Raw genomic sequence first — 276,375 nt, 5'->3', positions numbered from 1 at the left:
TTGGCAAAAACACAATCTGCCCAGGAGCGCCAGGCCTGATGAGCACAGCAACTCATCTCTGGCAGCTCTCGAAATCAGTGGCCAAGTCTGGAAATCCTTGCCTCTCCTCAGCTGCCCAAGTCCCCTTCCCTCTCTCCAGGGATTTCCCCAAGTAATTGGAGACTATGTCTGCGGGCAGCCAACCTCTCCCCCGCGCTTTTCATGCCTCTCTTGGTTCTGGAAGACCAGCAGAGAGGGAGCTTGTCGCAGAAGGGGGAAACCCCTGTGACTTCATATCTGCCTCTTGGCTTCCCTCCTCTCCTGCTTCAGCTCCTGCCTCCGATTCTGGACTGCTCTCTGCCACAGAATCTCCCCGCTCACAAAGCCCTGTTCCCTCTTCAGCTTCCCCCAACTCCTCTGCCCGGTCTTCTCCCTCGGACCACTCATTGTCACCCCATTCCCCAGGCTCTGAGCCTTCTTCCCTTGGGGGTTCCCCAGCTAGCGCCCCCCACCATTCCTCTGCCTCACCATGACAGCTGCCTGTCCCCTCCTCTTTTGCCTTTCCCCAGCAATCCACGACTGTGCCTATGTGCAGACAATCTCTTCTCCACCCTTTAAATGCCTCTCCTAGTTCTGGGAGCCAGGAGTGATGTATGGAAGTAAGAGCTGGACCATAAAGAAGGCTGATTGCTGAAGAATGGATGCTTTTGAATTCTGGTGCTGGAGGAGACTCTGGAGAGTCCCATGGACTGCAAGAAGATCCAACCTCTCCATTCTGAAGGAAATCAGCCCTGAGTCCTCACTGGAAGGACAGATCCTGAAGCTGAGGCTCCAAGACTTTGGCCACCCCATGAGAAGAGAAGACTCCCTGGAAAAGACCCTGATGTTGGGAAAGATGGAGGGCGCAAGGAGAAGGGGACGACCGAGGACAAGATGGTGGGACAGTGTTCTCGAAGCGACCAGCATGAGTTGGACCAAACTGCGGGAGGCAGTGGAAGACAGGAGGGCCTGGCGTGCTCTGGTCCAGGGGGTCACGAAGAGGCAGACACGACTAAACGACTAAACCACAAAGTTCTGGGAGACGAGGGGAGAAGGGAGCTTGTCTCCAGGAGCGGGGAGACCTCTGTGACTTCATCTCTGCCTCTTGGCCCTCATCCACTCCTGCCTCCGCCTCTGATTCTCGACTTCTCTCTACCACAGAATCTCCCCGCTCACGAAGCCCTGTTGCCTCTTCCGCTTCCAACACCTCCTCCTCCCAGGCTTCTCCCTCCCACCCCCACTTCCTGGGCTCTGGGCCTCCCTCCCATGGGGGTTCCCCTGGGGATTCCCTAGCTGGTTCCTCCCACCATCCCTCTGCCTCCAACCAGCCCATGACAATTAAGCCTTTCTCTCCCCCCCCCCCATTTTAACAGGGCCACTTACTTTTGGCTAGGCTGGCCGTGGCGCTGTCATACCCCCCAAAGGTCTCCGCGCGCCTCAGCAGGCTTGACCCGCCGGTGGTGTCCTCGGAGCGGGCGGGGGCCGCGGACCCCCCTAGCTGGGTGAAGATCAGGCTCTGTAGGCCTTCCACTGCCAACGCAAGAATAGGTTTCGGTGGGGAGGCAGAGGAGAGGAGGCCAGCGCCCGGCCGAGCCTTTGCCCGCCGGGCGCTCCCCAGGCACCTGGGAGTTGCAGTCTCGCGAGCGCGGCACCCACCTTCCGCCACCGCCTTCTTGAGGATCGCCTCCCCCTGAAGGCTCTCCGGGGAGTCTGCCCTGCCGATGAGCCGGGGCCGGGAGCCGGGCGCCGGGTCCTCGAAGCCGTTCATCTCCGCCATCTCTAGGTAGATCTGCTGCTTGTCGCTTAGGCTCTGCAAGATCTGCTCGTCCTTTTGGCTCAGGCGGTCTAGAGGCGGGAGGCAGAGTTCAGGGCAGCACAGCACCCAGGGGTGGGGGCAGCCAGCCCAAGGACAACAGGAAAACAGAGAGTGTGGGGCCGCCTCCCCTTCCCGGGGAGACAGATTGGCAAATTCTCCCTTGCAGCCCCTGAAGAGCTCGGACGTAGGAATCAGGCCAGGCCCCTGCTAAAGGGTCAGCTAGCCCAAGCCTCCCTACCTTGGAATTCCTTCAGCTTCACTGCCCTCGCCTCGGCCTGCCTCCGCTCCTCTTCAGGGTCACCGAGAAGCTCCTCCTCCTCGTCAGGGCAGCTGAGCGGACAAGACAGAAGCGCCCCCAAAAAACTCTTTAGGACGGCTTTGTTTCCTAAGACCTGCATTGGCTCCCAGGACGTTTCCAAGCACAATTCAAAGGGTTGGGGCTGGCCTTGAAAGCCCTAAACGGCCTCAAAGGCCCAATAAACCTGAAGGAGCATCTCCACCCTGGACCATAGCTGTCAACCTTTTCCTTTTTTTAAGGGAAATTCCCTTATTCCTCACAAGAAAAGGGGAAAGTGGACAGCTATGCCCCGGACACCGGGGTCCCTCTCCCAAAGGTCTTCTGGCGGTACCCTCATTGCAAGAAGTGAGGCTACAGGGAACCAAGCAGAGGGCCTTCTCAGTGGTGGCACCCTCCCACCAGATGTCAAGGAAATAAACAACCACCTGGCTTTTAGAAGACATCTGAGGGCAGCCCTGAATTCTGTTTTTAGTCCTCTGTTGGGAGTCGTGCAGAGTGGCTGGGGAAACCCAGTCAGATGTGCGGGGTACAAATAATAAGTCAGGGCCAGGGAGCTCCCCCCCCCCCCGCTCACCTCTCCACCGCCCGGCGGATCTGTGCCATCCAGAAATTCCTCTCCTCCTTGGAGGCGGTGTGAATCTCGTACATCTCCGGCCCCTTGAGGGAAGCGCTGATCAGAAACATGGCCTTCTCTTCGTTGGCCACTTCCCGGACGATCAGCTTCTGCAGAGAGATCACCGGCGGCTTTGCGTCCTGCAGACGCAACAATTTTATTATTTATATCCTGCCCATCCGGCGAGAGGTGCAGTCACCATCATGACATCACAGGGCAGCAAAGGCCTCTGGGAAAAACCCTGTAAGAATCTTTCGCAGGCAACCTCTGCAAGCCTCAAAACACCCTTTTACACACCTGCTGAAAATCCCTCTTTCCAAATTTTCAATGCCTAATGTTTTACAATTTTGTGTTTGTTGTAAGTCGCCCAGAGTGGTTGGGGAAACCCAGCCAGATGGGCGGTGTAGCAATAATAAAATTATTATTATTATTACTACTACTATACTACTATTATTATTATTTCTGAAGTGTCCTTAGAAGAGGGAGCCCAGGAGACTCCTGTGCCTTGTATGGCACTTAGAAGATTATTTCATGTCACTCTTCTAAGGAATACGTCAGACAGAAGAACACAAGAGAAGATTAAGAAATTAAAAATCAACGTACAATGGCACTGACAAAATAGGATTTGTATTTTGTACATACTGGGCTTGACGGTCAACCAAATGAGCTACGCTTTAATATATTATGTCACCTTGTTGATTTTGACACTATGAGAAGCTGCATCTAAATCTTGAGAAGCAGATTCCGGTAAATAGCTTTGCAATCGTTATCATACAGCCTATTACGTTCACGTGCTTTAGCAATTGGGATTTACGTAATATAATAATACATTTTATTTATACCCTGCCCTCCCCAGCCAAGGCTCAGGGCAGCTACCGCCAAATATAAAAACAATTGATTGAAATGCAGCTTAAAAAACAAGATTAAAATAAAACATTAAAATGCAGCCTCATTTCAGTGGAAACTCAATCAAAAACCTTTTTGGGGATAAAAACGTCAAGTCTTCACCAAGGCTAACTATCCAGACTGGTCCAGAAAAAAGCTAGGGAAATCCCAAAATAGGAGTACCAACACACAAGGAGAAAGGAAAAAAGAAAGAGGGGGAGGGAATTAAAATTGATTCCAAGCCAAAGGCCAGGTGGAACAACTCTATCTTACAGGCCCTGCGGAAAGAAATCAGATCCCGCAGGGCCCTGGTCTCATGAGGCAGAGAGTTCCGCCAGGCCAGAGCCAGAGTTGAAAAGGCCCTGGCTCTGGTTGAAGCCAATCTAACCTCCTTAGGGCCCGGGACCTCTAGGGTGTTGCTATTTATGGACCTTGAGGTTCTCCGTGGGACAGACCGGGAGAGGCGGTCCCGTAGGTACGAGGGTCCTAGGCCCTATAGGGCTTTAAAGGTCAAAAGCAGCACCTTAAATCTGACCCTGTACTCCACCGGGAGCCAGTGCAGCTGGAAAAGCACTGGGTGAATCTGCTCCCCTGGCAGAGACCCCGTGAGGAGCCTCGCTGCAGCATTCTGCACCCGCTGGAGTTTCTGGGACAGCTTCGAGGGTAGAGCGCATTACAGTAGTCAAGCCTGGAGGTGACCGTCACATGGATCACTGTGGCATTCTGGTGGGTTTGATTTTGTATGGCACCTGGCTATTGTCGGGGTGAGCCAGCGGCCGGCGACCCTGGGGCTCCGCGTTTGCTGTGCCATGTGTGCCACCCGCCCAGCCTTGCCAGGAAGCAGCAGATGATAATAATAATTAAAAAAATTATACCCCGCCCTCCCCAGGCTCAGGGCGGCTAACACCAATAAAATCACAGATACTGCGCATAGTGGCACTGCTCATCTGCCGGGCTGCCAACTGCCTCCTCCCTCCCTCCCTCCTTCCGAACACTGTAAGATAATCGGGTTATCGCGAGGTTTAGCTGGCGATATATATGGGGAAGCGGTGGGCTGGGCCACGTACCACAGAGGCAAATGTGTACTTCTGGTCTTTCTCCTGCAGCAGCAGCAGCACGTCGGTCAGCAGCACGGCCAGGATCTCTGCCAAAAAAGTCGACAGAAACGGGAGTGAGACCAAGACGCTTTGGCAGAGATGGGGGGGGGGGAATCTGTGGGCGGTTTGAAAAATCATCGCACCCATACAAGTTCATTAAGCGGGGTCAACTTAAAAGCAAACCGTCAAAATGTGCTTTACGGGGAAACTAATTAATAATGGGGACGCGGGTGGCGCTCTGGCAGGAAGGTAAACGGCGTTTCCGTGCGCTGCTCTGGTTTGCCAGAAGCGGCTTAGTCATGCTGGCCACATGACCCACATGTAGGCCGGCTCCCTCGGCCAGTAAAGCGAGATGAGCGCCGCAACCCCAGAGTCGGCCACGACTGGACCTCATGGTCGGGGGTCCTTTTACCTTTACCTTAATTAATAATGAAGAATATGCGGCGTTAGATATAATGCATGAAACCGCAAAAGGGGCCGGGTGGGAGTCAAAATGTTTTGTGTGTTTTTTCGAACACTGGATTTGTGTCATGTGTTTTTAAAAATTATTTTAAAAAATTAAGAAATGAGGGTTCCCTCAGGGTCCCTTCCGACTCTAAGCAGGCCTGAGCAGCCTTGCTGGAAAAGATCTTGCGAATAAAAGAGAGTGGTTTGTCGCTGGCTGACTCCCGGCACCCGGGGAGGCTGCACTGAAAAAGGTAAAGGGACCCCTGACCATTAGGTCCAGTCATGTCCGACTCTGGGGTTGCGGCGCTCATCTCGCTTTATTGGCCAAGGGAGCCGGCGTATAGCTTCCGGGTCATGTGGCCAGCAGGACTAAGCCGCTTCTGGCAAACCAGAGCAGCGCACGGAAACGCCGTTTACCTTCCTGCCAGAGCAGTACCTATTTATCTACTTGCACTTTGACGTGCTTTCGAACTGCTAGGTTGGCAGGAGCAGGGACCGAGCAACGGGAGCTCACCCCGTCGCGGGGATTCGAACCGCCGACCTTCTGATCGGCAAGTCCTTGGCTCAGTGGTTTAACCCACAGCACCACCCGCGTCCTGCTTGCCTGCAAATCCCGTCCTCTGTCCCAGCAAACTCTGGGGGGAAGCAGCAAGGACCCACCTTTGAGGCGCCCGGAGGCGGCTTTCCAGCACAGAACGCCATCCACCAGGAGCCGCCTTTGGAGCATGTCCTCCTTGCGGAAGACCAGGCCGTTCTTGAACTTCCCCGAAGACTTCACCTCCATCTTGGTCGCCATCTCGCGCAGGCGCTGCCCCTTCTCGTTCTCGTTGACCTTGGCGTCCACGGCCGTGATGACCTCCTTGATCAGCACCAGCGCCCGCGTCAGATCCTCATACTCCTGGGTGCCGGCTGCGGGGAAGAAACCGGGGGAGGAAGGAATTAGCTCCTCGTTCTAAGGTAGGCGGGGGCTCTGTCCATTCAGGGACTGCGAGAAGCTAAGGAGAGCTTGGCTGCAGGATTAGGCCATCGGGGGCCTTTCTGGGCTGGCATCCTGTCCTCAAAGTGGGCAAACGGAGCCCCTCCCAAAGGGAAGCCCCCAAGCTTCTAGGGATTTTCTATTTAAGTTACGTTATAGTCCAAAGGCTATTCATCAGGAAATAAGGATTTGTTTTAAGTTTTTCATGTGTGCTAAAACTCAGTCTAAGTTTTATTTTTTTATTGTTTAACCCCATCAGTAAACAAACAAGGATAGATATGCTACAATGTCATTGTTTTAGTTAAATAAATTGTTTAAATTGTTATTAAGGAAATGACTGTTTTTCTCCTTCCAATAAAACACAGCAGAAAAAGCTGTCCAAGTATAAACAGTTAACTTATTAAACCTCACGATAATTTCATAATTATCTGTCTTATGTATTGCTACCAGCAGAACCAAATCAGTAATTCTTGACATAGCTGTAAAAACTACTCTGGAAATTTATTATTCCAAAACCGAAACCTTCATCTGGTTGTAAATATTAAGATTATACACACGATAATGAGCCTTTCTGTAAAAAAACACGTGATTTTAATCAGCCTTACTGACTAGTGATTTAAATCAATTTAATTTAAATCAAATGCACCCTGGTGGCAACCTTGCGACTTTTGTAGTTTCCAGGACCCAGGGGGAGGAGTCAAAGCCATTGCTCCACCCACTTTCCCCTTTAGCCACACCCACCACTTAAATGCAGTGGGGCCCCCAACAAGGCAGCCCCCCTGAGGCTGGAAAGGGTTCTCCCCACACCCAAATGGGCCTCAAAGTTCAGTCGAGAGGGGGAAAGGGATCGAGCCATCGAGCTGGGAGAGACCTCTAGAGGTCCTCTATCCCATCCCACCCCCCGCAAGCCGCACCTTCCGTGTTCTGAATGATGCGCTCCACCAGGACGGGGTATTTCATGATGCGCTGCGTCACCAGCAGGTTGCACTCCTGGACCCCGAGCCGCCGCACGATGGAAGAGTTGCTGATTCTCTAGAGGGCAAGGGAGACGAGAGATCTGGGTGGGGAGGGCTACGCCTTGCAGGAACGGCTTTGCGGCCCCCAACCTGGCCAATTCGGACCCCCAAATCTTGCTCTCCCGAGATAGACTGCCACCGAATGCAAAGGCTTGGTTATATACACACACCTGGGTTCTCAAACTTAATCTGCTCCGGGAGTCCATTCGACTCCCGGAACGGTTCGAAAACCAAGTCGCAGCTTCTTCCTGCAGCCAATCAGAAGCCGCGTTGGACGTTCGGCTTCCGAAAAACGTTCACAAACTGGAACACTCACTTCCAGGTTTGCGGCATTCGGGAGCCGATTTGTTCAGGAGCCAAGCCGTTCGGGAACCTAGGCACCCCTGTAATTTCCTTTTATTCTTTTATTTATATGCTCCTTTTTTTCTTCCAAGGTTCTCCTCCTCTCCCTCCCCTTTCCCATCCTCACAACCCTGCAAGGTGCTTCAGGGCCAAGTGGGGATTCGAACCTAGGTCTCCCAAGGCCGTAATCTGTTCTTCACTGTTATGCCCCACTGGCTGAAGGTCCCCCCCCCCCCCTGCTCTCCTTTCCTGGCCCCCTTACCTTGATCAGGTTCTGGAACTTCTTGCTCTGTTGCAGGAGCTCTTTGTAGTGGGCGACCGCCTCTCCGTGGCTGCTGCAGAAGACACCGTACTTCTCCTTGACCAGCTCGCCCGTCTCCCCCGAGAACTGGAAACCGGGGAGGCAGGGGGAAAAGGGGGGGGGGGCGATTGCATCTCAGGACCGCAATACCTCTTGTCATATGAACCCACCCAGACCCTGAGATCTTATTCCGAGGTCCTCCTTCGTGTGCCTCCTACTTGAGAGGCACGGAGGGTGGCGAAACGAGAGCGGGGCCTTCTCTGCTGTGGCTCCCTGTCTGTGGAATGCTCTCCCCAGGGAAGTTCACTATACATCTTTAGGCGCCAGGCAAAAACGTTCCTTTTTAACCAGGCCTTTGAAAGTGGACGTTGAAAGGGGATGCGGGTGGCGCTGTGGGTTAAACAACAGAGCCTAGGACTTGCCTCCCATCCAAGTACTAACCAGGCCTGACCCTGCTTAGCTTCCAAGATCAGACGAGATCGGGCGTGTTCAGGGTAGTATGGCCCTAGACCAGAGATCGGAAGGTCGGCGGTTCGAATCCCCGCAATGACGGGGTGAGCTCCCGTTGCTCGGTCCCAGCTCCTGCCAACCTAGCAGTTTGAAAGCACGTCAAAGGGCAAGTAGATAAATAGGTACCGCTCCGGCGGGAAGGTAAAGGGTGTTTCCGTGTGCTGCTCTGGTTCGCCAGAAGTGGCTTAGTCCTGCTGGCCACATGACCCGGAAGCTGGATGCCGGCTCCCTCGGCCTATAGAGCGAGATGAGCGCCGCAACCCCAGAGTCGGCCACGACTGGACCTAACGGTCAGGGGTCCCTTTACCTTTACCTTTGGTTGACATCCTATGCCCTTTTAAAATGTGTTTTTTAACTTGGGGGTGGGCTATTGGGTTGTTGTTCCGCGGGTGGGGGGTGAAGGGAGAGGGCCCCCCCCCGGGACCCACCTGCTGCACCAGGAGGGCCCCGATCCTCCGGACAATGTAGTTCCTCTCGCTGCCTTCCTCCAGCGCCTCCTGCCGCAGCTCCTTCAGCCTCGAGAGGAAGGCTCCGTGCAGCTCCAGCAGCTCGTCCGCGCAGGGGAAGAGGCGGAGGATGGTGGCCTGGCCAAACTGCAGCTCCTCCCGCATGGCTCGCGAGTAGACCTTCAGCATGATCTTCAGCGTCCGGACGTGGTGCATCTCGGTCTGCATCAGCTCTGCAGGGGGGAGCACATCTGCCCCCGCTGAGTCCCGACTTTGCATCCCTCCCGACTCCCCAAAAACTGTACATTTATTTACACCCCCACCACGTGTGAACGTAATTCCCGGTTTCCTGGCACACCCTCCAACATTACACCGAATATTCCTTGTTTATTTGATTTAATCTGACTGGTGTTAAGTACCATCTCCAAACTAACTTATAGTAATTTCCTTTTATTCTTATAGACGGCAGTTTCAAAGCACTATTCTCCCCTATTTCCCCCAAGCTTTGACTACCGTATTTTTTGCTCTATAAGACTCACTTTTCCCCTCCTGAAAAGTAAGGGGAAATGTGTGTGCGTCTTATGGAGCGAATGCAGACTGCACAGCTATCCCAGAAGCCAGAACAGCGAGAGGGATGGCTGCTTTCACTGCGCAGAGATCCCTCTTGCTGTTCTGGCTTCTGAGATTCAGAATATTTTTTTTCTTGTTTTCCTCCTCAAAAACTAGGTACGTCTTGTGGTCTGGTGCGTCTTATAGAGCAAAAAATACGGTATCTATCTGCCCTGTTGTCTCCTTTTCCCATGCTTCTTTTAACTGATCTTTTTTATCCTCAAAAATTTTATTCATTTTATAACACAAATAAACAATACACACAGAAATACAAACAAATTCTTGTCTTTTCCTTATTTTTTTCTAAACATTGTTAGGTGAGCTTCCCCAAGATCAAATCTTCTGGATCCTCTTATTTCTACTAATAGTCTATCAATTTCACCGGTCTCCCCCTTTTATAACTGTATTAGGCGGCTCCATTTGTGTGAATGGGGACCTGCCCTCCCAGCTAGCTTGGAGGTCCGGAGTGGGGGTCCTGCCTGCCAGCTGCCTCCTCGTGTCTGTTGTTCCCCTTGCAGAACTCCGCCCAGGCAGGCAGAGGGAAGAGACAAAGCTGGGACTCCTCCCTGCCTCTGGCGCCCCCTGCTGTCGGGCTCCCTGCTTCCCCCCCATCCGAGCGCAAGGGGCCCCGGCCAGAGCCGCCGCAGAGAAGGCCCCGCGGAGGCGATTCTGGGCTCCTCACCGTAGATGACGTCTTGCCTCTTGGCGACCTCCCTCTCCTGCTGCTTGGCGTAGGCTGGCTCCACCGCGAGGCTCCACGACGGGGCCTCAAACTCCCGGGCGTCCGTCTCCAGCTCGTTCCGCAAGGAGGCGTACTGAGCATCTGCGGGGAGGAAGAGGATGCTGCAGACAAAGTGCTCGACGGGCGGTTTCTCCCTACCGTCCAACACAGAGCTCTGGCCACGAAAAGGCCTTTTCACGGCCGGAAAGCAAAAGCCTGCTAATTCTGCCGCTCGCTTGTCTCTAACTGTGGCTCCTGCATTGTAGGGGGATGGACTAGATGATATTTAGGGGCCTCTTTCTGACTACACAATTCTGATTCTCCACGCACAAACACACACACGCTCTCTCTCTCTCGCACACAACATCCCCTGTCCCAGCGCACTGAGTGCCACCACAACCCCCCCCCTACGGCACAGGATTCGGCCCCCACTTACCTTCCACAAAGACCGATTCCGCCGTGGAGGAGGCCACGGAGACCACGTCCTCGGAGGCCGCTTTCGGCTTCAGGAAACCCGAATCCCCCTCGTCCATCTCTGCCCCCGTGAGCCTGAACAGGGGAAAAGGCAGAGCTGGCGTCAGAGGAGCTGCCACCCCCCTTGTCGGACCGCCTAGCCAGGTGTCACACGGTATGGGGGGGGGCCCCTCACACCTTTGGGAACGGGACGACGGAGGTCATGAAAGATGAAGAAGAAGGATTGTAGAGTCGGAGGGTCATCGAGTCCAACCCCCTAAATTTTTGAGCCTAGGGGGCTTGGACCCACAACCCTGAGATGAAGAGTCACATGCTCCACTAACTGTAAGAACTGGGGGAGAGCGGGGGGGGGGCAAAAGCAGCATCGAGGATCTAAAAACACTGAGTCTATGGAGAACATTCAGCGCTGCAAAAAGCAAACAAACGACAACTCTGAGAGCAGGTAAAACCACACGCCTCCCTCTGTCACTGGAGGCCTCAAGCAGGTCCAGAGCTCAATGACTTCAGGCACGTTTGCTGGATCTGGCCAATGTCTGCTCCAGCATCCTGTTCTCACAGCGGCCAGCCAGAAGCCTCATTGGGAAACCGGCAATCAGGATTCGAACCCAAGAGCCCTCTCCTGTGGTTTCCAGCAAGCAGAACTCAACAGCATGGCTGCCTCAGACGGTGGAGGCAGAGGCAGAGCTGTCCTGGGCTAGGACAGGACAGCCCCCTCCTCTTGCAAAGCCATCCAAGTTGGTGCCCCCCTCCCCGCCTCTTGTGGAAGGGAGTTCCACAGATTAACTCCACGCCGATCGAGGGAGAGCTGCCTTTTATCTGTTGCAGGGGACAAGGGAAAAAAGCTTTCCCTCTGCCCAGCTCCTTTTCTCTAAATTAAAAATTAAGAAAAGCTCTCTGGGGCTGCAAGGGGGTGGGACGGGACCCTGCAAGCCCGTCTCGGCCCAGCAGAAAGATTTACAAAAACAGGACGGAGAAACCTGCGTGCTGAGATTTGCTTGCATGTCGAGAACAGATTTTGCTGTGTGCCAATGAGTTTTGAAGAGCTGGCGTTTCGGTTATGTAATAAACCTCCTTTCGCTGCCTCCTCGCTCCCTCCAGTGGCAATACCTCTGCGCACCCTCCTTGCTGTCCCCGGCGGCAAACTCGGGCTGATCCCTGCCCTCACCCACCCCTCTCCCTCGCAAATTCTTGCAAATTCCAGCCCCCCGTAAATCTCACTCCCCACACTCAAGGGCTGGCCCGCATCCTGCCGGCATCGGGAGACGTTTGCCAGCCCAAAGGGAGAGCCGTTCCTTCTCTAGGAAAGCGGAGCAGAGGGAGACCAAGACCTCCCCGAGAAACAGACCCACACCAGCTCAATGGGAAGCAGCCCTGAATCGGACGAGGGGCGCTGGATTCCCCCTCTCTGGAACAGAGAAAAGGATGCACAACTTGAGATTCTGACATGGACTAGGACCTCTGAGCGCTTCCTATACGATTTGGAGTTCTTCTATTGCACGTGCATTTTCAAGGCAACTCTCATCTTGAGCCAGGGAAAAATCTTGAACTAGACTCAACAACCAGATACAGCTGATATCCTTCAACCGGGCTCTGTAGTTGTAACCCCCGTGCAACTGGACTCAGCCTACGTGCCTGTTGGACAGTTTTGCTTCCCATCTGATCTCCACCTGTTGTTCTAAATGTTCTCTGTGTTACCCTGAGGGTGCTCTAGCCCAACCCATGAAATGCAGGAATCAGAACTAAAGAATCATACAGTTGTTCAGTTGGAAGGGATCCCCAAGGGTCATCCAGCCCAACCCCGGCAGTGCAAGGATCTTTTTGCCCTACGTGGGACTCGAACCCACGGACCTGAGATTAAGAGCCGCATGCTGAGCGAAGAAATAAAACCAAGGAAGGAAGGATTTCATATGGACAGCAGCCTCGTGCTATAAATACCAGACTGCAATCTCCTGATGCTGTCCCCCCCCCCCCCCCCCATGAGCCAGAAATATTGCCATTTAAAATCATGCTTGCATCTGCTACAAGTCTGGGGTTTGGGGGGAGAGTCTCCCTGCTTTCGGGGGTCCTTTAGACCCACGTTTTTCTGCAAAAGGGAGGCTAACTGGGTTGGGATAGCAGGCTTGTTGGGTTTTGAATGCCTTATGTAGATTTCAATTTCGTTGTTCTGCGTGATGATCGTATCGCAGGAGGAGAGGAGGACAGGAGGGCTGTGCCAAAGGAGGGGGCGCTCTTTCTCGCTGCCTCCCCCCCCACCCCCGGAGCCCCCAGGGCAGACTCACCCGGGCTTAGCGGCAGCCCTGATGGAAGCTGCGTCGGCCAGCGGCGTGGGCGAGCTCCCCCTCTGCGTGATCGTCATCCCGAGGGCGCCGCCATCCGGGCCCAGGAGGGATCCGTGCGGGTGCTCCCGGAAGGCGGAGGCTACGGAGGCAAAGGCAGAGTTGGGGCTCAGGAAGCGGGCGGCGAAGGGCGGCCCGGCCGCCCGCAGGAGCCCCCGGCCGTCCGAGTGGGGCCGGAGGACGGAGAGGATCCGGGAGGTCAGCAGCTCGTTCTCCAGGAAGACGCTCTCGTTCCAGCGGTTGGAGAAGGAGCCGCAGAAGAGCAGCTCGGAAGGCGCGGCGCCGCCGCCGCTGCCACCCTTGGACGTGGCATTGCCCATGCCTGCGAAGCGGCACTGTGGCCCGGGGGGCACGACACGCTTTTATGCCGCCAGGCCAGCCCTTCTAGAAGTGTCCAGAGAGGCAAGCGCGGCCGCTCAGCAGCAGGGGGCGTATTGGCGGAATCAGCAGGCAAGTCTGGAGGGGAGGAAATTGGGCCCCCACTGCGTGCTCTGGAAATTGCTAAGTCCCTCGTTTAGCGGCCGGAGCCCGCAATTATTTGCACCTCGGCTCCCAAAGGGAGAACATGCTCCCATGTGTCAAAGCAAAGAATTATCTTACAACTGCGAGGGAGGGAGGGAAGGGGGGAAGAAATGGTGAGCGGCTCACAGCCGCCGCACCAAACTGAGACTCTGAGGAGCTGGAAGACGAGCCGAGTCGGCAAACGGACAAGGCGCATTCGCCCTCCGTGGCGTTTGATGCACAAAACGGCCCAATGTAAAATAAATATAATTAGGGGGAGGCCGTGTTTCGTCGGCTGGAGACATTGGCAATTAAGGGGGGGGGGGAGGAATCAAATTAAGAATTGCACGCTGCAGTGGCCAAGGAAAGGAGGAGGGAAGACACACAAACACACACACACACACAGCCAGGAGGGGAAGCGTCAGAAACTCACAATATATAAGCTGGCTGCCGAACAGCCCCTTAAACCAGGGTGGCAGTTGCCAAAACGGAAAGCCCAGGTGCCATTTTTGGGCAAGACGGCTCTAAAGTCCTATTTTCCAAAGGATGGACTGACTGGGATGGATTCTCCCCTGGCTAGTTCAGAGGACTACCTTGAACCGGGTTAAGAGCTCTGATAACTAAAAGGACACCGATATATTGGTCTATTCCAGGCTTCCTCCAACTCGGCCCTCCAGATGTTTTGAGGCTACAATTCCCATCATCCCTGACCACTGGTCCTGCTAGCTAGGGATCATGGGAGTTGTAGGCCAAAAACATCTGGAGGGCCGAGGCTGAGGAAGCCTGGTCTATTCTGATATCCTTCCCAACGGCAAGCGGCAAACAATCCACTATAACGTCGTTTGCTGCTCCTGCTTGGGCTACCCAGAGAAAGCATTTGGGTCCCCAAATTTCATTCCCGGCGTGCAGATGAAACACCAGGGATAGAATTGAACAGGATGGGGTCTGGGCGTGTGGAAACAGGAATGACCCAAGGATTGCCAGACGGAGATGTCAGCGAGTCGCAAGAGGTTCAAAGCCAGGTGCAAAATGTGCTGGGGGAATTTCGAACGGGGAGGCGGACCTGGCTCCAAAACCTTGGGGAGCTGCTGCCGAGTCCAAGCTCAACAGACCAAGGACCTAACTTGGAATTGCAAGGACTTTGTGGGGTGGGTTTGCGTCATTCATAAGGCAAGCACCGCAGCTGAGCAAAGAAGCGATGCCCTTGCCTGCAGACTCCCAGCTGAAGCCCCGAGAACAGCTGCTGCCAGACAGTGCTGGCGGCACTGAGGATATCGGGCTTCTGGGAATAATATTAAGAAGACAGCAAGGCTGGCCGGCCTCTCCCCATGGGGGTCTGTTTACTCCTGACAAGCCTGTTTTGCTGGAACGGAGCTCTAGGGAAACTGCAAGGGGCAGGAGGAGGAGAAAAACCTTTCCCAGGATGCAACCTCGCTTCAGTCGCCCAGCGCGGAAGAACAGGCCGTTCTCATCCGCACTGCAGCCTGCAGGTGCTATGGGGAAAGCGGCAGGCAGAATGCGGTGCGGATCAGGCCAGGGAAGAAGCTCTGCTAATCTTTTCTCCCAAACCAGACGCTGGGAAGATCAACGCAGGTTTTATCCGCACGTGGGGAGCTTACGTTTTTGGGCGAAAAAACCGGAAGGAGGAAAGCAGCTTTAAGTAGCCAAAGGGAAGGGCTTGCTCATGTAGTGCAAGATCGGAACTGCGGAACGCACTGCTGCAGGAGGCCACGGCGGACACTGACCTTAGACGGCTTGCAAAGAGACAAATCCATGGAGGAGAGGGCTGTCGAAGGCCTCCTGCCACAGCGGCTCGGCTTCTGAATCCTGCTTTCTGCGAACCACAGGAGGACAGAGGGTTCTCGCACTTGAATCCGGCTTTCGGGTTTCCCATTGAGTCATCCGGTTGGCCACTGTGAGGAGGCTGGGCTGGTTCGATGCTGCGGCAGCCGGACTCGGCTTGAGTTTTTATAGAGCCTCCAGCTCCGGGCGCAGTCTACCTCGATTTCTGGGTTCTCAGGGGTATTTCTCCGCCATGAGACGAGGAAGCTGGCCTGGAGGGGCCTGAGAAGGTAGGCTCTTCCCACGTCCGTCACGGAAACGATTCTCGCCGCGCAGGCCCACGGCTGGCGAAACGAAGTCGTGCCCCCAGGTGCTTCCATCCCCCATTCCAAGCTGAAAGCCATGCAAACTCCACAGCCCTGGAGCCGTCCAATGGATGCCCCCCTCCATCTCATTTTCTGCCCTCCGCTGGCTTGGGGGCGCCACGAGGCGAGTGGGAGAACTGCCGGCCCCCAAAATGGTTTCTCGTCCGGACGGCTCTCCCCCCTCCAAGTCCCCCTCCTGCCCCCCACAAGCCAGGCTCCCCGAAAGGCAAGCCGTTTTCTGAGTTCAATTAGCACAGCCTGCAGGCCGCCGAGGAAAGACATTGATTCCCCGGCCGCTTCTCCCGACAGACCAGACTGCGCACCGCAGAGATGCTTCACCCGCTAGGCAGAGAGGAAAAAGGCCCGTTCTCCCCCCCCCCACCCTGCCTCCAATCTCTTACCCAGCTCCTTCTTCTTCTTTTTTAGCCCCACTCAGTGCCGGGAACCAAGAAAACCGGCACAATTTAACACGCATGCACAAACAGCCAACCTGGTAATATATAGATAGATATCTATTTTCCCCCGTTTCACAGCTGCCAAGCAAGCGATCGATGGGGGGAAAACAGCTTATCGATTTTTCTCAGGGCTCTGTGATATTTTTCATTCCCTTATTTTTGTTGAGGTTTCACAATGAGGTGAGATGAAGGGGGGGGGAAAGAAGCATGAAAAGGCGCACATGGGGCGATTTTAGGCCACTCAGGAGCGTTCTAGAGCTTTCCCGAGCGGGAAAAAGGGGGAGCCACTTTCTGGGCTGCCGAGTGCCCCCCGCTTTTGTAGCATTCGATCGGGCCAATGGTCCATCTAGTAGCGTTCCTGACCAGTTGCCTATTATGGGAAACCCGCAAGCAGGATGTGAGCACAAGAGCTTTCTCTCTACTGGTTCCAGTGGTTTCCAGAAACTGAGATTCAGAAGCATTCTGAACCATCATAGCCCGATTCTCCTCCACCAAGTTGTCCAGTCTCTTTTTTAAAAGCCGGTGGCCGTCACTGTGGCAGGTAGTTCCACAGTCTAACCATGCGCTGCAGGCAATATTTCCTCCTGCCGGTTCCGGGTCTTCTGACATTCGGGTGCCCGCGAGCTCCTGTGCCCACTTGCTATGCGCCAGGTGTGATTTTACTTCAACCAGGTGGCCTCTTCCTTGCCTCTCCTCTGAACTGAAAAGGCCCAAACGCCGCCGCCTTTCCTCCTAGGGGGAAAAGCCACAGCCCCGTCTGCAAGCAAAGTCAGAGCCGCGGAAACAGATTATTTGGGAGTACGAACCTGGGCTGTAGCTCCGGAGCGAACTGGGTGGAGAGCTCGGAGGGCGGAGGAACGAATCTCTTTGCTGCAAGATAGAAAAGGGGAGGGAAGGAAGAAGAGAAACAACACAATGATAACAGGAAGCGGGGCTTGAAGGGCTTCGCTGTGGCAAGATATCGTGAATTGTGACGTTTGCGCGCTATGCAAATATCACAATACAGTCGTACCTTGGATTCCGAACGCCTTGCGGGTCGAATGTTTCGACTCCCGAACACCGCAAACCTTGAAGGGAGTGTTCTGGTTTGCGAACGTTATTTGAAAGACGAATGTCCGACGCGGCTTCTGATTGGCTGCAGGGGCTTCCTGCAGCCAATCGGAAGCCGCGCCTCAGTTTCTGAAAGTTTTAGAAGTCGAACGGACTTCCGGAACGGGTTCCGTTCAACTTCCAAGGTACCACTGTTTGGGGGAAAAGCATTAAGCTGGCCAAGGCTTCTCTTGACTCCTGCCGCTCCTGTTAACTCAGCAAACTCAGCAATAATAATAATAATAATAATTTATTTATACCCCACCCATCTGGCTGGGTTTCCCCAGCCACTCTGGGCAGCTCCCAACAGAATATTAATAATGATGATTACGATAAAAAAGCGATAAAACATCAGACGTTGAAAACTTCCCTAAACAAGAACAGGCAAGGCAAAAATCAGGGTGTGGGGAAAACCGCGAAGCCAGCCGATGCCTTTGCATAGCCCTGTCCTTATTTCAGATGTCATGCTCTATTATCTCTATATCGCAATGTTTCGCTGGCGATGAAGGGAAGCCAAGAGCTCTTTCTGTGTCTCCCCGCCTTCCCCCGGCCCGAGATTGAGAAGGAGGAAGGTGGCTTACCTTGGGCTTGGCCCCACTGCATTCAGGCAAGAGGGTCTTGCAGTTTTTGTGGACGTTTACTGCGCAATCTGAGGAGGGGAAGAAGAAAAAGAAGCGTGGGTCTTCCTTCTCGCCAGGCCGATCCCACAAGTCACAAGCCGATGCCAAGTGCCCCAGAGTTGACTTTGAGCACATGCAGCGCTCAGACGGACCTGCAGAAAGCCCTGTGGTTCACCTGTGGAACTCCCTGTCGCAGGAGGGAAGAGCAACTGCCAAAATGTCCCAGGAGAAAGGGACTTTTCTTTTAAGTTCTCAAAACTCTTCACACAGCTCAAGGTCCTCTGAACTAGCCAGATCTTTAAATGAGAATCAATCACAGCAAGTCCATCCTTTGAAAAATAAAGACTTTTTAATAAATAAACGGCAACTAGACATTCCATTGTGGGAACTGCAACCTTGGTTTATGGAGCCATTTGACTCCTGGCTTATAAATCTGAGTTTCTGATTGCTGGGATAGCTCAGTGGAGCATGCGACTCTTCATCTCGGGGTTGTGGGTTCGAGCACATGGGGAGCAAAATATTTCTGCATTGCCGTGGGTTGGGCTAGATAACCCTCAGGATCCCTTCCCACTCCAGAAAGCTATGATTCTATGATCCCATGCTAATAATAATAATATTTATTGCTCATAAAAAGGGAGAGGGGGTGCTGCTGTGGTCTAAACCACTGAGCCTCTTGGGCTTGCCGATCAGAAGGTCGGCGGTTTGAATCCCCACGACGGAGTGAGCTCCCGTTGCTCTGTCCCAGATGCTGCCAACCTAGCAGTTCGAAAGCATACCAGTGCAAGTAGATAAATAGGTACCACTGTGGCGGGAAGGTGAATGGCGTTTCCGTGAGCTCTGGCTTCCGTCACGGTGTCCCGTTGCCCCAGAAACGGCTTAGTCCTGCCGGCCACATGACCCGGAAAAGCTGTCTGTGGACAAACGCCGGCTCCCTTGGCCTGAAAGCGAGATGAGCGCCGCAACCCCATAGTTGCCTTGGACTGGACTTAACTGCCCACAGGGCCTTGACCTTTTTAAAAATTATTTATACCCCGCTGGGTTTCCCCGGTCACCCTGGGCAGCCCCAAGAGTATTAAAAACACGATCAAACATCAAACGCTGAAAACATTAAAAGCTAGGCCACGGGTCCATCATCCAGGCCTGTGGTCAGTCTGGCTCTCAGGCCAAGATGCCAAATCCTTAGGTCTGAAGGTGGCAGAGGATGACCCTGGGAACCTCCAGAGACAGTTTGGCTGCTCCAACAAGGTTCCTCGGATAAGGAGGCTCTTTGCTTAAAACACACCCACCCACCCACCCCAGAAGGGGGGGGGGATATGGCAGCACACAGAGCTGCGTCCACAGCAAATGCCCCCCCTCTGAAAGTGAGGGGGGGCTTTGCAAGCTCTTGCTGAACCGGCAACCGCCAGTTTTGTTGCTGCCTTCGTCCTGCCGCTGCCGGAAGCACAGAAGACGCCCGGAATTGGAGGCTGCCGTCTCCAAGACAAGCTGAACCGGCTTAAGCAATTCACGCAAGACAGAGGCCGGTGGGAAGGGGGTGGGGAGCCCACAGCAGGGTGTTCCCAGTCTGACCCTTCTGCAAACTGGGTGGGGCAACCGCCCCACATGCGAATGAGGGCAGCGAACGTTCGGAGCTGCTTAGAAAGCAGTGGGGGGGGGGAGTAGTCACCATCTGCTTCAAAGGCCCCCAAATAACAACCCCAAATGCCAGAGGTGCGTAGTCAGGGGGTAACTGGCTTTGCAAACCCACGGGCACCGGGGAATTAAGCCTCCTTGGGAGATAAAAACAGAAATTCCATGTGTGCCTGGGCACTCGGGGAACAAGGAAACAGGAGCCTTCTGTTCATCCCCAAGCCAGTTCGCCTGGAGAAGATCTCCGCTCGCCACAGGGGAGCGGCTGCTTATGAGCCTGGCGGCAGCGCTTATAGCCCAAAAGGCCACGTAGTCCGACCCCCTGCAATGCCGGAAACCTTTGCCCAACGGGGCGCTCAAACTCGCAACCCTGAGAATTAAAGAGTCGCATGCTCTACCGACCGAGCGGGCCAGATGTTTTTCACTTTTCAATTTTCATCCATTATAACTGCTCTGTTTTATACGCATTGCTAAAAGGGGATGGGGTCTAGAAAGAGCGAGGGGGAGGCAGGTGAGTGCCACTGAGCTCACCTCTAAATGGCCCCCGCTCCACAAAAAGGCATCTCTTTCTACCTGCAAAGGTTCCTTCGCCTCCTTCCAAAGCCAACAGTCCCAAGGTGAAAGACGTTTCAGCCCCAAAACCAGCTGTATCGGAACGGGTTGTTTTTTTAAATCAGCAAGGAAAGGGTGAAGGAAACCAGGAACTCCCGTGCCTAGGATGACCTCACCCCGAAAGATATTCCGAGCATCTAGGAAGTGGGAAAGGGCAAAAATAAACAGAAACCGAACAGGCCGGGCTCCAGAGATCCCCTCCTGCCTGCCTTGTTTAAAAACACAGACTCCTGCGGGGGCTTTCGGGGGCGAAATACGGGGAGGATTAATGGAGTGCGGTTAGTGGCTTGGGGTGGGGAGGGGACCGCTCCCAGCGCACGTGTGCGGACAGGTGGGGCAAAGAAAGCGAGACCCGGCTGAGGCCTGCAGGTGCAGAAGGGACCCCCTGCAAGGCAGAAGTCTCAGCTGAGGAATCCTTGGCCCCCAATATCTGTCTGAAAACCTCCAACTGAGGAGAGTTCAACTACTGGGGGAGTCCAGCCCCCCGTCGAAACCCCTCTTAACACTCAGAAACAGCTTCCTGCTACAGTGGGACCTCGGTTTGCCAACGTAATCCGTTCCGGAAGACCGTTCGGCTTCCAAAACATTCGAAAACTGAAAGCGGAAGCCTCAACACAACAGGGAAACTCAAAACGGAAGCCGCGTTTGGCTTCCGGAAACCGTTTGGAAACCGAATCATTTACTTCCGGGTTTCACTGTATTTGGTTGCAAGCTCCTTGTCACGGAACCCACTGGTTTGAATTCTCCCCTCTGGAGCGGTAAAAATAAAATATATATAAATGTGACAGCCCTTCTGATATTTGAAGATGGCTGCTGCATCTGTCCTCTTCTCCCAGGCTAAGCACGCTCGGCTCCTTCAACTCATAAGGCTTCTTCAACTCCTTCAACTCCTCCTGCTCATAAGGCTTGGTTTCTGTTGCTGTTTAGTCGTTTAGTTGTGTCCGACTCTTTGTGACCCTCTGGACCAGAGCACGCCAGGCCCTCCTGTCTTCCACTGCCTCCCTCATGCTGGTAGCTTCGAGAACACTGTCCCACCATCTCGTCCCCTTCTCCTTGCGCCCTCCATCTTTCCCAACATCAGGGTCTTTTCCAGGGAGTCTTCTCTTCTCATGAGGTGGCCAAAGTCTTGGAGCCTCAGCTTCAGGATCTGTCCTTCCAGTGAGCACTCAGGGCTGATTTCCTTCAGAATGGAGAGGTTGGATCTTCTTGCAGTCCATAATTCAAAAGCATCAGTTCTTCGGCGATCAGCCTTCTTTATGGTCCAGCTCTCACTTCCATACATCACTACTGGGAAAATCATGGCTTTAACTATACGGATTGGTTTCTATTAGGGCAATATCTGGTTTTCAACATCACGATGCATCATCAGCTAAGCATATACCAATCTATTTCCCCCGGACTTTAAACTGGTTTTGGGCGATATATCGATATCTGGCCCTGCCTAATTCCCCTTGACCTGGACGCTAGACTTCCGTGGATGCAGCCAGGAACTGCATCGGCCTTGCTTGCTGCTGCATCACAGGGCTAAGCATGGAGTTCAGGACCATCTGGAGGGAACAACATGAGCTGCTGGTTAAGGGCCCTCTGGCCATGCCTTGCTTGCAAAAGAAAACTCCAAGAGCCGGGAAAATGCGCAGCCAGATATACACAGCAGGAAGGTCTTTCCTCGAGCGTGGCGCTGGTAACGCCAAGGTTTTGGGTTTGATCCGCACAGTCTCCCTTCCACCTTGACAATTCCATCCTCCTCTTCCACTTTATCATTATTATAACCATTATGTTTACTTTGATAAAAAATAATGCACGCAATACATTAGGAGTTTTGCTGGGGATGTCAATGAGACAGTAAGGATGATAAATGGCATAATCACAAATAAACAAAATTTCGCATTTTGCCACATGCATGCACAGTGTTCGTACGGCCCCTGGGGCCAGGGACCTAATCTTTATGCTGCTTAATAAAGCACCCTGCATTCTAATGAAAATGAGAAGGTATTAAGAATTTAGATTTTAACAGAGAAGGGTGACCAAGATGACCAGGGGTCTGGAAGCCAAGCCTTATGGGGAACAGTTGAAGGAGCTGGGTATGTTTCGCCTGGAACAGAGGAGGCTGAGAGGAGAGGCTTCTCTCCAACATCCGCGCAAACTCTGTATAGCTCTCGGACCCCCAGCACGGCCCTCCCAGACCTGCCAAGCCCTTCCTGGGATTCTTCCAACCCCTTGGCATATAAACAGTGAGGCAGGCTGTGTTTAGGAAAAGGGATTAACAGACCCCCAAATTTCCCTGCCAGAGGGAGGTGGTGAAGGGAGGGCAACCGCGGACAGGAATTTATCTATTTGCTGATGATCTGAGAGTTAATTTTATTGTGTACTGTTATATTTTAACAGATTACTGAAAATTGCTTTATTTGATACAAGCCGTTCTGTTTTGAAGTTCTGCTTCCTTATGACTTTTTGTAGTGGAAGAGATTATTTATTAGAAGGTGCGTGTTCGCCGTATATTTTGTTGCCCTAAACCGCCTTGTGTGTAGTAATACAGTCGTACCCTGGTTGTCGTACCTTGGTACTCATCCGTTTTGGCTCTCGAACACTGCAAGCCCATAAAATAAGAGGATTCCAGTCCTCCTGGCAATTATTATTATTATCCCCCTTTAAGGTCCACTGGCAGGTTAGAGCCATTTTAAAACGCAGCTTTAAAAAGTGTTCTTGTAGGGTGGCTCCTAATGTGTCAAAAGTCCAAGTTAAAAGAGGTGTGTCTTAAACACACAAAGGAAACTATATAATTAAGGCGTTGGGTGAACCTGCAGGGAACGGTGTTGTCATGACAAATGAAACTAGTTTCGGGCCTAACTGTAAAACTGATAAATTGAGGCTTTCCTTTAACCTATTACAATTGTTATATTGTAGTACTGTCATGCTGATAATGTACCACATTGTCTCCAAAATTAAAACTGTAGAAATAATCTAAATCTGATGCCTAGAGCGCTCAGTTGGTTTTTGTAACTATACAACTTTTAGAAGACATTTCTAATGTTTGATTTTTCATTATGCTTTTATATTTGTTGGAAGCCACCCAGAGTGGCTGGGGCGAACCAGCCAGATAGGCGAGGTGCAAATAATAAAATTATTATTATTATTATGGCAGGTGGTTTGGGCTGGTATTTGCAGAAGCCTCTGGGTGACACGGCCCTCAGCCACAAACTCGAATGCACCAGCGAGGACTTTAGACTTCAGAGCAGAACTGCAAATTGTCCGCTGCGTTTGTCCTTTGCCAGGTCGGCGTTCGCTCCCTTCTTCCCCTTCACCCAAAACGCTTTTGGTCAAAACATCCGTTGAAAGGTAACCAGAAGCGGCTGGAGGGAATCGATCAGAGGCAAGATGCCAAACCACACCTACGGAAGCTGCTGTCGGGAGAGGCGGCTGCCTCAGGCAACCCAGCCAGCGGCCAAAGACAGTGGGAGGGTCCTTCACGCAGCACGTTGTTAAACGGTGGAACTCCCTCCCACTGGTTTCTGCAAACGACAGAAGGGGAGTTGATCTTGCATTCGAATCCTGCTCTGGGGCATCTGGTCAGTCACTGTGAGAACAGGATGCTGGACTAGATGGGCCCTCTTGGGACGGATCCGGCACCAAACAGATGCCCCAAAGGGAAGAAGCAAACAGGATCTGAGCGACATGGTAGCGGCTCTCCCCACCTGTGACTCCCAGGCAACTGGCCTTATTCAGACATGTTCGCCGCACACATCTTGCGGGATCTCCTCCACCCCGGGTGCTCTGAGGGTCCCCCATGTTGGAGGGGTTGCCAGGGATCCCCTTTCTCTGTCCCACGGGGAAGAGGGGGCTGGACGCCACTAGGACCCAGTGCCCTCTTGCCATGCTCTGCGGGCGCAAGTCCTGAGGACAGCAAGGGGGGGCAGGCCTCTCCAGGCACCACAGGAGCCCCTTCCTCCCTTTCCGGAGGGGTGGGGCTTGCACTCTGGATTTGAACCGGGGACCGACGTCCTTCCACCTGGCCAGAGACCTTCCTCCAGCATCCCCATCCCAACATACATGCTCTGGGGTCCGGAGGCCCCATGGTGATGGAGTGGGCAGTTTCTTCTTGCTACAGTGGCTCCCCAATCCTTGTTTTAGACGCATGAGGTCTAGGAACTTGACTTTCCCCATCTGAGAGGGCCATAGGCTCCCCATCCTCATTTTAGATACAAGAGGACTAGAAACTTGATTTTCTGCAAGAGGACTAGGAACTTGACTTTCTGCATCTGGGAAAGCCATAGGCTTTCCAATCCTCATTTTTGATGCATGAGGACTAGGAACTTGGCTTTCCTCATCTGGGAGGGCCACAGGCTCCCCCTCCTCATTTCAGATGTAAGAGGACTAGGAACTTGTTTCCGCAAGAGGACTAGGATCTTGACTTCCCACCTCTGTGAGAGCAACAGTCTCCCCCATCCTCGTTTTAGGCACCAAAGGACTAGGAACCTTCCCCATCTGGGAGGGCCATAGGCTTCCCCTCCTCGTTTTAGATACAAGAGGACTAGGATCTTGACTTTCCCCATCTGGGAGAGCCATAGGCTCCCCCTTGTTTTAGATGCAGGAGGACTAGGAACCTGTTTCCTCAAGAGGACTAGGAACTTGACTTTCCCCATAGGCTTTCCAATCATTTCAGACGCATGAGGACTAGCAACTTGATTTTCTGCAACAGGACTAGGAACTTGACTTCCCACCTCTGCAAGAGCCACAGGCTTCCCCTCCTCGTTTTAAACGCATGAGGACTAGCAACTTGACTTTCCCCGTCTGGGGAGCCATAGGCTTTCCAATCCTCATTTCAGACGCATGAGGACTAGCAACTTGATTTTCTGCAAGAGGACTAGCAACTTGACGTTCAAGACACCCGGCTCCATGCAGCTCTGCACACACAGAATAACACCCCCCCCCCTCGTTTTGGGGGCGCGCATCGCTTGGCATAACAGCTTGACTACCACTGACCTCTGACGTCATCAGAAGGGGCCAGACGTCATCGGGAGGGGCCCGGCCGTTCAGGCCCGCGTCGCCTACCCGGCTCTCTCTCAGCGGGCGCTCCTTCTGCCGCCCCGAGGAAGCCCGACCGGCGCAGCCTCTTCTTCTTCTTCTTCCTCCTCCTCCTCCTCCTCGCTAAGCCACTTCCCCCTCGGCCCTCCATCTCGCGAGACTTCCCCGCCCATTCCCGCAGGCTCTCGCGAGGCGCGTCTCCCCTCAGGCCACGGAGAGCAGGGCTAGGTCGGCCACGCCCCCCACCCGAGATCTCGCGAGATCCCACGGCTAGCCTTTCGAAAGCTCCCGCGGCTCGGTAGAGAGAAGCGGAGGAGACGCTCAAGGTATCGCGAGACTTCGCCCCTGCTGCTCCTCCCGCGACGGTTGGTCGCTATGGCAACCGCGTCGGCCTTTCGAGGTCTTATATTTTTGGCGGGCAAAATGTGTGGAAAATAATGCCGGCAAATCACATAATAATATCGTGATAAAACAACACACGCTCCTTTTGCTCGCTACTTTATAGGGTTTTTACATTCCCCCCTTCATTTTATTTTATTCTATTTTAATTAATTTGCATTTTTTTTTGTCAGTGCAAAATAAAGGGGGGGAGAATACGTTTCATTTATTTATTTGTGTTTCAATTTCAATTTATTTCACTTTCATTTATTTGTATTTTATTTGTAGTTTCCGCCGACTATTTATTTATTTATTTATTGAATATATATATGTATATATATATATATATCCTTCAATTTTTATTATTTCCGCACATCGCCCCTTTGTAAAGCTGCTTTAGAGACACCGGAGGATTAAGCGGTACATAAAACAGCTTGAATTAAGTGTAAATCCGTGGCTGTGATAATTTAATTCAGTATTTAATATTAAAGTTAAAGGCAGTTTGACAGGCTGCCTTTGAGACACTAAAGAAAGCTGAGGTGATTTTAAAGAAGGATTGCGAATTTCCCTCAGTGTTGTCGTTTTATCTCCTCACAAAACGCTTTAAGGGATTTTTTTTAAATTACCATTTTTAACAATCAGGCCGTGTCTAAATTTTATGAAATTTATATATTAAAAAAACACCCCACACAGAGCTTGGTTTTAACGGAGGAGGAGGAGAATGCAGACGTGTTTTATATCCATTTAATATACGCGAAATAATTTTTAACCACACAAAATTCAAATTTTATTACATTGATTAAGTTTAAAGGCAGTTTGACAGGCTGCCTTTGAGGAAAAAAGAAAAGCTGAGGTAATTTTAAAGGAGGATTGCGAATTTCCCTCAGCGTCGTCGTTTAATCTCCTCACAAAATGCTCTAAGGGATTTTTTATTATCATTTTTAACAATCAGGCCGTGTCTAAATTTTATTTTATACATATATATAACACCACAAACAGAGCTTGGTTTTAACGAAGGAGGAGAATGCAGGCGTGTTTTAGATCAATTTAATATAGGCGAAATTATTTTTAACCACACAAAATTCAAATTTTATTACATTGATTAAGTTTAAAGGCGGTTTGACAGGCTGCCTTTGAGGAAAAAAGAAAAGCTGAGGTGATTTTAATGTTTTAGTGTTTTAACATTAAAGTCACCTCAGCTTTAAAGTCAAACCACCTTTAAACTTAATGTAATAAAATTTGAATTGAATGTTCGCCTTCGGCTGGCGTCTTTCTCCAGCAAAGTCCTGAGGAAATAAATTAGCATTTTAGCAGATCCATCTAAATTCTACTCAGAAATTAATAGTCATGATCTTTCATTGCTCTGAGTATAAAACCTATTTCCCCTCGGATTTAAATTAAATTCTATGAGGTTTGGTGTTTTATGCTTGAACTGTTCGGTTCACAAAGTCTGATCAAACGTTAAAAAACCACTCGATTTAAAAAATAAATAAATGTTTGGCTTGGCTAACAAATATTTGATTTTTCCATTATTTTTTTAATCAGTATTAATAATTGTATTATAAATTGGTATTGTTATAATGATATTATTGGATGGTAATTGAAAACTACTAAGGTTTTTAAATTTTATAATTATTAATTTTATTTTTTAATATTTTTAAATTAGATATTACAATTCAACACATTTAACATATAAAAGAGAAAAATAAAACACAACTCCCCCACTCTGTGACTTCCCTCAATTTCTTCTGGTTCTTTAACTATTTGCTACTTCTGCTGAATTTTTGTCTTATTTTTAATCTTTAAACTTAATGCTCTTATCTTCTTACCATTTTTATACCCAATTTTCTTCAAATTACATCTTGCATTTAATTCATTTCCATATTGTTATTTCTTAACATTTTCTTAGTTGTAAGTTTTTACAATAATAATAATAATAATTTAAATTTTATTTAAATCACTGTTAATTCGCATTCAAAATATTACAGCCATTGGTTTCATTGAGCTGTTTCAAATTGTTTCCAATGCTGCAGCCTTCGGGCAAACAAACAAATAATATTATTTATGTGTCGCAATGTTGGGGGGTTGGACTAGATGACCCACAGGGGTCCCTTTCTCCCAATCCTATTCCAATTCTGCGATAGAATTCTGCGCTCAATCATTCCATTTATTTCCTCTTATTTGTCTCCCTAGCTGCCGTTCCCACGCCTAGAAGTCGCCCGGATGAAGCACAGATACCAACAGAAAGGCTTTAAGATGTGGATTCATGGTGGATGGTAAGTAGGGTGAATAAAAATCAACGATTTTTTAAAATAATAATTTTAAAATCAGTTTTTTTCTGGGTTAAATCAGGGGGGGGTTTCTTTTAAATCGGATTTCAAAAATAAAATGCTTTTGGAGGAAAAATCTTTCTATTTAAGTTACATTATAGACCAAAGGCTATTCATCAGGAAATGAGGATTTGTTTAAAGTTTTTCATGTGCGCTAAAACTCAGCCTAAGCTTTTTTTTTTAAAAAAAAAAATCCATTTAACCACATCAGTTAACAAACATGGATACATATGCTATAATATTATTGTTTTAGTTAAATAAACTGTTTGAATTGATACTAAGGAAATAAAGTACAGCAGAAAAGTTGTCCAAATATAAACAGTTAACTTATTAAACCTCACCACAGTTTCATAATTATCTTTCAATGTATTTCTAATAGTATAACCAAATCTGTAATTTTTGATATAACTGTAAAAACTACTCTGAAAATTTATTATTCCAAAAATGAAACCTGAAAATGAAACCTGAAAATGAAACCTGCATCTGCTATTAAGATTATACCAGCAAGGCGGAGTCTTTCTGTAAAAAAAGTGATTTAAATCAACTTTTACTGACTAGTGATTTAAATCAACTCTTACTAATGCTTTAAATCGTGAATCAAATCAAATCCACCCAGATGGTAAGGCAATATTTCAACGGCTGCCGGCTCCGTTAACCCTGAAATTTCGGGCAGAATTCTGCGCGTGTTTTGTGCTGAAAACCTTGCATTTCATGAGCCTCCCCTCCAAATGGAGAAATTGGCGCAGCAAATCGGGGTCACAAGTTAATTAATGCCGGTCCTATGATGGACTCCAAACAGGCGCCAATTTTTTGTGCCGGTTTTGTACTGCCAACCCCACATTATGTGCCGCCTCCCCACCAAAAACTGAGCGATCGACACTCAAACTGGGGCCACAAGCAAATGGCCCCCAAACCCAACCTGGCTCCAAACCGGTGCCAGGGTTGTGTGTGCTGGGTTTGGCGCTGTTTTGTGCTGCTTTCCGTGCCACCCCGCAAAATCGATACCCAAACCGAACCTGTTTCCGGTTGGCTGCAAAACTCGCAGCTTTGTCCGAAAGCAATTCTGCCCGTGGCTGGGAATCGCATGCGAAGAGGGAGAGGAGTTTGTAGGGAGCAGGTGCCAAGCCAGGGTGCAACGGTGCCCGGGACCCACCCGCCCCGCCAAGCAGGCATGCGTGGGCCAGGGGAGCCCCCGGTGACCTCGGGGGGCCGCTACTCACTCAAGCACTGCAGCCCCGCTTTGTTCAGCAGGCTCTTGCCGCAGAGGGAGCAGCAGGCGGCGGCCGAGAAGGCGCCCGGCGTCAGCTCATGCCCATGCAGTGCCCGCGGCCGCTCCTTCACCTCCACCGCCTCCTTCTCGCGGCCTTTGATCTTACCCTGAAAAGAAGAGCGGAGGATTCAGACCGTGGGAACCACCCGGGACAAACGCAGGCAAGCTCAGGTCCAGGGGCCGGAGGTGGCCCTCCCCACCTCTCAGCCCGCCCCCCACCTGCCTGCCTTCTTGCTTACAACCGGTCAAGGAGGTGACCCTCCTCCTCCAGCTCATTGCTGCCCCTTGCAGAACTCAAGAAGGGGGGGCAAAGCTAGAACTAGTTGGCTCCACCTCTCGTTGCCTCTGGCTCCGCCTGCTTCACAAGCTCCAATGGGAACCAACCGCCACTGCCCTTTGGGAAAGTCTTAGCTCCACCTCTTGTTGTTTCTAGCTCCACCTCCCTTCGAGGCTCCCTGCTTTCCCAATGGGCACCTGCCACCACTGCCTTTCAGGGAAGCCTTAGCTCCGCCTCTCCCTGCCTCTGGCTCCGCCTCCTTTCTGGGACCAGTCGCCACTGCCCTTTGGGGAAGCCTTAGCTCCGCCTCTCCCTGCCTCTGGCTCCTTTCCAGGCTCCCTGCTTCCCACCCCGCAAATCTCCCGTGGGACCCACCTCCACTGGTCGGGGGTGGAGCAGGAGAGAGCTCTCCCTCCTGAGCCAACCAGCAAAGACCACCCAAACGTCCCCCCAGCTCTGCCCCTCACCTTCTCCTTCTGCCACGATCCAGTGACCCGGTTGCGGAGGTTGCTCAAGCGGCGCCTCACCTTGGTCCCTTTCTCGGCCTTGTCGCTCTTCCCGCTGTCTTCAGTCCTGGGTTAAGAAAGAAAGAGCGGAGGGTGGTTCAGGGGGCTCGTGTGAGCTTTATTAAATTAATTCCTTACACCTTTGGAGCACGCTACCCCACCCCACCCCGCAAGAGTGGCTCACTCACTCGTTAGACAGGAACTCGAACCAGGTCAGGTTCTGCGGGGCTTCGCCGTTGCCTTCGGGGGCGCACAGCCCGTGCTTCGCCCTGGAACGGGAGCCAGGCGTGGAGATATGTCAGGAGGAGGGTGTGTGGCTCCTCTGAGCTGAGCGTCAAAATAGTGGCTACGAAACAGAGATGCTTCAGGGAGCAGGCTCAGCCCAGGGGCTCAGAATCTGGGGCCTTCTGTATTCTGCATTTTCCAGCCACCCCCCTGTCCCACTCTGAGATGATGATTCATTCCCACAACCCCCAAGACTCACCCGTGGTACTGAGTCAGCTCCTTCAGCACCTGTTGCACCATCAGCCTGTTGTTGAGAGAAGGGATAACGTCAGAGACAAAGGCGGGGCGGTCTGAGGCGAGAATTGATGCCCGTGTCATGTCCATCTGCCCCCCCCCCGCCTTTGTCAGGGGTGCAGCTATGTCCACAGCCCTGGATCTTTTCCTGGGACCCATGGGCAGCTCAGCTGGTAGACCACGAGACCCTTCATCTCAGGGTCGTGGGTTCAAGTGCAAAAGAAGATCCCTGCATTGCAGGGCATTGTACTAAACGACCCCCATGGTCCCTTTTCAACCCTGCAATTCTATGGTGTAAATAAAATACATCAGGCCAATTTTCCCGGCGGGAGATTCCTCACAGCTCCGTTTCAAACGGACCTGGGTCCTTGCGGGAGGGGGCTCTCCAGTTCTGCCCTACGCAGTGCTTCAGAGCAGACGGTGGTGGAAGTGTTTGGGGGGGCACCCTCAGAGTCTGTGGGGTGTGTGAACTGGGGGCAAAGGGCAGAGGCCACTTACACTTGCTCCGGGGCTACCTGCTCCTTTTCAATCAGCTCCAGCACCGGGGGCGCTATCCCTGAAATGCAACACCAGAAGCAGCAACATTTATTCACTGTACTTTCCCATGTATATTTGGGGGGGGGCACAAATTTAAGAAAATGGGGGGAGATGGCACAGAGTTGTTGAGCTTTATGGGGGGGGTTGCGGGTCACTCACCCGCACGTGTTAAAAAATCCGCCTCTCGTCTGTCCCCTTGCCAGCAGAAGCTGCCAATAGCACGCCCAATAGCTGCTGACAGCCGCGGCAGCAGCCAATTAGTTATCCACCCTATGCACTATCCATGTATAAGATGACCCCCACTTTTTAGCTTAGTTTTTAAAGAAAAAAACCTAGTCTTGTACATGGAAAAGTACGGTACTTATTATTTGAAAAGATGGATAAATTGATCACATTGTAAAATGATCAGCCTTTGTGTTTTGAAAAAACAAAACCACAACAGCCCCACATCCTGATTTGTCTGCATGAAAGTTTGCGGCGGGGCGGGGGAGGCATATGGATTACATGAGGTCTCGCACTTCTTGAGCATCCGTTCCGACTTACTTGCACAGGGAAGTTAAAACGACACGGCATCAGAGCAACGTGCCATCACCCCCACATTTTCCTGTGCAACTTCTTGGGAAAAGAGAAAGGGAGGCTGATATATTTTTGGGGTGGGATAGGTGCGGGAATGGGGTTATTGCGCCAGATGGCCAAAGCAGCTTTGATCAAGCAAGCCAAATTTGCCGCTGTGTGATTTGCATCCCCATCCACAAACACGGTTTGGTGTTTCATACTGCAAACTTCCCTATGGTCCTTGGATAGAGGTGCGTTATATACATAAAATGAATGAAATGAAATAGCAGCAGTCTCCAGAAGGGCCCAAGAATTCCAGCTCAAGGCCTATAGACTCCCTTGGATGGTTTCGCTGTAGGGAGAAGCCTGAGAGAACCTCTCTTCCAAAAACAACTTCTAAGGAAAAACGGAGAGATCCCTTTCTTTGGGTCTGGACCCATCAGCCTGCATAAATGAGTCCCACCAAATTTGGGGCAGGACAAGAAGCCCCCTCCCCCTCCTGTCACTGTGCCTGCATGCAATAAAGACCATGTCCCACAAGGACCACTGACCCATGGTGACCGGAAGCGAGACCTCCAGGCTGCGGGACATGCGCAAGGAGGAGGCGCCATCGCAGGGGGCCGGGACAGACTTGGACCTCAACCGCTTCCCTCCACCACTGCTGAAACCCTGGGAAAAGCAAAGGAAGAGGAGGAGGAAGGAAGGAAGGAGATTCTGTTAGCATGAAGGGCCCCATAGGGCTTTGAATCCTATTCCCAAACCATCCCCAAACCACAAATCTGGTTGAATCCCTTTCCATGGAAAACTTCATGCTGCAAAATAGTATTATTATTAATTATTATTCTTATTTAATACCTGGAACCTCGTCTCGTACGCCAGATAAGTCTCTGCGTTATCGCTACCACCTAAGGCGACTCACGTCTTTGCCAGGCTTCTGGATGAGGCCCAGGTCCAGGCGCAAGGGCTCGATCTCCACTTTGATCACTGTGCTGCTGCTGCTGCTGCTGCCGCCACCGCCGCTCCAAGCTGCTAGTCCTGCTAGAGGCGCGTGTGGTGGATCGGGAGGCGGCTTCTCCTTTTCGTCCTCCTCCTGCTCCGCGTCGCTTCCCATTTCGGAGGCGTCCAGGCTGAACCTGGTTGTTTTGGGGAAGGAAGGAGAGGTTTGGTGGCTGTGCGTCACAACGAGGGAAACTGCAGTTAGGAGTCACCGATATCCTCCTTGGGTTCGTCTCATCATCTGTTTCTGAAGCCATCCTAGTCAGAGGTTCCCTGGGGGAAGTGACGAGTCCTGACTCTCCCCACCCCTTACAGCTCCTTGCTCAAGTTTCCCCATCAAAATTTCAGACTCGACAGCCAGGGAGGCAAAGCCCTCTTTGAGGGATGAGGGATGGGGGAGGAATCCGACCCGGTTCACATTTAAAGCCGGGATGATCAAATCCACTCTTTCCAGAACACCGTGAGCACCGAAATGCAGGACTCCCTCCACAGTCCACACTCCTCTGAAACCTGTGAGGCCGTTTTCCAAGCAGAGAACCTTTTGTGGAAAACGGGCATATTGGAGAAGGAAGCTGGCATGGAAATGAATATGTTGTTAATGGAAAATAATACACAACAATGCATTAGAGGAGGAGGGATAGCTTGCAAATAACGTATACAGTCACCAAAGAAAGTGCGTATTGGCAGAATTTGCCCTAAAATGAGGATTTATAAAGAAATGCAGGGAGCTTGACAGAAACTGGCAGAAGGAAATGTACGGATACTTCTACCCCTTTGTGCTCGCTGGTGAGGGCTGGTCAGATGTGGGGCAGGGAGGTGTTCCAGCCCCCTTGCAAAAATAAAATAAAAATCATCTATGCTCAAGTTTGGCTCAGGTTGCCACCAGTGTTGCCCCGTCTGCCAGGCCTCAGACACAAGCAGCGCAGCTCCTGCCCCTTTTCGACAAGAGAACCCTGCCAAGATCGCCAACAGAGATTGTTTCCCCCACCCCCACCCTGCCCTGGCACCTTATATGGAGGGGAGAGTTAAAAATAGCCCCTCTCTCGCCTGGCCGATCAATAGTGCCCCTTCGGAGCCGCAGGGGAGGGACATCTCCCCGCGAGAGATCTGCTCAGCCGCAGCCTTAAAAAGGGTGGCCGCCTGGCATCAGTTCCGTAGCCCCGCGGAACAAAATGTATTTTTAATTCTCCTTTGCAGGCCCTGCCAACGTTTCCACTCTGCAGAAGTGGCAGGGCAGGTTTTAAAGCCCAAAAGCTGTCTCTGTCGCTGGTGCTTGGCACCCTAAATGAGATGGCTTTTGAGCGGCGTCACTTTGGGAATGAGAAACAGGAGCCAAGCAGGCTTTGCGAGGCCTGGGGTCACCGGAGCAAACTGGGGGCACTTGACAGAATATGCAGGCCGTTGCCCAAGGCAGCTGACTCAAGGGCACATGCCGTGGCAAGGCAAGAGCTGAGTAGTGGCATAGGCAGGGGTGGTCAGGTGGTGTCGGAGAGGCTGCAGGATCAGGCCAGGGGCCCCTCTAGCCCAGCAGCCTGTCCTCACAATGGCTGACCAGATGCCCCCATTCCCAGCTAAAGCACAAGAGCAACTCTCCCCTCCAGCTGATATTCAGAGCCTTCCTGACTAGCGGCCATCACTAGCCCTCTCCTCCTCCAGGAATTTGTCCCATCCTTTTTAAAAATCCATCCAAGTTGCTGGCCTTCCTTGCCTCCTGCGGCAGGGAATTCTGTGGTTTGGCTCCGCGCTGCATGAAGAAGAACCTTCCAAAATTCACCTTCACAAGTGTTCTGAGAGAGGGAACAAAGGCTGTATCGGAGGTTGAACAGGTTGCCCCCCCCCCCCCAGCACGCAGGCCCAGGAGTGCGGCACAAAAACCTCTCCTCTCCACTCCGAGGACAGATACAAGGAAGTCAGGCAGATGGACCAACAGTAGAGGAGAAGGAGAGCAGGCCTGACTCCAATGGCTGCGGAGGAAGTCACTGGCCGAGTGTAAAAGGCGCCAAAAGCAAACTTTTTGAGTTTCCTGTCTCTCTCAGCTTCGGAGGCGCCATTACAGCTCCTTGCTTAAGGAGCCCAGGTACGCCTCTGAGAGGGAGGAGACGTACCTGCCTCCACTTTCTGCATGCCTCACATAATTTTATAAACTCCTGCCATGTCGCCTTTTCTCAGGTGGCTTTAAGAGGAAGGGACGCGTTCGTGGCAGTCGCTCTGCCTTCCGCAGTTAATGCTTCTGGATAACAAACTCTGGAAACCACAGGAGGGGAGGTTTCACAGAGGCTCTCCTGGCCTCCTTGCGGGCTTCGTGTCAAGGCATCGGGTTGACTGCTGTGATGATGCGCAGGGTGGGTCAATGCCCTTCTTATGCTCACAGATGGGGAGATAAGAGGGGCTCGGCCGCCATCAGGGATCCCCATTTCCCAGCTGCAAGCTCAGCACCCCACCAGGATGCAGCAGCTGTCCAGCCTCCCCTCCTCCTTCACGTCAACTGCCTTAGGTTAAAAGAGTCGAGCCCAGAAAGGGCCAAACCGCCTCCCAGGGTCGTGGGTCTGATCCCCACATCGGGCAAAAGATCCCTGCACTGCCCAGGATGAGAAGGCGCTCGCAGTTCCTTTCCAACTCTGCAATTCTGTGGTTCCCCACGTTTTTCCTTCTCCACCAGAAGGAAGCCTGGATGAGGGCTTGCTTGTACCAGCCTGGCTGCGAGGCCAGGGAGACGGGGCTGTAGACCCACTGGCACAGAGCAGACCCATTGACTTCCATGGAGAGATGACTAACTTAGGCCCATTAACTTCAGCGGGCCTGTTTCCAAGTAGAGGCGAAACCATGGGAGGAGGAGGCTTCTTCCCGCCCCCCTTCCACTGTTTATTTTTTGTCTGAGTGGAGCTATTTTCCCACAACCGCACAGCGTCCGCGAGGCTCTTCAGGATGATGAGAAGCAGCATCTTGACAGCAGGTCAGAGAGAGTTGGGGAGAGAGAGAGAAAGAACAGAGACCGTCTCCTTTGTCAAGGCTGCCCCAGAAAATCTCATGGAAGAAAGAAACACCCGACAGAGCCAAAGGCTCGGCCCAGGCAAGCCTGTTCATCTGAACACACGCAGAGTGTGTCCCTGAGCAGAAGGCTCCAGTAGGGGTGGCTTTCCCCCAACTCTTCCGACCCGCTGAATGGCTCCTTCAGGCCTCACTATAGAGGATAATTTCACACTTGGGGAGCCACTACCAAAAAGGCCCTGTTGCAAGTCAAGGCCAGCTGGGCTGCCCCTGGCGGTGCCACCCCCAGCAAGGCCTCACCAGCCGGTATGGAGAAGGGGTTCTTTGGCATGACCCTAGCCAGACTCACCTGCGCTGGCCGTCCGTCGGAGACAAGGGGGCCTCCCAGCTGTGCCTCCGAGAGGTGGACATGGACCGGGCCAAAATGGGAAATGCTTCCGTGCCCTCCAGGGCAGCTCCCGACTCTTCCCCGGAGAAGGCCCCCCGGCCCCCGGCTCCGCACGAGCAGGCACAGTCGGCATCCAGGTAGTGAGGTGTTGCGTCCAAGCTGGCCTGCCCCTCGGGGCCACAGGGGCAAGGAGCCTGGGGAAGCACCCCACCGTGGCCCCTGGGCCTCTCAGCCAATGTGCAACAGCCGGCGGCTCCCCGGGATGTCCGTTCGAGGGAGAAGGCCGCTGCGGAAGCCGCACCACCAGCCACAGCAGCCTCCATGGGCGGCCAGGAGAGTCCCAAGTCCCTGTAATACTCTGAGCCCTGCAGAGCCGAGTCTATCGAGAGGAGGTCCTCCGCACTGCTGTGGATTGTGCCCGGGGAGGCGTCCTGTTCTGGAGAGGAGGCATCCTCCTGCCGAGAGAGAGGGAGGGAGGGGTCAGAGTGGCCTACCTCGCAGGGGTGCTGTGAGGGTGCTGCCACCCTCAAGCTCCCTGGAGGGATAGAAAGGCAACAGAGACTGGGGCCCAGTAAATATTATATTTATTACATTTATTTGCCACCTTCTTCACTTGGGAGTTCCCCAGCTAGTGCCTCTCACTATTCCTCTGCCTGCAACCAGTCCATGATGCTGACTGCGGGCTGCTTTCTGCCCCCTCGCTCTGCCCTCCGTCCGGACAAATGAGAGACATCCCTGGAGCCCAGAGGCACATCTCAGACAGGCAGAAACTCTCAAGGAGGGCTGGCAAGAGGCATGGCCTGGAGGGGAGGCCGACGGGTCCGGCAGAGGGGGTTTCAAGGACCACATCCTGCTCCCAGGCCCAAGGCTCCTCGCCCAGGCAACGCAGCCCACTGCTGGGACGGATCCCATGGTGCTTCCTTACCCTCTCTTCCGCCATGCTGCCGAAGAAGACCTCATCCTCCGCAGTCAAGGACGGGGACAAGGTGTCTGGGCTGCTGCAACCTGAGGCCGGGGTGGTCCGGCTGCCGGGGAAATCCTGCGCTGCCGGCTTGCACTCAGACCCTGAAGAGGAAAGAGGGAGTTAACTGCGGCCCCCATGAAAAAGCATCTCCCACGTCCGACCGAGCAAGGAGTTTGTGTCCTCCATCCAGGCCAGAAAGAGACATTCTCGATGTTCAAGGGCACTTTCCAACCGGACAGAAACACTCCAGGAAGATGGGGAAAGGGTGTGTGGGCCAGAAAGAGGAACCCGGGGGCCGCATTCAGCCCCTGCAACTGAGATTTGCCACCCCTGGATTAAGAAAAGCACGGCAGTTCATACATCCCACGAAGTGTGCTTGCAAACTCCACGTCACACAGATTAAGACTCCAGAACCTTTGTTCCAGACCGTCTCTCCCTCTACATATTTTTTTCTTTCTGAGCTTCAACTGTACTCCATTGCTGTGCCAAGCAGGCATAACTGGAGGCAGGGCCGAGGGCCACCTTTTCAGAGGGGCCGCTTCCCAGTGCCAGCCTCTTCCCCACACGCCCTCCTCTCTGTCCGGCTTCCTCCCCACCTAGCAAGCCTCCAAGGGGCTCTATTGCTTTCCCACTTGCAGGGAACCTTCCGGCCTCCTCTTCCCCTCTGCCCACCCGAGAGGAGGGGCAAACAGCTCTTGTCTGAAATGAGACCTTTGGAGAAACACAGTGCAGCACTAACTGTAGGCAGAACCTGAGCCCTTCTCCCCTACTATCCGTTGCCAGTAGCCATTGACAGCCCTTCCCACCCCACCCCGTGACTCGCAGTAGAGAGGAAACAGAAGTGGGGGCAAGAAGAACCACCCCGGAACTCTTGCAGCGTGGGAAGTTGTTGGATTTCAGCAGGAAGGTACGGGGCATGAGATCCACCATGAATTTGCCCTCTCCTCTTTAGAGTTTCCTGTGGTAGGGAGTTCCACAGCTCAGCTCTGTTCACAGAAGAGCAGCTGTGCTTGCAACTGCTGCTGTTTCAAGTGAGAGGTGGGGAGAAGAGAAACACCCGGATGTTTTGCAGCCCCAGATGTGCTGTCCTAGGCTCACCCAGGCCCTCTCTAGCATTGATCCATAAACCTGAACCTCCCCCCACCCCACCACCCGAGAGATGGGAGATGCTCCAGCCTCAACACTCGATAAATCAGGCCCTGTGGGCTCCGGGACATGCCGTGCGCAGGAGGGGCAGCTGCTTCAAGGGGAGAGGAAGCGCCCGAGGCTTCAGGGAGACCATTTTAGGCAATGTGCGGGCTGCCATGGATGAGAACACCAGGCGCTCTCGTTGGCTCGTTCTCACACGCAGCACCAACAACAGACACAAGCCCCTCTGCGCGTCTGGTCTGCTTGGCAATCCCCAGTTAGTACCATGGAGAGAGGCAGTGAAGGAGCACCAGAGGCAGGAGGGGATGGGGAGACCCCCCTCCTCCATCAAGGAAGGCCAGACAGTTCACCTCTGGCCTCACCCGTCCCTCCAGACCAGGTGGAGGAAGGAGCTGTCAAACTCCAGCTTTTTTCTTTTCCACATTTCTGCAGCAAAATCCTTGTGAAGATGCATTAGCATTTTAGTGCTAAATTCTCCCAATAAGCACCTTTTTTGGGGGCAAACCGTTTTGTAGAATCACAGGACTGTAGAGTTGAAAGGGAGCCGCCAAGGGTCATCGGGTCCAACCCCTGGCAAGGCAGGATTCACAGCTAAAGCATCCTTTGACAGGTGGCCACCCCAACCTCTGTTTAAAAACTCCAAGAAGCAGACCCCACCACCTTCCGAGGGAGCCTGTTCCACTTTTGAATGGCTCTAGGAGACACCATCACCGAGAAGACCCTCTGCCTGGTTCCCTGTAGCTTCACTTTTTGCAATGAGAGAACCGCCAGAAGGCCCTTGGAGCTGGACCCCGGTGTCCAGGGTGGAGACGCTCCTTCAGGCTGAGGCCATTTAGGACTTTCAAGGTCAGCACCAACACTTTGAATTGTGCTCGGAAAAGCACTGGGAGCCAGTGAAGATCCTTCAGGACCGGTGTTGTGTGGTCCCAGTGGCCGCTCCCAGTCACCAGTCTGGCAGCCATGTTCTGGATTAGCTGTTGTTTCCGAGTCACCTTCAAGGATAGCCCCATGTAGAGCACATGGCAGTAGTCCAAGCGGGAGATAACCAGAATACGTACCACTCTGGCCAGACAGGGAGCAGGCAGGTAGGGTCTCAAATGGAGCTGGCAGGCAGCCGCCCTGGACACAGAATTGACCTGTGCCTCCATGGACAGCTGTGAGTCCATAATGACCCCCAGGCTGCACACCTCATCCTTTAGGGGCACAGTTACCCCATTCAGGACCAGCGAATCCCCCACCCACCCCCTGTTCCCCATAAGCAGTACTTCTGTATTGTTAGGATTCAACCTCAATCCATTAAGTTGCCATCCATCCTTCAATTGCCTCTACCGGACCTTCACCACCTTCAATGGTTCCAATTTACAAGAGATGTAGAGCTGTGTATTATCCGCATACTGATGAACACCCAACCCAAACCCCCTGATGATCTCTCCTAGTGGCTCCATAGAGATGTTAAAAAACATGAGGGAGAGGATGGAGCCCTGAAGCACCTCATAAGTGAGAACCCAGGGGTCTGAACACTTATCTTCCGACACCACTTTCTGGACACGGTCCAGGAGGAAGGAGCGGACCCACTGCACCACAGTGCCCACCCTGGTCCTTGCTCCAGACTGCCGTTGTTTCTCAAGAGGGAGTCAGGAAGAAACCAGAACCTCGGAGCTGCACATTTCCAGCAGATTGTGGCAGCAGATCTGCTCTGTTTAAAAACGGGTGAGCACAAAGAGAAGCAAAGCCTTTGCAGCTGAGAAAGCGACAGGGAAGTAAATGCATCAAAAAGCGTCTGGCGGATCGACAGGAAGAGCTCTAGGCAGCCTGCAAGGCAGTCAGGATGAAATGCTCTGGTGACACCTCCCGCAAGCCAGCCACAGCCTGCAGGGCATTAGGATGGAGGGCAGGTAATAAAAGGCAACGTTGGTAAAAATAAGGACAACAACAAATGCTGGATCAAGACCAGACACGGGAGGAGGCCCTTAATGGATCTTTTGCTTCACAGGCCAGCAGCAAGCTCAGGTTGTGCAATCAGGGGTGACGTGGGGACGCCTTGCGCAGCGAAAACCCACTTCCTCCAAAGGTCCTTCGGAGGGTGGGGATTGTGACGAGGAGGGCGGTGGGGAAGTTGCTCCGGGGCATCGCTTGCCTTGCAGCAGCCACCGCCCCATCATCTCGCCTCTCCGTTGCGTCCTCTAAGTTCCCCATAAACAAATGGGAGGCAGGGGAACGCTCCTTAAATGAGTGGACATCACCCTGCAAACAAAACCTGTTCAGCAGCCTATTCAACAGAAGTGCGCGCACCCCCCCCCCCAATAAGGCAACCCTTCCCACCCAACTTTCAGTACCATGTTGTCCAGGGCCGGGTTTAGGTTGGATGAGGCCCTAAGCTCCTGAAGGTATATGTCCAGCTGTCCTTTGTCAACAACAAATTGTCACTGTTCTTTGTGTTGAATATATGCTATATGGTCATTTATGGACCTAATAGGTATCTCAAGCCATTTGCACATGTTGCCGTGCAACCAGTCCATGCAGAATGTTGGCACCCTATATATAGAAAGGGGCAAAGCAGGGATATTTGAGGGAGCAAGCTAGCAGGCGGGGCCCATGACTCACATCCTTGGAGCCTACACAACACAAAACACTGTTGCTGTAGGTAGGTTGTTTTTTTTAATCTTAACATTTTGGAAATGTACATCCAGTCTTTCTTCTTCCTTTAAATTTTTTTTGGGGGGGCCCTAAGAGAGTGGGGCCCTATGCTAGAGCTTGTTGAGCTTATATGTAAATCCGGCACTGGTGTTGTCTCCTGCAAATGTTTTGGGGCTCCTGCACTTGGCTCTGTCCTTCCTCCGTGTTTTGAGGTGTCTGAACGCCACTTGCTGGGAACTTCAGAAGGGGGAGAGATGCTTCTGGGCTTCATCCCTTTGGGGCCTCTGGGCGGCCACTGCGAGGATGGATGGGGGGGCATTTGGCCTGATCCCGTGGGCTCTTCTGACTCTCATTCCCTGTCGCTGCTGACTTCCTGAAACTTACCACGCCACAAGAGTTCCAGTTAACCTGAATTTAATTTTGTGCCCCGCTTCCTTTGCTGTGTAGCACAAGAGTTGACCCCTCCCCGGATAGCAATAGGGTGGCAACCTTGGGGAAGCAAACTCACAAAGCGGAACAGCTGTGTGGACGGCCCACAGATCTTGCATCAGTGAGACACTGCAGAATGCAGAGGATCTGGAGGGGAGAGAAGAAGGAGGGAGGCACAAGGGGTGTCTGCCCACCTCCCCTCTCAATGGGGAGTTCTGCCTCTTTCCCAGATTCCTGCCACCTTGTCCCTGGGCTGCAAAGCTCTCCCAGCACAGAGCCCTTCGGAGCCCTTCGCCTCCCGAGATGTGGCCTGCACACCCAGGAAAACAACACCCTCCCAGGCCCGCTCATTGGTTTACTTCGGTTTATGAGTCACTTCCCATAAAAGACATCCCAAAGCAATTAGCAATAAAAATCCTTAACAACAGATGCATCTATATCAACAGTATAAAACCGGGCATAAAAACAACCTGAACCAGACAGAAACCAGGACGAGAGCCTCAGCTTTTGAAGCCTTCTTGGAAAAAGGACAGTCTCAAAAGTGCAGAAGGGGATCCTCAGCACACGCACCCCGAGGCAGAATGTGGCCCTCCAAGGCTCTCTGTGCGGCCCCAGGAAAGGGAATGCAGCCCACAGACTGGAAATGGGCCCATTCTCCTCCCGTCCACAACCCGATTCAGCAATGGCTGGGGATGGGTGTGCGTGCTCAGGTCAGCGTTCGAATTCAGCCAGGAGCCCCAGTGAACAACGTTCAGCCCCTCTCCCCAGCCTGGCCTTCCTTCATAGGTCTGTTGTGAGAATAAAACTAATGGGGGGGGGGGGAGGCCCCTTTGGAGGAAGGTGTGGGGTGCGAATCTATCAGGGCACCCTTAGCCTCTCTAGAGAAGCTGGGTGCGTGAATCGAGAAGGCGAAAGGGACAGGCCAGATGGTTTCTCCCTGAAGGAGCTGCGGTCCTCAGACCACCAGCCCCACCCAGCTGTGTACTGTCCACACCGGCTGGCAGCAGCTCTCCAGTCTAGCCCTACCCAGAGAGGATTGAACCCAGGAGAAGCATGCGGCTGAGACATGGTCCTTCCCTTTACAATGAAGCAAGTTCTCATGACTCCGAGCAAAAGTCTGCATTAAATGCAGGAAGTCAGCAAACTCGAACCTGTGGCTTCAAGTGACAAGGAAGGAGATTCCAACTAAACATCAGGAAGGACTTTCTGACAGTCAGAGCTGTTGGACGGGGGAACGGTCTCCCTCGAGAGGTTGTGGGTTGGACGGTCATCTGTCGTGGATGCATTAACTGAGATTCCTGCATTGCAGAGGGTCTCTACAATTCTGTGATTCTGATTCCTCCACGGAGCCTCCATGGGCAGAGCCAGCCTACCTTAGAACAGTGGAGAACCAGAGTGGGAAGAGGCTGTTGCTCTCAGGCCCTGGCTTATGGGGGCTTCCCTTTGGGGGCATGTGAGGACAGGCTGCTGGACTAGGCGGGGGGGGGCCGTGGCCTGATCCAGCCGCAGGGCTTTTTGGAAAGGTATTAGAGAAATTCGCAGAGGATAAGACTGGCTATGGCGGTCGGAATCGCAAGCAGTGAGAGTTGCTGCTGCTGCGCTCAGTCCTCCTTGGGGACATTCTTCCCCTGGGGACTCACGTCTGGCCATCACGAGGACAGCAGGCCGGACCCCATGGGCCCCCTTTGGCATGACAAACATCCTGCTTCAGGACGCTTCCGATGTTCTTAATAAGCTCCTGGGGACATGAAGCAGATCCTGCAAATTGCCCATCTCCAGCGGTGAACCATAAAAGGCTATGGCTGCAGCACGGAAGCAGAACGGCCTCTGCCCCAGGGCCCAGGCGCCGGGTAGCAGCTCTCCAGGATTTTGGGCAGGGGACACCCGTGAAAAAGGTGCTGGTTTAAATAGGGCCCTGGGGAGCTGCCTCCTGTGGAGTCAGAGCCTTGGTCTGCCCTGACTGGCAGCAGAGGGTCAGGCAGGGGGTGGAGATGCCATCATCAGAGCCTGAGCCTGGGACCTTCTTCCTCTTGACAGCCAGCGATGGGCCTTTCCTTGGAGGTTTCAGCCCCGCGGCAGCGACAAAAGGATCGGTTCGCTCAGGAACAGAGGAAGCTGCCCTGAACCGGTGCCAGAGCGCAGGGCCGCCAACACTGACTGGCAGCACCGGGGCTCTCCAGGGAGAGAGTCTTGAGCTACAACACCTCCCTTTGCAAAAGACAGAGTCAAGATTTGGGGGCGTCAGAGTAAAACGGGGTCCAGGAAAAGGAGTTGAGGCACAGGAGGGGTTCCTGGCTACCTGGAGAGTTTGGCCCCTGCCTCAGACAGAAGCAGCTGGTCCTTTGAACAGGGCAGGTGGAGGTTCAACAGGCACAGCCCAATCCTGCCAGCTACACCCAACCCACATTTTATGCACCGGTTATTTATTATGGCAATTTCCAGCCTGAAATACCAAACCCGCTACCCCCGGGGTTACGGCATACTGTAGAACTCCGGGAACAATGTAAAAACCACGCAGCATGCATGTCGAACCAACCTTGCCCCTAATTCTGCAGGCAGAAATAGCAGAGCAGGTCAACAATTGATTAATGGGGTTGCATCGATTCATTCAGCGGAACCCACTTCAAAGAGAAGTCTCCTGAGGCCGGAGGACCCTCGCTGTGCCGCCCCTTCCTCCTCCCTGGAAGCAGGAAGCCCTGGGTGCTGGCGGGGGTCAAAGCAAATCCTAGCACACACCCGCCCCCCGCCCCACTCTGCCGCCCTTTGCAAAGGCAGCCTCCACCCCACCCCACCCCGCTTGGCGTTGCCCTTTGGCCAGGTTACCTCGCTTGAAGGACCACCTTTTCATCCATCGCCTGGAGAAAGACGGCCAGGAGTGGTTGAGGAGCGAGTCGGCCATGGGGGGGCTTTGCAGGGGAGGCAGGCGGAGAAGAAGCTGTGAAAAGAAAGGCAGGAAGAAAGGAAGAAAGGAAAGAAAGAAAGAAAGAAAGAAAGAAAGAAAGAAAGAAAGAGGGAGGCAGCTTCTTCCCGGGGAAGCCAGGGAAGGACTGGGAGAGAGGAGACAGGCAAGGACTTTGTCAAAGGCATCAGCTGATGATGGAGGAGGAGGAGCACAGGAGTAGAGGCAAGCCGGCCGCCTTGGCACCTGCTCGGGCGCGCCCACCGGAGCGCACAGGCAGCTCTGGAGAGGCAAATCTGGATGCCCGCTGCCTTGGCATTTTGCTTAACGCCCTCCAGTGAAATCCTGCGTCTTTCGCCCTCCGTGCACGGCCCTCGCATTGTGAGGATGGGATTTCCAGCCTTAACTCGGAACCCCCGTTTTCCTCCTGGCACGAAAGTGGCTCAGAGCGACTTGGCGAAGCCTCGGGGATCAGCGCACAGCCAAGAAATACCTGAACACACACACACACGCAACGTACACACCTCGAGCCTGAATAAAAGGCAGGCTTTGTAGTGGCTGCCCCGCTTAAAGGGGGCACTTCGAAAGCCAGAGGGTGTCGCTGTCACTTTGGAAGCAGGGCCGGAGGGGTCAGGAGACGACTCTAGGGCACAGAAGGGGCAGGTCTCTCTTCACCCATTTCATCCATTTGTTAAATTCGTGCCCTGTCGTCTTCCTTCCCAGGAGCTCGAGGCGGCCTGAGCAATTCCCCTCTTTCCCATTTTATCCTCCCAACAACCCTGGGAGGTAGGTCAGGCAGAGACTGAGCGACCACACACACACACACACACACACACACACACACACACCCCGCGCCAGGCTACCACCCAGTGGGGATGTTGTTCTGTCTTGTGGAATAGAACCTCCCTCCCTCTTCCAAAACTTGGGTTTGGGGGTTGTATGGACTTTCTTTGAGACCGAGGCACTTGGTGAACCTGGAGAAGGGCGCTGGGAGGTCTGCTGGGGCGAAAGGGGGCCCTGCCCCTGCCCCACCCAACCTCCTTCTGCCCCCAGCCGGTTCCCTGCATCGCCTTCTTCCTCCTGCTGACCTTCCTCCCTTTAAGACTGTGGCAAAACTTGCAGGAGGACCAGAAGCGTCTTTGCTCTCTCCTCCTCGCTCTCTCAACCCCGCTTCCCTCTGCATTTTAACATCCAGGCTGAAGAAGCGTTCTGCTGAGCTCAGAAGCTTGCTCTCTCTGCGGGGGCGGACTTACCCAGATTCTCTTTCTCCTGCTTCCTGATGCCTCTTCTCTCGCTGGGCACTCAGAGCAGCCAAAAATAAAATGAAATAAAGGCAGTTGGCTCGCTAGGGTAACCAGTTCGAAACCAACCACTTCCTTTTCTCTTAAGAAACCTCCTCCCATCTCCGGAAGATGAGACTGACTCACCCCTTCTTCATGCCACTCGCTTTCTGCTAATGGTCCTCCCTCCTTTTGTGGGGGCCACAAAATATACAGACAGCACCTTGTACGGAGTCCTTGGCACCCACCTTGCTCAGTATTGCCTGCACGGACTGGCAGCAGCTCTGCAGGCTTTCTGAGCGACTTTTGTTACCAGGTTTGTTAACCAGGAGAGATGCTGCCGGCCTGTGCTGACAATCCTGAGCTCGATGGGGGGGGGATCTGCCATGGTTTAAGGCGGATTCCGATATGGAATGCTGTTTGGTTTCAGTTAACGAAGTCTACATACCGCTCAATTGCAATGGAACTGCTAGGTGGTTTTTCAGGGAATATTAAAACCATCAATAAAAACCAGCCAGCAGCATTTAAAGATACTCCGTTAACGTTAACAGGCACTTATGGGGTACTAATAGTAACACCTTGAGTAGCTCAGTCCAGGGGAGCATGAGGCTATTGATCTCAGGGTTGTGGGTTTGAGTCTTACCGTTCTATGATTCTGTGAACTTGGCCCGGCAGCAAATGTGCAGATCTCTGAGCCACAGGCGTTACAGGCTGGCAAGGCCTCACTCTTGCCAGCAGCAGCACTGCATCTAGCTACCGTTTGCGGGAAACATAGCGCAGGGCCACTTCAGGACTCGTCAAGGTGCCTGGCAGCCGCCACAAACGTATCTGGGCACACAGAGCAACTGCTAATGTACCTCCACTTCCCCCTTGTGCTAAAACTCACAGAAACAGCCTTTCTTCAATGGGGCACCCTCCAGAGCTTTGGAGCTCCAATATTACACAGGCTGTGGGGGCCAATGGGAGTTGTAGTCCCAAGGTGCCCGGTTGGGGGAAGAGTCGCTGAGGAGGCCAAAAAGCAGGGGGGTTGTATGTACCACGTTTCCGAAGGGTGTCCAGAGACACACTCCCGAAAGAAAACACCGGCAGGGCTGGGAGTTCCTCTGGCTCATCTCAGGCACCCAGTATTTGCGAAGGAAGTTGGGCAACCTGACTCTGCTCTCAGCGAGATAAGCAGCCGTTTCTCAGCCTCAAAGCCACAGGCCGATTCAGCCCGAGGGACGCATGCAGGGCAGGTTCCCGAGAACCAGTGTGGACAGTCCTTAGCGAGATGGACCGACAAGCTGATAAGGCAGCTTCTATCACATCAGCCCTTGAAGAACCACAGAGCTGGAAGGGACCCCAAGAGCCATCTAGTCCAAGCCGCTGCAGTGCAGGAATCCAGAATGCTGCTTTGGGGAGAGCACCTGTTTGGTGTGCAGAAAGAACCCCGCTTCCAAATGCAGCTGGGGCTGGCAGATACCCCAAGGTCTTCGCCTCTGCCGCGGCGGACCTGCGTCGACAGTACTGGTCTAGGCGGAGCGAGGGTCGGACTCTGGACAAAGAAGGCAGGTCCTGCACCCCAAACTCTTGTGAGCATGGGCAACAGGAGCTGGGAGTCCTGAATCGATCGCCAGCTGCCCACTGCCAGGCTTTTAAAGAAGAGGCTTTTAAACTAAGGTGGGACCCAGCTGTTTATGGGAACATGAACTGCATCTGTGCGACTGGTTTGCTATTCAGAGTTTGCGGGAGCAGCTTTTAGAAATCATGGGCTTCACAGAATCCTAGAGATGCAGAGTTGGAAGGGAACCCTGGGGTCATCTAGCCCAACCCCCAGGAACTAAAGCACCCATGACAGGTGGCCGTCCAACCTCTGCTTGAAACCCCCCCAGGGAAGGAAGGAAGGAAGCCCGCCACCTTCCAACCTGTCAAACTGCCAGGAAGCTCTTCCTAATGTGGTCAGGATCTCCTGTCCTGCCATCTAAATCCACTGAGTTGGCAGTGGGCTGCCTCCAGCAAAGCCTTACTCAAGACTCACCAAAATTAAGGGCTTAAATGACTCTTGAGTAGAACAGCGGCACTGGACACAAGCCTGCATTTCTTTATTACAGTATTATTATTATTATTATTATTATTATTATTATCATCAGTAATCCATTTTTATTTTGGTCTAACGCAACACTCCCTGGTAGCTTCAGACTGGGAAGAGATTTTGTGAGCCTGCAAAGGGGCCCAGAAACAGCGAAGAAGAAGGAGGCAGCAGGAGGCTGGGATTTGCAAGGCTAGAAAACAAAGCAGCGTTTAGCAGCGCAGACCAGGACCCTCGGGAGTCGGGGGCATTCTTGGATAATTTATTCAGAATTTTGTTTTTGTGTTTTTTTAATATAAACAGTTAATTGTTCAATATTTTACACACAGCAAAGAAAAATCCGTTTGATATTCAAAGATACTCTCTGTACACATCACTGCCTGGGCTCCGATATGAAAAGCACTGACAAAAGAAATAAAAATCAAGTGGGCCTACTATTTTTCTATGAATTCTTCTCAAAACCATGGCACATATTGATATTGATCCTTTTATTTTAAAAACAAGAGGTATTTTCTTTCCTTTCTCTCTCTCTCTCCAATGCCGCCCCTTCTCAGTGTTCGGGGACCATCCTCTGCACGTGTGGGTCAAGTGGGGCAGCGGGGGGGCTGGCTTCTCAGGCACTCCATGGCGGGCTTGGGGAACCCGGCAAGGCCTTTGCTTGGACCTCGGGGGGACCCAGGAGGCGGCCCCACCCTGCCCGTCCGCCTCGCTAGGGGGAAGCCAGCCCAGCTTTCTCCGTGCAGAGATCCGTTAACCTTTCCAACGTTCCGGCAATGGGGCAATTCAAAACGTCCCTAGAAAACGCTTGCATTGTGATTCTTTTTTTATATATATATATAAAATAAAAAAAACAAAACACGTTTTAAGACAGCTGGACCAGTCCTGAACAGCAGCAGCAGCAGCAGCAGCAACAAAAATCAACAAAAAGCAGTGTGTGTTGGTGGCGAGGTGGTTTTACCAACAGGCAAGGCGGTGGGAAAACCCCCCTTCTGCTTCCGGGACAGGGCTGAGAAGCACTCGATGGATTTCCACAGAAATCAACCGGGGCGAAGGAGCACACACAAGAGAGATGGCTGTGTCCAGCAAAAGTCCTAGAGAACACGCAGAGCTCACAGAATCGTAAGGGACCCCCGAGGGTCATCCAGCCCAACCCCCTGCAACACGAGCAAGAGAACTCCTGACTCTGACTCTGAAGCGAGCTGGAGTCCCCTCTGTGGGTCTCGCTTGACAAAACGGATAGGGATGCTTCTTCCACCCTGCAGGATCCTCCACGGGGTTCGGACAGAACGAAAGGCTGGCGAGTCAGAGTTCTCAAGGCAGGCCGGAACTCAAAAACTGGAGTTTGTGACCTTAATGGGAAACAACCTAAACGAAACCCCACGTGTGACTTAAGTCTTGCCAGTTGCTTGCAACTATTCCGAAGGGAGGCAAGGCACAACGGAAACTCCCCTCCATCCTGGCAGGAGGAACCACGCTGGAGGGCAGCTACTTGATAGTGGCTGTGGGCAGAAGGGGCAATTGGGAAGGCGAGGGAGGGAGAGAAGGCGGAGGACACACAAGCCGAACAGCCGGCCTGGTTCACTTGCAGCTCACAGCACCTCATCCGCAATCCCAGCACAAAGAGGTCCGAAGGCCGCGCCCGGCCCTTCCGTTAGACAGCGCAAGGCCCTTGCCTCGGGGGGCAGCAGCGGGATGGCAGCATCGGTTAAGCTACAGCTGCCGTGCAGAAAGGGGACCCTGACCGCCTAGCACCCCACTGGGCCAGCCTCCACCCTCACCCCTCAGCCAACATCTAGGGAGCTGCTTCCCTACCCCACCTCGTCTACGCAGCTCTGCGCCCAACGCAGAGCAGACCCACTGATGCCATCGAGGAACTGGACTCCGTTGGAGATGACCCAGTTTGCCCGGGTCACGAAGAGAGCTTTTTTAAAGCCCAGCTGCCAAGGAGAGGTTGCTGGGGATTGCAGTAGGACAAGTCCCCTTCTCCCCCCGTGAAGCAAGTGCTCAACCACTGAGCTGAGGTTCTCAAGAGGGGAATCTTTTCGAAAAGGGTTTTTTTCCTGTGTGCCTTTCTGCTCTCCCTTCCAGCCCCAGCCCCCCCCCCCCGGCTCCCCTTAAACGGACAGGCGCTCTGGGCCCTTCTCCCCTAAGTGCAAGAGGCTCCGCAATATGGATAGCACCAAAAACTGGCACATCTCTACCCAGGCCGGCAGATGTGAGGCCTCCTCTCTCTCTCTCTGTGCAAACTAGGGCCAGAGGCGTCAGGAGCAACTTGAAAGCTCTGGGGCGTTCGAGGCTCTCTAATCTTTCAAATGGGCGCAAAACAAAATTGCAGACTGGCAGGAGAGACTAAGGACCCCCCTTCTAGGCATCTTTACACGATGGCCTTAGGGGTGGGTTGATGCCACTCTGCAAAGGTTTCAGGGCAGACAGAGAAAGCTGCTTCGTTCCCAAACATCGCACTTCCCGCTCTGTCCCACCAAGAGATGCCCCTGCAGGCGGCAATAAGGTGCCAACATTGAGGAAGCGTCGCAGGAACGCAGCATGGAAGGCCCAGGAGGAGCCCACCACGAATGTGCTATTAATTGTGACCATGGCGCCCATGAAAAACCCCACCGCTCTGGGAGGGGGGCCCTTGAGGCAGCTCCTAACAACGGCCCTGCTTTCCTGAGAGAGGCACACCTCCCCAAACAATCTTCCTCGCTCCCCAGCACACGCCCCCCCCATCAAATTCAAACCTCCATCCTCCTTGTGCTCAGCATAAAAAAAGAAGATAAATCAAGGTGCATTTTCGACGAAGGCAAGCAGAGTGGATTTTTTTGGGGGGGGGCACAGAACCACCTATGTGTAATTAGTCTGTCCAGTACCCACAAGGCCTACAGATCCGCTTATTCCGATTCACATTATAAGGAAATACGGGGGGGGGGGGTGTTTCTTCCTTTTTTCTCTTTTTTTTTTATAGAAAAAGCTTATTTCAAATGACACTGAGGTAAGAGAGAGGTTTTGGCGATGCAAATTTCAGCAGGCGAACAATCGCCTGGGACTGAAGAGGAAATCTGAACTGGGGGGGGTGGGAGGAGGAGGAGCAGAGGGCGGACCCCACAAATTCTGTGGGGCCCACTGACTGGAGCAGAAAAGCTCTAAAGTGCAACACTGGGGAGGTTAGCCGGGGGGGGGGGGAGAAACCCTAAAAAAAAGAAAACCCCAAGGGTTGAAGAGGGTTCTTGCCCCCACCTCACAGGTGGGAGACACACAGGCAGATTGCACAACTGACCGGGTTTAGCAGGGCAGAAACAATTCCCCAGCTGCCATCTCCTCCTCCTCCTCCATCTCTGCCTCCCTGGCAAATAATCACAGCGTTTGGGCTTATTCCCCCCCCCCAAAAAAAGGGGGGGCTGAGGCAAAGGCACAGGGGGCACAAGGCCAGAGCAAGACTGTTTGCCTGCCTAGGCTAGTGTTGTCTGCATGGACCGGCAGCATGCTCTCCAGGCTGGGAGCCCTTTCGCCAGTCCTGCCTGGAGACGCTGTCAGCGGGGCGCGCGCCTGGGACCTTCTGCGTGCCAAGCAGGAGCTCTGACAGTGGGGCTGCGGCCCTTCCGGCAAGATGCCAGGCCTGGCGGCCCCTCAAGTGGGGGGTGTTTCCACCCCCCCGTCTATCCGGACGTCCTGCCTGCAGACCAGCAGCTTGGCCAAGGGGCTGCGGGACCCTAGGAGGCCGCGATGGATCCTGCGCGAACTTCCCACCAAAATTTCCTAGCGCCGTCTGCCAACTTTGCCAAAACAGAAACGCAAATGCTTAGCGAGTCTCCCTGTCAGGTCCACCCCCAAGCAAGGCTCCCCCCCACCCTAGAAGGTTTTTGGGTGGGGGAGAATCGACAAAGGCAACAATAATTTATAAGGAGGTTGGCTACCTCAGACTTAAATATGTCACAACAAACATATATATATATTTATGTACACACACACACACACGGGACGCTAACCGGACAGGGCCCAAAGGGAGGTGGCTCACTCTGTGCTATTTTTAAGCCGCCAAAAAGCACTCGGGGGGGGGGGTCCTAAAGGGGGTGTTGGCTACTGCTTTGGCTACCTCGCTTTGCTGGGGGGGGGGACGACAGGGTGGGGGACCCCTCGCCCCAAAAGTTCTTCAGTATAAAAATAATCTCTTGAGAATCCATTCACTCCGGGGCGGGGGCTGGCTCTCACGCCCCTCCATGGCTCCGCGCGCACACACGCACCGATTAACCCATTGAGAAAAGCAGCAGCAGTTGGTCAAATCGGGACAGAAAGACAGATCTGGGTGGGGCACGCCTTAAGAGATCCTTCAGATCCTAATTTTTTTAAATAAAAAAAAAAAAAAAAGGAAAGAAAAATGGCAAAGGAATCCCCTCCGAAAGAGGGGGACAGGCAAGAAGAGAGGGAACACGTTTCCGGGTTCTGCTTGGGAAGGTGGTTCTGGGCTGTCGGCGCGCTAAAGAGCCCCCCCCCACCGTGGGACTAGAGGTAGGCAGAGGGGTCTCCCCTCTCCCTCCTACTCGCAAGAAGCCCCTCCCCGTCTCAAAGCCACAGCGTTGTGCATGGGGATCCGGGCCGGGTGGAAATGCAGCAAAACGGCCGCTTGCGTCTTTCACAGACGAAGGCTGCTGGCGGCGAGTCAACGTTTGCGCGCCCCTACCCCCCCCTCAAAAAAAAACAAAAAAACCCCACCCCAACCCAGAAATACGACATGGTTTGGGGGAGAAAAGTCACTGTCCTAGTAGTAGTAATAAGAATAATCTTCCATGACGATTAAAAAGTCCGTCTTTTCGGTAGAAAGCGAGTCCGCGGTGTGTCTGCAAAAATACTGCCAGTCCTGAGATTTGTGTGGGAGAGGAACTGCCGGGGGGCAGGGGGGGCGGGAACCAAAGGAGATAACAGCAGGGTGCGCCCCCACCCCTGCCATTAGGAGGGGCTGGAGCGGGGCATGGAGAGGATGCGCCCGTTCTTCTTGCTGCCGTTCATATGCGTGTAGGGGACGTGCTCCTCGTAGCCGCCCTTGAGCGCCACCGAGAGGCCGTTGTCCCTGCCCAGGACGCTGTCGTCCCGCTGGGAGTAGGAGGAGGCCGGGTCCAGGGGGATGCTCTCCATGTTCTCAAAGTCCATCTCAAAGTCCTCCGTCTCGGGGGGCTTGTTCTCCTCGCTGTAGAAGAAGGAGACGTCCCGGAAGGAGGGGTGCAGCTCGTCCTTCAGCATCTCAATCACCTCCGTGAAGGTCGGGCGCATCTTGGGGTTGTACTGCCAGCACAGCTGCATGAGGTCGTGGCTGCAGAGGGGGGACAAAGGCGCCGGGGGGTCAAGCGGGCAGCTCCACGGAAACCGTTCCAATGCCTCCCCCAAGCCCTCTGTTTCTGGGGCTGCCACTAGCAACCCTGAGGCAAAGAAGGCTGAGACCCCCCCCCCCACTAAAAAAAAGGACCTGTGTCCTTTTTTGCGCCAAGGGGGCAGGAGAGGTAAGGTGAGGTCAAGGACCCCTGGATGGTTAAGTCCAGTCCAAGGCGACTCTGGGGTTGCGGCGCTCATCTTGCTTTCAGGCTGAGGGAGCCGGGGTTTGTCCACAGACAGCTTTCTGGATCATGTGGCCAGCAGGAGAAACCGCTTCTGGAGCAGCGGGACACCGTGACGGAAACCACAGCGCACGGAAACGCCATTTACCTTCTCACCACAGCGGTACCTATTTATCTACTTGCACTGGCGTGCTTTGGAACTGCTAGGTTGGCAGGAGCTGGGACAGAGCAATTGGAGCTCACTCCGTTGTGAGGATTTGAACCACCGACCTTCCCATCAGCAAGCCCAAGAGGCTCACTGGTTTAGAGCACAGTGCTGCCTGGCGGCATGGCATGAATTCACTTCCTGAGACGATGGGCAGGAGGCAAGGAGCCTGCCAGCAGGGGGCGCCAGAGCCCGCTTGTCCCCCGACTCAGTCGTAAGGGACAAGCCTGAGAAACTGGCTGGCAGGGCAGAGGGAGCCTGTTCCCCCTAATGAGGCGAACCCTGGACTGTCCCCACCTGGAGGGCAAAGGAGTTGCCTGGTGCCCCACCCACAGGGGCACCCAGAGGGCGGCCCCTGCCTCCCCTCCCCGACTCACAGCCTCTCGGTGCAGTTCTCCGGCTGCTCCAGGCACCCGCCGTCCATGACGAACTTGAGGACCTGCTCGTTGGAGAGGCCTTGGTAAGGCTGCTCAGCCAGGCTGCTGATCTCCCAGAGGACAACGCCAAAGGACCTGGGGGGAGACAGGAGGGTGAGGGCCAGGAAGCACAGGGGACTCCCCAGGCAGAGGCCGTTCCCCACGCAGCCATTCCAGGGTGTCCCCCCTCCCGCAAGGCTGGAGTCCCCGGCTCCCTGCTGGAGGGGAAGGATTCTCCGCACAAAGGGCGCAGAAAGACCCCCAGCCTTTAAGCTTGCAGAGCTGCTGCCAGTCAGTGCAGACCACACTGTTGTGACTCGGGAGAAGGCGGCTCCCCACACTTCGCATGCAGAAGGTCCCGGGTTCAGCCCCCTCTAGGGGCACCAGTCCATCTCAAGAGACAGTGGAGCACACCTCCGGGGGTGGAGCCAAATGACTGTGTTAGCAGCACCGAAGTGACTTCCTTGGGGGCACAATCTGGGCCGTGTGTCTGGAGGTCCTGGGCTGCCCAGATGGCAAGACCCCCCTCTTGGCCTCGCGGACGGGGGCCAAAGAGAAGCAGAGCGAGTTGCTGCCCAACTGCCTTAGGGACTCCGCTCTGGATTTGGGTGAGGTTTACTCCCGAGCCTTTTCTCCCCAAATACCCCACAAGGCAGCGGAGGTTTCGGATCAGAGTTTCCCTTCCCAGGATGGGCCGGGACAAAGACCCCCTGCCTGAAACTCTGCAGAGCTGCTGCTGCCAGCCAGAGTTGGCAATATTGAGCCAGATGGCTTGACTCGGGACAAGAGCGGCTTCCTACGGCCTCTCAGGCCTGCGAGGAGAGCCAGCATCCTCCTGCCTGCGGCCAGGAAGGGGGGCTCTGAGCAGCGCCGGGGGGTTGGGGGGCTCCCCACTCACCAGACGTCAGAGCAGGCGGTGAAGACGCCGTCCTTCAGCGACTCGGGGGCCATCCAGCGCACGGGGAGGAGCCCCTTCCCTCCTTTGCGGTAGTAATCCGTCTCGTAGATGTCCCTGGTCATGCCAAAGTCTGGGGGTTGCGGGGAGAGAGAGGAAGGCGGGGAGAGCTCAGAGCTTCCCTCAAGGACGTGTCTGCAGGGGCATGGCTGGGGGGGACCCGTCCTGGGGGGCCACATTTGGACCCCAACCCAGAGGCCCCCACCACCCCTGAATACACGGGGCCTTCTCAACGCTCGCCTGCTGTCCGGAGACCTCCGTTATTCGGTGATCTGGGAAAAGGCCTTCGGAAACGATGCAATACTGAATGGTTTAGTTTGTGTAAAACATGCAGGGATTTATGCTACGCTAAATGAACCATGGAAAAAGAAGAAGGGAAGTCGCTGATATTTTAAGGTTGTCTAAATGAATATTTTAAATTCTAAAATTGTGCGTTTATTTGTGGGGGTGTTGCTATTGGGTTGTTGTTTTTATTTTCATTAGGTATTTTGTGGTTTTATATCTTGATTTTATTCTGTGAACTGCCCTGAGACCACTGGGTATAGGGGGGTATGTAAACAAAACAAAACATAAACAGAAAAGTGTGTGTGTACACACACACACACACACACACACACACATATATTAAAGGCCTTTGCAGTGGGGGCACCCCGATTATGGAATAACTCCCCGATCCCCCAACCCCAACGTATTTCTTGTAGGATATGGAGAGTTCGGTGAGTTTTACTGCTAGAAATGTCACTCAACAAGGACACGCGTCTTTCTGCTCTTCCTTGGCCGTCTCAGCTGCGGGGCTCGTGCCGTGCTCCGAGAGGGGCTCGGAATAAATCCCTTTTGGGGTCCCCCCTGCCCCCCAGGAGGAAAGCCGCCCCACCTCCGATCTTGACGGTGAAGTCCTCGGCCACCATGCAGTTCCTTGCGGCCAAGTCCCGGTGGACGAACTTCTTGGCGTTCAGGTAGGCCATGCCGTCGGCGATCTCGGCAGCCATCTGGATCATCTCCTGGAGGGTGGGCGGGGGGCGGCCGGGGTTGTTCTGGGGGAGCCGAGAGGAGGCGGCGTGAGCAAAAGGGGGGCACGGCTTCTCTGCCTTGCCAACCCCCCCCAAAAAACCCACACCCGGCTGTTACCTCTGCATCCGGGCGCAAGGACCTCAGGTAGCTCTTCAGGTCTCCGTGAGCCATCAGCTCCATGACCACCAGGGTGGGCTGCCCTTTCGACACCACCCCTAAGAGGCGGACCTGGGGAGAAGGAGGGCGAGAGGGAAGGGCCCGTGAGCCAATGGAGAACCCGGGCCGCCTGTCCCCTCAGTGGCCAAAGGACCTGAAGAGCCGAGGAATCGGTCTTCCCCTTTGGCAACTGCCTCCCCCCGTGGTTCTCCAATGGGTTGGTTGAGCTGCGACCCCCCTGAGGAGCGGTCTTCTCAGCGCTCCCCTCCCCCCGTATTGCAGGGGGTTGGGCTGGATGACCTTCGGGGCCCCTCACCACGTGGTGGCAGCTGAAGCCTTTCATGACGGACGCCTCGTTGAGGAACTCGATGCGCTCCCGCAGGCTGGCCGACTCGTTCACCGTCTTGACGGCCACCCGCATCTCCGCCTCGCCCTTCACAATGTCCTTGGCGATGCCCTCGTAGACCATCCCAAAGGAGCCCTGGCCCAGCTCCTGCAGGAGGGAGATCTTCTCGCGGGGGACCTCCCACTCGTCGGGGATGTACACTGCAAGTCGGGGAAAGAGGGAAGCGGGTTGGGCTAGATGACCCTCGGGTCCCTTCCAGGCTTGGGTTCTCTAGGAGGGCAGAGGCCGGCCCAGGGGAGAATGGCATGGAGTTCAGCTCGGCAACCCAGAGGATTCTCTCCAGCTCGGTTCTGGTCCGAGTCCGGAATGGCTGCATCCGCCTCCTTTAGCGCCCGTGGCCAGAAGGGCAGCGGAGGCACCTCAAAGCTTCCGAAGGGAAGGAGGAGTATCTGTTTTTCCCAGTGGATCGTGCCCTCCCAAAGAAGAAGGAGAGGAAGGGCCCCGCCGCCTCGGCCTGCCACTCACCATCGTTGGCGCTGAGATACTCTGGGTTGGAGGAGGCGTAAAGCGGCCCCGTCGGTCCTTCCTTTTGCCTGGGGGGAAGCAAGCACAGGAGAGGCGCCTGTCACCCATCGGGGATCCCAAAAACCGGAGCGGCAATGGCTGTGCGTGTGGGAGGGGCGTGCCTGGGCACGGAGGGGCCTGCGTAATCCGAAAGGACTCGAGCAATCGCCTAAAGGCACAAAGAGGTTTCTAGTCCTCAGGACGGCGCGTGTGTGTGTTTTGTGGCACTTAAAGGGACATGCTCAAGCAAAACCAGGGGATAGGAAAGGAAGGAAGGGAAAGAAAGAAAGAAAGAAAGAAAGAAAGAAAGAAAGAAAGAAAGAAAGAAAGAAAGAAGAAAACCCAGGGCCAACAGTCTCGTATTTCTTATGGGATTCTTAGCTTCATAATAAAGCCTTGAAAAGAAAAAGAAAAACCAGGTGAGGGCATGTGACCCCACACACCCAGCCTATGGAATGCTTCTTATTATAAGAAGACGAAGAAGAATAAGTTAATTGATACCTCGCTTTTTCCTCTACCAGGGACTCAAGGTGTCTAACAGATAAAACAAGAACAGCTAAAACCCATTTTTTGGGGGGTGGGAAATGTTGCTGCCCGGTCCGTGAGGGAGAAGAAGGTGCCACCCCACCAGTCGCAGTGGGGAAAGCTTTCCGCGGATCGGGAGGGGAAGGCGGTGCCCTTGATTGTGGCCGCAAGCACCTGACAGCTCCCCCCTCTTCCCTGCCCCAAGAAGTCCGGAGTCTATGGGGAGGGAATCTGCAAACGAGGGGCAGCCCCACCTTTTCTTGATGAAGATGTAGGCACCTCCGATGACCCCCAGGAAGAAGACGGCGAAGATGATGGGGACGATGATGCTCACCAGATTATTGTTGGGGGGAACTGCAGTGGGGGGGAGAGGGGGGGACCAGGTCAGGTTGGGTTAAAAAGAACTCACCTCTCCCAAAGCATCTTGTGCCCTGCCCCTCTCTCTCACTCCCCACAAAAGGGCACACAACCTCTCTCACATATACAAGAGGCTCCTCTGACAGCAACAAGCGTCCTGCTTTCATGGCGTCCTGAGGAACCCTCTGCCACTAGAGATCCTGCAGCAAGCGCCTGCTGTTCAAACTCCCAAACGCCCGCTGAAAACTCTCCCTCTGTGGGCAATTTACAGTTCATCATTCCACCACAGCCGGTTGGTCCCCGATTGCGGCTTTTCTATGTGGCTCTGTCACTGCAAACCGCTTTGATATATGTATTTATGAATGCTTTATCGATGTAAATAGCTAAAACCGGTATGTACGCACAGACACACACACACACACAGTATGAAACACCCACATCAGGGTTTCCCAAACTCAGGCCTCCAGCTGCTTTTGGGCTACAACTCACATCATCCCAGGACTGGCCAGGGATGATGGGAATCGTAGTCCCAAAGCCCTAATCTACAGTCGCATGACTGCCCGCCCGCCCGCAAACCGTGGCCCCTGGGTTGTGGGAGCCCAGCTCCTCCGTGCCCCCCTGCCCCCCCCCCAGGATCTTACAATAGTCATAGACGTAGAAGTAGATGGGCTCCGTCCAGGAGCCGTTCCCTGCCAGGGACGTGGCTCGCACCCGGACGCTGTAGTTGCCCGTCTGCAGCCCCGTCAGCTTGCAGCCCTGCTGAGCGGCGAACTTCAGGCGAGAGAGGCAGTAGCGCTGCTCCTGTGGGGAGACGGCATGCTCAGTGGGGGTCTCCCGGCGCCCCCCACCCCACATCCTTCAGAGCAGCGGCTTGCACAGCCCTGGGTGGATCACAGCGCTGAGGGGTGAAATGGCGCTTCCCTGATCATGCTGCAGCGCAAGCGGCTACCGGCAGTCGGGGAAGGTTAAGAACGGCATATCGCATGCGCATCCTCTGGGGCGGAAAGCTAGAAAAGGGAGAGAGGGGAAGAAAGGGGTTCTCACCTCCGAATCTCCGAGGCGGCCGTAGTTCACCTCGTAAAGGATGATCAGCCCGTTGGGCTCCTTCGGCTCCTGCCAGCGCAGGTGGACCACGTTCTTGTCCAGCTCGTGGGTCACAGGCCCCACAATGTCGTCGGCTTTCGCTGGGAACACAGCCAAGAGAAAAGGCTTGCTCAGTGCGAATTGGGACAACCGACGCAAGAGCCAGCGGTTAGGAGACCCGGGTTCAAAGCCCTGCTCCGTCACAAAGCTCAAACAGCCAAGCTGACTTCACAGGGTTGTTGGAAGGACAGAAATGGGGGAAAGAGAGAATCTCGTGCGCCAGCTTCTCAGAGGGAGAAATAATGGTAATAATAATAATAATAATATTTGCACCCTGCCCATCCGGCTGGGTTTCCAGCATGTATATAAAAACACAATAAAACAAGAAATATTCAAAAGCTTCTCCATATGGAGAACCAGCGCAGTGTAGTGGTCGGAGTGTCAGACCTGGGAGAGACCAGGGTTTGAATCCCCACTCAGGACGCTGAGTGACCTCGGACGCCAGTCACTGCCTCTCAGCCTACCTCGCAGGATTGTTGAAAGGATAAAAGGGGGGGGGGGTGATCTGCGTGTGCCACCACCGTGAGCCCCTCAAGATGGAAAGTGAGGAAGACGAGGGCACGCCGCACGCCCCGTAAAACCGGCCTGGCCAGGCGCCTCCCTGCTCACCTTCCGGCATGGTCCTGGCGCTGACGTAGGCCTCGCTGCTGCACTCCTGGGGCACCTCGTGGTTGCAGGCCTGGATCTTGATGCGGTAGCCCGTGAAGTGCTGCAGGTTGGAGATGACGATGGACTCCTTGAAGACCACCTTGGAGAAGGGCTTGGGCTCCGGGGGGCTGGCGGGGGCCGCCGTGGAGCCGTTCCCAAAGGCCGGCAGCGTCGGGGACGGGGTGGTGCTGTTGGCCGGGGCGCCCAAGTCCCTCCTGCGCCGCATCACCGACGGCCTGCGGAGAAGGGGGGAGAGAGGCGTCGGTCGGAGCCCCGGTTCCAAAAGCGGGCGGGCGGCCGGGCAGCTCAGAAACAAATTGGAGTTGTCCATTCAGGATTCCCTTTGGGGCAGGAGTGGGCGCTGGGGGAGAGGGGCTTTTCCTTGGCCCTTCTAGGGGTCCCCCCACTTTTAAAAAAGAGTTCTCAGCTCCCTGAGCTCAAACTTTGCCCATTAATCTTGATTGGTTTTCCTTTTTTTCCTTACAGTTTCCCCCCCAAAGTTGACTTCCCGCTCTCTGTCCTGGATGCGTCCCCATTCCCACCCCTCCACCATCCCTGTTCAATATTACATTCTTTTTTGCTTTTTATTTATACTTTTTAAATGTATACGTTTTCATTCGTTTTACAATCAATTTAACATTTCAGAACCTGACTTCCTTCTCCCTCTCTCTGTGGTTCCTTAAATTTATTTTTAAAATATTCTTCCGCATATGCAAATTCCTTTCACTTGCTTAATTATCTGCTGCAAATACGCCGCTCGATACTGCATCTTTGTTTCCGATTCACAATCGGCTCCTCGCGTTTGGTCGAGGGATGTGTGACCCCTTTGGTGCGTGGCCTCGTCTTGCAAACGCGCGGGCAGAAAGGGATCCGCCGGCAGCCTCGGCTCAGGCTCTGGGTTTCAAAAGGTTCCCAGGAAGGGGCTCCGGGAGCAAAGAGAGGCTGCAGGTCCTGGCTCCCTTTCCGGCGGGATTACTCATTAATCCTGGGGTTGTGAGCAGCACAAGCGCCCGGCTGGACTGTGCCCCCTTCCGCAGCAGGGCAGGGTTCACAGGCTCCGTCACGCACCCCACACCTTCCCCTGCCCAAAGATCCAAGGGCACAAACAAACACCTTCCTTTGGGTTCAATACTGCCTGCACAGACTGGCAGCAGTGTCTCTGCAGGGATTCAGGCTCAGGGCTCTCAGGGAGACGCCACCGGGGGTTGAACCCGCGCCCGTCTGCGTGCTACACAGGGGCTCTAACCACTGAGCCGCAGCAGGTTAAGCACGGTTATTATCCTCTTGGGTCTGACCTGACACAGGCCTACAGAGCCATTTAACCCAGCACTGCCTGCACTGGTTGGCAGCAGCAGGCTCTTCTTCCACTTGCGCTTCCTGCTCCCACACCTGAGCCATAAAGGGGGGGGGGTGAGGATCCGCGCTCGGCCTCTTACTTGGGGACAAAGACGATGTCGTGGAGGTAGTTCTCAAAGACCTTCCGGAAGGCGGACTCCTCCGTCTCCTTCATGATCTGCGACTCGGTCTTGGGGCAGGGGCAGCACTCCAGGCTGGGCTCCTCGCTGTTGCTGTCGTTCGGCTTGTGGGGGGAGTCCTCCGACTCCAGCGGGGGGGACCACGTCCGAGAGGGGAGCTTCAAGCCTGCGGGGAGGGGAGGTTGTGAGGCCAAGGAAAGGCAACGGGGGAGCCATGGAGACCAGGCAGACTCTGGACAGTCCCCCCCACTCCCTCTGTCGCAGCGACGGAGAACCTTTTTCTTTAGATAGATATATTCCTTTTCTAACTCGTGATAAGCAGCAGCGACAACATTCCAGAAGAAACAGAAAAGAGAAGAGGGGGCAGGAGTTTTATCTGGGGGAACTTCCCCCACCCAAGGCCCACCCTGCCACCCTGGGGGTCAGGAGCACCCGGCCTTGATTCAAGGAAACCCAAGCAGCAGGTCTTGCCCCAAGGAGGCAGTTGCGGGGTCGGAAAGTGTCTGCCTTCCCACTGCTCTCGAAGGCTCCTCCTTCCCCAGCAGTCTAAGGCGCCATCGTCTTGTCTCTCGCTGCGCCACCCTTTTTAAATTTTTCTTCTGGCCCTGGGAGACCAGCGAAGAGGGGAGCCGGTTGCAGCAGGAGGGGGAGACCCCTGTGACTTCATCTCTGCCTCTCGGCTTACCTCCTCTCCAGCCTCAGCTTCTGCGCCTAGACTGCTCTCTGCCACCGACTCTCCCCGCTCACGGAGCCCTGTTCCCTCTCCGGTTTCCAACACCGCCTCTTCCCCATCTTCTCCCTCATTGTCACCCCACCTCCGCTCCCTGAGCTCTGTGGCACTAGGTGGGACCCAGGCGGGCGGGCAGGGCGGTGCCAGCAGCTCACCCTTCAGGCAGTAGTCCAGCTCGTAGAGCTCACTGTCTTCGGGCTGCTTTTCCCAGGAGACCTTGTAGTGCGTGATGTTCCCGTTGGGGTCGGAGGGCGGCTTCCACTTCAGGAAGATCTGCGACGAGCAGTTGGACACCGAGATGGGGTCCAGGGGGACGGTGGGCACTGCGGGGGGCAGAGAAGAGAGACAAAAGGTCACCCCAGGGCAATCCCCCCTCTCACCCCAGCCCCCCGCTTCCAACCGTGGACAGTCTCTCACCCGAGGCGTTGGTCTGGACGTAGATGATCTCGCTCTTGGCCCCGTAGGACTTGCGCTCGTCCGAGTGGGTGATCAGGGTCTTCACGAAGATGGCGTACTGCGTCCAGGGCTTGAGGCCACGCAGAAGGTGCCCCGGCTTGGTGTCGCTGTTGCGGGGAGGCGGCTCGACGTCCATCACCGTCCAGCTGTTGGCGCCACAGACGTCCTGCCCGTCAAACTCCGTCACGTTCCGGAAGGGGCTGGGGGGGAAGAAAAGGCCAAAAGGAGGAAACGGCTTTTATTTCAGAAAGACACACCTGCAGAGGGAATTACGCTTTGGTGGAGAGACGTGAAAATGGAAGAAGTCGTGTGAAAGCCTGTTGCAGAAATGAATTAAGGTCACGGAAATTTTTAGAAACTGAGCCGGTTGGGCCGCGACTGCTCTTCCCGCGTTCTCAGTTTTATTTCAAGCGCTGCCTCTACCGATCCTTCAATCCCAGCTACAGAAATGGCAGAATCTACTTGACCACTTTATTTAGGGGGCAGCCCTCCAAACTCTGCATCGCCCGAGACAAAGGAGGAACAGGAGGACACCTTAGCCTAAGTTATTTTGCAGAGAAGCCTTTCAACTTAAATAATGCACGTTCTTAGCGATTCGCCGGGGATCTTGTGGGTTCAAATGAAATCGCTCTGCACCGCTCCTTCAAATAATGCCCAGCCTTTTTAAAATCCTTCTTGGGCGAGGATTGGGAAAATACACAGTCTCTTTCTTCAGTTGACTTTTAGGGTATAGAAGAGAGCATGTTCACATTTAGTTTGGACTAAGGTAAAGGGACCCCTGACCATTAGGTCCAGTGGTGGCCGACTCTGGGGTTGCGGCGCTCATCTCGCTTTACTGGCCGAGGGAGCCGGCGTACAGCTTCCGGGTCATGTGCCCAGCAGAACCAAGCCGCTTCTGGCGAACCAGAGCAGCGCACGGAAACGCCGTTTACCTTCCCGCCAGAGTGGTACCTATTGATCTACTTGCACTTTGACGTGCTTTCGAACTGCTAGGTTGGCAGGAGCAGGGACCGAGCAACGGGAGCTCACCCCGTCATTGCGGGGATTCAAACCGCCGACCTTCTGATTGGCAAGTCCTAGGCTCTGTGGTTTAACCCACAGCGCCACCCGCGTCCCCTTTTATTCCTAGACTGGACCATCCTCTTCCTCTTCCCCGGCTGCAACAAAACATGTCTCTCCTGCATCAGTCTCTGCAGCCACAGCAGGCGCTGTAACTCTCTCTGATCAAGCTGGATGTGTGTGTTATAGAATCCTGGAATTGAAGGGTTGGAAGGGACCCCCCCCTCCAGGGCCATCTAGTCCAACCCCCGGCAATGCAGGAATCCCAGCCAGAGAACCCCTCCCTCCCCAAGACCCAAAGTGCAGAAAGGAGCTCCCCGCCCCACTTTACTCACGCTTCCCTGTACAAGAGCATGAAGCCCAGGAGGTCGCGGAAGTCCAGCGGCCAGTAAGGCTCCCACTTGACCATGATCTTGTCGCAGGTGGTTTTGATGTAGGAGAACTTGAGCACTTCGCTCTCGCCTGCAGGAAGGACGGAAAAGGCAGGTTGGAGACGGGAGGGCCTGGCCAAGGACCCACCGGGGGGCGGAGGGGGGCTCAGGTCATTCATTTTGATTGTGTCACTTTATGTTGTGAACCACCAACCACGTGGGAGGCCCTTAAGCAGAACCCCAGTCCAAGAGCACGCCCCCCTATTTCTCCTCCTCTCTCTTCCTCTCTCCCTTTCCCTCCCTCTCTTCCTTTCTCCCTTTCTCTCCCTCTCCCTCTCTTTCTCTCCCTTTCTTTCTTCCTTCCCTTCTCCTCTCCTTCTCTCCCTCTTTCTCCCAATCTTCCTCTCTCCCTTTCTCGCCTTCCTTCCTCTCTCCTTCTCTCCTTTTCATTCTCTTTCTCCCCCCTCTTTCCCTCTCTCTCTCTCTCCTGGAGGCTGTCGGTGCCAAGGGAGGCCCCTGGGAGGAGAAGCTGCCCCGCGTTCTGCCAACCTGGCAGGCGCTGCAAGAGGGAGGGAGCCGAGACTCAGCAAACATATAGATCGTACACAGAGAGGAGGCGCCGGCCAGGAGGGAAAGAGGAAGACAACCCCGGAAGCGCTCCTCTGGGAGAGCAGAGGGAGGGTGTCGGGTGTGTACAGGGTTCGACCCCACCTCCAAGTGGAGTAGGGCAGGCTTAATGGGGGTTTTATTATTAATATAACAAAGCTCAGGCCCAGGAGCTTGAAGAGCAGCCCTTCTGGTCTCAGGAAGCCAGCGGCGCATGGGGGGGCCCCACACCCCTGACCCACAGCACCCTTGGGTCCTGCTTGGGGGTCTTTCCTCTGGCCTGATCCCGCCAATGCCGCCACCAGGCTCTTCTGAAATGCCCTTCTACAGAGCTCTTCTACCTCACTGCTGTCCACACTGACTGGCAGCAGCAGCTCTCCAGGGCCCAACTTGGAGATGCCCCTGCGGGGAGAACCTGGGACCCGCTACTTGGCCACTGAGACACGGCCCTTTCCTGCGAGTTACTCCAAAGGAGGCAAGACTCCAGTCCTCAAGGTTCTAGATGAAGAAGTGATTCAAGCAGGGCAATCGGAAGCTGCCTGCTACTTCTCCCTCTGAAGCATCTAGCTCCGTATCTCCTGCTCAGACTGGCAGCAGTCCTCCGGGGTTTCAGGCAGGAGCTGCTGGGAAAACTGCCGCGATTCGAACCTGGGACCGTTGTGCGTGCAAAAGCGCAGCGCGCACCCCTCGGCCGCCCCGCTTACAAGAGGCCTGGTCGCCGTTGGTCTTGAGGGCGATGTCGTTCTTCTCCTGGCGCCCCTTGGCCCCCGAGATCTCCTCCATCTTGTCGATCTCGGACAGGCAGAGCTTGGGGTTGTAGTGGAAGAAGAGCTTCCCGCGGGCGATGGTGAGGTTGTGCTTGCTCCAGTCCCACAGCTGGCGCAGGTTCTGGTTGTCCAAGGCGTAGAAGGAATAGTTCCTGGCGGGGAGGGGGAAAGAGCAAGGTGAATACGGCCAGGGGGAGAGGAGAGAGAGATGCCCCTTGGCCAAGGTGGGGAGCGGGCTCAGCAAGAACTCACTAGCTGCCAGGGAAGGGAACTCTTCCTTCAAAGAAAAAAAGATCCCCAATGAGGCACTGAAGGCCCCTGCCTTCCCCCAGCCGCCTAAATCTTGTCCTTCCCAAGCAATCTGAGACTTCTCCGCCTCAACTGCCTTTGCTCTGCCCTCTTCATCCCTCTCCCAGTTGCAGCAGGAGAGGAAGACGCCCTGGCTTCTTCTCCAGCTGGACTCCTCTCTGCCTCTTTTTCCTTTAGAAATTTATTTATTTGGTTTTTCAGATTAAAACTTTACAGTCATATCTCCAACATACAACATAAAAACAAGATAGCTGCCCAGAGTGGCTGGGGAAACTCAGCCAGATGGGCAGGGTATAAATAAAATAATAATAATAATAATAATAATAATAATAATAATAATAATTCCAAGGAATCTCTTGCACTCCCCCCTCTATGGGTCCTATTGTTAATCATTTCCTCTTGCATCTTTTATGATAATCCAAATCTTTTACCTCTCCGCTGCGTCCAAAACTCACCCTTAAACTACAAGTGTTATTCCAATCCTACTAATGATTTTAACTGTTTACAATGGTCTTTCAGATACAACTGTTTACTTTAAGGGTGGCTGGGGAAACCCGGTCAGATGGGCGGGGTAGAATTAGAATTAGAATTATTCCCCATTCCTTATTTAAATTTTGGTCTTCCCGATTTCTGATTCTTCCGGTCATTTGGGGCACAAAGCTCTGAAGCTGAGCTACAGCTTCTTGCCAAGCAAACAGTGGGTCTACTCTGAGTAGCGCTCACTTGGCGACGCCAGCGTTTGTTCCCGATCTGTTTTTGGACATGTCCAACCCCCCTTTTCCTCCAGGGAGCTCAGGCTGGCGTGCATGTCCCGTCCCCCCATTTGATACCCACAACGCACCTGCGAGGCAGGCCAGGGCAGAGCCGCACAACCCAGCGAGGATCGGAGCCCTGCTCCTAGCCGTCCCTTCCCAGGGGCCCCACTCACCCGGCTTCCAGGGCCTCCCCTCGGATCAGGTGGAGCTTCCGGAAGAAGGAGAGGGAGACCAGGGCGTAGGAGCGTCGGATCTTCAAGTAGCCCGTGATCTCCTCAATCAAGCCGAGGTTGGCCTCCAGCTCAGCTGCAATGTTGCCTGCAGGGAGGATGCAGAGGCGTGGGCTGAGCCAGCCTAGAAACTGGCCCTCCTGCTTCACAGGCTCACGGAACTGCGGGGTGGGAAGGGACCCCCAAAGGTCATCCAGCCCAACCCCCTTGGCAATGCAGGAATCTCGGATGAAGAATCCCTGGAGGACGCCCCCCCCCCAGCTCTGCTTCAAAACCTCCAAGGAAGGAGAGTCCACTACCGACCAAAAGAGTCCACAGAAAATTCTCCAAGGGGCAGGAAGATTCAAGAAGCATTTGGGCGTATTCTAGTATCAAAATAATTCTTTTCCCATTGGCAGAATATGGATAGACATCTTTTCGAAATGAGAGCACCCAAGCAATGCGGAGGCCAATCCTAGTTCTGGGTTTTCCCCAAAGGGATTTCTTATCGGTAAAAAGCTTGGCGTGGTGCGAACAAATTTTCTGCCCTAACTTTTAGTCGGAATCGCCTTTCTTGGAAGACATCGGTTCAGGTCCTCCAGAGCAACAGAAAACCAAGCTTGCTCCCACTTCCACGGGGCAGCCTTCGAGATATTTGGAGAGGACTCTCGTATCTCCTCTCGGTCTCCTGTTTCCCAGGCTAAACACCCCAAACTCTATCATTCCATATGTATGATCTAGTTGGGATTCCTGCATTGGGCCCCTTCTGACGCACTACTCTACGATTCCAATTCTCTCCTCTGCGCACCTTCCAGCTTGTCCATGACCTCCTTAGGCCTACAAAATGGACCAAGCCCTCGTCTCCGTTGCTCTGCCGGCTTTCCCCTCTGGCCCTCTCCGCTCCCCAAATCGGCACAAGGCCCCCGGAAGAAGGCAATGTGGCCCTCCGCTGAAAAGGCTCCCCCTGAGCTGAAGCCGTGAGGTTCTGGACTTGAGAAGGAAGCCCTTGTGTCCCCCAGAGAAAGAGCAGAACCAGCTTCCAGGTGACCGACTTGGCGTGGGGCAGAGAGAGAGGCCCCTCTGGCTCCCCCCACATCCCGCCCCCCAGGAACTCACTTCCTCCGCGGATGTTGATGGTCAGGCTGCCGTTGACGACGGTGCACCCCTGGAGCTCCTGGGCCGCCGTCACAGAGTCGATGGTCTTCTCCTTGACGGGCAACTCGCAGATTTTGGGGCACAGCCCCTCGCAGGGGGTGCAGAGCAGGCTGCAGAAAAGACACGGCGGGGAAAGGGAGATGCCTCTTGCGCTGCAAATGGGGCTTTTCTTGCCGCCGCCAGAACCGATGCGCGCGTTCAGAAAAGCTCAGGGAGTCTGGCTTGTCCTGCAGCCTCTGGGATGGCCCTGTGGGGCCTGCAGACCCACATTCCCAACAGGGGAGAGGAAAGGAACCTCAGAACAGCTTGCTGGGTGAGGCCAGTGGCCAGTGCAGTCTGAGAACAAGAGTCCTCTCCCCTCCTGTGGTTTCATGCAACTAGGATTCATGGAGGCAGGGCAGCTGTCGGCAATTTGTCCCGTCCTCTTTTAAAGCCATCACTGCCTCCTGTGGCAATGAGTTCCACAGGTTTACGATGTGTTGCTCGGGACAAGGACAGTGCCTTGGGGGCTGTGGGGCGGCACAGACCGAAGCCTTGTTCTAATCTCTCTTCCCCAGCAAGCAAATCGAGCTCAAACAAAACAGGATGGCTGAAAGGGTCCCCGCTGCAAGGTCCTTCAGCACCCTGCTGGGGGGGGGCATGTTGTGGAGGGGCCTGCCTTCGAGATTCTGCTTCCTGTTTCCTGCCCCCTCCCTTTCACAACCCCGTCATAGCAAGGAGGTTCGGGAAAAGAGCATTCGGAGAAAATGTCATCTGCTTTGAGAACATTCATCCGGTGCAGGAGGAACAAGGTTTGCTGCCGCTGCTGCTGCTGCCGTCAGCCACAATTAGAGGCCAATTAGCTACCCTTTCCTGAGAATGATCAGAACAGGCCATTTCCTCTCCTCCTCTGGCTCCTGGCTTTGCCCAAGAGCGTCAGGAAGCTGGTTTGCCAAGAAGAGGGAGGCAGAAGACCCCCCCCCCCAGATCTAGATGGGGTCTAGATAGGTCTAGATGGGGTGACAAGAAGGGGATGCCTTGCATTTGGAGGGGCAACAGCCCCCCACCCAGCCTCTCACCCCATCCTCACAGCAGGCAAATTTCAGAGACCCCTGTGACCCTAAGCTGCCTCTGATAAATACAAGTAACTCTGTTGATATCTTAAATATCAAACATACATTAAGCGTGGATTAAACTCCCTCCTGTGGCGTTATCAGGCAGGGGCTCCTTGGGACCGACCGAAGGTCTGCCTCTTTCAGTAAGCGGAGCTCTGGAATTGTTCTAACTGTTCTCACTGGGCTAAGAGGAGACCCACTGAAACGAATCGGCCCGTTTCAACGAGTCTCCTCTGGGCAGGGGCGCAACCCGCTGTTTTAAGTCTGCGAATTCGCTTTCGCCGCTTTTTACATTATGAAATTGCTCGGTGGTTGATCCCCGACCCCATTTTCCGTTCCTTCATCCATTAATAAACAAGATAAACCAAAGATAAAGAACAGAAATATTGTTACAGCAGGTTGATAGCCGCCTAAGATTGGGCATGATCACCAAACGTGTTTCCAAAGCATTACCCAAAATGCCCATTTCCCCACAAACCTGCTAGGCTGCATTGTGCGCGTTCTTTCGTAACAGGTGAGTTTAACCAGAGATCCTACTGACCAATTATCTCTCCATCAATCAGGACAGAGCAGTAGTTAAGCTCCCCTCACCTCTGTCTTTTAGCCAATTATAAATCTTAGCAGCTGTTCCAAGGCTAGATGCTATTTCTCAATCGTTTTCCAAAACGAAATGTTAATGTTTTCGTAGGGAGGCATTTTTCGGACAAGGACCCCCAGCGGGAGTGTGGGGGCTCAGACACCCCTGAAATAAAAGGGGAGGATCTCTGAGACTAGGGTGTCCAGCTCTCTCCACGCCACAAGAGCCCTCAGGAATCGGTATCTGGCAGAAAAAGGGCTTTAAATCCTCAATGCCTTCCTCCTCAACGGGTTGGGGGGCTCACTCTGCGTTGCGCTGACCTCTTTCTCTTCCCCAAATCATCACTTTTATTATTATTGCTCTGTTTCAGGGCGTCTCGACTGCCACAAAGCAGTGAGTTGCACAGACTCTCGCAATGGGGACAGGGAGTGAAAGCAAGACCCTGATATTGGGGGGGCGGTTGCCGATGAGAAGAGGCCCCCCCCTTGGTTTCTCCGCCTCCCTCCCCGTTGTGTGTGTTACCAACTCACTTGGTGGAGTTCATGGTGTAGCCGGAAGGGCAGCCGGGGGCGCACTCTCCGTTGTGGATGACGGGGCAGTCCGACTGGCGGGCGGCCTTGCACTTGTTGTGCAGCTCCTGGCAGAAGTCGAAGGTGACGCAGCGCCACCCGGCGTAGCGGTAGGACCCGGCGGGGCACCTCTCCACGCACCTGCCCTCCAGGCTGAAGTGGCGGCAGGCCAGGCACTTCTCCGGGTCGCCGGGCTCCAGGCAGCTGCCCAGGCACTCGGCGTGGCAGCAGGTGCCCTCCGGGGTGCAGCCCTGGGACTTGCAGGCGGAAGGGCAGACTGCGGGGAGCAGAGGAGAAAGAGAGAAATGGATGAGAACATGCCCCGCAAGCCCCGCCTCTCGCAGAGGGCCTTCTCGGTGGTGGTGCCCTGCCATCTGATGCCAAGGAAATAAACACAGCTTTTGGAAGACATCTGAAGGGAAGTTTTTCAAATTTTCTTGTGCTTTTATATGTGCTGGAAGCTGCCCAGAGTGGCTGGGGAAACACCCAGATGGGCAGGGTTGTTGGCTATTTGCAGATTAGTTGCTCTGCAGAAAGCTTGTGGGGGAGACCACACAATACAAGGAACTCAAAAATAACTTTAACAAGGTTTTAACCACAAAAACAAAAACTCCTTTTACATTAAAGATATCAGCAAGCATGACCCATCCAACCCCCAGGGTACTGAGAGAGCTAGGTGCTGCTCTTTATATACTATAGCCAATTGCTGACACAGCTTAATTAACACAACTTAGCAGCACCTGCTATACTGTTCCACAGCTGTAATACTGGGTCTCGTTATTTGCTCTGGCCCTTAAAGACATACACATCTTGTGGAACAATAATGAACCTTCACATTTAAAGAGACCATTCAACAAGGCTATAAATAAGAGAATTATTCTTATAGAGCAATGCCTGCCCATGTCTCCACCCTTCCGTCTCCTCCCGCCCACAGAGCTGGGCCACCCCATTACCTGTCCTCCAGTTTGGGGGGCAAACTGCTTCCCATTAGGCTGGGCTGCACACAGAACAGGGCCTCCAGCGGGTGGCTCCCCTAGTTACTGTCGCTTGAAATAGTCCAGAGCGGCCAACAGCTCCGGTCCTTTCTTTTTGGATGGCAGTCTCCACAATTCTGAATAAAGGGCTCGCTTAATGGGAATGATGGAAGCTGCCTTGCCCCAAGTCGGACCCTCAAATCCGACCAGCTCAGTATTGTCGCCTCTGAGAGCTCTCAGAGTTTCAAACAGCCTTTTCCAGCCCTGCTTGGAGATGCTGGTGTACATCTGTTCTGTACCTGGTCCCCCCCCAAAAGCAGGTGTTCTAATCACCTTCTTCGCCCCTCCTGTATTCTGAGAAAGATCCAGCCAAGGAAGAGATCACTTGCACAACGGGATCTCATGGGGGGGTACTAGCAAGTTGGTTGTCGCCTGCACATAGGAAGAACAACCCATGTGTTTTTTGGAGGGGGCAACCCTATAAAACCCTTCTCAAACGCAAAATCTGGGACACAGACACACACCTCACACTGTCTGTCCTGTCTGGATTTAGTATTCATTTAGTATTGCTTTTGAATTCTGGTGCCGGAGGAGACTCTTGAGAGTCCCATGGACTGAAAGAAGATCCAACCTCTCCATTCGGAAGGAAATCAGCCCTGAGTGCTCACTGGAAGGACAGATCCTGAAGCTGAGGCACCAAGACTTTGGCCACCTCAGGAGAAGAGAAGACTCCCTGGAAAAGACCCTGATGTTGGGAAAGATGGAGGGCGCAAGGAGAAGGGGACGACGGAGGGCGAGGTGGTGGGACAGTGTTCTCGAAGCTACCAGCATGAGTTTGACCAAACTGGGGGATGCAGTGGAAGACAGGAGGGCCTGGCGTGCTCTGGTCCAGGGGGTCACCAAGAGGCGGACACGACTAAACGACTCAACAGCAACCAAGTATTGCATTTATATCCCATCTCCAAGGAGCTCGAGGCGAGTGGGGATTCGAACCCTGGTCTCTCCCAGGCCCTAGTCAGAACACTCTAACCACTACACCACACTGCCTCTCAGGTTCAAGGTTATTTCTCTGTATATTTTTCCGATACCTAATTGAGTCAGTCTAGGCCACGGAACATTACCATTACAACTGTAGCAAATCCTGTTACTTCTCCACTGTCGGTTGTTGCGACTAATCTCGATTTCCCTTTCGTTTCTTTGCCTGCCTGCCATTATTTTAATAATAATAATAACAGGAGTAAAGCAAACCAAAAGACCTGGCGTGAGTCCAGACCGCAGGCCACGGGGAGGAGGAGAAAAATATATAAACATGTATCTCTAGATATGTAACATGGCTGCCGATCCCGAGAAATCCAGGCCGGGAAAAAGGGCTCCCCCAGGAGAACCGCCCTCTCCCTGAACCAATGCCTTGGCTGCTTGGAGTGGCGAAGGGAGGAGGGCGTCATTCAAGACATTTTTCCTGCCTCTGCACAAAGCAAACAGATCCTTAACCCCTTCGGCCTCTTTCCGCAGCTGAGATCCAGCGCTGAAAAAGTTGAACGCCACGTTGCAGCATCGGGGCTTGCGATAAATAGCATGCCAGATCCAACAGAAGAAGCAAAAAAAAAGAGGAGCTTAGCGAATGGCGTCGCCTGGAGACGCATGCAAGGAGGGAGCTGCCTTATAGAGCCAGGCACTGGCTGGCAGTGGCTGGCCAGGGTTTCAGGAAGCGGGTCTCTACCAGGCCTGGCTCGTTGCTGCTGGCACGGACTGGCAGCAGCAGCCCTCTGGGTTTTTAGATGGGGTTTCCCCCTACCAGTGACTGAGCTTCCGCATTCGAATCAGGTGTGTCTCCCCCCCCCCCCCGGTCAAAATCCTTCCCTTAGAAATAAAGTTCAGATTGACTGTATCAGGAAGTTTTTAAGCTCTGGCGTTTTATTGTGTTTTCATTGTTGCTGGAAGCTGCCCAGAGTGGCAGGGGAAACCCAGCCAGATGGGAAGGGGTATAAATAATATTACTACTATTCCTCGTTGCTCTGAAAAAAGGCTGGATTGAATGCAAAATTGAATATCCAGTCATATAGACCCTTGGGCTGCTCTTGTGAGGAGGAGGGGCTCTTGCATTTGAATCCTGCTGGGGTGTCTGGATGGCCGCTGGGGCAGATGGGCATGCTGCAAATAATAAAATTATCATCGTTCTTATTTAGGCTGCCGGCCGGGATGGGCCCCCTTTGGCCCGACCCGGCAGGCTCTCAGTAATGCCTGCACTGACTGGCAGCAGTTCTCTGGGGTTTCCCCCCCGAGATGCCCCATGGGCCTTCTGCATGCGGAGCAGGTACCCTAACCACTAAACTACGGGTTTTCCGAAGGTGTGCCCTGCCTCTCACCGTAGAAAGAGGCAGCTGTACTCCCATGAAACATGGAAACGGAAGGGCGCCGGAATCCGGTGCCCAGTTCTCCCAGGAGCCAAGCAAGCAGGATTTGAATGCGACTCTCCCTGCTGCAGAGGCCCCATGCTTGTTGCCAGGATCGCCCTCTCCATTGTCTATCCCTCTTTTGAAGCCACCCTGCGCACTTCGCTGAGACGGCAACTGCGGAAAAAGTTCCCAGGTTGAAGTGAGAAACCGAGAGAGAGAGAGAGAGAGAGAGAGAGAGAGAGGGACAGACTGACTGCCGGTCCATGAAGGCAACGAGGGCCAGGTGGGCTGACTTATAGATCATGGAACTGTAGCGTTGGAAGGGACCCCCAGGGTCATCTAGCCCAACCCGCTTTGGAAAAGCCCAGGGCACAGGAAAGCAAGCCAGTCCTGAACGGAGGATGCCAACAAGCACACGCCTTCTGCACGGGCAATGCCGACTGGAATATGGGTGTGTCAGATCCACTCCTGAGCCAAAGTTGGGACCTGATCGAGACCTGGCACACGCAGAAATCTGTTTCTGGGGCGGAGAGGAGAAGAGAGGGCTCCCCTCCCCACCAGTAAAACTGCAGACAACTCTGCAGGGAGGGCGCGCCTGGGCTTTGAGGTTTGTGTTTGTGCGAGGCTCCTCAGACTCAGCGTCCTGCTGACGGGAACTGAACTCACATCTGCCACAAAATAGCCCCACCATATGAAACAGGCACCGTTTCAGCTGCAGGGTGGTTCCGGTCCATGTCAGAATCGGGCCTTTCGAGGGGTGCAGAACCTTCCCCTTGTGCATAAGGCAGACGCTGTCACTCTGGCCTTCTCAGCGCCTCAGAGGAGCAGGCAGAGGGCCCGTTTAGCCCAGGATCCCGTTCTCCGGAGGCCCCAAAGGAAACTCGCAGTTTTGACCTCGGAATACATGGCAGCGGCCTCCCCCAACTCCTGTGGGAGGCAGTTCCAAAGGTGAACACAGCTCCTTCCTGAACCTTCCGGCATTCAGCTTCACCGGGCGCTTTCCCCAACGCGCCTTTCCAGTGGCGGACATCTCCATCTTGGTCTGTGTCCTGACCCGGCAGGATGACCGAGAGGAGGAAGAGGATTCTGCTGAGGGGGGAAGCCAGCGCTGGGACACCCCCCGGGGCAAGCCAGGGCCTGGGGCGCAGAACGCCTAGGCTGCTGACCGGAGCTGGTTATCGGCAACATGTGACAAGCCTGCTGAGGAATCCGCCCCGGCTGCCAAGATGCTACTGGGCCAAATTTAAAGTGTTGCTGTGGGCGGGCGAAGAAGCCCTGAATCCAAGACGCTGCCTTTTGCTGCCTGTTCCTGCCTTGGGTGTCTATTGAGGAAACACCGCGAGCTGCTCCTTACGGGTCGACGCTAACGGAGTTCCCTGCCTTTCCACACAACTTATTTTCATCTGTCAGACTTGCATGCCGCCCTTCGATAAAAATATACAAGCCAAAAAGCACAAATGAATAGTTAAAAGAACAAAACAAGAACCTCCCCTCCCACAAAAAACCAAACCCCACTCAGTGAAATTTATCTGCAAAGGAAGCAGCTTAAGACAACAAATAAATAAGGCGCACTTTAAAACAAGCACCAAAACCAGTTTTCTTCTTCTTGAACTCATTCATCTTTTTTATCTGATAGCAGGGAAGCAACAGGCCCTCCAGCCATCTGAAGAGTGAAACTTGAGTGGGTGTGTTTGTATATGTGCATGAGAGAGAGAGAGATTTCCCTCGAGAAACTACGCAGCCCCGATTCTCTCTTGCGCAGGGACGCGGAATGAAGGCTGCCTTGTCCAGAGCCGGTTTTGTCCACTGGGCTCAAGACAGTCTACACGGGCCAACATTCAGGGTGGGGAGGGAGCCAAGATCCTGCAAGACATGACCGAGGAAGAGGGGGAAGTAGCAGATCCTGCCACTGCCTTGGCGCTCTCCATCTCTGCTCCCAAAAGTGGAAGAGACCCGAAGACACATCTAGTCCAACCCCCTGTGATGCCTCTATTCAGAAAGGGATGCAGCCACTGCCCACCTGACGCCTCTGTTCTGAGGTGTTTTGTTTTTATTAATCTGCTAGAGGTCAAAAAAGAAGAAGCAAGTTTCTTTTCAGCCCCCAATTTCCCCCGAACTCCTTTCTCCACCCCGCTGGCTCCCCTGTGGCATGTGGCAGCCGTTCTGCTTTCCCCTACAAGCACAAACCCTTCTGCTCCTGCAAGTGTCAGCCTCCCTGCTTGCAAACCCAGGACGGTTATTAAGCAAGCCCAAGAGGAGCCCTGTACTCCTCGCCTTTCCCTTAAACGCAGCAGCGCTGAATCAAGGCAATAGGATCCCTCCCCAAAGCAATTGCACAAAGGGGTTTGAGTGGGGAGGGAACACCTTTGGCGGAGCAGGCGAACAGTAATAATGAAGGGAGTTGCAAAAGCATCTTCCCTCAAGGAGCTGCTGGCGAAGAGCTCAGTGAAAATGCCCGGGGGGCTGCACTGAGGAAAGAGGATTCAGGGACAGCACATTTGAACCCACCACGACCAGAAGCAGCAAGAACAGAGGGCCTGCAGACTTTGAAGTCAAGGAAGCAGGAATCTGGCGCCAGAGGAGGAAACATCTGCCCAATCTTCGCCACAACCTCATTAAGCCGTGCCCCGGCCTCTAGCGCTTGCCCGCTAAAAATAATTTTAAAAAGAAGGGACGCCTAAAGGCGGCACACAGCTGATGGGGGTCCCAGCTCTGCTTGGCGTCTGCCGCCCTCTGCACGCCCGGGTCGAGAGCCAGGATGCAACCGCTTCCCGGGGCAGGAAGGAAGGTGGTGTCTGGGCAGACGTGACCCCCGGGCCGTGCGCGGACAGAGAGCCAGAGCCCCATCGTTCCGCACTGTTTTGACCGGGACTCTGGTGATGTCAGCTCCAGAGAGGTGGCGTTCACCCACCGGACTTCCTATTCCTCGCGAGTCCTGTTGCGGCCGCTTGTGCCCGTGACGGCTCTGGGGTGGTTTCTGCGTGATCCTGCTTCCGAATACAAAAGGTACCTTGGTTTCCGCTTGCTGCCGGTCCCAGAACTTCCTGCAGAATCCCTCACAGAAGGCGGAGGAGGCCTAAGGGAGATTTTGTTCCAGGAGGACGGAAGAAAGAGACTGCTGGGTCAGCCCAAAGGCAGCCCATCTCATCCGCAATCCTGCTCTTCGCACTGTGGCCAGGCAGGCGCCCCAAGGGGAAACTTGACGGCAGGACCTGAGTTCGAGAGCAACGCCCCTTCCCTCTTGCAGTTTCTAGCAACTCACATTAAGAAGGATACTGAGCAAGGACGCAGCGCACAGCCATCCTGGCTAGTACCCCTCCAGAGCCCTCTCCTCCTCCATAAATTTGCCCAACCCTCTTTTAAAGCCCTCCAAGTTGGTGCCTCCTGCAGCAGGGAGTTCCACAGTTTTGACCATGTGCTGTGTGAAAAAGCCCGTTCTTTTGTCTTTCCTGAATCTTCCAACACTCAGCTTTGCTAGATGTCGACAAGAGGGGTGGGATGGGGGACTTCTTCCTGTTCGCTTTCTCCGTGTCACAGAATCCTAGAATCGTAGACTTGGAAGGGGACCCCCAGGGGTCATCCAGTCCAACCCCCTGCAATGCGGGAATCTCAGCTAAAGCATCCAGGACAGAGGGTCACCCACGTTCTGCTTAAGAACCTCCAAGGAAGGAGAGTCCTTCCTACTGCCAAACGCAGAACTGGCAGGGAACTTTAGCGGACAATTCACAGGGGCGGCTCGCCGCTAATCCACCTGCTTGCTGAACCAGAACCAACAAAACGAGCTGAATTTGCAAGGGGGAAAGCTTTGGTAAAAAGCTAACAGTAGCCCCAGAAATCCGCGAGGAGGGAGCTTTCGGCAGGCACCCCCGAAATGCCTCGAGAGCGCTCTGCCAGGCTAGCTGATGCTGCCATGTATTCCGAGGTCAAAACTGCAATAAATCAGGTCTGAAAGCGAGGCAGGAGGTGAGCCCGGATTACTGCCGTGACCGGAGGGTGGCGATTTGGAGCCATGGTATGGAAGCCACATGGAACAAGACTGAGTAAAACCCAGACAGGCAACTTCAGCAGGGTTGCAGTTTGGGGGAAGAGTCCATTTTGGGACAGGCGTGGTTTCAAAAAGGAAGGAAGGCACAGGTGAGGGTTAGGCTGACCTCAGATGCACCTGGGTAGTGACTCCCCAAGGCGTGACTCGGTTTCCAGGGGCCCGAGACCGGCTGTAAGCGGCTTGGTTTTGAAATGGTGAAATAAACAGCAAACGTTCCCCCCGGGACGTTTCCACAGCCATTCATTGATTCTCAACAGAAGTATCAGATAAGCTGTTTATTCCACAGCTGCATGTGAAATCTTAAGACTAACCAAAAAACCATATATATTTTTCCAAGTTTCAAAACTTTGAAAGGCTTTATTTCACTCGTGGATGAAGACAAAGAGGCCCAGGTCAGATCGCACGCTCCCAGGGGCTGCGTCTGCAAAAGGGGTCGGGGGGGAAAGGCCTCGGGGAGCTGCGGATCCGGCAGGCAACTTGGCGCGTAACGTACAAGGGCAGCTCCCCATCTGTGGGAAGAGGAAGAGTGCACCCCGTCTTACGCAAGGCTGTTGCAACACCGCAGCAGCACGTGAAAGACTTTGCAACCGCGGGTAGAGCTCTTGGCATTTCAGCAGTTCATTAATTCGTTCTGTTCTGGCTTCTGAGAAGGGAGATTTTTATCTCCTCCCCACCCCCACCCCAGCTCCGCAGTTCAACTTTCCGACAAGGGAAAGTTCCCAAATCCCTTTTGCAGAATCTTGAGGGGCAGGGAGGAGAAGAGGAGGAAAGGGAATCCCTCCATTTCCGTCCTCTGGTTCGTACTGAAACACGGACAGCCTCACTCGGCGGAGAGGGGATAGAAATCAGAGGAGCAGGATTTCACCCCTGCGAGGGCCTGCACTTGTTATTCTTTGGATTCTGGGGAACGCCAGAGAGAGGGAATTCCAGGAAAACATCTGGAGCGAGTCGTGCCCGGGCGAGACGCGGGGAACGTTTGCTGGAAGAGCTCCGATTACCTAAAGAACAGCAACGAAAGCAGAAGAGAAAGAGAAGCAGGAGGCCCACAAGGTCCAGGAGCCAAGAGACCCTCAGAACCGCTGCCACACGGGCCAGCCCTGCAGGGCTGTTGTTAACTCAGGGGAGCAAGAGCATATGAACCTACCCAGACTCTGAGATCATCTTCTGAGGCCCTCCTTCGTGTGTCTCCTCCTCGAGAGGTCAGGAGGGTGGCAACACGAGAGCGGGGCCTTCTCTGCAGTGGCTCCCTGTCTGTGGAATGCTCTCCCCAGGGAAGTTCGCCTGGCGCCTTCATTGCACACCTTTAGGCACCAGGCAAGAACGTTCCGTTTTAACCAGGCCTTTGGTTGGTCTGATTGACATCCTATTCGCTTTTAAAATGTGGCTCTCTTTTTTGGGCGTTATTGGGTTGTTGTTTTTATTTTGATTATATATATATATTGTGGTTTTTATGTTGATCTTTTATGTGAACCGCGGTTTATAAATTCAACGAATAAATAGAAAGACCCGAGGCCAAGCAGCTAGAAAACACTGCTTCCTTCCTTCGAGAACGGAGGCGTCTGAGAATCACTCCCTGGTGAGCTTACGGCTTCTGCAGGCAACATCTGTGGAGGAAGTGAGGGTCCCGGAAGCCCCTCTGCCCTGCTAAAGGCAGCCCACTCTGCTTTGCACTGGACCCCTCAGCAAGGCCAAGGCGGGCGTGGGACCCCCCTCCGACGCACTGCCCAGCCTTGCACCCTGGGGAGGTCACTTTGGTGTGCTGCTAACGCAGCGGTTTGACTTCACCCCCGGAGGCGTGCTCCATTGCCTCTCCAGACAGATTGCCTCTCCGATGCCCAGCCGTAATCATGAGGACTAGAACCTTCTTGTTTACTTTGAAGGGAAGGACCATCGCTCGGCTGCAGAGCACCTGCTCAGTGTCCAAAAGGCCTAGTTCCCCAACGGCTGGGAAAGACCCTCTCTGCCGGAAACCCTCGAGAGCCGCTGCCAGTCCGTGGCGACAACACAGCTCTAGATGGCCTTGTGAGAAGGCACCAACCATTCCTGCCTTTTGCTCCGGGCTGCTTCTTGTCCCGCCTGCACGCTCTCAAATTCGTTTGGCAAGCTCCGTTCCACACAGATTTCTTTTTAAAGAAGGAGAGGCCTTCATCGTCGTTGTCATCCTCCTCTCCCCCCGCCCCCCAGCTGACAGTCAGGGAGCCGCCTGGCGGTCCGGGCCCAGTGATTCCAGCGTGGCCACATAGCCAGCATTCCACAGGAATTCCGGAGCGACGGGCCTCCTGTGGAAGCTCAGAGGGACAAATGCGTGCGCTCTGCTAAGTGGGAAAGCATGCAGCAGGGAGGCTGCGTGAGGGAGGGCACGGCGCAAGCCGCTCCTGCACCCCTGGCCGTCACCCGAGGGCCTTCCGTCTTCCACCATCATTTCGCGCCTCTGCACCAGGAACTGTGCAGAAAGTCAGGGCCGCAGGTGAGCCAGGCTGCCACTAGAAAAGGTGGCCAGTCCCTGTCCATGCTGCGTCCAGCTATCTCCGGTCTCCTCCCTCGGAGGTGGTCAATGCCTCCCGCCACCAGTTTCTGGTGTGCGTTTGGGGGCTTCCCTTACGGGGTCACCTGTGGTTGGCCACCGTGACCGCAGGGTGCTGGATGGGACCCCTTTGGCCTGACCGAGACTGCCGTGTTTGAAATTAGAATTTTGCATCCGGCGCTGCGCATTGAAGGAGAACTATATGAAAATAATGTGCCGTTGGTATTTAACACCTACAAAATTAGCAAAGAGGTATTTGTTGTTGTTGTTTAGTCGTGTAGTCGCATCCGCCTCTTTGTGACCCCCTGGACCAGATCACGCCAGGCACTCCTGTCTTCCACTGCCTCCCGCAGTTTGGTCAAACTCATGCTGGTAGCTTCGAGAACACTGTCCCACCATCTCGTCCTCTGTCGTCCCCTTCTCCTTGTGCCCTCCATCCTTCCCAACATCAGGGTCTTTTCCAGGGAGTCTTCTCTTCTCATCAGGTGGCCAAAGTCTTGGAGCCTCAGCTTCACGTTCTGTCCTCCCAGTGAGCACTCAGGGCTGATTTCCTTCAGAATGGAGAGGTTGGATCTTCTTGCAGTCCATGGGACTCTCAAGAGTCTCCTCCAGCACCAGAATTCAAAAGCATCCATTCTTCGGCGATCAGCCTTCTTGATGGTCCAGCTCTCACTTTGATACATCACTACTGGGAAAACCAGAGCTTGAACTGTACGGACCTTTGTCGGCAAGGTGATGTCTCTGCTTTTTAAGATGCTGTCTGGGTTTGTCATTGCAAAGATGTATAGAACTGCTTCAAATGTATGTTGGAAGTGTAAGGAGAAGGAAGGCACTTTCGACCACATGTGGTGGTTGTGCAAGGTAACAAGAGTATTCTGGGAAATGATACATAATGAGCTGGAAAAAAAATGTTAAAATAACGTCTGTGAAAAAAACAGAGGCTTTTTTTGTACTAGGAATTTGTACCAAAGGAGCGGAAACTATTCTTTATGTATGCGACGACAGCAGCGCGGATACTACTGGCCCAGAGATGGAAAGAAGATAAAGTCTTGGCCTGCAGGGCTCTCTGCGTGTTCTCAGAAGCCCCACCTTGCGTGTGTTGGTGGTGGAAATATTATCACTTGCTAGGATGGGAAAACGCACGTGCCGCAACCGCCGGTTGCCAACTTCCACCAATAATAATAATAATAATAATAGATGCGCCAACGTCTGAAATAAATAAAGAAATAGCTCTCACACCAGCAACAGGAAATATATTCCTTTCCTTTGCTTTTCTTGGAGCTTTAAAGAAACATCACACCCTTGAGAGAACGGGGCTGATTTAATCCAGAGCTATCTATAGGCCTAGTTTCCCGTGTCAAGAGGACGGGGTTATGGGGTGGGAGAAGGAAGTGGATCGCAGCGAAGACCAGCTTACGATTTACAGGAATTCCCAGGATTTTTATTTTTATTTTTAAGTCGCAGGAAACTGTTGCTAAGGAATGTTCCCACCTAAGCAAACATTACAAGACGCTGTTTTTCCCACACACACCTCTGAACTTTGCCACCCTCTGAGAAGGCAAAGTCTCGGCAGCAAGGAAAGGAAAAAAAATAATTGAGGAAGCGAGGCTGTTCCTGCAGGCAAAGAGCTTTCCTTGGGCTCCCCAAGACATTTCAAGCGTGCACCGAGTTGCGTGGAGACCTTCGGGGAATGAGGGACCCACAACCCTAAGAAATGAATTCTAAATATTACTAATATTACTAATAAGGATGATCAGGCCAGTGGAGAGGACTTCAGGACTCAGCAGTCTACGGTTCCCCTGTTTCCTCGCCCCCAAAACAACCCGTAATTCCTCGCTCGCTCCCTACAGCAGTTGCAAATCAGCAGCAGAGGAAAACTCAGGAAGAAATTGGGGGAAACCTGGGCCAAAACCGGGGCTGGAGTGGCCAGTTTTGGGAGCAGTAGTGGAAAGATGGAGGCTGGAGGGAGAGATACAGCTGCGAGGGAGCAGAAATGGAAAATACGGACGTGTTTGAGGGGAAAACCCTCATCTTGCCAGGATTCACGGTCGAGGCCTCAGCTCCCACCCACTCACGCCTGCCTTGTTTTGTCTGCTGGATCAGAGAGAGGAGGAGAGATTAGCCAGGGCAGGAGAAGGCAAACTGTTACTTGCAGGGGGTTTGAGGCCCTGGAAGGAGGAGCAGCACCCCTCACTTTGGCACAAACAACTGTCTCGGCCTACACTGCGAAGCCGCTGGATGCAAGCCAGGGGCCCAAAAGGAACACTCATAAAAAGAGCCTCCTGGATCGAGGCCACGAGCAGCACCTGGGAGCAACAGCAACTCCCTCCCCTCCTATTTACCCATGAGAGTATTTGTATACTGCGGTGTCAGGGCAGGTTTTCGGCAATAAAAGCATAAACCCCTGCGACGGAAGCCACTACAAGGGTTAAAGGCAGGCACCAATTCAGTGTTGTGGAAGGATGTCTTCTTAGCGGAGATTCCTGCATTGCAGGGGGCGGTTTGGGGTCCCTTCCGACTCTACAATCCTGTGGTTCGACAGCAGCCTGCATAGGCCTGGTGGAATGGGAAAGTTCTCAGCAGGCACAGAAGACTCCTGCTGAGCCTCTAGTGGCAGGGAGTTCCACAGGGCCGGTGATGCTAAAGGCTTGGTTTCTTGTGATCCGTGGCAACTGCCATTCGGAGACGGCCATCGGGGCCACAGAGATAATTTGCCTAACCCCCCCTTTAAAGTAATTCATAAGAACATGAGAAGAACTCTGTAGCAGCCACCCTGGTTCAGCCTCCTGTCCTCCCAAGGAACCACAAGATGCCCCCAGGGGAAGCCTTTGCAAGCAGAACTTGCGATGATTCCCAGCAGAACAGGCACCTGCATTTTCTGCAGAGGAGGGGACCTAGCCGTGGGGTCCAACAGCCTTGTTCCCCTCCGTGAATTTGTCTAATCTGTGCAAGCATACAACAGCTGTTGTCTACGTAGCAAGCTCCTTCGAAATCTGGCAGTCAAAATATACACAAAGGAAGTTCGGCCGTGGCAGCAGTTTGTGGCGTTCAAAAAGCTTTCTCCAAGCTCTCTCTGTGTGTGTGTGTGTGTGTGTGTGTGTGTGTGTGTGTGTGTGTATATATATATATCTATCTATCTCACCGGCTGCAAATGCTACCAGTCCAAATGTTTTGGGCTTGTAAAACAATTAAAGGAAAATAAAAAAGTAAGAACGCAGAACTGACAAGGAAGCTTTGGGCAGGTTAAGTAAACCGGAGAAGGAGCTTAGCCATCACAAAGCCTTTGTTGTCTCTTCTCTCCTAGCAAGCGAGACCCAAACATTGACAGGAGAGATTCCAAATAATGACAACTGGAGAGCAAACTACAAAAAAACAAACAGAAAAAGAGCCCTTTCCAGGCAGAATGCAGAAGTTAAGCAGCTACTGAAGTTAAATCGAACACAAAGCCTCAGGGTTTGCTTCAGAAGCTTGAAGCGGGGAAGGAAACCGGTTTTGGACTTTGGCTAGTCCACCTGCTCCTGTTTGGTACCCACAGATATTTGTGAGCGGGCTTCTGCGCCGCAGCGACCCTCAAAACAGAAACCAAAACCCAGCGCAGCCGCACAAAACGAGTTGCGAGTTAACGACTTTCCAACAACGCCTGCCACTGGAAGAGCAAACCTGCCCAGGGGTCTCACTGAAATGGGAGTCTTAAAAACCACCACCACCACCGCTGGGTTTGGGCTAAAGCACTCGTTTTCATTTCGTGGTCATGCGAGGGTGGCACGATGTCTATCGCTCTGTGAACTGCCCTTTTCGGATTCATAACGTGCCTTATTTGCACTGTTAATTCGAAAGCAAATAGGAGAGGGTGGGTCCCGCGGTACAGGCTGGGAGTCCGAGGTGGGGGCTTTGTGTCTGGGCCAGTTAAGGACCGCTGCCCTCGGCAAACACCACGGACTCCGCCTCGCAGCAGGACGTAAGAAGTGGGCAGGATAGGCTAAGCCTGTGGTTCCCAACGTGGGGCAATTAGATTTTTAAGGGGGGCCATTTGAGAATGAGTTACAGTCGTATCTTGGTTCTCAAACAGATTGCGTTCCGGGAGTCTGTTCGACTTCCGAAACTGTTCAAAGACCAAGACACGGCTACCGATTGGCTGCAGGAGCGTCGTGCAGCCAATCGGAAGCTGCGCCGGACGTTTGGCTCCCAAAAATTGTTTGAAAACCAGAACACTCACTTCCGGTTTTCGATCATTCGGGAGCCGAAATGTACAAGTTCCAAGACGTTTGGCAACCAAGGTACGACTGTACAGTGGTAGCTCGGGTTAAGTACTTAATTCGTTCCGGGGGTCTGTACTTAACCTGAAACTGTTCTTAACCTGAAGCACCACTTTAGCTAATGGGGCCTCCTGTTGCTGCCGCGCCGCCGGAGCCTGATTTCTGTTCTCATCCTGAAGCAAAGTTCTTAACCTGAAGCACTATTTCTGGGTTAGCGGAGTCTGTAACCTGAAGTGTATGTAACCCGAGGTACCACTGTATCAACAAATGAATGGCCTTTTAGGCTTTCTCCACATGAATAGGAGTTCACTTTTTGAATAATAAGAATTATATGTCATGGGAGGGGGGTTCCATCAGAATTTTAGAGACGCTTAAGTATGGCATGGCTCAAATAAAAGGTTGGGAACCACTGGGCTAAACGGTGTTTCTCAAACTAAGGTTCCTAGTGGTTGGGCTACAATACCCATCATCCCTGACCTGCTAGCTAGGGATGATGGGAGCTGTAGTCCAAAAAGAGCTGGTTTGGGAAACCCCGGATTAGAGCAGAGGCCCACCCAGTCCAGAATCCTCTTCTCCCCGGCGCAAGAGCCCTCTCTCCCCCTCCTGCGGTTTATGGCAACCAGAGGCATTCAGAAGCATCCCTTACCTCTCTGGCAATGCTCGTGGCTCCAGCAGCGCTCGATGAAGATGCCGTTGATCACCGTCGGGGAGCAGACGCTCTTCCCCTTGGCCTTCCCGGGGCAGATGTCCCCGCACTCCTCGTCCCGCTTGTTGGCGACGATGTAGTTGTCCTCGACGGAGTCCACGATCCGGGACCAGTCGATGGTGGACAGGTAGCACAGCTCGGCGTTCTTCTCGATGCGCACGGCCCCCCGGGTGATGTTCATCAGGCTGGGCAGGCCCACCTCCTTCAGGTGGACCATCTCAAAGATGACCAGGGCATAGTTGAAGAAGAGCCGCGTCCCCCGGATGACCGTCAGGTTGGGGAAGAGCGTCTTGAGGCTCTCCAGGCCGTAGACCCGGAAGAGCAGCAGGTATTCAGTGACCATGGTGAGCTTGGGGAAGCTGAGGCCCCGGAAGTTCTCCGTCTTGGCCCCAAACATCAGCAGGATCTGCAGGTGGCCCTCGATCACCGTGCAGTTCTCCAGCTGGCGGAAGTTGGAAATGTCGTTCCGGATGTTCATACTGGGGCAAACTGGAAAGAGAACCAGGGACAAAAACGGTTAAAATAATCTGCTGGGAGAGCTTTTCAGCTGCCAAACAGACACCTCTCTTCCCAACAGGCAGCGGCAACAGCTTGTAATGCAGTGTTTGAAATTAGGAAGGCGCCAGGCGCGTTTTGCACCTGGCTATTGGCCACTTTCTGTTCTCAGAGCTCTCAACCTGGCTCAAGGCTAGCCAGATGTTCAACTGAGAATCAGTCAGTCAGTCCATCATTTGATAAATAAGACTTTGGAGCCGTCTTGCGCCAAAATGGCAACTAGGCATTCCATTTTGGAGACTGAAACCATGATTTGAAGTCCGGCTTATATATCTGAGTTTCTAACGCAGCTGTAACTTCAAGCACTGCGGGTTTGCAGCTGATCCGAGTTCCGCTCCGAGCAGAGCCACTGAAATCAGTAGGCCTACGTCAGTCAAGGGAGGAACTTAAGATGGATACAACCCACTGGCTGTGGGTTACATTAAGAGGGCCTTTGGGTTTTCTTTTCCAGCTACTCAGCCCCAAACCCACAGCATGTGAAAACCCCAAACCTCTCTTCCCCCACCCTTGCCCTTTTTGGGGAGAGGGTTGCCCACCCCTTGCCTGGCCTCTCTTTCACTTGGGCCAACCCAGAGGGCCACCGCTTGGGACAGGAAGGGCCGGTCTTGGGAATCTGAACCTTCCAGGCCAACTATCTGCTTCTCCCCCCCCCCCCAAGCCCTTGGCCACGAAGACGCTCCGGTGTCATAATCTGATTTAGACATGCTAATCTGCGTTGGATAACCAGAGGGCCGGGATTAGTATCCCCTCCCGGCTGCGGGATAAGCTGCCAGTGCTTAAAAGTCTTCATCTCCGAAAGCCAATTTGGACGGCTCTGAAAGGGGATTTGAGCTAATTCGCTCCGTGGCCAGTGGCCACGACAGCGACGGGCCACCCTACCAGCGTTGGGAGGGAGCGGGTTGCATTTCATCCTGTTTATTACTGGATTTATAGCACGCCTTTCTTCCCAAAGGAGCCCAGGGCGGTATCCTGCTAAACTGCACTGAGAGTAGACCCGCTGAAATTAACGGGCCTGATTAGTTAGCCCGTGTCCTTCAATTTCTATGGGTTGCCATTAAGGTAAAGGTAAAGGGACCCCTGACCGTTAGGTCCAGTCGTGTCCGACTCTGGGGTTGCGGCGCTCATCTCACTTTATTGGCCGAGGGAGCCGGCGTACAGCTTCCGGGTCATGTGGCCAGCAGGACCAAGCCGCTTCTGCAAACCAGAGCAGCGCACGGAAACACCATTTACCTTCCCGCCGGAGCGGTACCTATTTATCTGCTTGCACTTTGACATCCTTTCGAACTGCTAGGTTGGCAGGAGCAGGGACCGAGCAACGGGAGCTCACCCCGTCATTGCGGGGATTCGAACCGCCGACCTTCTGATCGGCAAGCCCTAGGCTCTGTGGTTTAACCCACAGTGCCACCCGCGTCCCACCCACGGTTGGCATTACTCGTACTCAAAACAGATCCACTGAAACCAGTATATATGATGAATAGGACTAGGCGATATATCAATATTGTGATACTGGTTTCATGATTCTTGGCAATACATCAAGGATCATTGTACTTGTGTGCTGTGCAGAAATCACAATGCGGAGAAAAGCGTGGAGCCAGCCAGCGCCTCTCCATAGCTCCATCCTTATTTCGGACATCATGATATAATATCAGTACAGTGGTACCTTGGTTCTCAAACTGAATCTGTTCCAGAAGTCCGTTCCAAAACCAAAGCATTCCAAAACCAAGGCGCGCTTTCCCATACAAAGTAATGCAACACGGATTAATCCGTTCCAGACTTTTAAAAACAACCCCTAAAACAGCAACTTAACATGAATTTTACTATCTAACGAGACCATCGATCCATAAAATGAAAGCAATAAACAATGTACTGCAGTCACACTATCAATTTATCAGTAGCTGAACTGGGTTCCACACAGTCACAAAAACAAAAAAAAGCCGCAATTACAAAAACGCAAAATAAACAGCAAAAACAGATAGACCTCAGCGTAAAACTCAAATCGGAAGCGTGTCACTTAAATCGGAAGTGTAACACTCAAAACAGAGCACTTTTGGCTTCTGAAATAAGTTCACAAACCGGCACACTTACTTCCGGGTTTGCAATGTTTGGGTTCCAAGTTGTTTGAGTCCCAAGGCGTTTGAGAACCAAGGTACCACTGTATATCACAACTGGTGACGACACTGAAAACCAGATATCGCCCTGCCCTATCGACAAACGCCAAGTCCGTCGATTCCAAGGGGTCTTTCTTATCTGAATATTACTATTCTTTGCTGCGTTCCTATCCTGCCCTTTTCTCTAAACGGCCGCACGCGTCCCAGAGAGAAGGAGAGCTGGGCCAGAGGTGGGGCTAGAGGCGGCCGAGGCCAGGCAACCCAATATCTGCAAAGGTCGCCCGTGCTTAACCCCGACAAATGTCACCGCAAGGCATCCAGCTAGGCCACTTCCCTGCGTGTCCTTTTGTAGGCGAGCAGCAGCGGCCTAAGGCCAGGTATTTGGAAACGCCTCGCCGGAGCCCGCCTGCAAGTTTTGGGGGCTGCCAAAAGCCCAGGCCGCTGAATGTTGCTGCAACCTTGAGCCGGGACTCATTCAGGGTCTGCTCAGGGACCCAGAAGGGACGAGTCGGACCGCAAGGCCGGCTCCAGAGTTGCCTTCTCCCCGTGCAATTAAAACTCGAAAGCTCCTTTTATGAGTAATTGTTTAAAGCCCATTAATCGCAAATAAAAAAAACGTTTTCAGCTGGCAGCGCTGCTGCGGAATCTGGAACAATATGGCTGCTCGACGGCATTCTTCTGGCAAGAGGTCCAGGCCGCCTTGTAAATCGTCAGTGGAATTTTTCACCTTCCCCTCTTTTTAAAGATGCAGAAAGAAATGTGGCGTCGATCTCGCGTCTTTATAAAGGCAAGGCTGGAAAAGGGACCCCTGGACAACAGTTTCCTCTTAAAAAAGCAAAAAAATCAGGACGTAAAACGTTTTGCCCCAATTTATCATTTTAAGGATTCCTTGTGGGGCAAGTTGAACGTATTGATTTAAACAGGTGGTTTCCATTCGGCGCAGAATCCGACCGGAAGCTTTTGGGAAGCCTGCGGACAGCTTTGCCTCGTTTGTGCCGCGGGGACTAACGTTCGCAAGTAGACTGCCTCTGAGTCTGGAGGTTCGACTAAGAGCCACTGACGGAGCCTGCAGCGGATTAGACTAACTCCCCTTCCACAAGGTAGCTGGAGTTTTCTACACCTTCTCTGACAGCAGAGCCGTTGTGGCAAGCAGCCATCACCTGCCACAAATCTCTTTTTATTAAGAAATCTGAGTCGGCGGCCCTCGCGGCTCCCAGGCCCATCTAGCTCCTTGCCGTCTGCACTGACTGGCAGCACCAGATTTTCAGGCGTTACCTGGAGACACTGTCACCTGGGAGTGAGCTTGCGGCATTCTGAACGTGAAGCTGGGCTGATTTAAAGAGGAACCGAGGGAGCTGCCTTGTGCTGGTTTTGGTCCATCTCACACTTTGCCCCCCCCCCTTCATGGATCACTGCCTTGCCGGGGCAAAGGGGCTTGAATAACTCAGAGAAGCTATGAACTATGCCAAGCAGGGCACCCAAGATGAACCCCCACCTCACGAGAAGAGAAGACCCTGGTGCTGGGAAAGACGGAGGGCACAAGGAGAAGGGGACGGTGGAGGACGAGATGGTGGGACAGTGTTCTCGAAGCTGCCAGCCTGAGGGAGGCAGTGGGAGACAGGAGGGCCTGGCGTGCTCTGGTCCAGGGGGGCACGGAGAGGCGGACACCACTAAACGACAACACACTTTGCCCTCCTCCCCAAGATGCTGAAACCTCATCTTTGCCCGGCTGCAAAAAGGGGCAACTGACCCTCAGGTGAGAACAGCCTTGCTGGGGGGCACCCCACGGCTGCCAACCAAATACCACCAGGACCCCACAAGCCCACCCATTTGGGGCCAGGGTGAGTCCGTGCTCTGACCCGCCAGCTGAAGACCCAGCCAGACTGGCCTTTTCCCGACGGCTCAGGTGTCAGAGCCTGAAGCTCTTCATCTCAGGGCTGCAGGTTTGAGTCCCAAACTCCCCTTTCTCTGATTCTGGCCTTCCCCTCCATGAATTTGAGGCTCCAAAGGGCCCGACTGCAAGCGAGGACACCCTCCCCATGCGTGGCTCTCAGTGACTGGTAGCCGGGGGCAGAACATGCGCCATCGCAGCCAGGAGGCACTTTTTGGGCGACCTCTCGCTTGCAAATCCTCCTGGCCTTTCTTGCAATGCTCCTTAGTCCAAACAACTCCAAACTTGTTTGCCTTTCCTTTAAAGCGGAGTGGGGGCAGAAAACCAAAGTACTGGGGCTTTTTTCCTCCCTGCTGTTCCTGCGCAGAAGGTTAGACTTATTTGTTAACCTTGAAAGCTACAAGTGCAAACCATCTTGACAAACAAATCCTTGAGGGAAAATGTGCTTGCTCGAGATATTGCGCCGTTATCTGGGCCGGGGAGTTGTTCGGCCAGAGGCACACACAGGTGCCACTCAAGGTCCCTCTCTCCTGGGCCGGCCAGCTGGCTGCTCCGGCCTCTGGAAGAACCGGCCGGCCTTGAGTTCCGGTTCTCCATCTCCCCATCCCCAGAGGAAAATGTTTGGGGAGATTGCAGGGCAGCAGGGAGGTCAAGTCTGCTGGACGGACACAACTTTGTTGAGCCACGCAACCCGGTTCATTTGCTGAGTTGCAGAGTTGCAAGGGACCCCAGGGGACATCTAGTCCAACCCCCCCTGAGAAGCAGGAATCACGAGTTTCACTGCACATACTGAGTGAGGCAGGTGTGTGCTAGGGAGCCATTTATATCCTGGAATGGATGGCATAGCTTGGTGCTACCTTTGCATGGAAGGACAGATCCTGAAGCTGAGGCTCCAAGACTTTGGCCACCTCATGAGAAGAGAAGACTCCCTGGAAAAGACCCTGATGTTGGGAAAGATGGAGGGCACAAGGAGAAGGGGACGACGGAGGACGAGATGGTGGGACAGTGTTCTCGAAGCTACCAGCATGAGTTTGACCAAACTGCGGGAGGCAGTGGAAGACAGGAGGGCCTGGCGTGCTCTGGTCCAGGGGGTCACGAAGAGGCGGATGCGACTACACGACTAAACAACAACACCACCACCTTTGCATGTGCAACACCTTCCCGTGCGGCTGGGAAACAAACCCTAGGGAGCCGCTTCCAGCGCTGAGCGAGGCGGACAGGCTCCCTCACCCCCAGCCTGAGCAGAATCGGAACCTTCTCGGCACACACCCCCCCAAACCTGAATTTTAAAGCAAAGCACAAGTCCCAGAAGCACACAATGCAAAAACAGAAAAGATGTTGGTTGCCAGCAAGCCGTTTGGGGTGGGGGGGTGGGGCGAGAGAGCATCTTACATAAGCTCCGAAGGTAGCGTACCCTTGAGGCACCGAAAGAGCGAGGGCAATTCTGGAACGCAGCAAGAGCGTGTTTGTAGTAAACAATCTGGATAACAAACCTTTAATGACTCACGAGGGGCGGCCTCTGCACGCTGCATCTGAAGCAGCACCGTGCCATTTTGATTCGCCACGACTTCCCCCCACCCACCCACCGCCGGTGCCAAAAAATCCTGTAGTCTGTGCCATGTGAGTTGTCAAGAGACCCTCTCCCAATTCTCAGCGTGCCGCCGTTCAACTCTGGAACTGGCCGCCGCAGGAGGAATGCGACGGTCGGCAAGCTCTTTGAAAGAGGGTTGGGCAAATTCAGAGAGCGGGAGCAGGAAATAATAATAATAATAATAATAATAATAATAATAATAATAATACTTTTTTATTTATACCCTGCCCTCCCCAGCCGAGACCGGGCTCAGGGCGGCTAACAACCAATAATAAAAACAAGTTGATTAAAATACAATTTAAAAGATTAAGATACAACATTAAAACAATTAGGGAGCAATCTCTTCATAGGAGGAGAAAGGAAAAAGAAAGAGGGGGAGGGAATCAAACTGATTCTGAGCCAAAGGCCAGGCGGAACAACTCTGTCTTGCAGGCCCTGCGGAAAGAAATCAGATCCCGCAGGGCCTTGGTCTCATGAGGCAGAGCGTTCCACCAGGTTGGAGCCAGTGTTGAGGAGGCCCTGGCTCTGGTTGAGGCTCATCTAACTTCCTTAGGGCCCGGGACCTCTAGGGTGTTGCGCTATATGGACCTTAAGGTCCTCCGTGGGGCATACCAGGAGAGGCGGTCCCGTAGGCACGAGGGTCCTAGGCCCTATAGGGCTTTAAAGGTCAAAACCAGCACCTTGAATCTGACCCTGTACTCCCCCGGGAGCCAAATGCTTCCAAACAGCACTTGCTGGAAAGGGCAGGAGGGCTCTTGAGCTCAACATGCGGGTTTCGCACACGCATCTCTGCGAGAAGAGCCGCCAGCCTGACCCAGAAAGATCATCTTCTGTTCTTCCGTGTGCCTTTAAAGAGCCAGCCCCTCTTCCCCACACAGGGAAATTCAACTCTGCGATGCCGGGAACACGGGCCTCCTAAGAACTACCGGCGCCCACAACAAACTACAATTCCCAGGATTCTCCCAGCATGAAGCAGCCACAGCAGGCGCCGCGACTCTCCAGCGGTCTGACTTTGCCCCTCTTGCCTTGCCTCCCGACGCGGGCAGATGCCAAGCGACTAAGGATGGGGCCTGGGCAATAACGGAAGAGGAGACTGAGGAGACTGGAGACTGCCAACGCTGAGAGGTTCAGCGCCCCAGGGGCTGGCTAGCCCTCTGAATGAAAGAAACCGGCGCAATCTTTTTGGCAGACGGACTCTCCTCTGCTTGCCTGGTTATAGTTCGCAGGGAATGATGCTGGGGGACGTGCCCCCAGTATCCTAGGTTATTCCCAGGGGGTGGGGTGGGGAGGAGAGGGATCCACACACCCCCTTTGGTTCCTTCCCCCTGTTAAATCAGCTTTTCTCAACCTGGTTACCCGACAGGGGTTGATGGTGGTAGTAGTAGTCCAAAGCAGGTTGGTGAAAGCTGCATTAAACATTTGGGGGAAGAAGGCTGTCTCAAATATAAAAGAAAATATTTCTTAACAGTTGAGAAATGCAACGCTGCTGCGATTTCTCCAAGTATGCTGCAGACAGGACAGATCCGACTAATGCTTTTCTTTCTTTCTTTCTTTCTCTCTCTCTCTCTCTCTCTCTCTCTCTCTCTCTCTTTTTACAAGAGTTCTCCGAAGGGCCTTAAAAAACAGAAACCAAACAAACCAAACGCAGTGGGAAAGTTTTATTGAATTGTACCCAGGTCTCCGTTTAAAGCCTCCACTTTTATAGTATTGTTAATGAGGCAGCGAAGGGCGTGTGGCTCTTTACACCCTGGGTTGGTTTGAACTGGGAGTCCCGAGAGGGGAGTCGGCGCCTCTTGCACAGCAGTCATGTTGGGGGGCTCTGGGTGGCCTTTGCCAGCTTGGTGCCCTCTCCTCCAGAGGTTTTGGACTAAAAAACCCGGGGGTCGGGGGGGCTGCACTCCAGAGCGCCTGGAGGGCACCAGGTTGCCGAAGCCTGCCTTGCGGGGTGAGCACATGGCTTTGGCAACGACCTGAGGTTGTGTAACAAGCCTTTCTTTGCATCGCTGCCATTTCAGGAGCCCAGGAAAGGGGCCTTGGGCAGCCAGACTACCGAGGTCCACTGAAGCCAATGTTGGCAGCACTGACTGGCAGCAAGGGTTCCCTGCGGGTTCAGGCAGGGGGGAATCCTGGCAGAGGGAATGAACCCGGGACCTGCTAGGCATACAAAGCCCTGCTCCTTCCCTTAAATGCAAAGCAAGATGCCAGTCCTCATCGTCTGATTGAAATAAGGACGGAAAAAGCTACCGATATTCTAACAAGCTCCATATTGCCCACACTGATGCGGCAGCAGCGACGCCACCGAGAACAGAACCTGCAAGAGGGCCGGCCTACCCTTGCTCATCGTCGCTTTCTATTATTTCCATTTCTGCTCAATGTTTCGGGGCAGCACTTTCAAAACTAGGACACGCGCCCTGCCATTCTGCACGGGCTGGCAGCCTGCTGCGCGCTTCTACGGGAGGGAAGTCTGGCAGAAGAGCAGCCTCAAAAAAGTCTATTGGCGCACCCCCAAGCCCCAGAACGCCGCTCCGTGTTTTGCATGGAATAACGCTTGCACAAATGTGGCCGCTTCGACGCCCGCTTTTATATATAGCCAAAGGACGGATATATAGCACAATTATACCCCTCTGTGTTCCAAATGCCACAGTCCAGAGAAGCCGTTTGGGGGACTGGTACAGCGGGCGGTTTTTGAGGGGAGGGACAGCAGCGGTTCGGGACCCGTTTGAGAAACGCTTGTGGGGAGGCCTGGAAGGGGGCGCGACCCACACCGCCTCTGCTTAAGCGTGGAGAAAACAGCCGCCTTCCTAGTTATCCCCCGGTTAAGCATTGCAACGCGCAATGTCAAACTTTAACTCGGATGCACGTAAACACGGCCGGCAGCTGGGTCAGAAGTCACTTGCTCGCGAGTAACCTCACTGCGTGTGCACTCGCAGTGGACGGGGGAAACTCAAGGAACCGTCTCCCCTCGTCTCTCATGTTCAAAACCTGTTGTGATGTTGCTCAGCGCCGGGCGGGGGAATGTTCCCCACTGAAAAGCAGCTGCTGCCAGCCAGTGTAGCCTGTATCAAGCTGGACGGATGAACGTTACACAAGGCAGCTTTCACAAGTCTGAGCTCCTTGCATTCTGGCTATGTAGTAAAAGCCGGGGGGAACCAAAACTTCTTTTCCCTCTCTCTGCAAAGCCTCCCACTTGCACTTAAGAAACCAACTTCTGGGATCTCAAAAGCACGGGGCTTCCCTACACAAAAAACAACAACCCGTATCCGGGGTAAGAAAAAAACCCAACAACACCAACAACTAAAACAATCCTTAGTCCCGTCCAGAAGAATAAGAGTTTTGTTTTCCAGCGCTTTCAAGGAACGCATTTCAGAAAATGGCTTAGGTCACGTCCGAGGTTGCCAAATGCATTTCTCAGATCGACCGCCTCGTTTTTTTCTAACACGGGGGGAAAAACCAAAGAATGTACAACTGGGAAAAAGAGAGAGAAGGGGAAGAACGAAAACTGTGCAGAGTATAACGGCCACCTCCAGTTATTATGGGGTGCTTGCTTGGCACTGCAATGCCTAACTGCTTCCAAATATTTACTTACAAAATTATTATTTTTTTATCCCATCTGTCGCCATAAGGTTCCAGGGAGGGGTTACTACAAAACTATGAAACCAGACCAAAATAAGGTTCCAATGGTCTTTCTTTCTTTCTTTCACCCATTCCAAATGGTAGAGGGCTGTATTAAATTCGCATCTCCCCCTCCCAAAAAATAATAATTCCGCCCTCCCAGGAGATGCAAGGCAAGCCACGTCTTTTCCTGAAAGTGATGCCCATCTCTGGGTTTTGCATGGGCAGAACCAGTCCGGCCTGAGAAGTCGAATGTGCAAAATTGGAAACGCCAGTCCCAGGAAATTGTGGGAGGGAAGGGGGCAGAGAGGGGACATGCCCCAGAGTTTTACGGGCTGAACAAACAGGCCGTTTCGGCTGGGAGCCTGACACATGCACAATACTAGATTAAGAGAGATTTTCGGACTTGGGCACCTCCGGAGGAGAACCCCTTTCTTCTTCCTCCTGCTTCTCTGGAAACGAGGCAGAGAGAGATTGCCTGGCAGAATGTGCTGTCGGGGAGGAAGGCCGACGAGGAACGGAATATAAAAGAGCGTGTTTCGCGGAAGCGGCCCCGATGGCGGAGAGCAAACACAACGGCTGCTTCGTGTTTTGATTGGGGATAATGGCAGCTGCTTGCATCAAGCACAGAGAGAGACGGCAAATCAGCAGCCCCCGCCAAACAGAACGATCCCTGCTAATACGCGAGAGACCGTCCCTACGCAAAGCAAGGAACTTTGGCCTGGAAACGGGAGAGTTCTGATAAGCCAGCTTCCAGGTGATTCATCTCGTCAACAGGTGTCTTTCTTCCTGTTGTTATTAAGCCACTGCTCCAAATAAAAGCCCCCCACTGCCGGCAACGCTCTTTCAGGCCTGGTTCTAGGAACCCGACATCGCCAGGGTCTCCGCGACCAAAATACATCCCAAAACACATCGCAAGAAGTGATGCAACTGCCCAGGAGCCACGAGGCACAGAGGGAGAACAGACTGGCCCCACACAGCTCAAACACAGCCCCAAATAACAGCCTGCCCAACCTGTAGGTCAGCACAGACCCACACCAGCGCTGCTCCCCACAGACTGTTTCATATATATTTTCTCTCCTAGACAATGAAACCCCCGCTGACGCGTGTATCTTCCAGCTTAACAGGGAGCGCCTTCCCCCGAAATCTGGGAGCTACAGAGGGAACTGCCTTGCGCAGAGCCAGGGCCACTGACTCCATCTAGCTCAATACTGCCCGCACTGGCTGGCAGCAGCTCTCTCCAGGATTTCTGCCAGATATTTTTTCCTGAAATTATAATGATCGTTGCCAGGTGCTGAACCAATGTAAGAGCAATTAGCTCCGACATGGGGCCTCGGCGTGGCAGAAGGGGGATGCGCCCTGCAGGACCCCCCCCAACTCTTAGCGAGGCAAGGAGCACTGGGCCAGCCCCTCTCCTCCATTTCCTTCTCCCAGCTGCTCTGCCCCGAGAGACGGTCCTTTCCTTACAAACAAGCCAAGGTTCAAGTCCTCATGGGCCCGAACGAAGCGCCGGTTTCAGCAGGAAGCTGCCTTGGGAGCAGAATCGCCTCCCTCCTGCAAGCGGCTGGCCGAGGGGGTCCATCTATCTCAGCAATGTCTCCTGCGCTGACCGACAGGAGCTGCTCAGGGGTTGGGGGGGGAGCTTTTTCAGCCCTGCCCGGAGATGCCATCTGGAACAGAACCACGGCCCTGGCATGCCAACCGGGCCACGGAATCCAGTGTGGCACTTAATTACTGTTATCGATGGTCAGGATGCGTGGAGAAGGAGGCCTCCGGGAAGATAAGCGCGATCTGTTTATTATCTCATGCCTGCTTTCGTGCTCGCCGCCTCTTCCGTCTTGTTACGGTTTTAAGCGTAATACAGCTTTTCCTTGTGATGTTTTCGCTTTTATGCATTTGTCTCCGCGTCCCGCGTGACGCCTTAAAAAGAGACACGCGCGGGAACCATCTTCCCTCTGACATTCAGAGGCATCAGCCAACGATCTTACACTTTCAGAGCATGCCAACGACTCTTCTTTTTGTACCCAGGCTCCCCTCGCCTCCATCCTTATTCCGGACATCGTGATCTATCGGTCTGCCGCGATGTTTAGCTGGTGACACATCACAGATACCGCCCTGCCCTACTAGCGGCTTATGAAGCCTAAACTACGTTTTATGTTATTTTATTTCGCCTGAATGCCTTCCCGTCATCTCGTACAACTGCTTCAATACTTTTGGATGCTAAGTGGCGTACAGATGCTTTTGATAAGTAACTAAAGGAAACTTGCTTTGTGAAGCATATAAAAATCTCCAGGCACATAAGTCTTGTGTCCAAATGCAAGAGAGAATAATTCTAGAGATCTGCTCTCCATTCCTATTATTATTATTATTATTATTTCTACTCTTATCAGTTTCATTAAAGCTTATTAATCAACGCCCTCCAGGCAAGTACAAAAGTCATAACTACCACAAGAAGAGAGGGCATAATCCCAAACGGCTCCTTTCCAATCACCTGGAACTGTTATGATTAATTCTAATTCTGCTAGTTACTAGCTAGTTACGGGTGATGCAAGCCCACACACGCTGACGCCGAAGCAAACCCCACTGAACCAGTGGATTCTGAGTAGACCACACTTTGAGGCTGCTACTACCAATTCTAATTATGCAGATACTAGAATAACGCCCACCACTGTTACTGCTAGCGTGCCACCGTAATACTGTTTATATCAATAAAACAAACTCTCGACAAGTCAAAAACACGAATCATGGCACTCCTATTATGGGGGAAGAGAAAAGCATCAGCCCAGAGGTCTCTCCTCTTCACATGCCTTCTACTATTATAATTGAGGCTACTCCCGGTAATACTACCAGTAGTAAATGGAGCAATCAGCCCAGCGGTCTCTTCTCTAGACACACCCTGTCATTAGGACTTAAATCTTCTGCTACTACTATTTGCGATACCGAAAAATCACCCCAGAGGACTTCCCAGCCTTGGGTTGTGATTTCAATCTACTACTCTTTTTTGTTAGTTAATTGATTTCTGCACCACCACGTCTCAGAGGAGCAGCAGCCACAGCGGAGAACTTAAACAGAGCATTGCAAGGACACATAGTTACGTATAAAAACATTCCATTAATACAAAGTTACGATAGAATAAATAAAAAGAGGAGCTTCTCTATCCTCTCCTTCTCCTCCTGTTCCACACCAGAAGCCTTCTGCCCTGAATGTCACAATGAATGAAATTTCCACAACTGCTCCCCAGTTGCAGCCCCCCAAGATCTGGGTGAGCGGCCCGCCAAGGCGACCCCAGTCTCCTGAACTGGCAGCGCTTCCATTAATCAATGCCTTGCAATCGAGTCTCCTCTCGCCATTCCAATTTACGTCGGCTACAACCGTATCACTGGCGCTGCCCCGAATATTGCAACTGCCCCCAAAATCTCCCCTATGTACATACCCACGGCTGGGTCTTAAACCTGGCACCCTAAACCTGGCACCCAAGCCCTCCCTCAAAAGCACCCCCTTCCATTGCAACTCTTGACCATTACGTTTTAAGTCTTCCACTACTGCCAAGCGCATCGCAGACACACAGATGGGCACCACCACCACCAACACCCCGGTCTTGAACGGTTACCCCCTTTCAAGGAAAATTTTAACTCTGGTTGAGCTGGTAGAGAGAGGTAGGGCCGTGGGTCCGAGCCCCACGTTGGGCAAAACCTTGCAAGGGGTCGGGCCAAGTGACATTTGGCGTCCATCGAAACTCTGCAAATTCTCGGATTCTACTAAGCGGTTGCTAAACACATTGCAAACACTCCTGAGCGCAACTCCAAGCCGTCCAAAATCACTCCGTCCCCCAATACAACCCCCAGCATCCCGATTAACGTACTGCAGTCGCCCCAGATGCCTCCCCACCAGGCAGAACTCCCCATAACTACTGGGGGGGGCACCCCAGAGGCCTCCTCTCCCCCCACGCGCCCTCCAGCAAGTGCGGCCAGATGTTGGGAGCCCCACCCCCAGAGGCCTCCAATCCGCTGCCAGGCACCTGGGCTTGGCTTCTGCAGCCCAGTTGGGGCCCCTTGAGGTCCGCTATGGGGCAGAGATACAAAGAGGGGCCCCACGTCCAGGAAGCAAGGTTTTGAGTTCCCCCATTGGGGGGCTGAGCTGCAAAAGCCAAGGCTGGTTTTCTCCTGACACCTGCAGTGAAGGGCCCACCCCACAACTCACTGACCCTTCTGGCTGTTACCCCCCTATTCACCCCCCCACCCCAGGAGCCCCTCGATTCCCTCTCCCTCCTGTCCATTCACCCCCACCCCCTATTCCTGCCCCCCTATTCTCCCTCTACCCCATTCACCCCCCACTCCACCTCAGGAGCCCTTTGATTATTTTCCCCCTCCTGTCTGTGCACCCCCTATTCCCTCCCCATATCCCCCCTCTCTCCCCTTCTGCACCCCCCACCTCAGGAGCCCCTCGGTTTTCTCCCTCTCTCCTGTCCACCCCCCGTGTCCCCCATCTCCCCCCACCTCAGGGGTCCTATGATTGCCGTTACCCCCCCACCCTATATCCCCCCTTGTATCCCCACGCACTCACCTAACTGCACCCTCCTGTCCTACTCCCCCTACCCGCTATTCCCCACCCCTTCGCCCCCCATATCCCCCCTCTCTCCCCTTCTGCACCCCCCACCTCAGGAGCCCCTCGGTTTTCTCCCTCCCTCCCTCCCTGTCCACCCCCCACATCCCCCCCACCTGAGGAGTCCTTCGATTACAGTTCCCCCCACTCGCCTTTCTGCACCCTCCTGTCCTGCTCCCCCACCTCCTATTCCCCACGCTTTCTCCCCCATATCCCTCCTCTCTCTCCCCTTCTGCACCCCCCCCACCTCTGGAGCCCCTCGATTTCCCCCTCCCTCCTGTACATTACCCCCTATTCCCCCCTATATCCCCCACCAGAGAAGTCCTACGATTCCCATTACCCCCCATACCCCCCCTCGCCTTTCTGCGCCCTCCTGTCCTGCTCCCCCCATACCCCCTCTCCCTATTTCTTCCCCCCACCCCATATCCCCCCACTCGCCCCCTCTTGTCCTACTCCCCCTAGGTCTCAGCCTCCTATCCCCCACCCCTTCGCCCCCCATATCCCCCCCTCTCTCTCCCCTTCCGCACCCCCTCGGTTTCCCCCCTCCCTTACCCCCTATCCCCCCCATGTCCCCCCCCCATGTCCCCCACTCACTGTGGGCGAGGCCCCCCCCGGCCAGGAGGGCGAGCGCGGCGAGCGCGGCGAGGAGCCGCCCGCCGGGCAGAGGCATGATGGCGGGGGAGCCGAGACCCGAGCCGAGGAGGAGGACCAGGCCTCCCTTCCCCTTCCCCTTCCCCTTCTCCTTCTCCTCGCGAAGGAGGCGACGCCGCTGCCGCTGCCGCTGCCGCCGCTGCTCCTGAGGTAAGCAAGCAGAGGCCGCCCCGCAGACCCCGAGCTCGACGCCCAGGCCCAGGCCGCCGGTAAACAAGCCTCCTCCCCGCAGAGGGAGGCCCCGAGCCGCCGCCTCCTCGCGAGGAGACCCGGGGGGGGAGGAGGAGGAGGAGGAGGAGGAGCCAGGCCGAGGGAACAAGGGACGCCCCCCCCCCCCCGGCTCCACCATTACGATTATTATCTAGTCAGCTCCCCCCCCACACACAAAAAGGTCTTTTATTATTATTATTATTATTATTGCTGTGGTTATGTTCACTGACGTCCTCCTGGGGGCTAGTCTTCTTCTTCTTAGTATTATTTAGTCAGCTCATAGGCCGAACTCCTCCCCCCCCCATTAAAAAAGGTCTTTCGTTATTAGTATTATTGTTGCGGTTGTTGTTATCACTCACGTCCTCCTGGGGGGCTATTCTTATTACTGCTATTATTATTACTAACGCCCCAGGTGGCTATTATTATTATTATTGATGTTATTATTATTGCTAACAGCCCAGGTGGCTATTAGTATTATTACTGCTATTATTATTATTACTAACACCCCAGCTTGCTATTATTATTACTAACAGCCCAGGTGGCTATTATTATTGCTATTATTATTACTAACAGCCCAGGTGGCTATTATTATTATTATTGCTGTTATTATTATTGCTAACACCCCAGCTGGCTATTATTATTATTATTATTATTGCTGTTATTATTATTACTAACACCCCAGGTGGCTATTAGTATTATTACTGCTATTATTATTACTAATACCCCAGCTTGCTATTATTATTGCTATTATTATTACTAACAGCCCAGGTGGCTATTATTATTATTATAACTGCTATTATTATTATTACTAACACCCCAGCTGGCTATTATTATAACTGCTATTGTTATTATTAACATCCCAGGTGGCAATAATAATAATAATTACTACTACTATTATTATTACTATTGTTGGAAGGAGAAGGACAGCTACAGAACCACAACCATCTGGGGGGGTGAGGGTGGCGGCTATTTTCTCCAAAGGTCTTCAGTGGCTTTCATTATTATTACTGCTATTATTATTACTAACATCCCAGATAGTTATTACTCCTCCAAAGGTTTTTGGTACCTTTCATCATCATCATCATCGTCGTCGTCATTATTATTATTACTGTTGTTATTATCGCTACCACCTTCCTTGGTGGCTTCTACCATTATTGAAATCATGACCATTATTCTCATTAGTTCAGCTCGTAGGTCTCTGGTGCCTTTCTTCGTTATTATGGCTGTCATTATCACCGCTAGCAGCTTCCTGGGTGGCTTCCATTATTATGGAAATGAGGGTTATTATCATCTTTGTGCTGGTTGGCTATCACTATTACTACTATTACTATTGTTGGAAAGAGAAGAACTACGGGGCGCAGCCTGACTCCCTCCTTTGGCAATCTGCACAGAATTATTATTTTTTTTAAAATGATATTTATTAAAGTTTCACATGAAAAGAGACACATCAATAAGAAAAGAATTTAAAAGTAAAAAGAAAAATACACAATACAAAATACAGAAAGAAAAAAAAAGAAAAAACAGTTAAAAACAATTCCATCTTTTCATCACTACTTTTAGATTTACTTATTTTCTGGACCTCCTCATACCTCCCTCTTTTGTATTCCAGTTCAGTTTGTTTGTCCAGCAATTCCTTTCCCTCCTTTTTAATCCCAATCCTTAATCTTAATATAATATAACATTAAATTTTTACCTATTAATAGCCAATTTTCCATTCTTTTAACCTTTTTAATCCTAATCCTTAATCTTGATCTGTATATAACTTTAAAGCCTGTACAGCTAGAAACCACTTAATTTCAATCCATCATCACTCTAACATTCTTTAATTTTGCAATGTTTCTGCAGATAGTCTTTGAATTTCTTCCAGTCTTCCTCCACCGACTCTTCTCCCTGGTCACGGATTCTGCCAGTCATTTTCCGCCAATTCCATATAGTCCATCAATTTCATCTGCCTTTCCTCCAGTGTGGGAAGCTCTTGTGCCTTCCAATACTTTTCGATGAGTATTCTTGCTGCTGTTGTTGCATACATTCTGCACAGAATTTTTGCTTAATGGTTGCCATCAATTTGATTTCAATTAATTTTTGTAATGAAATGTTTTTAGCATGTTGCATTATTTTATTGTTGTTAGCCACCCTGAGCCCGGCTTCGGCTGGGGAGGACGGGATATAAATTATTATTATTATTATTATTATTATTATTATTACAGAACCACAACCATCTGGGGGTGGGGGCTATTTTCCCCAAAGGTCTTGTGTGGCTTATTATTGCTGTTGTTATTATCGCCAACGTCCTTGGAAGCTTCTATTATTATTGCCATTATTGCCATTAATGTTGTTATATAAAATGATACGCTTTGGGGACCCAGGCCCCCCTGGGGAGTCAGGCAGCAACACCCCACCCCATTATTTTCTGATTATTATTATTATCATCATTGTTTGTTCTGCGCTTATCAGGATATTACCCACTATTGATTAATTTCATTGAGCCGAGATTCCTTCATTGCATGGGGTTGGACTGGATGACCCTCGGGGGTCCCTTCCAACTCTGCGATTCTGTGATTTCCGGGGCAACAGCAAAGGCTTGTCATGCTCTGAGCAGGCTCCCTGCAAATCAATGGGTTTACACTGAGTAGGGCTGCTTTCACAAGGGCTTAATACCGCAGACAGGGTTTTCACCACAAGGTTTAATATATTGGCTTTTCCACGGAAAAGGTAAATCTGGATTAAATGTGGGGGGGGGGGGGGAGGAATTCTGGCTGGCATTTCAATGCGAAATTTCAGGCGTGAAGAGCACTCATCCCATAATAAGCACCGACCCGACTTAGCTGAATATCACCCATCCTAATTGGTTTCCTCTTGCTAGGAATTGTGGATTTCCTGAAATTATGATTGGTTCCCTTAGAAGCTAGCTGGTTATTGATTATTATTATTGGCTCCCTTCATGACCATTACTACAGTTTCCCTTAATAATAATTAATGGCTGGCAGTAGTAGTCGTATTAACGAACATGCGCTCGCCACCTCCGGTCCTGTGGCAGGCTTAATAAACGTTAAGAAAATGTAACCATGTAAGAAATTGAAACAAATGGGCTAATTAATCGGGGGCCAAAGGGGCACTGCTTTAGTCATTAGGAACTGATCGCTAATGAGCGAGTGGGGGAAAGTATATTTATTTATGTGTCAAGACTGCAATCCTAGCCCTGCTTACTTCTGAGTAGACATAGGATTAGCTATTCCAGCTGGGGGAAAGGGGGAGCCCGATCATTTATTAATTGATTTATTAATTAAGCACCCCGTTAATGGGCCACCTTCCTATAAGTCTCTTATTGTTGACCGGAGAAATTGAGAAGAGGGCATCTGATTGCTTGATGAGGACAGCAAAGAGGATTTAAATGTATTTGTTATGTACTGAGTTGAATAGGATCCAAACTGTAGCAGTCTGATTGGTCCTAGAACAATAGGATCCAAAAGGCAGCAGTCTGATTGGTCCTAGAACAATAGGATTCAGAATGCAGCAGTCTGATTGGTCCTAGAACAATGCAGCAGTATGATTGGTTGGCAGGAACCACCCAATCCTGCTCCAGATAGAAGTGAATCCACAACCTGATTGGCTTACAGTAGAATTCCAGAATTAGCCAATCATGTGCAGCCCATTGTGTAAATAATGTATATAAAGCAGATACTGTGAGGGGACATTCATTCATTCCTCCTCACCACTATGAGCTGAATAAAGAGCATGAAATCACTTTGCGACTCTGAGTATATTTCACTGGCGACGAAGGTGGGATCCCGCTGAGCTGACTGCCACACACAGCACCGCAGCACCGCCAACTGCCGCACCGCTGCCTCGCACCGTGTATCCAGGCTTCAGCTCCGGGGCACAAGGAACTCAGAATGGCAGCCAACAGCAGCTTCTCGCCATTCAACCCAGCATCTGGAGACTGGGAAGCGTACGCCTCCCGTTTCACCTTCCTCCTAGAAGCCAAAGGGGTCACCGACGAAGAAGACGCCAAGAAGAGGGCGATATTCTTCAGCGTCTGCGGAGAGGAGACGTTTGAAATCGCCCGGGCTCTCCTTGCGCCTGAAGACGTCGCTACTGTTCCATACAAAACAATAATGGAACAGCTGAAGGGGCACTTTTCGCCGCAGCCCTCAGTGGTGGCTCGTCGAAATGCCTTCTACGCAAAGCGGCAAGCCCCTGGGGAAACCATAACTGGGTTTGTGACCTCTCTCCGCCAAGCCGCCCGGTTCTGCAACTTCTCAGAGCTGGAGAACATGCTTCGTGACCGCCTCGTCGGTGGCCTGAAGGATGAGAAGCTGCAACGACGCCTCTACGCTAAGAAGGACCTAACGTTCCAGGTCGCTCTGGAGGAGGCCCTGGCAACAGAAGCTGCCGAGAGGTCGACCCAAGAGGCACGGCCGAGCCTGCCATCCCAACCGAGGGTCCACCATGAAGACCTCACCGACGACTCAGGATCCGACAGGGAGGAGGTGCACCGAGTACAGCAGCGCACTCAAGCAGCGCACAGACCACAGCTGCCTCGACGAGAAGGAGGGAACTGCGCAAGCTGCGGGGAGAGTCACGAGAGGAGGACCTGCCGTTTCCGCAACGCAGAGTGCAGGCAGTGCAGAAAATCGGGACACATCGCCCGGGTGTGTCGGGCTCGGCCCACCCGACACCGGGCATCAGATGACCAATCCAAGAGCCCCAGGTCCCGGGGCCCAACGCACCAAGGCAACTCGACGGAGCTCACGGACTTCCAGGTATACCAGTTGCCCCACCCCAACGTAGAGAAAATTTATGTAGAGGTACAGATAGAGGGGGCCCCATGCCGCATGGAGCTTGACACGGGTTCAACTCTATCCATAATCTCGGCAAGGACCTTAAGGAAACTGTGTCCCACTGGGGGTCCCAAACTCAGGCCGGCCCCATTCACCCTCCGGGACTTCCAGAAACGTAAGGTCCCCACAATGGGGGTGGGGACCTTCAGGGTGCAATACCGAGGGCGGACGCGGCAACTGGACTTGCTTGTGGTCAAGGGCCCCTACATTAGCTTACTGGGATTGGCATGGTTTGGACCACTGGGGCTAGCTGTCACCGGGGTGAACCACACTAGCTTACAAGTGGACGTGGACGCCATATGCAAGGAATTTCCAGGGGTTTTCGATGGGAAATTGGGACAGTATACGGGCCCCCCCATTGCGCTACAGCTTGACCCCGCAGTACGACCGGTCAGGCTCAAGGCCCGCCGGGTCCCGTTCGCCTTGAAACCCCGTATAGACGAGGAATTGGACCGACTCGTAGAGCAAGGAGTGCTGGAGCCGGTGCCTAATGCTCCCTGGGAAACCCCAATCGTCACACCCGTCAAGCCTAATGGTTCGGTCCGCATCTGCGCAGACTACAAATGTACCATAAACAAGGCCCTCACGGCCCACGCATACCCAGTGCCAGTGGTCAGCCATGTCCTTGCCACCCTGGCTGGGTCGAAAATTTTTGGCAAGCTGGACTTGGCCCAAGCATATCAACAGCTGCCAGTAGATGAGGCCACAGCAGAGGCACAGACGATTGTGACGCACAGAGGAGCGTTCAGGGTAAAGCGGCTGCAATTCGGTGTCAGCGTGGCACCAGGCATATTCCAGAATATAATGGACTCTCTCCTTAAAGGGATTCCTGGCGTCACCCCCTTCTTCGATGATGTGTTGATTGCCGGCCCCACACCAGAGGAGTTTGAGGACCGCCTCCGCACCGTTCTGCACCGTTTCCAGACGGCGGGTCTCAAGGTGAAGCGGGAAAAATGTCTACTAGGAGTGCCTCAGGTGGACTTTCTGGGATTTATGGTGGACGCAGAAGGGGTCCACCCGACTGGGGACAAGGTACGGGCCATTTGTGATGCCCCAGCGCCCAAGAGCAAGACTGAACTTCAGGCCTTCTTGGGACTATTGAACTTTTACCATTCCTTCCTTCCCCACAAGGCGGCGGTAGCGGAGCCCCTACACAGACTCCTGGACAAGCGGGCCCCTTGGGTGTGGGGCCAGCGCCAGGAGGCCGCATTCCAGGCAGTCAAGGACTTGCTTGTCTCAAACTCGGTCTTGGCACACTTCGACGAGAGGCTGCCGGTGGTGCTAGCATGCGACGCCTCACCCTATGGCATTGGAGCTGTCCTGGGGCACCAACTCCCGGATGGAAGAGAGGTACCGGTGGCGTACTTTTCCCAGACACTCAACACAACCGAGCGGAACTACTCGCAAATCGACAAGGAGGGTCTGGCAATCGTAAAGGGAGTAAAAAAATTCCATGATTTCTTGTACGGGCGGCCCTTCACCGTGGTGACTGACCACAAGCCGTTGCTTGGCTTGTTTGCCCCCGAAAAGCAGACCCCCCAAGTGCTGTCTCCTCGCGTCCTCAGGTGGTCAATTTTCCTTGCCAGCTACCAGTATGCACTGATTCACCGACCTGGGAAGGCGATGGGCCATGCGGACGCCCTCAGCAGGCTACCACTACCGGAAACAGGCCCTGACCCAGCACCTGCACAAGAGGTTATGAGCCTGGAGCTGCTTCCCGACCGCCCCATTCAGGCACAAGAAGTTGCACACCATTCCAAGAAAGATAGGGTCATCTCCCGGGTCCTGGACTGGGTGTGGAGGGGATGGCCCAGCAGCAGCCCCGGGCCAGAATTCGCCGGCTACACAACCCGCAAACATGAACTGTCGGCCCACAAGGGGTGCCTGTTATGGGGAAGCAGAGTCGTTGTTCCCCAGCCCCTCTGCAAAAGGGTCCTCACAGCCCTACACGAGACACATCCAGGGGTAGTAAGAATGAAGGCCCTTGCCAGGAGTTATGTGTGGTGGCCGGGGATCGATGGAGAGATAGAGGCCTGGGTCAAACACTGCCAGGCCTGCCAAGAATCCCGCCCAGATCCCCCAAGGGCCCCAGTCCAGTCCTGGGAGTCCGCCCGAGCACCATGGTCACGCCTGCATGTGGATTTCGCTGGCCCCTTTCAGGGGAAAACATTCTTCATAGTGGTGGACTCCTACACCAAATGGCTGGAAGTCGCACTGGTACCGTCCACTTCCACGTCCGCAGCCATCCGGGTACTACGCAGGCTGTTTGCAACCCACGGGCTCCCTGACACTCTCGTCTCAGACAACGGGACTGCATTTACGTCAGGAGAATTCCAAACCTTCACAGCGCAGAACGCCATCCGCCACATCCGTTCGGCGCCGTTCCACCCTGCCACCAATGGCCAAGCAGAACGCATGGTGCGGACCACCAAGGACACCCTTCGCCGCATGACGCAAGGGGACTGGGAGTACCGCCTTGCCACATTCCTTCTAGCACAGCACAGCACCCCCAGCTCAACGACTGGCCGGAGCCCCGCTGAACTACTAATGGGTCGGCGCCTTGCAATCAGATTGGACCGCCTTCACCCCGATAGAGCTCAGGATGAGGTAGTGGTGGGGGAAGGCAGGAACCCCCGGACCTTCGAGGCCCAGGACCCAGTGTACGCAAAGAATTTTGGGGCAGGCCCAGCATGGGTACCCGCCACAATCACCAGGGTCACTGGCCCCGTGTCGTACGAGGTGCTAACGGATGGGGGGGCAATGCTGGCGCCGCCACTGCGACCAGATACGGCGACGATTCCCGGGAGAAAACCAGGAGGAGGACAGGTCAGAGGAGCCCCAAGGGAACAGCGGGGCAGTGAGGCCCATAGAGCAGGAGGGGCCAGCCGGAGAGGCAGAATCAGTAAATACAGAGAGGACCCGTGAGGCCGAAAGGACACCGGAACCAGAACCACGACTGAGCGAGCCGGTTGCTCCAGACCAAACAGCCGCATCACAGCCAGCATCCTTGGAACACGAGCCAGAACCCGGAGCCCGGACCAGGGAACACCCCAGGCCACAACGCACACGTAGGCCGCCGGCATACCTTGAGGACTATGAATGCGACCTCCCGGGCAGGACTGGAACTTAGAGGGGAGGGGTGTTATGTACTGAGTTGAATAGGATCCAAACTGTAGCAGTCTGATTGGTCCTAGAACAATAGGATCCAAAAGGCAGCAGTCTGATTGGTCCTAGAACAATAGGATTCAGAATGCAGCAGTCTGATTGGTCCTAGAACAATGCAGCAGTATGATTGGTTGGCAGGAACCACCCAATCCTGCTCCAGATAGAAGTGAATCCACAACCTGATTGGCTTACAGTAGAATTCCAGAATTAGCCAATCATGTGCAGCCCATTGTGTAAATAATGTATATAAAGCAGATACTGTGAGGGGACATTCATTCATTCCTCCTCACCACTATGAGCTGAATAAAGAGCATGAAATCACTTTGCGACTCTGAGTATATTTCAGTATTAATTACTGCTAATAATAGGAAGTGAGGAGTTAATTAACCAGCTCGCAAGAACAGCAAACTGAGGCTGACCCATGTTGTAATAAAGGAGGCTACCAGCAGGTTAATTTGCTTGTTAATTACAAAGAAGAACAGATTAATTACAAAGAAGAATAGATTGATGACACCTCTGTTTATGGGGTTGAATGGTTATCTGCAGGGAATAAGGGGTCGCGGGTGTTTGACGTTATTCATGGGAATATGACAACATATTAGTAACAATATTAATGCGGGGTTAATTTCTTAACTATTCCAAACCGCGAGGGATTAAGCTTTTATTCATGAGAATAACGGAGCCTGATCTGAGTAAGAATTCGATTGTGGTGAGGAAATAGCAGGGGGCGCGGAAACATATTACTGGATTAATTACACAAGGCTCTGTGCATCTATGAATTCAGAGTTGGAAAGGGACCCTGAGAGTCAATCTAGTCCAGCCCCCTGCAATGCAGGAATCTTTTGCCCAACGTGGGGCTCAAACCCGCGACCCGCTCTACCAACCAAGCTACCCCTCCGGGCATAATTAACAGGGGGCAATTAATGATTCAACGTGCATTCGTTACCACGTGTTGCATATGCACTCATCCTGCTAATTAATTGCCTTCCCTTCTACCCCCCACAACCACCCTGCGAGGTAAGATGAGCCAAGACGGGGAAAAAGTGTTGGAGGGGAGAGGGTTCTGGGCACCACAATTTAAGAAGGATGTTGAGAAGCTGGAAGGTGGGCAGAGGAGGGAGACGGAGATGATCCAGGGTCTGGAAACCTGATGAGGAACGGTCGAAGGAGCTGGGGATGTTTAGCCTGGAAAAGAGGAGACTGAGAGGAGATAGGAGAGCCATCCTCTAATATCTCACAGGGAAGAGGGAACAAGCTTGTTTTCTCCTGCTCTGGAGGGCAGGACCCGAACTCGTGGCTTCAAGTGACAATAAAGGAGATTCCGACTAAACAGTAAGAGCTGTTCGACCGTGGGATGGACAGTGATGGATTCTCCTTCCTGGGAGCTTTTGAAGCAGAGGTTAGATGGCCATGCTTTAGTTGAGACCCCTGCTTTGCAGCGGGTTGGACTAGATGACCCTGTGGGGTCCCTTCCGAAACGCTGTGCTTCTGTGTATTATCATTCAGAGGCGCACTGACAGTCAGAACATAACTATGGATTGCCTCCTCTTCTGTGAATTTTGTCTAATCCTCTTTGAGAGCCGTCCAGGCTGCCAGCCCTCCTTCGCCTCTCCAGAGGGCAAATTCCATGGGTTTTAACTCTGCGCCGGGCGAAGCCTTATATTTTGTCTGCCTCAGAGCTTCCAAAACACGAAGCTTCCTCCAGTTTCCTTCCCCAAGGGAGCCTGGTTTAAACACAGGGACCTAAGGCTGTTTTGGCCCTTTGCAACACTTGCAAATCCTTTGCAAACTGATTTCCTGGCAACCGAGGGAGAGAAAAACAACAAAAACCTCAGCTGCCTGACTTGTGTTTATTCTCAGCGCCCGCAGAACGTATGCCATTACTACTACTACTACTACTACTACTACTACTACTACTACAGTGGTCCCTTGGTTCTCAAGCTTAAGTCCTTTCCAGAACCAAAGCGTTCCAAAACCAAGGCGCGCTTTCCCATAGAAAGGAATGCAAAACGGATTAATCCGTCCCAGACTTTTGAAAACAACCACCAAAGCAGCAATTGAACGTGGATTTTACTATCTAACGAGACCATTGAGCCATAAAATGTAAGCAGTAAACAATGTACTGCAGTCACACAGTAAATCAATCAGGAGCTGAACTGGGTTCCACACAGTCACAAAAACAAAACAAAAACGCAAAATAAATAGCAAAAACAGACTGACTTCAGCGTAACACTCAAATCGGAAGCGTAACACTCAAAACGGAGCACGTTCGGCTTCCAAAAAAAGTTCGCAAACTGGAACACTTACTTCCGGGTTTGCAGTGTTTGGGTTCCAAGTTGTTTGAGAACCAAGGCGTTTGAGAACCAAGGGACCGCTTAAATTTATATACAGTGGTACCTCGGGTTAAGTACTTAATTCGTTCCGGCGGTCCGTTCGTAACCTGAAACTGTTCTTAACCTGAAGCACCACTTTAGCTAATGGGGCCTCCTGCTGCTGCCGCACCACCGGAGCACGGTTTCTGTTCTCATCCTGAAGCAAAGTTCTTAACCCGAGGTACTATTTCTGGGTTAGCGGAGTCTGTAACCTGAAGCATATGTAACCTGAAACGTATGTAACCCAAGGTACCACTGTACCACCCTATACCTGGGGGTCTCAGGGCGGTTCGCAGAATAAAATCAAGATATAAAACCACAAAATATGTAATTTTAAAAACAAAACAAAACTACAACTCCCTCCCTACACAGCTGGGAATTGTAGTCCAGAACATCTGGAAGGTGCCCGGTTGGGCAAATCCTGACTTTGCCCTCCTTGCCAGGCTGCCTGGGAGCGGGTTAATTATATGAAAAGAATGCAAGCTATTAACCATAAACCCAACCTGTTGCCCAACCCGCCACATGACCATCCACAACACTGGACTGAATCCCATCAGCCGGGCATGACTCAGAACCTCTCTGCCACCGTGCGCCCTGGATCCAGAACCGGGTTATTTATTAATTTCGCCTTATCGTGTTATTAACCCCTCAAGACACTCCCTGCTAAACTCAAGGGCCCTCGCTCGTTCCTCTTCAAAACCATTTTCTTTTTTTCTACATAATTTTTATTAAATTGTCTGTTTCAGTTTAAAATGCTCCTTTTTACATCCTTCAGCTGTCAACGACTTCCTTTCTCCTCTTTCCATTTTACATATCATAAATCCCTGCATATTTTACAAAAACTGTACCATTCGGTATTCCGTTATTGCATCCATCAAAGCTTATTTACCCTGTTGAATTTATCTTAATGCTGCCAGCGTTTTCAGCTGTGCAGTTATTCCCCATATATTTAATAAAATCCAGTTTTCTCTAAACGTATGTTCGTCTGGTTCTCTTATAGAATATGTTAAGTCTGCAAACTGCGCATATTCTGTCAATTTAAGCTGCCATTCTTCTTTGGTTGGGACCTCACTCCTTTTCCATTTGGCGGCTAACGAAACTCAGGCCGCAGTAGTGGCAGACATAAAATAACCTTTTTTGTCACCTGGGTCTTCAAAACCATTTCTTCACCGCTAAACCACATTCAGGGAAGCCTCCGGCTTAATGGGTTAACAGTCTTATTACTCATGCACAGTTTGGTTTTCCTGTCTTTCGTTTTGCGGTTTGCAACCTGCGCTAAAATAATCCCAACCCGGCCTATCGTTCAGGAACCCCCATATTTTATATATGGCACCCTGTAATGTTTTCTTCCAAAACGTTCGGGGTTTTTTGGGGGGTAGACTTTGCCGTGTTCAATGTCTTCTTCCGTAGTTGACCTTTGTAATGTTTTGTTTTGAAACCTTTACGGTAATATTTTCATTTCCTGTTCATTAATGTTGCTTCGATTGCATACGTTATAGTTGTTTTATTTTTTATCCTGGATTGTAATGGGGTATAAATAATAATAATTATTATATGTGCTGTCAACAGCTTTGAGATTGTTTTTCTGGAAGATATAAAGCCATATAGAAATGAATTGAATAATAATAATAATATATGGCAGCCTTGGGCCTCCAGTCAGAATGAAAAGCTGCTGCCATTGCTAGATAAGACTAGCATAGAATCGCAGAATTGTAGGACCCCCAGGGGTCATCTACCCCAACCCCCGGCAGTGCAGGAACCTCAGCTAAAGAATGCCTGGCCATACAGCCTCTATTAAAAATAAAAACAAGGGAGGAGGCAGCCCCACGGCCAAACGGCTCCTAACATTAGGAATAACTTTCTGGAGTCGGAATCCCATTTCTCGCCCTTTGAATCCATTGGTTCAGGTCATCCGAGAACAAGCTTGTTCCGTCTTCCTGTTCCCCTTCAAGCAGGCCTTGGGCTGATTGACACCCGATGCCCTTTAAGAGTGTGTTTTGGGGGGGGGTCATTCTTGTTTTTATTTTTATTCTGGTTTTATGTTGTGAACCACCCTGAGACCGGCGGTATACGAGTTTAATAAATCGTAATCAATAATCCCAGTTCCTGCAAACTGCTGGCTTCAAGGTGGGGCCCCTATAACAGGATGGGACCCCAGAGTCTTCTCTTACGTTCTCTGCAAGGGTAAATCGAAGGGCACCAATTGCCCTTTAACCACCCTCGGTTCGTAGTTCAACCAGCTGGAGCTGGCTTGACCGACTGGGTGCCAGCCATCCGAGGCAGGAGGAGAACGCTGCCCGCAATTGGAGGGGGCGGGGGGGGGTCACATGCCAGAAAGTGGCCTCAGCACCTCTGGGAACAGAGCAGCCTGAATGGGGCAGCTGTGCCCCCGAAGGACCAGGTGCGCAGCCTGGGAGTCATTTTGGACTCACAGCTGTCCATGGAGGTACAGGTCAGTTCTGTGTCCAGGGCGGCTGTCTCCCAGCTCCATCTGGGACGCAGGATGAGACCCCACCTGCCTGCAGACTGTGTGGCCAGAGTGGTGCATGCTCTGGTTATCTCCCGCTTGGACTACTGCCATGTGCTGTGTGTGGGGCTCCCTTGGAAGGTGACCCAGAAACTGCAACTAATTCAGAATGTGGCAGCCAGATTGGGAACTGGGAGTGGAGACCATATAACACCAGTCCTGAAAGACCTACATTGGCTCCCAGGACGTTTCCAGGCACAATTCAAAGTGTTGGTGCTGACCTTGAAAGCCCTAAATGGCCCAGTATCCCTGAAGGAGCATCTCCACCCCAGACACCGGGGTCCCTCTCCCGAGGGCCTCCTGGCGGTTCCCTCCCTGCGAGAAGCGAGGTTACCGGGAACCAGGCAGAGGGCCTTCTCGGTGGTGGCGCCCGCCCTGTGGAACACCCTCCCACAAGATGCCAAGGAAATCAACAACTACCTGACTTTTAGAAGACATCTGAGGGCAGCCCTATTTAGGGAAGTTTTTAATGTTTGATGCTTTATTGCAGTTTTAATATTCTGTTGGAAGCCGCCTAGAGTGGCTGGGGAAACCCAGCCAGATGGGCAGGGTATAAATAAATATTATTATTATTATTATTATTATTATTATTATTATTATTATTGGCTCTCCATGGTTTTGGACTCCCAGCCTTCCTTGGAGACTGGCCTTGGGGTCTCTTGCATGCAATACAGGTGTTCTGCAGACCTTTCCCTGTGGACGTTTCTGGCGTCAGGCCGCTCGTCTCCCTAGGACCCTGAGACCCTCCCTGCCTGAAATCCCCTTGGCATCATCACTCACGCAAAAGAGCCGTTGCCGCTGGTGAATTTCCCCTTTCAGCTGTCACCTAGATACCACCACACACACACACACACACAAAAACAGTAACTGGAATCTGGTTGCCAAAAGAAATTATATTCTTCCCGTCGCTGGGAATTCTCAGGGGCAAGGTGGGTTTCTTACGGGCAGCGAGCAGTAAATTACGACACTCACTTTCTTCCTCTTTGTTAATGGGGGGGTGTAGGTGGGGGCAACTGAATCTTCCGAGACCTCCCATTCCACACTGCGCCTTCCATGCTTCAACCTGATATCTTTTGCTTTGGCATCACCAAAATTGGTTACTTCAAGGCTGGATTGCTGCAATGTGCTCTCTGTGGGGCCTCCCTCGCAAGGCCTTGCCGGGTGTTTCAAAAGCCGATAACCCATTTCAATTAGCATTTCGTCCATTATTATCTTGTTCAAAGTTTTAAACCCCCCCCCCCCCCAATTGATAGTCATTGCTTTGGCTTTCTCATAAACCAGCTTTGGATTATTATTTTTAAAAACGGTATATACTTTACGAAATCAATCCCCACCCCTGCCCAATTAATTTATTTTTACCTTTGTATCCCCTTTATCTCGCCTCCCAAGGAGCTCGAGACGAGTGTGTGTGGTTCTTCCCTTCGCCAGGCTATCCTTGCGACAACCCTGCGTTGTAGGCCTGAGAAGCGACTGGCTCGAGGGTCACCCAGCGAGCTTTGTGCCCCGAGTGGAGATCTGAACCCTGGGCTGGCAGGAACCTCCTGTGCTCTTAACGGTCCCTCCCTGCCCCCATCTCAGTTACAGAGGCCTGTCTCTAGCACGGACAGAGATCGAACTCTGGTGGCGTTTTCTGAAGATCCAGAAAGCCCCATCGTTCTGCAAGCCCAGTTTAGTGGCACCCAACCCCGAAAGGGAAGCCCGCTTACCCAGAGGGCAGTTTGAGGGCCCCTTCTGCCTGCCTCTTGGCTCTCCCCACCGCTGCCCCAGCCCTCCAGGACCCACGGCCTGGAAAGTTCCCCCGGCCAGAGGATATCCTCCTCCGTCACCAGCCGTTGGCACCAAGAGCTTGGGAAGCTGACCCCTCGCTGGTTCCTGCGAGCCTGGGAACGCCAAGACGGCTTCTGCATCACCGCACCCTCCCTTCCCGCTTCCTTCCAGGCGGGGAGAGCGCCAGCAGGATGAGGATCCTGCCACCTTAGGTGTGAAGAGAATGAAGGGCTTCCCAGAAGTGTCCCTCGCCCGGAGCAGGAAGCGCCAGAGGCTCCCGTTGCGGCAGAGCCATCTCAATCTGCCCCTCCGCCGGCAGGACACCTGCTTGGCAGGCAGAAGGCGCCAAGGCGTCTCCGGCTAAGCTGCCTCCCACGGAGGGGAGTTCCACAGTTGAACTCTCCACCGCTAGGCGCAGAGCCCCACGCCAAAGGGGGCTGCGGGTGCAGAGCTGCTGCCCCCCACCCGCCCCGGCCACACGCACAAAAGAATCACACCGTGGTAGTGAGTCGGATTTTGCTTTTAATGCGCGAGTGGCGGCAGGCAGGCTGGCTGGCGTTGCATCACTCGGCTCCCTCCCTGGCAGGGCGAAGTACATTTTCCGTGCGGCGGGGGGCAAGCAGAGGCTCATCGCTCTGGCGCAGGGAAGTGGGGGCGACGCAGAGCCCCGGCGTTTGGGCGGCCAAGGCAGGGCCTCTCCCCCTCGGGGGACTGCGCCTCTCCTGGCCCACCTCCCAAGCTGAAGGTGTGCGCTTGGCAAGCGGTGGGACGAGGCCCCCACTGGCGCCTCTTTCTGCAGGTGATTCACTGCCGCTGCGAGGTAGGGGCGCCTTTGCTCTCGAAATGGGGAGGTGCCTCCAGCAGCCCTCGTTCCCCCTGCTGTCGCTGTGGCACATGCAGTCTAACCCCAGACGTAAGAACTGTGGCCAACACCCCCCCAAAGTTGTGTTTTCCTTTTTGGCTGGGAGGGAGAAAGAAGAGCGAAAGCTGGCGGAGTCCTTACACCTGAATGTTTAGGACCTGGGGCTTTGGGGGGAGAAGAACAGAATAAGTGATTTTCTCCCCCCCCCACCAACCTGCCCCAACTCGTCGGCCAAGAATCCCCCAGCTCCAGAGTCCTGGTTTTCCTCTACAGGCGGCAGAACCTCGTTAGAGGTAAACGAAACCCCAACGGCCTCGTATTCCTCCTTCCAGGCCGTCCCCAAATGGTAGCTGAGCTGTGAAGGTGCACTTTTTTTTGGGGGGGGGGGATACAGGGGGCTTTACATGATGACAGAATGGTCACCCTCATCCAAACAGGGACTCGGCTCCCTGCAGGTGGAAAGGTAGCAGTCAGGAGGAAGAAGAAATGTTCCTGTTGGATTCCCCACTGCCCCCCGCATGCAACAGAGACTGGGCCTGGTCCGGCAACTCCGCCTCTGCCTTGGAAGCAACCCGTACCCAGGTCCCAAACGGCTTGAACCCCCGACTGCTCTCCCTGCTCGGGCCCAGCTTATGAGCTGAAGGAGCCTCCCCACTGTCAACCGTATAAGCAGGCGGGATGTTTTCTCCCAGAGCAGCTCCCTTCCAGCGAGTGTCTTCAGAGACTCCGTCAGAGAAGCGCCAGGAGCTCCCTTCCAGAGAGTGTCTTCAGAGACTCCATCAGAGAAGCGCCAGGAGCTCCCTTCCAGCGAGTGTCTTCAGAGACTCCATCAGAGAAGCGCCAGGAGCTCCCTTCCAGAGAGTGTCTTCAGAGACTCCGTCAGAGAAGCGCCAGGAGCTCCCTTCCAGAGAGTGTCTTCAGAGACTCCGCCAGAGAAGCGCCAGGAGCTCCCTTCCAGCGAGTGTCTTCAGAGACTCCGTCAGAGAAGCGCCAGGAGCTCCCTTCCAGAGAGTGTCTTCAGAGACTCCGTCAGAGAAGCGCCAGGAGCTCCCTTCCAGCGAGTGTCTTCAGAGACTCCGCCAGAGAAGCGCCAGGAGCTCCCTTCCAGCGAGTGTCTTCAGAGACTCCGTCAGAGAAGCGCCAGGAGCTCCCTTCCAGAGAGTGTCTTCAGAGACTCCGTCAGAGAAGCGCCAGGAGCTCCCTTCCAGAGAGTGTCTTCAGAGACTCCGCCAGAGGAGCGCTGGGGGGCCTCGGACTTTGTGGGCAACGGTGTGAGGCGAACCGAGGAGTCGCCAGGTTGCCGCCCTTGGCCTGAGGAATCACCTGAGCTTGGGGAAGATGCGGATGAAGAGGATCATGCTGATGAAGATGAAGCAGACGACGATGAGCATCAGCCAGAGGAGCCAGTTGACGGACTTCTTGGCGTGCTGCTCCAGGCGGTCCGACTCGTCCTTCAGCTTCTCAAAGTTGTGGTCGGCCAGCTTGAGCGAGTGGGACAGAGTCTGCGTGCAAACACTGAGTTACAACCTGTGCAACTGGGGGCGGGGGGCAGGCAGGGGGACCCACAAGCCATGCTCCCCCCCCCTGAGTACCCGCCTCACCTGGTTGTCTTGCTTGATCACGTTCTGCGCCACCAGAGTGTTGTTCTTGAGGTTGCGCGCCAGGTGGAGCATCTCCTCGGCCAGCTTCTCCTGGATGCTGTGGTGGTGCTGGAGGACGGCGTCCAGCTCAGCGGCCGACTGCTTCTCGTCCGGAATGGGGCCCCTGGGGTGTATCAACAGAGAGAGAGAGAGAGAGAGAGAGAGAGAGAGAGAGAGGGACAGCCCTCCTTACATTTGTGCTAGGGGCTGTGCCACTGGTCACTTCGCTCGCCAGGCACACCTACTCCTCCCTCCAACAACCCCAGAGAAGGGGGCCTGGGGCTGGCAGGCCTCAAGGAGCCAGTGGATCTGGGGGGGGGGGGCTGCTGCAGCCTGCTCTGGCTCACCCCCCCCCCCACTGCTTGCCTGGACCACTCGCCCACCAGCTCTCTCCTTCAAGCTGTACTGCACAGCACCACCTGCCTGTGACCAAGTGAACAGCAGCGTGACGACATCCTTACCTTTTTATTATATAGTAAAGGGACGTCCAACTCCCAATAGACTGCGATCTACTCACAGTATTAAAAAACTGGCAGTTATTTGATCTACCCACTGTCGTTGGATGAAGCCAAAGTTGTTGAGCTTTTTTGGGAACTTCTCCTACATCCCAGGTCAAAGGATAGAAGATCCTTCTTCCAGCCCAAGGTCCACATTCTGCAACTGCCTACCCCCCCCCCGGACTGGCACACACTTTGTGTTCCTGGCAGAGCAAGCCAGGACAGCCCCACCCTCCCCTTCCTGCCCCCCACCAAAACCCGGCCTCCCCAAATAGAACAAAGGACGTCTTCTGAGTCACAGCGCCCCAGAGCAAAAGCCCCACGAGACACTCACGTGCGTTTTCTCAGGCTCGTCTCCTCCAGATCTGGGGAAGGAAGGAGGAAAAGGTTTTGTCTGTGTTCATCAGCTGGGGGAGAGGTGTAAAGGAAAGGCCAGAGGCCAGCAGAAGGTGAGCTGCAGGCGGACAGGGGTAGAGAGGGAAGGGTGGAGGCACAGTGCCCCAAAAGTAACGGCAGGCAGGCAGGGGAAGGAGCGACAGGGACCCCCAAAAGCTGACAGACAGCCAGAAACAGCGAGCGCCCAAAGGATGGGATGATACAGGGTCCTACTCAGAGGAGACCCATTGAAATCAACAGACATGACTGAACTGAGGCCCTTCCGACTTTACAATTCTCCCACCCCGTGAAAACCGGTTTGACGAGCGACAGAACCGCCCCAAATGAACTCGAGGAGGAGGAGAAAGCAGTTCCGTCGGAAATAAAAATGGATCTCCCAAACCGGGCGAAGTTGATTCCTCAAAAAGACACAAAGGCGCCTTTTGTACGCATGGATGTGAGCAGACACTTACCAGGCAGGCGCGAGGGGTCCTGGTGAAGCAGAAAGATGGGGAGGAAGAGAGAGAGAGAGCGTTCAGTGATAGGGGGGAATTGGGGTCGGAGGTATTGGGGCCTTTGGAGGCCTCCTGCCTCGTCGTAGGCTGAGGAACTACATTTGCCCAGGAACAGGGAATGTCAGGCTCCATGTGGCCCTCTGAACATCTCTACCCGGCCCCTGCGACACTCCCCAGGCCACCCCTCTCTCTGGCTCTGCTCGCAGCTGCCTTTAGCTCTTCGGCTTGGTGGACAGTCCCTGAATCAAGTGACTTTCCTCCTTCCAAGTTCTCTTAACCCTGCTCAAGGTTGTCTTCCGAACTAGCCAGATATTTAACTGGGAATCAACCACAGCCAGTCCATCCTTTGCAAAGTAAGACTTGTCCCAAAATGGCGACCAGATACAGTCGTACCTTGGATCCCAGACGCCTTGCGAGTCAGATGTTTTGGCTCCCGGATGCCGCAAACCCGGAAGCAAGCGTTCCGGTTTGTGAACGCTTTTCGGAAGCCGAACGTCCGATGCGGCTTCCGACTGAGCGCAGGAAGCTCCTGCAGCTGATCAGAAGCCGTGCCTTGGTTTTTGAACCATTTCGACTCCCGGAACAGATGTAAGTTCGACAACCGAGGTCCGACTGTATCTGTTTTTGTGACTGCAACCTCGGTTTAAGGACCCATTGGCACCCAGCTGCCGTAGCTAACACTGGTTCCTGGAAGGGCACAAAAGGATTCCCCCACCCTGAACTTGGCCTGTCCCTAAAGACAGAAGATGCCATTGGGGGAGACCCCACACAGAAACAGGTGCCCACACAGAGAGCCAGAGCGAGGTGAAGGAAGCAGCGAGCCCAAGCGACCCCCCAGGGGGAAGCAGTGAGAGGATCCGCCGCCGCCAGCCTCGGCCGGTGAGACATAACTGTACCAAGAAGCTCGTTCCTCATCTCGCCCGTGTAGCGGGCCTTGGTCTGTAGGTGCACCGTCTTGGTGGCCGGCGTCCTCTCCTTGGTTGTGGTGGGGGTCCTCCCAGGGGCCAGGAACTGGTTGGCCAGGGCCTTTTCGGACGACGACGACTGCGGAGGAAGAGAGAGAGAGGGAGAAAGGGGCTTGCGACTGTGATAGAAATTTTATGGTCTTAGATATATGGTAATGTTCATAAGTGTACCAACCAAGCACGTACATAGATCAGCACAGGAAGACCAACCTGGAACCATTTTGATTCCCAAACTGAGCAAATGTTTTCTCTGCAAGGTCAAAGTGGAAAAGCCTCCCCATTGTCTTTTCCTTCACAAATCCTGTCTTAAGGGTATGTCTGTGTTTGAATAGGGTGTGAGCCTGTGACCTGGCCCAGGAACTAAGCACACTGTATTTTTTGCTCTATAAGACGCACCTGACCACAAGACGCACCTAGTTTTTGGAGGAGGAAAACAAGAAAAAAATATTCTGAATCTCAGAAGCCAGAACAGAACTGCTGCGTAGTGAAAGCAGCAATCCCTCTTGCTGTTCTGGCTTCTGGGATAGCTGCGCAGCCTGCATTCGCTCCATAAGACGCACACACATTTCCCCTTACTTTTTAGGAGGGGAAAAGTGAGTCTTATAGAGCAAAAAATATGGTATTTATCATTACGAAAGATTGGCCAGGCTCCCCAGGCAATCCAATCAAGTAACCTGCCAGACAGGAGATAAACAACAACAGGAGAAAACAATATTCAAATTTCTGTTTTAGACCGCCTTTTCTGTGCTGTAGGTGTGATGTATCTGAGGGGTGGTCTTAGGTTACACCCCTTCTGTGATGTATGTCTGATGTTTCTGGGGGTGGTCTTGATCTACAGGGTGGCAATTTCAAAAGTCTTTATAAGCCCTTGCACAGCATTTTTGTGGGTCCTCCTCCTTTCCTGAGTGTGAGGGGAGACCCTGTTGCAACAGATCAATAAAGATCAAGCTTACTAGCTGCTTTGCTTCTCAATATTCTCTGGTTGGCCTCTGTTATTCTCTCCTACCAATAGGGAACCTATGTAAGGACTCTATATGGGCTCTTGGATACCCCATAAGGGAAAAGGACATTTTTTGTTTACAACACGACGATGCAGCCCGGCCTTCTGCTGTCGGGGAGAAGGCCCACCACGAAGGAAGTCCACACACCAAGGGCCTTACCAGCTTGTCTGCTTCCAGCAGCCCCTTCAGGAAATCCACCTTGCGGGAATATTCGTTCAGCACCTCAGGAGCAGGTTTGCTGAAAGGGGAACATCGGGACGTTAAGGAAAGTGCCTGGATCAGGCCGGTGGACTGCCTGGTCTCTGGCATCCCTGCTCTCCCCCTGCCTGAAACCCTGGGCAGCTCCTGCCAGTCAATGCAGACAGTATTGAGCTAGGTGACTTGGCAGAAAGCAGTTTCCTCTGTTCCTACATCTGTTTTGCTAAGAGTCTGGAGAAGGCCCTTGAGGTCAACAGTGTGATGCAGCAGCAGAAAAGGCGAGTGCTGTTCTAGGCTGCCTCAAGAGAAGTCTAGTGCCCAGATCAAGGAAAGCCATAGTACCGCTCCATTCTGCCTTGGTCAGACCCCACCTGGAGTCCCGAGTTCAGTTCTGGGTACCTCCAGAGGGTATTGACAAGCCGGAGGGCGTTCAGAGGAGGGTGACCAAGACGACCAAGGGTCTGGAGACCCAAGCCTTACAAGGAACGGTTGAAGAAGTTGGGAGTGTTCAGCCTGGAGAAGAGGAGGCTGAGAGGAGATATCTGAAGGGCTGTGTCACATGGGAGATGGCGCAAGCTTGGTTTTCTCCTCCTCTGGAGGGGAGGACTCGAACCCAGGCCTTCAAGTTCCAAGAAAGGAGATTCTGACTAAACACCAGGAAGAACTTTCTGAAGGCAAGAGCTGTTCGAAAGGGGAAGGGACTCCCTCAGACTCTCCTTTCTTGGGGGTGTTTAAGCAGCGATTGGAAGCTTTGGTTGGGATTTCTGCCTTGCAGAATTCTATGGTTCTGAGACCTCTGCAGATCCCACCAGGGAAAGGAACTCACCTGGAGTGTTTCTTGAGGTCCAGGAGCATCTCTTCCAGGGCAGAGACGTACTGGGAACGAAAGAGAGGGAACTGGTGTGAGCAGCACTGGGCCAGAGCCTTCTTCAAGCGAAGGAGCATTCGGTTTGGAGATGCCACAGAAACCCGCCTTCAGGTAACCTATTTAGGGCATTTAAAGGGGCTTTTTGTGGCCGCACTTCTTCACAGAGAAGTAAGGAGGAAAATGTACAAATGCTAAAAGATTTAAAAAGAAAAATTCAGGTAGCCACAAGTTGGGAGGGAAGGAGGTCGACATTTCAACTGAATCAATATCATAGAAAAATGTTATGGTATTTTAATAATATAAAATGGAAACTTAATAAATATTGCATTTAAAAAAAAAAGATTTGGAAGAATCTGGTTTTATTTCAAAATTTAACTGGGATAATTGTGTGATTTATTTTGTAAAACCATTCCCCCCCCCCAAAAAGGGGGTGGTCAGGCCAAAGGGGGCCCACCTGGTCCAGCCCTCCTGTCCTCCCAGTGGCTGGCTACATGCACCAGTTTGCACCAGTTCCAGTTGCAACTGGAAGCAGGATTTGACTGTAGCAGCAGCAGCAGCAACTCTCCCCGCTTGCAATTCCTAGCAGAGTGTTAGGACTTAAGGGACGTTCCCTGCCTCCAACGGTGGAGGGAGACCGCGAGGGGACAGCAACCCTCTGGCTCTGAACGGACCCATGACGTGGCAGGTTGATGGGGGGGGCGGAGAGGCTCGCTCTGTCAAGAGCCTCCCAAGGCAAAGCCCCTTTAGGCCGAGGGCGACACCCAGTGGCGACCGTGTGGCAGGTGGCAGGACATTCCGTGAGATTGCCTTCCACGGCCGGAAGGTTGCCAGCACTCCAAAAACCTTCTGAAATTACAACCTTCTGGTTAGGGTTGCCACCAAGACCCCCCCCCCCCAGCTTAAAGAGGAACTTAAAAATGGAAAGCGTAACGCTGGTGGTCAACAAAAGAGGTTCAAAGACCCTCTCAAGGCAAAGCTAAAAAAATGGAGTATAAACACTGACAACTGGGAAACACTGGCCTGCGAGGGCTCCAGTTGGAGAACAGGCTTGACCAAAGGTGTCCTGGGCTTTGAAGAAACTGGAACTCAGGACGCAAGGGAGAAATGTGCCAAGAGGAAGGCACACTTGGCAAACCCCACACCGGGATCAACTCCTGCCTGGAAACCAATGTCCCCACAGTGGAAGGACGTGTGGATCCAGAATTGGCCTCCATAGTCCCTTACTGACTCAATGTTAAGACCGTGTTTATGGAAGACAATCTTACTCGGCTACAAGGGATCAAAGAAGAAGTTGTGTGTGTGTTTAAAACCACCTCTCCATTTTTGCTACAATATGATATGACCTCAGAGATTTTCTTTGCGTTTTCAGATTCCTTGCATCTGTTACACGGACGTAAGGCCGAGACTGGTAGCTGGAATGTGTGATCTAATGCAGACATGCCTTTGATCTTGTGCCTTTACGTTTTAATTTGTACTTTAAAAAAAAAAGTACCCATTGCTATGCTGCTCCATGAACTTTTTTGAGCCACGGGGCAGCATAAAAATTAGTAAACAACAAAGCACAACTGCTGATAATAATTGCAAAGACTGTTTGTAAATAATGCGCGTCTACTTGTAAATTTACGTTGAGCCATTTAAGTGATCTTCAGACTTATTGGATTTGAAGTTGTTTATAATCTAGGAAAGATTTTTTAATTCTTTTAACAAGCCAAAGTATCTATAATTGTTATTTTTAATTCTTAAAATCCTGAGAGTATATGAAATTGCGTATTATTTTTAAAAAACCCAAATCTGATAATGGAGCCCTGCGACACAGGCAGGCGGCCCACAGGTGCTGCTGTTTGCAGGGAAAGCTGCCCCTGCCGGGTGCCGGCCTGCCAGGCAGCTGCCCAAAGGGGGCGGCTCCCCCCGTTCCCCTAGCAACCCCGCCGTGCATTGTGGGTCCCCGCCCCTCGGCCGCCGCCGCCGCCGCCGCGCACGGACCTTCTCCAGGCGCCACTCGTCCGGGCCGCGCCGGTCGGCCGCCAGCGCCTCGCAGCGGCTCAGCAGCCGCACCAGCTTCAGCTCCGCGCGGGGAACCGGCATCACCGCCGCCGCCGCCATGTCAGAGCCAGAAATGACGACTTCCGGGTCGGGACAATCGCATCCGTCCTCTCTGGGAAGCGGCGTCTCTCTGGTTTGCTCCCTTTCCGGCGGGGCGGGGTCGCGCAAGCGCAAATAGCCGCCTCCTCCACTTCCGGCCTTCCTTTTTCCGGCGGGACCTGGACGGAGCAGCAGCGGCGGCAGGTGAGCTCCGCCGGGCGGCGAGGGAGAATCCGCGGCCATCCTCCGTGGCGGGGCGGCGGGCGGGCGGCGGGGCGGGCGGGAGAGGCGGCGGGGAGCCCGGGGGACGCGAGGCGGGGCGGGGGGAGGCGGCTCCCCATGGGGCGCCCCTTCCAGGCTGGGCCCCAGGGAGACCCGACTAGGCCCTGGCGCGGGGGGGGGGCAGCTGGAGGCAGAGCGGGGCCCCGGAGCATGCTGGGAGTTGGGCCCCCCCCGAAAGAAATGGGGGGCGGATGACGCCGAAAGGGCCAAAAGGACCCGAGAAATCAGAAATCTGCAGGGCCAAAACGAAAGAAATGGGGGCAGGTTCGAAGCTTGCCTGAAAGAAACCATCGTGAAAAGCTCCTTTTTAAAAAATAGATGCTTTATTGGTTCAGAGCTTTATAACAGAAAAGTGCAATAGGCAAAGGGAGAAATAAAAAAATAAGCAATTATTCCTGCTTTTAGAAGACATCTGCCCTTGTTAGGCAAGCTTTTAATGTTTGATGTGTTACAGTATTTAAATATTTTTCTGGAAACTGCCCACAGTGGGTGGGGTTTAATTGAATTATTATTATTATTATTGTTTTGTGTGTACATTTGTGATTCAGTTTTTTTACAAGGCTTCCGATCTTCCCCTTTTGTTCCCGAATCAAATTCCTTAAATACCCTCTTAGACTTTAGTTTTTCCATGTGATTTGACTTACTGTCAGTTTTATTTTATAAAAATAGCCTAATTGCACATCGAAGCCCAACCAATGGATTGATCTTTTGGCAATATTCTTTTACGGAGACTCTGTGTATATCCCATCCCATTGCGAACTGTTCCAGTCGTTAGTGGGATTGCAATTTCACTTAGTATTTGATCCCCTGCTCAATTTGCCCCCTGGCGAAGAATTGACCAGTCCATAATTTTAATGGTAGGCTTGTTGTAGCTGTGAGAGACAGAATAACAACAGGAAAAACCCCAGAAGACAAAAGTCAGAGATGGATGTGCATTCTAATGAGTGAAATAAGTATTTGATCTGGTATTTTCACTGTGTGTAACGAGCTGAGATTAGAAGCACCTGCTGCAAGGGAGAGAGGTCTTGCCTGTAATCTCAGACTTTTGTAATAATGGTAATTATGCCTTACTCAGTTGAATTTTCTGGGTAGCCTGGCCATTCCTTGGAGATGGAAAATACTTAGTTCCTGAATCTCTTGCGCATCTTGGTAGTTTGCTCAGCTGAACAGATCCTTGCCAGACTGTATTTTGAAAGGGAGGTGTGAGCCCCTGCAGTCCAAATGGAAAGACAATTATTATTGTTCCAATTTCCTTCCTCCTCGCAGAGAAAGATTTGAGGTCAACTTGGGAGAGTTGCTCTCCTGTACACGTGGTTTCTATACTTATGTGTTTGCCTGGTACATTTATCAACGTTTTATTCTACATTTGAGACCTTACCATTCTTATAATGGGGGGGATGCAAACAAACTATTATTTTTATTAAAGTTATTATTGTAATTGTTGTTATCTTTATTCCTGCTCGGGTGTATGCGATCCCTTTGCAAAAGATGACTTAGTACTTGGTGGCAAAACCCTTGTTGGCAATTTCAGACGTTTCTTGTAGGCGGCCACCAGGTTTGCACACATCTCAGGGGGCATTTCGTCCCACTCCTCTTTGCAGATCTTCTCCAAGTCAGTAAGATTTTGAGGCTGATGTGTAGCTACTCAGACCTCCCTCCACAGATTTTTGAAGGGATTAAGGTCCGGAGACTGGCTAGGCCACTCCAGGATCTTAATGTGCTGCTTCTTGAGCCACTCCTTTGTTGCCTTGGCCGTGTGTTTTGGGTCATTTTCGACCCATTTTCAGTGCCCTGGTTTGATTGCTTGCTTCTGTCGACAGGTGTCTTTTGGTACTGTAACGAGCTGGGATGATGGGCAAGACCTCTCCCTTACAGCAGGTGCTTCTAATCTCAGCTCGTTACATACAGTGAAGATACCAGGTAGCCTGACACCTGGCTGGTTGAGAGGGGATCAAATACTTATCTCACGCATTATAATGCACATCAATCTGGGACTTTTGTCTTCTGGGTTTCTGGGGGGTTTTCCTGTTGTTATTCTGTCTCTCACAGCTACAGCAAACCTACCATTAAAATTATGGACTGGGCGCTTCTTCACCAGACGGCAAAAGGGCAAATTTAGCAGGGGAACAAATACTTTCCCCCCCCTCACTGTAAGTGAGATATAAAAATTTGGATTGTTGTAAAAGATGCAGAAGGAAAGAGTTAACAATAAGACCCCCGTCCCCAAAGGGGAGAAGTCCAGGAGATTCTTGGGAATCTTGTTTATATAGAGTATGTTGTGCTGTGATTGTAAATTTTAATGTGGAAAATCAAATTTTGGGGATGGGGGGATAAAGAGGAAGAAATGACTAAGCCCCATGGAACTCCTTGCCACAAGGTATGGGGGTGTCACAGGCATAGATGGCTTTAAAAGGGGACGAGAGGGGAAAGGCACAGATAAAATCTAGCCCAAAGGGTCACCCAGTTGCCCCAAAGCCATGCTTCTCAAACGGGGGTCCCCAGCGGCTGTTGGACTACAAATCCCATCATCCCTGGACTCTGACATATTCAGTGGCCAGGTCTTGTGCTGCTAGGATTGACACATGTGCCACTGAAGGTTTGATTGACATGTTCTGTGTGCTTTCATGCTTTGCTGTGGCCATAATAAAGGATTTGAAGTTGGTTGGTCGGTCGCTGACCACTGGTCCTGCTGGCTAGGGATGAGATGGGAGTTGTAGTCAGACAAGAATCCTTGCTTGAGAAACGCTCCCTCGCTGTGGCTTCTGGTATTATTCAGCCGCACAGCTAGCAGCCATCCTTGCTCACCGCCTCTTCCTCTCTGAATGTGTCTAATGTGTTTTTATTATGTATTTTGCAGTTTTAGATCTTGATTTTATTCTGCCCCGGGTATAGGGCAATATATAAATCCAATAAATAATTACAATAATCCTCTTCGGAAGCCCCCTAAGGCTACAGCCGTCACTGCCTCCTGTGGCAGGTAGTTCTACAGGTTACCTGTCCATAACTGTGGCTCTCCTCATTTGGAGAATGCAATCAGAAACACCTTCATATCCTTGTTCAGCCCCAAAGGGTGGCCTTGGCTTCGCCTACCTCACAGGAGGCAGATGAGTACAGTGAGTGTAGATGTGGTAGTAACAACCTTTCTTTCTCTCTCTAGCCATGGCGATCCGCTACCCGATGGCCGTGGGCCTGAACAAGGGCCACAAGGTGACCAAGAACGTGGTGAAGCCACGCCAGTGCCGACGCCGTGGGGTGAGTTTGGGGTCAGGGGAAAAGGGGGGTGGGTTGCTGGGCTCTCTCGAACTCGTCTGCAACCCTGTAAAGCAGGCACCCCCAAAGCCGGCCCTCTAGATGTTTTGGGACTACAGTTCCCATCATCCCTGACCACTGGTCCTGTTAGCTAGGGCCGATGGGAGTTGTCCCAAAGCATTTGGAGGGCTGAGTTTGGGGGTGCCCGCTGTAGAGGATCTGCAACTGCCAGGCGAGTGTTTCCTCAAACTTGGGGTCCCCAGCTGTTATAGACTACAATCCCCATCATCCCCTGCCCACCGGTCCTGCTAGATGGGAACGGTGGGAGTTGTAGTCTGGCAACAGCTGGTGACCCCCAAGTTTGAGAAACAACGCTGCTTAAGCTGACAGAATATTTGCAGCTTGCAGACGAAGAGAACAATAAGAACTTAACGTTTAGAGGAGATTGGAAGACGTTTATTGAATATATGGGGGAAACTGTGTATATTTGAAAACGCTGGCAGCATTAAGATAAATTAAACAGTGTAGGTAAGCTTGGGTGGATGCAATGATGGAATACTGAATGGTTTAGTTTATGTAAAATGGGCAGGGATTTATGGTGCAAAACGAACCATGGAAGGAGCAGGAGGGAAGTCATTGATCTTTGAAGGATGTTAAAATGAGTGTTTCAAATTGCTGAACAGAAAATTTAATAAAATACGTGTGTGCCTCCAGAGACCTAAAACAAACCGGTGTTCTAGTCTTCATGACTCTGAACAAAGGTCCAGTTGAATAGGAGCCTTAACCCAAGTCGCCCACCCGGCCCTCTGTCCACAGTGGCTGCAGCGCTTCCCTTTGCTCTCAGGGTAAAGGCTTAAAAATAAGTGTACACTGAAAACGTTGGCAGCGTTAAGATAAATTCAGCAGTGTAAATAAGCTTTGATGGGTGCAATAATGGAATACTGAATGGTTCAGTTTTTGTGAAATATGCAGGGGTTTATGATACGTAAAATGAACCGTGGAAGGAGAGGATCATCGATATCTTAAGCATGTAAAAAGGAGTATTTTGAATTGTGAAACGTAAGAGTTAAAACAAATGGTGTATACAATGGAACCTTGGTTGTCGAATGTCTCCATTGTCGTATGTTTCGGATGCCGAATGTGGCTTCCACTTTGAGTTTCCCTATTGTGTTGAGGCTCCCGCTTTCAGAACGGTCTTCTGGAATGGATTACGTTCGAAAACCGAGGTTCCACTGTGTGTGTGTGCATATATGTATGTACCCTATTCTTGCTCCATAAGACGCACACACATTTCCCCTTCCTTTTTAGGAGGGAAAATGTGCATCTTATGGAGCAAAAAATACGGTTCTTGCTGGCTTTCCCCGAGGAGGGAGAAGGGCAGCCCGTCAATCCCTTCTTCCTCCTCGGAGAGAAGCCCCCAAGAGCCACTGCCAGGCTCTACTCAGTGCTCCCTTGTAAGGGCTCCCCTTCATCCCGCTGGGAAGGCAGCAGAACAAGAGGCTCTGTGCAGCTATCGCAGGGTTTAAAGCAAGAGCCGCTTACATGCTCTGTGCAGAATATTTTTTTTCTTGCTTTCCCCCTCTAAAAACTAGGTACGTCTCATGGAGTGAAAAAGACGGGGTGTATGTATATGCCGTATTTTTTGCTCTATAAAACACACTTTTTCCCTAGTAAAAAGTAAGGGGAACTGTGTGCGTCCTATGGAGTGATCCCAGAAGCCAGAACAGCAAGAGGGATTGCTGTGCAGTGCTCCCTCTTGCTGCTCTAGCTTCTGGCTTAGCCTTCATCCTGCTGCCCTGAGGTCAAGGCTTCGTGGGGCTATCCCTGGCTTTTGCAGGAGGTTTAAGTGTCTATGTGTGTATATAGCAGTAGGAGGCTTGTTACAGTGGAATTGACAAATCTATTGCTCAAGGTCTGACTTGAACCCGAGATGAAGAGTCTTGTGCTCTGCCAGCTTGAGTTAAACTCAACAGGGCAAAAAAACAACACCAGAAACGAGTATTTTTTCCCACTGTCTTGCTTTAATTCTTGTATTTCTTCTCCTCCAGCGGCTGACCAAACACACCAAGTTTGTCCGCGACATGATCCGGGAAGTGTGCGGCTTTGCCCCCTACGAGAGGCGCGCAATGGAGCTTCTCAAGGTCTCCAAAGACAAGCGAGCTCTGAAGTTCATCAAGAAAAGGGTGAGTGCTCTGAAACTGGGCAGGGGTGGGGGAGCCTGAAGGGTTATACTTGAGTAGAAGCTGACCCACCTAATTTTAGAACAAAAAAAGTGGGAAAACTTGACTCGAGTAGAAGCCAGTTCACCCCACCACAAACCTGGTGGTGGTGGAAGGCCAAGCAGCCCGAAAGGAGCAGTTCCTCTCCTCTGCTTGCACAGCGGAGGAGGAGGAATGAGCAGCCGAAAGGGCTTCTTTGGGGCCGCTCGTTCCTCTGCCACTTGCAAAGAGCAGGCCTAGGAGGCATGGTGGGGAGAGGAGCAGTGAGCAGCCCTCCCAACTGCAGCTCCTGTGCCTGCCCTGGCGAGAGGGGGGCGGCGGTGGTGGGACCAGCGGTGAGAAAGGGCTCCTTTCGGGCTGCCACTGCCGCCTCACTCGAGTACAAGCAGAGGGTGGCTTTTTCAGCATAAAAAATGTGCTGACAAAGTCAGCTTATACTCGAGTATACCGTACTTTTTGCTCTATAGGACACGCTTTTCCCCCTCCAAAAATGAAGGGGAAATGTGTGTGTGTCCTATGGAGCGAATGCAGGCTCCTTGGCTTCAGCGATAGCAACGCAAAGCCTCTGAAGCGATCCCTCCACACTCCGGAGGCTTTGCGTTGCTTTTGCTGAAGCCTGGAGAGCGAGACTGCACCCCTGACACCACAGCAGAGAGTAGCCCCTTGCAAGCTGGTGTCAGGGCACCACCTTGCACCCGAGTCCCCCCTCCAGCATTTATCCTGGGGGGGGGGTGTTTGGAACTGTGCCCCCCAAGTGCACACAACGTCCAGAGCAGGGCCTCCCGAACTTGGACTCTTTTCAGCTACAATTCCCATCATCCCTTCTGGCTACGGGTGATGGGAGTTGGAGTCTGAAAACAGTTTGGCGTAAAGGGAGAAGTTGCAGGGCTGGATCCCCCTGTGCGCCCCCCCCCCCGGTCTCTGACTGCTTCTTTTTTGCTTCCGCAGGTGGGCACCCACATCCGCGCCAAGAGGAAGAGGGAGGAGCTGAGCAACGTCCTGGCGGCCATGAGGAAAGCAGCTGCCAAGAAGGACTAGCAGCTCCCTGTTCCCCCACCCCAAAAAGAAAGTACCCAATAAACTTATTTGAAAGAAATAAATCTGGAAGCATCATCTGTGGGGACTGAGGGGGTGGGTTACCATATTTTTCGCTCTAGAAGACGCAGACCCCACACAGCTCTTGCTGGCTTTTCCGGGAGGTGGGAGAAGGGACTGAGGGGCTGCCCTCCATCCCTTCTCCCCCCTGCCTAAAAAGCTGGCTTCCCAGGAAAGCGGAATGAGGGACAAAAGGGGCTCCCTTCCACCCCTCATCCTTCCTTGCTGGGAAGCCAGCAGAACAAGAGGCGCTGTGCAGCCTGCATTCGCTCCATAAGACGCACACACATCTCCCCTTGCTTTTTAGGAGTAAAAAAGTGTGTCTCACGGAGCGAAAAATACGGTAAGCTGAGGGGGGGAAAGGTGGAACCTCTGTTGTCGAACGCTTTGGAAGCTGAACAAGTTGGTTCTGTTTTCAAATCACTTTTGGAAGTCAGACTGCTTCCGAGGCGCATTTTTCCAACGGATTTTGCCAACTGGCAATGCCACCTCGGTTGACGCCAATTTTTGGTTGCCAGACAGTCTTCCAGAACACGTTTGACAACCGAGGTTCCGCTGCCTAGCCTTACCCTGCAAACTTCTCTCTCGCGGCTGTCTTCGTTCGATGCGCAACTCTTCCCCACTTGCATCTGCCGCCCTTTGCCGTTTCAACACATTCCACAGGACTTCCCTTTGCGCTGGAAATTTCACTCAAAGGCTTTTTTAATGGTTCATAATTCACATCATTTGGTGTGCAGCACATCTCGTGGCAACGGAGGCATAATTGGAGGGGGGGCCCACTCTCTGCTGAGTCCATCTCTTTGACCCGGGGCCGGAGCTCAGACACGGCGGCGTGAGGAGGAACAAAGGCAGCGAGAGCCAGGCGCTCAGTCTCCTCCCTGGGCATCGCGCTTTGGGAACACAATGTCAAAGATCTCCTTGTAGTGCTCGACAAAATGCACTTCCAGTCCTTCCGTGATGAAGTCCGCAAGGTCGCAGAAGTCCTTCTTGTTCTCCAGAGGCAGGATCATGCAGGAGACCCCGGCTCGCTTGGCCTAGGAGGGCGTGGAGAAAGGCAGGGTTAATGGGAATTGAGCAAAAAAACATTTACACCGCTTGGTTGGAGGAAATAGCAATGACCCAAAAACTCAGAGCAGTTTGCAAAAGAATAAAATCAAGGAAAGTTAACTGCAGTGGTAACCCTTGGTTTAAGAACAGCTTCGTTTATGAACAACTTGGATTAAGAAGGCTGCCTTGTGAACTTTGGCTTGGAAGCAGAATATGTTCCGCTTCTTGTTGAGTGTAAATTGAGCCCCCCACTGCTATGGGAAAGCACGCATTGGTTTAAGAATGGAATTCCAGAACAGGTTAAGTTCGTAAACCAAGGTACCACTGTATTTTAAACACACTGAAAAGTAATCAAAATTGACAACAAGCTAAAAACCAAGTTAAAACACACATTTTAATCTGAAAAATGGGGCAGGGCAGGTCTCAGGGTGGTTCACAGAATAAAATCAAGATATAAAACCACAAAATACCTAATAAAGTAGCAACCCCCCCAAAAAAAACACAGTTTAAAAGGGCATCGGAGGTTTGGTTGGCTCCTGTCCCGGGACAGCTCATTCGGTATGGAGCTTGAGACTCTTAAATCTCGGGGCTGTGGGTTCGAGCCCCGTGTTGGGCAAAAAGATCCCTGCATTGCAGGGGGTTGGGCTGGATGACCCTCGGGGTCCCTTCCCAACGCTACCATCCTTTGGGATAAGAAATGGTAGCCTAATAGAGAAATGCTACAGGTACGCAGAATGGAGAACGGTTGGCAGAGTTGGTGAGCAGGATCAATCCCCAATCCCTGCCTGGAAGACGTGCTGCAGTTCTGCTCCCCGACTTACCGCAATGGTCTTCTCCTTGATTCCTCCGACGGGAAGGATCTTGCCCGTCAGAGACACCTCCCCGGTCATGGCCACGTTCTGCCTCGCGGGCTGCCCCATCGCCAGGGACAGCAAGGCCGTCACGATCGTGCAGCCGGCGCTGGGCCCGTCCTTTGGGGTGGCTCCCTACGCACAAGAGAGAGGGAGAGGCAAGGCTTAGTCTGCGCACATCAGAGACCAGGAACTCCCACCCAGTAATAAGAACAACAGAGAGGGTGGGGGAATCTTGCCGCCTTCAAACTCAGAGTGGGGCATGCTCTGGTTATCTCCCGCTTGGACTACTGCCATGCGCTCTATGTGGGGGCTCCCTTGGAAGGTGACCCAGAAACGGCAACTAATCCAGAATGCGGCAGGCAGACTGGGGACTGGGAGTGGAGACCATATAACACCAGTCCTGAAAGACCCACATTGGCTCCCAGGACGTTTCCGAGCACAATTCAAAGGGTTGGTGCTGACCTTGAAAGCCCTAAACGGCCCAGTAGACATAAAGGAGCGTCTCCACCCCGGACACTAAAGTCCAGCTCTGAGGGTCTTCTGGCAGTTCCCTCCCTACAGGGAACCAGGCAGAGGGTGTTCTTGGAGATGACACCCTCCCATCAGATGTCAAGGAAATAAACAACTATCTGACTTTTAGAAGACATCCGAAGGCAGATTCCTTGTTTAGGGAAGTTTTTAATGACTGATGTTTTATTGTATTTTAAATCTCTTGTTGGAAGCCGCCCAGAGTGGCTGGGGAAACCCAGGCAGATGGGTGGGGTATAAATAATAAATTATTTTTATTAATTTCCTGACTCAAAAGCTTGAGAGAGCAAAAAAAAAACAACCTCGGTGCCACCAGCAAAAAGTGCTTTGTGAGGACTAGAAAGCTTAACGACTGTTTGTTTGGGGTGGGAGAAGGAGGAAGAGGGAACCCTGAACAGCACCCCATCCTGCCTCGTTCCTACCTCCGGGACGTGCAGGTGGAGGTGAGATGTCACCAGGAAGTCGTTGCCAGGATCCCTCTCCATCAGGAAGGCCCGGGCGAAGGTGTAGGCGATCTTGGCGCTCTCCTTCATGACGTCGCCCAGCTGCCCTGTCACCTCCAGGGAGCCCTCCTTGCTCTCTCGGTCCTTGGGGCGGCGGAGGGAGGTCTCGACAAACAAGGTGGAGCCGCCTGGGAGGGAAAAGGGAACAAGACGTTCAGTGGGACCTTGGTTCCCAAACGGCAAAAACACAGAAGTAAGAGCTGGGGACCCAACCAGAGGGGCCAGTCACACCTCGAAACCTCCAGCGCCCCAGATATAACGCCACCTCTTTTATGAATACAGTGGGACCTTGGTTCTCAAACACGAAAATCCGGAAGTAAGAGTTCCGTTTTCCGGCTGTCGACTTATTTCTGGGGCGCCAGCAGCAATCAGAATCCACGCCTCAGTTTCTGAACATTTCGGAAGTCAAACAGATTTTCGGAATGGATTAAGTTTGGCCAGGGGTCAGCAGACTTTTTCAACAGGGGGCCAGTCCACTGTCCCTCAGACCTTGTGAGGGGCCGGACTTATATTTTGGGGAAAAAATATGAACGAATTCCTATGCCCCACAAATAACTCAGAGATGCGTTTTAAATAAAACGACACATTCTAATCATGTAAAAACACGCTGATTCCTGGACCTCCCATGGGCTATTGGGCCGCATCCAGCCCCTGGGCCTTAGTTTGCCTACCCATGAGTTTGGCACTTTGGTTTTTGCTCTTTATTTTGCCTTTTTGTTTTTGAGGCATTTCCAGTTACTGTATTTTTCGCCCCATAGGGCCCACCGGCCCACCTAGTTTTTTGGAGGGGAAATAAAGAAAAAAAATTTATTTTCCCCCCAAGGTGCGAGGCTGGGGTCGGGGAAGCCTGAGCTTCCCCCGACCCCAGCCCCCAGAACAGGCTGCTCTCCGCAAGCCGTGGGAGCCCTCCCGCGGCTTGCGCAGAGCTACCCGAAGCCCCGGCGCGACTGCTCAACGCGCCGGGGCTTCGGGGTGCAGGCAGCTCTGCCCAAGCCGTGGGAGCCCGGGGGAACTTCTGCGGGCTCCCAAGGGTTGCGCAGAGCTTCCTGAAGCCTGGAGAGCGAGAGGGGTTGGTGCGCACCGACCCCTCTCGCTCTCCAGGCTTCAGCGAAAGCCTGCATTCGCCCCATAGGACGCACACACATTTCCCCTTCATTTTTGGAGGGGAAAAAAGTGCGTCCTATAGGGCGAAAAATACGGTAATTTGTTTCTGTGACTGTGTGGAACCCAGTTGAGATACTGATTGATTGATTGTGCAACTGCGAAAATGGATAAAAGCCCCCCATCCAAACAAAGACTGTCATCAGTGCAGCTAAGAAAACAGTTTAATCTTCATTTTATCATCTACAATACTGTCTTATTTATTTTATAGTACAGTACATTGATTCTTACTTTCGTTTTATGGCTCAATGGTCTCAGATAGCAAAATCCATGTTCAATTGCTGTCTTAGGGGCTGTTCTCAAAAGTATGGAATGGAGTAATCCGTTTTGCGTTCCCTTCTATGGGAAAGCGTGCCTTGGTTTTGGAACAAACTTCCTGGTTTTCAGCGTTTGAGAACCATGGTACCACTGTAGTGGGAATTATATTTTAATATTGACATTGATATGATGAGGCTATAATTGGATTATTGTAAGTGAAAACTAATAAAAACATATATCCAAAGAGAGAAAGAGAGAAAAGGCGTTTCCGAGTCTCACCCATGGCGGTCCAGGCCAGCCCCATCACCACCCCAGGGGGGGTCACGTCGTACATCCGGTCCACCGTGAAGATGGGCTTCCCGACAAAATCCTGGAGGTTTTCTGGCGTCACCTCCACCTTCTCCGCCTCCCCGCTGACAATCTTGTACGCCGATTTCCGCAGCACCTGAGCGAGCAAATGGGATGGGGGTTGGAGCCCTTGTTTTGGGGGGCGACACGATGCCTCAGTTCTCCCCCCTTCCCCACCAGCCAAAGAGGGGGATCCTCTCTCACCTTCTCCACTTGCTTCTGCAAGTTCCTCACCCCGCTCTCCCGGCAGTACTGCTTAATGAGGACGGTCAGGACGTCCGGCGTAATGCTGGTCTTGGCCTCATCCAGACCGCATAGGACCCTGGCCTGGGGGACCAGGTACCTCTGGGGGAGCGAAAGAGAGATGGGGTCAGGCCCCCCACAAATGACACAAAACCCTATATAACACACCCTATTTTTCGTGTATAACACGCCCCTGTGTATAAGATGCCCCCTATTTTGGGGGACTCAATTTAGAAAATTGGGGGTGAGATTGCCCACAGTTTGGGAGCTTTTTTGGGGGGAGGCAGAAAATTGCTCACCCAACTGCCCAACACTGCATAAGCCAATGGTCACTTGCCGCTGCCAATCTCCCACTCACAGAAGCAGGAAATCCCCCGCCCCCCCTCTGCACTACCGATGTATAAGACAGCCACAAATTTTTGACATTGATTTATCAGAAAAATAACTCGGCTTCTACACAGAAAAGTATGGTCTATGTCATAAAGGAACGCCCAATCATATAAACAGCGCCTGGGGGATCTGGTCCTCAATGAAACCTCATTTTTCCTCCATCCCAGAGTGAGTTGTGCTGAATGGCTAGACTTTAGGGCTGTCCCCCCCCCCCCCGAAGATTCCTACATTGCAGGGGTTAGACTAGATGGGCCCTGGGGGTCCCTTCCAATTCTCTATAGAAGCCCAATTCTTAGGAGCAGCTCACCTCCCGCCCTCTTTTGTGGGTCTCGCAAAAAGCTAAACCCAGAGGCGGACTTAAGCCTGGCACCCGCTAAAAAAGCGATTTCACTCCCTAAACCCATTGCAGACGAAACAGCCTTTCTGCAAGAGCCGGGCTCATTCATTTTAATAAAAAAAACACCTATTTTCTGTCTGTTGCTCTTTAAAAAAAGGGCATTTCACTCCTTGTTCTCCCTAAACCCATCACAGACGAAACCGCCTTTCCGCAAGAGCCAAGCTCATTCATTTTAAGCAAATTCAAGACGAGGCCCTGCGAGACCAGGGTTCGAATCCCGCATGGCCGGGGCTTTGGGGGTTTGAGAGGTGCAGACCGAGCCCCATGGGGGCGCTAGGGGGCTGCCAGGCCCAAGGCTCACCTCCGCGATGGCCAGCTTCTCCTGCGCCACGTAGCCCGAGATGTTGATCATCTCCATCCTGTCCCGCAGGGGCTCTGGGATCGTCTCCGTCACGTTGGCCGTGCAAATGAAGAGCACCTGGGGGGGGGGGCACACGAGGCGGAGAGCGTGGTTGGGCCTGGGCAGACCCACAAAGCCAGACCAGAGCCACTCTGGCCTTGTGGGCACAGAGAATGGCGCTCAGTCCTGGCCGCTTTGCAATTCAAGTGCAGGAAAAGGGGCAGAGATAGGAGTTGTGTAAAAAGGAAGGGTGTTTACGGAAACAATATAGGAACAGATTAGAAAAAGGTTAGCCCACCAAAAAACAATTTTTCTGCTAGGGATTACAGGGACATATATGTAGTTAAGTTGCTTATGTGTGTATTCCAGAAATGGAAAAAGAAAAAGTTCCAACCAGAGAAGAATGGAGAACCAAAATTACGGACTATGTCAACTCTGACAGCCAAAATAAGAAAATCAAATGACGATTTTCTCTCTCTTTTTTTGGGAAAAAATTATTCAGATTATTTGAAGAAATACAACATGAAGCATCTGTGAGCAGGACTGGAACAGGAAGATTTAGAGACGGTGGTGTTACGATTTTGACGTAAAAAGAGGGAAGAGGGGCTGCAACAAATGCGGGGAGAGTTAAGAAAAACGTCGCGGGGGAAAAGGTGGGAAATCGGTAAATTAAAGGATTTTTTTTAAAAAAAATATGTAGTGGAATTTCTGGAAATTGGGTAAAACATTTTAAAAAGACAAAAAGCAGCATACAGATAGATGATCAGTCCATCCCAACTCCCCTCACCACAGATGTCCTCAAGCCTCGTCATGGCGAATCAGTAACCCCCAAGGAGTTTCTGGACCCAGGCTCCCTCCCCGCTAACCACTGGTCCTGCTGGGGGGCCCAGCCAAACACACACACCCCTCCGCCAAGGGTCCAGGGAGCCCAGCCGCGTGAGAGAGAGAGAGAGAGAGAGAGAGAGAGGAGGGAGGGAACGCACCTTGGAGAGGTCGACCGGGACGTCCAGGTAGTGGTCCAGGAAGTTGGCGTTCTGCTCGGGGTCCAGCAGCTCAAGGAGGGCGGAGGAAGGGTCCCCTTGGTAGCCCCTGCCAATCTTGTCCACCTGCGGCACAGGAGCCGCGTCAGCGCCAGGGAGGAGCGGGCCCCCCAGGGCGCTGACGCAAGAGCGGGGCCTTTTCTGTGGCGGCTCCGTGTTTGTGGAACGCTCTCCCCAGGGAGGCTCGCCTGGTGCCTTCATTACACTACACAAACTGTTCCTCTTCAACCAGGCCTAGAGCTGACTAACATCCTATATATACCCTTTAAAATGCGCTGGTGGGGAGGGAGGTTATAGTTTTGTGGGGGGGTGGGGGTTTGCTGTTCCTGTTTCCATTACGTAACTTGGGTTATGTTATGTTGTGAGCTGCCCTCAGATGTAGGGCGGAATACAAATCAATCAATCAGTCGATCAATCAATCAGTAAGAGCCGGGAGGAGAGAATAATGATCATTTCTAATTTATACCCTGCCCGTTTGGATGGGTTTCCTCATCTATTCCCCATTCTATTGGTGGCTCCCAATAGAATATTAAAAGCAGAATAAAACTTCAAACATTAAAAACTTCCCTAAACAGGGCTGCCTTCAGATGTCTTCTAAAAGTCAAAGAGTTATTTCCTTGACATCTGATGGGAGGGTGTTCCACAAGGCAGGTGCCACCACCAAGAAGGCCCTCTGCCTGGTTCCCTGTAACTCGCTTCTCACAGGGAGGGAACAGCCAGGAGGCCCTCGGGAGAGGGACCCCGGTGTCCGGGCTGAACGATGGGGGTGGCATACAAATAATAACAATAATTTATTATTTATACCCCGCCCATCTGTCTGGGTTTCCCCAGCCACTTTGGGCAGCTTCCAACCAACAATCAAAATTACACGAAAACAATCATTCATTAAAAACCTCCCGACAAATCAATCAGTCAATCAATGAGCAAGACCCCCTTACCTCGTCGATCAGAATGAGGGGGTTCTCCGTCTTGGTCTTCTTCAGGCACTGGATGATCTTTCCTGGCATGGCCCCCACGTACGTCCGCCTGCGCGAGAAGCACAGGACCGCAGAGTTGGAACCAGGGAGCCCCAGGGCATCATCCAGTCCACCCCCCAACTAAAGCGGCTGCGGCCGACAGTCCCCCCACCTGTGGCCCTTGATCTCGGCCACGTCCGTCATCCCTCCGACGCTGAAGCGGAAATACTCGCGGTTCAAGGCCCGGGCGATGGAGCGGGCGATGCTGGTCTTGCCCACGCCGGGGGGGCCAAAGAAGCAGAGGATCTTGCCCTGAGTGGAGCCTCGCAGCTGGCTGACCGCAATGAATTCCTGGGCAGCGGGGGGGGGGGGGACAGAGACGGGTCAGAAAGACAGAGAAGAAAACAAGTTTATTTCCTGTTGCTGTTATATACTTATTAGTTTTCAATTATTAACATGCTTTAATGGAAAATAAAAACATATAAATATGTATATGTGTGTGTATATATAATTGTAACTGCACAGGGTAAAATAAGATGTGGAAAAGGGGGGGGGGGAAATAGCACCCATATACAATACAATTAAAAAAACCCAGAACCTATTACGAGATTGCTATTGTAGTTGCCCTATATTTAACCTAAAACAAGTGTTTTCAAAAATGAATTCCAAATATTAAAAGTTCGTCTACGTTCTGCTTGTTCTGTGAACCGCCCTGAGACCTCTGGGTATAGGGTACCATATAATTTCAATTAACAATAATAATACGCTAATATACCCCATTTGTTCACGAGTTGTGAGTTTGTACATGCCTTCTGTCTGTTGCTCTTAAAAGAAAGAAAGGGAGCAAACCACGGTTCATACCTAACCGCGGTTTAGAGGGCGGTATATGAATTCAATAAATAAGAATAAAAGAAAATACCGTATTTTTTGCTCTATAAGACTCACTTTTTCCCTCCTAAAAAGTAAGGGGAAATGTGTGTGCGTCTTATGGAGCGAATGCAGGCTGCACAGCTATCCCAGAAGCCAGAACAGCAAGAGGGATTGCTGCTTTCGCTGTGCAGAGATCCCTCTTGTTGTTCTGGCTTCTGAGATTCAAAATATTTTTTTTCTTGTTTTCCTCCTCTAAAAACTAGGTGCGTCTCGTGGTCTGGTGCGTCTTATAGAGCGAAAAATACGGTACCTATCTTCTGTCCGTTGCTCTTAAAAAAGAAAGGAAGGGAGCAAACCACGGTTCATACCTAACCATGGTTCAGCGCTTGGGGAAAACACGGCCTGCGTTTCCGCCCCGCCTCAGAGGCGCAGCGTGTGTCCTTACCAGAACCCTCTTCTTGACGTCCTCCATGCCGTAGTGGTCCTCTTCCAGGACGGCCTGGGCCCTGGCCAGCTCCAGATTCTCCTCGCTGCATTTTCCCCAGGGGATGGAGGTCAGCCAGTCCAGGTAGTTCCGCGTGACGTTGAACTCGGACGAGTGGTTGTCCAGCAGCCCCAGCTTGTTCAGCTCCTCGTCGATGACCTCCATGACGTGCTGGGGGACCACCAGGTCCTTCAGCCGCTCCCGGAACTTCTCCTCGATGGCGTCCTTGTCCTCCTTCTCCAAGCCCAGCTCCTTCTTGATGATCTTCAGCTGCTCGTGCAAGAGGTACTTGCGGTGCGTCTGCTTGATCTTCTCCTCCACCTGCCGGAGGGGAGACAGGGGAGACGGCGGAGGGGCGTGGGTGGGAGAAGGCCACCCTGCCCTGAATGGGGAAACTGGGCCCCCGAAGGACCAGGTGCGCAGCCTGGGGGGCATTTTGGACTCACCGCTGTCCATGGAGACGCAGGTCAGTTCTGTGTCCTGTACGCAGGATGAGATCCTCCCTGCCTGCAGACTGTCTGGCCAGAGTGGGGCATGCTCTGGCTATCTCCCACTTGGACTACTGCCATGCGCTCTCCATGGGGCTGCCTTTGAAGGTGACCCGGAAACTGCAACTAATCCAGAATGCAGCAGCCGGACTGGGAGTGGAGACCATATAACACTCGTCCCGAAAGACCTACACTGGTTCCCAGTACGTTTCCAAGCACAATTCAAAGTGCTGGTGCTGACCCTGAAAGCCCTAAATGGCCCAGTAGACCTGAAGGAGCGTCTCCACCCCGGACACCGGGGTCCTCCTCCCGAGGGCCTTCTGGCGGTTCCCTCCCTGCAAGAAGCGAGGTTACAGGGAAGCAAGCAGAGGGCCTTCTCGGTGGTGGCGCCTGCCCTGTGGAGCGCCCTCCCGTCAGATATCAAGGAGATAAACAACTATCTGATTTTTAGAAGACATCTGAAGACAGCCCTGTTTAGGGACATTTTTAATGACCGATGTTTTAATGTATTTTTAATCTTTTGTTGGGAGCTGCCCAGAGTGGCTGGGGAAACCCAGCCAGATGGGCAGGGTAGAAATAATAAATTATTATTATTATTATATCATCATCACCATCATTATTATTGCCTCGTTCTGCCCCCAAATACCTCCCAGGAGACCTGCTCACCTCCCGCCCAAGACGTTGCTGGAGTTTGCTGAGTTCATACTCTTTCTTCAGCAGAGAGAGGGCTTTGTAGAGGCGCTTGGGAATCTAGGAGGAAAGGAAAGAAATCCCCATGTGTGTCTTTTCAGGGGGCCAGAGAGCCTTGGGGTTCAGGGGAGGGCGAGTCACGTTCCAGAAGGCTCCAAAGCCCCGGGGATTATTCTGGATTCGTATATTTCTCACCCGCCTTTCTCCCAAGGTTCAAGAAGGCACCCAACATTTTAAACACATCATTATAAAATGAAGTTGTTACTAGTTAAAAAAAAATAGCTGGAATGAATCACAAGCCCATCCGGATCCTTGTTATAGCAGTCCTCTGCTTTATATGAAATTAATTATCTTTGCAAAACGATAGTGCTGCGCATCTGGAGCCAGGAATTAAAACAGCAGCCCAAGTGGCCAGCATCCCCTGCACCGAAGTTTCCAAAGACCTGCCTGGAAATATTTCCCGCCTGGAAAAATATTAAGGGGGGGGAAGTACCGAAGCGGTTTTTAGCAACACCCCCCCAAAAAAATCCCCCGATGTGGCTGCCACCGAGGAAAGGTGCGGCAATAAGTAACCAAACAGCTAAACCCCTGTGTTGCAAACAATTATCAGGAATTTCCAAGGCAACACAATATCCAAGTACAACAATGCAGTATCAATATAAACTCTTTATATAATCTATAATATCAATATAAATAAAACCAAAAGTACATACCCCATCTACATGGTGAATGGGATTGTATAACAACAATATCTACAGAGCAGTGGTCATAAAGTTCTGTAACGACTGCTACTGACTGCATGTTGCCAGAAACCTAAAAAGCCGACCCCAGGTGGGGCTCATCACCAGGAGATTGAGCTTAAAGATACAGCACAGTTTAACAGCCAGAATGTAAAGAATCAAATAAAACTAATGAGATCCAATTCAGAATTAAGTCCTCCCGGTGAACGGTTTTGAACATAAAGATAAACCGAGATTCTTGCTGTCGTAAGCGTCTTTCATAATCTTGTCTAATACTTATGGCTTTCTGATTCACCCACAATACCGTGAATAATAAATTCATGTCCGAATGGTTATGAGAAACAAAATGTTCCACAAGAGGCGCCTCCAAATTGCCTCTGTTCACGCATTCGTAATGCCAGTTTGGAGGCGTCACTTTTGGTTTTATTTCATATTTCATACTGAATTGTCAATATAGTACATGCAGGTCATTGTTTCAATAATTCATTTGCAGTTTATGAAGCATGTCTGTATCCTTCTGCTGTGCTGAAGAAGAATTCCACAAAACAGTGGGTATATCCGGAATCACTGTTCACTACGTCTGTTTGCAGACCACTTTGGCAGCGACGGACGTCATAAAACAAAGCTTTACAGCTTGTTTTCACCAGATAAGAATCTGACCCACTGCTTCTTTCAGAGACTTGCACAGTCTACAAAGACTTTCAGAGACTGATAAGACTTACTTTCAGGGATTTATGAGATTCTGCTTATTTGGTTTTTCATATTGCTCAGTGTTCCGTATAGATTATATAAAGAGTTTATATTGATATTGCATTGTTGTACTTGGTCATCGTGTGGCCTTGGAAATTACCGACGAAAGGTGCTCAGCCGAGGCCCTCAGCACCCGGCAGGTTCATCTAGAGAAGGCACATCCAGCTCTCTAGAGACTGCGATCAACTCCCAGGACAATAAAACTGGCAGCGATCCACCCATTGTCCTTGCCTAGAGTTGTCGGGCTTTTTTTGGGGGGGGGGAGCACTGCCCAGAATTTTTAAGCTTCTGTTGGGAGGAGTGGCAAGAGTTGTTCAGCTTTTTCGGGGGGGTGGGATGCTGAAAATCGCTCACCCAAGAGCCCACCACCGCAGAGAATCCAGACTTTCACAGTGGCGATGGGACACTGCGCCTCCCCACTTACGTTTGTCTCTTCCAGGATGTCCTGCAACTCGTGGGACTCAGCCCCCGTCAGAGCGGCCCCCATGTCGCTCAGGTAGATGGGGTTGTCGACCACCCTCTGCCCCGCCTGCATCATCTGAAGCACGGACTCCCTGCGAGGACGGACAAAACCGCAAGTCAGAAGAGCAGGGCTGCCTCTTTCCCGCAAGAGTCCTTCGTTCCCAGAAAAAAGACTGGTGGGAAGTTTCTTTCTGCGCATGGGCAGCTTCTGGGCTCAACTGAGATGTTTCGTATGAGGGAAACTTTTGTCGTATGTGGTGGAATTGCAAAATGATAAAGGAATTCCGGGAAATGATGTATAATGAATTGGGAAAAAAATGTTTAAAATCACTTTACAGTGGTACCATGGTTCTCGAACTTAATCCGTTCCGGAAGTCTGTTCCGAAACCAAGGAGCGCTTTCCCATAGAAAGGAATGCAAAATGGATTAATCCATTCCAGACTTTTAAAAACAAGCCCTAAGACAGCAATTGAACATGAATTTTACTATCTAACGAGACCATTGATCCATAAAACGAAAGCAAGAATCAATGTACTGTGCTATAAAATAAATAAGGCAGCATTGTAGATGATAGAAATTAAAAAAAATAAAAAATTCTGACACAGACTGACGATGGTCATTGTTTGCATGGGGGGCTTTTATCCATTTCCTACAATCAATCAATTAGTAGCTGAACTGGGTTCCACACAGTCACAGAAACGAAGTCGCAAGTCAGTCATAGTAAAAAAAAAACCCTCAAAAAGTCACACAAATAAAAGCGCAAAAAGAAAAGCTCCAAATATGACTTTGGTTTTGGAACGGACTTCAGGAATGAATTCAGTTTGCATTTTGCCCTGCTAAGGCGGAGGAGGGTAATTGGAAGTGCACTGGACCCAAGGACAGAGAAGTTTGGTTTGCCTAACAAAACTCCCAATAGGTTGTAAACTCCATATACGAAACCAACACTCATTCGTTCCGTTCCTAAATCCCTCACCCACCCTCTGCCCCAGGGCGTGTGGCAATGGTAAAAAAAATACACAGTTCTGAAAGAAGTAAGATGGTTCCAGCATGAAAAATGCAAAAAAATAATAATATATCTTTAGGAATCTGAACCTTTACAGACTGTTCGACATATAAAAATGGTCCCAAGGGAGAATAAGACTGGGAGAAGTTTGCTATTCAGTTTGTGGTCGGCTTTCCAAGGCAGCTCCTCATCGGGGGTCGTGTGAAGGGCCTGTACGGCCACTTCCTGGGAGGGGGGCATGTGCCGGGGGGAGGCAGGGCCAGGGGGGCAAAGAGGGCGTCGCAAAAGCCTTCTCCGAACCCACCTGTACAGCGGGTTCAGCGCGATGATGTCCCGGATGGTCTTGACGATTTCGGCCGTCAGGGCCTGCGAAGGAAGACAGCGAGAGGGGCGGTTGGAGGGTGGGAAGGGAGAGGGACGCCCCTGAGGAACAAACCTCCGTTTCCACTCACCAGACAACGCCCGCCCAGGAAGGGCAGCGTGACCTTTGCCGCCTTGCCAACTCCTGGTGGGCGACTCTCACTCACCTTGACCTCTTCCGTGACCTGGAATTCCTCGTGGGCCACGTTGTCCACTTCCACCATCAGCACCTCCCCCGGGGAGGCTTCCAGGGGCTCCAGAACCACGTCCCCCACGGCCTCCGCCGCCTCGCCTGCCTCCCTCTTCGACCGCTTCTGCTTCCGGCGGGTCTTCGGCTTGCTCTCCTCGGCCGCCTCTTCGGGGTCCACCTCCAGCTGCTTGTTGATCCGGATCCTGCAGGCCCAGAGGGGGGAGATGGGGTCAGTAAAGGGATCCCCATTCTCTCTCTCATATATACACACACACACACACACACACACACACACAGTCTCCAGGCACGTGTCTGAGCACAAGTCAAAGTGTTGGTGCTGATTTTTAAAGCCCTGTATGCCTGAAGGAGCGTCTCCACCCCCATCGTTCAGCCTGGACACAGAGGTCCAGCTCCGAGGGCCTTCTGGCAGTTCTCGCCTTGCAAGAAATGAGCTTACAGGGAACCAGGCAGAGGGCCTTCTCGGTGGTGGCGCCCACCTTGTGGAACACCCTCCCAGCAGATTTCAAGGAAATACAGTGGTACCTCTGGATGCGAACGGGATCCGTCCCGGAGCACTGTTTGCATCCTGAGTAGAACGTAAGACATGACTGAACGTGTCGCGTTTTGCCACTTCTGCGCATGACGTCATTTTGAGCATCTGCCCATGTGCGAGTGGTGAAACCCGGAAGTAACGCGCTCCGTTACTTCCGGGTCGCCACGGAGCGTAACTTGAAAACGCTCAACATGAAGCACATTTAACCCGAGGTATGACTGTAAATTTCTACAGTCGTACCTCAGAAGTCGAACGGAATCCTTTCCGGAACTCTGTTCAACTTCCAAAACGTTCAGAAACCAAGACACGGCTTCCGATCAGCCAAAGAAGAAGAAGAAGGAGAAGAACAGGAGGAGGAGGGGGAGGAGAGAGGGCAGAATGGAGCAAAGCTATCCCTCCCCAGTCGCAAGCGCTGTCATCCAGTCTTCATCTTTCTCATTTGCTGCTTCCTTCCACGACCCTCCCCTTCGCCGGCGGGGAGGCCAGTGAGGAAGCAGAAGGGGGGGTCGGGGGGGGTTACCTCCGGTGCCCCATGACGATCATCCTCAGCCGGTCCCCCAGGTCCTGCATCTCGTGAATCTGCACAAAGGTTCCCATCTGGTAGATCTCGTCCAGGTTCTCCACCACGTCCGACTCGTTGCTGGAGATCACAGCAGGTGTTCAGAATGGCAGGCAGAGAGGGATTTATTTTATTGGGGGGGGGACAGTGGCTCTCCATGGTTTCAGGACCTTCTGCATGCAAAGCAAGTGATCCGCTCCTGAGCTGCAGACCCCACCCCCTTAACTGAAGAAAGGCGGAACATTCAATGCGGGGGGAGAGATTTAAAACTGCACTTGGCCTTTGGAGCACAATACATGGGTGGCGTTTCTCGCGTGGGACCCCAAGAATGACTGGGGTGAAAGCTCTGGGCTCACCTGTCGTCCTTTTTGAGGAAGACACCAGCGTACGGTTGGGCAAGGCTGACTTTCTCCGCAGCAACTCAACCAGCTTCTTGTTTTTCACCTAAAAGGTTTAATAATAATTATTATTATTGACATTATTAATGAATTACCCACCCTTCACCCTAAGGTTCGGGAGCGGGTTAAATCAATTAAAATGCAACACTAAGAACAGTTTAAAACACCTTGCAGTCACAGGAGGAAGGTGGGTCCTAAAAAATATACATCTCAAGTGTCCAAAGCCACAGAAGGACGCGTGTCAGTCAGTTAAGGCAAGCCTAGAAGAGAGAGTCTGGCAAAGAGGGGAGCATTGACCTCCAAGTTGAAGCTTTTCTTAGAACAAAGCCCATTTGCTAGGGAGCCAGCCCCAATGAATGAATGAAATCTTTATTGCTAAAAGCTATAAGCCGTCGCAATGGGTCACAATGTGGTTAAACGTGGTTCTTTTTAAAAAAACCCCACCTTAGACTGAGTTTTAGCACACATGAAAAACTTAAAACAAATTCTTATTTCCTGTTAATAGCCTTTGGACTATAATGTAACTTAAACAGAAAACTATCTTTAGAAAGACTTTTCCTCCCAAAGCATTTTATTTTAAAAATCCGATTTTAATTTTTAAAAATCCGATTTTAATTTTAAAAGTCCGATTTAAAAAATAAATAAATCTGATTTATTTTTTTATTTTAAAAAATCATTTTTATAAACACCCTGACTAGAATTAAGGTTTGCTCCTTGTATTTTGAGTAGAAATCAGATGAACGATGGCCGCAGGAAGGTTGTACAAGGCCCCTGATGAACATTCAGCCATCTCTCTCTCAGTTCTGCCCTTCCATACCAGCATTTCTAAAATGTGAGATGTCACATCTATCACAGTCCAAGGAAACCAGAGATGCTGAACTGCGGCTTCTGCCCAAACAAGAGCAGCCCCAATCTCCCCCCCCCCCCCCAGTCTATCTACCAAACAAATCCTTGAAAAGGTGGCCTTGGCAAGCGCTGGGCCTCTCAAGGGAAAAGCAATGCAAAGGGCAGCATGTCTAATGCGAGGTCTGGACAACACCAAGGCCAAAAGTGACGTCCCTGCCAGCAAATTGCGGCACCACACAATAGCAGAATTGGGAAGGAGGCAAAAAGCCATTCAGCTGGAACCACAGCGAAAGAACAGCTGAGAGTTCGAAGCAAAGGAGCTGCGCTTCTATTTTCTTGAAACGAGCGGCAAAGGAGGAGATGATGAAACGCAGTGAAATCTCAGCAGACGGCCGGTTTATGAGTCACATCCTAAAATTCCAGGGATTGTGTGTGTGTGTGGCCTCTCCTCCCCTCTCCCACACCAGAGCAGGAAGATAACAACAACAACAATATAACAATTACAATAATAACTATAATAATAAAATTATAGTTTGTTTGCATCCTTCTCCCCTCCCCCCATTATAAGAATGGTAAGGTCTCAAATGTAGAATAAAACGTTGATAAATGTACCAGGCAAACACATAAGTATAGAAACCACGTGTACAGGAGAGCAACTCTCCCAAGTTGACCTCAAATCTTTCTCTGCAAGGAGGAAGGAAATTGGAACAATAATAATTGTCTTTCCATTTGGACTGCAGGGGCTTACACCTCCCTTTTCAAATACTGCCTGGCAAGTATCTGTTAAGCTGAGCAAACTACCAAGATGCACAAGAGATTCAGAAACTAAGTATTTACCATCTCCAAGGAATGGCCAGGCTACCCAGAAAATTCAACTGAGTAAGGCATAATCACCATTATTACAAAAATCTGAGATTACAGGCAAGACCTCTCCCTTGCAGCAGGTGCTTCTAATCTCAGCTCGTTACACTGTGAAAATACCAGATCAAATACTTATTTCACTCATTAGAATGCACATCCATCTCTGACTTTTGACTTCTGGGTTTCTGTGAGAGTCAGAATAACAACAGGAATTCTAATGAGTGAAATAAGTATTTGATCCCCTCTCAACCAGCCAGGTGTCAGGCTACCTGGTATCTTCACTGCAGGTTACGAGCTGAGATTAGAAGCACCTGCTGTAAGGGAGAGAGATCTTGCCTGTAATCCCAGCTCGTTATAGTACCAAAAGACACCTGTCGACAGAAGCAAGCAATCCAGCGGATTCCAAAATAGCCACCATGGACCAAAGAGCTATCCAAGGATGTCAGGGACAAGATTGTAGACCCACATAAGGCTGGACTGGCTACAAGACTACCAGCTACAATAAACCTACCATTAAAATTATGGACTGGTCATTTCTTCGTCAGAGGGCAAATGGGCAAATTTAGTAGGGAATCAAATACTTTCCCCCCTCACTGTAACTGTTTATTTCCTTTAATAAAGGTCAAGTTTCCTAGCAGCTTTGCTTCTCAATATTATTTTATTATTTATTGAATTTATATACTGATCTATGAAAGGGGGGGTCCCCTCAGGCCGGTACACATGATGAAATCAATATATTATAAAACCACAAAACACATAATTAAAAACAACCCCCCCCCAAAAAAACCCCTATTAAAAGGCCTCTTGTTATTTTCTCGTACCGATAGGGAACCGGCTTAAGGGCTCTATATGGGGCTCAGGATTTTCGAGATGTTTAGGTGGGGCATGGCCCAAAAAAGTTTGGGAACCACAGCTAGAGAGGGACTCTAGACACCCCATAAGGCAGGGGTTGGCAAACTAAGGCCTGGGGGCCGGATGCGGCCCAATTGCCTTCTAAATCTGGCCTGCGGACAGTCTGGGAATTAGCGTGTTTTTATAACATAGTGGTACCTCGGGTTAAGTACTTAATTTGTTCTGGAGGTCTGTTCTTAACCTGAAACTGTTCTTAACCTGAAGCACCACTTTAGCTAATGGGGCCGCTGCGCCGCCAGAGCACGATTTCTGTTCTTATCCTGAAGCACTATTTCTGGGTTAGTGGAGTCTGTAACCTGAAGCGTCGGTAACCCGAGGTACCACTGTAATAATAATTTATTATTTATACCCTGCCCATGTGGCTGGGTTTCTCCAGCCACTCTGGGCGGTTTCCAATGGAATATTAAAATACAAAAACCTACCGAACATTAAAAGCTTCCCTGAACTTTTTCCATGAGTATGTGTGCCCTTTTATTGAAAATGCATCTCTGGGTTATTTGTGGGGCCTATCTATTACTATGAGTAATAATAATAACAATAAATTTTTATTTATACCCCGCCCTCCTCGGCTAACACCAGTAAAATTACAATAAAAACATAAGGGGGGGGGGACGGACCATTTAAAATACAGGTTAAAAATACAATTTAAAATGCAGCCTCATTTTAATTATAGCCTATAGAGTAGAAGGTGTCCTTTTCTGGGGTATTTGTGGTGTAGCCTTCTTGGACTTTACCAGTCTAAAGTGGTGGGGGTCTGCGTTGCTCCCGGGAGGGAGAAAGGAAGTCCAATGACACCGAGGTTGATTCAGAGAGAGAGTTTATTCTGCTCTCCGGCTGGCAGAAGGCCCTTGCGTGGTCAGTCCACAGCAAGTCCAAAGAAATGAGGAATTTCATTTTAAAGCATTTTGGAAATGCTCCCTTGGAGAAGGAAAAAGGCGGATTTGGGGGCCCGTTTCAGACTGACTGCCCGGCCAGGTTTGGGAAACCCATTCCTTCCGTGGGGCATAGGAATTCCCCGGTGCGAGACCCCGGCCCCCCGCCGCCAAGCTGGCTGCCCCTTGGTCTGGGGGGCTTCGGGGCGCGTTCCTACCTCGATGATCTTGATGAAGCGGGGGAAGACGGGGTTCCGGGCCACGGCGATGAGCGGCACGTGCGGGACCCTCTCGGGGACCATGAGGGGCGCCAGCGCCGTCACCGGCCCGCCGCCCGACTCCGCGCCCCCGTCCCCGGGGAGCCCGCCTCCGCCTCCGCCTCCGCCTCCGCCTCCCCCCTCGCCTCCCTCGCCGTCTTCCAGGCCGCCGTCCGAGGGGCCTCGCAGGAAGGAGAGCAGCCGCTGGGGAGGAGGCCGGGGAGCCGCCGGCGGGGGAAGCCAGGCCCGCCCGGAGCCCGCCCTCGCCGCCGCCGCCGCCGCCGCCGCCGCCGCCGGAGCCCGCCTCGGGTACAGCCGCCCCCGGCAGCGCCACAGCAGCCGCAGCGGAGACGCCGCCGCCGACATGGACGCCGCCATCTTGGACAGCGCCGCGCGCGGAGTGATGACGACACCGCGCCACGGCGGAGGGAGGGGGAGAGAGACGGAGAGGGAGCGGAAGTGGCGGGGCAGAGCGGCCCCTGCGGAACTTCCGGGGGTGGAGAAGGAGGAGGGACGGAGGCCAGGCGCCGCGGCCGCTGATTGGCCAGTTGCCTTTGCTTGGGCTTTGAATTATTGCCTGATTGGATTTTACAGTTCATTTATATTGTATTGTATTGTATTGTATTGTATTGTATTGTATTGTATTGTATTGTATTGTATTGTATTGTATCATTTTATTTTGTTTTACAGTGTATATATGTCTTTGTTTTATTTTACTGTATTTTATTTTACAGTGCATATGTGTTATATTGTTACCCGCTACAATATCATTTTATTTTACTGTGGTACCTCGGGTTACAGACGCTTCAGGTTACAGACGCTTCAGGTTACAGACTCCGCTAACCCAGAAATAGTGCTTCAGGTTAAGAACTTTGCTTCAGGATGAGAACAGAAATCGTGCTCCGGCGGCGCAGTGGCAGCAGCGGGAGGCCCCATTAGCTAAAGGGGTGCTTCAGGTTAAGAACAGTTTCAGGTTAAGAACGGACCTCTGGAACGAATTAAGTACGTAACCCGAGGTACCACTGTACTTTATTTTGCAGTGTATATGTATGTATTATAGTATATCATATCATTTTACTTAATTTTACAGTGTATATATGTGTGTTACATTGTATTATATCACTTTACTTTATTTCAGACATGTGGTTCATGTCCTTTATTATTATTATTATTATTATTTAGATACCGCCCTATACCCGAGGGTCTCAGGGCGGTTCACGACTAAAATCAAGATATAAAACCACAAAATATGTAATAAAAATAAAAATGACAACCCAATAGCTCTCCCCCCAACCCCAACCCCAACCCCCCCAATTTATAAAAGGGCAACTGATATGGGCTTCAAACCGGTTTGGGACGATATATCAATATATCTCCCGGCCCTAATGGGCACCAGCCTAGATGGCTTTAAAAGTGGATCAGAGGCGAAACCCATTGATGGCGCCAGTGACTCCGCTTTCAGAGGCAGCCGTGCTCATGAATCCCAGTGTCTGGAATTTGCCGAAGGGGAGAGGGTCTTGTGTGCGAATCCTGCTTACAGTAGCTCCCACACCCTGATCCCACACCCTGATCCCATTCCCCCCCCCATCACAGACATTTCACAATTCTCCGCTTTAATAACCATCTTCAGTGCTCCCCCCCCAAAAAAAACCATTTAGGGATACTCTCATTTTGACTCAAGAAAATCACCATTTTATAAAATAAAAAAGTCCTTCCAGTAGCACCTTATCTATCATCTATCTATCTATCCATCCATCCATCATCTATCTATCTATCGAGGTTTTTTTTCCTGGGGTCCTCTGATTTTGACTCCAGAAAATCACCATTTTATAGTTCAAATCGGCAGGGGAAATAAATCCAGCAAATGGACCAAACTACAAATGATTCACAAAACGTTCAGGGGTATGTGTGTTCCCCCCCAGGAAAAAAGCGCCGACCGTCATCATAAATAAACAGCGTTTATTTTCTACGCCAGTAAAGCATCACATCTATACAATCTTTCTTTTTTTTACAAAAAAAGTGTGTTTTGCTTCAAGTGTTGGAAAGACGAGTGTTTGTTTTTTGGAGTGGGGATGAGCATGATTCGGGGAGGGGGTGGGAAACACAAAAAAGGAACATTGGCACCGGATTTAAATAACGTGGAAACCCCCGCGATCGAAAGAAAGAAGAGGCGCTGCGGCGGAGAGAGAGAGGCGCGAGTTCGAATCCTGATCCTTTCGTGCAAAATTGTCACCGTTGGAGATCCGTCGCTGCCTGCTCTCGTTTTTTGGCCTGTAATGATGTATCAGAATATGGGGAGAGGGGGAAGAATTTGGGGAAGGGGATACGGATGATGGCTGCGCCTCTTCTCGGCATTTCACAGTCGGTCGATGGCTCCGATCCAGACAGGCCTGCCACTGGCCCCCGGCCGCCTCCCCTGCCCGCCCGCCGGCCCCTCCTGGGCGCCATCACATCGCGGTCTCTCCGCTGAGGTGCTTGTGGGTGTCGTTTTCCGGGTAGATCAAGTGGTAGGGCTTCTCGTTCTCCTCGGCCCCCGAGTCGCCCCCCAGGTCGGTGTCCTGCAACTCCAGCTCGTGGCGCGACAAATGCTCCACCACGCCCGCACCCAGAGAGTCGCCCAGGACGTTGATGGTGGTCCGCAGGCGGTCTCTGGGGGAAGAAACGGGGCGGCAGTTAAGATGGGGGGGAAAGGATCTGGGGGTCTGGGTGGGCCGCAAGCTGAATGGGACCTCAATGTGAGAACTGGACCCAAACAAAATGAATTTCCATGGGGACAAATGTCAGGTTCTGCACTTTGGAAGGAAGAACCAGATGCACAAATACAGGTGAAACTCGAAAAATTAGAATATTGTGGGAAAGCTCCTTGATTTCAGTAATTCAACTTCAAAGGTGAAACTAATATATGAGATCGACTCATGACATGCAAAGCGAAATGTGCTTCTACTTCTCAGAGGTCCAATCTCGCTCGATTTGCAATCCTTGTTTTGCTGATTTCCTTGAATATTCTAATTTTCTGAGATTGTTAATTTGGGGTTTTCATCAGCTGTGTGCCATGATCATCGCAATTATCACAAATCAAGGCTTGACATATCTCGCTTTGCATGTCACGAGTCTATCCCATATATTAGTTTCACCTTTCAAGTCGAATTATGGCAATCAAGGAACTTTCCCACGATATTCTAATTTTTCGAGTTTCATCTGTATAAGATGGAAGATACCTGGCTCACTAGTAGGACATGTGGACCACAAGCTTAATATGGATCAACAGTGTGATGCAGCAGCAAAAAAAGCGAATGCTATTCTAGGCTGCATCCACAGAAGTCTAGTGTCCAGGTCAAGGGAAGGCATAGTCCCACTCTCTTCTGCCCTGTGGGATGCGGGTGGTGCTGCGGGTTAAACCACAGAGCCTAGGGCTTGCCGATCAGAAGGTTGGCCGTTCGAATCCCCGCAATGATGGGGTGAGCTCCCGTTGCTCAGTCCCTGCTCCTGCCAACCTAGCAGTTCGAAAGCACGTCAAAGTGCAAGTAGATAAATAGGTACCGCTCCGGCGGAAAGGTGAACGGCGTTTCCGGCGCTGCTCTGGTTCGCCAGAAGCGGCTTAGTCCTGCTGGCCACATGACCCGGAAGCTGTACGCCGGCTCCCTCGGCCAGTAAAGCGAGATGAGCGCTGCCACCCCAGAGTCGGCCACGACTGGACCTAATGGTCAGGGGTCCCTTTACCTTTTTATTCTGCCCTGGTCAGGCCACACCTGGAATCCTGTGTCCAGTTCTGGCCACCACAGTTTAAGAAGGAAGTTGACAAGCTGGAAGGTGGGCAGAGGAGGGCAACCAAGATGGAGCAAGGGTCAGGAAACTGAGCCTTATGAGGAACAGTTGAAGGAGCTGGGTGTGTTTAGCCCGGAAAAGAGGAGATAGGAGAGCCATCCTCTAATATCTCACACGGAAGAGGGAACAAGCTTATTTTCTGCTGCTCCAAAGGGTGGGACTCGAACCCGTGGCTTCAAGTTCCCAGAAAGGAGATTCCAGGAAAAAAACTTTCCGGCAGTCAGAGCTGTTTGGGATGGAAGGTGGTGGACTCTCCTTCCTCGGAGGTTTTTAAAGCAGAGATTGGAAGGTCATCTGCCATGGATGCTTTAGCTGAGATTCCTGCATTGCAGGGGGGGTCAGGCTGGATGACCCCTGGGGTCGACTTCTACTGAGCAGACTCGATATAAGGCAGCTTCCTATTCTCCTATTTCAAGTGGACCCTGAGGACTAGAAACCTGGGGTCATTCCCTGAAAAACAAGCTGCCTCTCTGATTTTCTCCAAGGCCGTGGGCGTAGCTTCTGGGCCAAAGCGGTCGAGAAAGCCTCACAATTCATAACTGCAAAATCTCATTAAAAAATAAAACGAAAATTATGTCATATTTGAAAGATAACTGTAAGCAATCAACATCGTTTGCACGGTTATCTGAAGATTTGCAAGATGAAATTGCTACCTATCAGGGTTGAGTAATACAATATTTTAGGTCGTGGTTTAACACGGATGGGAAACGAAGCGAAATGGAAAGATGGAAAGTTTGATTTTGTAAACCGTCAGATGGGAGGGAGGGAAACCGTCGGGCTCAGTTGAGCCAAGGAGATAAAATGGGAGGATATGATGTGACGTAACGTGATGATGTATAAAACCAACAAAAAATTTTTTAGAAAAATAAATGAGTAAATAAACATGATCCCTCCAGCCCAGGCAGGCAGCGTCACCCCTTCCCGCCTCGCGGGGACTTACAGGAACCAGTCGACCGCCATGATCAAGGTGATGTCTTCGGTCGGCAGCCCCACGGACGTCAGGACGATCACCATGGTAACCAGACCCGCCTGGGGGATGCCGGCCGCCCCGATGCTGGCGGCCGTGGCGGTGATGCTGCAGAGAGCGAGAGGGAGTTGGGTGAGATGGGGATTCGGGGTTTGGCTAGATGTCCCTTGGGGGTCCCTTGGCCAAGATGCCAAAGGGTCCCTTTGAGCACTGGGCTCAAAATGCGCTCACAATTTGGAATGCGTCAGGAAAAGGGAGAAATAGATGGGAAATTACCGTGTTTTTCTGCCTAGAAGACGACCACATGTATAAGATGTCCCCTATTTTGGGGGACACTTTTAAGAAAATGGGGAAAGATCTATCCGTGTATAAGCCCCCCCAAATTTTGGACATTATTATTTTTTTGGGGGGGGAACTAGTCTTATTCATGGAAAAATACAGTAAATAAAATGGAAAACTTAATAAATATTTTTAAAAGAACGAAAGGAAGGAAGGAAGGAAGGAAGGAAGGAAGGAAGGAAAGAGCCCCTCTTTTGCACCCGCACCTGATGGTGAGGATCTGCCCAAAGTCCAGCTCATAGTTGTTGACCTGCGCGATGAAGATGGCGGCCAGCGCCTCGTAGAGCGCCGTCCCGTCCATGTTGATGGTGGCGCCCACCGGCAGGACGAAGCGCGTCACCCTCTTGTCGACGCCGTTGTTCTCCTCCAGGCACCGGAACGTGACGGGGAGCGTGGCCGAGCTGCGGGAGGGAGCACGGGGCGGCCCCGGGGTGAGCCAGCCTGAAACCCTACTCAGAGTAGACCACCCTCACCCCCCCCCCCGGGGTCCAGGTCCGAAGGGGATTCGCACCTGCAGCTCCTTTCCCCCAGAGGAAGTGAAAATTGGGATACAAAAGTTGCTTTTTTTCTTTTTCCTTTTTTTTTTTTTGCAAAACCTCCCCCCAAAATTGAGCAATCTTAAAGGGTTTAAGGGAGCAAGCTCGTTTTCTGATTAAAGATTTGCACATTTGTGCATGCAGAATGTCGGCACCCTATATGTAGAAAGGAGCAAAGCAGGGATATTTAGGGAACAGGCAAGCAGGCAGGGCCCATGACTCACATCCTTGGAGCCCCCACGACACAAAACACGGGTGCTGGATGTAGGCTTTATTTTATTTGTTTTTTATCCTATATTTTGGAAATGGACATCCAGGTTTTTTTCCTTTAATTTTTTTGGGGCGGGCCCGCAAGAGAGTGGGGACCTAAGCTAGAGCTTGCTTAGCTTATACACAAATCTGGCACTGGCATAGATAGATAGATAGATAGATAGATAGATAGATAGATAGATAGATAGATAGATATAGATGATCAATCGATCAAAAGATAGACAGACAGACAGATAGATAGATGAGAGAGAGAGATGATAGATAGATAGATAGATAGATAGATAGATAGATTAGATAAATAGATAGAGATAGATGATCAATTGATCAAAAGATAGATAGATAGAAATATAGATAGATAGATAGATTTTATTTTGGAAATGTACATCCAGGTTTTCCCCCTTTAAATTTTTTGGGGCCCCCAAGAGAGTGGGGCCCTAAGCTAGAGCTTGTTGAGCTGATACGTAAATCCGGCGCTGGGCCTGATCCGTTCAGGGTGCCAGGAAGGGCGACACCCCCCCAACCAGGAATCCGCCCCGGGGTCCCGCTAACGGCCCTCGTCGGTCCCCTTGGCGTCTGCTGGCACCCGCTTACCTGGAGGAGGTCCCGAAGGCGGTGACGAGGGCCTGGAGGAGCCCCCCCACGAAGCGCCAGGGGTTCTTGCGGGTGACGGCGAAGTAGATGAGGGGCAGGACCAGGAGGCCGTGGACCAGCAGCCCCACAATGACCGTCAGGGTGTACATGCCCAGCTGGCCCCCCATCACCGCCAGGTCGTCCATCTCCAGGATCTTGCCCGCGATCAGGAAGAGGATCCCAATGGGGGCATACCTGGGGGGGGGGGGGAAAGAAGGGGGATCAGGACCAGCCAGAGCCTCCGCCAGCTTCTCATAATCGCCATTTTAATTTTTGTGGCTTGTGGGCCTCTGGGAAGCAAAGCAAGGCTCATGAGGGCGAAGGAATCCGCCTTGCGGCTAGCCGGGCCACTGAGATCAGTGCTGTCTGCACTGGCGGGCAGCACCAGCACACCAGGTTTATTTTAATTCTTTTTTTTTTTTGAAGCAGTTCTTTTTACTGAGAATTTTATTTTGTTTCTTGTAAGCTGCTTTGAATTTTGTTTTGTTTTTTTGCAAACGGCTTTGAATTTTATTTTGTGTTATTTTTGGTAAACTGCCTTGAGCTTGGCAGAGCATGAGGTTTTTAAAACGAGGGTGGTGGGTTCGAGTCTGAAGTTGGGCGAACGATTCCTGCGATGCAAGGAGGTGGGGCTGGACCCCTTTCCGACTTTGCCCCATGTGGGGCTCAGACCCACAACGCCGAGAGGAAGGGGGTCTGGAGCTCTACTGACTGGCCTGGCCTGAAGTCGTAGACCGATTGTAGAATCGTAGAGTCGTGAGGGGCCCCCAGGGGTCATCCATCCCAACCCGCTGCAACGCCCGACTCAGAACTCGAACCCGTAACCCGGCTCCCCCCCCCAAAAAAAGCCGGAAGAATTTCTGCTAGGTTTGGTGGGAGAAGATATTAAGAAGACAGACCAAATATTATATCTGTATGCAACAACAGCAGCTAGAGTTTTGATGGCCCCAAAGTAGAAGTTACAGGAGATTCCGACTGTAAGGGAATGGCAGATAAAGCTGGTTGAATACGCTGAAATGGCAAAATTGACATACAGAATTCGCAATCAGGAGGAGACGAAGTACCAAAAAGAGTGGAGTAAATTTATGGTTTATATAAGTGAGAACTGTAGGAATATGAAAACGTTGGCAGGACTGAATTAAATCTTATGTCCCGGAGTAATTTTGAACCAATGCAACTGTGAATTACAGATTGGAATAAGAAAACTTGCGGAAGGGAAGGACGGAAGTCAACGGCTCTATGGAGCATAAAGTAGGATATATGTAATATATCGAACACACTGACCAGATGCTTGGAAGCTGTGGCTGGATGGTTTTGTGGGAGCCGATTGAAACGAAATCCTTCGTAGACAGAGGTCCTCTGGCTGGTTCGGGATGGCATGGGGATGAGGGACCAACTCCCTTCTCTTGCGGGGGCCCAATTAGTGCCATTGCCTTCCGTTAAGAGCTTGGGTGTAATCCTTGACGCCTCCCTTTCCATGGAGGCGCAGGTTACAGCAACAGCCAAGGCGACATTTTCCCACCTTCGCCGCATCAAGCAGTTGGTCCCTTACCTTTCCCGCCCCGACCTGGCCACAGTGATCCATGCGACGGTCATCTCCAGGCTTGACTACTGTAATGCGCTCTACCCTTGAAGCTGTCCCAGAAACTCCAGTGGGTGCAGAATGCTGCAGCGAGGCTCCTCACGGGGTCTCTGCCAGGGGAGCAGATTCACCCAGTGCTTTTCAAGCTGCACTGGCTCCCGGGGGAGTACAGGGTCAGATTTAAGGTGCTGCTTTTGACCTTTAAAGCCCTATAGGGCCTAGGACCCTCGTACCTTCGGGACCGCCTCTCCCGGTCTGCCCCACGGAGAGCCTCAAGGTCCATAAATAGCAACACCCTAGAGGTCCCGAGCCCTAAGGAAGTTAGATTAGCTTCAACCAGAGCCAGGGCCTTTTCAACTCTGGCCCCGGCCTGGTGGAACGCTCTGCCTCATGAGACCAGGGCCCTGCAGGATCTGATTTCTTTCCGCAGGGCCTGGAAGACAGAGTTGTTCCGCCTGGCCTTTGGCTTGCAGCCAATTTGATTCCCTCCCTCCCTCTCTCTCTTTTTTCTTTTCCTTCTCCTCCTGCGATGAGGCTACATTTTAATATTTTAATGTTTCAATATTTTAACGTTGTATTTTAACTTTGTTTTTAAGTTGTAATCATTCAACTTGTTTTTATTATTGCTTGTAAGCCACTGGGGAGCCCGGCCTTGGCTGGGGAGGGCGGGGTGTAAATAAAAATTATTATTATTATTAATAGGTAATAAGACTTGATGTTTTTGTTGGTTGGTGCTGGTGTTCTTAAATCTCAATAAAAAGCATTTGGGGGGGGGGAAAGAACCCGCGACTCGGAGATCCCCGGGTTCGACGCTCACCAGATGATGACGGCCACCATGCGGAGGATGGCCTCGTTGAGGGAGTCGAAAAACTCCCGCAGGGGCAGCCCCCTCTGCTTCATGCTGCCGATGACCAGGCCGAAGCAGATGGAGAAGACCACCAGGCCCAGGGCGTTGACGCCGTTGACCGACCCGGCGCCCGGGACCACCTCCTCGTAGCTCAGCACCTCCGGGAGGGCGCCCAGCACCTGGGAGACGTTGCGCCAGACGCCGGTGGCGTTCTCAGGCGGCAGCAGCGGCGAGGGGGGCGAAGCCAGGGCGGCGGTGGGGCTGCTGCCGTTGTGGGGCAAGGCCTGGGGGGCGGCGGTGGGGGCTCCCCTGGCCAGGGTCCGGTTGACGACTCTGACGCTGTACTGGGTCTTGTACTGGGGAGAGGAAAAACAGAGTATTGATTTGAGGCAAAACCAGGAAAGCCGCCCATAGAGCTCCATAGTGCCTGCACTGGCTGGCAGCAGCAGCTCGCCAGGGTTTCAGGCAGGTGGGCTGGTACTGAGCCCAAGGAAGGAAGGATCCAGTCCTCACGAATTCGAATCAAGGGGTTGATTGAATACAAACTCCGGAAACTGCTGCCTGGCCTGTCGAGCGCAATAGTGCCAGCACTGGTTGGCAGCAGCTGCTCTCCAGAGTTTCGGGCCCCCAACGCAGTTGGTCTAGCCCTGAGCCCAAGAGAGGAAGGATCCAGTCCTCAGGATTCAGATTCAAGGGACTCATTTAATACAGACTCAGGAATCTGTTCCCCGACCCATCAAGCTCAATATGGCCCACACGGACCAGCAGCAGCGGCCCTCCACGGTTTCCGGCAGGTGGTCTAGCCCCGAGTGCAAGCGAGGAAGGATCCAGTCCTCATGAATCCGAATCAAGGGGTGGATTGACTACAAACTCGGGAGACTGTTGCCTGCTACACCAGTCTCACCTACACAGGCCGGCAGCAACAGCCTTAAGACTGAGCCGGAGCCACTACACTGGATGGGGCGAGACGGGGAACCCGCCCCTCTTACCTGTCTGAAGCAGGCCTCCACCAGGTTCGGGGGGAACATGTTCCTGCGGACGGAAGGGGGAAAGAAAAGCAGATTATTTTCCCAAGCAGATGGGCTGCCTGCCCGGGATGGTTCAGCTGGGATCCCTGCCTTTCAGGGGTTGGGCTGGATGACCTCCCGGGGTCCCGCTCACCGGACGAGGTCCAGGAAGGCGTCGGTGGTGTGGACCTGCTCGACGGTGCCCTGGCGGTGAAGGGCGTCCTTGCTGCCTTTTCCGGGGTGGATGATGAGGACCATGAAGATGCCGATGAAGACGGCGATCAGGGTGGTCAGCATGTAATAGACGACGGCGCGGAAGCCCATCTTGCCCGAGGCGCTGCTGTCCAGAGACGCCATGCCTGCCGGGCGGGACGAGAGAGAGAAGCTGGGGGAAACTAGATATTGATTTGAACTCCAATCCGAAATCAAATCCAAATTCAAAATAAATATTTAAGTATAAGTAACGAAATTCAAATTTGAAATTGAAATTCAAAATGTTTAAATATAAGTAATGAAATTCAAATGCAAAGTAAATATTTAAATATATATTTAAATTCAAAGGCGAAGTAAATGTTTAAATATAAGTAATGAAATTCAAATTCAAAATAAATATTTAAATATAAGTAATGAAATTCAAATTTGAAATTGAGATTCAAAGTAAATGTTTAAATATAAGTAATGAAATTCAAATGTGAAATTCAAATGCGAAGTAAATGTTTAAATATAAGTAATGAAATTCAAATTTGAAATTCAAATGCGAAGTAAAGGTTTAAATACAAGTAACGAAATCCAAATTTGAAATTCAAATTGAAATTCAAAGTATTTAAATATAAGCCATTAAGTTCAAATTCCAATTCAACATTTAAATACAAGTAATTTAATTCAATTTCAAAGCAAATATTTAAATATAAGTCATCAAATCCAAATCCGATTTTAATTGCTTATATTTAAATATTTATGTTTATTTAAACATTAAACATTTACATTTATATATTGATATGACACGCACACGCGCATTTATCGACGCCCGCGTTTCCCCCGTGCAAAAGGGCCAAAGATCCCCTCCTGGCCCGCCTGGCAGGGTCGGCGTCCCTCATCCGCTCACCTGTGATGAGGCTGGAGACGATGAGGGGCAGGACCAGCATCTGCAGCATCCGCATCAGGAGCTCCCCGGGGAAGGAGAAGTACTTCACCTGGCGGAAGGTGAGCTTGTAGGGCCGCAGGGCCAGCGCCAGGGTGATCCCTGCGGGGCGGAAGGAGGGGCTCAGAGATCCGCTCCCGGGTCAAGAGCTCCCGGAGGCATGGGCAGAGTGCAGCCGGGGACGGAGAAGCTCGGAGCCAGAGGCGGACTACAACTCCCATGGTCCCCTGAAAGCACTCGCAGGGGATGATGGGAACCGGAGTCCCGGACTTTAAAAAGTCACTAAAATCCCTTCTTCAGCCAATTTGGACGTGGGCCCACAGAGCTCCGAAACCCAAACTATTTATCGAATTTTTAGTTGTGTTTCAAGAATATCGGCTGGTTATTTTGTCTGCTTTTGACCTGCTTAATAATAATAATAATAATAATAATAATATTCCATTGGAGGCTCCCAATAGAATATTAAAAACATGATAAAACATCAAACATTTAATATTTCCCTTTGTGGAAGTCCTGCTTGCGTATACTTAAAAGGGGAGGTGGGGAGATATTTAAAGAAGAGCTTAAATATTTTCCTTTTTAAAAATAAAATAAAATAGAGAGTTTTCATGCAATTCTTTCCCTCCAAGCCAATTAACTCCCAAATGAGGATGCAACAAATTCGGGGAAGGAATAAAAAGAAAAGAAAAGAAATTGAGATGAACTGCAAAGAGATCAGATTAGGAAATGAAGCCTGTCCCTCCATTGCAAAACTTTAAATTATTTTTGTAAAGTTTAAAAAATAAAAAAAAATAAAGTTTAAAAAATGTATCTGTCAGAGATCTTGCAAGCAGAGAGAGCGAAGCAGATCTCCTCTCTGCAGCTCGCTAGAGTTTTTTTCCTCCCAATCCTCTGTAATCCTCGCAAATTTTTCTGGCTCTTTTTCTCTCTCTTCTTAATTTTTATTTTGTTTAGGAACCGGGAGGCGTTTGGCGTCAGCCTGCGAGCAGCTCGTGACCGGCTTAATCTGACCCACACACGCAAAGCGGGGCGGCAGCCTTCCCCGTCCGGCGCTGGCCGATCCCCAGATCTCCCAGAAGGGATCCCTGGGATTCATCTAGTCCAACCCCCTTTTGCCCAGCGCAGCATTCAAACTCTTGACCCTGTGGTTGAGTCTCGCACCGACTGAGCTACGTATTCCGGATTTAAAGAAAGCAGCGCATGATCTGCTTTCCAGGGGGCAGATGTGGAACCTCAAACCTTACCCAGCCGGATGGGGAGGGATTATTATTATTATTATTATTATTATTATTATTATTATTATTATGCTGCCCCGGCTGCAGTTCTTTGACTGGGTTCCTGGGTTAAGCAACCCCAGGCTTGAATTCGAATGGGTTCCCCAAAGGTCATCCATCCCAACCCCAGAGGGAGTCCATTTTGGGTGGTCACCTTGTGGCTTGGAGGGGGTCAGATGTTAAGGAAGAGGCTTAACCCACCCACCCCACAGCCTGGGTCTTCCTAGCGACGATGCCCTTTCAGAGAAGCGGTGGGATCGCTCAGCGGCCCACGATTCGAATCCTGCTCGCGATTTCATCCGGCGATTGCCCTTTTCTCTGAAAAGAGCCCTTCGCTTTCCGGCAAAGATCCCGGGCTGTGCCTCAGTTTCCCCCATTGCAATTTGGTTGGGAGAAGCCGCGCACGCCGCAAATTTCCCCGGTCCTCTTTTAAATACAGTAGCAGGGAGTTCTGCCGGTCCACTCTTTGCAAAATCAGGGCTTTCTCGGGACGGCAAGGGGCTTTGCGGGTGGGACCCCTGGCACCCCAAAGACGCCCCTCTGAGGCTATGTAGGGACCCCCAAGCCCCCCCCCCGTTGCGCCCCCTTACCCAGAAGGACGGCGGTGACGGTGAGCAGGACGAAGGCGTTCCTCTGCAGGCAGCCGCGGACGCTCTCCCGGGTGACGGCGTACATCCTGGCCTGCGCCCGGGCCGCCCTCTTGCGCAGGACATGGCGCAGGCGCTGCGCCCGCCCGCCCCCCGGCCCCAGCGCCTTGGACTCCTCCTCGTTCAGGAACAGGCTGTTGGCGCGGGCCTGGCGCTCACCCATCGCGGGGGCCGCTCAGCACCCCGGGGACCTGGGTTCGAGGAGAAGAAGCCGAGAGCCAAAGCCGGCCGGACCAGGAAAAACCACATGGGGGGGGGGCGGAACTTGCCTGCCTGGCAGGAGTGTTAGGGGGATCCAGAGGGGAGAAGCATGCGCAGCTCCTCGGAGGGAAAGGCGGCGGGGGAAATGTAATGGGCGACTAAAACAAAGTCACCTAATTCCTTCCTTCCTTCCTTTGCCACCTAATTTCTTTCTTTTCTTTTCTTTCTTTCTTTTTCTTTTTTTCTTCTTCCTTCCTTCCTTTACCACCTAATTTCCCTTCGTTCCTTCCTTCCTTCCTTCCTTCCTTCCTTCCTTCCTTCCTTCCTTCTTTCCTCTGCCACCTAATTTCTTTCTTCTTCCTTCCTTTCTTTACCAGATAATTTCCCTTCCTTCCTTCCTTCCTTCCTTCCTTCCTTCCTTCCTTCCTTTGCCACCTAATTTTTCTTTCCTCCCTTCCTTCCTTTGCCACCTAATTTCTCTTCCTCCCTTCGCCACCCAATCTTTGTTTCCTTCCTTCCTCCCTCCCTCCCTTCCTGCCTTTGCCCCCCAATTCCTTCCTTCCTTCCTTCCTTCCTTCCTTCCTTCCTTCCTTCCTTCCTTTTTGTAATACCATGGTGCTTTACTGACAGACCCTTCGGAACCGTCATATCATTATACCTTTTAAAAGTCCCAGAGGATTCACATGAAACACAAGGGTTTTGTAATTATTATTTTTTTAAAATATAGATTAGAAATCTCCAAGCGCTGCATTCTCCTGGGTTTAAAAAGCAAACCAGCCCTGCTGTGTGGGACAAAGCAGGAACAAGGCTTCAGCCGGCGTTAAATATAATAATCAATGTTTCAGCATCCAAAATCAATCCTTTTCAGCAGACAGTCTTTCTGCAGCAAAGTTTTTCTTGTGCTCAGTGGCAAAACCACCTGATTTCAAACATTCCACTGCTAGGATAAGTCGTAGAATTGTGGAAAGGGTTCCCCAGGGATCATCCAGTCCAACCCCCTTGATTCCCAGAATAGTTGACAGCGAAGGGACCCGGCGGACATCTAGCCCAACCCGCTGCAAGGCAAGAATCTGGGCTGCGCCTCTGCCCCAGCCGGGTCGCCCCGATTAAAACCGCCGTCCAGAACCAGCTCCCAGAAAACCCCTTGGCACAACCTCTGAGCGAAAAGCAACAGGCCCATTTCCCAGAGGGGGAGACTGAGGCTCCGCTGGCCGGGCGAGTGCCCTGAGGGCATGCGAGGACACAGCTGGCATACCAAGACCTGGCTTGGCACGGGGAGCCGGGATTTTAAAATCCAGCCGTCTGAAACGCAGACCGGCCTCTCCGGACAGGCCGGGGGGCCGGACCCCTTGAGTGGACCCACCTCTGGGTGCTATGTGGGGCTCCTTGGGACGGGCGAGGGGCGGCCCAGATCCGTGGCTTACCTGGAGGAGCCTCTGCCAGGCTCAGGTCCTCTGTGCCAGGGAAACCTCTCGCCTCCGCCGCTGTTGAGCTCTGGCAAGGAAAGAGAAGTCCGGGTGAGGCTTGGAGGGAGGAGGCGGCGCCAGCCCTGCGCGTGGGGCTTTGGGCCCCCCGTGGGACGCCGGGAGAGGAGCTTAACCCTCTTGCGCCAGCCTGGAGATGGAGGCGCGACGCGGGAGTCGGGGCTGGATCAAGCCCAGGGCTCAGGGCAGCCCTGGTTGCCGGGGATCTGTTGCTCTAGGTTCCTGCACAGAACTGCACAGGGGGAACCCAAAGGTCATCCAGCCCAACCCCGAGGGAACCCCAGCTATGCGGCCCTCGGAAGGTTGCGCGTGAGGGCATGCGGTCCCCGGCTTAGAAGGAAAGGCCCAATCGTGGGAGGAAATATTTTCTGTCCTTCTTTTTAGAAAGGTCCATCTCGGGTTTCTGTTGCCGACAGCATCCAGAGAACGGATGTTGTTTGGCAATGGCAGGTAGACTGTGCCTGTGAGGGGAGGCTCCCTTAAGGGACCCGGAGCAGGAGAAGCACCTCGCAGGGTTGCAAGCGAGATGCGGGGCGGCCCCCCTGAGGATAAAAAGCAGGATAGGACCGGCGGAATCCCAGCGCTGGAATTCCGTGCCGTGCAATGAATGAAAAATTGCAACGAAGAGGCAATTGCAACATGCCATACGGCGAGAAGCAAATTACAACGCCAGCATTGGATTGCAATGAAATTAAACCAAAACGGAGATTTGGGGCAGAAAAGAACGGGGGGGGGGGGTCCTTCCCTAGCAGTTGTTTTCTGCTTCCCAAGGCAGGGAATGCTTCCGGATTCGAGTTCCTGGAAACGGGCTCTGGGGCTCAAATCCTGGCAAATTGTGGGCGCTGCTGTCTCCCTTCCAGACGGCAAAGCGATTTGCGACGCGCAGGGCATCACCGGCCGCATGTGGGCATGCAAAGTCCCCCCCCCCACCGTCCCCCCATATTTCTGTGCCCCCCATTTTCCCTGCATGGCTTACTCACAAATCCTTTCCGCACCAGACGGACAAGCTCTTGCGCTCTCTCTCCTTGCAAAAAATCTCTGGATGCAAAGAAGAGAAGGACCACCTCCGAACAAAGCAGGCGAGATCGGAAAGGGGGGGCAGAGCGGCTGTGTGCCCACGCCTGGGGAGGGAAGGGGGGGGGGAGATGCGGAGACGGGCCCAATCCGGAGGAGAGAGTCTGTTGCCAAGGCCATCTCCCCGGAAGATGCAGCGCCAAAGGAAGGGAATCTGGAGCGGAGATGAAGGCACAGCCCCCTAGACCCACACGTGGGGGGCTGAACCGGCCAAGCAGCCCCCTCCCCAATTCAAAGCAACGATCTGGCTTCTTCCGGAGGGGGAAACAAGGCATGCGGTGCTTTGCAAATTTCAAAAAGCTGGATGCACGGATCGCTTAAAAATAAAAGATGGCAACTTGCAAAAAAAGGAATTTCAGTTTGCGAAAGGGGAAAATAACCTAATCAGAATTAATCCTTCCGCATAGCTGAATCCGGTGGGTGGGCTATAGTGGAAATTTGTATTTTATATTTATGTTTCTACTGTTCTGCACTGAATCGGAGACCGTTATGGACATAATCGAAAGGAAGACCTGGGTTCGGGTCCTCAATTGTTAAGTCGCAAGCGTCCTACTCCACAGGGCCGTTGTGGGGATTAAATGAGGGAGAACCACAGGCAGGTGGGCGGAGTAGAAATAATAAATTATTATTATTATTATTATTATTATTATTATTATTATTACTCATGCCGCCTCGACCTCCTTGGAGAACGAAGGCCGGCGTGTCAATGCAAGGAACGAATAAAATGGATCCATCGTCCTGCCTCAGTTTTTTTGGGCCTCTTTGCTCCGTTCCCAACACCCCGGGGCCTGTTCCCATTTTACAGGACTGTAAAAAGTCCAGAGAGGCTCCGAATGACCAGCCTGACAGCCAGGAAACGAAGGAGCAGAGATGCCCCCCAACCGCGTGCGAGAGGCCTGGGCACGGGCCCAAAGGGCGCCTCTGAGCACGTGGGGAGCGCCTGCAGGAAAAACGGACCTGGAACTTGAGAGCAGGATTTCCTCGCTCCTGCCAAAGCCGTTTCGCCAGGAGGATTTGAAACCTTACACCCGCTGCTGCGGAGAAAAAATAAAAAGCGTTTCCAGATTAAATAAAAACGAAGGCATGCAGGAATGTCCTCCCTCCTGCGTCAGGGAACAAGCCTCCATCTTTCCCTGCGCAGAAACCCTGCAAAAACCAGAATTTGGGAGCAAAAAGGGCCCCAAAACAGAGGATCGGGATAGTTCGCCTTTTGTTCAAAGTCAAGAGTAAATGCCATTCTATTATTATACGCAGAGGCCGGGCGCTCTGAGTGCAGAAGGTCGTGCAGGTCTGTTGCCGCTGCAAAAGGCGGCAGACACAGAGGGCTTATCCACTGGTGTTGTCGGCACTGACTGGCAGGGTGACAAGGGACGAGCGCAGCAACGCCAAACCGCTGGACCTTCTGCATGCAGAACACCTGTTCTGGCGCTGGGCAAAGGTGGTGCTCTTAAAGTTTCTGGTCCTCAGCGCTGTGAACAAGGGAATGGAGATCTGCTTTGCGTCACCCGCACTGGCTGGCAGCAGCGGCTGTCCTACCTTGAAGGAGGAGGGCCTTCTGCACTCAGAAAAGGTGCTTGACAGCTGAGCTCCGGTCTTTTCCAAGATGCCGGTCCTCATGAGTCTGAATATAAGCTGAAGGAACGGAGGTAGCTGCCTTGGACCATTGCTCTGCCTAGCTGAATACAGCCTGCACTGACTGGCAGCAGCTCTCCCGCTAGGAGATCCCTGCGCGGTTTGGACCTGGGGAACCTTCCGCATGCCAAGCACCTGCCCTTCCCTGGTCCTCAATATTGTCAACAGGCGGTTGGTTTAAACGGAGCTGAAACTGGCCCACCTAGCTCAGCACTGCCAGCACTGGCTGGCAGCAGCAGCAGCAGCTCTCCACAGTTTTGAGAAGGGAGTCTTTTCCCGGCCCTGCCTGGGGACGGACCCCCAGACCTTCTGCATGCAGAGCACCCCCCCTGCTCTGCCCAAGACACTCGCCTTTGCAAGGCAGTAGCTGCCAGTTGAGACTGGGCCCAGAAGGCGGGGTTTTCCCCTCCCCCAGTGAATCCTTCCTGGCGTCTTGGCCAGGGCAGCTCAGGGTTGTGAGTTCGAGACCAAGATTGCCAGGGGGTGGACTGGAGAACCCCTGGGGTCCCTCCCCTTCTATGCTTCTACATCTGGAGTGCCGGGCAGATGTTCCTCGCTCTTTCTTCCCTGGAGGGGAAGAAACCTCCCCTATTTTGCTTTCACCATTTTGGGCAGGCTGGGGGGCAGGCGGGGAGGGGGGCCACGAGGGCCTGCCACCCCCCTTTTAACGCTGGCGCTGGGGGGACCCTGGGCCCCCCCTGAGGTCGCCAGACCCCATAGACGTCACCCCCCATGATTTGTAAGGGGCGCCAGGGGCACCCATAAATCTCTCCTGCTCCCCTTTCCCCTGACAATGACCCTGCGAGGAAGACTTCATTTACATTTATATTTATATTTATATTTATATTTATATATAATATTAAGGCTTATAGAGAAAAATACAAAACACAAATAAAAAACGAAAATACAAAATATCTTTCTCCCTTTTTCTAAGCAAACCAAGCAATGCAAAGACAAAAACGGGGCGAGAGAAACAGAGAAGGACACGGAAATTGGGGGGGAGGGAGCCTTGGCACTCCACCCACTAGGCACCACTCTTGTGGGGGGGGGCAATTGCGCCCCCTTTCCTCTCCAACTGCCTCCTCCTCAGTCCCATCTGGTATGCGTCCCCCCCCCAACACCCTGGAGGGGGTTCCACCTTCTTCCCCACCCCAGATCCCCCACCTAGACACGCGTCACGTGTGAGCGAGGCAGGATGGCGTGCAGGCGGGTAAGGAAACGTGGCGAGGCTGCTGCCCTACCTGGCCGGGCTGCTGGGGCTGCTCCTTCCCCGTCCGCACGTGCGCCCGCTCCCTCTTCCTGGGCTGCTGCTGCTGCTGCCTGCCTGGCTGGCGCGCCGAGGCGGAGAGCGCGCCTCCCCGGAGCCCATTGGCCGCGCCCGGCGGGCGGGTCCGCGCCCAGGGCCGCCTCCCAGCTCCCCGGGGCGGGCAGGGCAGCCGCGGAGGAGGAGGAGGAGGAGGGCGCCCCGGGGCATACGCAGAGCGCGCCCGGCCCCAGCCTGCCCGAGGAAGGACAAGGGCGCCTCGGGGCATACGCAGAGAGGGCGCTGCCGGAGCATGCCAGCTGCCTCTCCTCTGGCAGGAAAAGGGTGTCTCTGGGCATACGCAGAGCGCACCCGGCCCGAGCCTGCTAACCCCCTCTCTCCTTGCAGCAAAGGAAGCACAAGGGGACCTCTGGGCATACGCAGAGCGTGCGGCTTTCCCCCTTGAAAGAAAGGAAAGGGTGTCTCTGGGCATATGCAGGGTCCCTGGCCCAAGCCTCCCAAATGAAGGACAAGGGTGCCTCTGGACATATGCAGAGTGCACCCAGCCCGAGCCTGCTAACCGCCTCTCTCCTTGCAGCAAAGGAAGAAGAAGGGAGCCCCAGGGCATACGCAGAGTGCGCCCGGCCTGAGCCTACTTGCCGCCTCTCCCCTTGCAGCAAAGGAAGCACAAGGGCGCCTCTGGGCATATGCAGAGCGGGCAGCTTCCCATGAAAGCAAGGAAGAAAAGGGTGCCTCTGGGCATACGCAGAGCACGCTCTTCCCGAACCTGCCAAAGGAAGAAAAGGGCGCCTCGGGGCATACGCAGAGCGTGCAGCTTTCCCCCTTGAAAGAAAGGAAAGGGTGTCTCTGGGCATACGCAGAGTGCCTGGCCCAAGGGTGACTCTGGGCATACACAGAGCGGGCACTGCCTGAGCATGCCAGCTGCCTTTCCTCTTGCAGGAAAAGGGCATACGCAGATCGTGCAGCTCCCCCCTTGAAAGGAATGAAAGGCTGACTCTGGGCATACACAGAGTGCACCCGGACCAAGCCTCCCAAATGAAGGACAAGGGTGCCTCTGGAAATATGTAGAGTGGCCCTGCCCAAGCCTGCTAACCACCTCTCCCCTTGCAGCAAAGGAAGGACAAGGGCGCCTCTGGGCATACGCAGAGCGTGCACCGCCTAAGCCTGCCAGCCGCCTCTCCCCTTGAAAGGGCCACTGCTGAGCACGCACAGAGTGTGGCCCGGGCCTGCAGTTTGCGTTTCCCCCGAGGCTGCGCAACCCATTCGCACATGCCCTCAGTTCCTGCTTGGGGGCTCTCCATCTGGGGAGGGGGGATCTGGGTGCGAGGAGAGGTGGCAGGTTCCTAAATGGAGCCTCCAGGGACAGAGCCAGTCTACCTCAGAGCAACAGCGGAAGAAGCCCTGATGCAGTAGCTCGGGAGGCAGGATCCGCACCCGGGGCAGGGGCAGGAAACAGCTGCAGGATTGCGCAGCCCGCCCCGCCCCTCGCACCCGCTGCCTGGGAGGCAAAAGCTCTTCCTGCCTCCCGGGTAACAAAACCAGAATTTGTGGGCCTCCCGGGAAGCGGGAGGTTAGGAGATGCAGCTTGGGTAAACTGGGGAACTCCCTGCCACAAGACCCGCCTTGGCCAAGCACAAATCCCGGCATCCAATCTTGGATTCGTGTCGGTTTTCCTCCGGAGCCTTCCAGCTCCAAACACAGAAGTGAATAAATAATAATAATGATAATAATGATAATAATAATAATACTAGACGCCAATACATGAGGAGTCGGGGGCCCTATCAAATCGCCCCTTTTCAAAGCAGATTAAGGGCATTACACACATTTATTAATTATATCTATTAATTATAATAATCGATTAGAATCATAGAACTGCTAAGTTGGAAGGGACCCTGAGGGTCATCCATCCCAACCCCAATCTTTTTGCCCAAATACAGGATTCGAACTCGCAATCCCGAGATCAAGCCTCTTGCATACGAGCCGATTTAAAGATTGATCTGCTTCCCGGGGGGCAGGTTTGGATCCTCAAGCCTTCTGCGGCCCCCAAAAGCTTCCCATCTGGCCCTCTGGGCTCTCTCCTCGGCCTGGCTCCCCCCCTGTGAGCGTCCTTCCCTGCCCTCGAACTCGGCTCAACCTTGAAGGGAACCTCCATGGACAGAGACAGTCTACCTTTGTCCGCCAAAGGAGAAGGGCAGCAGGAGGCTCTTGGAGTCCGCGTCCCGTTTGGGGGGGCAGGATCCTGCGCTGGATGGGGGACCCCCTGGGGGCCCGATCCTGCCGGATTTCTGATCCAGGCCGGCAGCTCAAAGTCGCCGTGACTTCTAGGCCGCGTCTCCCCGGAGATGCCGACCCGGGAACGTCACACGCCCTGAATAATTCGGGGAGGCCCAAAAATAGACACCCCCCTCCCGGGAGACGAGGGCGGGCGCCTGATTTGCCGGGCAGAAAAGGGGGCACCTCCTCTGGCGCCCCGGCCCTCCTGGATTCACGTGCCCTGGCCGTGGGGCAGCCCCGTTCCCGGTGCCAAGAGAGGGGGGGCCAGAACTGTGTCACTGAATCCGCACCCGGGGCCTCGGAGGGGCTATTAAAAGATTTAATTGGCGCACGGCAAGGCGGGCATCTAGGGCAGAGGCAGGCGGGGGCCGCATTCCCCTCCAGCCCCGATTGTCTGGGGTGGGGGAGCCCTTTTTAGCCTGGGGGGCGCATGCCAGGGGTAGGCAGAGCGAATGCAGATGTGGTTTCCCCCACTTTTGGGCACCACGGGCAGTGGGGTGCAGTGAGCGGAGCATGGGGGGGGCGAAGGCCTGGGAGGGGGGCGATCCTGTCGCAAAGGGGCCTGGGGGTCCGCAGCCGCCTCTCTACCTCGCAAGGACCATATTTTCCCATATTTTTGGAGCCCAAAATTAAGAAATACACATAAATTATACTTATATCGCAAGTATTTTCCTGTGTATTTTTTGAGCCCAAAATTAAGAAATAAACATTATGTATAAAATAATTATATATGAAATAATTATATATAAAATAAAAATTATATTTATAAAAATAATCGCCACAGTCCGTGCACAAGACCCCCCAGTTTTAAACTTAAAAAACGGGGGGAAATATATCTTCTACACAGAAAAATACAGTATGTAGGTAGATTTGCAGCAGCTTCTCCATCCTCCAGCCAGGGGGGAAGAGGCACCGTTGGGGTTCAAGGACGGTGTGGGGCACGATGTGGGGAGACAGAGAGGCTTTGGGGGGTGTTTGCGCCCCATCCGGGGTCTGCGCTCCGCAAAGAGTGGAATAGAGCCTCCTGGTGCAGGAGCAGTCTACCCCTTTCGAAGAAAACCACCAAGGGGGTGGGAGGGAAGCCTTTATTCTAGGCGAGGGAAAGGTGGTTAGAGCCCCCCAGGAGGTTGAACCCCTTTCCAGGTAGGGCTGAAAATCCCCCCCCCCCAAATCTGAAACCCTGGAGAGCAGCTGCTGCCGGTCAGTGTGGGGCTGCAGTTCTGAGATCGGCACTCGCGCAAGCCTGGCAGCTTCCTATTCAAATTGCCCTCCATCAATGGGAGAGTTTTTCAAACCGCTGGTCTAAAAGAAGCCAGACCCTTGGTCCTTGTAGCTCCATATTGCCCACACAGGCCGGCAGCAGCTCCTTAGGGTTCGAGGTCTTTTCCCCAAGCTCTGCCCAGGTCAAACTTCTTCTACGGCAGAGCTGTGGGTCTTCCTTGAAGAGCGAAACAGAAGACGTTTGACCTGGGCAGAACTCAGGAAAAAGGCCTTGAACCCTGAGATGCTGCCGGCCCGTGTGGGCAATATGGAGCCACAAGGACCAAGGGTCTGGATTTTGAATAAATGCACTGCTCCTGTTTTGAATTTTACCCTGCTATTTCCCCTCTCTTTTATAATGTTTTATTCAATTTCCACAAAAATTTCCATAGTAATTTATACTTTCCTTTAATCGACTTCCCATGCAGTTTTCCTTGGTTGCTGCTCTTTCTAAATATGCTCTCTCATTGCAGCAGCTTCTCTACCGTGTCATTTCCCCACCTATAGGGGGTCACACAATCTGAACAACGCTCTTGAGAGGGGGGAAATAATAATAATAATAATAATAATACCCCACCCATATGGGACCGTGAAACTGTAGGCCTTCGGACGTTTGGAACATCCTCTTTTTATGAAGTATTTTAACCGCAGGACAGAGATAAAAACGCACAGTGAGATAATTTAAATAGATTTTCAAGGATAAAATAACCAATATATTTAAATCGGATACGCGGTGGAAAAATCTACAAGATAAGGAACCGCAGGAAGGGGGAGATATGAAGTTCTGGCAGTGCTGTTTTTCTGGGGGGACACATACCCCTAAACATTTTGTGAATCATTTGTACTTTTGTCCATTTACTTTTATTTTTCCCATTTACTGGTGATTCTCTCGGGTCAAAATGAGAGTACCTCTGAACATTTTCCAAAGGGAAAAAAAGCACTGAGTTTCGGTATTCCAAATTGGCCGAGCAAATTTATATTGTTATGATTTTGTAAAATGGCTATTTGGACTCATTAAGGAATGCAGTATAATATTAGATCATCACACCCCAATCTTCAGAGCACAGGAAGGCACCCAAAGATATATAATTTGGCTTTTTTAAATTGTGTCATAATTTGGAATGTTTAAATGTGGTTTTTGCTGGATTGCTAAAATGGGAAACTGAATATTATTAAAAATAAAAAATTCTGTAAAATGAGAAAATGGGAAAAAACAGCAACCCAATGTGTTTTAAGACACATTGTAAGAGGAAGTCACAAAGAGGAATTTTGCAGGGACCGCAAACGGCCAACGCTTTTATTTGCAGGGCAAGATTCCCACGGGACGGCCGGCCCACGGCGCCGGGTTTTCAGGGGTTTCCCAATAAAGTCCTTGTCTGCCCCGCGGTCCACGCCCCGGGACGTGGTGGATGGCGATCGTGCGCCTCGCTCGGAGGACGGAGAGGGCGGCTCCGGGTTCAGAGTTCGGGAGGCCCCAGCCAGCGCCAGCCCTCCTTCTTGCCGATTTTGGCCAGGAAGGCGGCCGAGCCCAGGCCCACGCAGGCCGCAGTGCCGGTGGCGAAGCTGTGGGCTGAAGAGGAGAGAGAGGAGAGGTGAGAGGCGGCCCGTCAGAGGACTCTGAATTCGGGGGGAAAGGGAGAAATGTTCAATGCAATCAAACTCGGCCCGCCAGCTGCCTTGGGACTACAACTCCCATCATCCCTAGCTAACGGGACCAGTGGCCAGGGATGATGGGAATTGTCTTTTGGGACTACAACTCCCATCATCCCTAGCTAAGAAGACCAGGGGTCAGGGATGATGGGAATTGTAGTCCCAAAACATCTGGCGGGCTGAGTTTGGCCATGCCTGCAAGGTTAAGCTTTGTGTACAGGTATTTACATTAGTAGAACTCTTAAAAGTTACTTGTAACAAGACGAAGGTTCACAATTGGATCATTAAGAATATAAGGTTTCCTGGACATGCAGAAACATGCACTGAAGAGTGGAACCGAGAGGGAGAGTGGAGGGAAGTCAAGCCAAATGATGGTTTTAAAATTTGTTTATGATGTTTTCTTTTTCTCATGTAGTGTTGTTATTTTGTTGCTATGTTATTTTGGGAAATGAATAAAATGTTATCCCCAAAAAGAGAGAGAGAGAGAGAGAGAGGGAGAGAGAGAGAGAGAAGGCCCATCGTCCTGCAGAGCGTAGTCAGATTGCGGAACGCTCTGCCACTGGAGGCGGGAGGGCCAAAAAACTCGGATGCCTTGGAAAGAGAATTAGAGAAGAAAGGGGCACGGAAAAGGAATTGCAGGCTGGCGCCTTGGCAACGCACCTTCAGCTAACCAGGCCTTGGGTTGATTGACATCCGATGGCCTTTAAAATGTGCTGTGGGGTTATTGGGTCATCTTTGCTTTTATTTGTATAATAATAATAATAATAATAATAATAATAACAATAACTTATTATTTATACCCCGCCCATCTGGCTGAGTTTCCCAGCCACTCTGGGCGGCTCCCAATCAAGTGTTAAAAACAGTACAGCGTTAGATATTAAAAACTTTCCTGAACAGGGCTGCCTTCAGATGTCTTCTGAATGTCAGGTAATTGTTTATCTCTTTGCCAGCTGATGGGAGGGCGTTCCACAGGGAGGGCGCCACCACCGAGAAGGCCCTCTGCCTGGTTCCCTGTAACCTCACTTCTCGCAATGAGGGAACCACCAGAAGGCCCTTGGAGCTGGACCTCAGTGTCCGGGCAGAACGATGGGGGTGGAGACGCTCCTTCAGGTATACTGGGGTGAGGCCGTTTAGGGCTTTCAAGGTCAGCACCAACACTTTGAATTGAGCTCGGAAACGTCCTGGGAGCCAATGCAGACCTCTCAGGACCGGTGTTATGTGGTCCCAGCGGCCGCTCCCAGTCCCCAGTCTAGCTGCCGCATTCTGGATTAGTTGTAGTTTCCCGGTCACCTTCAAAGGGAGCCCCACACTGAGCGCATTGCAGTAGTCCAAGCGGGAGATAACCAGAGCATGCACCACTCTGGCAAGACAGTCTGCAGGCAGGTAGTGTCTCAGCCTGCGTACCAGATGGAGCTGGTGGACAGCCGCCCTGGACACAGAATTGACCTGCGCCTCCATGGACAGCTGGGAGTCCAGAATAACTCCCAGGCTGCGCACCTGGTCCTTCAGGGGCACAGTTGCCCCATTCAGGACCGACACCCACCCGCTCCCTGTCCCCCAGAAACAGTACTTCTATCTTATCAGGATTCAACCTCAAAATATCATTTATTTTGTGTTCTTATACAGTCAAACCTTGGCTGTCGAACACAATCTGTTCTAGAAGACCGTTTTGACAGAGGCGCGGCTTCCGATCGGTTGCCAGAGCTTCTTGCATTGGACGTTCGGGTTCCGAAAAAGGGAGCATTTACTTCTGGGTTTTCAGCGTTTGGGAGTCAAAACGTTTGAGAACTAAGCTGTTTGAAAACCAAGGTTTCGCTGCATTGCTATTTGCATAGGGCAACATGCACATCTAAATAAATAATAATAATAATAATCCAGAAGTTCCCCAAATATACAGAGCCTTTCTGCAACAGGATATGGGGTCAAAGTGTATTTGGGGAAACAGACTTGGAAATGGAGCAGGAATCTTGGGAGGCGAGTCCAAATTTTTCGGAACAAGCATTTAATCAGAGAAGTGCAATTACAGTCTCCGGAATCTGCGTTTCCATGGGAATCGGGGCTTGGGAGGAGAAACCGTTCAGGGGATTTCTCTTCGCGCCAATTAATGGGGTTTCTGGTGCATTTCCGCCCTGTGGAACGCCCTCCCGCCAGATGTCAAAGAAATAAACAACTATCTGACTTTTAGAAGACATCTGAAGGCAGCCCCGTTTAGGGAAGCTTTGAACATCTGCTGAATTATTGTGTTTTAATATTTTGCTGGAAGCTGCCCAGAGTGGCTGGGGAAACCCAGCCAGATGGGCGGGGTATAAATAAATTATTATTATTATTACTGCTACTACTACCGGCGAGAAATTTGCAGGAGAACGGAACGGTTTCCTTTAGTTCCCAAATCCCCCAAGCGACCAAAGACCAGTTCCAATTTATTTATTTTTTTGGTGGATCCCTTCCTAAGAATCTGCCATTGCATGGACAGGAACGCTGGCATGTTTTTTTTTGGGGGGGGGGGGTTCTGGGGAAATTGCAAGAACGAAAAGGGAAGCATGGCGTTATCCCAAATGGGCCAAATTTGAATCGGGACGGCAGGTGACCGACCTCTGGCTCCCCAGATGGCGCCCGAGGCGCAGCCTCCGATGAAATAGTTTTTGGGGTCCTCTGGGTTGTCCCGGAGCTGGGCACTGAGGCAAGTGGTGACCCCGAAAACGGCCCCCAAGGTGGCTGCAGAGACAAAAAAACAAAAAACAAGCGGGGAGAGAAGAAATCGAGAGAAAGAAGCAGCACTTCATCTGGTTAGAGCCTCTTGGGAGAGTCACTGCTGCCAGCCAGTGTTGGCAATACTGAACTAAGCAGACTCTATATAAGGCAGCTCTAATATATATTCCTACAGCAGCCACACCCACACCCCCGCAAAGTTCAGATTTCGCTCCCGGAGTTTGAGAGCTGCTCCGTTCGACCTTGCCCTGGTTTGATCACGAAGGAAGTTTGATTAATTACAGAACAGCCAGCTATAAGGAGAACTTTATTTGCGGTGGTGGGGGACAAATAATAAAATGATTATCGCCAGTCCTATTTTTCTTTTTTAAAAATTGCCCTATTCATATTGAAATACTGCCCCTCAATGAGGCCAAAGTTAGATTCACAAAATGTTTGTGGTATGCATAGCCCTGTACCGTCCACCCCCAAAAAACACCGATTATTATTATTTAGATTTTATGCTAACTACACCCCTACATGAATAAACGCAGCTTCTCATTCTCCTCTCCCAAATATCAAGCGGGCTGGGCTGCTGCCGACCAGAGTCCGCGCAGGACTTACCCATGGTGACGGTTCCGGCGGTCGCCCTCTGAAATGCCCCCAGGGCCGTTTCGGACGGGAACAGGGCGAGGCGGTAAGCAGAGCCCACCAGACCTGCAGGAAAATAGGAAAATTTTGCATTTTTACATTCTTTATTATTCTTCTAAAACATGGATAGGCAAACTAAGGCCCGGGGGCCGGATCTGGCCCAAACGCCTTCTCAATCCGGCCCTCGGACGGTCAGGGAAGCAGCGTGTTTTTACATGAGTAGAATGTGTCCTTTTATTTCAAATTAATCTTTGGGTTATTTGTGGGGCATAGGAATTCATTCATTTCCCCCCCAAAATATATAGTCCGGCCCCCCACAAGGTCTGAGGGACGGTGGACCGGCCCCTGGCTGAAAAAGGTTGCTGACCCCGGGTCTAAAACCACAAGCCAGAAATATAATATACCTTGTTTGTCTTTCTTATTGTTAATCTTTTCTTTTTCTTACTATGTTTATTTACTGAAAATAATAAATATTATTTGAAGAGAAATATGATATACCTTCAGCTGCTTTTAAAAACTGGTCCTCCCTTAAATTCTAACAGAAAAAAGAGGATTTTATGTGCCACCCGTCCTCCTTTTAAGACCCCCCCAAAGAACTGTGCCTTCCTCGTTTTCTTGGGTTAGTCTGGCTTTATCAGGAGCTAAACTTTCCTTATTGTTATTAATGTATTTTTTTAATTAAAGATTTATTGGTTTGCAAAAGTATGTGCAATGCCTCTTTTTTTCAAGTTACAGTTTCTACATTTCCCACAACTGACCAATTATAGGGGGGCCCACAGGCTTCCTCAGCCTGGAGTCAACCTCAGATGAATGTGTGCCTGGCTCAATACACACGGACCCTTGTGAACGAAAGGAATCTGGAGTCACTCTGAATTCACCCCGGAGCCAGAATGCAGCTAGTCCAGAGCCGCCCCCCCCCCCAGCGGGACCTCGGTTGCCGCAAACAGGACTCATCTGCAGCCTGTTAACGCAGCTCATTCGTTACTATTCTCAAATTTAATTACTTTCAAGTTTATATGCTCTTTAAATTGACCCTGGATTACGTTTAAGTTTATATATGGCTTTCAAATGGACCCTGGATAAGGACTGTGCAAAAGGCAAGCAGGGGCTCTCATCCCGCGCCAAAACGGCGCCCCCTTCAGGGCGGCAGAATCCGGAGTCACTCCGAATTGAGCCAAGGATTTGTCCCGGGGTGTGTGTGTGTCCTTCCTCACATCACCCCCGATGCATCGCACAGCATGAACAGAGCCTCTCGTCCGACTCAGGGCAAAACCTGGTTCCCACCCCCACACGCGCTTCAGTTGGCGTGAACGGGGCTAATCTGGAGTCACTCCGAATTGAGCCAAGGATTTGTGCTCCTTCCCCACATTACCCCGAATGCATTGCCCAGCGTGAACAGAGTCTCTCGTCTGTCTCAGGGCAAAACCTGATCCTCCCCTCACTCCCATTGGCGTGAACGGGGCTAACCCGGAGTCACTCCGAATTGACACCCCCCCGGGGGACGTGGGCTTCGCGGGGTTCTTTCTCTCCCTCCCCCCCATGCGTCGCAAAGCGTGAGCGAAGGGGCCAAACTCGCTCCGGTTCGTGTGAACGCGGCTAATCCGGAGTCAATCCGGAGTCGCTCCGGGAGGGGGGCGAGCGGCTCCCCGCCCTCCGGCGCCTCCTCCCCGTCCGCCCGAGCCGCCGCCTCCTCACCGAGAATGGCCCCGAGCCGCGTCGTGAGCCACGTTTTCCGGCCGCAGTCGGTGCCCTCAGGGATGTCCCAGTAGTCAGCCATCTTGGCGGCGGCCGGTCTCGCGAGACTCCGGCGGCTTCACTTCTCGCGACGCGATGGACCAATGGGCGCTGCGGAAAGCGGGACTGATGCAGGGGCCGGCCAATGAAAGCCGGCGGATGGGCGGGCTGAAGACGCTTTCGCCCTTCTGATTGGTCCGGCGGCGCTCAGGTTCCCCTCCCTCGGAGGAAGGCCATTGGCTGCGCCTCAGAGCGGCTCCCTCGCTTCCGCCCTCCCGACCAGGACGTGGCTTCTCCTCCATTGGCCGCGCCCGGGTGGATGGGCGGGGCGTGCGGCGGCGGCGTGGCCCGTGACTGGCTCCCCGAGGCCGCGGGCGGGGCTCCGTTCCCTCCGGCGAGGCGCCATTGGCCGGGGGCGGGCCTTTGGGGGCGGGTCTTCGGGGCGATGGCGTCCTCTCCCGCCGCTCTGGCCTCCTCCTCTCCTCCGACGCCGGTGCAGATCCGGGAGGCGAACGCGCACCTGGCGGCGCTGCACGGGCGCGTGGCCGAGCTGGAGGCGCGCCTGGCCGCCGCCGAGGAGACCGTGCGGGGCCAGGCCGGCAGCCTCATCCGGAAGGACGCCGAGACCCGGAGGGCCCTGGAGGAGATCGGGCGCCAGAAGGGAAGGTAGGAGATGGATCTGGAGGACTAGCGCCTTGGGGTGTAAAGGAGCCGATGGGAAGGGCCGTGAGGACTAGCACCTTGCAGGGTAAAAGACTAGAGTTGAAGGGCCATGAGGACTAGCGCCTTGCGCAGAGGAGAAAAGGGGAAGGTCCAGGGAGATGGATCATGAGGACTAGCGCCTTGGCAGGTAAAGGAGGAGAAGGGCAGGGAGATGGATCATGAGGACTAGCGCCTTGCGGGGTAAAGGAGCCAAGGGTCAGGGTCATGAGGACTAGCGCCTTGGCAGGGAGATGGACCTGGAGGACTAGTGTTTCGGGTGGAGAAGAAAAGGTGAAGGAGCAGGGAGATGGACCTTGAGGACTAGCGCCTTGGCAGGTAAAGGACCAGAGTGGAAGGGTCGTGAGGACTCGCACTTTAGTGGGGGAAGGAGGAAAGAGGAATGACTAGCGCCTTGGCAGGTAAAGAATCCAAGGGTCAGGGCCATGAGGACCAGCGCCTTGGCAGGGAGATGGACTTTGAGGACTAGCGCCTTGGGCAGATGAGGAGGAAAGAGGAAGCAGCAGGGAGATGGACCTTGAGGACTAGCGCCTTGCAGGTTAGAAGACCAGAGTTGAAGGGGCATGTGGACCAGCGCCTTGAGTAGAGGAGGAGGAGGAAAGGGGATGGGTAGGGAGATGGATCTTGAGGACTAGCATCTTGGGGTGTAAAGGAGCCGATGGGAAGGGCCATGAGGACTAGCGCCTTGGCAGGGAGATGGACCTGGAGGACTAGTGTTTTGGGTGGAGAAGAAGAAAAGGTGAAGGAGCAGGGAGATGGACCTTGAGAACCAGCATCTTGGCAGGTAAAGGACCAGAGTGAAAGGGTCCTGAAGACTAGCGCCTTAGTGGGGGAAGGAGGAAAGAGGAATGACAGGAAGATGGACCTGGAGGACTAGCACCTTGGGCAGAGGAGGAGGAAAGAGGCAGGGCAGGTAGGCAGCCGTGAGGACTAGCACCTTGGCGGGGGAAGGAGAAGAAGGGCAGGGAGATGGATTATGAGGACTAGTGCCTTGGGCAGTAAAGGAGCCAAGGGTCAGGGCCATGAGGACCAGAGCCTGGGGCAGAGGAGGAAGAATGGGGAATGGCAAGGAGATGGATCATGAGGACTAGCGCCTTGGTGGGTAAAAGACTAGAGTTGGAGGACCATGAGGACTAGCACCTTGCACAGAGGAGGGGGAAAGGAGAATGGTAGGGAGATGGATCAGGAGGACCAGTGCGCCTTGGGGAGAAAAAGACCAGAGTGGAAGGGTCGTGAGGACTAGCGCCTTGGGCAGAGGAGGAGGAAAGGGGAAGGAGCAGGGAGATGGATCTTGAGGACTAGCGCCTTGGCAGGTAAAGGACCAGAGTGGAAGGGTCGTGAGGACTCACACTTTAGTGGGGGAAGGAGGAAAGAGGAATGACTAGCGCCTTGGCAGGTAAAGAATCCAAGGGTCAGGGCCATGAGGACCAGCGCCTTGGCAGGGAGATGGACTTTGAGGACTAGTGCCTTGGGGAGTAAAGGAGCCGATAGGAAGGGTTCTGAGGACTAGCACCTTGGGCTGAGAAGGAGGAGGAGAGGCAGGGCAGGTAGGCAGCCAGCCATGAGGGCTAGCGCCTTGAGGGGTAAAGGAGCCAAGCTGAAGGGCAGTGAGGACTAGTGCCTGGGGCAGAGGAGGCGGGAAGGAGCAGGGAGCTGGAGCTGGGGACTAGCGCCTTGAGTCTCCCTCTGTTTCCCTTTTCCAAAACAAGACAGTGTCCCTTCCTTTCTCTTCTCCCTCCCCCCAAAATGGGGGGCTGTCGGAAGGCTCCCCTTTGGGAAACACTTGCCCCCTTTTTCGAGAGAGAGGCGGGGTGGGAGGAAAGAGGACCGGCAGCCTGAGCCTCTCGCGTTTTGAAGAGGAAACGTTGAGGACTAGCGCCTTCATCCCCGCCCCGCCCAACCTCACTGCCGCTTTCTCTCCTCCTTTCTGAAGGGAAATCGCCGCCCTGGAGGAGCAGCTCCGCTCGTCCGAAGACCGTGTGCAGGAGCTCCTGGGCCTCATCCGGGAGAAGGACGGCCTGATCCTGCGCCTCCGCCACCGCAGCCGCCTGCTGGGCGAGATCTGCCGCTGCCGGCCCGTGCTGGACACCCTCCTGGCCCAGATGGCCGAAGGGGAGAGGCTGGGGCCCGACAGCGGAGACACCTCCCCGGACTCCAGCGGCCTCTTGCCGGACTCGAACTGCGTCCCGGACGGCGCCAGGGACTTCTCCCTGGGCAGCGACCCCCAGGATTCGGACATGGCGCTTTTTGGGACGACGGTCTGAGCGCGGGTGCGAGTCGCTGTTGGGGGTCCGGAGTTGGTGGCGGCGGCCCATGTTGAAGGCAGACATTTTGGAATTATTTGCCCCCTCCTGGCATCACCAGTTCGCCCTCAGGACAATTTGCTTGAGGACTAGCGACTTGACTTCTCTCTTTGATGGCAGCTGAATGAGCGTTCCTGGAAAGCGGGGGGTTTGGGGAAGCCTGCAGGATCAGGCCAAACAGGGGACCCATCTTGCAGCCTGTTCTCACAGGTTGGGAAGCCCGGATCCGAGTGCGAATGCTGGCGATTAAGAAGCGTCGCTGCCTCTGGCCCCAGAAGCAGAGCAGAGTCGTTCCTGGCTTAGGAGCCATATAGATAGCCCTCTTCTCCCCTTCCAGGGATTTGCCCTGTCCTCTGTTTGAAGCCATCCAGACTGCGGGGTCTCTCCTGTGGCAGCGAGTTCCGCAGGTTAACCGGGTCGCTTTTGTGTATTTCTCAGCAGCCGCGACTCACGAGGGGCAGAGCGCAATAATTCTGGGGTGCTCTGGATGGAGATGGGGGGACGGGGGGCGGGTGTGATGTTGATTTCGCACCACCAGCACCAAATATTTTAAAGGGAAGGTCTCCTGTGGAATTCAATCTGGGACTGACTGTGGCTTCCCCTCTCTGCGTCAACTCGTCTGGAGGAATCTTGCCGATCTGCGGTTCGGAAGGGAGCCCCAGGTGGGGTCATCTAGTCCAACCCCCTGCGACGCACTCGAACTCGCAACCCCGAGAGTCTCATGAGCTATTCCGACCCAGAAATACAGGAATCTGATCTTGCTGTGCGCCGATTTTCCTGGACTGGGTGGGGGTCCCTGCGTCAGCTCTTTCCCCCCCACCCCTCTACCTCAGCTAAGTGCAGGGAGCAAGCCCCAGCAAGAGGGTCAGAACACCTGCCTGGCATGCAGAAGGAGCCCAGGGTGCCTGCTTAAAAAGGACTGGAGAAAGCTAGTTTCTTAGGTTCCTCTCGCAGCCTTCATTGGGAACCATGAGGTCTGGAAGCTTGGTTTTAGTTTTAAAAAGAGGGTGCTGGGAGCGCGTGCCCTGCGTGCAGAACGTCCCAGGCTCAGCCCCTTCCAACTCAATGCAAGGCCATTTTACATGTCCCGATTTGAACCAGCGAGACCATGAGATCTGGAAACTTGTTTTTCAAGTTTGTGCAAGGCGTCTGGTATCAGTGCAGCATTCTAGATTCCTATTCACATTAATGGGAGATAATGTTCCTTTTCCCCCAACGACGTGTCTTAACAGGAAAGAAGGGCTTTCAATCGGCCCTTCGGTTCCGAACAATGAGGACTAGCCTCCTGCTTCGTTTTTTTAAGGACCTCAAGGGCTCCCGGCGTTCTGCTGCCGGTCCGTGCTGGCAATACTGACTTGGATGGTTGCAGATTCTCTTCCCTTGGCCATCTGTCAGGGATTCTTTCACTTCCATTCCTGCAGTGCCCAGGGGGTTGGGCTAGATGACCACTGGTTGCCCCTTCCAACTTCCTTTTATGCCTCCATTTCTGTTTTTTTGTACCCATTTCCTTGACTTACCCATCAATCCACAGCTTGAGAGACAGACTGTGTTCTTAAGGAATTATGAGCGCAGAATCAGTCTCATTTCCGCCCCACGACTGTTACCATATTCACGGGTCAACCTTGCTCCTGGCTTCACCTTCAAGTGCCTATAACTGGGGGATTTTGTTACACCGGAAACCTCTATTTAAAACCGTTCCTCCTCCACTAGAGCCAATAATAAACCTATTTTGCTATACTCGGAATCTGTGTGCTTTGTCTTTGTTCCTAGCCAAATCAGTCTCGTTTTCAGGTGCGAAGTGGGGTTTTTTCCTCGAGCAAAAAGCACCCAGCTGTTTGGGGGTGTCTGTGCCACTGGTCAACGGGGGGGGGGGGCTTCTTTTGCCACAGTCCCCGAGTGCTGCCCCCAAATCGAAGGTCTGGAAACCAAGCCAGAGGAATGGTTGAAGGAGCTGGGAGGAGATAGGAGAGCCATCTTCAAATATATCACATAACACCTTTGGGAAAGGCTGTTCTCCAACTGGGGCACTCGCAGACCAGTGTTTCCCACTTGTCGGTGTTTATACTCCATTTTTTAAGATTTGCCTTGAGAGAGTCTTTGAACCTATTTTGTTGACCGCCAACATTACGCTTTCCATTTTAAAGTTCAGAATAGAGGAGTTGCTTTGGAAGGCGATAATCAGGCATCCGCACAACACGACCAGTCCAACAAAGTTGATGTTGAAGAATCATCACTTTGGCAATGGTGATCTTTGCTTCCTCCAGTACACTGGTATTAGTTCACCTGTCTTCCCAAGTGATGTGTAAATTTTTTCGGAGACACCATTGATGGACTCTTTTGAGAAGATGGAGATGGCGTTTGTAAGTGGTTCATGTTTCACAAGCATACAGTAAGGTTGGAAGTACACTAGCTTTGTAAACAAGCATTTTGGTTTCCCTGTGAATGTCCTGGTCCTCAAACACTCTGCACTTCAATCAGGAGAAAACCCTCACAGAGTTCAGGCCGTGCTGGATTTTGGCATCAATGTCGGCCCTTGTAGAAAGATAACTGCCCAGGTAGGAGAAGTGACCAACACTTTCCAACGCTACACCACTGAGTTGAATGCCCCCCCAGGGGTCATGTAGATCAACCCTGTGCAATGCATGGAGCTCAAGGTGCCCACCTTGAAATTGCACGTTGCCCCTTCTGTGCCACCCCACAAATTATTATTTTTCCCTGGCCCTGCAAGAGCCACCAGGATCCTTGAGGGCTCCCAACCCGACGTGGCACACTGTTATTTTACTTTATTTTTTTACGTGGCAGGCTGGACTCCCTTGCTCTGCCAATTGCCGTGCCTGCCTGCCAGGCCTTCCCTTGGGCTGCCAGCCCAGCCCTGAAGGCACCTCCTGGCAACCGGGGGATATTGCTATGGAGACGTCTGCCAGCAAACTCAGGATCGCCGCCAGCTCCGTGCAAGGAAGTTTGCCAGGCAGAGCTCAGACGCCACCAGGAAGCAGAAGAGGAAACACCCAGGTAGGAGGTTTTGCAAAGAAACAATAATAATGTCCTTTTAACGGCTTTCTCTAAACTGCTCCTAATAGTCCCATGGAAATTAAAGGGGTTTTATTACTTCACCCTGCATGTTGGGAGCAGGGTTTTGCCTCATCCTGGCAGCAACGTCCAGGAGAGCACTCTGTACGAGGCCAGAGGCCTTTTGCAACGTCCTCCCGTCTCCCCTGGGTCTTGGGATGCTCTGGCCGGTTCGATCTCAGCTGAGGGAAGTCTGGAATTTAATTCCCCAAGGAGCCAAGGAGGGAGATTTAAGTGGAGGTTGCAAAACCAAGGCGAGGTTGAGCCCCGTCCAAGAGGCAATTCCGGGTCGTGGTCCGAGACGGATTTCAGAGGAGCGGAGCCAAGAGCGGCGAAGGAAGGCAGACGTGGTTTGGGAAGGAGGGAGCCGGCGGACGGGAGTCTCCCAACATCCTGGAGGCTCCAGGGGGGGGCCAAATTCTCTTTTAATTTTTATCTACAATACTGCCTTGTTTATAGTACAGCACATTGATTCTTGCTTTCGTTTTATGGATTGATGGTCTCGTTAGATAGTAAAATTCACGTTAAATTGCAGTTTTAGGGGTTGCTTTTAAAAGTCTGGAACGGATTAATCCGTTTTGCATTCCTTTCTATGGGAAAGCAGTGCGCCTCGGTTTTGGAATGGACTTCTGGAGCGGATTAAGTCTGAAAACCAAGGGACCACGGTATTCTTAAATACTCAGGCCTCCTAGACAGCACCTTGACCACAGCTGATGGCAGCGAAGGTGTTTTGGGGACCATTTGCTCCCGAGCATTGCAGGGGGTTGGGCTGGATGACCCTTGGGGTCCCCTCCCAACTGATTATGCCAGAAAATTTGGTGGGCCCACAATGACTGAACATTGGGTTCATTCATTACAACACATTTGAGCAGGGCGACAGGGAAGAGGGCGAGGGGCCCGATCCACCCTGGGTGTCTTTTTCCCTTCGCAGATTCCCCGGCGCAGAGGTCAAAATGGAGACGGGTGCCATCGTGAAACTCCGGGCCAAGTGTCTGGAAAGAGGGGCCTCGGGGATTAAGGGGCTGGCCAGGTACGTAAAGGACATTTGTTCTGTCTGACAGCCGTTACTCATTTCTTGCTGAATACCAGAGCGTTTCCTCCCTAAAAAAGTGTTTAGGGGTACTCTCATTTTGACTCAAGAAAAACACCATTTTATAGTTCAAATCGGGGGAAATAAACACCGTAAATAGACAAATGATGCACAAAATTTTTAGGGGTGTGTGTACCCATGTCCCCCGCAAAAGCACTGCTGAAAACCATTTTGTTATCTTGTCCAGACGTCTTGGCATGTGTTTCAATTGCTCCCCCCCCCCCCAGCATCACAATTTAAATTTAATTGCAAACGTTTTAAACAGCTGTTTTCGCTGGCAAGTTTACAGTTTCATCCTTCCTGTAGACCACTTTGAGGTTTGTCAATTTTCTTTCTGCACTCCAGCGGAATATATAAAATAAGTAAAACAAATTATCTCACGGAAAGCAAAACCTTCCTTTTCTATTCTTGCAGGTTTTTCCGGGTCATGGATGACGACCGGAGCAAAACTTTGGATCTGGAGGAATTTGTGCAGGGGCTCCGCGACGCAGGGGTCCCCCTGGAACGGTCCGAAGCGCAGGAGATTTTCGCCTTCTGCGACAAGAACCGGAGCGGCACGCTGGACTTTGACGAATTCCTGGAGGCCTTGCGGGTGAGAGAGTCTTGTTCCTCGCCGTTCTAATGTAGACTGCCTCCATCCATGGAGGTGCCATTTCGATGCTGCAGCAGCAGAAACTCTCTGCAACGGGCCCTGCTTGTTTTAATCCTTGCGTTTCATTCTTTGAACCGCCCTGGGATTTCATGATGAAAGGTGGTATACGATGCAAATAAATAAATTCAGAAGCACCCGGTCCGCTGTGGCAGGAGAGCTTAGAAGCGGCACCCTCCTCCGTAAAGTTGTCTGACCCTCTTTCCAAACTTGGTGCTCGTCCCTGTCTCCTGTGGCAGAGAGTTCCGCTGTGTAACTCTGCACTCCATGAAGACGTTCTTCCTTTTATCCATCCCAAATTTCCCAATGCTCAGCTTCGGTTTATGCCCACGAATTCTACTTGTATTACGAGAGTTTTCTTTTTTATAAAGCCTGCATCCCATTACCCCCGTTTTCCTTGAACTAAAAAGGTCGCAAAACCTCCTTTATACTTCCCCGCCACCCATCCACGTTGCCTCCGCCTTGCAACTTTAAACAATCACGGGCAACATGCGGCTAATCAGAATATTAGTAACTAATACCCAATTCCGTTCACGCAACAACGATAGACTCTCCTTCTCTGTGATTCTATTGCATACTTTCTGTTTAAGAATTTCTAAGCTTGGAGCTTCTACTATCGCAAGGTTACTGGGTTGTGACTGTTGAAAGGCTTGTTTGCCTTTGTGATATTATTTGACTACTTGTTCTAATTTGGTACCTGCATCCATCATCCATCCATCTATCCATCTATCAATCCATCCACACACATTGCTAATGTTCTCATTAGCTGCGTGTTGCCTGTGATAGTTTAGAGGTCATCTATTTTTGCAATCTATTTTTCCTTTGTAAAACCCCCTTAGTAACTGGCACTGAGGGTAGACTGCTCCTGGCTTCGGAGGCTCGACTGAGCATTCGCCATTGATAAACAGACACCTGGAACCGCCACCTTGCCTCTCTCTCTCTCTCTCTCTCTCTCTCTCTCTCTGCTTCTCCTCCCAGCCCCCCATGTCTGAAGCCAGGAAGGAAGTCATCCGCCAGGCCTTCCAAAAACTGGACCGGACGGGCGATGGCCTGGTGACGGTGGAGGACCTCCGCGGGGTCTACAACGGCCGCTCCCACCCCAAGTTCAAGAGCGGCGAGTGGACGGAGGAGCAGGTCTTCCGTTCTTTCCTGGACAGCTTTGACTCCCCGGACGATAAGGACGGGAAGGTGAGAGGAAGGGACACCCAAGGTCATCTAGTCCAACCCCTGGCACTGTGGGAAGCTTTTCCCCGGCGGGGGGCTCGATGGGCCGCTGGTCTGATCCAGCACAGCTCTTCTCAGGTCCTTTGGGATGGAGTAACCTGCCGTTTTGGCTGCCGCTCCTCCCACCCGCATCGCTAACCATTGCCCATGCTGGTCCCTGGGGATCCCAAAGCCCAGGGGCCACAGATCGCTCTGCCTGGACATAAAAACCTGGCTGGTTTTCACCTTATGCCGAGAAGCGCCCTGAGATCTATGGCTGAAAGGAGGTATAAAAGCTTATATAATTACTAGAATCCTAGAACTGCAGAGCCCAACGGGCCCCTGAGGGTCCTTTAGTCTGACCCCCGGCAATGCAGGAATAAATGATCCATCTGGTATGCAGGATGAGACCCTCCCTGCCCACAGACTGTCTGGCCAGAGTGGGGCATGCTCTGGTTATCTCCCGCTTGGACTACTGCAATGCGCTGTATGTGGGGCTGCCTTTGAAGGTGACCCGGAAACTACAACTAACCCAGAATGCGGCAGCCAGACTGGGGACTGGGAGTGGAGACCACATAACACCAGTCCTGAAAGATCTACATTGGCTCCCAGGATGTTTCCAAGCACAATTTAAAGGGTTGGTGCTGACCTTGAAAGCCCTGAATGGCCCAGTAGACCTGAAGGAGCATCTCCACCCCGGACACCGGGGTCCATCTCCCGAGGGCCTTCTGTCGGTTCCCTCCCTGCGAGAAGCAAGGTTGCAGGGAACCAGGCAGAGGGCCTTCTCGGTGGTGGCTCCCACCCTGTGGAATGCCCTTCCCATCAAGGCAATAAACCACCTGACTTTTAGAAGACATCTGAAGGCAGCCCTGTTTAGGGAAGTTTTTAACGTTTGATGTTTTATTTTGCCTTTAATATTCTGTTGCGAGCTGCCCAGAGTGGCTGGGGAAACCCAGTTAGCTGGACAGGTTATTAAGAACAGAAATAATAAATTAGGGGAAGGCCACAGATATTTGCCCTGCCTGGAAAAAAAAACCTAGTTGGTTTTCACCTTGTCTTTTTACGCATACAGCTTTGGTTAGTACTTACATAACGACGACCCTAGAATCCGAGAACTGCAGAGTTGGATGGGATCCCTGAGGGTCCTGTAGTCTGACCCCCGGCAAGGCAGGAATAAATGGTCGTGAGGGTGGTGCGTGTCGAATAGGCAGCAGACCCGTCAGACTTTCTGTACCCGCAGGTGACGGCCGAGGAGTTCCTGAACTACTACAGCGCAGTCAGCGCCTCCATTGACAGCGACGACTATTTCGTGGGCATGGTGAAAGCCGCCTGGAAGATTTAGCGAGAAGGGAAGAAAAACCCAGCCAAGCAAGCAAGGACTGATCGTTACAAGTTTTGTCTCTTTTTTTTTTAATGTAATTCCCAAATACATCTGATATGACAATTGTACAGAAATCTTCCAAAACACAGGGGGCGTTGTCTGAGTCTTTTGCTTTTTTTGGGGGGGGAAATCATATTTTGCTTTTTTCCCAACTTTTCACTAGCTGGGCTCGAAGTGGGCAGGCGCCAGGGGGGAGCGTTGAAAATGGGGGGGAAGGAAGGGGAAAGTTTCAACGCAGCAGCCTTGTCTCTGGCCCAGCCAACCTTCCTCCATCCCTGGGGAGAGGAATAAGGGGGCCATAATAAAATGCAGGGCCAGGGAGGGGGGACAGAAAAGGGGAAAAAAACGGGTGTTTTCTGACCGGCTAAAGTATGCACAGGAAACAAGAGACGAGAAATTATTTTAAAAATTCCATCTTCCCATCCACCCTCTCCTCTTCTTTTGCCACAAGTGACCTGTGTCCGGCTCCAAACCACATCCATAAATAGCTGCCAGATATATATATGTGTGTATAATTTCTTTCTGCCCCCCCTGAAAGGATGAACTCTCTGGGAGGAAAACTGTTTAAACACATTCAATGCAACGTTAACCACTGGAACCATTCAAGTGCTGCCTTCTTGCGAACCTTTTCGCACATGCGAGACCCAAACAGGGGAGCCCTCAGCCCCCTTGCCACGCCTGCGTAAAAGCACATCTTGCGAGTCTCTCTCTCACGCCGAGGACCAGATTTCCCCACCCAATTTTCTCCGGTAAAAATAAAGAGTCGGAAAAGTTGTCGCACTTTGCAGAGGCAGAAACGGCCTGCGCTGGAGGAGCCGTCCTGCCAGGGGGGACAGGAGATGGGGCTGCCTCGGCTCGAGGGGCAAGAGACCCTTTGGCCTTCTGGGCATTGCTGAACTAGAACTCTCGCCTTCCCGGACTAGATGGGAGTCGTAGTTCAGCCGCACCAAGGCTGCCCACCAGACGCGGCCCTGTTGGTTTGGGAACTGTCGGCCCAGCAGAGGTAACGGCCTGCTTTTCCAACCGTTCTCTGTGGATCGGTGTGTCCCCCACTCTCCGCCTTCTTGCCAGCCGTTTCATGCGCGGCGCGGCCCGGCCGAGGTGTAGGGAGCAAGGGGGCGTCCCCCCAAATCCCACCTGCGCCCCCATCCAGAACCTGAAGGGTGCAATGTCTGGTTCCCGGCCACATACGCTTTGAGGCTGCCTTTGTTTTACCCTGGAGGCATCTTCGCTACCCACTAGAAATCCAGAAAATGACAGAGCGGACCTTCTTTGGCTGGCAAAAAACCACAGGGGCAGAGAATACGACCCAACCCCCTGCCCCGTCCTAAAGGTGGCGATTCCAGGGCACGTTCCGATTTTTAAAGTAATAATAATAATAATAATAATAACACACAGCAGCAGGTTTTTACCAAGCCAGAAAAGAAATAAACACACAGACCCAAAACCCCAGGTCGGCTGATCAAGGGGAAAGGCGCTTGGGGCGGGTATCTCTTTCTCTCTTTGCGTGCCCAGCAAATATTCCCGGATCGGGCGGGGCGGGGGGAGCAAATCAAAGCCCCTTCTCACCCTACAAACCAGCTGTTTGGCGCCGTGACAAGACCAGGAGGAAATTTGGGGGGGAATTTGCTAGGAAGGAAAAACCAACACACACACTCAAGCCGAAAGACACATTGGCGCCAGTTATATATATATGTGTGTGTTAATATATATATATGGCTTTGCTTGTCTTAAATAAGAACAGAAAAGAAGGTCCCCCCCCCCCCATTTGCTCAACGCACAAGAGAGATGGAGGATCCGGTTCAAAACTGGGGGGGGGGGGGCGCTACCTTTCAAGGAGAAGTTTCTGCCACGACTGACGCCAGGCAAACCAGTAGTAAGAATAACAACAACAACAAACCGGAGGAAGGAATCGGCCTGGTGAGATGTAACTGGGGGAAAAGGCAGTTTAAAAAGAACACCCCCCCCCCAAAAAAAAGAATTAGCAAAGCGTCTCTGCGCATCAGCCACGATTGGGTGGATGTTTGGGGCCGAGGCGAGGAAGGAGAAAACACGACAAGAGATGTCCGTCGGACGAGAGACGGGAGCAAAAGGTTCTTCTGCTGGGGCGAGTGTTTTTTTCTCAAAAAAAGAGGAGGAAAAATGGAAAATTGGGGTGGGGGAGAAGAGAGTCTTCCATGTGGAATCCGGCAGGGATGGCGGTCGGAGGAGGGATTCGTCTGCGGCGCAGGCCTGGAGGGCTACCGGAGAGGAGAATCGGGAGGTTTCCCCGTGGGCAAGTCGTGGCAAGTCTCAAGGTGCCTCCCCCCCCCCTCAAATATTCGCCAAGTGTGGAGAGAGGGGGGGCAGAGAGAGGAAGGGAGGAAAAGGGGATTCCTCTCCTCCCAGGGCTCATCAATATGATGAGCATTTTCTTTCTCTTTTTGTACACGTCCCAAAACCACATTCAGCCTGTTTTGTCCAAAGTCCGCTGCGTTTTCTCGTTTTAATATGGAATTGACAGATCCGCCCCCCTGCCCCGCCCCCCCAAAAGTCCAACGCACGATGGGGGAGGAAGGGGGGAAAGAAAAAAAAACCAAAAAACCAGAACTGGGATGTGCAGAGTTCGTCAATCTCAAGCGCTTCCGTCGCTGCCCGGAGCAAGAGCTGGTCGGAGGGAGGGCGGCCCTCCCCGCCCCGCAAGAGGGGGGTCTGCAAAGAGGGCGGTGGTGTCGGCGGGGGGCGGCGGCTCCTGCCGGCGGCGCGGATCGCGGCTGCTATGTGCCGCCCGTCGTCTGCCCGTCCCCTTCGTTGGTGGGACCTGCGGGTGGGGGGAGAGAAGGAGGCGCTGCAAAACTGGTCGCTGGGCTCACCTAGGGAGACCTGAGCGCGGCTCCAGGCGACTCATTTCCCCCGCCAAATAAATCCAAATGACATGCAAATAAAAAACACACACCCATGAAATATGATAATGGACAACCCCTTGGCAGGGGGTTGGACTCGATGGCCCTTGTGGTCTCTTCCAACTCTATGATTCTATATAAGCGCCCCCAAGGGCTCGCTGCGAAGCCAGCACACAAAGCGGCAAAAATGGTCTTAAGAGAACATGAAAATGGAACAAAAACCGCAACAGCAAAGCCTTGCACCGATCTTTGAGGGCTGTGGAAAGTTGGTAGGTTGAGCAAGGTTGGGAGGGAGCAATTATGGTGGATGTTTGGTTTTTTAAAAAGTAATAATAATAATAATAGTATTATAATAATTTATTCTTTATACCCTGCCCATCTGGCTGGTTTCCCCAGCCACTCTGGGCGGCTTCCAACAAAGGGTTGAAAAGACATTAAAACATCAGCCAGATTGGCGGAGTAAAAATAATAAAAAATAATAAGAAGAAACATTCCCACACACTCTACAATGCCGTGTGATTATCTCCCTTTCAACCCGCCCCCCCCAAAAAACCCCCATTCCTTGCAAATCCTCAAACCTCCTCTGCCGTTAGTAAAGCCCCCGTTCAAGGAAACTGAAAATGCAACGCCGAAAAACATGGCAGATTGTTAAGGCCCCTGGAAAGGGGAGACCTGGCCCCCTCCCGCCGCCCTGGCTCACCACTTCCGGGCGACCCCGAGGGGGCGAGGACGTCGTCGTCGCTGTCTTCCTCGTTGGACTGGGTCACTTCAGGCTCTGGCGCCGCGCTGCTGGCTTCCTGCTCCTGCTCCACCCGACTCCGCAAGGCCAGGATCCGGTGGTGCAAGGCCGCGTAGAGCTGCCCCGTGTCTTTGGAGCTGGCCTGCGGGGCAAAGAGGGGCTGGCTCTCAAACGTGGGTGGGGGACCCCTCCACCTCTTCCCCCCTTCTTCTTCCTAATGTAACCCTAATGCAGGGGTAGGCAAACTAAGGCCCGGGGGCCGGATCTGACCCAAGCGCCTTCTCAATCCGGCCCATGGATGATCCGGGAATCAGCGTGTTTTTACATGAGTAGAATGTGTGCTTTTATTTAAAATGGATCTCGGGGTTGTGGAACATAGGAAAATTGGGCGTATATATTTTAAAGAATTTCAATTTTCGCACAATTTAGGCTAATGCAATTTCTGCGTCAGTTTAGGGGGGGAAAGTATGACACATGGAAATCCCGCCTCCTTACCGATATAAGGAAAACCTTGACTCCTTGGTCCTCTGTGTCCATCGCTGTGATTCGGATGCTCTTTTCGCTGGCTTTGTCAATCTGCATCTGAGCCCACAGTTTGGTGTTCAGGATTAGCCGAAGGCTGCCTTGCGTTCTCATCACTGAGGAGAGAGAGAGATTTCAAAAGAGCAAACAAGCGTTTATTTCGGATCACAGCGTCTCCAGCCCCATCGTTCAGCCCGGACACCGAGGGCCTTCTGGCGGTTCCCTCCCTGAGAGAAGCGAGGTTACAGAGAACCAGGCAGAGGGCCTTCTCGGTGGTGGCGCCCTCCCATCAGATGCCAAGGAAATAAACAACTACCTGACTTTTAGAAGACATCTGAAGGCAGCCCTGTGTAGGGAAGATTTTAATGTTTGGTGTTTAATTCTGTTTTTAATCTGTTGGGAGCCACCCAGAGTGGCTGGGCGAACCCAGGTGGATGGGCAGGGTATAAACAATAAATTAGTATTACCATTATTAGCAACAAAATGACTTTCAGAAGACATCTGAAGGCAGCCCTGTTCAGGGAAGTTTTTAATGTTTGATGGTGTTTTTAAAGTTCTGTTGGGAGCCGCCTAGAGTGTCTGGGGAAACCCAGCCAGATGGGTGGGGCATAAACTTTATTATCCTCATCATTATTGCATCATCTTGCTGCCAGAAAGCTCCTCCTCGTTTCCGTCGGAATCAGTGGCATTTGAATATCTTTCTAAGGAAGTGATCTATCTCCTCTGGGGGTCCTGCTCAGCCCCAACGACCAGCTTGCCTTTGCAACGCTTCCCCTGGCAGACCCTTCCCCGGCTGGCCCCCGGCTGCGACCCCCAGTTCCCGGGGGCTTCCTCTCTGCCCCTCTCTTACCAAGGCGCGACTGTAGCGTCCCGTCGTCCGTGGAAGCCATGTCGTTGAGCCTCAGGAGTCCCCGGCCTCTTTCGACCCAAGACTGGGAGTTCTTATCAAAGACAAACAACTTGCATTGTATCTGCAACAGAGGAAAGGGGCTGAAGGACGTTATTGGCGAAGGCAGCAGAGATCAAAAGCTGCAGGAGGAAAGACCGCAAAGCCCCGCGAACAGGAACTCCAGGACGTGCCCAGCGCGGAAGGCGGAGGCGGCAGCAAGGAGCATCTGCGGGAAAAGGAAACTGGAGCATGCGCAGAACGCCGAGACTGGCGTGAAGGAGGCTGCGAGGGGAACTGGGGCCGCCAGTCAACAAGGTGCAAACCAAGTCGATGGACTGTGCCGAACTGGCAAAACTAAAATTGAGAAGCTCAGAAATCAAGAAGAAAAGAACTGCAGCCAATCGGAAGCTGCGCCTTGGTTTTTGAACGGTTTCAGGAGTCGGATGGACTTCTGGAACGGATTCCATTTGAGAACCAAGGTACGACTGTATATTATTTTATATTTAGTATAGTATATCATATGATGCTTGCATTGTTTAGCCCGCTCCTTCCCCCAAATCAGGATTCAAGTCCACTTCTGGCAGCTGCTGTGCTTCTGACCAATCCAGCTGTCTTAAACGTTGCAAATGTCACTGCAGAGATTTGGCGCATGGGATGCTGCCGTTGCCGCTTCTCCTGCTTACCTGTAGGACGTTGCTCTCGGCTTCTTCCCCCGTGATCACCTCCACCTTCTCCAGAAGACACCTCCTGGCCGTCGCCTTCGTGTAGGCTGCAGCAGACTCGGCCAGTGACTCTGAAATGTTGTTGGCTGGAGAACGGATAGGCCACGTCATCATTATTATTAACATTAAAATTCAATCTTTACTGGTTTAAAAATGAGACAGACACACAAATAATAATAATAAAAAAAACACAGCACATAACTCACAAAGAAAGAAAAGAGTACAACGCGAAAACACAAAAACATTTCAGCCATCGACTTCCGACCTCTTTGCTGATGGTTCTTTGCTTCCTTTGCCTCTATTTTTCAATAAACTTAGCCTGTATTATATCTTATTTGTGTTCTTTATACAGTATGAAATTCCAGGAGTTAATCAAAGCATTCCGAAGTTTTAACATGGGGACAATGTTCTTTTAAATACTGCCTATGAATCTCCCATTCCTTTTTAAACTTTTGGGTCGACCGAAACGGAAACGCTGTTTACCTTCCTGCCACAGTAGTACCTATTTATCTACTTGCACTGGTATGCTTTCAAACAGCAAGGTAGGCAGGAGCTGGGACAGAACAATGGGAGCTCACCCCGTCGCAGGGATTCAAACCGCCGACCTTCTGATCGGCAAGCACAAGAGGCTCAGTGGTTTAGACCACAGCGCCACCCGCGCTTACCTTAAAATAAAATAAAATAAGCCACAATACTGGTGGTGGGGTGGAGAGGGCAGAGGGCTCTGAAACATCACAGCACGAACGGTTCCTCCCCTTCCTGCTTTGACACCCGGGTCAAGGAAGAGCACAGCTGCCAAAACCCACCGGACTTTGGTGCGTGTGACTCTTGAGTCGATGGAGAGACAGGGAGAAGAGGGAGCCTGGCGACCGTACCTTTCTCGGGAGTGGCTTCTTGCGACGAGGACTCCGAGCCCGAATCTCCGCCGGCGTTCTCCTTGACGCTGTCCGTGCTGGCTTCGCTCGACTTGGGGGGGCTCTGCCGGAAAGGAGTGGCGGTCAGAAAACAGGGACGCTACCGAGGAAACGCTCCAGGCTGGCTTCCAGGGGGACGGGACCTGGCGGCTGTCCTGGGGCTCCATCCTGCTGGGAAGTTGAGCCGGCTGCCCTGCCATAAGTTCCCACCTGGGTGGGACTTGCCCACAAGTCTTTGAATTCTGGAATGGACTCCCTTGGGAGGTTGTGGGCTCTTCTTCCTTGGAGGCTTTTAAGCAGAGATTGGATGGCGATCTGTCATGGAAGCTTGAGCTGAGATTCCAACTCTATGATTTTATGGTTCTATAAAGTCAGGACGCTCAAGCACCCCGTTCCATCTTTGCTGTCTAAATCTACAGAACTGAAAGCTCTCAGGAGCAATGGACACGGCTGCCAGAACCTTGTAAAAAGGTGAAGGGACTCCTGACCATTAGGTCCAGTCACGGACGACTCTGGGGTTGCGGCGCTCATCTCGCTTTATTAGCCAAGGGAGCCGGCGTACAGCTTCCGGGTCATGTGGCCAGCAGGACTAAGCCACTTCTGGCGAACCAGAACAGCGCACGGAAACGCCGTTTACCTTCCCGCCGGAGCGGTACCTATTTATCTACTTGCACTTTGACGTGCTTTCGAACTGCTAGGTTGGCAGGAGCAGGGACCGAGAAACGGGAGCTCACCCTGTCGCGGGGATTTGAACCACTGACCTTCTGATCGGCAAGTCCTAGGCTCTGTGGTTTAGACCACAGCGCCACCCGCGTCCCTTGCCAGAACCTCAATTGCCCCCCAAATGGAGAGGGGAAAAACCTAGATTTGTTTTCGCTTTGGTATTCAAAGAATTCATTGAGTGACTGAATTTGCACCCTGCCTTTTTACTGCCAGGAGCTCAGGCGATGTGTACGGTTCCCCGCACTTCCTCCTCCTATCCCCTGCGAGGCGGGATGGGCTTAGAGGCGGCCCCCGGCCCCCAAGGAACCTTCACAAGTCACTGCGGGGCCTTGGAGGGGGAGAAGCGTGCAGGCCGCCTTGAGCTCCTGGGAAGCAAAAAGCAATATATAGAAATGCAACGAAGAGGAAGGCAAACAGATGGTCAGTGGCCTCGCAGGGATGTTGTTCTCTGTCTCTGGACTTGAGCAAACAGAGGAATGGACGCGGACTTACCAAGACTCTCTCGCTCATGTTCTGGCCAAACACAAACTTGTTACTGGGGGCCTCCGCGTTGTGCGCCGAGTTTTCTATGCTGCAAGGAAAAGAGGAACGCTGTGTTTTCTCCCCGCAACAGCAACATGGCGGACTCGCCGCCCTCTCGGCGCAGAGGAAGGACGGAAGGCCTGGGGTTCGAGGCTGCTGCAGAACCCAGGGAGAGCGAGGGAAGGGGAGGGGGGTCGCCGGCGGTCTCTTCCCCACCTGGAGCTGATGTACTGGAGGAAGTAGTTTGTGGCCAGAGGTGCCTCCGAGTTGGGGAGCCGGGAGTTCTGCGCGTCGACGGTGCCGTCGGCCTCGTCCCCTAGCTGGGATGGAGACGGGAAGCAGTGAGACGCGCCAAGATGTGGGGGGCGGGGAGGGCTGAGGAAGGCCTCTCTCTAGCTCAGTTTTTTACACAGAGGAGGAAAACAGATTCTACATGTGCCGTAGAGGGAAGTGGAGGGGTGGGCAGATGGGAAGGGAGCCTGTCTAGGAAAACGGAGACCCAAAACTTTGTGGGACATCTTTGGGAGAAGAAAAGACTCAGGAATAAACCCGACACAAATCTGGAGTCCCCAAGGATGACGCCTTGTACGGCTCCTTCCGGCAGCCAAGCGGGTGCCAAAAACGTCTTGCTCTGCTTTCCTTTGGCCCACATCAGCGAGGGGGTTCTTGTCTGGGCTGCCCAGGACCCCCAGACACACTGCCCAGACTTGCGCCCCGGGGACATCGCTTTGGCGCTGCTCACACAGCTATTTGGCCTCACTCCCTTGTCTCTCAGGACAGACGGGTGCCAACAATATTTCCACCCTGCCTATCGCATCGGCTATCAAATTTGCAGGTACCTTCACACGGTCCCGTAGGTTCTGCCCAAACACGAAGGACTGTGGCGTGTTCTGGTCTGCCTTCTCTGTCTCCGAGGTGCTGTTGGACTCCTTAAGAAACACACAAAAACAAACAGTTCGAACGCACCACCAAAACAGCTAATAGCAGACGTTCAGGGGGGATACTGGCCTTAAAAAGGGTGTCTTTGGGAGCCAGGGAATGCCTGGACTGAGGGAGCTCCCCTGTATTCCTGCAGCGAGGCTGCCCCCCAACACCACAAGCCAATCATCAAATTGCAGAATAAAAACCCAGGACTGGCAGACGAGGCACCGGCCCACGTCCTCCCTTCTGCCGACACCTCAGGGCTCCCGACAGACTCACCTCCTCTGTGTCGGGGCTTTTGGGCACGGCGTTCGTTGCGGATTCCGACACGGCGGCCACGGGGTCCGGAGGGATGCTTACGCCGTTGGTCCCGCTGCTTGGAACTGCGGAGAAGAAAACGCCCCGTTTAAAAGCAGGCAAGGAGCACCGGCTTCGTTCTTGCAAGAGCCCTTATTTCTCGGCGACGGTTCTGTTGGTTTTTAAAAGCGGGGCGGAGTCGCAAGGGCTTAAGCAGAGCCCGGCTGCGGGATCAGGCCCGTCTCGTCCAGCGTCCTGGTGCCCCGAGGGGAAGTCTAAAAGAGGGACCTACATCCATGACCCATTTTTACCAAAAGCAAAATCATTACAGTCGTACCTTGGATTCCAAACACCTTGTAAGTCAAACGGTTCGGCTCCTGAATACCACAAAACCGGAAGTGACTGTTCCGGTTTGTGAACTCTTTTCGGAAGCCGAACATCCGGAGCTTCCTGCAGCCAATCGGAAGCCGTGCTTTGGTTTGCGAACGTTCTGGAAGTTGAACGGATTTTCAGAACGGATTCCGTTTGAATTCCGAGGTACGACTGTACATGGATGGGTTTGGTTCCATTAGCACAAGGAGTTTGGCTTGTGCGACAGAAATCTCCCTTTGCCCTGGAGGGTTGGGGGAAACCCCAGAACACATTTAGGGTTTGTGTGGTGGCGGCGATTGAGTTCCTTTGAGCTAACAGAGTGGTCCCCTGCTTCAGGGGCTTCCCTTTGGTGGTCTCTGGTTGGGTAAAAGGTCAAGGACCCCATGACAGTTAAGACCAGTCCAAGGTGAATATGGGGTTGCAGCGCTCATCTCGCTTCAGGTTGAGGGAGCTGGCCTTTGTCCGGAGACAGCTTTCCGGGTCATGTGGCCAGCAGGACTAAACCACTTAGTGGGACACTGTAACGGAAACCAGAGCGCACGGAAACGCCATTTACCTTCCTGCTACAGCAGTACCTATTTATCTGCTTGCACTGGTATGCTTTCGAACTGCTAGGTTGGCAGGACCTGGGACAGAGCAGCGGGAGCTCACCCCGTCGCAGGGATTCGAACCGCCGACCTCCTGGCAAGCCCAAGAGGCTCAGTGGTTTAGACCCCAGCGCCATCCTGGTTGGACAGGATGCTGGTCTTTGATGGGGACCCTCTTCCTTGCCAGAAACAAGGCTGCTCACGGACCCAGGACGCACGTCTGGCTGCTCCCTGCTCTCTCCCGCGCCCAGGGGAGTCACTTGCCTGTTTGCGAGAAAGCCTTTGGCTGGGGGGCTTGTAATACTGCCGGGCGCAGGACGCTTCTCTGCTGTTCCTTCGGTTTCTGGCTGGGGACTCCTGCGGGGGGAGGAGAACAGAAGAAAGGATTCCCTTGGGCCTTACGCAGAGATGAAGGAGGGGATTCCCTCCCCAGCCCGGTCCAAAACTCACCAGCAGCCCCTAACCTGGACGCCCTCCTAATGTTTTGGACAACAACTTCTTATAAGACGCCCCCTATTTGGGGGGATTCCGATTTAAGAAAATGGAGGAAATGTGGAATATTAACATAATCATACTAGCAGCAAATATGTTCCTGTTTTCCCAGTGCCCTAGGGTTAAAAACTTGCTCCTTACCTGCGCTGGGCGCCTGGCCATGGATGAGAGTGGGAGGCTTCAACCTGAATCCAGTGCTTTTTTCCTCTGGAATGCAAAATGGAAAAACATTGCCCTCTCTCTCTCCCACTTCCAAAACTGGGAGGGGGGTGGGGAGAAGGGGCGGGGGGGGCAGCCCAGCCGAGACCCTCACCTGGCTCAGAGTCGGAGTTCCCCGCCGAAGGCTCACATAAGCTCGATGGCATGAAGACATTGTTCTTTGTCACTGGAGAGGAGAGGGAGGAGGGTGAGAGAGGGAAAAGAGCTCCCCCGTCCTATTTTGCTGCCCACCCCCAGAGAATCAGCGTAAGGGGGCAGTAAGTGCAGAAGCTAGGAGGGAGCTGAGTTCAAATCCACACCCCAACTTCTTTTTTAAAGAGTATGTTTCCTTTTTCCAGTTTTTGAATGTTTTATTGACCGTAAACTTTGTAACAGAAATGTACAATAGACATTATAGGCAAAATGAGAAACAAAAATTACACAATTATTAATTTTTAAACTAACACTTGCTTTGTACATCGATTTGTACATCCAATCTTCCCCTGCGTTCCCGAATTGAATTCCTTAAATGCGTGCTTAAACTTTACTTTCTCTGTGTTATTTAACTATAAATTTTACTTTCTAAAATTATCCTATTTACGCACCGAAGCTCAATCAAAACCTCCCAACAGATCCATCTTTGGACAATGTTCTTTTACACAGACTCTGTATGTATCCCACTCTCTGACAAATTTTTCATCTGTAACGTTCTCTTAGCCTTGCTGATAACCCCGGCAACTCAGTGTACTCTCTTATTTTATTTTGCCAGTCTAATTTGGATGGGATATCCTCTCCCTTCCAGCCTTTTGCGATTAGAATTCCAGCAGCGACTGTAACATACATAAAGACTCTCCTGAACTTTTCAGGGATTTCATTAGCCTTAATTCCTTAATTCAGGTTTTTAAGGGAAAGAGCATTTAGAGTATTTTGCTCTATAAGACTCACTTTTCCCCTCCTAAAAAGTAAGGGGAAATGTGTGTGCGTCTTATGGAGCGAATGCAGGCTGCGCAGCTATCCCAGAAGCCAGAACAGCAAGAGGGATGGCTGCTTTCGCTGTGCAGAGATCCCTCTTGCTGTTCTGGCTTCTGGGATTCAGAATATTTTTTTTCTTGTTTTCCTCCTCCAAAAACTAGGTGCGTCTTGTGGTCTGGTGCGTCTTATAGAGCGAAAAATGCGGTATGTTTCCAACTGTCCCTGGAAAGGTTAGAGGACAAGACACGCAGCTCCTTTCTAAGCAATTTCTACGAAATGGGAGGGTGTATTTTCCCTGGTGCTGAGTAAAGACCCTCTGTTGCAGTTAAGAGAGAAACAGCTTGTGTGTGTGAAAACAATACTGAGTTGTATCCCCAACCAGGACACAACTGGCTCCTCACAACAAGCATATGTAAAAACAGAAGACAAGTTTTGCTGGATGAGACCACCAGCCCATCTGCCCCAGAGCCGTTTCATTTCTCACTTAATTTGATCACACCCTTTCTCCATTGCTAGACAGTGAATAGGCAATTCATGTCACAGCCGTCCTTTCTGTTATCAGCCCAGCACAAAATCTGGAGCCCAGAGCTGTGTTTCCTGGCAGCCGGTCCCATTCCCAGATCTACCTCCCCCTCCGCTCCTAGCTGAAGTGCATTGCAAGAAAAAGGCCGCAAGCCCCCTGAGAAAATAAACCGTCCCCCTTTACCTGACTGCGAAGGCGGGAACTGTGTGAGGGAAGAGGTCCTTTCGCGCTTGACGGGGGGGCAGTAGCTCCCATCCTCTCGGTCGGACTCTATGGGGAAGGAGAGAGAGAGGGTGAAAGGGAAGCCCACCTTGTGCCATCTCAGCCTTCGGGGTTGAAACCCAACTAGCAGGAGGGACCACCTGGAAGCAGGCTTTGAAAACAGATGGGCACTCCTCTGATGGCTGTGTCTTCCATGCCGGCCCTGCCATGAGAAAGAGCGGGGCAGCTGCCTCAGGCGGCAGAAGCTGAGGGGCGAGGAGTGGCCAGAGTTGTCACTGCCGTGCAGTCTGCCCTATGCCTGCTACGGTGTCTTCCCATCAGTTTCCGAGTAAGATTCAACTACTAGCCCTGGGAGACGGTGCCTTCTGGTCCTCAGGCGGCAAAATGTCTTGAGTGGGCCCGAAGGAAGGGGGCATCTGTGGTCCCCCAAGTGCTGCTGGCCTCTGACCCCCGGTAGCCTCAGCCGGCCAGCGTGGCTGTCGCTCACAGCTCTCCCTCTCTGATCCCTTGTCTGGCCCTCCCCTGGAACCCACCACCTCCCTCTCACGCCCAACATGAGAGCCGGCACCACCAACTGCCAGGAGTTTTTTTTACTTGCGGGAGCAAAACCCTTGGCCGGAACGGCGGGAGTGAAATAAGCCCCTGCACCCTGGCCGGCGACGCAAACATGTCGGCCTTCCACACAACCCATCCCGACAGTGTCTCTTTCTGGCACAGGGGGATCATCACCCCGAGAATGGGAATTCGGGGCGCCTCTGGACTGTCTCTAGGCAGCGGACACGAAGTCTCCCTCACCTTCCCCGTCTTCTGGACTTGACCCATCTGCTGACCTCTGTAACAAATATATATACACGCGTGTAAGAGTTAGATTTCATCGCCCTCTCTCTCTCTCTCTCTCTCACACACACACACACACACACACACGATTATTGGGAGTCCAAGCCATGGCAAATCGCCCACCCTGAAAACAACTCACGTGAGTGAAAAGGACCCAGGGGTCAAAGTGCCTAAGACAACTTCGTTGCCGTTTGGTCCATTTTAGTTTACAGTGGTGCCTTGGTTCCCGAACAAATCGGCTCCCGAATGCGGCAAACCCGGAAGCAAGTGTTCTGGTCTGCAAACATTTTTCGGAAGCCAAACGTCCAATGTGGCTTCCAATTGGCTGCAGGACGGAAGCCGCAACTCGGTTTCCGAACGGTTCCAGGAGTCGAACGGACTCCCAGAACAGATTAAGTTCGAGAGCCAAGGTAGCACTTTGTATGCAGATATGGCAGCTAAGAAGGTCCCACAGGTCTACTCGAGTGTCTGGATTTAGCACACTCCAAGCTTACTTTTCAATTGTTTAAGTTAAAAAGAAAAGGATAGAAGCAACTGTTTTAATTCAGGATGCGGGACTCTTTGTGATGACAGGCGCAGGCATTCTTTCCCTCCTTTCCTAAGGACTCGGGAAGTCATAGAATTGTCCTCTCCAACTCTGCAATTCTACGATTCTTTGACTCAAAGGATCCTCTGGTCCAACCTTCTGCAATGCAGGAATTGCAGCTGAGCAGCCCATCGCCTTCCACTGCCAAAGACCTGTTACTGCCAGGGAGTTCTTCCTAATGTTTAGCACAGCTGGACAACCGTGAAAACTTAAAAAAAAAAAAAAAACCAACATATTTTTTTCTGTATTTCAGGCCCCCCCCCCCCGAAAGCTATTCGATGCTATTAAAAATTCAATTAAAAATAAGTAAAAAATGGCCAAAATCACAGAACAAGAGAGCAAGTTTGGGAGCTGCACCCAAGGATGGAACAGGAGGAGGAAGGAGGGAATCGGAGGGAAGGAGAACTTCAGGCCAACAAATGGGAAATCTGTGGCCCTCCAAAGGTTGCTGCGTTCCCAGTTATCGGCTTCTGGAGCTGCTGGGTGCCCTGAGCCCCAGCGGCGTCTGGGAGGGCCAGCCTGGGGGGCAGACTGATTTTAAACCACTGCCAAGGCTGCAGCGCTGCCCCAGATTAAGCAGCGAGGGTGCTGTCTTCGCTTCATTTTCCAAATCCCGACACTTCCCAAAACGGCGGGCGTCCCCTGCCAACCCCCAGCCCAAAGATATGCTGCGGAGACATAACCCCGAAGCACCCTCCTCTCCCTCGCCACCCCGTCCAAGAACAGCTATTTCCCTTCCATTGAAGGGCACTGGCTCAGGGGCGCAGAGGTCGCCCAAGGCCCCGGCGGCATATCCAGGCATGGCTGGCAAACGAAGACCCCCGCCTGAAACCCTGGAACGCCGCTGGATGCCAGTCAGAGTGGGCAACGCAGAGATAGGCTCCAAATCCCCACTTGGTCATGACGTCAAGTTGCAGCCTCTTCCCCTCCTTTGCAAGGCTGTTGTGGGGAGAACTGAGGAGGGGGGTGTGAACCATGTACTCCCTGGAGAAAGAGGTGGGAGATGAATGCAGAGAACGAGCTCTTCTTCTGCTGACCTGCTTAAGAAAGCCGGAGGGCCCAGCCAGAGGGAGGTGCCCGCTGCCAGCCTGGCACCCAGAGATCTCCACGCGGTTGCTATCAGACCCGTGCCAGTCGCAAAACGGGGCCTGGCATCTGAGGGGTTTCGAACACAGGACAGGACCACCATTCCTGACCTGGAAAAATCCCATGCTCCCCCCTCACCCCCCAAAGTATGGGTTCCCGCATCACTTTGGGCCCTTCGGACAAAGGGCAGAATAAAAACAAAAATAATACCACCCCTTTTGTATTTCTGTCCCCCCCCCTTGCCTTGGAGCTCGTGGGGCATCTGTTAGCCGTTTGAAACCTCTAAAAACAGGACGGCATCCTTGGCACACTCAAGGACGACAGACACCCTGTTTCGTTCCCTCCCTTACCAAGCACACCTTCGCCCGCCCCCGTCCCAGAATTTCCACCGAATGCGCGCCCAACCCAATCTCGGAACTCCTGTTCCAGCCTGCGCTTGACCCTCCCAAGGCCCACACAGCGGACGGCCACCCCCACCCCCGGATACAGGGCCAAGGAGGCCTCTTTCCATGTCTCCAGGCCGGGCTGGCCACGCTTGGGCCCTCCGGGCGCTCCTGGAGCACCAACTCCCAGCAGCCAGCAGGGCCAATGGTCAGGCCCAAGAGCAGATGGAAAGTCAGAGGCTTTGGGAGGGCATCCGATTCCTCGGCCGGAATGGAGACGGGTGTGGGGAGCCCTCCTCTGCGGACCACGCCTCTCGCTGGGATGGCTTCCTGTCTCCATCAAGCACCCTGAACTGTGGCCATTTGGCCAGCCTACTGTACAAGGAACCACATTGATTGCACGGCCCACTTTTTTGCCTCTGGCCCTCCAAAAGCTGCACCCCTGGGGGAGTGGGGCATCGGGCTGCGGAAATTAGGGGAAACTGTGTCCTCTTCTCTCAGCGCTGCTGACTTTGGGGGGGAGAAACCAAAGCTCAGGGAAGGCATTTTGTGCCGCTGCAGACGAGTTAAACTGCAAGGCTGGGTCATATATATTTAAGCGCAGAGAAAACGTATGCTTTGGGGAGGGGGGAGAAACAGAACTCAAGAGAGAGTTTCCGTGGAAGGCCTTTCCGGCCAGCTTTTCCAAGACTTACCCTCGCCAGTCCGGGCCGAACCGGAAGAATGCGGGAATCGGCCCCTGGGGGGGCGGGAGCCTCAAAGTTGCACCCCCCTGGTGACTTGGGGTGACCCGCAGGCCGGCGAGGAGGCTCTGCTTCTCCCGGGGGGTCCTCGCCTGAGTCCGACACCCCTTTTTGCTCTGCAAGGGACTGGGGGGCAAAGGAGAAGAAGAGCCCTTCAGTGCCAGGCAATGGAAGGAGGGAGGAGGGCACGGAGGGGGGTCCATTGGGAGCCGGGCATCACCACCAGCATCACGGTCCCACAGCGTGAAGGCCCCACGGCGTCGCCTGTGTTTTGGGCGCTGGGTTTGGTTCTTGGGGCAAGCGGGCCTCCTGAGGTCCTGCTGTCTCCCATCAACAACCCCCCCTTGAAAAAGAGAGATGAGACCCCGAGGAATCTTTCAGGCCTTATTTACGGGTATCGGCAGCAGGGTGCTCTGGCTAGTTGTGCTTCCACTACCGACTGCTGCATTTAAGCTGCGGTTCCTGTATGGCAGGGGGTTGGACTGGATGACCCCTGGGGTCCCCTCAGAGCAGTTTACAAAACAACAACAACAAACCAGTACAGTGGTACCTCGGTTCTCGAACATAATCTGTTCCGGAAGACCATTTGACTTCCGAAACGTTCAAAAACTGAGGCACAAAGGGCTGTCTGAAGACTCAGTCTGCACACAGAAGCCGTTCGAAAACAGAAGCATTTGGGCATTTGGGTTCCAAAACGTTCGTCAACAGAGACGTTTGAGAACAGAGGGACCGCTGTACTAAGAAACAATAATTGGCAGGAAAGCCAAAAGTCCTTAAACTGCCACTGATCTCTTTGCAAGGCTGCAGCAACAGACACGGGCCTTCCCACTCTGCTTTCACGGGTCTAGGTTGGGACTGTTTTCCCAGGCGCCTCCTCCCCTGAACTATACGGCCTGAACATGCAGGTCTCTTCCTAGGTCCTTCGGAAAGGCAGAGTATGCGGAATTCGCGCTTTACTATCCTCCTGCCACGTGCAACGACCTTGCAGAGCAGGCTTTGTCTCTGGCATGAATAACACCCATGCGCTGGATAGATTATCACGGCTACTTCACACATCCAGAGCGCCTAAAGAAAATGATATAGCCAGGCACTTATAAGAAGATCAGACTGTCCCTGCCTGTGGGCTCACAATCGAACACGGGAAAAACAGAACTGCACAAGGCGAACTGCAGCAAAGGTTGGTGGCTTCAAAACTTAACACCCCTTCCAATAAAACACCACATTGCCAAGCTATTCAAAACACAACTTTTCTGTAGGAGTGGCTGAAGGGAAGTCAGCCTTAAAACCGCCTTAGACGAAAACACACAAACAAAATAATAATATTAAGACTCAGCTCTATGGGCCAGGTACATTTCCACTCCAATTTGACAGAGAAAACACGCAATTCTCAAGTCCAGCGGAAGCCAGCGGATTCTCAGGGCAACACGCAATTCTCAAGTCCAGCGGAAGCCAGCGGATTCTCAGGGCAGCAGAGGCCACCGTGTTTCAACAAACGCCACGGGGCGAAAAACCCAATGGCAAAAAGGAGTTGCAAAGCCGCTGCAAAGAAATCAGAGCCCCCGCCCAAATAATTTTTAATCCACCCATCTTATGAGTTTCTCAAGTCGCCGACTTGCCTACAACTAAATCAGCACATGGGTAAAATGAACGGTTGTTCCCAAAACAAGGGGGACGTGCTGCTTTGGGCTTTAAGATCCAGGCCAAGGTAGCTCCCTCAGCCTGAGGGCTGCCTTCCCTTCCCAGGGGCTAGAGGCAAAATCGGGCAGCTGAGCGACTGGCACAAGCAGCGGTTACCTTTGTACAGTAGGCTAGATTTTACGCACCTTTGTGCATGTCCGCCCCAGGATCCGGACGGCCGAGAGGCGCCATCAGAGTCTAAAGACACACCCCAGCCAGCCCCCCACCAAAAAAAAAGGTGCAAAGGGTGAGGAGGGGTGTGTGGTTTGGGGACAGCACCAAAGGCCACATTCTCCCTCACCCCTGCTTAAGATATGGGGTGGTCTCCGGAGTCAGGCTCGCTGGCAGCCTTCCTTACATCACTTTGGGTGCCAGGCAAAACCATCTCTCTATAGCTGGGCCTTCGTATTTCTGCGGCCTTCTCACGGCTTTGGCAGGACGGGGGGTTATTGGTTTCCTTTTCGTTCCGTTATGTATTTTGCATTTTTTCGTTGTGCACCGCCCTGGGATCTCCGGAGGAAGGGCGGTGGGCAAATTGAGCAAGCAAATAAAATAAAAACAAATGAGATGGTACGCACACAGGCGTGTTGCGGCAGGCGTAAATCACAGAAGGCGCGACGCCCTCCCCCTTTTGCGAGGAGCTTTTTATCAAAGGTCTGCATTAAACTACGTCAAACTTTTATTCGTTCTAATGAAAAGAAACCTGCCTCCCCATTTAAGGAGGACCTTTCTAATTGATTGAGGAAAGGCCCAAATTCAAGCTCTGTTGTCTCCCGGTAGGACCCCCCCCCCAACAGTCCCCCCCTTGGTCACACTGGGGCTGAAGTCCAACCAAGTCTGGAGAGCACAGACAACACTGACCCTCTCAAACTTACAGTCAATTCTTAGGCTGAGTCAAAGTGGGGGCGTTTTGTTCTTCCCAACTGAACTAAGTGATCCAATCGAGTCCTAACTGTGACTCTCTCACCATCAACCACACTCCCCCCAAGAGACCTTTCGGGTCCAGTCAAAAGCTCCCAGCCTCCCTCACAGGGACCTTCGGAAGAAAACAGTGGAAAGGGGAAGGAAAAACAGGCATGCCACTTTGAGCTCCTTGGACCAAAGGTGGGATATAAATCAGGGGAATAAATAAGGGAGCCATGCCCAGTGTTTGACTAACATGGGATGCACACACCCCACTGTTGTCATATGATTGTCTGCCCTGCAGGATGTAAACATGAAGACGTTAGCAGGGGGAGACTTGCAAACCTTTCCTTTTCTCCACAGAAACCTTGCTGTCCTGCACCCCGTCTCCTTGGGGCCTTCCCAAAGCAGGGATTTCTGAATGTGGGCGCAAGGACCCTTTAGTCCCCAGAGGCTGAGGAACTACAGCCACCAGCAGCCAGCCCTGTCGCTGTCCAGGGACGATGGCGGCTGTCGTTCAGCAGCAAGCGGAGAGCCAAAGGTTCCCCGAACCCAGCTTCACAAGAAGGGGTGCCTGTCCCTCTCAGCCCCCTCGCCAAGCCCCGGTTCCTTACCTTCTGCGCTTTTTCCTTCTGAAACACAAAGACAGGGGGGGCGATGGCTGGCTTTTCTGCAGAGAGACCAAAAGCGGAAAGGCACGCGGGTTAACTGAGAACGCACAGCCCGCTGCTGTCTTCACAAACGCACAACAAGGCTCCACCCATGCTCAGAGGCACTCTCGCCTCCCGGAATTTATTCTGCCTGAACCAGGCTTGGTTTCCCCTTTCCCTGCCTGGCTCAGTTCTCTCTGCCTCTGCTGATCCTCTCCTTCCCAGCCTAAAATACCTACCTGCACCAATATGCACTATACACAAATATATATATATATGTGTGAGCAGGAGGGCCAGCTGTTCCTAATCTGGTCTGCTCCTCAGCCCAAGCACCCTCTGCCTATGCTCAGAGGCGCTGCTACCTCTCAACATCTATCATGCAATAGATATTTATGTGAACCGCCCTGAGACCTTCGGGTTTAGGGCAGTATAGAAATTTAATAATAATAATAATAATAATATCATTCCCTCGCCATTTATTTCCATGAGGAAATGGAGAGCGGGCTCCTCCTCCTCCAAACACGCCCAGGCGCTCTGCCCATGCTCAGAGGTCCCGCTGCCTCTCATCCTAAGCAGGACTCCACTTGCTGGTGCCCCTCTGCCCATGCTCAGAGGCACGGCTCCCCTTCTGCAGCCCTCCCTCTGCCGTTTAACCCTTGGCCCGCCTCCCCTGGGGCAAGCACTCTGCTTATGCTCAGAGGCACTGATGCCTCTCAACATCCATCATTCCCTTCTTCCACGAGGAAACGGAGGGGCGGGCCAGAGGTGGGGACACGCCAGGCTCCTCCTCCTTCTCCTCCTCCAAACAAACCCAGGCCCTCTGCCCATGCTCAGAGGCACGGCTCCCCTTCTGCAGCCCTCCTTCCGCCGTTTAACCCTTGGCCCGCCTCCCCTGGGGCAAGTACTCTGCCTATGCTCAGAGGCACTGCTGCCTCTCAACATCCACCATTCTATTCTTTCACGAGGAAACGGAGGGGCGGGCCACACGCCAGGTTCCTTCTCCTCCCAACAAGCCCAGGCGCTCTGCCCGTGCTCAGAGGTCCTGCTGCCTCTCATCCTAAGCGGGACTCCACTTGCTGGCGCCACTCCGCCCATGCTCAGAGGCACGGCTGCCTCTCAACATCCACCATTCCTTTATTTCACGAGGAAATGGAGAGGCGGGCCAGAGATGGCGACACGCCAGGTTCCTCCTCCTCCTCCTCCTCCTCTCAACAAGCCCAGGCGCTCTGCCCATGCTCAGAGGTCCCTAAGCGTACCTCCGCCTGCTCCGCCCGGGCACTCCGCCCATGCTCAGAGGCACTGCTGCCTCTCAACATCCCCCATTCCCTTCTTGGGCGGGCCACACGCCAGGCTCCTTCTCCTCCCAACAAGCCCAGGCGCTCTGCCCGCGCTCCGAGGCCCCTCAGCGTCCCTCCGCCTGCTCCGAGGCCGCCCTCCGCTCCGCGGGGCCGGGAGTCCGCCGCGCCCCCTTGGCCGCCAGCCCTCTGCCCATGCTCAGAGGCGCCCTCGCCCCGCCTGCCAGGCCGCTCCCTTTGTCCGGCCTGGCCGCGCCCTCCCGCGCCGGGCCTGGCGGGGCTGGGCGGCGCCTCCTCCTCGGGCCGGCGGGCGGCTTCTCCCTCCCGGGCCGCCTCCCCGCGCCCCGCCGCCCTCGCCCGCCGCCGCCGCCGCCCGCCTCCCCCCCCCCCGGCCGCCTACCTTCGTTAGCCAGGTCCGCCATTTTACTTCCTCAGCCACTCCCACAATGCCCCGCGCCCAGCCCGGGCCAAAGAGCCGCTCTGCCCGGCCGGGGAGCCGCACGGGGAGCGGGGGCGCATGCGCGGCGGGGGGGCGGAGTCGCCGGGGCGCAGGCGCAGAAAGGCCTCATAGAGGCGGCGCCCCCTAACGCCCAAAAGGCGGTAGTAGTAATAATAATAATAATAATAATAATAATAATAATAATAATAATAATATAATTGTTATTTATTTATTTACACCCCCCCCTCCCCAGCCAAGGCCGGGCTCCCCAGCGGCTTACAAGCAATAATAAAAACAAGTTGAATGATTACAACTTAAACACAAAGTTAAAATACAACGTTAAAATATTGAAACATTAAAATATTAAAATGTAGCCTCATCGCAGGAGGAGAAGGAAAAGAAAAAAGAAAGAGAGGGAGGGAGGGAATCAAATTGGCTCCAAGCCAAAGGCCAGGCGGAACAACTCTGTCTTCCAGGCCCTGCGGAAAGAAATCAGATCCTGCAGGGCCCTGGTCTCATGAGACAGAGCGTTCCACCAGGCCGGGGCCAGTGTTGAAAAGGCCCTGGCTCTGGTTGAGGCTAATCTAACTTCCTTAGGGCCCGGGAGCTCTAGGGTATTGCTATTTATGGCCCTTGAGGCTCTCTGTGGGGCAGACCGGGAGAGGCGGTCCCGAAGGTACGAGGGTCCCAGGCCGTGAAGGGCTTTAAAGGTCAAAATCTGACCCTGTACTCCACCGGGAGCCAGTGCAGCTGGAAAAGCACTGGGTGAATCTGCTCCCATGGCAGAGACCCCGTGAGGAGCCTCGCTGCAGCATTCTGCACCCGCTGGAGTTTCTGGGACAGCTTCAAGGGTAGAGCGCATTACAGGAGTCAAGCCTTAGTTATTAATGCTGCTAGTCCTTATGATAAAGACTAATAGTACCGAACCCCCAAAAACTGTGTTATTAGAAATTCGTAAATGGAGTTTAATTGATGTTTAATAAAGTTGTTGTTATTGTTGTTGAGTCGTTTAGTGGTGTCCGCCTCTTCGTGACCCCCTGGACCAGAGCACGCCAGGCACTCCTGTCTTCCACTGCCTCCCGCAGTTTGGTCAAACTCATGCTGATAGCTTCGAGAACACTGTCCCACCATCTCGTCCTCCGTCGTCCCCTTCTCCTTGTGCCCTCCATCTTCCCAACATCAGGGTCTTTTCCAGGGAGTCTTCTCTTCTCCTGAGGTGGCCAAAGTCTTGGAGCCTCAGCTTCAGGATCTGTCCTTCCAGTGAGCACTCAGGGCTGATTTCCTTCCGAATGGAGAGGTTGGATCTTCTTGCAGTCCATGGGACTCTCAAGAGTCTCCTCCAGCACCAGAATTCAAAAGCATCAATTATTTGGCGATCAGCCTTCTTTATGGTCCTGCTCTCACTTCGATACATCACTACTGGGAAAACCAGAGCTTGAACTATACGGGCCTTAAATAATAAAGTTAATTTGAATTAAAAGAAAGAAATGTTCAGCCTCTCATCTACCTCCCCAGCCAGCGAACCACTTCACTACGTCAGAAAACTTCTTGATCACAATCCGCAGTATGCAATAATAATAATAATAATAATAATTCATTAATTAAATTCCTATCAACCAGCCAGATTTTAATAATCCTCACCTACCTCCCCAGCCAGCGACCCACTTCACTGTTTCCCAAAACATCCAGGGGGCTGCCCCTCTCCTCAAGCACAGCGCCTCCAGCTCATCCCCCTCCTCTGGGCGTCTGGGGCAGGGGAAACCCCCCACCCAGCCCACCCTTGAGTCCCCCTTTATGATGGCGGCGATGACAGTCCCTCTGCCCCCTTGGGAGGAGGGGGAGTCGGGCTGCCGAGCTGGGGCTGCTCTGATCCTTCCCCTCCCCGGTTCCAAGAGCTCCTCTGACTCTGATAGAAACTGTAGGGTTGGAAAGGGTTCCAAGGGTCATCTAGCCCAACCCGCAGGCAAGGGTCCCCTGGCAGAACACCACTCCGCCTCTGTTTATTCATTTCTTTATTTCATTTTTTTTTAAAATTCATTAAATTTCATTTTTTTTAGTTTCAAGAAATTGACTTCATTCCCCCTTTCTGCGGTTCCTTAAATTTATAAAAAGATCTTCTGCGTATCTGAATTCATTTCATTTCCTCCTTTGTTGGTCTGCTTTAAATATAGACTCCTCTAAAACTGCAGGTCTTTACACCTATCCTGCCAGTGTTTTTGTCTGCTGGCAATTTATCTTTCCATTTTTTTGTATCTATAAAAAAGTTGGTTCTCTGGATTTCTGGTTTCGCCTTTTCTGCCAAATCCCCTTTTTCCAGCAGCCGCGACGCTCTAGCTAATTCGCTCTTTCCCCCCTCCAGGAGCTGCGACGCTCTAGCCGGCTCTCTCCATGCCTCTTTCCCCTCCCCTTCCGGGACCCGCGTTTCCGGCCGCGCCAGGCGGTTGCCGCGGCAACCAGGAAGTGCTGCCTGGCGGGGCTTCCGGTCCTCTGGTCAAAGCCTTCCCCCGGGGGGGGTTTCTTCTTCAGCCATGGCCGACTCGTTCAAGGCGAAGAAGCCGCCCAGGGGGAAGCGGCGCTCCCCGGAGCCGCACGCCTACGACCCGTGGGGCTGGGGGGACGCCGAGTGGGACTGGGAGCTGCCGCCGCCGCCCCGGGTCTGCTGGGAGTCGGAGAGGCTGGCGGCCCGGGCGCCCCGCGGGAGGGGGGGCAAAGGGCGGGGGTTCTGGGGGGCCCGCGAGGAGCCCCCGGGCTGGGCGGGGCCCTGGAGGGGGAGGGGGCGGGATCGGTGGGGGGGAGGGAGCCCCCCCCAGGAGGAGGAGGAGGAGGAAGAGGAAGACAAACACTGGAGGGGGTTTCGCAGAGGGGGGCGGGGTTTCCGCAGAGGGGGGCGGGGTTTCCGCAGAGGGGGGAGGGGCCGGGATTCGTGGGGGGGAGGGAGCCCCCCCAAGGAGGAGGAGGAGGAAGAGTCCTGGAGGGGGAGGGGCCGGGATCGGTGGGGGGGAGGGAGCCCCCCCAAGGAGGAGGAGGAAGAAGAGCCCTGGAGGGGGAGGGGTCCTCGCAGAGGGGGGAGGGGCTGGGATCGGTGGGAGGGAGGGAGCCCCCCCAATGAGGAAGAGGAAGAAGAGCCCCCCCAGCAGCAGGAGGAGGACCCCTTTAGCAGGAGGAGCCGGTGGGGCAGCCGGGAGAGGGAGCCCCCCTCGTGGGAGCAGCCGCCTCCGGCCAAGGCCCCCCGGAAATCCCACTGGGGGGGCAGCCCCACGAGGGAAGCGGGGACGCGGGTGCTGCTGACGCCGCCAAGGCAGAGCAGCCCGGAGCAGGGGGCCCCCCACAGGCCGCGGGGCTGGGGGGAGTGGGACTCGGCCAGGCACGGGGCCCGCTCCCCCGGCAGCCCCCCTCGGGGTGGGAGCTGGTGGGGCGAGGCTGAGAGGAGGCATGGGGAGAGCCCCGGCCAAGAGGAAAGGGGGCGCGGGAGGCAGGCCGAGGAGGGACCCCGGGACGAGGCACCCTGGGGCGGCGCGGAGCACGGGGGCGTTTTGGGCAGCCTGGAGCGGCTGGCATGGGAGCAGGGCGGGGACCAGTGGAGGAACCCCGACTGGGCCAAGGACCAACCCGCCACCCTCGCCAGGGGCGGAAGCCCCGCAAGGTCCGACTGGCAGCACAGCCAGAGCGGAGACCCCGACGGCTGGGGCAGCTCCGCCAGTTTCCAGAGCGGGTGGGCGGCCGACGGAACCGAGGAGGGCACCCCCGAGATGGAGGAGGAGCTGGGGTGGGACGCTGCCGGAGAGGACGGCGTGCCAGCAGGCTCGGACGGCGCCCGCCCCGCCCCACAGAAGTGGACGCCGTGCCAGGAGGTGGTGGACTACTGGACGAGGGCGTGCTGCACCTGCCTGAGCCTCCGCCAGAGGAGGACGCTCATGTCCTTCTGCCCGCGCCCCACCTTGCCCGACCAGAGCCACGAGACGCCCGCCCTCAACGCCGACATTGCCAGCCTGGGCGTTGCGCCGCGGCAGAGGGCGGAGCTGGTCGAAGCCCGGAAGCTGGGCTGGCTCCAGGACGAGGTTCTAGACACGCTGGCCCCGGCCATGAGCATCTACGAGATGGCGGAAGAGGCCCTGGAGAAGCGGGTGCCTGTGGACCCCCTGGAATTGCGGGAGTGCGCCCAGCGCCTCCTCCGCCTCCTGGGCAGCCTGAGCGCCCGGCTGACCCTCCACCGCCGCGTCAAGGTCCTGCGCGCCATCAACCCCCGCCTGCAGTCCATCTGCTCCAAGATGACCAGCCGCAACTGCAACGGGATGCTCTTTGGCGAGGACAAGGTCCAGCTCCTGAAGGAGCTGCTGGCCAGGTTCCCCCAGCTCACCCAGAACAACACCACCTACAAGCGGACCCGCACTCAGCGCCGGAGGAGCAAGGTGTACAGCGGCCAGCCGCCCCAAGGCGCAGGTAAGGCCGCCTTTGACCGCACCCTAACGCTGGTGGCCAACGCCAAGTAGGTGCCCACCCTCGCCCGACCTTTTGGGGCCAACGGGGGTCCAAAAGATTGGGGGACGCCAGCTTGGGGATGCCCTGGGCAGCTCCGAAGTTGCGTTGCCTTTTAGCTGTTTAGCACGTGTCCGTCAGCCTCCAAGTCTCCCCGGATGTGGTTGGGCTACAACTTCCAACACCCTGGAGACCCGGCAGAAGGGAAATGCTGGGAGCAGAAACACATTTTAGTAGGGTGGCGCAGGGGTCTAACCCACTGAGCCTCTTGGGCTTGCTGATCGAAAGGTTGGCGGTTCAAATCCCCGTGACAGGGTGAGCTCCTGTTGCTCTGCCCCAACTCCTGCCAACATACCAGTTCGAAAGCATGCCAGGGCAAGTAGATAAAGAGGTACTGCTCTGGTGGGAAGGTAAACGGTGTTTCCATGCGCTCTGGTTTCTGCCATGCACCAGAAGCAGTTTAGTTCTGCTGGCCACACGACCCGGAAAGCTGTCTGTGGACAAACACCGGCTTCCTCGGCCTGAAAGTGAGACGAGTGCCGCAATCCCATAGCCACCTTAGACTGGACTTAACCGTCCAGGGGTCCTTTGCTTTTATCTTTTAAACGCCGAATAGCACCAGCCCAGAAGGGCTGAGTATATATAAGTTTGAAATCCCACTTTGACAAGAACCGAAGAAGAGCGTGCCAGCTGTGTGGAAGAGCTCTGTGGATTTCAAGTAGGCCTCCCTCACCCCCAGAGCGCCTGGGGCTCCTTTCTTTAAGACGCCTTGGCTAGCAGTAGCCAAAGGCACTGAGCCCTGTGGCCCGTTCCACGGCGGTGCTACTCCTTGTGTCTTAACTGGAGTCCTTGTTCGTTGCTAAGCCTTCTTCCACAGGTGGCTTAGCTGGCCACTGAGAGGACCAGCTGTTTTTAATTTTTTCAGAGAGGAAGGGGCATGTTGCCTCCCGTTGAACAGCCAGGGGAACTTTATTTTTTTGCCCCACAGCTTTGGGGAGACAAGAAGCCCAAAACAGGGTCTTTCCTGGAATCAAATTCCAAGCCGTATTATTATTATTATTAAGGGACGCGGGTGGCGCTGTGGTCTAAACCACTGAGCCTCTTGAGCTTGCTGATTGGAAGGTTGGCAGTTCGAATCCCCGCGATGGGCTGAGCTCCCGTTGCTCTGTCCCAGCTCCTGCCAACCTAGCAGTTCGAAAGCATACCAGTGCAAGTAGATAAATAGGTACCGCTGCGGCGGGAAGGTAAACGGCATTTCTGTGCGCTCTGGTTTCCATCACAGTGTCCTGTTGTGCCAGAAGTAGTTTAGTCCTGCTGGCCACGTCCTGGAAAAAGCTGTCTGCTGACAAAGGCCGGCTCCCTTGGCCTGAAAGCAGAGATGAGCGCCACGACCACAGAATTGCCTTGGACTGGGTCCTTTACCTTTTACCTACCATTAATTATTATTATTATTATTATTATTATTATTATTATTATTATTTACATCTCTACCCAACCTTTTTCGCCAAGGAACTCAAGGTGGTGGAATGCTTTGCTTCAAGGAGGAGTTCCAGCAGACGGACACCGTCTCACAAGGTGAGCTCCGACCCGCACAAATGATCACCATCTTGTATTAGGTGCTAGGAGCTGAGATATATAAACTAAGCACCAAACGGCTCCTTAAACCAAGTTGCCAAAACGGAACTTGCAGTTGTTCTTTTTTTATGCCAGATGGCTCTAAAGTCTTAATTTTCAAATGATGGCCTGGCACTGATTGATTCAGTTAAACATTGTGCTGTGGTCTAAACCACTGAGCCTCTTGGGCTTGCCAACCGTAAGGTCAGTGGTTCGAATCCCCGCGACGGGCTGAGCTCCCATTGCTCTGTCCCAGATTCTGCCAGCCTAGCAGTTCGGAAGCACACCAGCGCAAGTAGATAAACTGTGGCGTTGGGAAGGTAAACGGTGTTTCCATGCGCTGGTTTCTGTCACGGTGTCCTGTTGCGCCAGAAGCAGTTTAGTCCTGCTGGCCACATGACCCGGAAAGTTGTCTGCGGACAAAGGCCAGATCCCTCGGCCTGAAAGCGAGATGAGCACCGCAACCCCAAAGTTACCTTGGACTGGACTTAACCGTCCAGGGTCCTTGACCTTTTTCCTTTCTCCGTACTTCTTTTTCTTAATGGTGACACAGACCACTAATAACGTAGGAATATTCTTCACAACGGTGAGCAGGGGGAAGCGAAGGCAACAATGCCCTCTAACGCCATTCGCCGCTCCTGCTCAGGCTGCCCAGAAAAAGCATTTTGGTTCCAGAAATTCAAAATCTAACTGATAAAATTCTACAGGATCTGGGTGTTAGCGTGTGAAAGCAGTCCAGATCCGGGAATCCCCAGATGACCATCGCAGGCGGCAAAATGCCCATGGTGAATTTCGAACGCCAATCAGGGATAGCTCAGTGGCGGTGGAGTTCGTGATTTGCCCACACAAAGTCTGGGGGTTCAATCCCAGGTTTGGGGTTTCCTTTTGCAGGTTGAGGTGGCCGACTCTCCTTCGCTGCCGGGTTTTAGGCAGAGGTTGGAGGGCTCTCTGCCAGGGGCTGGGCTAGATGACCGCTGGTGCCCCTTCCCCCTCTACAGCTCTGTGATTCTGTTATTCTAGGTATCTGGGCCGGCACAGATAGCTCCCTGCCTGAGACCCAGCAGGACCATGCGCTGAACTGGTCCGACTTCGGTTCCTGATCGGTCGGGGACGGGGCGGCGGAAAAACCAATGGTGCCCGCTTGCCAAACTCCCCCCCCCCCCTTACTCAGGGGCTTAACTGGCCCCACAGACACCCAGAAGGAACTTACCAGGGGCAGAGGGAACTATTTTTGCAACAGAGAGGGGGAGCAGAGGGGCCAGGAAGCCGGAAGCGGACCGTTCCTCTCGACGGAAGAGACCCCCCCCCGCACTTGCCCCCCCTGCCTGCTCAAGAGTCTGTCCCTTGGCAAGCCAAGCAGGGCCACCATTGAGCAGTTGGGGGGTCACAGGGCAGAATGGAGCCAAGAAGACAACACTTTTAAACACGGCTCTTCCAATCCTCTCTTGACTCTGCAGCAAGACTCTCTGCCCCCCCGGGGGGGCGCAAGCTCAAGCAGGGGCGTTTTATTGCAAGCCCCCCCCCCTTTGTGTGAAAGGCCTCTTGGTTTTCAGAGAGAAGACATAGCTTCCTTCCATTACAAGAAGTTTTTTCTCCCAACAGTGCAAAACTGTTTCTGTTTGAACTTGATTTTGTTGTTGTTGAATATTTTCTGTGGTTTTTTGCGGGGGGTGCTTGCTGGCAGCAGGAAAACCCAGACCCCTCCTTTTTAAAGGCCTTTTGCCTCGCAACAGAAGGGGGCAGCCTTTTCAACTCTTGGGCTTTCCTGCATTTTTGTTTCCTGACGGAGGCGTCTTGTGGCAGGGAGTTCCAGCTGGGTTCATATATTTTTTTGCCTACTTCCCCCCTCAACAAAAAGTTTTCACCTGGGGGCAGGAAACAGACCCATGGGACTTTTTTCTTTTTTGGCCGATGGTTTTCCAGTGTCGGATCTCTGGCGGACTCTCTTTTTTTCCTCCTCCACCCGAAATCGGCTGCTTGGCTGAAGAAACCACATCCCGACGGCTGAGGTCCGAGAGGAGACCCCCCCAGGTTAAGAGGACCACGTTTGCTCTGTTCCCTGAAGGACGTTTGATGGATTCCTGCAAAGAGAGTCCCGGGGAACCAACCAATTCCTTATCGGTTTGCAACCGAAGTGGCGATCGGAACTGGAGCAAGACCTTGGAAGTCTGTTTCTGGGGACCTTCTCTAATTGAATAAATGTTCTTTTGTCTTCACAAGCCATGTCTTTTCGTTTAATGCTTCCCCATCGCACCAGGAAACACGCCCCCCCTCCAATTAAAATAGAATCACATTGGAATCATGGCTGTCGTTTTGGGATGTTGGAAGAAGGATGAGGGGCAAAGGGGGTGTTTGCCCACGAAACGGTTAAGCGTCTCGCCTGGAATTGGCCTGCCTGTCTCTGCGCTTCCCTGTATTTTCTTTTTCTTTTCTTTTTGTTTTGAAATGAATTCTTCTTGGTTTTACAAATGCAAAATATATACAAACACAAACTGCAAAAACAAATCGGTATAAAAGAGATTCTCCCCATCTCCTCTTCCTCTCCGTGGGGTCCCATTTTAAGCATCTAAAACTGCATATTCATCCAGACGCCAATTTTTGTATCAGGCCATATTATCCGCAATAATTTTGGCACTACAAGTGAGTCAAAATCCTGCTCTTGTTTCCATCTGCTTTCAGTGGTCTCCTAAAAACCTTATAAATTATTTTATAAAGTTTTTATCCTCTTTGTCTCTTGAGTTTTCCAGTGAGTTTTGCCATCTTGGCATAGTCTATCATCTTGATTTGCCATTATTCTCTGGTAGGGACTTTTATTTTCTTTCCAGTTCTGGGCTAATAACATCCGGGTGGCCGTTGTTCCATACATGAAAAGTCTCTTCTGCTCCTTTGAGATGTTGGTACATGTAATTCCTAATAAAAAAGCCTTCTGGTTTCTTAACAAAAGCTATTTTAAACAGAGCTTCCCTGTATTTTCAAGCCATAAAAGCCCTTTTTGTGGAATGCCTGAAAGATTCCTATTGGGACCCAAAAGAGAGAAGGGGAGGGAGGAAGAAAGGAGTGTAAAAAGAGAGAAAGAGGGAAGGGAAAGGAAACGAAACGAAAGGAAAGGAAAGGAAAGGAGGAAGGAAGGTAAAAAGATAAGAGAAGGAAATAGAAAGAAGGAAAGGGGAGGGAGGGAGATAAAAAGAAATAGAGAAGGAAAGGGGAGGAAGGGAAAAAGAGAAAGAAAGAGTGAGAGAAAGAAGGAAAGGGGAGGGAGGGAGGGGGAGAGAGAAGCAAGGGGGAGGAAGGTAGGAAGATAAAAAAAATAGAGAGGAAAAGGAGGGATGAAGGAAGGAAGATAGAGAAGGAAAGTGGGGACGGAGGAAGATAAAAAAATAGAAGGAAAGGGGAGGAAGGAAGGAAGGGAGAGAGAGAGAGAAGGAAAGGGCAGGGAGGAAGAGAAGGAAAAAAGGAAGGAAGATAAAAAGAGAAATAGAATGAGATAGGAAAGGGGAGGAAGGAGGGAAGATAAAAAGAAAAGAGAAAAAAACAGAGATAAAGGGAGAGAAAGAGAGAAGAAAAGGAAAGAAATTTGGCCCTGAGCCTTGCGTCGGCTCTGGGCAGGGAGCTGCCTTTCCCTCTGGCGCCACTGGGGGCGCCCTCCCTCCCTCCCCGCCCCGGACTTCCGATCTCGCGACAGTTGCGTCAAGATGGCTACAAGGTAGCAGCTGGGCCGCCTTGGATGCTGCGCGAGGAGGAGGAAGCGGCAGCTGGAAATCCGCCCCTTGGAAAAGCGCAGCGGAGAGAAGCAGCGGCGGGCCGAGGGGGGATCCCCGGCCCCCGAGATGGTAAGGCTCTTTTGGCCCCCTTGGCAAGATCGGGGGGGGGAGGTCCTCTTTGAACCCCCTCCTCTCCTGGAGGGGCTGCAGCGATTGCATAATAACAATGCCCAGAGCCAGACACGCGAGTTGGGCCCCTTCACACGTGCACAGGGGGAGAGTGGAGCCGGGCAGGAAAAGGGGGACGTCGCTGCCCAGAACACACCAAACCGGCTTGCAATGTTAGGCCCATGCTGTCTGCACTGGCCGGCAGCCGTGCCCAGGATCCGAACCCGGGGCCTTCTGCATGCCAAGCACCCGCTCAGAATAAACCCAGGTTTCCAGGGGGTTTCATGGGTGGGAAGAAAGGGCTGGTTTTAATTCAGAGATGCCCCCCGAGCGGCTTCACTGCGCAAGGCAAGTGCTCTAACCACTGAGGATCACAGCCCTTGCCTGAATTTCAACAGCCGATTTATACAACTTTTTACTGGGGTGTGCATGTGGGATTATTGTTTTGTTGTTTTGGTTTAACTATTTACTTTTGTTTGAAGGTTGGTCTATGAATGTTCATAGTAGTAGTAGTAATAATAATAATAATTTATTATTTATACCCCACTCATTTGGCTGGGTTCCCCCAGCCGCTCTGGGCGGCTTCCAGCAAAATATTAAAATACAATAATCAAATATTAAAAGCTTCCCAACTTGTTTTGTTTTCGTTTATTTACTTTTGTTTGAAGGTCGGTGTATAAATTTTCATAATAATAATAATAATAGCAGTAGTAACAGAAGGTAATATTTTGCCTGAACACAACTGCCAGCAATATTTGAGCGCGGGGCATGTTCTGTAGACAAAAGGCCTACAAATCTTTGCTTGTCTTCCTCCAGCAAAGGGGCTTTTGGGACGCCCTACCTTGCAAAGCTGTTGTGGACTTTAAATATATATATATATTCAAATCTCAAAAAAAAGGCCTGCATGTTGGTTAGCGGACATCAGTGCTGATGACTGAAGGCTGCCAGGGGAAAAATAAAACGAAAGCAGCTTTTTGAGACAAATTTTGGCTTCTCATTCACCGCCAAAAAGGAACCTTGCTCCTGTTTATGCAGTTTTGCAAAACAACCCGCTTTTGAGAGGGAGATTCTGATTTTGGTTGCATGTTCCCCTCAATCCTCTAAAGGCTCGTCGTCATCATCATTTTGTTTGCATTGTCTCTTCCCCCAAATAAGAGGCCAAGATCAAGAGCAAAACCCCCGCCTGTCTGAATAGGAAATCAGGTCAGCCAGAAAAACCCGATGTCTGTTTGGCGTCCAAAAGTCAAACCCAGCCCAACTTCTTCAAATATCCCTTTAGCCCAGAAACGCTCTTTAGATGGTTTATCAATGCTAATTTATAATGGTTTTGCCCTTCATGATTTGATCTGACCACCACTTCCCCGCAAGAGCTGCAAAAAGTGGATTAAAAAACCCCAACGGCCAGTTTTTAAAAACCCAAATAAAGGAATATATTGTGACTGTAATGAATTCACTGTAAGGGGGGCGAAATTCACTCTCAATCAATTCAAGAATGCAAAGAAGCAATCTTTCCTCTCCTATTTGGGATAATAATAATAACCAGCTGCCCCTTTTCACCCCTCCGGCCAGGAGAAGACGCTGCCACCTGATGCCCCACTTGCACCCCAAGACCTTCGGGCGTCCCCCCCCAGCCGCGCCAGGAGCAAAGCGGAGAAGGAAGAGGGGCCCCCGCCGCTGGTGACCTCTCCCGTGGCCTCTTTGGGGGGTGAGTAGGGGAGGGAAATCAGGCCTATTCCCACCCCCAAAAAAAACCCAAAGCCAACTTTCTAGTCCTCATGAAGGCTCAAGGAAGTGGCCTTGGTCCATCTTGCTCTGTACTGTCTGCACGGACTGGCAGCAATTCACATGGGGGGGGGATTCCCATCCCTACCCGGAGATGCCTGGGGTGTGTGGAGCTGGAGGGGGGGCCCTTCACAAGCCCAGCAGGGACCCTGCCGCAATCCCCAGCCCAGAGGGAGCTACCAATGACGTCTCTTCTTCCTAGGCCCGGCCAATTCGGGGGTTTCGGCGACCCACAGCCACCCCACGCCGAGCGGCGGGGGGCGGAAGCAGGACCTGCGGCTGCCCAAGAGGAGACCCCCAGGTGAGCTGGAGGCCGGGGTGGCCCTTTTTAGCAGGGGGGCTAAGGAACGGGGCGCACGGGGCCTAGTTTGGGGGTGGCCCCCTCTCCTTTCTCCCCAAAGGTGGGGCCGAGAACCTTGCCCCTCCTCCCCGGCTCTGCTGCACAACACCCACATTGTCCCAGGCTAAGAGCTTTGCCTACGTTTTCCTCCGGCCCCCCACCACTGCCAAGAGGCCCTTGGAAGATTATCCAGGGAGGGGAACACGGCCCTCGCGCCGAACAGGATTCCCAGTTTCCTATGGATCCTTTCGGTCGATGTGTCTTTTGCCCTAGAGAGGACGTGTGTCGGTTGTTCCCATTTCACAGAAAGGGAAAATAGAGGCATGGGGCTGTGAGCTGCTCCAGGCGGGGCTGCCAAGGCCTCTTGAATCATAGAATAATGGAATTGTATTGTTGGAAGGGGCCCCCCAGGGGTCATCCAGCCCAGCCCCCTTCAGCTAATTCTCTTGCCTCGCCCTAGGGAGACGCTACCAGTGCTCTGGGGACGGCTGCCGCCTGGCCTGCCGCAGCATGAAGGAGCTGCTGGATCACATTCGGGTTCATTATCGGCCCACACAGTCGGTGGAGGGTAAGTCCGGGGGGGGGGGGGGAGATCTCAAGCTGCCTTTGCTCCCTCACACTTTCCACCGCAGTAACTATTTGAGGGGGGGGGCATGTGTAAAGTTTTTTCATTTTTCAAAATGAAAATAAAACAGAGAAAAATTGTAACGATGGAAAAGAATCAGAAGGTGAAAAGCAAGGCTATTGAAACGGGCTTGTAGAACGAATGATCCCAGCTGCCTCTCCTTTTCCCAGGGAAGATTTTCCGCTGTTCCTCCCCGGGCTGCTTGGAATCTTTCCCCAACATGCAAGTTCTCATGGAACACATAAAGGTGCACTACAAGCCCAACCGCTACTTCAAGTAAGGCCATATTCTTATGATGATGATGATGATGATGATGAAGGGCAGGATCTAGAGGGGGCCAAGTAAATCTACTCCCAAAGCTCAGTTTTTCCCCTGGTATTTTATGCATTGCGATTTGCTATTTCTATCCATGACAGAAGAGTCCTTCTTTATTATAATACATGCATACTGCCTAATTAATTACTTGCCGGCGATTGATTTTGGCGTTTACTATGGGATTCTAACGCATTATCGCACATAGCTTTATCTGGTATAAGCTGTTTATTTTAAAGTCGTTGTGGCTTTTTATATAGGATCCGATTGTTGTGGTTTGATGTTTTATTATTAATTTTGTGTGTGTTGGAAGCCGCCCAGAGTGGCTGGGGCAATTTAGCCAGATGGGCGATGAAATAGTAGTAATAATAATAATGATGATGATGTCAGGAGCTGCCCGAAGGCGTGGGCGATGGAGGCCCCCCCTCCCCGTACACCCGTTTCTCAATCCTCCCTGTTTGGAGCAGCTGGGATTGAGCCGCCAACCTCCAGAATCAAAAGATGGGTGTAGCGTGTGGGAACGGGCCCTCCAGAGGTCCTCCATCCCAACCCCCTGCAACCTGTCCCCCCCCTACAGGTGCGAGAACTGCATGACGCGTTTCCGGACGTACCGGTCCCTCTTCAAGCACCTCCACAGTTGCTCCTCCGCCGGAACCGCCGCCGGTGCTGCCGCTGCTGCCGCCACCACCCCGCCCCTGGCGCCGGAGAAGCCCCTCCCGGAAAAGGAGCCCCCTGGGAAGCTGCTGGAGGTCCTCCCCAAACTGCAGACGGTCATCCAGCAGCTCAGGAAGGAAGCCATCCTCCCCGGCGAGATGGAGGCGCCGGCGGCGGCCCCCGACCCGTTCCCTGCTGGCCCCCTGGGGCCCTTGCCCGCCCTGCCCCCGGGGCCCCACGCCTTCCCTCTGCTGGAGCCCTCCCTCTTCGGACCCCCGCCGCCCCTGGCCAGGTTTCCGGGGCCGGCTCCCCACACGCTCCCGGGACCCTTCCTGCCTTACGTCCATCCGGGGAGCTACACCTTGCCTCCCGCCGCCGTCCAGAGCCGCCTGCGGCCGTTCCTGCCGGGACAGGGACTCCCCATCTCCAACGCCGTCTGGAAGAAAAGCCAGGGTGAGCGGAAGACCTTCCCCCCCCCCTCGCCCCAGGAGGGTCTCTCTGCCCCCCCCCCATCGTTACCTGTCTGCCAGTCCAACGACTGTGCCCAATTTGCTCAGATTTGAGATGGCCCTAATCCACGTTTCTAGTCCTCATGACTGCACCAGGGGGCGGGAATACTTGAGAGGTTTGGGAACTGCCCTTAAATGTTTCACTCTGACGGCAGGGTGCTCTCTGTAAGGCTCCGCTCGATTCGGAAGCTGCAGTCAGGCAAGATGCTGCAGAGAAAGTGCTTTAAGCAATAACAGGCAACACGTGGCTCATAATGTTCTAACGAAATATATGTAATCTGTATTATTTCACAATTCTTAAACCATGGGTAGGGAAACTAAGGCCCGAGGCCGGATCCAACCCAATCACCTTCTCAATTACATGAGAAGAATGTGTTCTTTTATTTCAAATGCATCTCTGGATTATTTGTGGGGCATAGGAATTCATTCATTTTTTTTCTGGCCCCCCCCCACATGGTCTGAGGGACAGTGGACCCAGGCCCCTGCTGAAAAAGTTTGCTGACCCCTGATTTAAATCAATCAATTTGATTTAAATCAAATCCACCCTGGAGAGAAACCTCCCCAGATATTTAGGAAGCTGGCGCAGGTTTCCATCTCCTCTTAAGCGTATTTGTCAGTTTGCTCCGGGGCTGATCCTTCTCTTTTTTTGCGCCCCGCAGGGCACTCCTCCAACAGCCGCATTGTGTGGGAGCACACGCGGGGGCGCTACAACTGCCTGCAGTGCTCCTACTCGACGGCGTCGCGGGAGGAGGTCACCCAGCACGTCGAGGACCACCGCAAGAACCCCTCCCCGCCCGGGCGCCTGGATGGAGAAATGGGTGAGCGGGGGGCTGGCGGGGGACCTTCCCTTTGTCCCCGGCACCTGGGGTGGCACAGGAGGTGGCTGGGTTGCCTGGCAGGCGCGGGGGACCCCCGCTCAGGACTACAGCTCCCGTTGCCCCCGGAGTTGTAGTTCGGCAGCACCCGGTTTCCCCAAATCCTACTCAGAGCAGAGCCCAGGGGTCTACTCGAGTTTGGCCAATGCTGGGATGTAACGTCGGACACCGTGGAGGTTGGGCTACAACTCCCATCAGGCGGAGGTGAGGGGAACTGTAGTTTGCAGCGCCCGGAGGGGCTTCTCACTGACCTGGCTATGCGCACTGGGAGTTGTAGTCCAACCATCTCTAGCTGGGGAGCGCCCAGTTTAGCCAAGGCGATTTGACTCCATCTCTTGGGTTTTTTTTGCAGTTTTTATCAGTTCTGCGTTTCTGCAACAGACAAGTTTTGCTTTGTGATGGATTTTAAATGTCCCTTAAAAACAACAACTGATGCTTCCCCCTATTTTCCTCTTTCCTCCACCAGACTTTGGGGTGGGGCTCCCCTCGTTCCACCCCAGACTGACGCCGGAAGTGGAGAACACCCTCTTCTCCCCGCTGTGAGGCTTCCACGGTGCTGACCCCCCCCCCCCGTTTTGTCACCATCACCATCTTCATCCCCCCTTTTAAGGTGCAGTAAGGATGGTGGGGGAATCCTGGCTCCTCCCCACCCCCCAAAAAAGGGGTAGAGGGTGCAGACACCCCCAGGAAGTCTTTCCTCTCCAACCCCCCCCCCCCCCCAGAATGCGTGCGCACAAATGGATGGTGTTTGATGGGAAGGGGGTTGAAATTTAATTATTATTGATATTAATTTAATCTAGAACTTTTTCCGGTGCATTCTTCTTCCCTCTTTTTTCTCCCTCCCCCCCAAAAAAAAGGTTTCTCTTGCTTTAAAGGCAAAATGCTCATCCCCCCCCCCCCCCGTTCTCTTGGTGAGGACACCTCCAGCCCCTCCTTCCCTAAAGCCGATGATCAGGTTTGCTCAGGTTTGTTATAGCGGGCTATTTGCTGCTTTTGCAAAAAAACACAAAAAACCAGAAATAAAATGGGAATTGTACAGATAATGTGAGCGAGCCTTCTTGTCTTGGGGTGTGTCTTTTGAGGCCTGTTTTCAAGGGGGAGGCAGTGACAAAGGCAAACAAATACACCTACCTCTTGCCGGGTGGGGGGGCAAGGAACATTCTTTGTTTTTAAAAACCCCGTTTTGTTAGATTTAAGCAACCCTCCCCACCCCGCTACTCACACACACAGAGAGAAACTGCTCAAGATTCAAGGTGTGGAAGTGCGAGGAGTGAGGTCTGCGGTCAGAAGCCTTCTCTCTGCTCCTGCAGGGATGAAGGGGGGAGCCCACAAGCGCCCCCCCCCCCAGCCTTGGCCAACTCCCAGAGTCCAGCCCTGAGCCGGTCAGGGAGCCGCCTCCGTCCCGCTGCCAAGAACGACTCAGACTCCCTTCTCCTCTCTCAAAAAAGTGCACGGTTTTAATATGAACAACGATGCATCTCGTCTTCTTTTTGGTCTCTGTTCAAAGCGTTATTACAAAAACAACAACAAAACACAAACCCAACAGTTCTTGTAAACCACTTGGAAAGTCCTCAGACAGGACGGAGGAAGGGGATGCGAAATGGAAAGGGGGGGGCGTCTCTCTGCCCCCCGACTCCCCTCCGAGGGGTCCGGTCGGAGTCTGTCGGGAGAAAGGGTGGGCAAGGCACCATGGACTGGGGAAGAGGAGAAGTGCTAAGGCCGTTTCCCCAGGCTGCTCAAAATCGCCAGCTCCTTTTCCGAGGACGGGACTCATCTGTAGGCAGAGGGCCAGGAGAACTTTCCTTGTGGGGCAGCTCTGGAGCCAGGCTTGCCAGAGACCTGCTGGTGATCCAGAGAATCAGGAGGGTGGAGGAGATGTCCAGCCAGACCCCGGGTCCTGGGGTCCAGGGCTGCAGAGAAGCGGCTGGACCTTGGCAGTTCACAGCAGTGGCCCTTCCTGGAGCAGCAACAGCAGCAGCGGAGGAGGCGGCAGCTCCCGCCCGGAGGCAGAGGGGGTGGGGGGCAGTCTTGCCCCGGCGGGGAAGACCAGGGTGCTTGGCGATCCGGCCGCGTCTTTGGCAGGTGGGGGGAGGCACCGGGCGCAAGGGGCTCACCGCTTCCTTCAAAGAGAGAACGGGGACACAAGGGGCTGTGAGCAGCCGGTGCCATCCAAGAAATATCTCAGAAACGACGGGCAGGGTGGCACCGCACCGCCCAGCGGGTTGCTGGAGGAGGTCTCGGTGGCGGGGCCTGAGAACGCCCCCTGCCTAAAATCCCAGCCAGTGTGGACACCACTGGTGCACCAGAAGGCATGAGGACCAGAATTGTGTTCCTGTTTGAAGGGGAGGCGGTCAGGGAACGTCCCAGCTCCAAACCCCAGGGCAGCGCCATGTTGGTGATGGGAAGGGCTCCTCCTGCCTTCGGACGTCTGCTGCCAGCGCTGAGCCGGGTGGGCCAAGGGGGTGGGCTCAGTCCGAGGCAGGTTCCCCGGAAAGCAGAAGCAGGCACCTTAATACTGGCTGTCGGGGTCCGGGCGGCCCCCTCGCTCCTCCAGCAGGCTCTCGGTGCTGGCCGACGTCTCCGAGTCCAGGTTCTCCTCATCGGAGCCCCTCTGGTCCAGCTCTGGCAATCGGTAGGTGATGTCTTCCCTGTGACGGAGAGAGAACGGGAGGGCCATGCTCACCACGCTCCCAGAGGAGAAAAGGCAAGGAAGGGGCGGCGTCAGAGTTGCTCACAAAGCTCTGCGTGGCGTGGAAAAAAGTTTCCCTCTCTCTTAATGGGACCTCCAGATTGCTGTGGCAATCGCTGCCCCCAAAATGCCAGGGCAGCTGGGAGGGAAACTCCTCCTCTGGCTCCCAGCCAACCCCCCTCCGCTCCCCCCGGGGGCCTGCCACTCACTTCTCCTCCTTGATCGACTGGATCCTCTCGATCAACAGCTCTTTCTCCCGGTTGTCCGTCTCCTCTCCCTCCGGGATAGCGCCCAGTTTCGCCGCAGTGCCATCGTCTGACCCAGCCTCTGGGGAGCCTTTGCTCTGGAAGGAATGGGGGGGGGGGGAGAAAGCAAGGTCTGGTGTCTGTTCTGGGCCAGGAAGGAGGCAAAGGGTCCTTCAAAGCCTGTCCAACCGAAAAGCCTCCTCCAGGGTTGCAATGAGACACGAAGCAGCACCCTTTGGGTGGGCAATTTGACGCTCGCCGGGTTTTCCCAGGCGGCAAAACCAACCGGTGCAGTGCGGAAAGGGCACTGAGGAGGCAGGAGGAAGATCTGGGGGCAGCGCAGGTAGACGGGCCACTCTTGGGTCTACCTCACAGGGCTGTGGTGAGGCTGAACTGGGAGGAGAACCCCAAAGGTTTCAGTAGCCTCACAGCCTGCTCCAAGCTTCCTGTGTATCCAGGAATGTTTGTTCTTACACACCGTGAGATTGGGGGACGGATGGACGCCCGACACAGCATTAAAGGCTGCTTCTGCCCATGTGCAAAGAACCTTCTTCCCTTGCCACCAAGCAGACACAAGCCAGCCAGCGTATGCTACTTTAATTATAATAAAAGGCACATATATATGACTGTATATATGAATAGAACGTCAGGTGTTAGTGTGAAATCCTTTTTTTAAAGAAAGAAAGAGTGGGGGTGACTTCCAAGGCAGCCCTGAGAAGACTTGCAGCAGTTTCTATTTTCTGAAAGAGAAGCATAGCTTTACAACCTCCCCGCAAACCACAATTTGGACACGACTGTTGTAACTCGGGATACGTGCAGCCACGCAGCATGCGGTACAGGTTAAAAAACAAAACGGCTCTGAAAAGTCGCCTTTTCTGGCTTTGGGGGTCATGCTGTGTGGCCGTCAAAGAGAAAGCGGGGGAACACACACACACACACACACACACCACTTGTCATGCACTGAGAGAGTGTCTACCTACCGGCGCTCCCTTGCGGGGAGAGGAAAACCCAAGTTTTACAGGCCATAGCTAGAAAAAGGGAGAAAGAGACGATGGCCACACTCACAAACGTCAGAGGCGCACAATTTCTTTCCGGACTCTCCTTGAATCAGTTGCAAAATTGTCAGCGTGGCCTCGGCGGAGCCGCTTCGCAACCTGCCTGCCTGCCGCAGCAATTGCAACGTGCTGTGCTCGACGCAGGACGGTTTCTAAATCTATTTCCGCAGCTCCTTTCGTTTCCTTCCCCGCAGAATTCAAATTGCAACAGGCGCACGCAAAGATGTGATAGTGGGAACGAAGGAAACATTTTTACTTTGTTTACTCCCAATGCTGGTGTTGCAATCTGAATCCCAGAGAACTGAAACAGGAGCGCAACCAATTACAAAAAGGAGCAATAAAAACACATTGAAAAACTAGTCATGACGCAGGTGTACTGCAGAGCAGGGACCCTTGGCGGTGAGGAAGACCTGCCCCAATCCAGCCAATCCGTGTTGTATCCCAATCAGTTACGCTCCGAGTAAACCCACTGACATGAATGGAGCTAAGTTTGTCACATCCATTTATTTTAATGGGTCTCTTCTATGGATGTCACACTAGGAAGTGCATTATCTTAATAAGCTTTTGGCAGGGTTTTCTTTTTCTAAATTTGTAAATTTGGGCCTGACTCTGCTGCAGGGCTCTTTGGATGTCCTGAACTCCTGGAGGGGGCCAGCGGCCGTGCCCACTCAGACCAGCAGCTCCTTTTTGGGACTGGCAGTGGCTCACACTTCACAAGCCACTTCCCCACCCCGCCAGGCAATCCACAGGCAGGCTTTTGTCGGGGAACAGCTTACCGAGTTTTGCCGCAGCAAGGAGAGCCGTCGGAAGGCGATGCTCTCGGCAGCCTCCAGCTGGCAGATCTCATCCATCTTCACCTTGTACTTGCGCATCTGCTCCTTGATGATCATCTCCACGCAGCTGGGGGCAGAGGAGAGGGAGAGGGAGGGCGAGAGGCTGGTGGGGAGCTTAACCCCCTCTCAAGAGACCTCTGGCGGCGTGGGTGGGAGAGGAAGAGGAGGGGTGTACATGGGAGGGGGTGCAATGGGAGGGCAGAGGAGACCCTGCATTCTCCGTGTGGGTGGGTGGTCACAGGCGAGGGGCACACAAGCCAACCTCCGTTTTCTCCCTAGGCAGATCATCCTCGCCCTTCCAGGAGGGACTGATCCAGGCTCTACAGCCTCACAGGAGGGAGGCAGCTGGGTCACAAAACGGAAACCAGTTCCCAGCGCAGGAGCATGTGTAGGGGAGGAGCGGGGCTAGGTCTCTATGGGGCAGCAGCTCACGAAAGGCCTTGTGGGAGCAAAGGAGGCGAGAGGACCCTTCGGGTCCCCTGCCAAGCATCGATGAGCGCTGCTCCACCTGCCCCGCTAATTCCAGGCCTGGCTTCCCCTGGGCTCACTCACATGGTGGTTTTCGAGACGTCCTTCATGCTGGTGAGGGGGTCCGAGGTGTCGGGGCAGCGCAAGAGGCAAGGGGCGAAGACGATGGCCAGGGCGTTGGGAGACATGCGGTTGAAGTCCTCCACTAGGGCCACCCTGTGCCACAGAGAGAGAGAGAAATTACATATTGGAAAAGAGAGAGAGAGAGAAAGGACACATTGGCGGTCCCTGTGGATGCTGCCAGCGTCTTTTGCTGGCCCCAGTGGGAGGATAATGCTGTCTTAAGAGGTCACTACTTTGCTCCCAGTTTGGAAACGCATCTCCCTCCTCGCCCTTCTCCCTCCCCTCCCTCTTTCCTCGTGTGCCTGGTTATTTGAGTTCTGCAAGCCTGACGCTGCGACTCCTCTCTCGTTTAGAAACCCACGCTTAGTGACTTTGGAAAAAGATCGTCCGAAAAGCAGGACAAACACAAAGTCAGTGACATCCCTCTTGGGATTTCAGATGCGCGTGCAAATATTGTGGAGCTGTGGCTACACACGGGGGTGGGGGGACGCGGAGCGTGTGGGGGGTGCGCGGTGTCCTTACTTGACCAGGTGGAAGACCAGTCGCTCCAGAGTGTCGTGGTTGGCCTGCGGGAGCTGCTCCAGGACGCTGTAGATGGTGCAGAGCTGCTCCTGCTTCCCCGGGAGCTCTGTGGGGAGAGGGGGAAGGTAAGAGCAGAGCATGGGGGCCCACAGGCAAGGGAGCCCCTCGCCCGCTGCTGCCGCCCACCCACAAGAGGTGCTCAGAGCGGCAGAGCTGAAGATGGAGGTTCTGCCAATTGAAAAGGATATTTAAACGGATAATTCCTAAAAAAGACCTGAAGCCTTTTTGCTACAAAAAACGGGGACAGGAGTCCCAAAAAGCTGACTTATTTATGTACGCTAGAACTTTATATGCAGAAGAAGGAATACCACCAGCGAAGGAGGAATGGCTTATGAAACCGAGGGACTCTGCTGAAATTAATTAATGTTTAAGGATGGAGGGGCACTTTCTCTCACACAGACTCACAGCCCGGCCCTCGGAAACTCACCCACGGCCCGCAGGAAATCGTGGTACTGGGCGAAGGTCATGAGGGGGTCGGGAAGCTCCCTCAGCCACTGCTTGAAGATCCCGGTGATGGTATGGATGGGGTAATTCTCCAGCCGCACCGAGTTTGGGTCTGAGGAGGAGGAGAAATAGAAGAAGGAGGGAAGGTGGGTGATATTAGAAAAGAACGCTGTGGTTTAAGAACGGACTTCCGGAACAGATTAACTTTGTAAACCAAGGTACCACTGTACTGTCCTCCTGCTCCTGGGAAGACTCAGGGTCTGGATCCAGAGCAGGGGGAGGCTCCCACCGCTCCTCCTCAGCACGGTCCCTGACAGCCCCCTGGGAAAGCTGCTGCTTACCCGCCTGGAGGGCCTGCCGCAGCTCCCGCATGCGGTTGGCTGAGCCCGACTTCCGGTAGATGCCTTCCGTGTAGAGGCCGTGCATCTCCACGTACTCCAGCAGCTTCTCCATGACGACGGGGACGGAGTTCTTCTCGCTGGTCAGGGCGGCGACACCCACCCCAAAGTGGCGGGGCTCCAGGTCGTGGTCGCCCTGGGAACGGGAGAGGGGGCAGAGTGTGAGCCAAGGGGGGCAGCATATTTGTGTGTGAGAGAGACAGACAGACAGACAGACTCTAAACCAGGCTTCCTTCAAGTGTTTTGGACTTTAACATGGCCGGGCCACCTGTGGCTGATGGGAGACCCAGCCCCAAACCCCTGGGGGGCCTGGGCAGGGGGAGTGTGCGTCGCCCACCTTCTTTCCAGCCGAGGACATGCATCCACTCTGGATCTTGCAGAGGCACTTCTTGTGGCAAGTCAGCTTGCAGACTAGAGGAGAGAAACGGCGTAGCGTTGGAATGTGACACCCAGTAAAATGGCAAAAACGTGCAGAACCAGCTCAAACGTGTGCCGGAAATGTAAAAGGAAAGGGAGGGTGGCGGGTGGTAGTGGCAAAGACGTGGGCCCCTCCCTCTGCCCCCCCCCGCACTTACTGCGGCAGAGACAGGCCTTCTCCATGGGCCAGATGTAGGAGCAGCACTGCTCACACGACTGCAGGATGTTCACCTGGTAGCTCCCAAACATGTGTCCGTTCAGCTCTTCGATCTGCAAGCGGGACAGGCAAAGGGAAGGGGCGTTACGGCTCCGCCACTTCTCTCCGGAGGGAACGGCGCTCTTAACATGCTTAGGAGCATGGGGACTCGGGGAGCTAGGACCTTATTCCCACTTAAGCCACCAGGGTCGAGCGAATCTGAGCACTGGCGGAATGCCACTCACCACGCGCTCCTGTTTCCGCTTCTTCTTCTGAGCCTTGCTCTGCTGTTGGGGGTCGGGGGGAGAATGAGAAGGAAAAAATATCATTCCCCCCTCTCTTTTCTCTTCCCATCATCCTCAGTGTCGGCACAGCTAGGGGAGGAAGGATGGGAATTGTAGCTCCCAACCCTTTTACCCGAGGATCCGGCCTGCCAAGAGTCAAAACTGGCTGAGGGGGACAATAAAAACAGCCCCAACGGGAGGAAGGGGTGGGGGTCTCCCCTGTGGCAGAGGGAGGATATTCTGGGCACAGGTCTCCATCCCTAAGCGATCCATATGACCCACACCCACAAAACTCTCCTGGGAAGTCTGGCTGGCCCCACGAGGGAAGGAAGAGCCGCCACAGACCTTGGCTGGCCCCAGGTCTTCCTTCTTGGCGTAGCTGCGGGCGAACTCGTCGAGGAGGGACTGGAAGAGGTTGAGGACCAGCTTGACCTCCTTCTCCTCCCTCTGCTTCGCCATGTTGACCACAAGCAGCTGGTAGTTCTCCATCAAGTCTTGGTAGCCGACGTGGATCTGCCCGTTCTGCGGAAAGAGGCCACGCTGCAAGTTTATTCATTTAACAGCGATCCGCACGTTGCCCGATCGACAACGGCAGCCGCCTCTGCCGCACAGGGCTCTGGGCTAGAGGGGATTCCCCTCTGATTTGCTGAGGAAGCGCTTCCTCAGTCTGGAAAGGTGGGAGCAGGACGTTAGACACGAAGTCCCCGATCCCAGTGCTACTTACGGGCGTGGAGTACATCGTCTTTATGTTGCCCCGGAACTTCTCGGTGGCTTCGAAAAACAAGCACTCAATGGCGGACTTTTGCGAATGGAGATCGTTTATCTGGGAGGTGCGGGGGAAGCAGAGACACAGATTTAATCGCCGATACTCTGAGGAGGATGGTGCATTCTGTAATCTCTATAAAAACTGGATTTATCTGTTTGTGCTCTATCTGGTTAAGTCACTTTGATTCCTCTGTTTAATGATGCAGCCATCTCAGGCATCCGGACAGCTTTTTAAGATGAACTGAAATCCAGAACAAAAAAACCTGAGCTCTTGTGGCTGGGCCACTCTCACCTTGTTCAGAAGAAATTCGTCCAAGTACTTCAGCTCGTTGGCGTTGGTGATATCCCTCAGGAACGGCGCACGCCACTTCTCGGGCGCTGTCTTCACTTTCCTGATCTTCAGGGTGCGGCTTCTCTTCGCCTTGCCCCCTTCTTTGGCTTGGCGCTCCTCCCCAGGGGGGTGGTCCGGAGGCCCGGAGGGAGCTGCGGGGGACAAACGCAGAGGGCGGGGCTCAAGGCGGCTCTTCTCTGACAGCCCATAACCACCCCCCCAGCTAGAAACCCCTCAGAGAAGACGCACAAGCCAAGCCTTCAGCTTATGTTGGGGAGGGGAAACGCTTGTCGGTTTGAGGGCCACATTCTCTCCTGGGCAAGCTTCCGAGGGCCGCCTGCGGGTGGCAAGGCAGAGGTAGGCAGAGCAACAAATGTGAATTGTATGTTTTGTACAGGAGGCAAGATGCTTGCGAGACCTGGAGGTCAACCACCCAGGAAAGGCTCCCTTCTTCCCTTCTCCCTGCCTCTCTCTCTCTCCTCACCACATACCCAGCTACTCATAAACCTTACCTTCTGCCACCCTCTGCGCTGGCCCCTCCATGGGTAGCACGCAGGCCAAGAGTTGGAAACTCTCGCCCTCGTCCGACACATTGGGACTCTCCTTGAGGTTCTTCCTCTCTGGCTTTGGCCCAAAGAATTTCCACAGGGGGCTCTTGAAGGCAGACCTGATGGGGAAAAGGAGGCTTTGAGGAGGATGGCGGCAGGATGAAAGGGCCTGCCAGCCAGAAGGAGCTGCCGCTGCTCGGTATTTTATTTCCAGCATCACACAGCAACCCCCCTTTCCCTCCAAGCTGCTCAAAGCAGCTGGCAGATGGGCGGCTATAATAATAAATCATCACCATCATCATCATCATACACCTGGCTTTCAATCCGGGTGGCTAAACTAGGTGGGGCTAATAGGAACCGGCTGGGGGGGATCTAAGGCGGAAGAACACTTCCCCCCACCCCACAATGACTCTCAGGATCAGGGGCGACTCTGTCCCACAAGGCCCAAACTTGGGGACGCATGGCTGGGCCTGTAGAAAACAAGGGCTGGGACCCTAAGAGGTGAAGAAGGAGCAGCGTTGCCAACCATGAATTTTGCACCAGAGCAGCTCCCTTTGTAGAACAACCGCTAAGTTGTTAGAGTGGGTCTGGGATACTAGGACAGCACGGGGTGGTGGGGTGGGGGGCTCTCCAGCGCCAATGTCTACACTGAAAGAGCCCTTTGGGTTTTCTGCCTGGACAAGCAGAGCATGAGCACATACCTGCCGTCCACCTGCTGGCCGGCGGTGGCTGTGGGGCTGGCTGCGTCCAGGACGGATGGAGGAAGCAACTCCTGGGCCTGCCTGGGTGGTGTGAGAGGCTTCTTGTCGTTCCGGTCACCTTCCAGCACGTTCTGAGGTTGTTGTGCGAGATGGAAAGAAGCAAACTGCTCGTGAGAAAGGAAGAAGACTCCAGCAGCAGCTGGATCCAACCCAAAGGGGCCTGGCATCTAGTCCTTACAGGGGCTGACCAGATGCCCCTTTTAGGAAACACACAAGCAGGACTGGAGCCCCACAGCAGCGATTCTCCTTGCTTGTGATTCCTAGCAAGCTGGTTTGATGCAGGAATAACACACTGGGGCTGTACCAACCCAATCCTACTCAGACTAGAACCCCTGAAACTAACATGCACAAGCAACTTCCATCTGTTAGTTCCAGTGAGTCTTCTCTGCGTAGAACTCTGCCGGATGCAACACGTAGGACCCTCTGCCACTCTTTCCTCAAACTGTGGTGGGGGGCAGAATTCTGTAACTGCACCCCCACCAAACAAACCAGGTCCAATCTGCCTGAGCGCTGCCCTTACCTGGGTGGGGACAGCGAGCCTGGGAATGTCGTCCAAGGAAGACGCCGTCTCCTTTTTCCTGCAAAGAGGGAGAAAGAGGCGTTTCAAAATGGAGCCACCCATTCCAGGGATCGGGGAGCCCCTTTGGGAAGCCTGCTGCTGGAGGGCTCCAGGTGTTTCTCGGCTTTGGAAAGGGGGCCCCTTGGAGGCCAAGAACAGGCACGATTTCAATCTGCTCGGACAAACCGTCAGCACAAAGCTAGCCCTCTTTGGCCACTGTTGTTTGGCTTTGATATCGCATTGTCTGCCTATAAAATAAGACAGAACTGGGTTGCTGCATTTTTAGGGGTTGGGGGGAAAGCGGCTTCCCGCTGGTCCTTTCAACACCCCTCCAAATACGGAGGCCGCAGCCACAAAATTGACAGGCAGGAAAGAAATCAAGCAAGTATAGGGAAGGGCACACAATCCTGCATTATAGCCCTTTCTCTGATCCTTCTCAATATCTCATCCAGCCGGGAGAGCTGCTCTCCTTTGGCTTATGTGACTCTACAAAAGCTCTCCTGGCCGGATACTATGGCCATAGTTATAGCCTGCGCTTAAAGCGCTGTGATGCTGCTTCCTGGCTTCCCCTAAAGAGTCCTGGGGGATTCAGTGCTCCTTCCACCCCCTGGAAGCCGGGTGCAGCAGGGCTCACCTGAGCTGTGGGGAGGGAGACCGGGCCGGCTGCCCCCTCTCGTCCAAGGACTGGCTCAGCCCCTCGCTCTGCCCGCCTCCGGCCAGCCGCCTCTTCCCCTTCCACCTCTCCCGCTTGTCCCGCAGCTTCCCGGGGTCATCCTGGTACCGCTGGATGTGGAAGGAGGGGGGGCTGTCCAGCTCCTTCTGAGACGCCCGCCGGCCTTTGTCCGCCGGGCTCCGGAAGCTCCAGCTGCTGGCCAGGCCGCCAGGGTGGACGAGGGCCAGATCCGTGGGCCTCTCGGGGTACGTGAAGCTCTGGCTGACGCGGATTTTGGGGCTGTCCAGCCTCCCCAGCCCATTGGAGTCCTCTTTGGCCCCAGCTCTGTCCTCTTGCTTCAGTGCAGGGGCCAGAATGCCACCGTCCACAGGAAGCCGGTCCTCCTTGCCGCCTGGAGCTCTCTCTCCCGGCACGCCGCCGGGATGGGCTTGAGGGGAGACCCCCGCCTCCTGCTCCCCTTCTGCTCTGGGCCGCTCAGGCGCGTGGCCCCCTCCCCCCCTGGACGGGCCGCCTTCCCCACTGCTGCGGGGGTCATCCACAGAGAAGGCAACATGCTTGCTCTGCAGCTCGTTGTGCTCCAGGCCCCTCTGCCGGCGGAACGCCCGCTTCTCCCGGCTGCTGGCCAGACCTTTTTGGGAGAGCGGAGGGGACTGGTCCCTGCTGTCGCTGCTGCTCCCGGCTCCTTCCTCGTCCTCTGCCTTGCCTGTCTGATCCAGGGACGCCTCCGTGGGCTCTGCCAGAGCCTGGCTTGAGACGTGCTCCTCTGGCTGGTGTAGCCCGTTCACCTGCTGCTGCTGCTCCCCAAGAGCCTGCGCGACCGCTTCTTCCTCTCGCTTTTTGTCGGCGATCATTTGATGAAATCTAGATTGCAAGGTGCGGTGGGGGGGGATCAGCAGTTGGTTTAATGGGAGACGGTAAGAGTAAATGAAGGGAGACACCGAACGCAAATGCTGAACACCGCCAGCCCTGGAGGACTTTTGGTCTGTTCCAGCAGGGTTCTCCTCCTGCACCCCAGTTTTCCCTCCTGGGGCTCAAAATGCACAGAGCGCGCCTTGCCCCCCTCACCTCTTGCGCTGCAGGTGTCCTCGGACCAGAGCCTGAACAAGGCAAATCCTCGCCTTCTCCCGTCCGTAAGACCTCCGCTCCCGGTACCCGCGCCACGCCGACTGGATGTAGAGGGCCGCGTTCTCCCTCTCCAGCGCCCTCCGGATGCGGTAGGAACGCCAGCAAGCCTGGGGGGCCCAGGAAGGACAGGTGAGAAGCTGTGCGTCTTTGCTTCTCACATTGTATTGTGTTGTTTTATGCACTGCAACTTGCTGCTGTTTTTACTGGCTAGAGTTTAGAAAGTATTTACTGTAATTGTTAAGAGTGAATCTATTATTTGCTGATATTTAATTTTACTGTGTACTATTGTATTCTAATGGACTACTGAGTATTACTTTATTTAATATACGTTGTTTAAAATAATATTCAGATCCTATATAAAAAGTCACAATAACTTTAAAAAAAACTTATACTAAAGAATGTAGTATGTAATAAGGCATTAGAATCCAAGAGTAAACACTAAAATTAAACATCAGCAAGTATAGTAATGAAATGAAATGGCTGGGGAAACCCAGCCAGACGGGTAGGGTGCAAATAATAAAATTATTGAAAATATTATTATTATTAGCAGGTAGGGGCAGATGGACCACCTGGCTTCTGGTCCATTTCACGTGGTGTGGACTGAGTCTCTCCCATCTGCAAATTAATCTGCTGCCTGTCGGTGCAGGAAACCCCTAGTAGGATGGGCCGGACTCTGGGCAAGGGAGCTTCTTGTGTTTCTGTGAGGCGGGGAGAGGAAGGAGGCCCCTCCTACCTGCAAGGTGACGGCCGCCTGCTGAGCCCGCAAGAAGCGCCTCCTCTCCAGCACCATCCGCAGCCAGCTCTGGAGGACGATGATCTTGCGGATGACTTCCTTGTGGAGGGTGTCCTGCAGCGCCTGCCGCACGGCCTCCTTCATGAACACCTGCAGAGGGAGGGAGGGAGGGAGGGAGGGAGGCGCCAGCCGGGTCACTTGGGGAAAGGGACCAAGACTGGCCTCTCGCGCAGCTCGGGAGCGACCGCCATGGCTCTGAAGCCACGCTTTCCACGCAATGCCCGTTAATTTATCTTGTAAAACTTACCGTATTTTTTGCTCTATAGAACGCACTTTCCCCCCTCCAAAAATGAAGGAGAAATGCATGTGCGTCCTATGGAGCGAATGCAGGCCCCTCTCGCTCTCCAGGCTTCAGGCAGCTATCCGCAAGCTCCGGGAGCGGCGGCGAGGTTGCGCGCAATCTTGCCGCCGCTCCTGGACCTGTTTTGGGGGCTGGGGTCGGGGGAAGCTCGGGCTTTCCCCGCCCCTGCCCCGCGGCTAAAAACGAAGCCAAGACAGCAAGCGGGATCCATCCTGCTCGGTGTCTTGGCTTCTGCCGAAGCCGCGCGCAGCCTCTCCCAGCTGGAGAGGTTGCGTGCGGCTAAAGAGGAAGCCAAGACAGCCAGTGGGGTGGATCCCGCTCGCTGTCTTGGCTTCTTTGCTCTTTGGGGCTGGGGGGGGGGGGGGCGGGAATTAATTTTTTTTCTTTATTCCCCCCCCCAAAAAAAACTAGGTGCACCCTATGGTCTGGTGCGCCCTATGGAGCGAAAAGTACAGTATATACTCAGCTCAACTGTAAAAACAAAACAAAACCTCAAAGCAGTTTACAAAAAAAGGTAAAGCAATAAAATTAACAACAGCTAAAGGACTTTTGAAAAGTTAACAACAGACTAAAAGCTGATTAATTTTATAAGCTGCTTGAAAGAATACTGTAAGCAATTAAACACATTGGCAGGATTGTAAAAAAAAACACTTGCCATGAAGTGAGAATCATGGTTACCATTGAGTTTTAAGAAAATTTGGAGAATAAGATACGATGCAGTTTGAAAAGAGTATTTAGCGAAACCATGGAGGGGTGGAGGGAAGTTTGGCATTCTGAGAATCCTATTTGTAAAATGATTATGATCCAAGTATGATGACCATTGCTAAAAATGAAAACGAATAAAAAAATTAAAAGAAAGAATGAATATAGGTGCATGTGTGTGATTCATACAAGTTTTAAAAATAAATCAATGTACCCCCAGGAAGAGGGGTTTTTGCGCTCAAAACCCCCCTGGCGGCTGGATCTCCACACACAAGGATTCTTAAGAAGACTTTGCGGCTCCTGGAGGGAGATTGGGTCGGCTCAGAAGCAACAACAAGCCCCACAAGGACAGACCTTGGTCTTCCCGATCTGGTAGCTGCCGGCGCCCAGCTGCAGCTTTGTCAACAAGGCCGCGATCTCCTCCTTACAGGCTTTGGCACTCTTGGGCAGCAGGACTTGGAACTGGTCGACAAAATCCTGAGGAGGCAGCGACAAGAAGCAAACAACTTAGCAAACATCTCTGGTTTCTGAAAAGGAGAAGGTGGCAGGTGTAATTGTCTCTGTGCCCAAGACCCTGGAAAGATGCTGCCGGCCAGAGCGTATAAAAGTAGAGCTTCATAAACTAATTAAAGTAGGGTGGCCATATTTCAAAAAGTGAAATCTTTCAATGCCCCAATGAAGTGCAGAGGAGGGCACAGGTTTGCCCCAGACCAAGCCAGGAATAAACCCGGCCAGGATCTCTGGTGGATGCTGAAGCAAGGGGGTCTTCTTCCCTGGCATGAGGGCAAGGGAGAGAGCTGCCTGCTCCACTGCTCAGTGGTACCTGGAAGGTGAACTTGGCACTGTAGCCGGACTGGCGGATTCTCACGGTTTCCAGCATCCCTGTGTACCTGAGCTGCTGGAGCACGAGGCGCTCGTCGAAAAGGAGCTCCCTCTGGAACAGAAAGCAGGAGAGGGTCAAGCAGAGATCGGCCTGCGCTGACCTCCCTCCCCGACGAGAAGCCCCGTCCACCCCAAGGGGCGTGGTTTGCTGAGGTCACCACAACTAGAACCAGCACTCTCTGGTTCACACTGGCAGAGCTCAAGTCCGTACCTGGCAAATGGAAGGAGCAGGATTCGACCTGTCAGGGCTGCAACTAATCAGCCCATCGTGCTAATTCAAGATTAGCCCATGTGGTGCCCCAAGAATCAGGTGGGACTACAGCTCCCATCATCCATGACTGTCGGGTCGCCTCGGCTGCTGGAAACTGAAGCTCAAAAGCACCGGGGCACAGAAGGCCCTCACTCCTGATCTGTGGCCTTTCAGACGCTGCTGGGCTCCAGACTCCCATCCTTGTCACCCCCGCCCCTGCTGGGAGCCCAGCGACATCTCCGTCGGCTGCTCCTGTGCCAGCAGAATGCAACAGCCTCCTGGGGGAAGGCCCTACCTTTTCCGAGTTGGAGCGGATGCAGCGGATGAAGAAGGGCTCGGCTTTCCCCAGGGTCTCCAGGAGCTTGTTGAGGGAGGTCTGCAATGAGTCACAGGTGCGAGAGAAGAGTCAAGCGCTGCCCCTTGTGAAAGCTGGTCTGGCAGCGGGGGTGGGGGGTGGGGACAACCTAACTGCTTTGGGTGGGCTGCATGCATACGAGTGGTTAGAATGTTGGCCTGGGAGAGACAAGGGTTCGAATCCCCCCACTGGGCGTGTCCTCAAGGCCTTGCCTCTCAAGCCTAACCCACCGCGCAGGGTTGTCGTGAAGATTAAACAAGCAGGGCGGGAGAATCGTGTACATCCCTTCAAGCTCCTTGGAGGAAAAGGTGGCATACAGCCAAATAACTAATAAATAAGGAAATAAATCAAGGTTTCTCAAATTTGGGTCTCGCCAGCTGCTGTTGGACTACAACTCCCATCATCCCTAGCTAGCAGGACCAGTGGTCAGGGATGGAGTTTAAGTGGTGGGGAAGTTGTGTGTCTCTGTTTCTCAATTTGATCCTTTTACATGGTTTTGTATGTATTGTGGTATTTTACGCAGTGATTCTTATTGATCACAGTTTGGTAGTTATTTATTATAATTGTTAAGAATGAATTTCTGTGCAATTACTCTTTGCTGACGCTTTGAGAGTTAATTCTATTATGTGCTATTATAGATTATTGAATATTACTTTAAAGTTATGTTTTATCATGACTTTTTGCATTGGATCAGATTATTATAAGGTGTGTGTTCTTTGTTGCCGCAAACCGCCTTGCGTTGAGTAATGCAGAAAGGCGGTATACAAATTAAAAGTGAAATGAGGGGATGATGGGAGTTGTAGAACAACAGTTTGAGAAACCCTGGAATAAATCACAGTGGCTGGCCGGAATCTCACGGATCTGTGTGTCTTGGTTAGTGGAAGGTCCCTGCGGTGGTTCCCCCGGGGGTGAGGGGCGCCTGCTCACCTGGAACTGAGCGCTGATGCTGGGCGGCTTCTTCTTCTTATGCAGGTGCAGGAGGGACTTGGTGGTGCGGTCGTGCAACGTCATGCTCACAATGAGCTTCAGGGACTTGGAGTCCAGCAGGTTCTGCAGCCAAAGGGGACACAGCTAGAGAGCCACACCCTCCACGGAGCGAGCCCCAAGCCCTCTGCAACGGCAGGGTGCGGCTGGCACTGAGCGCGAGGGGTTCAGTTTGCACTTCCGCTGACATTGTGCAGTTGTGTGCGTGTGTGTTGGACAACAGCCAAGCACCGCTGTGCTCTGGCAATGGGCCTCAGTGCCCCTGATTCCCCGCCTCCTCATGAGGACTGGAAACTTGGCGTTTTGTTCCAAGCTAAGACTGAGAGGCCTCAAGTGCTGATCTCTGCTCAGAAGCCCTTGGAGAGTTAGTGCCACATACCAGATGGAGTGTCAGACTAGGACCTGGGAGAACCGGGTTCTAAAATCCACTCTTAATGGCCACACCACACCAGCTCTCTCATCTGCTTCGGAATATTGCTGCTCATTTGTTTTTAAATGGCGTTACTGGGCAGGGAGGGTGAGCTGTAACTTGCATACATATCACAGAACCATAGGCTTGGAAGGGCCACCAGGATCATCTTGTCCACCCCCCTGCAATGCAGGAATCTTCTGCCCCACGTGGAGCTCGAACCCACAACCCTGAAACGGAGAGTCTTAAGCTCTCTCTCTCTGCATAGCAAGGTGACTCTGGTACTGCGTCAAATTCACACACGTTTTGCAGGGCGCGACAACGTGAAACTGACACAATTTATTTATTCTATGCTGTCTTTCATCATTATGCCCCCCAACCACCCCTGAAACGGTTTCTCTTCTAAAGGAAAACGCAGCCCAGCAAATCTCTGGACGTTCTCCACCCAGCTCACCTTTGGGATGGCCTGTTTCTGCTTCGGGCCTCTGCTCTTCCTGTTGAAATAGACACAGATATATCTGTATTTTCAAAAGTTACTGGCGTGATGAGTGCTAAGCAGCAGCCCTGGTTTCGTTAGTTCAGCGAAGCCATGCCTAGCAAATTAGATGAAGCAAAGCAGGCTCAGGAGCCAGATAATAAGCTGATGACTCTAAGTGGGGGGGTGGGGAGGGTCCTGCTCCAAAGGGTGGCATGGAAAGCGTGTCCCATGACACTAATCCCGCCTTGACAACTCCTGCAATCCGGCAAGGCGCTTCCTTGCTTTGATTGTAAGCCCCGAGCCTTTGAAAAGTCAGGATTTCACGCCCTTTTTCTTTTATGCTTGAGCTTTCGTTGCAAGCAAGTCAGTAAGAAACCCAAAGGGTGGTCCCTGCAGCTGCTAACTAGCACACACAAGGTAAGCTCTTCAGATCTGCAAGCGCCTGCTTAGCTCCACACTTGCCACTCTCCTCCTCCGTGCAAATTTTGCAAAGCACGCAAGTCTTGGTTTTCTCTCCGCCCCCCCCCCCCACTCCACCGCAAACTCACAGGAAGTGGCAAGTGGGCCTCTGGAGCCGGCTGAGCGATTGAAGGAGCTTGCGGGGATCTTCGCCCTGCCAGGGCAGGGCCTTGATAGTTCTGACTATTTGCTCATGCAAGTCCCTAAGACACGACACACACCCAACACGAGGAAACACAACACACACACAGAGAGAGACAGCCGTGAAGAGACAGAACCACCAGGGATTAAACAGAGGAGACCATTGCCCGGCATGCTCAAAGGATGGGTGACAAGAGAGGAGATGGTCCTGGAGTTGACCTGCTGTTAAACCTAGAGGTTTGGGGTGTGTAAATGGGGCTGCTGCTGCTTGACTACAATCACAATTTAGTGTCCTTAATATGCATGAATTATCAAGCATTAATTTGACAACATTGCTCCTCCCTCCAAGTTTTTACATAAAATGCCTGTTCAGATTCCTTCCAACACCGTTTGCAGAGCTGAATTATCTCAGGATTTATAGATCTCTCAGTTGGTTAGAGCCTGGCGCTGATAATGCCAAGGTCACTGGTTCAATAATCCTTGTAGGGGCCAGCTGCATATTCCTGCACTGCAGGGGGCTGCGCTAGATGGCCCTCGGGGGTCCCTTCCGACTCTAAAGGTCTCTGGATCCACCCCATAGCCCTGGCTCTGGACAAATGCTTCTTGTTCCACGTTTAGCTCCCCAGGTCAGCCAAGGAAGATCTCCTCCAGCCCTCCACTCATGCACCATGCTTGCGGAGAAAGTGCCTCCACACACACACACACACGCACGCACAAAACCCTTACCTTTGCCACCCTCCAGAGAGAGGCACAAACCAGAAAGAGGACAACAGAAATGTGTGAAAAGCCTCTCCTGGGCAGACGAACACTTCACAATGCTTCCGGGCTGCGCTGACGGCCTTCGGATTTGGATTATCTGCATATGGCATGTCCCCCACCCCTCAATTTCTCAAAATGTTTAGTAGCTTTAGGGTGTAAACTGCTGCAATTTTTGCACCACTGAGTAAGCTGAGAACAGGGGGCCACGACGGCTGCTGCAGCCAGGACATTCTGAGTGGACAGAAATTAGCCCGATTCGGACCTTTACGCTACGGCAAGGCCGAGGTTAGAGCTGCGACTCAGGGTGGGTGCCAGCCCCCCCCCCCGCTCTGCCCGCCCTGTGTGCTTGGTTCCCTGCGCCTGGCAGGCACGGAAGGTCCGTCTGCCCAGGATAGCGTTCCGCCTGGCTGTCGAGCCCGCTCCTCCGCCTCTCCCCCACTTACTTCTTGCTTCCGTACGAAGCAAAGATGTCCTCAAAAGCGTTTATATCAAACTCCTCAGAGCAATCAAAGGAGAAATCAAGCACTGAGCAGCTGCAAAAAGGGGGGGGGGGACACATGCAGAGAGAGGCTAAATAAACAGAGTAATACAGAAGCGAGCAGAGAACGGCGGCAGCAGCGGCAGGAAGGAGATCATCATATCCCTCCCCCCACTCCCCAAAGTCTTCATCCTCCACATCAATTGCCGGCTCAGATGCCCAGAGAGAAAAGGCGGGTGCAAGCAACTGATGCTTTGGGGTGGCAGAGGGCAGACACATACTCAACCCCCTAGGAGGGACACAACATGCTGAAAGGAAAGACACAAGAAATCTGGAAACCAGGAAGAGGCTGCAAATACGCAGCTGCAGGAGAAAGGTGATGCCCTGGTTATTAAGCTAAGCCAGTAGTTCCCATACTTTAGGGGGCCGCTGCCCTACCAGTTCCATGAGCTCGCCCCCAGGGCCCCCTAGCCTACAAAAAGCTTTATTCAGAATTGCAGTTTGCATGACTCACTCAGGAAGTTCCCCTATCTCTCCAGATAAAATTGGGACAATGCCTGGATCAGGGATGGGGGGAAATTGCATCCCTCCCCAACACTACTGGGAGACTGGAATGGTGATGGGAGTTGGGGAGGCCAGTGACACCTGTAGGGCTGCCACCGCCCGACCTAAAAAGGAAAGGACACATTTCTCTTTCAGAACTAACTTTTAAGTTCAGTTGATGGATCAGTGTGACACTCAGCAGAGTCATCCCCCACTTGGCCACTTCATCATTAACTGTTCTTTCATGGGGCCAGGCGAAGGGAGAAGGATCCTGGTAAACCAAACTCCCCTGCTGCTGCCCCGGACTCCACCGGCCTCCCTGGTGGCTCTCGGGGGCCCTGAAACGGCCCAGGGACACAGCTCTAGGCAAAACAGAACCAGCAACTTCAAGCAGGGGGGCCCACCAACCCAAGCGTGGAGTCACGACACCCATTACAAAGAAGGGTGGTGGGGTGGGTGCTCTTGTGAGAGGCTGGATCAGAGAAAGGTGCGGAAGGGACCAGCCCACTTTAACCTTCCTTCCCCCCCCCATGACCTCCTTAGCTACAGATTTCAGATGGTTAAAGGGGTGGGGGGATTTCATGGGGTGCCTACCTCTTCCACCATAATCCGAGCACTGGCTGGGGAGACAGGAAGGCAGAGAGAGAGAGAAAAAGAGAGAGAGAGAAAGAGAGCGTGTGTATATCCAGGCGGATGCAGAGTACAGGTCACTGATGGCGACAAGGAGGAGGAAGGGTGAGGAACCTCAGGCCCAGAGAACAAATGCACTTCCCCCAAGTGTCTCTGTGTGGCCCTTGGAAGTGGCCACACACCTGACAGGCCCTGCGTGCTCTGCCTACTTGTGCTTCTGCCCCCCCCCGCCACTCAGGTGTCCCACTGAAAAGGGTTCCTCACCCCGGAAGCAGAGGGCCTGCGCATCCCTTTGGACTGCGGAGAGAGGGGCTTTGCGGAAGCGAAGATGCTATAAAGGGAAAGCCCGAAGAAGCCGGTGGGGGGGAGGCAGGGCCCCAATCCAGACACAGCAGTGAAGGGGAGAACCTGGCTTCCCCAATGCATGGACCCAGAGTCCTCAGCCCCTCCCACAAAACCAGGGCACCTCTCTCCCCACTTTACCCCAGCTTCTCCTTTCCGCTAGAGTTTCTTCAAGTTGGCCCCACACCCACCATTCGAGGGATTTCCCCCCCCCCTCAACTTGTTTCAAGCTTGTGTGTTACAAGTTTCGAAAAGGCACCCAAAGGGATATTTGTGAAGGCAACAGGACTACTGGGATGTGATGAGAAGAAGGGCAGGGAGTGAGACAATCCAAGGCCTCCCCTTTCTGGTCTAAAAGAAATAAAGAAAGTAAGAGTAGTAATCAAAGCCTACCGATAAACTCTCTCGATTGGGGTGTTGGCTTGCTGCAGTTCGCCCAGGGGTACTCTGGGTCCGTGGCGGACCACGCCTGGCAGGGAAGAAGAGAGAGAGAGAGACTCCGTTGGCACTAAACAGATTCCCAGTGGCAACAAGCAGTCTTTCCTCCCCACTTTTTGAGGTTTTTCTTGGTTTCAGTCGCTCGGAAAGGCTTCCCAACAAAGGCAAGAGCCACTCGAAGGGGGAGCCTGCCCTCCCCTTGCAGGCCTTTTTGTTTTTATGTCAGATCTTTCCTGGCCTGCTCCTCCAAAGTGACTCCTGTGCGGTTTATTATCGCGTAATCTGTTATTAGTTTACAGAACACTTAATGCCAAAATAAGCTTCACAGCAGTATAAAAACCAGTTAGGAAAACATTAGCATCTGATTTCCCTTTCTCCCCTTGTGTGTTGTGTTGTTTTAGACTGTAAGCCTACAGGGGCGACCTTGTCTTAATGGATTGTAGGTAAGCCGCCCGGGGAGCCCTCTTGCCTGAAGCGTGGAGTGCAAACGCTCTAAAACAAACATTAAAATATACACACACGTAATTAAAATGCACGGCAAAACAAACCCACTGAAACAACATAGTAATTAAAACAGGAGACTCAGGTCGAGAGGCTGAGGAACGCCTGAGCAAACAGATACGTCTTCAAAAGCCGTAGGGGATGACAGCAAAAAAGCCTGCCTCCCCGTTACCACAATAAAGGAATTAAAAAATACAAAACCAACTTTAAAAACAGGAATGCCAAATTTAAGGTGATGGGAGCGCTGAGCCAAGGAGGTGTAGAATGGAAAGTGAGAGGGAGGAGGGCATGAAAATAATAAATATTTAGGGGCGGAGCACCTAATCTTATCCTTGCTCAAGGCGCCATATTACCAAAGTCTGCCCCTGAGATGACGCCAGGGAAGGAACCTGGGATCTCGCGCAGGCAAAGCAGGAGCCACGGCCCTTCACAATGCAATAGCAGACGAGAAGCGATCAGGAAACTGCAGATAAAAGGAGCAGGCTGCAATAATTAATTCAAGGGCCTGAAAGTATAAAGGAAGGTTTTAGACGGCTCGATAAATGATATCAGCCTTGGCACAAGCTGCGCCTTCCTGGGGTCAAAGCTAGCACCATTATGCAGCAAATAATTGCCAGCCATTAAAGCTGCAATCCATTCCTTTTCCAGAGGAGAAACCCGGCTTTTAGCTCTGTTGCAGCAAAATGCAACAGAGGAGTCTTGGCAGCTCAATGCCACAGAGAAAAACAGGCGTCTTTTTAAGGTGTCACACTTCTGACCCAGCAGGAAAAAAGTCCTCCAAGCGGCAAAGTGTGTAGAGTGCTTGGGTTCAAGAGAGGCTTGGGTTCAAAGCTCGTTGGGTGACCTTGGGTTGCTCACTGTCCTCTCCTGGCCTAACCTGCCTTGCAGGGCCGTTGTGAGGGGGAATTGTGTCCGGAGGCCATAGACAAAGTGTTCATTGCCTCCAGTCACAAAACATGCAGGGATGTATGGTATGCAAAATGAACCACGGAAAGAAAAGAAGGGAAGTAATTGACTTAAGGTTGTTTAAATGAACAACCTTAAATCAATTTAAGTGGTGAAGGGACGTGGGTGGCGCTGTGGGTTAAACCACAGAGCCTAGGACTTGCCGATCAGAAGGTCAGCGGTTTGAATCCCCGCAGTGACGGGGTGAGCTCCCGTTGCTCTGTCCTTGCTCCTGCCCACCTAGCAGTTCGAAAGCACGTCAAAGTGCAAGTAGATAAATAGGTACCGCTCCGGCGGGAAGGTAAACGGTGTTTCTGTGCGCTGCACTGGTTCGCCAGAAGCAGCTTAGTCATGCTGGCCACATGACCCGGAAGCTGTACGCCGGCTCCCTCGGCCAGTAAAGCGAGATGAGCGCCACAACCCCATAGTCGGCCACGACTGGACCTAATGGTCAGAGGTCCCTTTACCTTTATTTTAAATGAATATTGTGAAATGTCACACACACCTGCCATTTTCTGGGCTCTCTGGCGGCCGCCCTCCGCAAAAACGGCCATGGCTTGGATGGCGGCTCGGAGCGTGGCCCACCGGAAGACGGCCACGGGGTCCATCCCAATGAGCTCCCGGACGTAAGCGCTGTCGCTGCTCCGCAGCAAGGCGACGATGTCGGGCCGCATGTAATCCATGTTCTTCTCCCGGAAATCCTGCAGGGAAGGGAGGGCCAGTGAAGGCGAAAGGCAGAGCAAGGCAGGCAACCCCAGACCTAGTGCTTCTGCCCCCCCTCCTACCTTTATCTGGTACTTCACTTTGCCTGCAAAGTGCTGGATGATGAAGGCCGGCTCCAGGACGGGCGTCCCAATGAAGAACTTGTTGTCCTCGTGCTGCTGCTTGAACTTGGCAAGGAGGGTCTGGCTGGTGGCGTGCGGGAAGCTGAAACGAAAAGACAAACACTTCTCATATTGTTGTCGATGGCGTCTGTCTTGAGAGGCAATGGAGTGTGGTTCCAGGCATGAAATAAAACTAACCAAAGTGACCTCCACGGGGCGCAGGCATGGGCAGTGTGCATGGAGGTCCTGGCCTGTCAGATCTCTCACACACACACACACACACAGGAAAGCAGAGCAAGATGTTTGGCACCAGCTTGGCTGCAGGAACTGCCAGAAGGGACCCTCCATGAAAATGTCACTCTTTCCCGGGGTTTGCTCTGAGCAAAGCTCAGTCGAAGGCCAAGCTCTGCGCCAACTGAACTTACTTGCTTTCCTCGTCCAGCAGGTAGAAGAGGCCGGTGGGCTTCTTGCTGATGAGGTGGATGCAGGCCACGTTGTCGGTATAGTCAATGTTGTGCCATGCGATCCCTTCGCTCTGATACTCTTCCTGTGGACAAATGAAACAGACCCTTAAAAAGCCGATGTCCCCTGGCCTCATGAGATAGGACCTGGGGAGGGGCGGCGTCCAATGGAATTGACTGGCAGAGGGCAGGACAAATGGTCATGCGGTGGTTTTAACTTGTGCAAAGAGGTGGATGCTTTGAAGGAGGATGGTTTTCATTTCATGAAATTCATTTACTGCTTGACTGAGGGGAAACCCCTGAAAGCGGGTTTTCAAGCAAGGTAAAACAATTAAATTATCAGTAAGATCCAAGCAATTATCCTCCCATCCAAGCAAGAAAAGAGGCATTTTCATTCCCAGCAGGGTGAAACCCCTGAAAGAAGCAAGGCCTGGTGAGAGAGGTCTGTGGGCCAGAAAGAGAGGCTGGGAGCGCCAACGTTTCAGCCCTGGAATATTGAAGCTCGCCCCCACCCCCCAAGCGATTCCTTACCTGTTCGAGCTTGAAGATGTGCTGGTTGAAATAATACTGCAGCTGCTCGTTGGCGTAGTTTATGCAGAACTGCTCGAAGCTATTGGTGTTGAAGTCCTCAAAGCCAAAGATGTCGAGCACCCCGATGGAAAAGCACTGTACAGTGAGAAGGAGGGAGGGAGGAAGGAAGGAGCGAAGCAAAAGAGGGTGGCGTCAGAAGGACAGTGGGGCCCGTGATCTTTGCCGACTGCAAGCGGCAAGAAAGGCCATGCTCGTTGGGTGTGTAATTGGGGCAGAGAGTCTGCTAGGGCTGGGAAATATATTGATATATCGTCCCAAACCAATCTGAAGTCTGTATCGTGATATCGGTTTCATAACTGCTGCAAATCATGATGAGTGTGTCTGTGTGTGAGCTATGCAGAAATCACAATGTGGGGGAAACCGCAAAGCCTGCCAATGCCTCTACATTCCAGACATCGTGATATATCAGCATATCGCGATGTTTAGCTGGCAACGTTGAAAAGCAAGTATCGCCCAGCCCCAGAGGCTGCCATTGTTCCCTGAAGACATACCACCACAGATTCCTCCATGTCCTTCTTGTTGAGGAGTGCGTGGTTAATTCGCAGAACAATCCAGTCGAAAAGGGCGCTGTAGAGAGACTTGGCCATGGAGTCACGAGCCGTGACGGCCTGCAGGTTGGAGAAAGAGGCACAGACGAAGGAACGTTGAGGAAATCTCGGAAGATCAGGCTCGAGGGGGCCCTCTTGGTCCTGTTCCCACACTGACTTAACCAGACGCTCGGAAGGGAAGCTTCCAAGCAGGACCCGCGCTGCTCTTAGTGTTCTTTACTTGTACATCAATAGATCTCAGGGCAGTACACAGTATAAAAAATACCCACAGCATACGAGTCCACCAAGATCAGTGCTGTCTACACTAACTGGCAGCCACTATGGCTTCAAGCAGGGCATCGTTCCCCAGACTGAACCCAGGCCTTCTCAGCTCTGGGAGGACCCCTGGAGGGTTAAGTCCAGTCGAATTTGACTTTGGGGTGCAGCGCTCATCTCTGCTTTCAGGCTGAGGAAGCCGACATTTGACCACAGACAGCTTTTCCAGGTCATGTGGCCAGCATGACTAGACCGCTTCAAGCGCAACAGGACACCGTGACGAGTGCCAGAGCGCATGGAAATGCCATTTACCTTCCTGCTGCTGCAGTACCTGTTTACTCGCACTGGCGTGCTTTCGAACTGCTAGGTTGGCAGGAGCTGGGACAAAGCAACAGGAGCTCACCCCGTCACAGGGATTTGAACTCCGACCTTCCGACTGGCAAGCCCAAGAGGCTCCGTGGTTTAGACCCCAGCGCCACCCACGTCCCATCTGCTGTAGCTGTATCTCTGTGACTCCTGCTGTTATGACACTTCTCTCCTTTTTTTTTTTTTTAGTTGTTTTCTTTCAAATCATGAGAACTGTCCTAAGGCAGCTTATGAAAACCTCGAAATAAAGAAGCCCATCAGCTCAGCTCACCCTGTGATCCAACCTACTCCTAAAAAAATTAATGTCGCCTTTCTCTGTGCTCTGTCAGTAACACTCGTTGGCCAGCTCTTAGCACACGCCATCTCACCTCGCTGAGGCTGTAGGGCAGGATCAGCTTGTCGTTCACCGTCACCGTTTTTCTTTTCGTTAATACTTCCACCAAGATTTCACGTTTCACCTGGAAGAGTGGGGAGGGCGGGAGCAAGATCAGGAATGCTTGACCTGACGGAGCCAGCCTGCAGTGGTTTTGCTACCCCTTGGCCCAGAGTGTCCCCCTCAGTCCATGAAATACATCCATTAGATATATGGGAGTTCGGCATCTGGAGGCCACATATATCCCCCCCCCAAGATAAACCTCCACCACTCCTGGTTCACTTTTAAACTCCGGGGTGGAGAACCTCCGTGGCCCTCCAAAAAGAAGAACAAGAGAACTAAATGTTTGGGAAGAATAATAAGTAAAATGTTGGGTGTCATTGTCCCCTCCATACCGCCCCCCCGGCAATCAATTGGCAGATTTTCTTAATGAGGGGGGGTCTGGAACCTTCAGGAGCTGGGAGAGGATGTCCAGCACTTCGGGGGGTCCGACCTCCAGGCCCTCGTCCCGACCTGCCGCCCGCTTCTTGTAGGTGACGTTCCCCAGGTACAGAATAGCAGACAGGACTGAAAAAATCCTGGAAAAAGAAAAACACAGAAAGCAGAGTTGAAGACACCAGCTTGCATGTGCTGATTCCCAGAGCGGCTGAGGCAACTCAAGTCAGATGGGCGGCATAATAAAAAATAAAACTGGCTGCAACTTTCTAAATATCTGGGTAGACTTGTCTAAACAAAAATGTTTTTAGCATGGAAGGCTTCCCTTTGGGGTATCTAGTTATCCACTGTGAGAACTGGACACCCTGTGAGCCTGACCCCCCTGTTGCAGGGCTTTTCCCATGTTCTTATGTACTTACTGCTTTTTGGTCGCCGGAAGGAAGCCGACCATCTCCATGGCTTGCTTTAACCGCTCAAAGTCGTGCTTGAGGTCTTCCCCATCTTCAATTTTCAAGTTATGCTGCAAGAAGAAAAAAGTAAATGAACGACTAAATCTAAGCAGAGAAACAAAATCGTGGTCTCCCTCAAAAGGTGGTCACGTTCCTTCCTTGGAGGTTTTTAAGCAGAGGCTGTGGATGCTTCAGCTGAGATTCCTGCATTGCAGGGGACTGGACTAGATGAGGTCCCACCCAACTTTACGATTCTATGATATGTGTGTGTTAGTATTAAATATCATGAATAAAACAAGGATAACTTTTTTTATTAAAAAAAAAAAGAGGGAGGCATGTGGTGCTCAAGAGCGGGGTGTCCAGCTGGCTGCATCAGGCCTGACCCGGCTAGGAAGCCCTCCTCAAGACACGTGACCTCTGGCCTTCTGGGGCTGAGCAAGGCGATCCCTGCTGAACACTTGAGTGGGAACAAAGGAGGCCTGTTTGGGGTCCCCCCCCCCGCCACTACCTCTGGAGCGTGGGGCAGACACAAAAGCGCCTTTGCCATCTGTCCCAGCCAGGCTCACATAAGGAGGGCCTTTGTGTACCTGGTTGAGGTAGAAATAGTCTTCGGGTTGCTTGAGGTGGAATTCCTGACGCTCCTCCTCGCTGACGCCCAGCAGCAAATAGTAGAACACATGGTAGTTCCTTGAGGAAGGAGAACGAACACACACACACACACGTGTCTGTTAACAGAAGCCGCTTGGCTCACTCTTTTCATAGCTTGCGCACCTGAAGTGGATCCAGATTGTCTGTAGAAGATGGTCAACGGACCCCCTGGACAGGTATGGGCCTCTGCAGATTTGGGAAGTTATCTGCCCGTTCCTGTTTACACCCCTGAGTGTGCCCACTTTATCTTCACAACAAGCTACACAGTGCATTAGGCTTAAAGGCAGTGTCTGGCTGTTGAGATTCAATCCCAGGTCCCAGGGATTTTGCATGTCTTAATAGATTTCTGGCTTCTAAATTATTTGAGCCCTCCCTCATTCATCCACCCTTATCTCTCCTCGGTTCCTACTCTGGGTGCATAATAATAATAATAATAATAATAATAATAATAATAATAATTTATTAGCGATGACTTTCCCTTTTCCGAAGTGTAAAATGCACCATGTATTTCAAGTTAAACCACAGACTTTCTCCTCACCTTTCGTTCTTTTCCCGGGACACCAAGCGAGATTTTTCGAGCAGGTACTTTTCAACCACAGCCCTGGAATCCACCAAGAGGAAAAAAGAGTGAATGGAGGAAAAGAAAGACCAGCTGCCCCCCGCAACAAGGTTCTATGGTGCTAGAATCCGTGGAGCCAGGCAGGCCATTTTCCTTATGAACGACAAGGGGGGAAGGAAGAGAGGGGTTCTCACTTCCAGCCATATTCTGCTGGTAGAGGACAACTGCTTTGTGAAACAGCGAGGACAACGCTGCCCCCCCAAGAGCCTGGAAGCCGCACTCACCCCCGGACAATGCCGTTCTCCAAATAGTTGACCTGGATGAATTTCCCAAACCGGCTGGAATTGTTGTTGTGGGCCGTCTTTGCATTTCCAAAGGCCTGCAGTGAAGTGAAATGATGAGGCAAATGTCCGCAGCAAAGTTCAGAAACGACTGACAGTAGCATTGGTCAGTTAAGTATTTTTACTTATTTCCTTGATGGGGGGCAGCTCCCCCTCCCCCCCCGGCGACACTCATGGGCAGTAGCTCTTGGGGTTTCTTGGACTGTTGACAATCCCAGTCCTAAATGGATCGCAGCTGGGACATTCAGCGAGGAAAGCCTGCGCCCTATCACTGAGCTGCGGCCCTTGCCCTAAAAATAATGTACGATTCTAGTCCTCACGGTCTGCAAACCATGGTCTATGCTTATAAAGAGCTGAATTGTTCCTCTTCTCTACTCAAATAACTAAAGGCAGCCAGGATTAAACCAGAGATTTTCCGTACACAACAGGTGCTAGGCTCTGCTGTTGACACTCGGATAGAGTAACAAAGCTCTTTCTCTCTCTCTCTCTCTCTCTCACACACATAGCTCAAAGTGCTGGCAGCACATCACCCAGTCTTATTTAAATCCAGAAAAGCGTACTATATAAATTTATTGTGCTTGTAAAACAAAGTTCAGCACCAGTCCTCCTTTGGACCCCATCAGTGAGGCCGAGAGGGAAGTCTTGTCGTCTGGCAGCCCATGCGCCCTGCCCAGGTTTGCAACCCGTGGAGGTTACAGTTTGACTTCACCCCCAGGTTCACTCTGTTGTCTCTCGAGACAGATGGATGCCAGAAACGAGGCACGGAGGCTGGACCAAACAGCTTTCTCACCTACTCCCCTCCTGCAAGTGCACACACACACACACACACACACACACTCATGCGTTGCGGCAGGCAGCTGGCTGCAACACCCACAACATTTAGCATCTAGCTCACAGGCCTGGGTGGAAACCAACCCCAAACTGGGGCTGACTCATTTATCCTAGAGTCACAGAGCCAACACAACATCCTTGTGACATCAGAAGAATAAGCAAGGCTCTTTCTTTTTTTAAAAAGAGGAAGTTAGGGCCTTCCCTCACCCTCCTCTCTCAGAAAACCTGTTGACTTGATGACCTCCTCACCATCAGCTGCAACCCCCTGGGCTGAACCCAGGAAGAAAGTGAGAAACGGAGGGGAGAGAAGGTGAAGTAACAAAAACCACCCCAAAGAAAGACCAAAGGTGGCTTCCAGAACAATTCAACTCCGAAAGGTTGCAGGAGGGAAGGGAGGGCTTTGGTAAGAGGGCTGGTGCGAGACAACAGGCAGCGGGTGCCTCCTGCCACCACTGTCTCCTGTGGGAGGGAGTTCCACAGTCTAACCCTGCATTTTCTTTTGTCTGTCCTGAACCTTCCAACATTCAGCTTCACTTCATGAATTCTAGTGTTATGAGGGAGGGAGAAGAACACGCTTTCTCCAAGCCATACAGAATGTTATAAACTGGACAGTCACCTCTCACTCGCCTTTCCTCTTTACTATAAAGACCCGGATGCTGCAATCTTTCCTCACAGCTGAATGTCTGTTGGCTGGATGACTAAAGAAGGCTTTAGGTCAGGGGTGAGGAAGGTCTGTGGCCCTCCAGATGTTACCAGATGCCATCATCATCACCACCACCATCCAAGACCTTTGACCCTACTGGCTTCAAGGACTGCTGAGAGCTCAATCCCCAACTCCCTCCCTGCACTTTAGGTCACATTCCTAGATTTACGCAGGCTCCATTTTGTTGCAAACCGACAGGTTTCTCGTTGTTCCAACAGGATGCATTGAGGTCATTTTGAGAAACACCATGAATTTTGAACTGGGAAGCCTGGGTTTAAAAGCTCAATCTGCCCTGACCGATCTCCTAATTTCCTTTCCTCTCCGCCCCTTTTACAATTACCCATGTAAGCCGCCTATGGTTTTCTGAAAGGAACCCAAGAGTGTGATGACCTCATCTGTGTGGTATTTAGCCCAACTACAGAGCAAATTCTCCAAAGCTGATTAAAAAAAATAAAAAATAAACCCAAGCTGGGCCATATAAAGTCCCCAAACCATGTCCGTGGCAGCGAAATGTGGCTATTTTTGAGAAAGGGTATCCACCTATTCTTACAGCCTCTCAGAGAAAACCCCCCACCCCCACCAAAACCCAAAGTAAGTTGCTAGATTAAGAGAACGAAAAAGAAACACTCTCCAAAATGCTACCTGCAGTGTCAGGACAGAATCTGTGCCCCAAAAGGCTGCCAGTAGCTCTCTTCCCGGCCCCCGGCCCCCATTTCATTGGGCTTCATCCCCTGGCGAGTCCAGTGGCATGGAAGAAGTCATCCCTGAAGCCATGGAAGCCAAGGGCTTGAGAGGAGTCTGGCTCAACGCAGAACTCTCTTCCCCATGCCAGAAGGCAGGCATGACTCTGAAAGCATCGGAGCAAGAGCCCTTTCTCGGAAACTTCCAAGAAATGAATTTCTGGAGGCAGATGTGTGTGTGTGTGGGGGGGTGTTTCTTCCCAACTACTGCACAAGAATCTCCGCTTCCCAAACAGCCTGCAGCCACACAGGCATTCTGGGAGGAGTCCTCGCATTTCCTTATGATATTTCAGAGCACCTGAAGACCCTTAGTACCATCTGCCGCACCCTCCCAAAGGCACCCATGATGCCTATGCTCTGATGCCACTGCTGGGGGCAGCAATGCTACCAGTTGCAGGAAACCACAGGAGGGGAGCGGGCTCTTGCGCTCACGTCCCCCTAACTTGTGGGCTTCTCAGAAGAGCTGCCCAGTCGGGCGCTGGACTAGACGGGCCGCTGGCCTCAGCCATCAGGCTCTTCTTAACTTTTCCTCAAATGGAGCCTGAAGGACTTCCCTTCCTCTCTCCCCCTCCGAAAGTCTGAATGAGTTAGTAGCAACCAATGCCATGCCATCAGCTGATCCCGAAGGGGCTCCCCGCAGCGACCTCCTTCCTGTTTTGGCCGACAGACCGCAAGTGGAAGAAGCTCAAAGAGGTAGCCAAGCCTCAGAGATCTTCACTTCTGCTTTCTGGCGGAGGTGGGGAGGGGAGAGGGAAGGACAGACGCACCATGCAGGAGCTCTGAAGCATCCTGCCCAAGTCACTTTATGAATGGAAGCAAGGTTTCTTTTTGGGGGGAGCGGGGGGCAGCGCCTGTCTCTGTTTGCCAGCTGAGGTGGATCCTCCTTACCTGGGCTTAAGAAATCAGAGATGCTAAGAGAGCGGAGCTTATTTATGTGTCCAAGCAAAATCGCAAACCTTGCTGAGAAACTCACTAGAGCAGCCTTTCTGAATGTTGCTGGACTACAACTCCCATCATCCTTGACCGCTGGTCCTGCTAGCTGGGGGTGGTGGGAGCTGTAGTCTCAACCACAGCTGGGGGCCCAAGGCTGAGAAAGGCTGCAGCAGAGGACGGGGGAGCACCTGTGGCCCCTCCAGATGCTACTCCCATCATCATCATCCTCCTCCACGGAAGACTGGGCCATGCTGGCTGTTGGGTTTGATGATGCTTGGGAGCAGGAGGCCACAAATGTTTCCCCAGCCCCAAGTTAGAGGGGGCCCCCTTTGGCCTGACCCTGCAGGCTCTTCTGTTCTGGTGATCTCAAGCAAGCAACCACAGACCTGGGCGTTACACAGTACAAATAAAATATTCAGATAAAAATACAGAGACGTTTGGACATAAGGGGCGAGGACAGCAGGAAGCCTGAGCCAGCTGGCTTGAAAGCTCAAGAGTGGCTGTGTCCCGTCCCCCCAGGTGTTATTTTCTGCTTTTAACAGTATTTATTTTATTATGTTTCTGGAACCCCACCCAGATTAAAGGCTCTGAATGCAAATAATAAATAGCGCTGACTGGTCTGCAGCACAGGAAAAGGATTATTATGCTTATTCTGAGAAACGCAAGAAACTGTCTCATCCCAGTTCAGACTAATCCTTTGTTTAGCCAAAGGTGGTCTGCGCTCTCCAGGGGTCTTTCCTTCCTACCAGGAGATAACGGGGCAGAACCAGGGACAGTCTGCCTGCAAAGCGGCTGCTCTGCTACTGAGTGACTGGCTCCTTTCTCCAGTGGTCCTTAACAACTTGAAATCTGAGCTGCAACTGGAAGAAAGTCTCTCAGATGCTCCTCCCATGTATAGGAGGAAGAGAGTGCTTTTCCTGCATGCTCCTGAGCTGAGCAGATGCCTTCCCTTTCCATTTTTAAGCACCGGCTGGGAATTTGTCTATTACTTCAGGCAACTAGGAATACACATTTCCACAACAGCTGGCTCATTTTTTTTACATACGGTTTTATGTACTACTATTGTAAACTGCTCTGGGGTGTACAGGGCGTTATGGGGGGGGGGAGACCTCTGGTGGGGGACATTTCATGCTCCTTCTGGGGGTAGTTTGTCCACCTTTGGTCCCCACCCTGCACTCAGCTGTCAGCGTGCAGTAACGGCCACACCCTGGGAGCAGCTTCAACTGGCTGGCTAAACCAGGCGAGGGGTGTTGGTGGGTCTCAAACCCTCAGGGAATTCCCTTGCATGTGAAGACAGGCCTCAGAGGATGGAGTAGACAAGACCAAGAGGGGCCCCAACGGTAAATAAGGGGGTTTCTGCCCCTGTTGTAGAGGGAAGTGAGGGGCAGATGGGGCTTGCCCATCTGGGAGAAGGGAAACTCTGACCCTAAATCTCCTCTACCTTGTGGGAGATCTTGGGAAGAAGAAAAGGCTCAGGAGCAAACCTTCCTCAAATCCAGAGTCCCTAAGGCATTTGGACGGCGCCTGGTGTGCTGAAGTGGTAAAACGGCGCAGGCTGGTGTTGGGAGCACCCTGGAACTCTGCAAGGACCCAGGAGTGACGGAAGCCGCTCACCTGAGTTGCAGCCAGCCTGTTTGAGGAAGAGGGTTCTTTGCTCTCCGAGGATTAGGAAACAGAAGCAAGCATGTGACAGAAAAAGAGCAGTTGGGGGGGGATGAGAAAGAAAGGCCTATGCAAAGCAGAGTGCAGCTCTACACTGTGCAGAAAGGCTAGGTCTTTGTGGAGACTTTTGCTGCCTCTCGCTCTGATTAAGTGAAAACCAAGCCATGAGGTCAGCTTCAGCTCAGGACTAGAAAAGAAAACGGCAGCCAACATCCAATGACACCTGCTCCCCCCCCCCCGCTCCTGTTTCTTAATCTCCATTTGTGAAAGACAGCATGGGTCAAATATGACTAAATAAGGAGAGATCTCTGAAATCCCGGGGGGGAAATTGGGGGGGGGGGGGAGAGAGAGGAAGATGCTGCTAAGGAGAGAGTCAGGAGGAGAGCCCTGCACTGAGAACAAAGCAGCGCCCAGCACAGAGGAAAAGGCCCCGTCTTAATACTTCCTTCCTCAGAGCTGACCAAAACCTCAATAGTGAGCGGCTTAAAACCCATATAAGAACGTCAGAGGAGCCTTGCAGCAGCTGAGTCCAGACAAAGTGAGCCCATGGAGACCAGCCTCCCGTCCTCGCAAAGGCCAACCTGATACCCCAGGGGAAGACTGCAAGCAGGAGCTGGAGACAACAGAAGCATCTCTCCTCACTGGTGAATCAGAACACAGCCATCACGGCCGGTAGCCCTCGGCAGCCTGACGCATTTGTCAAACCCTCTTTCAAAGCCATCCAAGTTGGGCGTCATCATGACAGCCCGTGGGAGCAAATCCTATACTGGCTCCCCGCTACGCTTCCAAGTGCTGGTGCTGACCTTGAAAGCCCTAAATGGCCTCAACCCCGTATAGCCAAAGAAGCATCTCCACCCCCATCGTTCAGCCCAGACACGGAGATCCAGCTCCGAGGACCTTCTGGCAGTTCCCTCCCTGCAAGAGGTGAGGTTACAGGAAACCAGGCAGAGGGCCTTCTCGGTGGTGGCAGCCTCTCCCATCAGATGTCAAGGAAATAAACCACCATCTGAGTTTTAGAAGACAGCTGAAGGCAGCTCTGCATGGGGAAGTTTCTAAATGTTTGACGTTTTACTGTGCTCACTTTGTTTCATTTGTTAGCCGCCCAGAGTAGCTGGGGAACCCAGGCAGGGGGGGGGGCATATCAATGACGTTGTTGTTGTTTAGCCCAGCACTGGGTAAAGATGTACTGTACTTTCTTATGCCTGCCCTGAATCTCCCGTAAGGACCTGAGAAGATTCAAAGCGAGCCCATCTAGACCAGCCACCCATCCTGTCCCCCAGTGGCCTGAGCTCCACAGAAGCAACCCTCCCCACTTGAGACCCCCAGAGACCGAACCCATCCTTCCCGGCTACAAAAAGGACTTGACAGCAGAGAGAGTGTTTTACGGGTTGCTTTTCACCTCCAGCACCGGCCCAGCGCCCAGAATGGTCCTCTCCACCCCGCTGGCGTAGCCCTTCTGGCTGAGGGCGGTGAGGCAGTGGATCAGGAAGTTGGTGCTCTGCGTCTTGCCGGAGCCGCTCTCCCCGGAAATGACGATGCACTGGTTGACGTGCTTCTTCAGCATGGTGTGGTAGGCCACGTCGGCGATGGCGAAGATGTGGGGCTCCAGCTTGCCCAGCTGGTGGCTCTCGTACATCTGGACGTACTTGGGGTTGTAGATGGGCAGGAACTTGAAGGGGTTGATGGCGATGAGGATGCTGCCGGCGTAGGTGTAGATCTTCTGCTTCAGGAAGCGCCGCTTGAGGTTCTCCAGCAGCGTGGCCTCCGTCAGGTTGGGCAGGTTGCACAGGTCGTTGACGTCCTCCTGCAGCCAGGGGAGGAAGCCTCGCTCGACCAGCCGCCGCGCCTCCTCCCGCCCCTCGTCCTCCCCGGAGGCCACCTGCAGGTGGACGTACTTGATGCTGCCGTCCGTGTTCCTCTCCTGCAGCAGGAAGTAGTAGCCATCCTGCCGGGGGTGCTCGTCCTGCGCCCGCCGGGGCCACAGCAGGACCCTGTGCACCGGGGAGTCGTTCCCGTCCAGCACCCACTCCTCCCCGCCCGACTCCTTCACCTCCACCAGCACGTAGTGCTTAGAGACGTCCAGGCGCAGGGAGCCGATGACGTCCCGGATGACGTCGGCGGTGGTGGCGTCTTTGGTTGCCGTCACGCGGCAGCAGGAGGCGCTTTCGGCCGAGAGCTGGGGGTAAATATGAAGAGTGTAGGCCGCCTTCTCGGGGCAAGCTGCACCGCCGGCATCTTTCGCGCTCATCCTGCCTCGGCATACCGCCCTGGGCTCGGCTGCGGGGCTGGGTGTCTGGAAGGAAAAGGAAGGAGAGAGACGGGTCAGGGGAGGATCCCAAAGCGGAGGCGCTGGGCAATGGACCTGGGAGACCGGGGTTCAAATCCCCACTTGGCCATGAAGCTCACTGGGTGACTTTGGGCCAGTCACTCTCTCTCAGCCTAACCTACCTCACTGGCAGCGTTAGAAACTCAAGATATATAAGCAGGGCACAAAACGGCTCCTTAAACTGAGGTTGCAGTCGCCAAAACGGAATGTCTAGTTGCCATTTTGGAGCAAGACGGCTCTGAAGTCTCATTTTTTCAAATGATGGACTGACTGGGACTGACTGAACATCTGGCTAGTTCAGAGGACAACCCTGAGCCAGGTGAAGAGAACTTAAAGATGGTGGAGATGTCAGGAGCCATCCTTGGTCCTATGAACACCAGCAGAAGCGTCTGTAGAGACGAGGTGACCAATGTGGCTGGGAGTCAGCAGATCTGGAAGGGGCCAGGGCCATTGCTCCTGGGGCAGAGATGACACGCACCCTCACAGCAGAAACATTCAGTTTGCACTGTTTGCTACAAGCTGCTCCGAGTCTCTGCGGCAAAGCCTGGGCAAAAACATACCCAAAATCAAACTCTCCAAAACACAAAGGCTGCTTTGGATGGGGAAGATTCCGGATAAATGGCAAAGGGACACATATGACTTTGTTTTTTTAAGCTCCTTGAAGACACCGGCGTTGCTCCAGGTCTAGGCAAGCCCAAACTACCATCACCTTGGATTTCTGATGTCCCAAGGGACATGGTACAATGTGGGGGATCTTTCCCACCTCAGGGGAAATTTCTACAACACATTTTTCAGTGGAAAATTTTCTCCCATTTTAAAAGAAATCCGTAACATTAGCTAGTGACATTGTAAGATGCCAAACCAAGCAGCTGGAATGAACATGGCAGTAATCAAATCTGCAAATCAGAAGCTGAAATTAGCTTCTTTCACGTGATTAGTCTGAAGTGGTACATACATTCAAGTCAAGGATGGTAACAATTCCGAGTGCCTTCACTTTCCCCCTTAAAATCCGCTGTAAAGAATGTTATTGCCATATCTTGAAACATTTGCAAGCATTTCATTAAAAAGTACTTTCCAATGGTTGTATCAAACAAGTTCTACTCAACAGTAGCCCCCCAGTGATACAGACGCAACTGAGTTTGTAATGTCCTATAACTTCATTGGGTCTACTCATTTGATACAACCCTAAAAAAAGCTTCCAGTTTGTTTAGAGCAGGGATGCAGAGAAGCACGAGGCAACAACAGCCACAGCCGTCCAACTGACAGGCCAATCTCAGCCTCGGTGCACAGGCGCAGAGGAACCCCAAAATGCAGCCACCTGTGCAAATGGACAGTGACATTTTTTTAAAGAGCCCTATGCACACAGAATTAACTGCAGTTCTCGATGGGAGGAGCCACACCTTAAGAAAACTTGTAAAAACAGCCCAACACAGAGCTGCGAGAGAAGGTAAAAACTGAACGCCCAAGCAGATGGGCAGGGTGAAGGAAAGCAGCATGGCCGAATCACCATGGTCAAGCTGAAAGGGGAGTTGGACGGCCCTTTGCACCCCACTTCCAACTCTACAACTCTGTGATTCTGCAATTCTCCAGAACATTGACTCGCAGAGCCAGTCGCCAGGGTCGGTTTCACACATTTTTGTGCCTGGAGCAGAAGAGCAGATGGGTGTCTCCTTTCCCCAAGCGCACCCTCCTCTGACCAAGTTATTTTGGCGCCTGAAACAAGAACACCTCACCATCACCTGTCCTGGGGAGCAAAATGACAGCATTGTGTTAATAACTGAAGAAGAACTTAGCAGAAGGATCAGGCCAAAGAGGGTCCATTTAGCCCAGTGGCTAAGCAGCTGCCCCCCAAGGGAAGCCCACAAGCAGGATGGAGAACAGCTTGCGATTCCCAAAAACTGACATTCAGAGGCACCATCATAGCTTACAGCCTTTGATGGTATATTTGTCTCGATTTTGAGCCATGTAAATTGGAGATCATTACTAACATCTTGTGAGAACTTCAGTGCCTATGTGAATAAGGTCTTCCTTTCGTCTGCCCTGAACCTTCCAACATTCGGCCCCAAATTCCAGTGCGACAATGGGAGAAGACCTCTCCCTATCTGCTTTCTCCACACCACAGATATACAGCTTTTAGCATGCCCTCCTTGCTAATACAGCAATAACAAACCATTTACAGCCTTTTTGTGACACCGAAAGTCAGCTGCCCATCACGTTGTACTCAATGGGAGAGGCAGCCTGGCCAGGTCTGGGTTCATCTGTCACACCAGCCACACTCAATTGAGACGACCACAACTGGCCCTGTCATCTTATCATCAAGGAGCACTTGCCCTCCAGGATATTCTGAGCCACAGAGGGAAACAAGCAGCTCGATAACCCCCAGGGTTTTAGCAGGCAGCAGTGCCATTCAAAAGATGCTTTCCCAAAAGCGAGTCCTAAGCCTGAAAAGCAGCCAGGCGTCATCAAAGCAGCACAAAAGAAGGCTGGAAGAGCCAGGCCAAGGGATGAGTGTTCGCTCTCATTTGTTCTCCCCAAAGGAGACAAGAGGATAAAATGCATTGTCGTTAGGCCCAATTAAAAGGTCACAAAGAACCCAGGAACGTGTGCAGTGCTCTGCAGTGTTTTATGCAAGATGAGGTTTGTTGTTGTTGTTTGGTCGTGTCCGACTCTTTGTGACCCCATGGACCAGAGCACGCCAGGCACTCCTGTCTTCAAGATAAGGTTACCCCCCGGCTAAGAGCCACACTGGAGATAGTTGCAGCAGTAGGCCCCTGAATTCTGGTCACTGGGTACCACAAGTGGGGAGAGTTGTTCTTGAGCTCCCATGCCTTTGCCCCCTTTTTCCAATGAGTAGGGAAGCGGCGTTTCTCCTTCCCTCCCATAGGAAATACAAAACAAAATGGGCAGCCTTGTCACAAATCCTGGAAGGCAGAGGGACAGGTTACCTGAGCCTCAGGAAGATGGCAGGAAAGGGGGCTGCAAAGAGGAATGGGTGAACGGCTGCCTCCCCACTGACAGAAGTGAGGCAAGGCAGGACCCACCCACCGCAAGGCCGTTTCTGTGACCCGTCGATTTAGCCAAAGCAGGCACCCCGTGCTGCCTGAAAAGGGAGGCCAGGAACAGACACGGCTTTGTCTCTTGCTGCCCGTGGGCTCTGGCGGAACAAACCGGCTGCAATGTGACCGCTTAGGAAACACGCCTACTTAGGGGAGAAGTCAAGGGTCAGGCAAATTCTCCCCAGGCATGTCTTGAGTTCTTACCAGAGTGGAGGGAGGCCGCCCCGCTCTCAAGGCAGATGAGGACCCGGAGAGCTCACTCCTTCCTCCCTCCCTTCCTTCCAAGGGGAAGGCATGACACATAGGAAACTCAGCTTACTTCTCCTTCAGCTAAGCCACGGAGGGGAAGCTGTGGAATCGCTTTCCTCTGGAGGTTTTCAGAAGGCTCTGGTGCCAGCGAATGCCCTTTCCTGGGCACGGAGAACTACAGCTTCTTCCAATTTGGAGCAATGGTCTGTTTGCCAAGGGAGGGCCGCTCGGTTAAGAGGGGGGAGCTGCTATTTGGGCTAGAGCCGAAGCAGCAGAGAAAAGGGAAGCAAATTTCTGGCTTCGTAGAAAGTAATTTGCCGGAGCCTTTTGCAGACAGAAATTCTGAGGCTGTTTCTCAAGGCCTAAGGCTTCCCTGTACAACCTGACAGAAAGCACCTTGGTGTCAAAGGATTTGCAAAGCGCGCAGAGAACTCTTACCTTGTGCATATCACAGCCTCTGGAAAACACGGCAGAGTGTCTGTCCCCGTCCCATCCCGCCAATCTGTCGGAGGCAGCGGTTTAGTCTACATAAACCCGTAATTTTGAGCTGCATGTTTAACCAATGAATCATGCCAATGCTAAAAAGGGAAAGCTACCATTATAGCAAAACTGGGCAGCCAGGGGGTGGGTGGGGGAATAAAAGGCACATTTCTGCAAGTGAACCACTTTGGCTCAATAAGTTCTTCCCTGCTAAACTGGGATTTATTGCCGCCCCCTCTGGAGGAGGCAGAATCGTCACAGAAGCAACAGCCTCAAATAACTCATTCAAAAAAAACCCCTCCATCGACCCACACACTTTATTTACAAATATGGGCCTTTCTGTCCCTGCCGACAGAGATGGGAGATTTCTGAAGGCCCCGGAGTTGTGAAGGGCAGAGATCCCAAAGTTACGGCAAAAGGAAACAGAGAACTCCTTCAGACTGCTGAAAACATTACGGGTCCACTATAGAGGAACTCCAGAAGCTGCTCTGTACCAGCTCAGACCATTCGCTCCACCCAGCTCAGCACTGACTGGCAGCAACATGTCTCCTGGATTTCGGACAGGAGACCACTCCCACCCCTACTTGGGGTTCCTGCGGACTGAACTTGGGACCTGTCTGTCTGTCTGTCTGTCTGTCCCACTCCTGAGCAACTTACTTGATTTTTATGAGAAGGACAGTAAGATTCTAGTCCTCATGATTATGACTGAAGGACTGGTTTAAACTGGAAGCTGCTGCACAGTCAGACCACTGGTTCACCTGACGCTCAGCATTGTCTACACTGACAGGCAGCAGCCCCACCTGGAGATTCCTGGGATTGAACATGGTACCTTCGAAGGCAAAACAGGTATCCTACCACCCAGCTACAACCGTTGAGCATCTTGGCCACCCTCCTCTGCACACCTTCCAGCTTGTCAACATCCTTCTTAAATTGTGATGCCCGGAACTGGACACAGGATTCCAGGTGTGGCCTGACCAGGGCAGAACAGAGTGGGACTAGGACTTCCCTTGATCTGGACACTAGACTTCTGTGGATGCAGCCTAGAATAACATTCGCTTTTTTTGCTGCTGCATCACACTGTTGACTCGTGTTAAGCTTGTGGTCCACCCAGACCCCTAGATCCTTTTCACATGTCCTGCTAGTGAGCCAGGTATCTCCCATCCTATATTTGTGCATCTGGTTCTTCCTGCCAAAGTGCAGAACCTGACATTTATCCCGATGGAAATTCATTTTGTTTGGGTCCAGTGCTCCAATCTGTTGAGGTCACTTTGAATTCTGATTCTGTCTTCTGCGGCGTTGGCTACCCCTCCCAGTTTGGTGTCATCTGCAAATCTGATGAGCATCCCAATTCCTTCATCCAAGTCCTTTATAAAGATGTTGAACAATAGGCCCAGGACAGAACCCGACAGCACCCACTTGTCACTTTCATCCAGGATGATGAGGAACCATTAATGTGTACTCTTTGGGTTCAGTCGGTCAACCAGCTACAAATCCACCTAAGAGTTACTTCATTCAACCCACATTTTACCAGCCTCCTCACAAAAATATCATGGGGAACTCTGTCAAAAACTTGACTGATATCAAAACACACTATATTCGCAGCATTCCGCTGATCCACCAAGCTTGTAACTCCATCCAAAAAAGAAATGAGGTTTGTCTGACATGACTTATTTTTGAGAAACCCATGTTGGGTCTTAGAAATCATGGCACCCTTTTCTAGGTGCTCACAAACCGACTGTTGAATTTTCTGTTCTGGGACCTTTCCTGGTAGCGATGTCAAGCTCACCGGTCAGTAGTTACCTGGGTCTTCTTTCCCCTTTCTGAAGATGGGAACCACATTTGCCCACCTCCGGTCTGCAGGGACCTCACCTGTCCTCAAAGAATTCTCCCAGATCATAGACAAAGGCTCTGAGATTACATCCGCAAACTCCTTCGGCACCCTTGGGAGCAGCTCATCAGGCCCTGGAGACCTGAATTCACTTAAAGTCGCTAGGTGTTCCCATACCACCTCTTTTCCTGCACTGACAAGTTAATGCAAATTTTTGCTTTTCAAAAGCAGACAATTCAGCTTTGGCGAAGTCACACTATTGTAAGATAGCACCTCTCTCTCTCTCGCACACAAACAAACACAGAGAGAGAGATCACAACCATTAGGCCTGGGCCTAAAATATTTAAGGAGCTTCCCTTTGAAAGGCAACAGGACCACCTTTGTCTGAGTGTTGTATTGTGTTACAGCAGCTCCGCTAAAGTCCAGAGCTTCCATGCTCCATTTCACTACCAAAAAGGCCTTTGAGAGCGTTAGGAAACAGAACTAAGCACACACACAAGAGGAGGACTTTGTAGACATGAATGGATTTTTTTTTTTTTGGAAAAACCAAACACAGACCCAAACAACAACAGCAAGGAAGGATTTGCTAATCCCTGTGCAAACACTGGGCAGTTCAGTGCCAAGGGGACAGGCCTGTGCGTAGCTGCAGCACAGTATTTTACAGACTGCAACTGCTTCACTGATTAGCTGTTAATTATTCTATATGATTTATGCTGTAGTTGCGATGTTCTGTTGTGCTCTCTCATGCTATTGCTATTTATTGATTGTGAGCCGCTTTGGGGTCCATTGGAATGGAAAGCGGCATAGAGATATGGGAAATCAAATCAAAAGGAATCCTACACTGATCATGTCTGCATAGGTTGCGTATAGGAAGGCTGCTGAGTTGCAAGTTTTCCCCATCTGCAGACTCAAAGGCTGGGTGGTGGTGTCAGTTTCTAAATACCTCATCGCAGGTCTTGTCTTCTAAACAGAAAGGAACAAAGAGAGAGAAACACATAGCTTTTTTAAAACCTAGAGCCTTGAATATGAATGCTCGAGATCAGCCACTGAGGGGCTGCTCCCACCGCCCCGTATGTGATTTGAACCCAGGGCCTGCAGCCAAGATTGCTGCCCCGCTCAATACTTCCACAGAGGGAGTAAAGCCACAGAACTTCCCTGGCAAGCTGAGACCTCAAGTCCTGGGGCAGGGTCGGAAATCAGATGTCTAGCGCTGCACTCTCAAAAAAAAAAGGTCCCCACAAATAAATTTAAGATCTGTACGGGTTGGAGTCTCCTCGACCCATGAAAGGGTGGGTAACTGAGGGCTAGAAGCATACGACTCAAGCGGTTTATTCATACTCTGGATTATTCAAGCTAACATCGTCCATGAATCACTGTTTTCCACACAAAAAGTGCTGTCTGCTTGAAGTTTCAGCCACCAGATATGTGCGTCTTCTTTTTCATACACACTTCAGCAGACAGCGTGTAACCCTCTTTCAATTATTCAGGGAGACAAATGTTTAAGGTTGTGTGGCAGGTCTGAGAGAGGAGCCCAGAGGCCTGGCGCTCTGCCCCTATCACACAGCCCAGACGCTTCGGGGTTTGGTTTGAGTGACACAGAAAACGGACTGAGTCAACCTCTGAAGGGGGGGGGCAGGCGGGAGAGAAGAAATCTCTTTGTTTAGTCAGCTAGTCATCCTCCAGACGCAGAGAGCAAAAGGCATGGCTCACTTAGGAAGAGAGAGGAAGTTATCAAGAACATCTGCAGCTGAAAAATGCAGAGGGGAAGGGGGGGCGGAGAGGGGAGAAGGGAGCCTAGGAGGCTCCCACATCAAGGGGCCTCCTCCAAGTTTGGAAGAAAGAAAGTGGGGACTCCCTCTGCCTTCCGCCACCCCACGCAAGAACCAGCACCTCTGAAGTCGGAGGTTAGGAAAGATCTCGCAGCGAGAGGTTGAAAGCAAGAGAAACCATGCAGAAACTTTTAAAGACCTTTTTTTCACAGCTGAGAGCCACACACAGCCACCCAAGGTGTCTGCTTATCAAACTGAGAGCACTGGGGTATTTAATCCGCATCCCATCACTTCCTCAAGCCAGTAGAGACAAGAGCTCTCTCCCTCTTGTTCTCATGAACACCTTGAGGGAGAAGGGAGGGTTAGAGGTGGCAGCTGCACAGCTGGCGAGGGGGCAAGGACGGAAACCTCGCCAAAATCCCATTTTGAAAAATTCAATCCAGCATTAGAGGCCTTCTAACCAAATTTATTGGGCATTCCTCAGTTCAAAACGAAACAAAACCCTGCTTTCCCTCTCTGCACAGAACATCCATAAATGACGCTCTCCTTGTGTGCTGACACCCGCCTTGCCTCAGAAGCACCTGCACCATAAATTTAAAGCGCACCCTGCCCCAAATTAGAATTCTGGAAACTGTAGTTTGCCCCTCACAAAACTACAATTCGCTAGATTCTAAGAGTGCATCCATTGAGCCACACTAGTGTTGTGTCCCCCCCCCCCCTTTCTCCTTGACAGGAAACTTTAAGAAGTGAAACCTCTTCAAAAATAGAGCGATCCAAAAGGCCTGGCTTGATATTTCTGGTATTTCTTGCCTTAACTTATCCCCTACAGATTAAGGGGGGGTGGTATATGCAGAGGGGGTGTGAGGGGTGGGGAAGAGAGAGAGAAATCTGTTAGTTACAAAGTTGACGCAAGACGCAGAGGCTGCTGCCCAAACCACATAAGGGTGTGAGCGCTCTGCTCTGCTCGATGGAAGGCTGCCTCATGATATCATCTTCGGACGCGCACCCAACCCGACCAGCCCCAAAAATCTCTGCTCTCTTGAGCGCTGGCGAGTAAATTTCAAACAGACACATGGGGGGGGGCAGCTAGGAGAGCAGTGGTGCCAACTGGCTGTTTTAAGTTCTTCCTAGGTGTGCCAGGGGGGGAAATAAACAAAATCAGACAGCGCCACCAGCCCTTTCCTACCACTGTAATAAATCCAGACACACTGAGGCGCTCCGAATGGGGCGGCCCTATTAGTAACGCATCCGCGAGGCAAAGTGATGCAAGATGGCACGGCCCCCGCCGGATGGGGACTGCTCTCCAGAAACCGGGATCCGTGGCCCAAGGCTGCTGGCGGGAGAGCCCAGCCACCAACTCCCAGCCTTAATTGCAGGGAAGGGAGCAGAGAGTCGCCCCAAGGGCCTGGCAGAAAGCGGCAGGAAACAGCCCAGATCTCCCAGGTTGTACACCCCAGGCCCAGCACCTGGTACAGAGGCGGCAGAAGGGCTCCAAAATGATGGCTGCCTCCATGCCCCCTCTTCCTTCCAGCACAATGAACCAAATTAAGTGGAGCAAAAGGTAAAGCTGCCGTCACTCGCACTCAGCCCTGATCCACATGGACAAAAAAAGATATATAAAGGCAGCTCACAGGGTCCCTCTCTGGATAAGCAACCTCAAGACGGGTAGTCTTGAAAATAATAATAATAATAATAGGAGAAGTTACAGCGTTCAACTACCTGCAACCCCCCCCCCATACTGTGCCCCCAAAGCTCTCGGCTTTCAGGTAAATCCCTCACCTGGGGATCCAGGACTGACCAAAGAAATCACTGTATCACACACAGTATGTACTGAAATTATGGGATTCACTTTCACAATATGTCACGATGGAGGACTCCAAAATAGCAACAGGATTGTAGAGATGGAAGGGACCCCTGAGGGTCATCTAGCCCAACCCCCAGCAAGGCAGGAATTTTTTGCCCAATGTGGGGCTCGAAAATTACCTTGTTTTCTTACCCCTTTAACATGATGATTTTATATTTCTCATTGTTGTAACAATATTTTCCATTGTTTTTAAATCTTTCATAGTATACTTAATGTATTATGCTGTGTTTTACGCTCTCTGTTTTTCTTCCATATCTTCTCTACTGGTCATTGACCGAGAGAAAGTGATAAAAATATTATACACACACACGGTGCTTTTTCTGGGGGGGGGGACGTGTACCCTAAACATTATGTGAATCTTTGTACTTTTGTCTGTTTACTGTATTTATTTTTCCCCAATTTGAACTATAAAATGGTGATTTTCTGGAGTCAAAATGAGAGTACCCCTAAACTTTTTTTTTAGAAAAAAGCACTGTATAGAATAATATAGCAAAATATAGTACAGTATAGTATAGCATAATATAATATAATGCAATGTAATATATATTATATAAATATATACACACACATATGTTATACACACTCAAACGTATATCGTACCATATATTATATTATATTTTGTATGTATGTACTGTATAACACAATACATACATTATATATACACACATAAACACATATATATGTTATATATACAGAAACATATCATATCATACCTTATATTTGTATGTACCGTATAACATAATGTATATATTATATATACACATATACATGTTATATACACACAAACATATTATACCATACCATACCATATATTGTATTATATTATATATGTTTGTACCCTATATATATAACATAATATATATACACTATATACATTATACACATACTATATATATATATATATATATATACACATACATACACACACACACATATATATATATATAAACCAGACTCCCCCCCACCCAAAAGCTGCTCCCCCCAAGTAACCCCCCCCAAACTACCTCAGCAAAGGGAAAACCCCATGTATGTCTTTGCTGCCCCCTTGGACATAACATTGGGGGGCTAAGCCCCGCCCCTCGCCCATATGACACGCCCCCTATTTGAATGGGGCTTCTTTTTGGGAGGCTCCCTCAGGTATTTTACTGGGGGGGGGGGCGTGTGTGGAAGAGAGCGAAGGGGCCTCGGACCTGGCTTTATTATTATTATTATTATGATTATGATTATTATTATTCTGGGGGGGGTGTCTTCTAAATGCCCCCTCCTTCAGCCTCAGTCCCCCCCCCCAAGGGAGACACCTTCTTAGAGGCGGCACACGAAGCTGAGGGGGGGAGAGAATTGTGCCACAGCCCCTCCTTCCCCCCCCAAAAACATGACATCATAAACCCCCCAATTTAACTCCCCCAAATCACCTCAGAAACCCCCCAAGTTAACTCATAACCCCCCCCCCAAATTACAGTACCTCAGAACCCAACATCCTAGAAATTACCTCAGAACCCCCCATATTACCTCAGGACCCCACCCCACAGAAATCCCCCCAGAACCCCTCCCCCAAATTACCTCAGCGCCCCCCCCTTTACCTCAGAGCGAGGCCGGCGGCTCCTCCGGGCTTCTCCCCGCGGCTGAGAGGCGACGGCCGGGAGCCGCCTCGCCCCGCCCTCGCTCCCTTCCCGCCCACCGCGGAGGCGGCCACTTCCGGGCTGGACGACGCCACGGCGCACGCGCGGAAGGGGGAGCAGGAAGAGGAAGGCGAGGGACGGCCGCGCAGGCGCAAACCGCGCAGGCGAAGCCCGAACGGCGCCTGGCGCCCTTCCTCGGCTGCCCTTCCTGTCCTGGGAATGGTTAAAAGTTGGGACTCAATGGGGTTTTTTTTGTCAATTATTGATTATTCAGAGATACACAAAAAATATGGATATTTCATTTTGGAAAAAAATGTGTATTAAAAATTTATTATTATTATTATTAAAATGTTATATTGATATTTTTTTCAGAAACATACCAAAACGCATACCCATCACTAAACATCTTCTTAGGTATTTTGTGGTTAAAAAAATATATATTTATTTGCATCAGCCGCCGGCCACAGCAATAAAACAACAATGCAATATTCAAAGAATAGAAATAAAAAGTCAATTCTGTAAAATACATTTTAGGGTTTTGACTCAAGTCAAATAGTGGCTCGTACTCTGATTGCCCCAGCTAAAAAACCTTGCCACCTTTGCTGTCACCTGCTCATCTTGATCTGCCAAGAGAAAGGACATAGGGGCAGTGGCTGAGCAACCTGGAATGGGCAATAAAAGAGGGTTTTGCATCTTGATTTTATTCTGTGAACCGCCCCATGACCCCCGGGTATGTTGTTGTTGTTGAGTCGTTTAGTCGTGTCTGCCTCTTTGTGACCCCCTGGACCAGAGCACGCCAGGCACTCCTGTCTTCCACTGCCTCCCGCAGTTTGGTCAGACTCATGTTCGTAGCTTCGAGAACACTGTCCCACCATCTTGTCCTCTGTCGTCCCCTTCTCCTTGCGCCCTCCATCTTTCCCAACATCAGGGTCTTCTCCAGGGAGTCTTCTCTTCTCGTGAGGTGGCCAAAGTCTTGGAGCCTCAGCTTCAGGATCTGTCCTTCCAGTGAGCACTCAGGGCTGATTTCCTTCCGAATGGAGAGGTTTGATCTTCTTGCCGTCCATGGGACTCTCAAGAGTCTCCTCCAGCACCAGAATTCAAAAGCATCCATTCTTCGGCGATCAGCCTTCTTGATGGTCCAGCTCTCACTTCCATACATCATGACTGGGAAAACCATAGTTTGAACTATACGGACCCCTGGATATAGGGCTGTATTATAATAATAATAATAATAATAATAATAATAATAATAATAAATAAATAAAACAGGCCAAAAGAAGACACTGTTGCAACCAGACTTTGCAGTGAAAGAGTGACGTGCTTTAATACAAAAATTCAATTTAATACAAAAATTCAAGCAACCTGGCAGAGAGGGTGGCTTCAGCTGCCGGGTTCGGGATGAGAGGCCTGGAGGGGGGCCAGCCTGGGGGTCGGGGCCTAGCCAAAGTAGAGCTGTTTCATCCTCTCGACCCCCTGGGCGTCTTCAAAGATCTTCTGGCAGCGCAGGGAGGCCTCCTTGCCAACATCGGCCGACAAGTCCAGTCCGTGCGCGAAGGTCCTGGAGGAGGAGGAGGAGAGCGGGAAATGGGAGCAGAGAAGCAAACAGGCTCATCTCTTTGCGAAAGATCTAGCAGGGCGCATTGCTAAGAACATGGGAGAGGCAGGTCCTGACGGCTCAGACCGACCAACGTTCAACATTGTCGCTCCAACCAGGTGCTTCCTCGAAGGAAACAATGGCAATGGCAATTATTTCTCCCCAGCTTCTGATCGCTCAGGTCCAGCTCCGAGGGCCTTCTGGAGGTTCCCTCCCTGTGAGAAGTGAGGTTGCAGGGAACCAGGCAGAGGGCCTTCTCGGTGGTGGCACCCTCTCCCATCAGATGTCAAGGAAATAAACCACTATCTGACTTTTAGAAGACATCTGAAGGCAGCCTTGTTCAGGGAAGTTTTTAATGACTGATGTTTTGTCGTGTTTTTAATTTTATCGTGTTTTTAATATTCTATTGGGAGCTGCCCAGCGTGGCTGGGGAAACCCAGCCAGATGGGTGGGGTATAAATAAATTATTATTTCTTCTTCTTCTTATTGGTTCCATTGCACCATCATGGCGAATGACCACTCAGGGATCTCCAACCATACACAAAGTACACCCAAGGAAAGTGGGCACGTCCCTTAAATCCAGTGGGTCTGCTCTGACTAATCCCTTCGTTTCCAATAAATAAATGAGTTTGTAGCCAGCTTCTCCTGAATAGCATCACGTGGATGAGCCTAAATCCTCCCTTTGAAGCCGTCTGAGCCTGTGGGCCACCTTGTGGCAGTGAGTCCCGTGGGTGAACGGGCTGCTGAGTGAAGAACAACTTCCTTTCTGAAGCACTGGGCGACCAGTTCTAGTACTTACGAGCAAATGAGAATACCTTCTCTCTACGCATTTGTTTTCTGCAATTTCTGTCTTGTTCTTAGTGTTCTTCTAAGCCGGTTCCAAAAAGGCCCACAATCTCACTGTTTTGTAAAGTGAATCTCCAAGCAAAGCAGATGCTCTACTTCAGCAGGGGGGTGGAAATGGGACGTCATATTTCTGTCTCATTCTTCGAAAGTTTGTGTTCCCAACATGGAGAAAGTCTGTATTCCTAACATGGAGAAAGTCTGTATTCCCAACATGGAGTATGTCTGTATTCCCAACATGGAGAAAGTCTGTATTCCCAACACGATTCACCAAGATCTCCCTCAGCCCCTTAAGAACTTGCCTCTTCCTCCTCCTCCTCCACCCAACCAAACAGGAACAAAGTTCCTTAGGTTCCTTTAAAATGTGCTTTTACTCTAAATACCTTGGCAGCTCGGCAGCCACCTCCAAGGACGTCTCCTCCAGCTCCTTCGTGACGCTCAGGCCCTTGGCGTTTTCCTCGGCGTGCTCCGGCAGGGCTCTGCGCAGAGCTTCCTGAGTGGCGGCCAAGGCCCTCTGCAAGTCGTCTGCAAGTCGAGGGAAGAGATTCAGAGAGAGGCAGAGATCCTCTTAGATGGCAGGCATCAAACCAGGAACCCTCCCCACTGAAAAGCAGATTCTTGGAGAGGATTGTTCCCGGCTGCTGCAACTCCTGCCCTCGGAGGTCTTGCAAGGTGCTGCAGGAGACGGCTTGCGAGGGCTGTTTCTTGGACCAAGCTGAAACTGCGAATCTCCCTCGCTGTCAGGGTGGATAAAAATCAATGATTTTTTTTTTTATTTAAATCAGATTTTTTTAAAAAAAATTAAATCGTATTTTTAAAATAAAATGTTTTTGGAGGAAAAATCTGCTCCCTTTCTCTTTCCCCAATCTTCTTGTACATTCTGCCTGCTTCCTGCATCACCTGGACTGGACTGCTGGCTGCCACACCTGTTCCCCAGGTTATCTCCCATACGGGGCAAACCTGTTTGTAACTTAAAGCCTAAAGCCTGCCTTCAGGGATCACACTGCGCTCTGCCTGATCGTGAGTGTCAGGGGTTCAGGAGCAGAGGCAAGGGCAAGGGAGGAAACAGAGAGCGAGGGGGAGGAGGCAGAAGAAAAGATGAGTGATGACGACGACCCGAGATCTCCGAGTCTTTCCAGTGAATCAGAAGATTCACAGAAAGGAGCACCAGTGGCCAGGGCAAGGGGGGAGCCTAGGGGGACACCCCAGGAAGATAGAGCCAGAGGGGACTCAGAGGGGAGCAGTTGGAAATCGGGACCAGCGTCACCGCCAGAGAGCAGGGAAGAGGAAGGGCGCCAGGGATCAAGCGCTGGCAGCTCACAACAGGGGGGAGGGCACGAGTCAGGAGTGGCCACACCTCCATCGGGGAGCGAAGAAACGGTCAGACGGAAGGTGGAAGGTTGGGCGCGCGCGACAAGTTCAAATGCACAGGAAGGTGGCGCAGTAGGCAGCCCGGAAAGGGAGCCAGGTCCTAAAGCCCGCCGAAAGGAGGGAGAAGAGTCAGGGGGGTCAGCGTCAGCGTCAGAGGAATCCCGGAAGGAAGAGACCCCGGGGGGCAGAGGGACCCAGAGAAGAACAGTCAGGCGGAAAAGGTGGAGCAGGGCTAGGATATTAAGTTGGTGTACAAGGGGCGGAGACTCAGACGGAGCTTCGCCGATCTAACCATGAGACGTAGAGTTGCACGCAGCAGCTTGAGAATGGAAACTGTAACTCAATAAAGACTTTTGTTTAATGATCGCTGGCTAGCGTGATCCTCTGTGAGCTAGGATCTGGAAGCAGCTCTGACAGTGAGTAAAACTACTTTTTGTTACTTGTAAATAAGACTGCGGTGTCTTTATTCTTTTAGGAGGGATTCAAGGGGTCTTACCAGGAAAATAATAGAACCCATTTCAATCTGGACAAGCCAGATGGAATTGCTTATTGTCTTAAGAAACTCACACAAGTTTGCAACCAGCTTTCTGCTGCGTAAGAAGGGAAAGGCGCTCTGCTAGGTGAAGGAACTCGCTAGCGCAAGTTAGGAAGGATATTAATAAGCAAAATATCCTCTCCTGCCACCCTCAACATCCCCGCAAGCAGATGCTTCCTGACTCCACATGGGGCTGGATCCAGGAGTCTCTGCCGTTGAGGTGGATCCACTCCCCTACCTAGATACTGGCTCTTGTCCTCGCCCAGGTAGATCTCGTTCACCGGCAGCTCGTGTCTCGCCGTGTCCAGGGCGGTGGCAAAGTGCCTGTATTCCTCTTCGAATGCCGGGCTCTGCTCAAAAACGGGACCAAGCGCTTCGAGCTGGAAGCCCGGGTGGTGGAAGGAAGGAGAGGCGTTAGCCGCAGGACAGACTCAAGCCAGCCCTGTCCTCAGATCTGCCCCCTGGGAAGCAGGAAGCCCATACCTGTCTGCCCAGCGACTCGGAGAGCTGGCGGTCCTTCCTTAGGCGCTGCAGCCTGCG

At 52.6% G+C, this 276,375-nt stretch overlaps 14 protein-coding genes and 1 long non-coding RNA gene across 28 annotated transcripts in view; 5 read left to right on the top strand and 10 right to left on the bottom strand.

The window, feature by feature from the left end:
- The window catches only part of ARHGEF18 (Rho/Rac guanine nucleotide exchange factor 18), a 54,233-nt gene extending 8,991 nt beyond the window's left edge, over positions 1–45,242 (bottom strand). Inside the window, exons 1-24 of one of the 2 annotated variants that reach the window (XM_080988728.1) lie at positions 45,056–45,242; positions 36,650–36,789; positions 35,686–36,179; positions 32,272–32,485; positions 31,904–32,021; positions 30,759–30,816; positions 30,226–30,270; positions 29,930–30,010; positions 29,703–29,808; positions 28,909–29,065; positions 17,679–17,746; positions 16,815–16,878; positions 12,849–12,987; positions 10,532–10,644; positions 10,057–10,197; positions 8,748–8,998; positions 7,771–7,896; positions 7,065–7,182; positions 5,835–6,083; positions 4,698–4,774; positions 2,707–2,885; positions 2,073–2,164; positions 1,675–1,863; positions 1,402–1,548 (exon numbers count right to left, since the gene is read on the bottom strand). In XM_080988728.1, coding sequence (XP_080844854.1) covers positions 1,402–1,548; positions 1,675–1,863; positions 2,073–2,164; positions 2,707–2,885; positions 4,698–4,774; positions 5,835–6,083; positions 7,065–7,182; positions 7,771–7,896; positions 8,748–8,998; positions 10,057–10,197; positions 10,532–10,644; positions 12,849–12,987; positions 16,815–16,878; positions 17,679–17,746; positions 28,909–29,065; positions 29,703–29,808; positions 29,930–30,010; positions 30,226–30,270; positions 30,759–30,816; positions 31,904–32,021; positions 32,272–32,485; positions 35,686–36,179; positions 36,650–36,664 — 3,241 coding nt within the window. In that variant the 5' untranslated portion in view covers positions 36,665–36,789; positions 45,056–45,242. Of the gene's footprint in view, positions 1–1,401; positions 1,549–1,674; positions 1,864–2,072; positions 2,165–2,706; positions 2,886–4,697; positions 4,775–5,834; positions 6,084–7,064; positions 7,183–7,770; positions 7,897–8,747; positions 8,999–10,056; positions 10,198–10,531; positions 10,645–12,848; positions 12,988–16,814; positions 16,879–17,678; positions 17,747–28,908; positions 29,066–29,702; positions 29,809–29,929; positions 30,011–30,225; positions 30,271–30,758; positions 30,817–31,903; positions 32,022–32,271; positions 32,486–35,685; positions 36,180–36,649; positions 36,790–43,726; positions 44,600–45,055 lie in introns of those variants that run through there. The other variant, XM_080988727.1, reaches the window with a different exon arrangement.
- Positions 22,330–23,584, bottom strand: LOC308467583. Its single transcript, XR_013981239.1, has 2 exons — positions 23,543–23,584; positions 22,330–23,512 (listed from the first exon to the last, which is right to left on the bottom strand). It is a non-coding gene; the product is annotated as an uncharacterized lncRNA (long non-coding RNA).
- A 4,839-nt stretch (positions 45,243–50,081) lies between the features above and the next one.
- Positions 50,082–99,169, bottom strand: INSR (insulin receptor). Its single transcript, XM_080988746.1, has 21 exons — positions 99,006–99,169; positions 83,993–84,541; positions 69,113–69,428; positions 66,873–67,021; positions 65,721–65,865; positions 64,421–64,635; positions 63,075–63,201; positions 61,642–61,880; positions 61,380–61,547; positions 60,456–60,660; positions 58,981–59,255; positions 58,273–58,412; positions 57,870–58,029; positions 57,126–57,225; positions 56,308–56,375; positions 55,753–55,982; positions 55,398–55,508; positions 55,144–55,303; positions 54,213–54,342; positions 53,276–53,410; positions 50,082–52,452 (listed from the first exon to the last, which is right to left on the bottom strand). The coding sequence occupies exons 1-21, from the start codon at positions 99,079–99,081 to the stop codon at positions 52,092–52,094; spliced, it is 4,059 nt and encodes a 1,352-aa protein (XP_080844872.1). The 5' UTR covers positions 99,082–99,169; the 3' UTR covers positions 50,082–52,091.
- Positions 99,170–114,448: 15,279 nt separating this feature from the next.
- On the bottom strand, positions 114,449–123,030 carry USE1 (unconventional SNARE in the ER 1). 3 transcript variants are annotated; one of them, XM_080989179.1, is made up of 8 exons: positions 122,849–123,030; positions 120,824–120,873; positions 119,959–120,037; positions 118,725–118,877; positions 117,792–117,810; positions 117,278–117,308; positions 116,408–116,570; positions 114,449–116,308 (listed from the first exon to the last, which is right to left on the bottom strand). In XM_080989179.1, exons 1-8 carry the CDS (start codon positions 122,966–122,968, stop codon positions 116,126–116,128), a joined length of 798 nt encoding a protein of 265 aa, XP_080845305.1. In that variant the 5' UTR covers positions 122,969–123,030; the 3' UTR covers positions 114,449–116,125. The 3 variants fall into 3 exon arrangements, with proteins under 3 accessions (XP_080845305.1, XP_080845304.1, XP_080845306.1); XM_080989178.1 differs by lacking the exon at positions 117,792–117,810 and having other exon boundaries at positions 118,725–118,910; positions 119,880–120,037; XM_080989180.1 differs by lacking the exon at positions 117,792–117,810 and having other exon boundaries at positions 118,730–118,877.
- RPL36 (ribosomal protein L36) lies at positions 123,018–129,797 on the top strand. The gene is made up of 4 exons (XM_080989324.1): positions 123,018–123,151; positions 126,387–126,481; positions 128,527–128,661; positions 129,646–129,797. Exons 2-4 carry the CDS (start codon positions 126,389–126,391, stop codon positions 129,733–129,735), a joined length of 318 nt encoding a protein of 105 aa, XP_080845450.1. The 5' UTR covers positions 123,018–123,151; positions 126,387–126,388; the 3' UTR covers positions 129,736–129,797.
- Positions 129,798–130,463: 666 nt separating this feature from the next.
- Positions 130,464–149,296, bottom strand: LONP1 (lon peptidase 1, mitochondrial). The gene is given in 18 exon segments (XM_080988873.1): positions 130,464–130,826; positions 131,661–131,825; positions 132,644–132,852; positions 134,423–134,588; positions 134,696–134,836; positions 135,823–135,939; positions 136,845–136,967; positions 137,840–137,927; positions 138,030–138,208; positions 139,173–139,532; positions 140,366–140,449; positions 142,304–142,433; positions 143,649–143,710; positions 143,872–144,097; positions 144,968–145,087; positions 145,363–145,411; positions 145,414–145,450; positions 149,114–149,296. Coding segments are annotated over 18 exon segments (2,508 nt in total). The 5' UTR covers positions 149,198–149,296; the 3' UTR covers positions 130,464–130,658.
- Positions 149,297–151,091: 1,795 nt separating this feature from the next.
- Positions 151,092–170,251, bottom strand: LOC308467328 (excitatory amino acid transporter 1-like). 3 transcript variants are annotated; one of them, XM_080988966.1, is made up of 11 exons: positions 170,042–170,251; positions 163,843–163,912; positions 162,161–162,408; positions 160,261–160,398; positions 159,310–159,514; positions 159,138–159,180; positions 158,119–158,504; positions 155,681–155,914; positions 154,490–154,684; positions 153,918–154,052; positions 151,092–151,801 (listed from the first exon to the last, which is right to left on the bottom strand). In XM_080988966.1, exons 3-11 carry the CDS (start codon positions 162,378–162,380, stop codon positions 151,600–151,602), a joined length of 1,758 nt encoding a protein of 585 aa, XP_080845092.1. In that variant the 5' UTR covers positions 162,381–162,408; positions 163,843–163,912; positions 170,042–170,251; the 3' UTR covers positions 151,092–151,599. The 3 variants fall into 3 exon arrangements, with proteins under 3 accessions (XP_080845092.1, XP_080845093.1, XP_080845094.1); XM_080988967.1 differs by lacking the exon at positions 170,042–170,251 and adding an exon at positions 167,850–167,928; XM_080988968.1 differs by lacking the exon at positions 170,042–170,251 and adding an exon at positions 164,883–164,992.
- A 2,422-nt stretch (positions 170,252–172,673) lies between these two features.
- On the bottom strand, positions 172,674–178,247 carry NDUFA11 (NADH:ubiquinone oxidoreductase subunit A11). Its single transcript, XM_080989301.1, has 4 exons — positions 178,091–178,247; positions 176,369–176,461; positions 175,649–175,771; positions 172,674–172,976 (listed from the first exon to the last, which is right to left on the bottom strand). Exons 1-4 carry the CDS (start codon positions 178,170–178,172, stop codon positions 172,864–172,866), a joined length of 411 nt encoding a protein of 136 aa, XP_080845427.1. The 5' UTR covers positions 178,173–178,247; the 3' UTR covers positions 172,674–172,863.
- A 327-nt stretch (positions 178,248–178,574) lies between these two features.
- VMAC (vimentin type intermediate filament associated coiled-coil protein) lies at positions 178,575–182,896 on the top strand (the record flags this gene model as incomplete). Its single annotated transcript, XM_080988666.1, has 2 exons — positions 178,575–178,795; positions 180,783–182,896. 2 exons carry the CDS (start codon positions 178,575–178,577, stop codon positions 181,111–181,113), a joined length of 552 nt encoding a protein of 183 aa, XP_080844792.1. The 3' UTR covers positions 181,114–182,896.
- A 1,671-nt stretch (positions 182,897–184,567) lies between these two features.
- Positions 184,568–188,632, top strand: CAPS (calcyphosine). Its single transcript, XM_080989285.1, has 4 exons — positions 184,568–185,251; positions 185,726–185,903; positions 186,939–187,148; positions 188,404–188,632. Exons 1-4 carry the CDS (start codon positions 185,175–185,177, stop codon positions 188,503–188,505), a joined length of 567 nt encoding a protein of 188 aa, XP_080845411.1. The 5' UTR covers positions 184,568–185,174; the 3' UTR covers positions 188,506–188,632.
- A 1,525-nt stretch (positions 188,633–190,157) lies between these two features.
- Positions 190,158–211,394, bottom strand: RANBP3 (RAN binding protein 3). 4 transcript variants are annotated; one of them, XM_080988983.1, is made up of 18 exons: positions 211,286–211,394; positions 207,871–207,926; positions 204,629–204,802; positions 201,837–201,873; positions 201,003–201,089; positions 199,440–199,511; positions 199,268–199,333; positions 198,899–198,991; positions 197,658–197,761; positions 197,297–197,389; positions 196,674–196,777; positions 196,428–196,506; positions 195,174–195,276; positions 194,260–194,384; positions 193,538–193,658; positions 192,661–192,803; positions 192,127–192,307; positions 190,158–191,344 (listed from the first exon to the last, which is right to left on the bottom strand). In XM_080988983.1, exons 1-18 carry the CDS (start codon positions 211,323–211,325, stop codon positions 191,301–191,303), a joined length of 1,722 nt encoding a protein of 573 aa, XP_080845109.1. In that variant the 5' UTR covers positions 211,326–211,394; the 3' UTR covers positions 190,158–191,300. The 4 variants fall into 4 exon arrangements, with proteins under 4 accessions (XP_080845109.1, XP_080845110.1, XP_080845111.1 ...); XM_080988984.1 differs by lacking the exon at positions 211,286–211,394 and adding an exon at positions 209,602–209,712; XM_080988985.1 differs by lacking the exon at positions 204,629–204,802.
- Positions 211,395–212,168: 774 nt separating this feature from the next.
- LOC308467146 (uncharacterized protein) lies at positions 212,169–217,949 on the top strand (the record flags this gene model as incomplete). Its single annotated transcript, XM_080988570.1, has 4 exons — positions 212,169–212,359; positions 212,543–214,080; positions 215,626–215,691; positions 216,751–217,949. 4 exons carry the CDS (start codon positions 212,169–212,171, stop codon positions 216,828–216,830), a joined length of 1,875 nt encoding a protein of 624 aa, XP_080844696.1. The 3' UTR covers positions 216,831–217,949.
- Positions 217,950–220,069: 2,120 nt separating this feature from the next.
- ZNF414 (zinc finger protein 414) lies at positions 220,070–225,739 on the top strand. The gene is given in 8 exon segments (XM_080989073.1): positions 220,070–221,143; positions 221,146–221,304; positions 221,584–221,682; positions 222,182–222,289; positions 222,517–222,622; positions 223,236–223,765; positions 224,481–224,639; positions 225,163–225,739. Coding segments are annotated over 8 exon segments (1,290 nt in total). The 5' UTR covers positions 220,070–221,091; the 3' UTR covers positions 225,240–225,739.
- Positions 225,740–226,125: 386 nt separating this feature from the next.
- Positions 226,126–260,594, bottom strand: MYO9B (myosin IXB; the record flags this gene model as incomplete). 6 transcript variants are annotated; one of them, XM_080988699.1, is made up of 41 exons in its annotated part: positions 226,126–226,816; positions 227,205–227,344; positions 227,595–227,728; positions 228,611–228,658; positions 229,462–229,585; positions 230,071–230,202; positions 230,632–230,737; positions 231,119–231,247; positions 231,477–231,669; positions 231,871–231,944; positions 232,109–232,220; positions 232,392–232,430; positions 232,776–232,952; positions 233,155–233,253; positions 233,488–233,678; positions 234,039–234,193; positions 234,776–234,906; positions 235,356–235,413; positions 236,029–236,928; positions 237,133–237,299; positions 237,926–238,075; positions 239,343–239,465; positions 239,812–239,922; positions 240,416–240,496; positions 241,403–241,525; positions 242,323–242,362; positions 242,895–243,008; positions 244,149–244,238; positions 246,092–246,167; positions 248,088–248,283; positions 248,368–248,509; positions 248,832–248,953; positions 249,399–249,533; positions 249,950–250,066; positions 250,996–251,085; positions 251,449–251,578; positions 251,855–251,955; positions 252,472–252,571; positions 253,071–253,133; positions 253,376–253,470; positions 259,701–260,594. In XM_080988699.1, 40 exons carry the CDS (start codon positions 260,547–260,549, stop codon positions 227,206–227,208), a joined length of 6,156 nt encoding a protein of 2,051 aa, XP_080844825.1. In that variant the 3' UTR covers positions 226,126–226,816; position 227,205. The 6 variants fall into 6 exon arrangements, with proteins under 6 accessions (XP_080844825.1, XP_080844827.1, XP_080844826.1 ...); XM_080988701.1 differs by having other exon boundaries at positions 232,392–232,433; positions 259,701–260,549; XM_080988700.1 differs by lacking the exon at positions 228,611–228,658 and having other exon boundaries at positions 232,392–232,433.
- A 12,196-nt stretch (positions 260,595–272,790) lies between these two features.
- The window catches only part of HAUS8 (HAUS augmin like complex subunit 8), a 7,826-nt gene continuing 4,241 nt past the window's right edge, over positions 272,791–276,375 (bottom strand). Inside the window, exons 7-10 of the mRNA XM_080988660.1 lie at positions 276,319–276,375; positions 276,074–276,215; positions 274,313–274,454; positions 272,791–273,050 (exon numbers count right to left, since the gene is read on the bottom strand). The exon at positions 276,319–276,375 is cut by the window's right edge and continues 102 nt beyond it. Coding sequence (XP_080844786.1) covers positions 272,930–273,050; positions 274,313–274,454; positions 276,074–276,215; positions 276,319–276,375 — 462 coding nt within the window. The 3' untranslated portion in view covers positions 272,791–272,929. The remainder of the gene's footprint in view (positions 273,051–274,312; positions 274,455–276,073; positions 276,216–276,318) is intronic.

This window comes from Podarcis pityusensis (assembly GCF_964106645.2).
Source record: "Podarcis pityusensis genome assembly, chromosome: 18".
In the NCBI taxonomy this organism is placed as follows: domain Eukaryota; kingdom Metazoa; phylum Chordata; class Lepidosauria; order Squamata; family Lacertidae; genus Podarcis; species Podarcis pityusensis.
This window is presented reverse-complemented; position numbering and strand designations above follow the sequence as displayed.

Coding starts and splice junctions, on each gene's coding strand:
- CAPS (XM_080989285.1), top strand. CDS start 185,175: ATGGAGACGGGTGCCATCGTGAAACTCCGGGCCAAGTGTCTGGAAAGA. Junction 185,252..185,725: donor GGGATTAAGGGGCTGGCCAG/GTACGTAAAGGA, acceptor CTATTCTTGCAG/GTTTTTCCGGGTCATGGATG. Junction 187,149..188,403: donor CGGACGATAAGGACGGGAAG/GTGAGAGGAAGG, acceptor CTGTACCCGCAG/GTGACGGCCGAGGAGTTCCT.
- INSR (XM_080988746.1), bottom strand. CDS start 99,081: ATGCCTCTGCCCGGCGGGCGGCTCCTCGCCGCGCTCGCCGCGCTCGCC. Junction 55,983..56,307: donor GTATCTCAGCGCCAACGATG/GTGAGTGGCAGG, acceptor CCCGACTTGCAG/TGTACATCCCCGACGAGTGG. Junction 53,411..54,212: donor ACCGCCTGCTCTGACGTCTG/GTGAGTGGGGAG, acceptor GTCTCCCCCCAG/GTCCTTTGGCGTTGTCCTCT.
- USE1 (XM_080989178.1), bottom strand. CDS start 122,968: ATGGCGGCGGCGGCGGTGATGCCGGTTCCCCGCGCGGAGCTGAAGCTG. Junction 116,571..117,277: donor ACGAGCCTGAGAAAACGCAC/GTGAGTGTCTCG, acceptor GATACACCCCAG/GGGCCCCATTCCGGACGAGA. Junction 116,309..116,407: donor TGATCAAGCAAGACAACCAG/GTGAGGCGGGTA, acceptor GTTTGCACGCAG/ACTCTGTCCCACTCGCTCAA.
- NDUFA11 (XM_080989301.1), bottom strand. CDS start 178,172: ATGGCTGACTACTGGGACATCCCTGAGGGCACCGACTGCGGCCGGAAA. Junction 176,462..178,090: donor GCGGCTCGGGGCCATTCTCG/GTGAGGAGGCGG, acceptor ATTTTCCTGCAG/GTCTGGTGGGCTCTGCTTAC. Junction 172,977..175,648: donor CGCCATCTGGGGAGCCAGAG/GTCGGTCACCTG, acceptor TCTCCTCTTCAG/CCCACAGCTTCGCCACCGGC.
- RPL36 (XM_080989324.1), top strand. CDS start 126,389: ATGGCGATCCGCTACCCGATGGCCGTGGGCCTGAACAAGGGCCACAAG. Junction 126,482..128,526: donor GCCAGTGCCGACGCCGTGGG/GTGAGTTTGGGG, acceptor CTTCTCCTCCAG/CGGCTGACCAAACACACCAA. Junction 128,662..129,645: donor TGAAGTTCATCAAGAAAAGG/GTGAGTGCTCTG, acceptor TTGCTTCCGCAG/GTGGGCACCCACATCCGCGC.
- LOC308467328 (XM_080988966.1), bottom strand. CDS start 162,380: ATGGGTGAGCGCCAGGCCCGCGCCAACAGCCTGTTCCTGAACGAGGAG. Junction 158,505..159,137: donor TGGAGGCCTGCTTCAGACAG/GTAAGAGGGGCG, acceptor TCCTCTCCCCAG/TACAAGACCCAGTACAGCGT. Junction 155,915..158,118: donor ATGGTGGCCGTCATCATCTG/GTGAGCGTCGAA, acceptor CCCCCCCCCCAG/GTATGCCCCCATTGGGATCC.
- RANBP3 (XM_080988983.1), bottom strand. CDS start 211,325: ATGTTTTGGGAAACAGTGAAGTGGGTCGCTGGCTGGGGAG. Junction 195,277..196,427: donor ACATGAGCGAGAGAGTCTTG/GTAAGTCCGCGT, acceptor CCTTTCCGGCAG/AGCCCCCCCAAGTCGAGCGA. Junction 192,308..192,660: donor TCAAGGTTTTCCTTATATCG/GTAAGGAGGCGG, acceptor TTTGCCCCGCAG/GCCAGCTCCAAAGACACGGG.